The sequence below is a fragment of the Elephas maximus genome, chromosome 9 (genome assembly GCF_024166365.1).
Source record: "Elephas maximus indicus isolate mEleMax1 chromosome 9, mEleMax1 primary haplotype, whole genome shotgun sequence".
Lineage (NCBI taxonomy): Eukaryota > Metazoa > Chordata > Mammalia > Proboscidea > Elephantidae > Elephas > Elephas maximus.
The window spans coordinates 75,212,805-75,456,597 of NC_064827.1; the positions used below are offsets into that span (position 1 = coordinate 75,212,805).

General features: G+C 46.3%; 2 protein-coding genes across 3 annotated transcripts; one reads left to right on the plus strand and one right to left on the minus strand.

Moving 5' to 3' along the window:
• The first annotated feature begins 85,328 nt into the window (after positions 1-85,328).
• NEK6 (NIMA related kinase 6) lies at positions 85,329-173,427 on the plus strand. 2 transcript variants are annotated; one of them, XM_049897283.1, is made up of 11 exons: positions 85,386-85,475; positions 96,183-96,318; positions 130,596-130,714; positions 141,304-141,444; positions 142,766-142,828; positions 146,905-147,015; positions 151,608-151,716; positions 152,830-152,937; positions 161,146-161,240; positions 168,203-168,316; positions 171,506-173,427. In XM_049897283.1, exons 3-11 carry the CDS (start codon positions 130,625-130,627, stop codon positions 171,614-171,616), a joined length of 942 nt encoding a protein of 313 aa, XP_049753240.1. In that variant the 5' UTR covers positions 85,386-85,475; positions 96,183-96,318; positions 130,596-130,624; the 3' UTR covers positions 171,617-173,427. The 2 variants fall into 2 exon arrangements, with proteins under 2 accessions (XP_049753241.1, XP_049753240.1); XM_049897284.1 differs by lacking the exon at positions 96,183-96,318 and having other exon boundaries at positions 85,329-85,475; positions 171,506-173,426.
• Positions 173,428-174,120: 693 nt separating this feature from the next.
• On the minus strand, positions 174,121-243,402 carry PSMB7 (proteasome 20S subunit beta 7). Its single transcript, XM_049897285.1, has 8 exons — positions 243,296-243,402; positions 242,784-242,877; positions 240,442-240,539; positions 236,627-236,767; positions 233,391-233,506; positions 205,960-206,018; positions 178,156-178,307; positions 174,121-174,386 (listed from the first exon to the last, which is right to left on the minus strand). Exons 1-8 carry the CDS (start codon positions 243,355-243,357, stop codon positions 174,275-174,277), a joined length of 834 nt encoding a protein of 277 aa, XP_049753242.1. The 5' UTR covers positions 243,358-243,402; the 3' UTR covers positions 174,121-174,274.
• Between the last annotated feature and the right edge of the window lie 391 nt (positions 243,403-243,793).

A 243,793-nucleotide genomic window follows, 5' to 3' on the forward strand; every position in this document is an offset into this window, starting at 1 on the left:
TCACAGTGCTGTAGATAGAGGAGACTCAACTCAAGTCATACCTTCAAGGAGCTCCAGATCCCAACCAGGCCACCCCAGCAGGGTGTGACTTGGCTCAGGGAATTGTGGGGCATGACTGGGGAGGGAGGTAAATCAGCCTGGGGACTCAGGGAAGGAAGAGTCTGGCCTAGAAGAGGAAGCGGGCGAGCTCTGCTACTCCAAATATGGGCCAGAGAGATGAATAATGAAATCAACAGCAAGTGCTTAGCAATTTCACAAAGCAATTTTATGTATGTTCAATCTAATAATTTTTACAAATGGAGCTTATATTTGTATTTTTTTTTTTGAAAATCAGATTTATTAGGGTATAAATTCCTTGCAGTAAAATTTACACTTTTTGAGTACAATTCTATGAATTTTGACAAACACATATGGTCATGTAGCTACCACCACAATCAACATATGGAACGCTTCCATCGTTCTCAAAAGTTCCATCATGCTCCTTTGCCATCAGTTCCCAGCCCCCAGAAACTACTGATCTGCTTTCTGTTCCTATAGTTTTGGTTTTTCCAGAATGTCATTTAAATGGAATGATACAGATTGCAGTCTTTTGAAGCTGGCTTCTTTCACTCAGCACAATGCATGTGAGATTCATCCATGCTGTCATGTGTATCAGCTGCTCTGTACTTTGTATCGCTGAGTAGTAGCCCGTGGTATGGATGTACCGCAGTTTGTTTCTCCATTCACCACTGAAGGACATTTGAGTTGATTCTAGTTTTTGGTAGTTATGAATAAAATCACCATAAACATTCACATAGATTTTTGTGTGGACATATGATTTCATTTATTTGGGGTGGGATTGCTGGGACTGTTGGCAAGTGAATGTTTAACTGTAAGAAATGGCTAAACTGTTTACGGAGGTGGTAATACCTCTGTATTTAATTTTTTTTTTTCTTGTAGCTCATTTTTATTTTATTTTACAAAAGCATTGGACCACGATGGATTGGAAGGGGGAAAAAAAAGCCAGCCGGTCCTACCCCATAGATAGCTTGGGAAGAGTCAGCAGATGAAGCATTGGGAGCAAAGCCTCCTGGCAGAGAGAACAGCTTGTGCAAAGGCCCGGAGCAAGGAGGGGGCGTTATGCACCCAGAGAACTGCAGTGGAAACTTTCAGCTCAAATGGAGTGTGGGAGGGTGGAAGGGAGGTGTTCGGTGAGCTGTGAGGCTGGGAAATGGGGCAGGGGCTAGACAGTACAAGCTGTTGGAGGCTGAGTTCAGACTTTATCTGGAGGGTGGATGTAGGACCATTGAAGGATCTTAAGCTGGAGAGGAAAATGATTTGATTTACATTTCAAAAAGGCCTCTCTGGTTGGGAGTGGCAGCTCCCTGGAGGCAGGGAGGCTCTTGCAGGCATCCAGGCCAGAGATGGGACACCTGGATTAGGGTGGTGGCAGTAGCGGGGCTCAGAAGGTAAAATGGACAGGCTTTGGGGGTGGGCTAGATATGGGTGGAGAGTAAAGCTTGGAATGAGGTGAGGGGGTCCAGCTTCCCTCGCTTGGACTGGGTGCCCCTTTAGGGGAGGCAATGGGATGGAGAGGAGCCTATGGTGGTGGGAGTCAGGCAGAGAGAGGAGACCTCCCAGCTCAGAGGCTGCAGGGCCTGCCTTCAGGAGTGCCTCCCCTGCCCAATCGGACCAGATTTAGCTGTCATTCAGGCAGGCCAGGCCTCAGAAAGGTCCCCAAAGAGCTGCTGATTTGTGCAGGCCTGGCCGACCCATTGTCCTGCTAGGATTCGGTCTTTGCCAAGAGTAACAAAGAGCTCAGCAAAGAGCTGGCTCTGGGCTTGGGGCGGGGGGAGGGGAGGAAGGAGGAAGAGGGGGAGGGGCTTATGTCTGGCCCAGGCCCAGCTGGGGACGTTGCTTTAAGCCTTCCTCTTGTGTGGGTCTGTAGATGTTTGCGCTCACGTGCTTGTGGCTCTAAACTGTGTGGAGGCGCTGGAGTGTGCACTGAGCATCTCTCTCTGCATGCAACTGAGCCCGCTGTGTGCACATTTGAGCGTGAGCCCATCTTGATACATGCATGATGTTGGATAGTCTCTCTCTGCCCTTCACTTCCCCTCTCTGCCCTCCTCTACACCCCAAGGAGGCTGACCCTGTGGACCACATCAACCACCGACTTCTAGTTGAATTGGCTAATGGGAGGCCTGGGCAGGAGATCCTAGGGCAGGGGATGGGACATGGGACAGGTTGGGACAGGTTGGGACAGGTTGGGACAGGTTGGCCCCCTCCCCATCAGGCAGTGGATCAGCTGGGTTTCCCTCCATCTGCCACAATCTCTGTAGGGCCAACAGCTACAGTTCTTACTGATTTCCATAGTTGCTTGCTCCCCTTGACCACTCGTTCCAGGGCTTCTAACGGCTCCCTGCTATTGCTAGCCCCTTGGCTCTTCATCATTGCTTCTTGGTTTCCTTTAACCCCACCCTCACCTTTGTAAATGTTCCCTTTATTAAATTCTTCTCACCTCTTTTGAGTTTGCCAACTGCTTCCCTGCTGGATCCTGACTGAGACAACAGGTGTGCACATTTGTCTTTGTGTGCCTACATGCATACCTGTGTCTCTTGGTGGGGCAGTACCTGGATGAACCTGCTTGCACATCAGTGTGTATTTGTGTACATGTGTGCTTGTGCCTTGTGCATATGGGCATCCTTATATGTGCACATGTGACCATTTATGAATGTGGACACAAATGCATGTATGTTTCTGCCTGTTCATAGGTGTACATTTCAGCTGTGTTTGGTGTGTCTGTGTGCGTGTCTTTTGGGGTGGGATCTGTCAGGCAGGGATGATGGTGTGTGGCTACAAGTACGTGCGCTGGCAAAGCCAGAATCAGGGAGGAGTCCTGATAGTTGCAGGCACAGGCTTCTGTGGGCTTCCAGGCAGCCATGTATCCCACAGAAGCTCCTCCCAGGCTCCCCCTTGGGGCCTCTTAAGAAGCTTTACCTCTCCAAAGAGACCTTCTCCCAGGAGCTCAGCTTGTTTTGTTCAAAAAACATCACTGAGGGGCCTTCACTGCCTCCAGTATTACCCTCTGGGATGCCCTGTCTGTGCCAGGCTGGGCAAAGGTGACCTCTGGCTGCAGTCTCAAAGCCTCAAGTCCCTTGGTAGCATCATACAACGTTCAGAGAGCAAGACCTACCCTTACTGATAGGTTTAACATCTTTACTCCATAAAAGGCTCATGCAAACAAGACATGAAACCCAGAAGTTGTATAGAAAATGATGGGCAGATTCGACTCTATACAAGTAAAAGAATTCTGTGCAGTGAAAGGAATCAAACAAATGTAAAAGACAAGCCAATTGGCTGGAAATAAATGCCTATATTGTCAACAAAGAATAACACCTATCGCATACAAAGAGTCTCGCTAACAAATAAGAAAATAACAATGCAGGCATTTCAAAAAGAAATGTCATCAGTGGCCAATAAATAGAGAAACTTAAACTCATTACTATACTAACCTAAATAGATTTATGAATCTAAACAAATTGATAATATGCAATGATTGCGAAGATGTGGGGGAAATGAACACACTCATGTGCTGTTGGTGGAAATAGAAATTGATATCACTTTGGAGGGGGGTAATTTAGCAAAGTCTATTAAAATATAAAGCATGCATACTCTACCCCCCTTGTAATTCCACTTGTAAAGATTTGTCCTACAAGATTACTAGTACACGCGTGCAGAGATATAGTTGCAAGGTTATTCCCCAGAGCATTGTCAGTGATACAAAGAATTTTAGAAACAACTTAAACGTCCTTCAGAAGAAATATGATTGAATAAATTGTGCTATATGTATACTCTGGAATACTGTGGTGCTATTTTTATTAAAAATGAGTGAAGTAGATCTATACTGCTGACATAGAAAGATATCCACAATATGTTTGCCAACTTAAAAGCAAAATTCTAAACAATATGTATTAGCTAATTCCATTTTTGTTTCTGAAAAAATTTTCTGTGTATAATGTTTTGAAAGTTATTTATGTGTTTTCCTTTTTTATTTGAATACATGATCTTTGCATTAGTTGGCCGGGACGTTTATCTCCCTAGGGAGGGGGAGGGGAAGGGGAGGGGGAGGGGGGAGGTTAGCAAGGTTACGGAAGAAATAAAAATAGAAAAAAAATAGAAGCCCTGGCAAATTCAGCTGCTGCCATTCAAAAATAGGAATTTGCAGCCAGATGATAGTCTAGTTCCTTTAGCTCCTATTTATCAATGAAATTTTTAGCCACGTGGTTAGAGTTGGGAGGAAGGATGTGTCATTGGGGAAAGCCCGCCCCAAAGACGGAGATGGGGAGAGAAAGGCAGGAAAGGCAGCAAGACCATGAGACACGAGGGCCCAATTTCAAGAGTGTTAGAAAGGAATCTTATCACTATGCGCAGACAGGCTCTGACCTCTATTCCCCGTTTTCTCCTCAGGAAGAGAATGTCTGAGGATGCTACCACAAAACCTGTTTTCCAGCGTAAAAAGCAAAACCTGGACTGTGGGAGTCACCCTTCAAGATAACCCCAATGATCCTCACCTCTTTGGGTCCTCATTGGGAGATAATTCTCCATGGATTCCTCACATTTCTGCAGGATTTGTGAGCCAGGCACTGACTGCCCTTTGTTCTGGGCTATCTTTTCAAGGATATTTGTATAGCAAACAGCCTCGGAAGACAGAGATAGTATCTCTCTAGAGTAAATGGCAGGCGTGCTTACTGCCCATTATAAAAGATTTAGTTTCCCTAAGCTCAGGGCTCCTCTCCTATAACACAATCCACTGTGTGCGCAGATGATATCTGGCTCTCTTCGTATTTCCCTGTGGGAACTGGGGCTCAGGGAACTGGCGCAAAATACTGATGTGTTTTGGTGAATGATAATAAACTGTCCCTCATCTCTGACCAGTAATCTTGTGTCTTCTACTAGCAATCTATGAAGTTGTGGCAGGCTAACTGGTTAACTTCCAAGTAGGGCAAAATCTTGGCAGTTCTTTCCTACACTGAATCAGGACTGACCATGTGGCCAATCGAATATGGCAGAAGACATGCTATGTGACTTCAGGCCTAAGTTTTAAAAGACAATATAATTTCTGCTTGACTGTCTTGGGATGCTCAGTCTTGAATCCCAGTCAACACGCTGTGAGGAAGTCCAAGTTGACCTGCGGAGAGGTCCACATAGAGAAGATCTGACAACCAGCACCAGCTTGCCAGAAATCTGAGTGAGCCAGCTTGGAAGTGGACTATCACTCCTGTCAGACCTGCAGGCAGTTGCAGTCCTGGCTTACATTTTATAGTAATCTCAGGGGTACCTCAGCCAGAACTGCCCAGCTAAGCCACTCCCAGATTCCTAACTCAGAGAAGTTTTGAGAGATAATAAATGATTATTGTTGTTGCAAGCCACTACATTTTGGAACGATTTGTTATGCAGCCTAGAAAATAAATACAGGGAGCACAGCCCTCCTCCCCTTAATGGCAGTGTCATCCAGTGGACAGAGGCTCTGGACTTTCCTGAGCTGCTCTTCACTCCCATGTGGTATAGAAGCTGAGATGAAAGTCGGCAGACCTGCCACAGGGTCACTTAGGAGCAGAGAGAAGCTGGCCATGGACTACTGGTTCATGGGCTGGATGGAGGATGGGAGAGGCTCCTGGAATAGCCTGGAAATTACAGCAGCCTCAGACTTCTAGCCTGAAAACCTGTAGGGCACCCAACAAGTGGTTGGAAGGGACAGACCCCCGAAGCCACAGAAAGCAGATGGTGGCACTGAGTCCTAAGATCCCAACTTCTCCTCCCCTTCCGCAAGGCGACCTAAGCCACACTGTCCCCCATCCTTTCTCCATACATTCAGGTACAACCATTGGGAAAGCAGCAGGACAAGGAAGGCATTTGATCAACGGCTATAGAGCTCAGGAATAGGGTAAAATAAACATTTTTCCGCAATTCGAAGTTGTGGTGTGAGTTAATATTTGTGACCTTGTGAGATACACACACATTCAGAGAATCACAAATCCATGTGTAAATAGATTGAAAAACGTTTGGGAGGATCCTACTCAATTGTAAACAGTAGTTATCGCTGAGGAAAGGAATGGGACTGGGAGGGGCGGACTGATTGTGTGTGCAAGGGGGATTTTTTTTTTTTTACTCTTTGCCTGTTTAACTTCTTTTTTAACTGAGAGTGTATGTACATAGAATATATAACATATGCATATATACATATATGTATACTTGTGTGTGTGTGTGTGTGTGTGTGCACATGTGTGGAGCCCTGGTGGAGCTCGGCTGCTAACCCGAAGGTCGACAGTTCACATCCACCAGCTGCTCCTTGCAAACCCTATGGGGCAGTTCTACTCTGTCCTATAGGGCTGCTATGAGTCAGAAGTGACTCGACAGCAACAGGTTTATATTTACATATATATATATACATATATATAAAAAAAAAAAAAAACATTGCTGTCGAGTTGATGTCGACTCATAGCAACCCTGTTGGACAGAGTAGGACTGCCCCATAGTGTTACCCAAGGAGCACCCAATGAATTCAAACTGCTGAACTTTTGGTTCGCTCCTAACCACTATGCCACCGGGGTTTCCATATATGTGTATATGTGTCTCTATGTATATGAAAACTACCCTCAGGTTAGTTAGATCTGGATTTGAATTCTGGCTCCACTATAGCAGTTGTGTGACTAGAGGCGATTTAATAAACCGCTTTGAGCCTTGGTTTCCCAACCTATAAAATGGGGGATGCTCAAAGTACTTCCTTCCTAGGTTTGTGGTAAATACCCAGTGAGATAATCCATGTAAAGCACTCAGCACAGCACCTGACGTGAAGCCAGTGTTAACTTCTGAATAGGGCAAGTTCTATCATTAGCATGTACTTTTGCTTAAATATTCTGCAAAATTAAAAAAATCAAAACAATGGTACAATAATTATCCGTGATCATACCATCTAGATTAACAACAAATAACTTTTTGTCACATTGGTTTTAATTCATTCTTAAATGGATACAAGTAGTAGATGCGTAGCAACGACTGTGAGGATGGTGCAGGTCCAGGTAACATTTTGGTTCTGTTATACGTAAGGTCTCTGTGAGTCAGAACCTAACCACAACAACAAAATACACGCATATGTTCTTCCTTTTAAGAAAGAACCCAAACATTACAGACACAGCTGAGTGCTTCCTGACCACTCCCCCAAGTCCCACCCTGCCTCCTTTCCCCTGGACCAGCAGGAACGAGGAGTGTTGACTTCTCATCGTTTTTTTCCTGACTGCTGCTACCCATGCTGGGCAGGAAGGGCCCTATCTATCAAAGCCTGAGAGTCAGACACACTACGGATGGTGCAGACGCAGAGAGACGCCCAGATAGCCAGGCAGCAGGTGAGCAGAAGGTAAACTGAAGCTAGGAGACAAGAGAAACTCTAAGAAGGGGGGTTCCATTAGCTTCCCAGAGAGAAAGGAGAGGAGAAAGAAGAGTAGAAAGCCATGTTAGGCTCGTGATGGGCTACAGGAGCGGCTACAGCTTTCTGACATTTGATTAGTCACGGTCACCTGCGCACAGTCACATGGCCACATGTGGTATCACCTGTACGGTCAGCCCCACCACCCTCGTGTCACCTGTGCAGTGTCACCTGCACAGAGTGAGTCTCACTATGAGCAGTCAGCACTCACTCTTGGTGTCACCTGCACAGTCAGGGCTGCAGTCTCTACAGTATTACCTGTACAGACACACAGTCACCCTCAACCTCACCTACTCACAGCCAGTCCTACCACACAGTGTGACCCAGTCACTTAGGTCCCCTTCACCCAGTGTCACCTGCTCAGTCACACACTATCCCAGAGTCACCTGCTGACAACCAGCCCCACATGTCCATTCACAGTCCACATCCCACCAGTCGTCACTGGGTGGGATATGACATCATACACAATGTCACATGACACGTGCAGAACCCCCCTTACCCTGCCCACAGACCTCACTCCACACTGTGCTGCTTCAGTCCAGCCTGGGGCCCAGATTGTTCTGCTCGGAGGCCTGGGCCTGGAACCTGCCTCTGCCAGTACGGCCACCATTCAGGGGCATCGTTGGCTTCATCTCAGTGAGCTGAGGAGGCCGGGCCACGCTGCCGGAAGCAGAGCAAACCCAAAGAAAAGGCTTTGTTCTTTGTGGGCAGGTCATTAAGGGGAGCTGGAGCCCCTCTGCCAGCACCTCCCCTCCAACAAAGGAACAAAACAGCAGCTATTTTTAGATTTGTGTCAAACTGCTCTCTCAGACCTGGGGGTGGGGAGTCCTGTGAGAGAGGCATTTGTGAGGGCTCTAATGAGCAGCAGCAGTGCAGGCCCCAGCTCCAGCAAGCACATCAGCTACCCCTCTCCAGACAGCTGGCCCCATCTCCGCTGGGGGAGGAGCGAGGCTTGGGTGTTCCTGAGACAAAGAGAAGGCCAAGACAATGAGAACAATACCCTGATTCCGGGATGCCTGCTTCCTGGGGAGCATTGCCCACTCTTTGGAAGGGGGTCCCACTGAGCACAGGTCACAGCCCCCAGGACAACCAACACCTTGTTTAGCCCACCAAGTAAGGCATGGGATCCATTTTCCAGAGGAAGGTTGTAGTTAGGTGCCCTCTAGTTGGTTCCGACTCATAGCAACCCTATGTACAACAGAACGAAACACTGCCCCGTTCTGTGCCATCCTCACAATGGTTGTTATGCTTGAGCTCATTGTCAGTCGATCTCATTGAGGGTCTTCCTCTTTTTCGCTGACCCTCCACTTAACCAGGCATGATGTCCTTCTCCAGGGACTGGTCCCTCCTGATAACATGTCCCAAGTACGTCAGATGAAGTCTCACCATCCTCACTTCTAAGGAGCGTTCTGGCTGTACTTCTTCCAAGACAGATTTGTTCATTCTTCTGGCAGTCCAGGGTATGTTCAATATTCGTTACCAACACCACAAATCAAATGCATCAATTCTTCTTCAGTCTTCCTTATTCATTGTCCAGCTTTCACACGCGTATAAGGCGATTGAAAGCACCATGGCTTAAGCCAGGCACACCTTAGCCCTTAAAGTGACATCTTTGCTTTTCAACACTTTAAGGGGTTAAAAAAATCTTTAAAGGTCTTTTGCAACAGATTTACCCAATGCAATGTGACTTTTGATTTCTTGACTGCGGCTTCCATGAATATTGATTGTGAATCCAAGTAAAATGAAATCCTTCACAACTTCAATCTTTTCTCCATTTACCATGATGTTGCTTATTGGTCCAGTTGTGAGGATTTTTGTCTTATGTTAAGGTGTAATCCATGCTGAAGACTGTAGTCATTGATCTTCATCAGTAAGTGCTTCAAGTCCTCTTCACTTTCAGCAAACAAAGTTGCATCACCTGTATATTGCAGGTTGTTAATGAGTCTTCCTCCAACCTTGATGCTGCATTCATCTTCATATAGTCCAACTTCTTGGCGTATTTGCTAAGCATACAGCTTGAATAAGTATGGTGAAAGAATACAACACTGAGGCACACCTTTCCTGACTTTAAACTACTTTAATCCCCTTGTTCTGTTCGAATAATTGCCTTTTGGTTTATGTACAGGTTCTGCATGAGCACAATTAAGTGTTCTGGAACTCCCATTCTTAGAAATGTTATCCATAATTTGTTATGATCCACACAGGCGAATGCCTTTGCATAGTCAGTAAAACACAGGTAAGCATCCTTCTGGTATTCTCTGCTTTCAGCCAGGATCCATCTGACATCAGCAATGATATCCCTCGTTCCATCTCTTCTGAATCTGGCTTGAATTTCTGGTGGTTCCCTATCGATGTACTGCTGCAACTGTTTTTGAATTATCTTTAGCATAATTTTACTTGCATGTGATATTAATGACATTGTTCAATAATTTCTGCATTCCATTGGATCACCTTCCTTTGGAATAGGCATGTATATGGATCTCTTCCAGTTGGTTGTCCAAGAAGCTGTCTTCCAAATTTCTTGGTATAAATAAGTGAGCGCTTCCAGTGTTGCACTCATTTGTTGAAACATCTCAATTGGTATTCTGTCAATTCCTGGAGCCTTGTTTTTCACCAACGCTTTCAGTGCAGCTTGGACTTCTTCCTTCAGTACCACTGGTTTTTGATCATATGCTACCTCCTGAAATGGTTGAACGTTGACCAATTCTTTCTGGTATAGTGACTCTGTGTAGAGGAGGATACGTTGAAGGATACCTCGAGTGAGTGAGGGCTCATTCTATTCCATGAATTCATCCTATTCCATGAGCTTCATGTAGATGGGCAACTTTGGAGTCACCCAGACTTAAGTTTGAATCCCAGATCTGCCTTTTACAGCTGTAAAATGAAGACAATAATTCACACCTCCCAGGGTTGTGAGGATACCAGGGGATAAGAACTAGGCACATAGTAGGTCCTCGACCAGCCCAAGAGCCTTGAACTGTGAGCTCTTCATGGAGCAAGGGCCTTGTCTTGTTCAATGTTGGATCCCAGAGCCCAACACATTGCCTGGCATATAGCAGATGTTCAATAAATATTTGTCAAAGACATTAATTCAGGCTTCTTACCAGCCTTCAGCCCTACAGGCTTGCCCCAACTTGAGTTATCTTTTTCCAGTCCGTGCTCCCCATTGTCCTCTGGGAAAGAAAATTTGGACTAAGCCAAGGAACGCTGGTGGCGCACTGGTTAAAGCATTTAGCTGCTAACTGAAAGTTCAGCAATTTGAACCCACCAGCTGCACCACAGGAGAAAAATGTGACGGTCTGCTTGCATAAAGATTACAGCCTTAGAAACCCTATGGGGCAGTTCTACTCTGTCCTATAGGGTCGCTATGAGTTGGAACTGACTGGCCGACAATGGGCTTGGTTTGTTTTGGTTAAGGCCAAAAGCCACTGGTCTGGAGCCACAGTCAGCCTTTCTGGGCTAGGAACCCTGTCCTGCAATGACAAGGCCTGGCCACCAGGGGGCACAGTCTCTTAAGGTTTCCACACCAGCTCAGGTCCTTCCCACCAGCAGTGGCCTGGAGAGGTTCTGCCCACCAGGTGGAGGTACCTCTCCACCCCTCAACCAGAGATCAACCAGGGTCAGTTCTCTTAAAACTGTAGAGGAGCAACATTTACTACCAAGTCCATCATCTTATGAAAGTTAGAAAGAGGTGCTTCTTTGGGTCTGATCTGATCCTCCTATGGTGATTTTAATACACTTTCCAGGGGCCAGTCCTTATAACTATGGTGACCTGCTGCTCTAGATTCCTTGTTTTGTCACTCTTGCCTACCCCCAGTCAGAGAAGCCCAGGCTGTCAGAGCCAGAAGGGTCTTCAAGTTGATCTGGTTCTCCCTCACCCCATTTTACAGATGGGAAAGCTGAGGTCCACATAACAGAAGCATTTTCTCAAAGATACACAGTGAGGAGGGGTCCGGGCCAAGACCAAAATCTAATTCCTGTGCCATTTCACTCAAAGATTGTTTTGATATTGTTCTAGGAGAAGGAAAAAGAAGGCAAGAAGAAAATCTTTGTGAGATTCTTATTCTGTTCTAGCTTCTTGGTCTTACTCTTTACTTACATTATTCCGTTGAATCTAGCAACCCCTTGAAGAAGTTATTATCTCCATTTATGGGCAAGGAAAGTGAGGCTCAGTGAGGTCATCTGAAATTTCACAGCTAAGAAATAGTGTCAATATTTGTCCCCAAGACTGTCTGATTCCAAAATCTGCATTCTTTCTGTTGTATTACATGGAATCATATAAAATGGCCATTCCCGTAGGTCAAAATTCTTCAGATATTTTGTGTGGTTAAACATAATGCCATGTCAAAGAGACCCTCTTCTGAAGAAAAAAAAAAAAAAAGAAAGGAGGCATTAATTGGACTATTCTAGTGGCAACCGGGGTAGGGTATGGTTGGGTGGATTTCTCTGGGAGCAAAACATCCTGAGGTGATCTCTGTTGCTGGAGAGATTCTATCCCCAGCCTCAGAGATCAGATCAGGATCCTGGAGGGGTCAGATGTTCAATTTCAAGGACTCTTGACCACAGAAGGGCCATGAACCTTGGGTGGGACTACAGGGAAGGGTCTTGGGATGGGGGTATGGCTATGTTAAGAGGCCTCTTGGAAGAGATAAGCCCACATGTCACAGAATGCCACAGAATATCATGGCTAGAATGCCGAAGAGTGCTGTTGAGTGTCAAGGAATGTCGTAAAATGCTCTGGAATGTCAAAGAATGTCACGGAATATCGTGAGTTCGTGTAAATGTCATAGACTGTTGTAAATGTCAAAGGATGTCACAGAATGCTGTAGACTGTTGTAAATGTCATCGAGTGTCAAGGACTGCCTTCCAAAGTCATCATAGAATGTTGTAGATGGTTGTAAATGTCATGAAATGATTTAGAAAGTTATCATGGGGTGCAATAGGCTGTTCCAGCCTGTCAGCATCACAGAATGTCATGGAAGCTTGGAGCTGAAAAAGACTTTGAGGATCATCCGGGCTCATACACTCATTTTGCAGATGGGAAAACTGAGGCCCAGAGTGGAGAAGGGCCTTATCTAGCGAGGCTCACACAATCAGTGGCAGATGCAGATTCAAAATCTGGGTCTCTGGACTTCCAGCCCAAAGCAGCTTCCCTTGTCTTGGGGCTCCTGGGAACTAATTAACCCTGCAATGGAAACGATGGTGCCCAGTGGGTATTAAGCAAAACTCTCAATTCTGGCTGGCACTAGCTCTATGTTAGCATGGGGAATTAACTCCACATTTGGGGCTTTCTGGTCTGGAAAGCGAAATAATGAGTTATTTGCACCGAACTCAACAACATTCCTGCTCTGCAGCAGAGAGAGGGGTGGGTATGTTAGAGAGCCCTCCGAGGCCTCTCCCCAGTCTCTGTGCCAGGAGAGGTGACCTCTGGCTTTCCCAGGAGACACTCCTTGCACAAGCAAGGACTCAAAGGTGTCCAACCTTATAGAGAGCTCTTGGCGGAGGCCTTATGGTCTAGGAGCTGGGTGTGGGACTGAGAGGCAGGGGAGCAAGAGGCCCTGGAAGGGGAACATCTGATGTTGTCTTGGGTCTTTCCAACCAGTTGTCCAGTCAGGCAGAAAGGACTTCATTTTAGCTAAACTGACGGCAACGAGGAGGGTAGGAATTAGCAGTACGAGTCTGAAGAATCTGTCTGCTGCTTTGGCAGGTTTTTGGGCTAGAGGTCATGGAGGCACGAGCAAGACGAAAATGTCTTCAGGAGGTGATCTTTGCTGGACTTTGCACCCACCAGGAGATCCACCTATGAGAAGACACACTCCTTTTGTCCCCAATCTCAAAATCTCTCTATTTCTCTCTCTCCTTTCCTCATGCAAAGATCTGCAGAACTAGCTTCCCCTCTCCTGGGTAAGCCCCTTGATCTTGTGTACCAGCCTACAAATTCTCTGATCCATACAAATGGGCAGAACCTTCAAGCTCCCTGCCCTAATGCAGGGAGTGAAACTGGGAGAATTCCAGGGATCTGCCCACATCTTCCCTGATGTAGAATCCCCTCCCTCTACACACCGGCCTAAGGATATTTCCAGGCACAGAGCCCAGCACCAGCCCAGGGTGTTCCCAGCCCTGAGGGGAGAGTTGGCAGTGGCATTGAGCTGGATTGCCAGGAAAGGTCCCTCTGGCAGGCTGTGGGGCTGGTCCTGGCTGACCAGAGCCACCATCCCCACCGAGCCAGGGAAATTTTGCCCCTAGGGAGCTGGGCTGGCAGAGACTCAGGGCATCAGGAACCCTCCCTCTTAGCAAACTTCTCTCTGAGAGTTTGCTCCCCGAAGCTGTAAAAATAACAAGGTCCCAGCAGAGCATGGTGGCAGAGCTGAGTTCAGGAAGGGGCACAATGTAAGACTGTGCAGGAGGAAGAGGGCGTGGGAGGAACTAAGGCAGGGGCAGGCCATGGTGCTCGAGGAGCGGTTCCTGAGCAGAGGTCAGTGGCCAGGGAAGAACACATTAGGGAGTAGTAGAGTTGAGCCCCTTTTCTCTTATCCACATTAATGGCGTTTTTCTAGCAGTGCATACACACATGTGCTGTTTGAGAGCCTATGTTTGTGTGTGGATGTGTGTGCTCGGATAAGCGAGCTTGCCCCTGTAGGGCCCTGTGCATGCATGCACCTATTTGTGTCTATAGGTCATTCTGCGTAGAGTTTCCAAGGCTGTAATCTTTACAGAAGCCAGCTGCCACATCTTTCTCCCATGGAGGGGCTTGTGGGTTCGAATCACTGACCTTTTGGTTAGCAGTGGAGTGCTTAACCACTGTGCTACCAGGGCTCCTTTAGGCAACCCTAGACATTTTACTGATGAAGAAACTGGAACTAGAGAGATGAAGTGAACTTCCTAAGGTCACACAGTTGGCAAGTGGCTCCTGTGAGCCTCAGACTCAGACCCATCTAGTCCCAGAGCCCTCACTCTTAATTTCCAAGCCTGGGGTAAAGCACGTAGGCTTCGGATCCAGGCTGCCTGGGTTTACATCCTGTCTTTACCTCTAACAGGATGTGACATTGGGCAACTGGCATGGTATCTCTGGGTCTCAGTGCCCTCATCTGTAAAATGGGGTTCATAATAGCATCTACCTCATAGGGCTGCCCTGACTTCATATATGCAAAGTGCTTAGCCCAGCACTAGTAGGCGGTGAAAACTCTCTGGGTTGGTGTCTTTAATGAGCACATGTTATCTATCCGTGGAGGAAGCCACAGCTACAAGCAATCCACTGAAGGCCTGGACAGGGAAAGCCACTTTGGAACAGAAGGAAGTAGAAGAAGTCAAGAGAGATTCCGGGGGCAGAGTGGGTGGGATGTGGTGGGGAAGGAATGGTAGAGAGGAGTCAAGGATGTGGCCTTGTTCTGCCCTGGGGCCCTGGGTGGGCAGCAGGGTTGGTCAATCAGTTGGCAGACCCCCAAGGATGAGCAGGTTCAGGAAAGGATGCTCAGCTCAACTTGCACATATTAGTGGTCTGCAGCATCTCTGAGCCATTCCTTCTCCCCACCTGCCTCTTTGACCTGGGAGGACACCCTGCGAACTTCTGCCCCTGCTCTGATCCTCATTCAGACAAATGACTACTCTGAGCAGAGTCTTCCGAGAAAGCCCAATGTCCCCAGCAGAGTCCAGGGACTGATCAGTTTTCACCAAGGTCAGCCAGAGGTTGCTGCCCCTTCCAGGTCCCCAGGCCCTGCATCCACCCCCAGAGACACTCCCAGGCTCTGACTGGATTTGTGAAGCCTCCTGAATCTCCATTAATACCACTACCAGAAAAGTAAGACCTTCTTTAAAAATATGAGTTTTCCTCCAAGTATGTAATTTTGGCGGTATTTAGGATGTCAACACCTTTTCAGTGTTTTAGGAAAAATCTATATATTAGCAGAAAAAAAACAAAACTGGTCACACATATGTTTCTTTCTTTTGAGCACACTGTGCTATAAATTCCATTTTTCAAAATTAAAAAACAAGGCAAAATGCACCAAACAGGAGTTCCTGCAGGCTGTGTTGTATAACTTTTTTAAAGCATTCTTTTAAATTGTACTTTAGATGAAGGTTTACAGAGCAAATTAGTTTCTTATTAAACAAGTAATACACATATTGTTTTGCGACATTGGTTGCCAACCTCATGACATGTCAACACTCTCCCTTTTTCGACCTTGGGTTCCCCTTTACCAGTTTCCTGTCCCTTCCTGCCTTCTCATCCTTGCCCCTGGGCTAGTGTGCCCATTTAGTCCCATTTTGTTTTATGGGTCTGTCTCATCTTTGGCTGAAGGGTGAACTTCAGGAGTGACTTCAGTACTGAGTTAAAAGGCTGTCTGGGAGTCATACTCTCAGGGTTTCTCCAGTCTCTGTCAGACCAGTAAGTCTGGTCTTTTTTTGTGAGTTAGAATTTTGTTCTACATTTTTCTCCAACTCTGTCCAGGACCCTCTATTGTGATCCCTGTCAGAGCAGTCAGTGGTGGTAACCAGGCACCACCTAGTAGTGCTGGATTCAGTCTGGTGGAGGCTGTGGTAGATGTGGTCCATTGGGTTGTATAATTTAGGGATTAAGAACCTGGTTTCGATTTCCCGCTTGGTCTCTCCATGTCACCACAGGCAAGCTACTTTCATCTCATGAGGCCTCAGTTTCTTCATCCTCTAAATGGGTATGGAAATATCTTCCTGACATTATAGATATGAATAAAGAAGACGATGCAGGAGGATGAGCCCCAGAGTGAGTGTTCCATGAATGTGGGATACTATGAAATGCTGGGAGCAGGGACATATCTGCTGGAGCCACGTGGTCAGCAGAGACGAGGGCAGGAGGGCAGGGCTGCTCAGCACCTGAGGTTAGGAAGCATGGGGTTGGCATGGTTACTCTATGTGCCTTATTCTTTTTTTCCCCCCCAAAGCAAAAACAAGAGTCTGGGTAGCTCAGTCAGTAGAGCATTGGACTTTCAGTCTGAGGGTCCAAGGTTCAAGTCCCTGTCCAGGCATTTTTTGGAGCTCTGGTGGCGCAGTGGTTAAGAGCTGGGCTGCTTAACCAAAAGGTCAGCAGTTCAAATCCACCAGCCACTCCTTGGAAATCCTATGGGGCAATTCTACTCTGTCTTATAGGGTCCCTATAAGTCAGGATTGGCACAGCAACGGGTTTGGTTTTGGTTAAAGCAAAAGCAGCTTTAAATAAATAAAAGAAACATTTATTGAGAAGATACATTGTGGAGACAGATTCATTGTACAGTATACTGCTTGGGAGTATCTCTGAGATTGGACGCAGGGCCTGAGGGCCCAGCAGGGGCAGCAACCTCTGTCTGACCTTTTTGAGTACTACAAGATGTAGAAAATTTGGTAAAGGAAAAGGAAAAAAAAATGGAGGGGCAGAAAAAGCTCACCACCAAAGGTTAACCACGGATATCACCAAGTTATGCACGTAAGAACTGCTAACATGGTAAATGTTTCGTTACATATATATTTACCACAGTTCAAAAAAAAAGTTAACCACTAGTAATATCGTGGTGTATTTTCCTCTGTAATTATTTCTTTTCCATTATCTATTTATCTATCTATAAAGGAGCCTTGGTGGCGCAGTGGTTAAATGCTTGGCTGCTAATCAAAAGGTGAGTGGTTCGAACCCACCAGCCTCTCTGCGGGGGCAGTCTGCTCCTGTAAAGATTACAGCCTTGGAAACCCTATGGGCCAGTTCTACTCTGGCCTATTATAGGGTCTCTATGACTTGGAATCCACTCTATTGCAATTGGTTTGGTGTCTAGCTATAAAATAGCATCATAATACACTTGATGATTTGAAATCTGTCTTTTCACCTACTGTTATGTGTGAGCGCTTCCCATGTTATTTAACATTCTCTGTACCATTTTTGCCCGTTTTTATGCATAGATCTACGGCTTCATTTTTAACCTTTTTATTATAAAATAAAGTATAGATACAGAAAGTCACATAAAATAAATGAGTAGCTTAATGAATTATAATAGAGCAAACATCCTCATAACCACAGCCCACTTCAGGAGCTGGAAATTTGCTAGGTCTCCTGGAGGCCTCCCTGAGCTCTGCCCAGTCACAACTGTTTCCTTCTCCCCAAAATAACCACTATTTTCATTTTTATGTCAATTACTTCTTTGAGTTTCTTTGTCGCTTTATCACCCAGATGAATATACTTAGATACTATAGTTTAGTCTTGGCCGTTAAAAAAATTCGATATGTCTTTTAAGTTCTTTTAATCCCCAGCTTCTCCCTCCATCCCATTCTTTTCCTTAAAATTGATCTGTTGAGGAACGTTGGCTGTTTGACCTGTTGAATTTCCCACAGTCTGGATGTTGCCCAGTGCGGTGCAACATGTCTCCTGTATTTCCTGAAAACTAGCTTTATTTTTAACGGTCATAGCATAATTTTGTGACCAACACATTTTGGTTGCTCAGCTTATGTTTTCTAATTTGCTATATAAATACCACTGAGATGAACATCCTTGTGCGTGTGTGTGTGTTTATATATATATATATGTATGGATGTGTGTGTGTGTGGATACCTTGTTCTTATGGGGCATGTCACCATCTCCTACCCCAGAGTCTCCCAGTTGGGAACAATGTGGTCTTCCCTTTGGGTCTGCCTGTCTAGTCTTTGAGTGCTGTATCAGCAGCCTTGGCCCACCAGCAGGTGGAGCTAGAACTGGCCAGGCTGCTGTCCAGAGCTCCATTTCCCACACTCTATGTCCCACCCCCTTCTGAGTTTGATACATCCTGGAGACTCCTTCCATGTGGTCCAGCTTCTTAGCCCTTCCCCCAGCCTGTATTTCTGAGGTCCTAGTATCCTTTGCGAGCCCTGGTGGTATAGTGGTTAAGAACTTGGCTGCTAATGAAAAGCTTGGCAGTTTGAATCCACCAGCTGCTCCTTGGTAACCCTATGGGGCAGTACTACTCTGTCCCAAAGGATCACTATGTAGGAATTGAGTGGACGGCAGTGAGTTTGTTTTTGATTTAGGTTGTTTTGGGAATGAGTGTCTCCAAATTAAAACATGTACAGAAAAAGAGGAAGACCCTCAACAAGATGGATTAACACAGTGGTTGCAACACTGGGTTCAAACATAGCAACGATTGTGGGGGTGGCACAAGACCTGGCAACTTTTCATTCTGTTATACATGGGGTAGTTATGAGTCAGAGCCAACTCAATAGCACCTAACAAGAATAGCATATTTTTCTTCAGGAGCCTTGGTGGTACAATGGCTAAGTACTCATCTGCTATCTGAAAGGTTGGCAGTTTGAACCCACCAGCCACTCCTCAGGAGAAATGACCTGGCAATCTCCCACCATAAGGATTAAAAAACTCTTTGCCGTCGAGTCAATTCCGACTCACAGCGACCACGTAGAACAGAGTAGAACTGCCCCCGTAGGGTTTCCAAGGAGCAGCTGGTGGATTCGAACTTCGGACCTCTTGGTTAGCAAGACGAGCTCTTAACAACTGCACCACCAGGGCTCCAAAACAAACAGTTGTCATGAATTGATTCAGACTCGTGGAGAAACCATGAGTGCAGACTAGAACTGTACTCCACAGGGTTCTCATCACTGTGACCTTAAGAAGCAGATTGCTGAAGTGCCTCTGGGTAGGCTTGAATCGCCAACCTTTCAGTTAGTAGTTAAGCACTTAACCAATTTCACCACCTGGAAACTCCTCCCATAAAGATTACAGCCTAGGAAACCTTACAGGGCAATTCTACTCGGTCACATGGAGTCACTAGGAGTCAAAAGCAACTCGACAGCATCCAACAAAAACAACAACAAAATTTATGCTCAGTACGTAGTTGAAGTATTTACTACATATTGAGAAAATGCATTACAGCCAATGCTATTTGTAGCCCATGCCATATCTGCTTGGCCCACTTCGAATTCCATCTGCAGCTGTGATGGACACTTAGGGGTTTTCCAAGGCAGCTGGGAAGTCCAGGGAGTTAATACCCCCTGGTCAACTTTCAACCAATAGGCAGTGGTGGTGGGGGCCAGTGTCTACTGTCTTTTAGAGGAACAATTCTCAGAGATATTCTATATGGTTCTTTAGATCCTCAGCAACATTGACCATTATTTGCCCAGCTCAGTAATGCATCCTTCCCTGGGTTTTCCTCCTTCCCAGTCTCATTTCTCCTTTTCCCTTACTTCAGTTTCCTAGTATTACCTTGCAACTAAACTCCCAGTTCCCAAGTCCTTGTCTCAAGGTTTGTTTGGGGGAACAACTCAAATAAGACATGTAAGGTTAGTGTTTTGTGAAGTCCTAGCCTGGTGACAGACATCTCAGGGTGGCACAAATGGTTGCGTGCTCAGCTGCTGACCAAAAGATTGTTGGTTCAAGTTCACCCAGAGCTTAGAAGAAAGGCCTAGAAATCTAGTTCTGAAAAATCAGCCACTGAAAACCCTATGGGACTCAGTTCTGCTCTGACACACATAGGGTCACTATGATGAATCTATTCAACAGTGACTGGTTAGCCTGGTGACTGGGTTAACCAGAATTCTCTAGAATTGGGCAGCTTGAGAACCTACAACAAAGGGGTCAACGTTCACTGAAGCTCTATCCAAAAAAGGAAAAACAAACCCATTGCCGTTGAGTCTATTTCGACTCATAGCAACCCTATATAGTGACGACACCTCCCGTGCTTTGGAAACAGGCTTCAGATTAGGTGCCCGTATCCTACCCTCCCTGAACGTGAGGTTTGAACCTTGTCATTTATTTGACAACTGAGCAGAATGTTTAACTTGACTGTTCCCAGATGGTGGCACATAAAATTTCTACGGTGACACCTGGAGCTAGAGGAAAGGGACAGAGCCAGAGGAGAATCATCTTATAATTTGAGCTTAGTGGAGTTTGTCTTTTGTATGATTTTTACACTTATTTCTTCATTTCAGTTTTAAACTATGTTTTTTTTTTTTAATCCCTTTGATAGGAAAGAGTAGTCTTTAAACTTAAAAGACCTTATTTGATCAATAAGAAATTCAAAAAGTCAATGGAAAAATGAACCGAAAACCTGAAAAAATACATCAAAGTAAAATAAAGACAAATAGCTAATAAAAAATGAAATTATGCTCATTCTTACTAGTGAACAAAAAATGCAAATTAAAATGATGAAATATGGCCCTTTGTCTATCAAACTGGCAAAGATTTTTAAATGTTAGTGTCTATCAAAAAAAAGTTTTTTTTTATCACAGTGTGCCAGGCTATTATTTATTCCCTCAAATACACTCTTTCCTTCTTCCATAGTAATAAGGCTTTAGGTGCGCAAGCGGATACCCAGCTAGAGACTGTACTTCTCAGACTCCTTTGCAGCTAGGTTTGACCACATGACTAAATTCTACCATTAGAATGTGGGAAAAATGACGTATTCAATCTTAGCTTCATTAGTTATGCTAGTTAGGGTTCTAGAAGGAAAGTGATGGCAGTCTTGAATTTGGTAAATTTTAGAGAGTTAAATAAAAGGGCTATTTACAAAGGTATGGGCAGGGTTTAGGAAAAGCAACGAAAGATGAGAAAGTCCAAGGCTAGCAATAATAGGGAGCTATTATCTTTTCTAGGCCTGAAAGGCAGGAGAAGGCAGCAAATACACATCCGAAGAGAAAACTGCATGGAGTGGGCCAACAGACAGAAGCCGTCATCTTCAGAAAAGGAGCAAAGGCAACCTGTGGGGATCTGGCAGGGAGGGAGCCAGGGAAACAGACACCCTGATCTCTTTCTTCCATCCTATGATCTCTTGCTGGTGTTTCCCATTGACTGAATAAACTGGAAGCCAGAGGGCAAGGGAATCTATACAGGTCAGCTTCCCAATGGACACAGCAGAGCATAAGAGGGTAGACAGTGGATCTGGAGGGGTGAATATTCAGCCCAATACCCAGCACCCCTGCCAAAAAAAAATTTGCATGCTCTCTACTGCCTCTGTTTCTCCCTTCTTGCAGGATGAAAGGATTATGAGGACTGGGGTCATCTTTGCCATAGAATTAGAGACAATCCCCCAGGGATGGCAGAAGAAGATGTAAGTAACTACAGTTCCTGAACGTTCTTGCATTGATTGTTCTCACCTTGGTTATTACATGAAAAAAAAAAGTTCACCTTGTTTGAGTAACTTCATATTTTCTGATATTTTTTGACACAGCACCTTAGCCTATACCCTAACTGATATCATTGGCAAAGGAGTAATAATCAGGCTGTCTGACACACTGTTGGAGAGAAGGTAAGTGGGTATAATATTTCTCAAAGGCAATTCAACAGGACATATTGGGAGCTTTAAAAGTTCAGATACTTTGACTGCATGATTCTACTTCTTCAAGTTTATTTTAAGAAAATAGTCAAAAATATTGACACAAGCTTATTCAAATACTGTATTTTTATGCAAAGAATGCATACCTTCTGAGCTTGTTTGCCAGCTGTGCCCTCCCCCCCCCCCCATAAGGCACCCTCACAAGTGCCGCCATGCCAGTCCTCTTCCGCATGTTGCTGTGAAAAAATTAAGCATAGCACACATACCCCTGGGGTGGGGTGGGGGGAGGGCGCAGCAGCAAACAAATGCAGAAGTCTCACGTTATTGGTGTGAAAATATGGTATATACTCATTGCTCTTTTTTTTTTATTAACTTTTATTAAGCTTCAAGTGAACGTTTACAAATCCAATCAGTCTGTCACATATAAGTTTACATACATCTTACTCCGTACTCCCACTTGCTCTTCCCCTATTGAGTCAGCCCTTTCAGTCTCTCCTTTCGTGACAATTTTGCCAGCTTCCCTCTCTCTCTATCCTCCCATCCCCCCTCCAGACAAGAGTTCCCAACACACTCTTAAGTGTCCACCTGATATAACTAGCTCACTCTTCATCAGCATCTCTCTCCCACCCGCTGAACAGTCCCTGTCATGTCTGATGAGTTGTCTTCGGGGATGGTTCCTGTCCTGTGCCAACAGAAGGACTGGGGAGCATGGCCGCCGGGATTCCTCTAGTCTCAGTCAGACCATTAAGTATGGTCTTTTTATGAGAATTTGGGGTCTGCATCCCACTGATCTCCTGTTCCCTCAGGAGTTCTGTGTTGTGCTCCCTGTCAGGGCAGTCATCGATTGTGGCCGGGCACCAACTAGTTCTTCTGGTCTCAGGATGATGTAGGTCTCTGGTTCATGTGGCCCTTTCTGTCTCTTGGGCTCTTAGTTGTCGTGTGACCTTGGTGTTCTTCATTTTCCTTTGCTCCAGGTGGGTTGAGACCAATTGATGCATCTTAGATGGCCACTTGTTACCATTTAAGATCCCAGACGCCACATTTCAAAGTAGAATGCAGACTGTTTTCATAATAGAATTATTTTGCCATTTGACTTAGAAGTCCCCTCAAACCATGTTCCCCAGACCCCCGCCCCTGCTCCGCTGACCTTTGAAGCATTCATTTTATCCCGGAAACTTCTTTGCTTTTGGTCCAGTCCAATTGAGCTGACCTTCCATGTATTGAGTGTTGTCTTTCCCTTCACCCAAAGCAGTTCTTATCTACTGATTAATCAATAAAAAACCCTCTCTCTCCCTCCCTCCCTCCCTGCTTCGTAACCACAAAAGTATGTGTTCTTCTCAGTTTTTACTATTTCTCAAGATCTTATAACAGTGGTCTTATACAATATTTGTCCTTTTGCCTCTGACTAATTTCGGTCAGTGTAATGCCTTCCAGGTTCCTCCATGTTATGAAATGTTTCACAGATTCGTCACTGTTCTTTATCGATGCGTAGTATTCCATCGTGTGAATATACCACAATTTATTTACCCATTCATCCGTTGATGGACACCTTAGTTGCTTCCAGCTTTTTGCTATTGTAAACAGAGCTGCAATAAACATGGGTGTGCATATATCTGTTTGTGTGAAGGCTCTTGTATCTCTAGGGTATATTCCGAGGAGTTCATTGCTCTTTTTAAAATAAAAATAATAAATAAGAACAATCTTAAAAATACAACAATAAGGAAGTGATTAATAGCTTATGTTTCATTCACTAACAATGTTATATCAATACAAATGATTTTTATATAGAATTTTTTTACAACATAAGAAAATGCTAATAATGTAATGTTAAATGAAAAATCAGGATGTAAAAGGATCATCTCAATTATGTCACATGGAAGGAAAGAAGTCTGAAAAGAAGTATACCAAAATGGTAACTGTGGTTGTCACTGAGTGGTGGAATTATGGGATTATTTCCATTTTTGATTGCTTTCCATTTTTCATAAATGACTATATATTATATTTAAAATAAGACAAAATGTGCTGTTAAAAAAGTATCCATGAAAAAATAAGTATCCATGAGCTAGCAAGTGTTTGTCCACTAGAATTTTTTTAATTATTTATTTTATTTTGTTGTTGCTGAGAATATACACAGCAGAACATACAGCAATTTGACAGTTTCTACATGTACAATTGACATTGGTTACATTCTTCGAGTTGTGCAACCATTCTCACCTTCCTTTTCCAAATTCTTCCTCCTCCATTAAAATAAACTTACTGTCCCATAAGCTTCCTATCTAATCGTTTGAGTTTCTGTTTGTTCGCTAGAATTTAATCAATGTGCATGTGGTTTTTTTTTTACTTGCCTTTCCCAGTGACTAAATTTGGCTCTAATTTCCCACCTCTGAAACCTGCCCCATCTTCACTCTATGCTAGGTGTGCTTGAGGCTTGTAGTTGTGAATTTACTCCCTAACTTCACTCATGATTCACGTGATGCTCTAATGTCTATTCACTCATAGCTTCTCTGATCCTGACTCCCACAGATCCCTGGGTTCTTGTTTTGTTAGACCCAACCTCATAGCTAATACTAACACTTACCTTACAGAATTGTTTAATTTCAAAACTGTTTTTCGCTCTACTTTTAGAAGAGCCTGGCTTCTGTTTATTTACAAGGGTTTATCCTTTGTTTCGTGGGAACAATGGCAGCAGGGTGGAAAGTGGTAGGATCCAGGGACCTGTAGGGAATGCTGGTCAATTTTCAGCACCAAGGAGAGCTCCAAAGGAGCTGTGCTCCAGGATAATCTCTTGGTGACAGATGCCTTTTATACTGAATATCTCATGGTTATCCCTGTAGGTTACATCCACAGGAAAGAATTGTATATCCCTAAGGTGTCAAATGGTTTCATCTTCTATGCTAAGTATAATTGACTGGTACTGGCTACACAATGTGCTCTGTTGGGAAGAACTGTGAAGCCTTGTATAGGTTCAACAGGAAATTGTGCCAAGATAGATTAATAATGTCTGCCACAGATGAAAAATGAGAGCCATTGGATATTTGTTATGCATCTGACAATTCTAGTATAGCCTTTATGGTACCTTAATTCTTAACTGGGTAAAGCAAGCCCACTCCTCCAGGAATTCAAATTCTTCATATTCAAGGTGGCATCTAGTATATATCTTGCTAGAAATTTGAACTTTGTGCTTCATTTAATCATAGTATGCTTCATTAGCTCCCATCAGTTGACTATCTGCCTCACTTTTCCTGCCTAATATTCTGGCTCCCTGAATCCTAATCCACCTAGTTGAGATCCTGAATCCCTACTTGGGTTTTGCCAACCTCCTTTCCCAGGTCTCTGGCATTGTCTATGGCTGTTCACCATCTAAGAGTGGTCCAACTTCAACCCAGATGGAATCCCACCACTTCTATTCCCTCCACCTCCACCTACTTACCAGAACTGTGACATTCCCTCAGAGGCTTGTTTCTGTCAAAATCAAAGGATCAGGCCCTAAGAACATCAATTCTATCCCAGACTAGGGCTGAGCTCCTAGGTGCTTTTAGATTCTTTGATTTGATCTTCTCCCTTCCTTCTGCTTCTCCATTAGTCTCTTCAGCTCTGTCCATGCTGAGTCCTAGCTTCCTCCTGCTTCCTCTTTTTCATTATCCCAAATTATTGAGGACTTTTCAACTTGGGAAGGTTACATAGAGGACATACTTCAAATATAACGCCATCTCATCTGTCTCCTATATAGGCAGGATGCTTAGGCCACAAACACAAATAAACCCCATGGACCTGAACATCATTTCTGGTTTCTTTCTGGGGACCTACGCTCAGGACTCTACCCACAGCTAGGAAGAACCCCTTCTCAACCCAGCCATCCACTGAGAGACCTCCAGGGAGTTTAAGGGCTCAAGACTAGGGATGCGGTCCTTATAGAAGGAGGGAGTTTAACATATAATTAATGACTCTGGTATTGTCTTGGCTTCAAATTCGTAACAGGCAAGGTGGGCTGCTGATTGGGTCAGAGACCTTTGGGCCCTGTGGGAACCTGAGTAGAATGTTTGATTTGCAGGTGCTTAAGGGAGAGTCTGAGCACAGGGCTGCACTGCCAGCTCCAGGTTCAACTGCCGTCACTGTTGCTCTTTCTTTTTTTTTTTCTGCCTCTTTCAGAACTCCGGGCTCCATCTCTTCTCTCTGTTCTATTCTCACCCCTCCTTTCTGTTCTCTTCTGCTGTTCTTCCTTTTAAAAAGTGACTTTTAATGAATTTTGTTCTTAATTTAAAGTAATTTTTTATTTAGAAAATCTAGAAAACGTAAGAAAATATAACTAATAACCCCATCATCTAGAGACACCCACTATTAACACCTTATAATATTCTTCCAATCTCTTTTCTTTGTTTTCTTTTTTGCTATAATGATTTCAAATTTGTTTATTAGACACAAAAACAAATGAAGCCACACTGGTTATAAAACGTTTAAGCAATAGAAATATAGAGAGTGAAATTTGAATGTTTCTTCATACTCCTCCAACTTCAACTCCTTCTCAGAGGTAATCAGTGTTATCTTTTGGGTGCACATACTCTGGGCATTTATTTATGTTTTTACCTGCTTTCGTATTAGTTGGTAATTGTGTTCAGTCTCTAGTTAAGAGAGACTGAAATCAATAGTGGCATAAACAAAGTACATGTTTATTGTTTTCTCATGTAAAAGCAATCTGAAGGTAAGTACTATGGCAGCTCCATGGTTATCAGACACGGAGGCTCCTGTGAACTTTCTGCTCTATAATCCTTATTGTTGGCTCCCATCACTTTGTTATCCAGGATGGCTGCTGAAGTTCTAGCCACATGTCTTTATTTAAGATACGAGAAGAAGGAAAGATGGTAGGAGAAAAAGAGAGTGCCTCAGCTGTTTCCCTTTTAAAGATACTTCCCAGAAAACTGTTTCCACAACTTCTACATATTATTGGCCTAAATTAATCATATGCCCCTCACCCAGCTACAAGGGAGGCTGGGATATGTGGTCTTTTAGCTAGTTGCATTCTACTTTGAAAAAAAGTAAGGTTAGATTACCAAGGAGGAAAGGAAAATGGATACTAACTAAATAGCCATTTCTTTCACTATATATATATATATATATATATTTGTTTTTACATAACTGTGATTGTATCATATTTATAGATTTGCAACTTGATTTTTTTACATAACAATGCATCTTGAAGATTTCTTTCCATAGTTCTCTCTCAATCTTTTTAATTGATACCTAACATTTTATGATGAGGCTACATATAACTGGATCGATAAACAATGTCATGATAAAAAAAAAATGATGTTGTCAAGAATTTCTTTCTACCGTAATCAACAATTAATGTCCAGGGAGGCCGCATTTATGAAATCAAATGATATATTGCATTGGGCAAATCTGTTGCAAAAGACGACTTTAAAGTTCCAAAAACCAAAGATGTCACTTTGGTGACAAAGGGCTGCTGACTCAAGCTGTGGTCTTTTCAATCGCCTCACATGCGTGTGAAAGTTGGACAATGAAAAAAGAAGACAGAAGAAGAATTTATATATTTGAATTGTTGTGTTGGTGGAAAATATTGACTATACCATGGATTGTTAGAAGAACAAACAGATCAGAAGAAATACAACTGGAATGCTCTTTAGATGGAGGATGGCAAGCCTTGGAAACCCTATGGGGTAGTTCTACTCTGTCCTATAGAGTCACTATGAGTCGCCGTGAGTCTGAATCGACTCAATGGCAACTAACAACAACAACAATTCTCAGGCACATAAACGTTTATGATTGTTGTGTTTTTCTAACAAATTGGCCTCTACATCATGATGAAATGCTCCTTTTTATCTTTGGCAATATGCTTTGTCTTAGAATCTACTTTATCTGATATTAATATAACCCTCTGGGTTTCAAATGCTATTTTTTTGCACGGTATATCATGTTCCTTCCATTTACTTTCAACCTATATTTAAAGTAGGTTTCTTGTACACAGCATATGTATGGGTCTTTTTTTTTTAATCCTGCCTTTTAATTGGAGTGTTTAGAGCGTTAACATTTAGCGTAATTATTGATATGGTTGGATTTAGGTCTAGCAGTTTACCATTTAATTTCTATTTGTTCTCTCTGTTTCTCCCTTTCTGCTGTTTTGGGTTGACTGAATTTATTTCATAATTCTAATTTAATTAATCTATTAAATTTTGGGCTTTATTTCTTGACATTATTTTTTAATGGTTATGCTAAAGATTAGACTAGACTTCTTTAATTTCATTTTCTTGCAACTATGTAGAACCATTTACGCCCTCCCCTTCCATCATTTAAGCCATGGCTGTCATATGTATTATAGCTACATATGTTATAAACCCCGTAATATGATGTTATCATTTTTGCTTTGACTGGTTATATGTATTTTAAAAAGTTAAGAGGAAAAATAGTCTTTTATATTTACCACATATTTACCATTTATGGTACTCTTAATTTCTTCGTAAACATCCAAGTTTTCATCCGGTATCATTTTCCTTCATCCTGGGAACTTCTTTTAGCATTTCATGTAGTGAAAAATCTATTTGTAAAGAATTCTCTTTTCTTTTTTGAAATATTTTATTTCATCTCTATTCTTGGAGCATATTTTCACTAGATGTGAAATTATAAGTTGATAGTTTTTTCTTTCAGCATTTTTCTCCACTCTCTTCTTGCCTCCGTGATTTTGCATAAAAATTCAATGTTCATTAAAATCATTGTTCCCTTACATGTAATGTATCATTTTGGGAGTGCTCCTTTCAAGATTTTATTTTTGGTTTCCAGCAGGTTGACTATGACATGCCTAGGTGTAGTTTTCTTTGTATTTATCTTGCTAGTTGTTTACTGAAATTCTTGAATATGCAAGCTTACGTTTTTCACAAAATTTTGGGATATTTTCTATCAAATATGTTTTCTGCCCCATTTTCTCCCTCTCCTTCTCTCTTTCTGAGTACATGTGTGTTAATCCTTTTGATATTATCCCACAGGTATCTGAGGCTCTGTTCCTCAGACTGGATAATTTCTATTGCTCTATTACGAAATTCACTAACTTATTAGGTCAAAGAATCTGTGTCTGTGTGTGTGTGCGTATATATATATATATATACTTCCCATTCTCCCCTCCCTCCACCCCCTGGTAACCACTAATTTTCTTTTGTCTCAGTGATTCATCTCTTCTAGGTATTTTATGGAGCCCTGGTGGCACAGTGGTTAAGAGCTCAGATGCTAACCAAAGGTTAGCAGTTCGAATCCGCTGGTTGCTCATTGTAAACACTATGGGACAGTTCTACTCTGTCCTATAGGACAGCTATGAGTCCAAAACAACTTAATGGCAACGGGTAGATACTTCATATACGTGGGATCATAACATATTTGCCTTTCGCGTCTGGCTTATTTCATTTAATATAAGATTTTCAAGATTCAGCAGAACTTCATTTCTCTTTATAAGGAATAATACTCCATTGTATGTATATACCACATATTGTTTATCTGTTCTTCTGTTGATGGGCATTAGGATTGCTTCCACCTTTTGACTGTTGTGAATAATGCTGCAATGAACATTGGTATACATGTGTCTGTTTGAGCTGCTGCTTTCCGTTCTTTTGGGTAGATACCTGGGAGTGGAATTGCTGGGTCATATGGTATTTCTATGTTTAACTTTTTTAGGAACCGCCAAACTGTTTTCCACAGCGCTGTACCATTTTACATTCCTATCAGCAATGTACAAATGTTCCAATTTCTCCACATTCTCGCCAACACTTGTTATTTTCCTTTTTTAAAAATAATAGCATTCTAGTGTTTTCTACAACTGTTATATATAGTATACATTTACATTTATACATATTTTTCTTTAAACTAGAGATTGGAGAGATAGGACTCTATATCCAGTCTGTCATTTTTATCCAATCTCTTGTGCTCCTTCATCCTCTTTAAATTCTGTCTTCTCTCTGTCTTTCTTAGGTTTCTCTGACCTTTAGCCTCAGCCTCTTTCAGTTTTTTCTCTGGCAGTGTTTGTGTGTGTGTCCCTCTTTCTGGCTGTGGTTCTGTTTCTATGTCTTTCTGTGGCTTTAACTCAGTTCTGATTATTTCTATTCATGTCTGTCTCTTACTGTTTCTCTAAGCCCCCCTGCCTTATGATCTCCCCAATCTCAGTGGCTGCTCCCTATCAGTGGGAGGCTCTGGCCCCCATGGCTGCCTGGCTCTGGAGCAGTTTGTGGGTGGGGGAGCCCCAGATTGCTGCAACGTGGAGCAAGGATTTCCAACACATGCTCCCCCTGGCAGCCTGCCACCACAGCTCACTGCCTGCCAACATCACACTTCAACTTAAAGAGGGAAAACTGCCAGACCAATGTTTTAGCTACAGCCCCGTGTCAGGGTTGCATGGGGAATCTCGCAGCAGCCCCTGCCAGGAGCTAGAGCAGTGAATGGATGAGGGAAGGGGGCTCTAGGCTGCTGGGTGTTGATGGGTGGTCCTGGCTGCCACCTTCTCTGGCCTCACTGATTCTGGGTACCAGAAAATTTGCCAGGAGTCTACTCTGGGCTCTGAGCTGAACTGAGTTCCTCTGGGCTTTCCCAGGACAGGGGCTCTTCTTTTCCTAATCTACTTCTGGGCAGGTAGGTCACTAGTGGTCCTGTTTACTATCTGCATCATCTCTCCCTGCCTCACTCATCCACAGTGTGGCTGCCTCCTCCATCTACCGGCAGGTAGCCCTGTGTTGTGAGCCGAGAGACCCTATGCTCAGGGAATGGTCTGAGACTGAAGACAAGAATTCCTCTAGTTTTACTGGTCAAGTGTTAGGAAATGCCAGAGAGCAGTATAAAGCACTCATTCTCGCCAAAGAAGAAATGCCCATCCCTGTCAGTGCAATAGCTCCATTCTTTTCTAGGATTTATCCCTGCTTGCTTAGAAGTGCCCATCCTTGCTAGAGTAGACACACTCATCTATAGAAACACGTATTCTAGAAAATGTAGGGATAACTATTTATACCAATGCAGAAGCACCTATGTCTACCTGCATGGGTAAAACCCCCCTCTTTGCCAATATAGACTCACCGGTTCTTTAAGGATAATCATACCCCTGCCTGTCCTGGTTGATATGCCCAGCACAAACACTGCAGAGGCTTTCATTCCTATCAGTGTAGAAGCATTCATACTTGTGAAGTGGGCTCTCCATTCCTGTCAATATAGGAATGCCCCCTTGTTAACTTCCATCATGACTCAGTTGAAATGTTCCTTCTTCCAAGCAGTCCTCCCATTCTTCCAGCAAATACATACCCTCCCTGCATGTACAAAGGCCCTCATTCAGCCCAAGCAGAAACGTGCTTCCCTCTAGAGCATAAATCAATTTGGCACTGTCAGTTCTTTATTATCATTCCTCCCACTGTGGAGGTGCCCAGGATTCCAGCGTGGACGAGTCCAGCCTAGAGCTGGAGAAATGCCTCCTTTAAGGAGGACAGTGGCTCCTAGGGCTGCAGATATAAAACATGCATCCCTATGAGCATAGAAATACCCATTCCTGCTAGTGTAGAAACATCCATCCTTGAGGACATGGAGGCTCCCCATCTTGCCAGCATGAAAGTATCTATCTGAACCAGTGTACAAGTGCCTGTCAAAATGGAAGCACCTACCTGTGGGAGTGTGCCAGTGTGGTTACACCTATCTGCTGCCAGAGGCAGAAAGGCCCCTTGAGATAACCAGCAGACCCAGAAGGAGTTGTGTATCAATAAGGGAGGGCAGCAGGGAGAGTTGGGGGGAGGTGGAGCCACTTGATCAAAACCAACAGCCTGGTGGAAGTACCCACTGCCAATATAAACAGATAAGCACTAATAATTACTTTTTCTTAAAGGCCCCACTTACTTGTCCCATTTTCCTGAGAACGCCACCTGCACAGCTGCTCTTAATCAAGGACCATTTAATTCATTCCCAGATCATTGTCTGCACTAATTGTCTTAAACAAACTGAAGTTCATTTCACCTTATTCCCAAATGGCCTGGAGGGCTTCTAATTACCTGTAGGTGGTTCTCCACAGAATCGCAGCCCAGCTTCATTAAAGATCACAATATGTTCCTTTAATAGGTTTCCCGTTAAAATTCAATGGGTTCCCATCAAAATGAGTTATGTCCCAGGGAAAGAAAAAATCCACTAAAATGTATTTTAATTAAAGTGAATTAAATATTACCTATGTCAGTTGCGGCCAACAGGTTGCACTTCAGACTGATGCTAGTAGAGAATGAAGGCGAGAGATGGGGAGGGGGAAGGGGAGGAGACAGGAGGGCTCAGATGTGGGGTGAAGAGCTTTGGACTCAGACAGACTTCAGGTTGAATCCCAGCTCTGCCACTCCAAGTGTGACTTTGGCTAGTTGTTTCTTCACCTCTTTGAGCCTCAGTTTGTTCATCTCTAAAATGGAAGTAATAATCCCTAGGTCGCAATTTTTTTTTTTTTTGACTAGGATTAGAGACTATATATATATAGAGAGAAAGTGTTTTACAATAAGAAGTATTCAATATATGTCACTATTATTATAAATATTATACTAAATATTGCATAACAAACAGCCCTTTCCCACCCTCCCCCAAGTATCAGTGACTTCACACCTGTATTTCTCACGAGGACTGCAGGTTAACACTATCCCGCAGAGTTTTCTCTCTTCCCAGGTGTTTTCACCTGATTCCATGGTTTTAAATCTCATCTGTATGGTTTTGAAATGTATGTTTCAGGCCCTGGTTGCTCCCCTAAGCCCAACGGCATGCCTGATATCTCCACTAAGATGCCAGGACCTGATGGGACCTTCTGTGCAGACACCTGAAACCAATTCTGACCGATGGAAGGAGAAAAGCAAGGTATTGAAAGGATGCTGTGCAGGTCCCGGAATCTTTAGGAGGCCTGGCTGAGGAATCGGGCTTAGACAGTGGGCAGGAGCAAAAGGAAGCTGGGTGGCCAGGACTTAGCCTAGAACAGGTATGGAAAGGACACCACTGCCAACATTTTTCTTCATGTACCTTTTTTTTTTAATTGAAGAGGGCCTCTTTCCCCAGAAGCTCATCTCTCCCATTAACTTCTGTGTAATAGGCGGGGTCATGTCACAGCTCTGCCACCCATGCCCAAACCAGTCCCTGGCAAGAGGAATGGATCACCATGATTGGTTCAGATTCGTGAACCTTTCCTCCCTCCTTGGGGCAAGGAAGGGGCTCTGTGAATCACAGAGTGCCCAACGGTCAACCAAAGTCAGGGTGCCATTAGCAAGGACGAAAGTGGGCCATGGCAATTGGGTGGGAACACAGCGTCTCCCCCCAGACTCCTACTGCCCAAGGAAGCCAGCAATCAAATGCAATCTCATAGATGTAAAAGCAGCACTGGTATTCTTGTTTTTCTGTGATTATAGGAGGTCTTCTCAGAATTTTCAACCTTAAGGCAGTTGTTGACTGTCAGAAAGTTTGTAATAGAATCATTTTCAAACCCAAAATTTTAGACAGAACTCCAAAATAAAGTAGATAAAGAAAAATATTCTGGTTAACAGACAGACAAAATAAAAATACTCTGGTTGTGTGCACAGCGGGTGGTGGGTGGAGGGGCTCTAAGCCCAATTTGCTCTGCCTTTCTCTTCATTCTCTCCCACCAGGACCCCTGAGACATTGTCAAAGAGCACAGGATTCTGCCAAAGTCGGCTAGGGAATCACTGTAGAAAGAAAAAGGAATTTCCATATATTGGGTATCTACTATATTCCAGGCAATTGTGCATACATTCACTTCTTGAATCCAACAATATCCTTTAACGCTCATTTTAAAGAGTTGAAGGTTCCTAGGTAGTACAAATGATTGGTGCTTGACTGCAAACCTAAAGGTTGGTGGTTCGAACCCACCCAGCAGTACCCCAGAAGAAAAGACCTGGCAGTCTGCTTACCTTAAGATTTGTTTGTTGTTGTTAGATGCTGTAAAGTCGATTCTGACTCATGGGGACCCCATGCGTGCAGGGTAGAAGGACTGCTCCGTAAGATTTTCAAGGCTCTGATCTTTCAGAAGTAGATCGGCAGGACTGTCTTCCAAGGTGCCTCTGGGTGGATTCACCAACCTAGAGTGGAGTTCTTCGTTAAGATTACAGCCAAGAAAACCATTCAGAGCAGTTCTACTCTAACACGTGAGGTCACTGTGAGTCGGAATCCACTTGACAGCAACTAACAACAACAAAGAGAGATGAAGTCATTGCCTAAAGCCATATGGTAAGGGGTAGAGCCAGGACTGGAAACCAGATGTCCGTGTCCAAAACCAGTGTTAGGTCTAAGATACAGAGCTGTGTCCTCGCCTGCACCCCCTACCCTGGCTGAGGGCTGGCCTCGGGACAGTGCCCTGAGTTGGCAGTGGGGTGTATTGAGAAAAGCACACATTTTAGAGTCACGTGGTGACTTTTGGAGAGGCCTGGTTTTAAGTTCCAACTGTGACTTTAACTGGCTATGTGACCTTGGACAAGTCTCTTGACCTCACTTGGACTCAGTTTCTTTATCTGCAAAATGAGACTTTGGATCCTAAATGGCTTTGACATTCTAGGACCTAAATTTAGCCCACCCCAGCTGCCCAGCTGGCCTGCCTGACACCTGCTGGGCAAGTCCTCGTCATGGATGAGACAGGGCCAATACTGAAGAGCCTGGGCCTCAAGAGAGGAAGTGAAACTGGAGCCCTCTGCCGTACCACCCCAACCCCACACTGCCCCCACCATCTGACCTGATTAAAACTCAGCCAGGGGAGGCCCTGCCAGTGACTCAGCCCCTTGTCCTATCTGATTTTCAAAGTCAGTTCCTAGAAGTTGAAAGTTACTTCTCCTCTTCTGCAGCCATCACCACCACCTCCCACCATGAGTCAAGTTCTAATTCTGTCTCACCACGGAGCCAGGAGGAAGGCAGTGACGACACGGGGGCTTTTCAGGGGAAAGTCTGGTTGGAAGTCTGGAGGCTGCGGCATTGCCAGAAGGGTTGAGAAAGGCAGAGGACAGTCCTAGTCATGAATGGAAATGTGGTGTGTGCAGTGCAGTGTTCATAACCAGAGACAGGGTCCCAGTTCTGCCACCTACCAGTTGTGCGACCTTTGGCATGTTACTTAATCTCTCTTTGCCTCAGTTGTATGTAAAATAAACAGGAAAACCCTCCTTCCCAATTTCATTTCTCAGAAATAACCACTGTTATGGTTCTGAGTGTGTCTTTCTGTATTTTCTCCGTTGCATATAGAAACCAGAAGAAATAGGTAAAGGCAGAGATTAAGATGAATAGCAATAGAGAGATGGGAAGATTGGAATAGAGTTGATAGTTCTAAACACAACAATGAGATCATACCATCCACTGTTCTGAGAGGTAGTTTAGAACAGGGTTAAAAGTATAGGCTCTGCTATGGAGCATTTGTTGTTGAGGCACTTTCTATCTTCCTCACCAACCTCCAGCAGAATGTAAGTCAACAACGGCAAAAGCTTTGCCTTTTTTGCCATATCCCCAGCACCTGCAACAGAGTCTGGCACACAGATGCGAGCAATAAAATATTTGCTGAAAGGGGAAAAAACAAGTACAATTCTGGAGTCAGACTGTTTAAGTTCAAATCCCAAATCTCCCACTTACCAGTGGTGTGACCTGGGGCACAGTACTCAACCTTCCTTTGACTCAATTTTCTCATCTGTAAAATGGAGATGGTGTTACCTACCTCGAAGGTTTGTTGTGATAGTTAACTGACATGATATATGTAAAGCTCTTAAAACCACACCTAGCATGTAGTAAGCACTCCATACATGTTGGCTACTATTATTACAATGTTTGGTCTTCATTAAATATATGATGGATACTTTTTCATGTCATTGTATGTGACACTACTTTGTTCTTATTTAACAGCTCTGTAATATTCCACTGTACAGATATAACATGCATTAACCAATTTTTAACTATTACAGTGTATCTTTTACTCTTACTATTATATCTTGGTATGTATATTTTGGCATCATCTGAGTTTTCTTCAGGGTAAATTTTTGAGATGAAATTACTGGGTCAAGGAGTTACCCAAATTAGGCAACCAGTTCTGGCTGTTGCTACCATTGTCTTAGAGGAGTCTTTGCAGATGTTCTCTCCAGCCTCAGAGTGTTCTTCCATCCAAACAGTCACGGTGTTCACCCAGTTGCAGATGTGGGTATTCTCAGGGGTACAGCCCGAGACATTACATACCTGACAAATTCAAGCTATCTTTCCAAAGAAAACATCACCAGATACACACACACATGATATGTAGCTAGAAGGGTAGGTTAATTGGAAAAGACACCAGTAAAAATCAGCCTTAACACCACCCTGGAAAGGATCAATTCAATACTTTTAACTACAAATACTACACTTAAAATCTAGGCACACGCCCAAGAGAAGATACCTCCAGTGTAAACATCCCAAGTACCTCATAACGAGGACATCCAGTCCCAGTGGAGAGCTGACCCTGAGGTTCACTAAAAAGTAGACAATTTCTTCCCTGGATTCTGTGGATTGAGAAGATGACATTGGGAGTAGAAAGCTTTCTTCTAAGATCCTCAAATCAAGATTCATAGCAAGACAACAGATTTACATTTGGACTTAAATTTTATTATTTGTCTTCCCCCTTTTACTTCTGGCCTATTGTATTTACCTTATTTTTGTCCTTTGTTCCACTGACAATTTCTTACTGTAAAATTTGTTACCTGGCCTTTCGCAGCATTCGAATAAAAACTGTCCATTTCATTAAGACATTTCATTAAGAGCCCGAGATGGTACTGATCAGAAGGGATTCAGGACACTGAATGTTGCTGATTTGTTCAGATATCTCCACTCTAACTAAAAACCCCTAAACAAAAAATATAATGTGTGATTTATTTCTAACCATGACTCAAATAGAAACTAAGATAACTCAAACTTTAAGGCTCCATGGACTAGCAAATCAAGTACAGGTAATTTTTATTATTTAGGATTAATTTAGACAATCAGTCAAGACAAAGTCTATGAAATAGCTAACACCTCTTGTTGCACCATAGTTACTTCAGAAACAGTAGAACAGAAGATTAAGCAACTGTGAAAGACAGGTACTTGGTTAGCTAAAGGTGACCAAATAGACCCTTGGATTTACTCTCCTGGTTAGACTTAGGCAATGCGTTCTCAGTGTGGGTGATATCATCCCCAAGGGAGAAAAACTGTTCTTGAGGGACAAAAAAACTTACACTTTTTATCTATAAAGCACAGATATGCATATAGTACATAAAGCAGATATACGGTATATGTATGGAAAAAATGTCTAAAAAGGATCCTCAACCACTAGTCATAATCAAGCTGATTCTGACTCATGGTGATCCCAAGTGTATCAGAGTAGAACCACGTTCCATAGAGTTTTCGATGGTTGATTTTTTGGAAATAGATCACCAGGCCTTTCTTCTAAAGCACCTGTGGGTGGACTCAAACCTCCAACCTTTGGGTTCTCGGGAGAGTTGTCCACACACTGCCTCCTCCTCCTTACTTCCATAGCTCTCCCAAATGACCTCTGTTTCTTGGAGTCCTAGGTTTCCACAGAGGCACTCCAAGAGCTGCGGCAGGAGCAGGGCTTGGGGAGTGTCTGTGCCCTCCACTTTCTCTCTGTCCTCAACTGCAAAATGTTCGTCTGTCCTAACAAGTCTAATCCAGCTGGAGCCACCTAGACTTCCTATTTATTGTTTCATTTAGAATCTCAGCTTGCACTTCCCTTTGGGCTGTTTGGGGGCACACCATTTGACTCTTGGGTTGAGTCTGATTTCAGCTAATCCAAAGTGGTTTCAGCTGGTTTAGGACGAATGCAACTAGCCAGTACCAGCTCAGTTGGAATCTGGGTACTGGTAGTACCAGCTCAAAATGGTTTAAACCAACTACATTGGTTTATGTAGCTTAGACAAATTTTGTGGGTCTAGAAAACTAAAAAACCTGTTGCCGTTGAGTCGATTCCGACTCGTAGCGACCCTATAGGACAGAGTATAACTGCCCCATAGAGTTCCCAAGGAGCACCTGGTGGATTCAGACTGCCGACATTTTGGTTAGCAGCCATAGCTCTTAGCCACTACGCCACCAAGCTTTCCTTTGTGGGTCCAGCTCGGCTAAAATAGGTCAAACTGGGGAGTGGTGGTCAGGTACAGTGAGGGAGCCCCGGCAGACATGACGTAGCTTGAGCCACTACAAACCTATTTGTTGGTTCCATTTGGTTTGCTATGGCCAATAGTGAGCGTCCCTATAAATTAAAAAACAAAAAAATTTTTTTTTATTGTGGAAAAAATATATGACAGAAAGTTTGCCATTCTAACCGCTTTTAAGTTTACAATTCAATGACATTAATTACATTCACAAGGTTGTATAACCATCACCCCTGGCTATTTGCAAAACTTTTTAATCACCCCAAACAGAAACCAGTACCCATTAAGCAATAACTTCTCATTCTCCTTTCCCTCCAGTTCCGGGTAACCATTAATCCACTTTGGTCTCTATGCATTTCCCTATTTTAGATATTTGTGTAAGTGAGGTCCTACAATATTCCCCCTTTTGCATCTGGCTTATTTCACTTAGCATAACGTTTTGGGGGTTCATCGATGTGGTAACATGTGTCAAAGCTTCATCTCTCTTTATAGCTGAATAATATTCCATTGTATGTATATACCACATTTTGTTTATTAATTCATGGACACACGGGTTGTTTCCACCTTTCAGTTATTGTGAATAATGCTGCAATGAATATTGGTGTACAAGTATCTGTTTGCACTCTTGCATTCAAGTCTTTTGGGTATACACCTGGGAGTGGAATTGCTAGGTCCTATGGTAATTCTGTGTTTAACTTTTTGAGGAACTACAAAACTTTTCTGTAGCAGCTGCGCTATTTTACATTCTCATCAGGAAAAGTTCCAATTTCTCCACATCCTCACCAACACTTGTTATTTCTGTTTTTTTTTTTTTTTTTAATCAAAATCATCCTAGTGGTTGTGAACTGATATCTCATTGTGGTTTTGACTTGCATTTCCTTAATGGCTAATGATGTTGTGTGCCCTTTCATTCTTTTATTGGTATATCTTCTCTGGAGAAGATATCTATTCAAGAGTTTTGCCCATTTTTTATTTGGGTTGACATCTAGCCTACTTTACAATGAGGGAATAAATTTCACCTTGTAAAAGCCATTCACTTGAGGTATTTCTGTTATAGCAGCACTACATAACTAAGACAGAATTTGGTACTGGGAGTGAGGTGCTGCTCTAACAGATAGCTAAAATATGGAAGTGGTTTTGAAACTGTGAATAGATAGAGGACTCAGAAGTGAGGAGAACTGTTAACACTGGAGATAGTGCAGATGGTGAGAAGCAGCAGCAGAGAACTGGCAGCTGCAGAACCAGGAGACCAGCACCAGATAGCACTGGAGCTGACCCATGGAGTTAGAGAGATGAGTACCTTCCTGCTGAAGCTTACCGGTGGAGTTTGGTGCCTCCAGGCACTGATCAGTGGAGCTGCAGAACTTTGGAATACTTGCCCCAGCAGAGCAGAGGCCCAAGGGGCCAAGAGACCAAGGAACCAGGAAGCTGAGCTGCCTCAGTCTCAAAGGGTATGGCCACGACCTCTGGGGTTTCAAAGGGTGGAGCCACGGCCTCTGGTGTTTCTAAGGGTAGAGTTGCCACTGAGATGGACTAAGAGAATGATGTTCCTAAAGCTGAGGGAATGCAGTTGCTAACCCAGTGGGCCTGGAAGGCAGAGCTGAAGCCCAGAGCCAAGGGACCTCCAATCAGAATCCAGAAAGTGTGGACAATACCTAGAGTCTGAAGGGCCGGGCCATTGTGTAAATGGTCTTAGAGAACAGAGGATTATTTTCAAGCCTTGAGGGCTAACGTAATGTGTTCTGCTAACTTGGTGCCTGTTATCCCTTCTTTCCCTCCAGTTTCTCCCATTTGTATTGGAAATGTCTAGCTTGTGCCTGTTCTGCCATTGTACCTTTGGAAGAAGATAACTTGTATATTAGATTTCACCGATGAAGAGGAACTTTTGGATTTTGAACTTGGAGTTAAGATTTTTGCTATGATATGATGGAGTGAATATGTTTTACATGTGGCAAGGACATGAATTTGGGGGGGTCAAAGGATGGAATGTCATAGATTGAATTGTGTCTCCCAAAAATATGTGTATCAATTTGGCTAGGCCATGATTCCCAGTATTGTGTGACTGTCCACCATTTTATCATCTGATGCAATTTTCCTATGTGTTGTAAATTCTACCTCTATGATGTCAATGAGGTGGGATAGGCGGCAGTTATGTTAATGAGGCAGGACTCAATCTGCAAGATTGGATTGTGTCTTCAGCCAATCTCTTTTGAGATATAAAAGAGAGAAGCAAGCAGAGAGTGAGGGGGACCTCATACCACCAAGAAAACAGTGCCGGGAGCAGAGCACATCCTTTGGACCCGGGGTTCCTTCACGGAGAAGCTCCTAGTCAGGAGAAGATTGATGAGAAGAACCTTCCTTCAGAGCTGACAGAGAAAGCCTTCCCCTGGAGCTGATGCCCTGAATTTGGACTTCTAGCCTATTTTACTGTGAGGAAATAAATTTCTCTTTGCTGAGGCCATCCACTTATAGTATTTCTGTTATAGCAGCACTAGATAACTAAGCAGGTTGTTTGTCTTTTTGTTGTTGAGAGGTACCTGTAAATTTTTGCTTGGGAAAAAAAGGTTTTGGAAACCATTGAGTGGAATGATTGCTGAAATGCTTTCCATTCCTGGTTGTCTGTAGTTTTAAATGCTAAGAAAAAGACCAATGTTTACCTTCTTCCAACTTTATTTCACAACATTATTGAGCACCTGGAGCAAGGTAAGCGCTACAACCAGTGCTCTACATATGTTACCTTATGTAAATGGTGGGATAGAAGGAGGGAATGGGGCCCAAGGGAGGGGGTTTGTAAAGATGCAAGGCAAGTGCTATTGTCCCCAAATTACGGATGAGCAAACTGAGGCTCAGGAAGGGATAAAACTTGCCCGTAGTCACATATCTATGTACTGGCAGAGCCAGGATGCCAATCTGAGTTTTTAAATTTAGAGAAAAGTGCAGGACTCGGGAAAGTGGGCAAGTAGATTATTTTGTTTATTTTTCATTCATCTTTGCCTCGCTCCTTTTTCCTTTTGCCAAAACAAATTTGTTTTCAGATTTTATTCGTGGAGGAGTTTTTTTTCCTTCCCAGTTGTTCTCTGTTTAATTGGAATGGCTCTCTGAGTCAGAAGCAACTGACCTACTTTTGACTAATAAAGACCCCCGCCCCCATACACACACATTCTTATGAATCCCATTCCTTACCCAGCCACATCTCTGGACTGGTTTAGAAGCAACAACTCCTGGCTGTGGACAACAAAAGTCCTCAAATGTATGAATCCCTTTCTCCTATGAGACCCAGCTCCCTAGGTGTCTCATAATCATGGAGCCCATGGGGAGGCCAAGAAGGGTCAGGTATGTAAGGAGTCAATGCAGGTAGCAATCTCCATGGGCAGTTCTGACCATGGTCCATGGTGGCTGTGGGCAATTGAGCTGAGGTTCATGGGGTCATGTCACTTGGGATCCAAAGGAAAATTCAAGCAGAAAAATGACTGGGCCCACCCAGGCCAACAGCTCAGCTTTCAAGCCCAGTCCATACCCCAGCAAATGGCCTTCCCTTTCTTCCCCACTCTCTGCCCATTCCCTCCATCCCCAAGTCCCCTTAAGTACCAATAATGGAAGTGCTTACTAGGCCCCACAACAATTCACCCTTATCTTTTATTTATAGCTGACAAAGCTCCAAGCAGGAAAAATATAATCACACTTTAAATAATGGAAGTTGTAGGTATTAGAGCTACACGGGCAGTTACCGGAGTTGCAGCAATGTCTCCCTGCAGACCTGACAGGGCGCATGCCGACTGCATTTTTAATTTTTAAAACATATTTCTTCCCAAATTATTCCATGTTACAGAGAAGCCACATTTATGGGGGTGATAAATTACTGTAATAAAGTGCCTCTTCCTCAAATATATAGGACAAAGCCACGATGAGCACAACCCAGCACAGGTGGCCCCAAGAGAGCACAGAGAAGTCCCACTGCCTCGCTCCTCACTTTAATTATTTGGCTGATGTGTCCTACATTTTTAATACAGTCACAAGTTTTCTTTAAGCAAGGAGTTAGAAGTGGCCACTAATTTTGTATTTGTAGGTGCCAGTGTGTGCAAGGGCATATGCATGTGAGTGCCTGTGTGTGTACCCATGGGTGGTGAGGCAAGATGCATGTGTGCAAGCAGCCATGTAGTGTGTCTGTTTGTGAATAAGCTTGCACACTGAATGTCTGTTCCCATGTACCAGCATGTGTGCACACGCGACAGCTTGTGCATGCACAGATCCATGCGTGTGTTGCACACACTTCCTGAGTGTGTCGGGCATGCATGAATGTGCGCTTTTATGTGGATCCATGTGCATTGGCTAAGCATGCATTTTTGTGTGGACCTCTTTGTGTGCATACATGGGCATGCATGGATCTGTGCATGTCAGAAGCACACTGGTTGGAAGTGTATGTTCAGGCATGTTTTTTTATGCTGATCTGTCTTCTCTTCCCAGACCTCATGTGCTTTTGAATTCTTCCTTCTGCAATGAACCAGCTCTCCTTCCACCTTCCCCCTTCCTCGAACAGTAAAACACAGTGACTGCCTAGGTTCAAATCTCAGCTCTGCCTCTTATTAGCAAGGCTCTCTGTACCTCAGTTTCCCCATCTGTAAAATAGGACTCATAATAAGAGTACCTCATAGAGGTGCTGGGAAGATTAATGAGTTTAATGTGTGTAAAGTGCCTCACACGTAGTAAGTACAAGTGTTAACTATTGTTCTTCCTTCCTTCCTTCCTGCCAGAGGACAAGGCACAGTCTGCTGTAATCTGCTTGGAAAGTTACAAGCAGGAGAGAGCCAAGGGTGGGGAAACAACTTGATGAGGAAGTAGCTTAGCTCAGCTCCTATCCTCCCCCTGTCCCAGCTCATCTGGTGGGGGACAGTGGCAGAAGGAAGGGAGAGGACCCAGCTCTGCAATGGCCTCCTTGAGGTCCACATCCAGCTACACAAGTTTGTGGGCTCTCTAGGGCTAGCCCGTGCCCACTTCATCCCTGCTTGTGTGGTCCCCAGCACAGAGCCCGTCAAAGTGGACACTACAGAATGTTTGCTGTGTGGATGAACACTTGGACAGATGAACAGGAGGGGCGATAGGGACCCATTGCCATTGAGTTGATTCTGACTCAAAGCGACCCTATTGGACAGGGTAGAACTACCCCATAGGGTTTCCAAGGAGCGGTTGGTGGCCATAGCTTGCCGTAGCTCTTAACCACTGTGCCACCAGGGCAATGGGTGAGGGTGGCTTATCTGGGAGGCGATGACCAGAGCCAGTGGGAGTGAAGGAGTTGGGAAAATGTGACAGGGAGGGGGAAAAAAAGCCAATGAGGGCTGTGCAAATGAGCCGGCTGCTCTGGGGCACCTGGGACTCAGTCCCACATGAGACCCTCTGAGTAGCTGTGTGCAAGGTGCCTCAGAGCTGTCCCACCAAGCCTTAGGCAAGCTGGTGTGTCGATTCACCATCCACTATCCAGCATTGGGTGAGGGCTTCCCCTGGGGACATTTAAAGACCTGGCATTCCTGGGCTGCCCTCTGTGAAGTTTGAGAGAGTGCTGTGGTACCAGACAGAGCCCCAGGCAGACAAATGGAGACACGGGTGCTGGGGGTGGGAAGATGCACATTGCGTGGAGACAGTCCACTATAGTCCACGGGCTGCAGAGGAGGGCCAGGGGATATAGGCAGTGCATTGACAGCATCTGCTCCAGGGAAGTGTTGGGCAGATGGATTCAGGGATGGATGTGAGGGTGGATGGAGACGTAGACACATGGTGGTCAATGAGCTTTCTCTGGCTGGGGGGAAGGAGCTGGTCCAGTGGGGTGGCCATGAGGCCCACATCTTCCCCCGTAGATCTGGCAAAGGCCCCAAGTCATCAAAGACAGAAGGGCAAGAGACAGCCAAGGGCCATTCTAGGACCTTCCCAAGGGCTCCCTACCCTAAGAACTGATGTCTGAGACACAGCCCTGTCCTTGCCCAGCCCAGAAGTAGGCCTGCACCTCACAGATAACGCATCTCCTCCAGGACTGAAGCTGCATCTTAGGAATTGGAACCCAAGAGGGAAAACCAGGGGAGATACTTCTTCAGCCTCATCTGCACTACTCCCACCACACACCCCAGGTTTAACAAGCTCCTGCTCCTTTCCGTTCCCCACATGGACTCCCTGTCCTCATGAGCTTGCATATGCTGTTCCCTCTGCCCGGAAAGCCCTTCCTTAGTATCAACCTGGAAAATTCCAACCCATCCTTTAGGGCTCTGCTCAAATGCCACCTCCTGCACAAGCCTCTGCTCAGAAGGAATTCCTTCTTCCCCTCTGCTCCTGGGGACTTGCATCTGGTGTTATAATAATGTATGTGCTGATGTCTCTGTTCCCCTTGGGCTCCTCAAGGACAAAGACCATGTCAATGTCTCCACTGTTTCCCCAATGTCCAACGCAGAGCCTGGAATAGATTCAGTGCTTTAGTCCTCATCTGAAACATGGGGGTGATCATAGCACCTGCCGCATCATGGTGTTGTGAGGGTTAAATGAGTTAATATGTCTACTTTGCTGTACTTAGAACTGCGCCTGGCACTAGGTAAGTGTTAGTCAAGTGTTATCCATTGTTATTATCAATGTGGTTCAGAATAAAAGCTTGGAGAACTAGTGCAAAAGGAGAAACAGAGAATGAAACTACCATTTATTGAGCATCTCCTTTGTGCCAGCTGTTGTATCACCCCCATTTTACAGGTGAGGATACTGAGGCTCAGAAAAAGTGACACAGATAGAAAGGGGCAGAGCTGGGAGCTGGCTCTGTCTCTTTCTATCACTGTGTATCTCTTTTCCCTCCTCGCTAATACTCCCCACACCCATCCATCCTGCCTTGTGACCTTGATGAGGCTATGAAAGGCTGCCAGGGGTAGTAAGTAAAACATAACATTTATGATTAACAAAATTGGGTTCAAATCCCGGCCATCTACTTGCCTGCTATGTGATTGCCTTGGGCCTGTGGCATCTACTCCCTGAGCCTCAGTTTCCCCACTTGTGTCCTGAAGGAGTTTGGGGACCCTCTCCAAAGGCAGATTTGTCATGATGCTGAAAATTCTTAAGCTTCAGGGCACCTAACTTTCACTGGCCCCTTCCAAATAAGAATTCACTTTCATAAGTCAATTGGTCTTTGTGATGTATTTTTTTAAAGATGGTCCTCCAAGATATAAGCTTCAGGCCTCCCAAACCTCAGATTCTTTTTGAGGTCCTTCCAACCAGGACAGCATGGCCAGGAGGCCGGGGAAGGGAGGCAACCAACCCTCACCCCCACACACACACTCTGCACAGAGGTCAGTTCCCATCGCAAAAGTGGAGACACAGAGGCCTGCATGGGTGAGGGAACTTGTAGATCACACAGCAAGTTAGCATCACAGCTCTGCTTCGAACCCATGTCTTCCTACTCCAAGACCAGTGCTCTTCGTTCTGGAGCTAGAGAAGGGGGTGCAGAGGGCTGGCTTGGGGGTGGGACCTGCTCCTCACCCATGAGGGCTTTGGGCTATGGTTCAGGGAGTGACTCAGTGCTTCTTAAAGGGGCCAGGAGCAGGGGCAGCTGTGGGTGGGGGTGTCCAGGGACTGCTGCTAAAATAAGTAGTGGCTTCCTCTGAAACGCCTTCTGTGGTCTGCGCAGGGGAAGGAAGTGGAGGCCCAGAAGCAGGAGGGGGCAGAAGGGTGAGAGGCCTGAAACTGTTGCCAGCAACTCAGAGACCACGCTCGGGGCATCCCCCACCCACTAGATACAACAGCTGGCCCCAGCCAGGCTGCAGCCTTGGGGCCTACAACCAGGAGGGTCCAGGGAGCTTCGGCCCAGCCCTAATATCACAGCCCTGAGGCTACAGGGAATCCTTCTAGATGGTCCTTGGCCTGGCTCCTTCTTCCCTCCGAAACCACTCCCCACTTTCTGACCATGTTGGGCCTTTTCATGTATCTGTGCCTTGGCATGTGCCATTCTCTTGGCCTGAAATGTCCTTCCCACCTTTGACTTTAATATCCAATGCTAATGTCGCTTATCCAGGGAAGCCTTCTCTGACCACCCCTAAACACACACACAGACACACACACGGGCAGGATCAGGTGCCCACAGACTCTCATCAGAAGTAGTGTTTATCATGACGGCTAACGTTTATTGGATGATTGGTGTTTACTACGTGCGAAGACTGCTCTGCATGGATGATCTCATTTGATTCTTACAAAAACATGCTGTGGGTTCTATCAATAGCTTTGTTTTATAGAAGAGTAAACCAAGGTGCAGAGAAGACAAACAACTCTCCCTGAGGTCACACAGCCAGAAAATGGCTGAACCGGGAGTGTAACTCAGGTCTGACTCCACAGCCTGGCCATTTAATGAGGTGCCATCCTCATAGACTAGGTGTGAACGGTGCCACGGGAGCCGTGCAGAGGAGGCTGCACCATGATGCTGAATGAGCCTAACCGTCAGGACTCCTCCCTTGACTGTGCCCATGGAGTGGCTGGGAGCTATAGAGTGCTCTAAGTGGGGAGAGGAAACCAGGTTGTAATGAGGAAGCATTTCTTGTGTAAACGTTTCTGGTCAACGGTGTAAAGAGACCTCAGAAGTATCTCCAAAGCTTCAGTGCTGTGTTGTAAATACTTTCAAGTCTAATTTTGTATTTTATTTCTAAAAGAAGGACCCCTAAATTTGGAAAGTTTCAGGCCCCACAAACCCTAAACCTGCTCTGGCGATGCCCTATGACTTAACCACTGCCCTGCCTGCCTCATGCCCAACCCTCTCCATGTCCTGTTTTCACTCTATTGGGGTTTTCTGTTTATGAATCTGCCCTCCCTTCCGCACCTTATTCCATCCACCGCTCACATCGACAGTGAGCTTCTCACGGACAGAATGCAAGCCTTGGTTTCTTGATACTCTTGAGCCTGCTGGTACATAGAAGGGCAGGATGGATTTGTTGAATGAGAGAATGAATGAATAAATGCATGAATGAATGAAAGAAGATGGATCCCTTTATTGTCATCAGTAAGTGTGAGAGATAGAATTTCAGCTTAAAAATCCTAAGTCAGTCTTCCTGTGTGCGAACCCTATGTAGGGAAGAATTCAGCTCAGGCCATGTCTGGCAAGGAGGCCAGGAGCCAAGGCCACCCCTCATGGCCTTTCAAGCCCCCCATGGAGAGAGTTTTCTTTCTGTAGCTTCAGGAGGTCAAAAGTTCCCTCTAGAGAAGGAGGAAGTGAAAGTCCTGCTATGGGTGAGTCATCAGAGGGTCCCCTGGGAAGAAGCTGGCACAGGAGCAGCATGGAGGGAGAAGCCTGGCTCAGAAGAGATGCCAGAATAAGAAGGAAGACCTGGGAGGTGGCCTGAATGGAGAGGGCTGAAACCATTTCCTGGCTGCTCCCCAAACTCCGGAGTCTTCAGCTTGGAGAAGGCAATCCGTGGGAGACCATCTCTGTCCTCATGTCTCTGAAAGGCTGTTGAGGGGGTAGAAATCAGATGTGGTCTGTGCAGCAGCGAGGGCTTCTGGAGTCAGCTAGGAAACGTCAAGGAGGCCAATTTCCAGCAGTCAGAGCAGGACTCTGATGCTGTGGCAGTCGCCTGGTAATAATGATGGTCAATAGCAAGTGAGGCAGCACTGTTCAGTGCTCAGGACTCTGGATTTGGACTTCCTGACTTGGAATCCCAGCTCTGCTCCACTTTAGCTGCATGACCTCAGGCAAGTGAAGTCAATTTTCCATATCTCCTATTTTTTCTTGTAAAGTGAGAGAACAGTACCTAATCCATAGAAGTATGATGATTAAATACATTAACATATGTACAGGACTTAGAAGAGTGCCTGGTCCAAGGAAGCCTGCAATAAAGAATGACTAATGTACCAAGCAGAGTCTAGTCAAGAAAAGTGAAACATCCCAGGTCTTTTGAATAGAAGGAATTTAATACAGGGAGTTGTTACACAATGGTAGTAGAGCTAAGAAACAATGTAGAGGATGATGCAGCAACCCAGAGATTAGCAAAGCAGGAAGCTGGTGCCTGGAGGCCAGAGAGAGGAGGTGGGCTATCAGAATGGTGTTGGCAGTATGGCAGGAAAAAAAAAAAACAAAAAAAACAAACCTGTTACGTCAAGTCCATTCTGACTCATAGTGACTCTATAAGACAGAGTAGAACTGCGCCATACAGTTTCCAAGGAGCGCCTCGTAGACTTGAACTGCCAACCTTTTGGTTGGCAGCCAAGCTCTTAACCACTACGCCACCAGAGTTTCCAGAGTATGGTGAGGAGGAGAGAAATTAAAGTGAGAGAATCCGCATGATGGTGATGGGTTGTGTGAGTCCACGAGGGTGAGAAAAGAGTCTGGAAAGGGGGCAAGGAGAGAATGAAGAGGTCCAAGGGAGTGCTACGGACAAGGACCAGACTTCAGTCATATTTTACTTTCTAGTAATGCCATCTTAATTTAGTTGCTTTACCTCTTGGGGCCTCAATTTCCTCACATGTAAAACAAATAAAAATGATAATACCTGTCTTGCTTTTAAGGTTAAGTAAGATAATGTATGTGAAGTGCTTGGTACAACGTTGGCTCGGGTTAAGGACTCAGCAATAATAGTAGCAAACACTTACATAGTTCTTTAGCCTTCACAACAGTCCTGTGAAGCAGGTACTCCCATTTTACAGATGAGGAAACTGAGTCACAAAGAAATCAGCTTACACAACTAGTAAGTGGCAGAGCCAGGCTGTTGGGCTCTAAAGTCCTGCTTTTAACCATTATACTATGGTGCCCTGATTTTACCATCAACAGCTGTCTGCCCAGCCAGCCTCATCCTGGTTCAATGCCAACCTCTTTCTCAGAATTTTACCCGGTCCCTTCTAACCAGATTGATAATCAGCATCTGCTTCCAATTGTAACACCTGACACTAGATATATAACATTTCTCCTAGGCCTGGGGTGTCTGGAGTCACTCTGACCTAGCTTTCTGCCCTGGCTCTGCCATTTTCTAGCTATGTGACCTTGGAGAAGCCATTTCCCTCCCTAAAGTCTTGGTTTCTTCTATTGCAACATGGGAGCCTTGTCCTTAGTTTTCTGGGCTGTGGCGAGGAAAAATGAACCCTCATTTAGGGAGCATGTGGCACTGGGAAAGGTATGTGTGTTCAGTCTATCGATCACGTACACAGAGTCCTGGGGATGGTGCCAAGTATTTCTTTGCTTTTCCCAACAAGTTCTCAGCCCATGTAGAGTGCATCATGGGAGAGTGATCTGGGCATTGTCCGTTTGCTTTCACATACAATTGCCCTTTTCCTGTGTCTTAGTTATCTAGTGCTGCTATAACAAAGAGAAATTTATCCCCCCACAGTCTAGGAGGCTATGTCCAGATTCAGGGTGCCAGCTCCAGGGGAAGGCTTTCTTTCTACGCCAGTTCTGAAGGAAGGTCCTTGTCATCAAACTTCCCTGGTCCAGGAGTTTCTCAGCACAGGGACCCCAGATATAAAGGACCCGGTATTCTCCTGGCTCTGGTTTCTTGGTGGTATGAGGTCCCCATGTCTCTCTGCTCACTTCTCTTTTTTATATCTCAAAGGAGATTGATTTAAGACACAACCTAACCTTACAGATTGAGGCCTGCCTCATTAACATAACTTCCTTTAATCCTGCTTCATTAACACCAGAGTTGCAGGATTTACAGCACATAGGAAAATCATGTCAGATGACAAAACGGTGGACAGTCACACAATACTGGGAATCATGGCCTAGCCAAGTTGACACACATTTTGGGGTGACAAAATTCAATCCATAACATCCTGAAAACTACTTTTCCCAGGATCCTTTGCCAACAAGCTTCCAGCTAGTTTGGGCCAATGGGAAGCATCGGCAGGACATTGAAGGATAGGAGGAGGGGAGAAGCCAGAGTATTTTTCCCTCTCTCTCTCTGCTTGGGGGTGTGGAGGGGAGTCGAGTAGTTTTATGGCAGTGGCACTCTCTCTTGTGCCTTCAGCTCCGATGGAATCACCCATCCCTCTGCCGCCCAGCTTCTCTCAGGTGGCTCCTGCCAGGGTTCTCACTACCTGCAGGCGGTATCATCACTTCCTCCTCCTTTTCTGGGATGCAGTATCATCACCTCCTCCTCCTTTTCTGGGATGGTAGCAGCTTCCTGCTATTGCTGAACCCTAGAATGCCTCACCATTTGCTGTTTGACTTTTCCGCTCTTCTCTGGCCCATGGAACCATTTCCCTGTATTAAATTTCCTGTGTTTGAAATACCTAGAGTGGTTTCTGTCTTACTATCTTAGCCTTAATAGGCTTCCAAAACTTCCCTTCTCTCCTCGACTTTCCTCCTTTTTTTCCCCTTCCTTTTATCGCCAGGATCTTTATCCCTGAGGGTCAGAGATAGGCCCCTGAGTTTATGTCACAGGTAAGACTCTAGCTCCTTCTAGCTCTTCTCAGTGAACAGGCTCCAAGACAAATAAAGCTTTGTCATGCTGACACTGGCTGTCTCATGGCATAAAGTGAATGTGTTTTTACATTATTATGCTGTCTTTTTACTTTGCCTGACCAAAGACTCATTTGCACAAAGGGTGGGGAGGAGCTGTTAGGAACTGGAGAGAGGATACTTGTGAAGGGGTAACTGAAATGCCATCCTGCCACACTTGCAAAGAACCTGGCACATAGTAGGTATTCAAAAAACGTACCTTTTCCTCCCCCTTCACCATCTTCCCTGAGGCCCAGGACAAAGTCTCAATTTTAAAACCAGCCCTAAGGGGAATGAAGACCCTTATTTGTGTTAGGACAGTTGCCCCAGGGCCCCACTTCTTAAGGAGGAAAGGAGCCAGGGACAGACTCCTTCCAGGAAGTAGAAAGGTGTCACCCTGCTACCAGCCAGTGCCACTGGGACTCCTTTTGGGAACTGCTCACAGAGATCCTCCCACCTTGGCCGCCCCACTTCCCCCCTCCCCTCCAGAGCCCTGGGCATAGGTCACTCCAGCCAGCCTCCTGCTTCTTGGCCAGATGGGAGGCTCCAGTATGGCCTCCCCAAGGGCCCCAGAGGTCTTGAGAGCCCTTTCTGGGATTCACCCCTGTCCTGGCTCTGAGTCTCTCTGGCTTAGTCTGTCATTTTAAAGCCTCCTGCCCCTCACTCAGGGACTAAGTTAAATTCCATGATTTTTGGACTTTCCATTTCCCCATATTTGCATGTTCTTTGGAGTACTGTAGACAAGTCACCAGAAAGGTAGAAGGAACCTGAGAGCTAATCAAATCCAATCTCACCCTTTATGATACAGGTGGGGAGACTGGGGCTCAGAAGAGTCTTGCCTGAAAGCATGTAAAGTCATTGGCAGGTTGGTGGGGGGAGTGGAAAGGGGGGCAAAGCTTATGTCCCAGCGAACCAAAGCCCCAGAGACATGTGTCCTACACAAGCACATGTGTGAACATCAATACTCTATGTGTACTCATATACACCAGAGAGATCACACGTGTTTACAAACCACCATACTCCCCTGAGACCATAGGCTTAGCATCTAGGGCTCACACAGCATAAACATGGCCACACATGTGCACCCCAATGGGCAGACATGCCCACCCATATCCACATGCATACTCACCAGTACATAGTCATAGCCAAGCACATGGAGCCCAGCCCACACATCCGCACATGCCCTCACAGAATCATACCTGTGTGCACAATCCCACATGTGTGTGCTTGCTACATGGTTCACAACATGCATGCATGTAAACGTCTAACATACACACACATCAATTCAGTAAGGTGCCATCACACACAGGGATGCACCTCACACACACCTGTGGATACGTGTCCACCCCCATACATGCATGGGCACATAGCGGCAATAGCAGGCAACCCTCTGTTATCATTCCCATGAGGATGACCACAGCCTCATGCATAGTCTCCTGTTTCCTCCTCCCACATGTGCTGCCTGCCCACATGCAGCCCCAGGCACACGTGATCACACACACAAAGCGCTCCCCCTTGGTGGGCCTCCTTACCAACCCCCTGATCCCCCTGTAGCTGTGTGCTCTGACTCCTCTTTGATGGGACCCTCCTCAAGGAACCCACAGGCACCTGGTTGCTCTTGGGACTAGGAAAGTGCCCTGCCCACCTCTCGTCCCTTTCCCCTAAGCTAGGTGGCCTGGGTCACTGGGGAGGGGAGAGGGCTCCTCAGAGCTCAAAGTCCTGGGGCCAAAGTCTTGTTTGCAGGCGTTGGGCGGAAGTTGCACAACCTGCCCCAGTAGGCAGGGGTGACCCTGGTTTATTGTCTCTGGCTTCCCCTTGGCTGCAGGCCCAGCCACCAGACCTGTTTCTCTGGCGGTGAGTGAGGAAGGTAATTCCTCCCTCCCCTGCCTGGGAAACAGCCTGGTGAGCAAGGACTCCACCGGTCCCCAGCTACATGTGCCACAGGCTGAGGCTGAGATACACAGAACTTAGAACCAGCTTCTTTCCCCAGTGGGAAACTGAAGCCCAGAGAAGGTAGTGGGCTTGCTCAGAGCCACACAGCAACCTAGAAGTGCAGCAAGGCATGCACCCTGGCTCAGTTTTCTTTCAAAAGTAGCAGAAATGAGTTCTAACACAGATGAACAGAGCTACTCTGAGTGTAGAAAGAGGGAACCTAGGAGCCTGGGGACAGGGACCACACATACACCCCACTCCCTACTTCTGCTGTCAATTCATTGAAGCATCAGTTTGCCATATCACCAACAACTCATTGAACTTAACAAATTTACCCAGACTCAAAAGTATTTTTATTAATAAAGTTTGCAACAATGTGTATAAGATGAATGGCAAAGCACTTGGGGGCCATGGGAAAGCAGGATGCTGACGCTCTGGAGCCTCAGATTTCTCTCCGTCACTAGGTCCTGCACTCCAGGCTGGGAAGTGGATGACTTTCCCAGAGTCTTTTTTCCAGTTTCCTCCAGTGGCAGCAGCAGTAAGGTGGGGTTTTGCCGAACATTCCTGCAAATACTGGCGGACCAATCTCCCAGACATCTTTGAAAGCTGTTGAAAACCATCTGTGCCTGCCTGCATTTTCCACCCTCCCTCCCTCTCTCCTTCCCCTTCTTCCTTCTTTCCTTCCTCCCCTCCTAACTTCCTTCCTCAATTCATTCAGTTGAAAATCGTTAGGCAGGCCTGAGTCGGGTGGTAATGGTGGCCCTTGCTAGGTCAGATATAAAGTGGGGTGGGACCTAGCCTGGTAGGGTATGAAGATGGGGATTGAACAAATAAATAACCCATCACGGATTAAAAAAAAAAAAATTGCCATCAAGCTGATTCTCACTTATAGTGACCCTATAGTACAGCGTAGAACTGCCCCCTAAGGTTTCCAAGGAGAGGCTGGTGGATTCTAACTGCCAAACTTTTGGTTAGCAGCTGAGCTCTTAACCACTGCACCAACAGGGCTCCATCATAGATAAGGGGAGCCATGTTTCTTATGGATGAGGAAGGGAGGTACAAATATGGAAAGGAGGAAATGAAACAAACCCTGTGATGGTACACTGGAATTGAAGCTGTCAGGAAACTCTATGGTTTAAACACATGGTTTAAAATAGATACAGAGAGATAAATATAGATGGAATGACCTGTGTAAATATATATGTGTGTATGTCTTTTTTTTTTTTTATGTATGTGTGTATACATGTATGTATGTGATAAGTGCAGGTATGCCTACACACATATTTAACATATGTTTTTTTATATATGATATGTATGTGTGTGTGTTTGTACATGTATTCCCCAGCTGTGTTCACTGAGAAGGTCCAGAAGCATCAACACCCCAGTAGCAATGAGCGTACCTAGTGCTGAGATCTTGGTTTTAAAATATAATTCTTCCTTATAAAGGTATCAGGCTCTTTGGAGGAATGGCTGATTCTCAGGCTGGGGAAAAGAAAGTACAATATAAACCTAGAACATCCTATGTCAGAAAGTAAATAAGTGCTCAAAGAACAACGGAGACGAATCAAAAAGACACAAGAACCAGCTTGAAGGAGGTCTTCCTGGCCAAACCTGGTGTAATTTGAACATTAAAATAAATAACGATAGTAGTGAATTATAACCCATTGAATAAAAGAGGAATCAATGAATCCACACTGTTATACACAAACAAATAAGTAAATAAATGGACAGGATAGAAAGCTCTTCCTTACAGTACAATGCCAAATAATAAATGAAGGAAAATCACCATTTGGCAACTATTATAATAATGATGAATTCAGGTAAGAAGCATCAACGAATGCCAGAACAGTGTTCTTATTGTTGTTAGGTGCCATTGAGTCAGTTCCGACTCATAGCAACCCCCTATGCACAACAGAACGAGACACTACCCAGTCTTGCACCATCCTCACAATTGTTGCTATGTTTGAGCCCCTTGTTGCAGACAAGGTGTCAGTCCATCCTGTCAAGGGTCTACTTTTTCACAGACTCTCTACCTATCACAACGTCCTTCTCCAGGGACTGGTCCCTTTTGATAACATGTCCAAAGTATAGGAGACGAAGTCTCGCCATCCTCGCTTCTAAGGAGCATTATAATTTAGCTTCTAATGTTAAAACTAGTGGGTGGAAATGGGATGAGGAATGAAATATTTACACAGTGCTAACGCATCTCCATAGAAAATGCCTAGCAAAGTAACTTAACAGTTGAGAAACCAGAACAAACGGCCAATTTTCAAAGTTACCACCACCAGGTGTGGGACAAATCGATACTATGAGCCACCTGACAGAATGCAGTGAGAAGACCACAATATCCCTTCTGTAATATTCTTGCCAGAGACACAGAATCTGGGAATAATCATAAAAAAAAAAAATTGGACAAACACAAATTGAGAGATATTTTAATCAAATGATTGCCCTGTTATCTTCATCTTCTTGGTGAAGAGCACGAAACTCAAGGCAAGATAAAGGAACCATTCCAGATTGAAGGGGAATGGAGAGACATGACCACATGAAATGCTGGGTTGGGTCACTTCCTATAAACGACGTCATGGGGGCAGGGGCAAATTATCCAACAGGCAACGTAAGCATGGTGCTTACTTTGCTTACCAGATCATCTGTAGTGAACAATTTCACATTTTTTCACTGCATCAAAGAGTCTGCTGGCATCTGTCTCCCTCCTAATCCCACAGCGCCTTCCTACAGAATCAAAGCCCTTTTTCAAATTTACAATCCGTAACAGAGGTAGATGACCCAGTAAGCAAGGTAAGCACTGGCTTATTTGTGCTTACTCACTAATCTGTAGTGAACAATCACTACAGATGATCCAGTAAGCAAGGTAAGTCTATTGGATAATCCACCCCTGCGTGGGGACGAATAGTGAAACTTGAATGAGCTATCTGGATGAAGAGTATATGGGACCTCTTTATACTATTCTTGCATGCTTCTTCTAAGTTGAAATATTTTTAAATAAAATTATTTTTAATCCCATACAGTACAACTTCATAATGTGCCAAAGGATGTTCCTAGATGGATGTCTCCAAGAAAAGGATAAACTCTTCTGGTAGAGTGTTCGAGATGAATCAGGGGTAGGTATGTAGAAACCTAGCAAACAAACAAAAAACAGGAAAATTAACAACTTCAGGGACAATAGAAATTCAAACAAGAAAAAAAAAATGTAATTATAGTACTCTATGTGGCTGGGCTGTCTACAATATTTACATTGGCACAAAATAAACTCTGAATGTTTACCTATCCAAAAGTTATGGTATGACTATATTTTTAAAACCTGGCACGATGAGGGAGGAGAAGCTTGTGTGAGGAGGCAATTCTTATCTTCCAGAGTAGGGAGACAGTAGATTATATCTAAAACTGAAAATCAAGAAATGTCAGTATAAGGACATTATTTAGGAGTATGAAGGCAAATAAAAAAGAAACTCTTGTTTCTTGTTCCAAGTGGTTGCTTCTGTTGGCTGGGAATTAGGGCAAGGACAGATGACATAGAAGACTGCTAAGACTTGCAGAATGAAACTCATCTATGACTTCAATAAAAGTTAAAATAAAAACAGAAAAATTCAACTGTAGTACAATTACAGCAAATCAGTAAATTTAGACAATTTGTTGAGTTGACTTTTTAGTGAAATCTGCAAAAGAATTCCCCAAATGCTGAAGTGCTGATAAAACAGAAAACTACCTCATAAAGGGATTTTTTAAAAAATTGGTCTGAAGCGAAAATTTCCCGTGTGATACTGAGAAAATCATATACATAGGATATTGTTTAAGAAGAAGAATAAAGGCACTAGAAGAATAAATGTCTTATGACCTTTATCTTTGGACAAATTGAATACGTATATATTATATGTATATATATTCAATTTGAGACATTCATAGGAAGGGAACATAGTAATTAGAAAAATGTATTTGTATATATTGAACATAATTTGATTATTGAACATAATCAAAAAATATTTTTTTAATGAATTTTTTGAAAATCAGTTAATTCGGTAATACGGGGCAGTGGTCATTCAGGGATCCTTTGGAGAACTGGCTTTTGCCAAATGAGCCTTTGAAGGTTTGGAGGGTTCCTGCACCCAGACCCCTCTGCAGGACCAGGGCCCGTGCGTGGTACAGTGCAGCCTAGGCCCACCCAGGCCCAGCCCACTCCCATCAGCAGCTTCCCTGGAGGAGAGGACTTTCCTTGCACCCTCTACCTCCCACTTTTTCCTCTTTCAGGATGCCCAGAGTGGCAAAATCAGACGTGGAAATGCCTTTCTGAGAAATTGCAGGTCAACACAGTAGGAATGCTCTGGTCCTTCTGAAGGAACTGACATATCCCCTTGGCAAAATTGCCGCCCTTGGAAGCAGTTGGAGACAGTTCCCGGCTGTGGTTCTGTCCTCTCCTCCCCCTGCCTCTGACATCCCCCCACCATGAGGCTTTTGGCAGCTCTGGTCCCATTTCCAGCATCAGGCATGATATTTGACCACTGCTCCCTACTTCCCAGCTGGTAGCTGGGATGCCCTGCTAACCTCTCCATCCTCTCTCCTTGCCCCTCTTCTCCAGTACCCTGTCCCACATACACACGCCAACACGTTCCCTAAGTGCACATACCCTAAGCTCCAACCTCCCAGAAACTCTCTCTGTTCCACAGACAACCTCAGGTTTTTACACATGCAACTTCCCTCTGTCTGGAATGCTTGCTTATTCACCTGGTGAACTCCTATTCATCCTTCAAAATCCAACTCAAAATGTTCCCTCCTTTAAGAAGGCCTTCCTCCTCTGGTACTCCCATCACTCTTTCTTCATTTCTCCTTCTCCTCCACTAGCCTGAGAAAGCCTGCAGGTTAAGACCAAGGTCTGGTTCATAACAGAAAAGCAACAAACACTCATCAAGTTAATTCTAGGTAGACATCGTAATGAACACTCATACATCTCCCAACAGCCCTGTGTGATATAAATACTTAACGCCCTTTTATAGGTGAGGAAAGAGAGGGTTGGAGAAATGAACTGACTTGCCAAAGGCCTCATAGTTCAAAAAGTAGCCAAGCTGGACTTAACACAAAGGTCGACAAACTCCAAGGCCAGCTTTCTCTGCTTATCCCTCACCCCTCGGATTTCCCACCTTTCGGCGCCAGACGTAATTAAAGCCTCGCTGGCCCCTGTGATGGGCTGGGAGGCGGGTATGTCATCAGAGCATGAGATGCTGGAAGCTCTCCAGTGTGTCATTATGTTTAATTACATGAGTTCAGGCTTCTACGTGGGCCGATGGAGCCAGAGTGTCTCTGTGCCCATGTGGCCATGGAATTTTTGTAACTCAGTGGTGGGGCAGGCGCTGCTAAAGAGCCTTCAAAGCAGCCCTGGGATCAAGGCCCACATTCTCCACGGAGAAATTGTGACAAAAAAGCTAAACTCCAGGGCCCTCTCTGAGTCTGTGGGGAAGGCCTTGGTGGGAGGAGCAGTCAGTGGACACCTCTCTGGATGTTCTCAGCCAGACTTCCACCTAGGCAGGGAGTGGAGCAGAAGATGGCTACATGAGGGGATCAGCTCCAAATCCCCCTCATCCCACCCCCAGACAGACACAGGCACACATACATACGTAGAAACATGGTTTCAGAACATTTACTTGAACCTCTGAGTAAAGAGCCATTCACACTTTCATCAGCTTCATTATCTGCTTGCTTTGGGGAAGATGCCAGTGGAAGCAACAGCTTGCATGTGTCCATTTAATAAGCATGTATTGAGTGCCTTCTTTGTGCCAGGCATTGTGCTAGGCACTAGGGTTAGAAAAGGAAATAAAGTCCCCGTTCTCAAGAAGTTTATTTTCTAAAGGAAAAACCCATAATAAACATACTCATAAATATATAATGTACAAGTGTTGATAAATGGTATGAAGAAACAGGGCAAAGTTGAGGAGCACCTGCCTAGAGACAATGACCCAGTTACAGCAATAGTCAGGCCAATCTCCAAAAAGAGAGATAAAGAAAAAACTGGAGGGGGAACAGGACAAAGGAGTCCATCACCCCAGTTGCTTCCCTTTAATTTCTATCACTTCCTCCTCCTCTACTATTGCTTTTCTTTTTAAAATATTAAATATTTAAAACATACAGAAAGCATAGAAAATTATATGACAAACACATACCCACTAACTACATTTAAAAAATGAATCATTACTTTGGATTCTAAACAAGTAAACAAACAAAAATCTACAGATATAATCAAAGCTCCCTGTATTAGTCAAGATAGGCTAGGTTCTCTATAGTAGCCAACAAACTCCAAACCTCAGCAGCTTAAACAACAAAGGTCTATTTCTCTCTCACTCTCTGTATCCAATGCAGCTTAAATGGAGAGGATTGTATTTATTGTATTTTCTCAGGAAACCAGGCTGATGGATGATCTACCATCTTATGATACTGTGGTCTCAACCAGAAGCTTCAGGGTGTACCATGGAAAGAAAGCATGAAGGCTCATGCCCTGATGTTTAGATGTTTCCATTTAGAAGTGGCATATGTTGTTTTTATTCATGCTTTGTTGGCTAAAGCAAATCATGTGGCCACGTCCAACTTCAAGGGGGCAGGGAAGTATAATCATGCCATGTATTCAAAATAAGAGGAAAATTGAAATTTTGGTGAGTATTCTTTTTTTTTTTTTTTATTGTTCTTTAGATGAAGGTTTACAGAACAAACTAGTTTCTCATCAAACAATCAGTACACACATTGTTCTGTGACATTGGTTAACAACCCCACAACATGACAACACTCCCCTCTCTCAACCCTGGGTTCTCCATTTCCAGCTTTTCCGTTCCCTCCTGCCTTCCAGTCCCTGCCCCAGGGCTGGTGCATCCCTTCAGTCTTGCTTTGTTCCATGGGCCGCTCAATCTTTGGCTGAAGGGTGACTCTCAGGAGTGACCTCATTACTGAGCTGAAAGGGTGTCTGGGGGCTTTACTCTCAGGGTTTCTCAGACTCTGTCAGGCCAGCAAGTCTGTTCTTTCCTTTTGAGTTAAACTTTTGTTCTACATTCCTCTCCAGCTCTGTCTGGGACCTCTATTGTGGTCCCTGTCAGAGCAGTCAGTAGTGGTAGCTGGGCACCATCTCACTGTTCTGGACTCAGTCTGGTGGAGGCTGTGGTAGATGTGGTCCATTAGTCCTTTGGACTAAGCTTTCCATTGTATGGTGAGCATTCTTAATATCTGCTACTTTCTCCATTCCATTTTCCTATATCCTTTGCTCCCAGGTATAAGACTTATCTGGAAGTTGTTGTGTTTTCTTTTCATCTGTGTTTAAAAATTTTTTTAATACATCTGTATGCATCAATAAATAGTATATGGAAAGAAATCACAAAGGAAATTAGAAAGTAGTTTGAACTGAATAAAAATGAAAATACTACATACAAAAATTTCTGTGATGCAGCTAAAGCAATTTATAGAGGAAAACGTGTTGCCTCAGCTAGCTACATTCAAAAAGAATAAAGTCCCCAAATCAATTATCTAAGCTTCAACCTTAAGAAACTAGACAAACCCAAAGCACCACAAGAGGAGTTAATTAAACTAAAAGTACATTGTATTTCTATATAATAGTAATAAACAATTTGAAATTGAAATTAAAATCAATGTCATTTATAAAAATGAAAAATATATGGATAAATCTAACAAAATATGATTTATACATTGAAAACTACAAATTGTTGCCAAGAGAAATTAAAGAAGACCTAATAAATGGAGAGATATACTGTGTTGATGAATCAGGAGACTCAGTATTTTAAGATGTTAATTTTTCCCCAGTTAATCTATAGATTCAACACGATACCAACAAAATCTCAGCCGGCTTCTTTGTAGATACTGACAAGCTGATTCTAAATTATAAATGGAAATGTAAAGGACCTAGAATAGCCAAAACAATTTTGAAAAAGAAGGAAATTGGCAGACTTAAACTACCTTATTTCAAGACTTCCTATAAAACTACAGTAAGCTAGACAATGTGGTAGTGGCATAATGTTGGGCCTGTGGATCAATGGAACAGAACAGAGAGTCCGTAAATAGACCCAAAATCTATGGTCAAATGATTTTTGACAAAAGGGCTGAAGTAATTTAGTGGAGAAACAATAGTCTTTTCAACAAATAGGGCTGAAACAATTGGACATTCATACGCCAAAAAAAAAAAACCTAAAGCCTCAACCTTTACTTCTCATAACATATAAAAATTAACTTGAAATAGATCATAGACTTAAATGTAAAATGTCAAACTATAAAACTTCTAGAAGATCATATGGGAGAATATCTTTCTGATCTCGATAGGTAATGATTTCTTGGACAGGACAGAGATAGCACAAACAGTAAAATAAAAGACAAAGATTGATGAATTGGACTTCTTCAAAATGTAAAGATTTACTCTTTGAAAGTCACTGTTAAGAAAAGGAAAAGACAAGCCAAAGACTGAGAAAAAATTCTGATAAAGAACTGGTATCCCAAATTTGTTAAAAACTCTTATAGCTCAGTACAAAGGCCAACAATCCAGTTATAAAACGGACAACAGATTTGAACAGCTTCCCTAAAGAAGACATATGAATGGCACATAAGTGCATAAAGAGGTGCTCAAGATCCAAGATCGTTAGTCACTAGGGAAATGTAAATTAAACAATGAGTAACCACTATACACCGATAGAATGCTAAAAATTTTTAAAATGGCACTACCAAGTGCTGGTGAAGAGTTGGAGCAAACTCACATACATGACTGGTGGGATTTCAAAATTATATAACTATATTGGAAAATAGTTCACGAGTTTCTTATTAAGTTAAACGTATGACTAATAATTCCATCTCCAGGTATTTATTCAAGAGAATAAACACTAATGTTCATGCAAAGACTTGTATATGAATGCTCAGAGCAGCTTTATTCCTAATAGTAAAAAAGTGGAAACAACCCAAATGTACATCAAGTGGTGAACAGATAAATTTTGGTACATCCCTACAATGGAATACTTCTGACCAACAAAGTACAAAGAACTACTGAAATGTGGAACAATGTGGATGAATCTCAAAAGCCTTCTGCTAATTAAAAAAGTCAGACGTAAAAGACGTCATGCTGTATGATTCCATTTATATAGCATTCTGGAAAAGGCAAAACTGTAAGGGCCGAAACCAGATCAGTAGTGGCCAGGGCTGGGAATTGGGGGAGCGCTGCATACAAGGGGATGCCAAAGAACTTTTGGAGAGATGGCAATGCTCTATAACTTCATTGTGGCGGTAGCTACACGAGTGTATTCAACGTTCAAAACTCATCAAACTCTACGTTCAGAAAGGATTAAATTTATCACACACAAACTATATCTCGATAAACTGAATTTTTAAAAAAGAATATATGGAATTCTTTTTAACAATGTTAATTTCTCAATTTTGATAATCATACTGTAACTATGTAAGAGAATGTACTTGTTTAGGGGTAAAAACACACTGAGATGAGTAAAGGAGAACTATGTCTGCAATTTTCAAATGGCTCAGAACAAAATAATATTTACTTACGTGTTTGTAAACACATAGGAGCCCTGGTGGCACAGTGGTTAAAGTGCTCAGCTGCCAACCAAAAGGTTGGTGGTTCGAACCTGCCAGAGGCTCCTTGGGAGAAAGAAGTGGCAGTCTGCTTCCCTAAAGATTTACAACCTTAGAAATCCTTTGGGGCAGTTTTAATCTGTCCTATAGGGTTGTTATGAGTTGGAATCAACTTGACAGCAGTGGATTTTGGTTATGTACACACATACACACACATATATGTATATATACACATATGTATACACACACACGGAGAGAAACAGAGAATGAAACAAGAGAGAGAAATAATGATAAAGCAAATGTGGTAAAATGTTAACATTTGGGAAATTAGTGTGAAGGTGTATAGAAATTTTTTATACTATTTTTGCAACTTTTCTTTAAGTCTGAAAATGTTTCAAAATAAAAAGTCAAAAATTGCATATGATTATTTTTACATAATAAAAATTTTGCGTATGTAGATTTTGACTATATACTTTCTTTTACAACTTGATTTTTTTCATACAACATCATGTTTTTGAAATCTATGTTGATAAGTGTGCATGTGGTTCATTTATTTTCACTGTTATATAATACCCCACTGTAGGCACGTTCCACAGTATTATGTACCCTTTACCCTGTTGAGGGGCGTTTAGGTTATTTCCTTTCCCCCTATTACAAACTGCTGCAACCAACAGCCTTGCTTAGTTTTCTGTGCACAAGTGTAAAGTCTTTCTAGGAGTGGAATTACTGGGTTGTTAGATATGCAAATCCTTGACTTTACTAAGGACTGTGAGGTTGCTCTCCAGAGTGGTTATACCAAATACGCCCTCCACATCATGACTCTGCTTGGGCCTTTTGCTGCTGTACTCCATCAGAGTCTTGGCCTTACTCCCTCCTTCCAGAGATCCTTACCCCTGTGGGCACGGACATTGACCCTGACTCCTCAGAGCAATAACCAAGGGTGTTGTTTTGGGATTTGTGTTTATGGCTTTCTGTTTTGATACTCACTGGGCTGACCTGAGAAAAGCCTCTTAATATTCTCCTGACCTTGGGGCAGAAATTGGAGACCTGACACCAGGGTCTCAGACAAGGGGTTCCAGGGTCGCCAGACCTGGAGCCCTTGGGTCCACCCTAGTGTTGAAAGGACACATCCCTCTGAAAATGTACAGGCAATTCCTTACAGTCAGGATGACCATGACACCTCCCTGTCCAAGGACTCTGGGGGCTGGTCTGTGAGGTAGGAATTTCTTTTTCTGCCAGGGGAGAGGAAAGGCTGTGAATATCTCTCCCACCTGCTCCCAAAATTCTGGGTGGTCAAAAGGAAATGAAGGGAGGGGCTGTTGGGCTCACTGAATCAAAATCTTAGTTATATTTCACAATGGCTGGTTTCTTCCAGACCAGCCTGGTGGTCCTGGTTGATTAGTGCCTGTCTCAGTCATCTAGTGCTCCTATAACAGAAATACCATAAGTGGGTGGCTTTAACAAACAGCAGTTTATTCTCTCACTGTCTAGGAGGCTAGAAGTCTGAATTCACAGTGCTAGCTCCAGGGGAAGGCTTTCTCTCTCTGTTGGCTCTGGAGGAAGTTCCTTGTCATCAGTCTTCCCCTGGTCTAGGGGCTTCTCTAGACAGGAACCTCAGGTCCTAAGGACTCTCTCTGCTCCTAGTGCTGCTTTTGGTGGTATGAGGTCCCGGCCCCCCTGTCTCTTTGTTTGCTTCTTTCTTTTATATCTCAAAAGAGATTGACTGAAGACACAATTCAATCGTGTAGATTGAGTCTTGCATCATTAACATAAGTGCTGCTAATCCCAACCCGTCAACCTCATAGAGACAGGATTTACAACACAAAGGAAAATCACATCAGATGACAAAATGGTGGACAATCACACAATACTGTGAATCATGGCTCAGCCAAGTTGACACATATTTTGGGGGGACACAATTCAATCCATGACAGTGCCCCCAAGTGCAATACATTCTGAAAGTTTCTCAAACATTAGGAGTGAAAACATTTTACCTTAAAGGCATTATTACCCTTTAACATAACCATCATATTACCATAACCATCACCACCATCGCCACTCATTACAATGGCCTTCACTGGTCCATACCTGCTATCATCACCACCATGATCAGTCTCACTCTCTCCACCTTTGTGATCATTGCCATCGCTCTGCTAACACCGTCATGGCCATTATAGCCATCACCTCCCACCATGATCCACTGAGCCACCATTACCATCTCCATTCTCACCATTCTCACTTTCACAAAGAAGGTGGAGCTCTTTGTGGTACACTGTTTGGAAAAAGATTTTTGAAGACTGGCAAAGAAATTCCACTTATAACCCACAGAAAATATTCTTAAAATTCTCTTTCCCCACTATTGTCACTCTCAATGTCCCTCACCTACTAAGGTCACTCCAGTGCCTCAGATTGTACTTCTCACCAGTAGTTGTCGAGTCAAAAAGATTCCCAAGAGCTGAACCTGGAGATCCTTCCTTTTCCTCTCCTTTTTTTTTCTTCATTTCCTATTCCCATAGTTTTTCTTCTCTCTTTTCAACAAGTATTTCTTGAGGGGGGGAAAGAGTGGAAAAAAAATATATTTCTTGGCCTTTCCCAAGCAATTCCTATTCCCAATTCTCTATCTCTTTTTGTTTGTTTGCTTGTTTTTTTTTTTTTTACCAAATGTCCCTATTCTGCATCAGACCATGAACTGAACTGTCAAAGGAAGCATTCTTCCAGGGAATGGGAGTGGGAAGGAGAAGTTACAGAGCAAGCACTGAATTCTCTTTATTCTTGGAGGACTTTAGGACCGGGACTAGGGTGAGGCAAATGAGGCTCCTAGGGCACAAAATGTTAAGTGACCCGAGAGTGAGCACTTCCTTATATTTTGCACCCTGGGCTCCTTGCTTTCCTCATGCTAGCCTCAGCCCTGGTGGACACTAACCCATTTAAAACATTCATCCTTGTGTCACCACTATCCCCATCCTCATTAGTGACTAAGGCACAGGGGTTGACATGGACAATTCTAAGTCATATTCAGGGTTGGGAGGCGTCCTATGAAGGTGGAACAGAAGGGGAATGCTGGAAGTTGGGACTGGAGAAGTTGGCAGAAGCCAGAACATGAAGGACTTTGGACATCATTCTTAGGAGTTGAAACTTCATGCTGTTGGTTGCAAGGAGCCAAGAGAAGAAAAATCATTGAGGGAACTCTTTCTGAGAGAGCGAAGGATGCAGAAAGAGGTCATTCTAATCTAGTTCTACCCTACCTCCATGGAGAAGCTGAGGTGAGAGCCACTTCCACCCCAGGGGCCTTGGTTTCTCAGATTGTCAAATGGGAATAAGTTTCTTCTGCCAGTCATAGATGAGATTCTGGGTGTGAGCTGGTTTCATGATCTGTGAAGCTCAGGGTAGAAGCTTCCACTTGAAATGCCTGCTCAGGTAGCTTCTGGAGCATGGCATGATTTCAGGTTGTTGTTAGCTTCCATTGAGTCAGCCCCTAACTCTTGGTGACCCCAGGCATTATGGAACGAAGTGCTGCCCTATCCTGCACCATCCCCATGATTGGTTGCAGATTGGACTGTTGTGATCTATAGAGTTTTATTGGCTGATTTTTGGAAGTAGATCACCAGGCCTTTCTTCCCAGTTTGTCTTAGTCTGGAAGCTCTGCTGAAACCTGTTCTGCATCATAGCAACCCATAAGTCTCTACTGACAGGTGGATGGTAACTGTACATGAAGTTCATTGGCCAGGCATTGAACCCAGATCTCCTGTATAGAAGGCAAGAATTCTACCACTGAACCACTAATACCCTCTGACTTCAGGTCAACCTTACTTTATTTGACATCACTGAGGCTTCTGAGAAGTTGTATGCAGCTCGAAGTTCTATAAAGTGAGACCTAATTATAATACACACGGGGGAGCTGACTCTTAACCCAGCAGCGGATCCTCCAACATGACTTTCATGTTCAATCAATTGTGTTCAGTCAATGGGAATTTTCATGTATGGGGTTTGCAGCTCAGCCAAGTTCTGAAAAGTGTTAGTCTAAACCATGTGAAGGTGGAGGTGGTAGGACTCAGAGTTCTATGGTTTTCAGGGTACAGGAACTTTCTCCAGGGCAATAATTTCACCTAAAAGAGGCCCAGGACCTCCCACGTGGCCTTGGAGGCAGAAGGCTCTGGACAGCAGAGGAAAGTGGAAACTGTGTTTTCCCCACCCACGGAAACTGAAAGTCAAACTAGATCATGTCAGGGTAAGAGGGTGTGGTGATCTTACCTGGGGAATTCGTTGGTGACCACGACTGGCAGAGAAGGGCAGGAGGGACTTTCTCTGGAGGGGAATGGGGATGTTTTAGACTCTGATTCAATCTCTCTTTATAGAGGGAACATCAACTCTGTACCGAGCACTTGGTACTTATTATCCCATTTAATTTTCCCCCAAATCCCTTAATTAACAGACGAAGCCAGCAAGAATCAGAAAGGTAAATTGCCTTCCCAAAGTCACAGGGAAAATTAAGCACTGAAGTCAGGATTTGAAGACAGATCTCATGACCAGCTTGGGGCTGGTGGAACCACCCACCCACCTTAAAGTCCTATTGAAATCAACAAAGAGTTGGGCATGTGGATGACATCTGGGTCAGGGAGGACCTTCCTAGCCACCAGTGCTAATGTAACCCTGTGGAAGAGACTCTTGTGCCTTCTCTTGTTGGTTTTTCCTTGTCTTAGGCTGGGTTCTCCAGAGAAGCAAAATCAATGAGGCATATATACAGAGAGAGAGAGAGAAATTTATCTCAAGGAAATGGCTCACAAAGTTTAGAGGCTGGCTAGTCCCAAGTCTGTGGGTCAGGTATCAGGCTGGAGGCTTCTCCTGACTCACGTAGCTACAGAGGCTGATGAACACAAGATGGGCAGGTCAGACGGCAGACTGCTGGCTCACAGGCTTCAGAGGCTGACGATTCCCAAGATTGGCAGGCAATACAGAAGGCCAGTGGCTCAAGTGCCAAGAATGAGAGGTCAGATGATGAGCCAGATGCAGGATCCAGAACAAGCAAGTGAGCTTTGCCAGAAAGTCCATATATATTTTGAATGCAGGCCACACCCTGTGGGAAACTTCCCTTACAACTGATCGTCTGATCACATCAGATCACATCTTGGAAGATGATTACATCATTACATAACTGCCAAGCCACTGAGAATCACGGCCCAGCCAAAATGACACATAGCCTTTACCATCACAATTCTGGAAAGTCCCACATATTCTGCACAACTGCTTCCTAGCATCCTTATCTGGAATTTATACTGACAGCAACCAAAGGCCAGGCTTGACTTAGAGCCCTGAGAAGGGGGCTCAGGGCAAAGGGTCAGTCCAACCTGTGTAGACTTCCTGGCCTTGGGCCCCTGCAGGTGGGTGGAATAAATCTATGTTCATCACCCCCACCACACACATCATCCTAAGTCAAGATATGATGGGCCTGGGGCCAGCCTCCAAGCTAAGATTGCCCTTGTCCCCAAAGGGGCTTCCTGGGATTCTAAGAGACTACATGGAAACAGCAGAGGTTTTGGTTAGACCTGGGTTCAAATCCTAGTTCCATCAATTACTCATTGTGGGACCTCAGCCAATTCCCTCACCTTTTTGCACCTTGGTCTTTCCGTCTGTAAAGTGGGACCAATACTCACCAGAGGGAAGGGGTAAGGTGATACGAGAACATATGTAGATGTGAAAACCCATAGCAAACGCCTTCCACGGAGAAATGGGATCTATTATGTCCCAGCTTCCCACTGGCTTCTGATTCCTCCCCCAGGTTCTGGCAGTTCCCTTCCAAGGAGTAGGTCCTCTGCTCAAAGTGCTCTGGCTCCTGGGCGGTCTACCCTGGACCACTGACTTCAGGAGTCATGTTTCACCCATCCTGCCATACCCATTCTGCCTGGGTGCTGGCTGAGTCCTGGGGACACACCATCATGGGCCATCATGGCCTTTGCCCTTTGGAAGCTCATGGTCTAGGGAGGCAGATCCAAGCCTGGCAGGGGCAAGATATGGGATAAGGGCTGCAGCAGAGGGATGCACAAGGAACCCCAGAAAAGGGAAAAATAACTTTGCCTGGGATCAAAGAAGACTTCTCAGGGGGAGAGACTGGGGGGAGTCTAGACATTTATCAGCCTGCTTGTCACAGTCACTGACCAATCAGAAAGGACACCATCTGTAAACAATCCATTAGTGCCTATGAGCTGACCATTCAAGCCCTGGGAAGGGGCATTTGATTTGGGTGTTGAAAGATGAGTAAGAATTCTTCAGACAAATGGGGAGAAAGGGTACACCAGGCAGGGGGAACAGCATGTGCTAAGGTGTGATGACAAGAAAAAGCATGGTATGCTAGGAACAGTGAGTTTGGAGCATAGGACATGTGGGGAAGGGGGAGGACATAGGGATGGAGAGGGTCTTGAATGCCAGACTAAGTTTGGGCAGCATGGTTAGGGCACTTCTGATGTTTCATTCCACACTAGTGCCCCAGGATAATGAACAGGCACTGCAGTGGGTGTTTCCAGGGTCTGGACACTACTCTCATCCCAGGCACACATCTACTTGAGGCAGGGCTGTTGCCTAGGGGTTTGGGCTCAGGTCGCATTTTTTTGGGATAGGACCTGCAAGGATAGGTCAGGAGGGAAGGCTCAGTCAAGGGGCTCTAGAGAGTCTGTTGGGCAAGAAACTGAGGCAGATATTCAGCTGTATGGGTGGAATCAACAGAGTGGGAGGTGTAGACACTGGTAGCCCAAGCTTCTGGGCTTTCATCCCAGCCCTGTCTGCTTTTGGCACAGAGGATTCTTGTCCGCTCAGGGAAAACTCAAGAATGTTTTGGGACTAGGAGCCTGGTTCTGACGTAAACTCTGCTACTTATGTATTTTGTAACCTTGAAGAAGGAGTCCTTGGGTGACACAAACAGCTAAGTGCTTGACTATTAACCAAAAGGTTGGCAGTTCAAACCTACCCAGAGACACCTCGGAAGAAAGGCCTGGTAATCTGCTTCCAAAACAACTTGACAACAGCTTTTTTTGTGTTTTTTAACCTTGAGGAAGACACAAACTCTCTCTGGGCCTCAGGATCTCTTCATGCAACGTGAGGGAGCCTGTTGAATTCTCCCTTGGAAATTAGGGTGTGTCAAGCTGATGTGCTCCTACTAGCTACCCTGATCTGGCCTCCTGCGAAATGTGAGGGCTTGGGACTTAGGCAGAGCTGAGTTTGAATCTTGGCTTTGAGACTTCCTGGATATTTGCCTTTGAGCAAGTGTTAAGCTCTGGGTCTTCGTTTCCTCACTACGTTGTTGTTGTTGTTGTGGTTGTTGTTGTTGTTAGGTGCCATCGAGTCAATTCCTACTCATAGTGACCCTATAGGACAGAGCAGAGCTGCCCCATAGGGTTTCCAAGGAGCGGCTGGTGGATTGGAACTGCTGATCTTTTTGTTAGCAGCTGTACTCTTAGCGACTTCGCCAACATGCATATGAGACGATTGAAAATACCATGGCTTGAGTTAGGCATAGAAGTCTTTTGCAGCAGATTCGCCCAAAGCAATATGTTGCTTGATTTCTTGACTGCTGCTTCCATAGGCGTTGATTGTGGATCCAAGTAAAATGAAATCCTTGACAACTTCAATATTTTCTCTGTTTTTCTTGATGTTGCTTGTTGCTTCAGTTGTGAGGATTTTTGTTTTCTTTATGTTCAGGTGTAATCCATACTGAATGCTGCCGTCTTTGATCTCCATCAGTAAGTGCTTCAAGTCCTCTTCCCTTTCAGCAAACAAGGTTGTGTCATTCGCACTTTGAAGGTTGTAAATGAGTCTTCCATCAATTCTGATGCCACATTCTTCTTCACGGTCCAGTTTCTCGGATTATTTGCTCCGCATACAGTTTGAATTTTAAACCATGCAGTATCCCTTTGCTCTATTCGAACGACTACCTCTTGGTCTATGTACAGGTTCCTCATGAGCACAATTAGGTGTTCTGGAATTCCCATTCTCCCCGATGTTATCCATATGTTGTTATGATCCACACAGTCGAATGCCTTTGCATAGTCAATAAAACACAGGTAAACATCTTTCTGGTATTCTCTGTTTTCAGCCAAGATCCATGATATCTCTCATTTCATAGCCTCTTCTGAACCCAGCTTGAAGTTCTGGCAGTTCCTGGTCAATGCACTGCTGCAACCGCTTTTGAATTATTTTTAGCAAAATTTCACTTGGGTGTGATATTACTGATATTGTTGGATAATTTCCACATTCTGTTGGGTAACCTTTCTTTGGAATGGGCACACGAATACAGATATCTTCCAGTCAGTTGGCCAGGTAGCTGTCTTCCAAATTTCTTGGCATAGACAAGTGAGCACCTCCAGAGCTGCATTCGTTTGTTGAAACATGTCAGTTGGTATTCCATCGACTCCTGGAGCCTTGTTTTTCACCAATGTCTTCAGTGCAGCTTGGACTTTTTCCTTCAATACTATTGGTTCTTGATCATATGCTACCTCTTAAAATGGCTGAATGCCAATCAATTCTTTTTGGTACAGTGATTGTGTATATTCCTTCCATCTCCTTTTGATGCTTCCTGCATCGTTCAATAGTTTGCTCATTAAAAAACAAAAACAAAAAAACCCTGTTGCTGTTGTGTCAATTCCCACTCATAGCAACTCTTCCAGACAGAGTAGAACTGCCCCACAGGGTTTCCATAGAATCCTCCAATATTGCAGCTCGAGGCTTGAATTTTTTCTTCAGTTCCTTCACCTTGAGAAATGCCGAGTGTGCTCTTCTGTTTTGGTTTTCTAACTCTTGAGATGCCCTTTGAAATCTTCTGTTCATCCGTTTTACTTCGTAATTTCTTCCATTTGTGTTAGCTGCTCTACATTCAAGGGCAAGTTTTAGAGTCTCTTCTGACATCCATTTTAGTCTTTTCATTCCTGTCTTTTTAATGACTTTTTGCTTTCTTCATGTATGATGTCCTTGATGTCATCCCATAACTTGTCTGGTTTTCAGTCATTAGTGCTCAATGCATCAGATCTATTCTTGAGATGGCCTTCAAATTCTGGTAAGAATGTACTCAAGGTCGTACTTTGACTATCGTGGACTTGTTTTAATTTTCTTTAGCTTCAACTTGAACTTGCATATAAGCAATTGATGGCCTGTTCCACATCCAGCCCCTGGCGTGTTCTGACTGATGATATCGAGCTTTTCCATCATCTCTTTCCACAGATGTAGTCAATTTGATTCATGTGTATTCCATGTGTACACAAGGTCCTTGTGTATAGTCACTGTTTATGTTGTTGAATAAAAGGTATTTGCAATGAATAAGTCATTGGTCTTGCAAAACTCTATCATGTGATCTCTGGCATCGTTTCTATCACCAAGGCCATGTTTTCCAGTTATCAATCCTTCTTTTTGTTTCCAACTTTTCCATTCAAATCACCAGTAATTATGAATGCATCTTAATTGCATGTTTGATCAATTTCAGATTTCAGAAGGCGGTAAAAAATGAACTTCAATTTCTTCATCTTTGACCTTAGTGGTTGGTACATAAATTTGACTAATAGTCATATTAACTGGTCTTCCTTGTAGGTGTATGAATATTATCATATCACTGACAGCGTTGTACTTCAGGATAGATCTTGAAATGATCTTTTTGACAAAGAATGGGGCACAGTTTTTGATGGTTAAGATTGTGCATCAGCTTGGCTGGGGCATGATTCTCAGTGTTTTGGCAGTCGTGTGATGTTGTGGTCACTTCCCTGTTGAGATTTGATATGTGATCACCCACGATGGGATCCCACGATGGGATGTGCTGTGAGTAGCCAATCTGTTGAAGGGGAGTTTCCTTGGACATGTGGCCTGAACTGAGTGTAGTCAGACGTTCTGGCAGGGCTTGGGGGCTTTTACTCGTTCTGGATCCTGCAGCTGGCTCCTGTTTGTCTGGCCCCTGGTTCTTGGGACTTGAGTTAGCAGCTTACCTGCAGTCTTGCCTGCCGATCTTAGGATGCGTCAATCTTCACAGCCCCGCTCTCTGACCTGCAGATCTTGGGTTCGCCAGCCCCTGCAGCTACATGAATCAGGAGAAGCCTCTATGGTAACCCATGGTCTTGGGATGTTACAGTCTCTACAACTGTGTGGGCCATTTTCTTGATATAAATCTATCTATATATATATTTATATGCTTTACTGGTTTTGTTTCTCTAGAGAACCCAGCCTAAGACACCGTTCTTCACTTTGTCATTCCCATCATAGTAGACCAGTGGTTGTTTGATTGAAAATGGCCAATACCAGTCCATTTCAGCTCACTAATGCCTAGGATATCAATGTTTATGTGTTCTATTTCATTTTTGACTACTATCAATTTTCCTCGATTCATACCTCTTACATTCCACGTTCTGATTTTTAACGGATGTTTGTGGCTCTTTCTTCTCATTTTGAGCCATGCCACATCCACAAATGAAAGTCCCAGAAGCTTTACTCCATCCATGTCATTAAGGTCAACTCTACTTTGAGGAGGCGACTCTTTCCCAGTGGTATTTTGAGTGCTTTCCAACCTGAGGGGCTCATCTTTCGGCACTGTATCAGACGATATTCCACTGCTATAGGTTTTCACTGGCCAATCCTTTTCAGAAGTAGACCCCTAGGTCCTTCTTCCTAGTCTGTCCTAGTCTAGAAGCTCTGCTGAAACCTGTCCACCATGGGTGACCCTGCTGGTATCTGAAATACTTGTGGCATAGCTTCCAGCATCTTAAAAGCTTGTCAGCGGCCATCTAAGATAAAACTATTGGTCTGTACTCATATGGAGCAGAAAAAAAATGAAGGAAATAAAAGACTCAAAGAAGAAACTAGTCCACAGTACTAATAGCCTACACCAGCCACAACCTCTTCAAACCTGAGACCAGAACTAGCTGGTGCCCGGCTACCACTACCGACAGTTCTGACAAGAGACACTATAGAAGGTCCCAGATAGAATGGGAGAAAATCGTAGAACGAAACTCAAATTCCTAAAAAAGGCCAGACCTACTGGACCAGTAGAGGCGAGAGGAACCCCTGAGACTACCGCCTAAGGTACCTTTTGTCCTTGGAATTGAAGCTACTTCTGCAGGCCACCTTTCAGCCAAATAATAGATTAGCTTATAAAATAAAGAACATTTTATAAGCTAGATCAAAGGAAACAGAACAAACAGAATGGAAATACTGAGAAGGCTGACACATTTTAAAAATTGTAACAAATGACACAGAACAATTTTTGTAAAAATTGTTTAAAAAAAAACAAAAAAATTTTTTTGAAAGGGAACCTAATTTGCAGTATAAACTTTCACCTAAAACACAATAAAATATTATTTTAAAAAATCATAAAGTACTGGCCAGAAGAGCCTTCACCCTCCCTCCCCTTCTAAGGGGTGTCATTTGTTTGCAAGCCTGCTCTGCTGTGGGGCCTCCCCTGCTGAAGGGGTGGGTCAGTGAGAGTGAGGAGGGTGACCACATAACTTCCTGCTCTCGTAGGACACTTTTGAGCACGAAGGAGGGCACTATTAATGATCAACAGCCGTAAACCGGGGCTGTCTTGAGGAAACCAGAATATATGACCCCCTGGTGATGAAGGAGATAGAGAAATCAAGACAGACAGGAAGGGGGTCATGGTCAAGGTGAGACTTGAACAGGTGCCACCAGGAGTAAATTTTGGAGCTAGGGAGTGATGTCTCAAGCTGCTTTAGAAAGTTTTTTGCAGGATGTGCTGTTTAGTCCCCTCTCCAGTGTCCCAAAAGAACTTCAATAAAGAGCTGTTCTGCTTTTCATCAGTTTAAGAGTTGGATTTGTGTAGGACACTTTTTTTTTTTGTTTGTTTTCATGCATTTGCTTGCTGGTTGGTTGGTTTTTTTTTCATATATGACTCCCTGCTGAGGCTGGTCTTTACCTGGGAGACTACTCATTGCTGTGGAGTTGATTCTGACTCATAGTGACCTTATAAGACAGAGTAGAACTGCCCCATAGGGTTTCCAAGACTATGAATCTTTACAGAAGCAGACTGCCACATCTTTCACACACAGAGTGGCTAATGGGTTCAAACCACCAAACCTTTTGGTTAGCAGTCAAATGCTTAACCACTGCACCACCAGGACTGCTTTACCTGGGAGCAGAAAAGTCCAATTATAGTTGAGTTATCCAGATAAAGGGCCCTGGTTGGCACAGTTAAGCACTCAGCTACTAACAGAAAAGTTGGCAATTCAAAACCACTCATAGGTGTCTTGGAAGAAAGGCCTGGCAATCTGCTTCCGAAAGGTCATACCTTAAAACCCCTATGGAGCAGCTCTACTCATGGGGTTGCCATGAGCCTGAATTAACTTGATGGCAGCTGGTAGGCAGGCAACTGGTACGATGCCTAGAAGGCAGTATTTGTTCAATAAATATCCATCCCCTTCCATCTTCACCACCCGTGCCTTGCACTGGGACGCTGGTCCATGATTGTTTGAAGCCTTCACACTAACCACCTCCTTCATGTTCTCCATGTAGTCCGAGTCCTCCCAACTCCTGATGCCTCTCCACACCTCTCCATTCAGGAATTTTTAACCTACCGGCATGGGAACTCCCTAGAGAGCCTGCTGGATTGGTTTCCTTTCCGCTTCCTTTCTCTTCCTCTCCAGTGGGGGCTGGGCTGGAATGCAGCTGGCGGGGTGGGGGGAGCTCTACCCCAGATTGCTGCTCTGCACAGCCTCCTTAACTCGTCACACGAGGGCCTGCATTCCTGCGTCCTTAATACCTCCTGTGGGAATGCAGGCTTTCAGAAACCTGAGACGTCCAACCAGTGCAGGCAGGCGGGAGGTGTACCCAGATCCCAGATGGGAGGGGGTGGAGGGCTTGGCTTTTGCCTTTGCTGGAAACAGAAACCGTAGGCCTCTCCCACCCTTTCAGCAGCTGTGGGCTTCCAGGCCAGGGAGCAAAGAGCACTGGCTTTTGCTAAACTCATTTAGGGAGACGGAGCTGGAGAAGGAAAGAAGTCACGGTTGTTTGTAAAGGTAGAGTGACTTCAATCACATCTACCTAGTGCAACTCTGGTGGTGCAGTTGTTAAGTGCTATGGCCGCTAACCAAAGGGTTGGCAGTTTGAATCCACCAGGTGCTTCTTGTAAACTTTCTGGGGCAGTTCTACCCTGTCCTATAGGCTCACTATGAGTTAGAATTGGCTACATGGCAACAGTTATGGTTTTTTTGGTTTACTTAGTGCAAGGAGCCCTGGTCGCACAGTGGTTAAGGGCTACAGCTACTAACCTAAAGGTTGGCAGTTCAAATCTACCAGCCGCTCCTTGGAAACCCTACGGGTCAGTTAAACTCTGTCTGATAGGGTTGCTATGAGTCGAAATTGACACAACGGCAATGGATTTGGTTTAGGTTTGACCTAGTGCAAAGGTTTTCACATGGGGAACACTTCAGTGCCCCTTAGGCTTCCAGTCCTATCAGCAGGACCAAAAGCAACAAGAGAGATGAAGCTACTAGCCCAGGGTCACACAATCAATAAGTAAAGGGGCTGGGGTTCAAATCCAGGTTGGTTCCACAGCACCACGCTGCCTCTAAGTACGAGTGTACTGGATACAGTTGGAAGTATCTCCCTTCCTGCACGCCTCTCCCTGTTGATGTGTGCAATTCCTCCTTTAAGGATTTTATTTGTTTCATTGATATAAGCCCCTCTTACCCCCACCTGGAATCGTGGAACCTTAAAATTCTGGTTCATTAGACCTTAAAGGATCGTTAGAAATGAATTTGTCCAATCCCTCTCTTACAGATTAGAAAGCTGAGGACCAGTGAAAGGACATGACTTGCTTGTGGCTACCGAACAAGTAAGCATCATGCTTAGGTCAGACTCAGACTTCCTGAGCCCCAGTGTGCTTCAGTTGAAAGAGTACAAGCCTTCTCAGGCAGACTGGGGTTTGCATCCTGGCTCTGTCATTTACTTTCTGGGTGACCTTCACCAGTGAATGTTACCTTTTTGAGCCTCAGTTTCCCCATCTGCTAAATGGGAATAATACCTTCATTGAAGAGTTATCACAAAGATTAAATGAGGCCCTTGGTTTGGATACAGCAACATAGTACTTGGTACACAGTAGGTACTCAGTATAGCCTGGCTCTCTTTCTTCTTCCCTAGTAAAGGAAAATTAGATCTTAAGGCACTAAGGCCAGGGCTGCCCCTTTGTAGGGTCTGGGGAGGGGGAATAAATAGGACCTGTGGTGTGATAGAGCTGGCATGTACTGGTTGCAACAGTGAGAGCCGATTGTCTAGTGAGAGCTGATTGTTAAATGGAGTCCCTGGGTGGCGCAAACAGTTAATGCACTGGGCTGCTAACCCAAAAGGTTGGAGGTTCGAGTCCATGAACATGTATTTTGGAAGAAGGGCTTGGGAACCTACTGCAAAAAATCAGCCATTGAAAACTTTACAGACCACAGTGCTACTCTGACACCTCGGGCTCCCGTGAATTGGGGTCAACTTGATGGCAACTTTTTTTTTTTTTTTTTACTGGATTGTTAAATATTTGGGAGTTGCAAGGCAATCGTTGGTAGCTAGAAATCAGCCAGAGTGGGAGTGTTTACACTACAGTAATTGACAAGTGTAACAAACCAAGGCGTTGGGGGTTTTTGTTTGTTTGTTTTTGGTGTTTTTCTTTTTTTTTCAGGTGAAGGCCTAGAATATGGGATTTGCCAGAAGTAGGAAGTGATCCATGACATCATTATTCCCATTTTACAGTTGAGACACTAGGGCTGGCTAGCCATGCCAGCTGAATATATCTGCAAAACTATTAGGAATTGCAGCTTCACTGTTTCCCAGCTGCATAACCTTGAGCAAGTCATTTTACCTCTCTGAGCATTTTTATGTCAGGCACTGAGACGAACAGCTGTGTGGGTATCTGTAAAGGAAGGCAATACTGGCACCCACCTAATAGGCTTGTTGGGATGTGAATGAGATGATATATGTAAAATGCTAGGCTTTGAGCCCCCACAAACTGTCAGTATTAATATTATTTTCAGCTAGGCATTGGCTTGGTGTCTTCACATAGCTATTCACAACTTGGTGAGAAACATGTTATCATGTCTAATTTCCTGATGAGGAAAGCTGAGTCTCAGAGACGCAAAGTGACTTATTCAAGGCCACGCTGCTAGTGGGTGGCAGAGTCAGGCTTTGGACCCTTCCTTGTTGGATTGGCTCCAATTCTGAGTGTCTGCCAAGGCCCCTTGGCCCCAGCCCAGTTCTCGGGGCTGATTGCAGAGCATGGGTTGTGGTATTTGGCAACAGGCTTCACGCAGAACATATGGGGTCAAAATGGCTGCCTGTCTCAAGGATCTGCCTGAGCAACTGGGCTCAGAGCCCACAGCCTGCTGTTTTAAGCCGTGCAGCGGTCATACACACCTCTTTCTTAAGGGCTCCAAAGACCCTAGACTCACTTCCCCTCCTCTGGTAGGCCCTTCTGCACCCTGCCTTACTCAAAACGGCAATGGCCACCACGGCCAAGTCCCTCAGAACATCATTTGTGCAGGAAAAATAGATTTTCTTTCCTGATGGTGGGTTAGGCTTTGCTGCTGCCGGTCGTGGTCTGGAGTGCTGGTTTGAGGTGGGGGAATAGAGGGCGACAATGCCCAGGACCCTGCAAGCCCCTTCTCAGAGAAACCTAATCCAACTCTTTCTAAATCCCTACCCTCTGAACAGAGCTTCCCCTCCACTCCCAGCCTTGCTTTGTGGATCTCTGTCTGGTGCCCCCCTCTGCCTGCCCTACACCCAAGGCAAGCCTGGCATGTTCTGGTGCCTGGAAAAATTACACCCATTCCCAGTAAACCAGGGACAGGGCTGAGAAACCCAACAACCAAATGCCAATCTCTTGCTTTTGAGCACTTCCCTCTGGTTTGGGGTTTGGGGTTGATGGACAGATGATGTCATCGGCCCTAAATCCAGGGGCTCCCTGCCTCCCTCTGCCCTGAGAGCAGCCAGTCCTGCAGGGCGTGCTGGGGAGGCCTCAGCCCAGGGGAGGAGACTCATTTCGGCTGCATGTTCCAGGAGTTTCAAGAAGGGCACTCAGGCCCCTCACTACCCTCCTAAAGCCAAGAGATGCCTGGATGCCCAGGGTAGAAATCTGGCCAGAGCAGAGCCCACTAACTTGGTTCATTCACCCCCACTCCCTCATGCTTAGTAGAACAGAGACTGGTTCTGGACTGGTCAGACCTCTCCTCATTACATATTGTGTTTTAGACAAATTGGTTAGCTTCTCCAAGTCTCAATCTTCTCATCTGTAAAACAGGAGCTGTTTGTAAAACAGGAGCTGTTTTCAAAACAGAGCTGATGTGTGGACTGCCTAGTAGATAACTCCGTGCATGCCCAAACAAACAAAAAAAAGAACCAAATCCTCTGCAGTCAAATCAGTTCCAATTCGTAACAACTCAGTTAACTGGACACCATCGAGTTGACTCTGACTCATGAGACCTCGTGTGTCAGAGTAGAACTGTGCTCTGCTCGGTTTTCAGTGACTGATTTTTCGGACTTAGATGGCCAGACAGACTTTTCTTTCGAGGTACCTCTGGGTGGGTTCAAACCTCCAAACTTTCGATTGGTCACCTAGCATGCTAGTTGTTTGGATCGCCCAGGGACTCCAACAATTCAGTAAAGATTATCTATTCATTCATTTATGTATTTATTTACAAGGCCAGTTATTGTTTCATTTGACATGAATAATAGGGTGGCCACAAAATTTATTGTCCAGTCTGGGACACTTTTGAGAGTGAAAAGGGACACTGTTTATGCTGGGAATGCAGGTAATCCAGGACCATCCTGGGCACGCGAGCATGTCTGTTCATGCCATGAGTTTTGTTTTCCCTGTGCCAGGCTCTGGGAGGATGCAGGAGGCCCAGGTGAATCCAGTACTTCCTACCCCAGGGGAGGAGAGAGGCCCCAGACGCTCTCAAAAGTATCCTGGATATTCAGCTCAATATCAGGAGAGAACAGGTGTCCAGAAAGCAAAGTGGGGTCAAAGCCCCAGTATTTGTATCTCGTGAGCTTATGAAATTTTTTCAGAAGCCAAAAATAACATTTTTACAGTCCCCTGCCTCCGTATTTGTTGTCTCTCAGCAGCCTCAAACACCAACCCTTTTACCTAGGAACACAATGATTTTGAGTGTTTTCAGTGGGGCCTGACACAGCACCAACTCCTTTGTTATTTTAGTATCGAAGGTCTCTAAACCTCAGTTTCCTCATCTTTAAAATGGGGACGATGATCCCTACCTCAAACGGTAGTTGAGAAAATCAGTACGTGAAAGGGGACGACACAGTTCTTGGCACTCCTCAGGAATCAGTAGAATTTGAATCTATTAACTGAAACAGAAAGTATGGGATGGGGGCGAGGGTGCAGGGTAGTTGGGGAGGTGGTGGCTGTGGAGAGGCAAACACATCTCTGCCTCTCAGTGGCTGTGTAGCCTTGGGCAAGTTCCACCTGTAAAGTGAGGAGTTGGAAAGATGACCTCCAAGGCCCTCCCTGCCTTAATTTCAGCTGGTTAATTTGTGTTGTTTCTACCTTCTGGGTACCTCCTGGGTGTGGGGTCTCCCCTATTTAGCCTGTAGCAAGAACTTAAAGTTGGTGGCTATCCTGCCAAAGGCGGAGGAGATAGTCATTTAGCAGGCCCTCCCACAGGAATCAACAAATCATGAAGCACTTACGAAATGCTTCCCTCTGGGCAGGAAGGGCAGCTGACACCCTGCACTTAATGTACCAACCCCAAGAGCCTCGCTTCGGCCTCCGCAGAGCCTCTAACCTCTGAGCCCAGCATTCAGCTCTCCACTGAGCATTTCCAGGAATCCAGTCTTATGGCCATCTCACTGCCAATCTTGTGAGAGAGGCTGATTTCCTCATTTTACAGATGAGGAAACCGAGGCCCCGAATGGGGAAGTGGATTGTCCAACTCGCATGGCAAAGCAGATACAGAGCTGGGTTTTCAAATCTCAGAAGAATTCATGTCTGGTCACAACCAAACTCTCTGAGGGACTGAATTACTGGCCTGAGGGCTGTGGGGACCACGGTCTCAGGGAACATCTAGCTTAATTGGCATAACATAGTTTATAAAAAAAAGTTCTACATTCTACTTTGGAGTGAGTAGCATCTGGGGTCTTAAAAGCTTGTGAGCGGCCATCTAAGATACTCCATTGACCTCACCCCATCGGAAGCAAAGGAGAATGAAGAAAATCAGAGACACAACGGAAAGGTTAGTCCAAAGGACTAATGGATCACAACTACCGCAGCCTCCACAAGACTGACTCCAGCACAACTAGATGGCACCCAGCTACTACCACTGACTGCTCTGACAGGCACCACAATCTTAGAGGGCCCCAGACAGAGCTGGAGAAAAATGTAGAACAAAATTCTGACTCACAAAAAAGACCAGACTTACTAGCCTAACAGAGACTGGAGAAACCCCAAGAGTATGGCACCCTTTTAGCTCAGTAATGAAGTCACTCCTCAGGTTCACCCTTCAGCCAGGCCCATAAAACAAAATGAGAGGCAAGGACTAGCAGGCAGGAGGGGACAGGAAAATTGGTATCAGGGAACCCAAGGTCAAGAAGGGAGAGTGCTGACATGCGGTGTGGTTGGTAGCCAACGTCACAAAACAATATGTGTACTAATTGTTTAATGAGAAGCTAGTTTGTTCTGTAAACCTTCATCTAAAGTACAATAATAAATAAATAAACAAAGTCAAAATTAATTAAAAAAAAAAATTCATGTCTGGGCTCTTTCCACAGTGCTATAGATGCCCAGAGGAGTCCCCGGGTAGTGCAAATGCTTAATAAGCTCAGCTGCTAGCTGAAAGGTTGGAGGTTTGAGCCTACTCAGACATGCCTCAGAAGAAAGTTTGGCAATCTACTTCCGAAAAACCAGCCTTTGGAAACCCAGTGGAGCACAGTGTTACTCTGACACATGTGAAGTTGCCATGAATATGGTTTGACTCGATGGCAAGCGGTTGTTATTATAGGTGCCTGAAGCTGAGAGTCAAAAACTACTCACTCCAGAGCCAAACCTCACACATGAGCATGGGGGCCATTCAGGCCGTTGTTCTTCCTTGCCTCTGCAAAGTTTTGTTTTTCTTGTTTTGTATAAGTCCTTCAGGACAGGGGCCACTGCTGGAACTTCTGTTATCTCTCACAGTACTAGACCAGTACAATGCTAGATATGGTTTAAATGGGAAGATTTTGTAATGCTATGCAGTCATAAAAAAGGGAGGCACTCTTTATGAACTGATAGGAAATTGTCTTCAACAAGTGAAGAAAACACAAGTGGGTATATGCTACCATTTGTGCCAAAAATAAGAAAAGAAAAAAATATATATACGTATTTACATGAATGCATACCCACACAAAACACAGCTGTATGGCTGGGCACAGAGCTCATTGGCAACATTGGTTCCCTCCTGGAAAAGGAACCAGGTGTCTGGGGGTAGGGGTGGAAAGGAAATTTTTACCACGTACCCTTCTGTACCTGTTGAATTTTGAACCACGGGCAAGTATTATCTATTCAACAAAGAAATCAAATTAATATTGTAAAAAGTTAAAATAGCTAAATATGGTCAGTTCGATTTCCCAGGGTGCACCGGCAAATTAAAATCCTAGAAAGTCAAGGTTGGCAGGCTCTTAGATACCCACCCCCATTTTGCCAGTAGGGAAACTAGGCCCAGAGTCACACGGGGACGGAATGGCAGAGCTGAGGTTGGAGGGAGGGGGTGTCCCAAACTGTAGCCCTGACTCCTTCCAAGCCAGCAGCCGCCCAGTCCGGTCCACAAGCCAGCCAGGTTTGCTGCTAATGAAAATGTGACTGGAGCTTCAGAAACTCTTGTGGAGTCCTTGGCCAGATCCGCAGACATTAGGATGTGAAGGCAGGCCCAGCAGACAAGAGGCCCCAATTATGTCCTTGGTATCATGTCAAAAATGAATCCAGCATAGTGATTACGCAACGCTGTGAATGAACTAAATGCCACTGAATTATTCACTTTAAAATGATTCATTTTATGTCATGTGAATTTCATCTCAATAAAAAGACATGAATCCCCCAATTCAGTGCCCTTCAAAAACAACCGAAGTCTATCATCCAAACCAAGGCACTTTGAGAGTGAAAGATGGTGCCATTAATAATCACACCCAAACAACAAACAAAACAGACTTCCTGGGCTCTAGCCTCCCTACCAGAATCCTACCATCTGGAAGCTGGCAAAGAGACATTTTGAACTAAGTACCGTCAAAGGAACTTGACCTGATTCCTCTTCTTCATGTGTCCCCTCCTCCCCACAACTCTTTCCCCAAAATGCTGACAATAACATAGGTTTTGGGCAGACCCGGGTTCAAATCCTGTCTGTATTCAAACCACTTCTGAGTTTCCTTATCAATAAAACATAAATCATGACTCTGATCTCAAAGGGTAGCTGTGAGAATTAAATGTCTTGCACCTAACCGGGCACGGAGAAGGTCTCCGCAAGCTGGAGTTTTTCTTCCCCTCATGTAGAGAAATAGTGAAACGACGCAGGCTTAATTCTGAAACTCTTGGGGGGTGAACAGAGAGACCAGATTCACAAACACCCCCATGGGAGGAAGAGTCTGGGCACAGTGCGCAGGGGGACGTGGATTTCTAATTCTAGGAGTCATTTAGGGAAGCACCTCTATGCAGTGACTCATTCGGGGACTCACTAAAAAATCCTTTGAGTTAAAATCAAAAGTTGAGTGGGGCTCAGGTTGCCTTGTGCCGTTTCCCTCTACTCACACCCTGGCCTGGGTGGTGACAGTAGTGCAGGGATTTGGTGGGGAGTGGGGGAATCTTTGGGTGCAATTTAACCGTTTTTTTTTCCCCAAGTATACCACCAGGGGTTGGGACTGTCTGAGTGAAGGAAGTGGAGGCCAGAAGGAGGAAGGCCTGGATGACTTCCGTCCTCCTCCAAGTCCTACTGCTGTATCCTTCTGTCTCTAGAAGACTTTAGTGAACCCCCCACCTCCTCCCATTCCTCAATTAGAGTTTGAGGGCCAGTGGGAACAGTGCGGGGGGGGCAAGGCCTCCTCATTCCCCTAACATCAGCTCAGCTGCAGTCAGACTCATCTGCGCTGATTGCTGTCTCTATGACCTGGGATATAACACTTGACCTCTCTGAGCCTCAGTTTCCTCAACTGGAAAATGAGGGCATTGCAAGCACACATTACTGGGTCCCTGAGAGTCAGGGAAGGGTTTTGCAAATGGTAGAGGCTTATGCAGATCTGTGCGTGGGGCCGGGTCTTTCTCTTCTCAGTGGTCTAGTGCTGCTCCCAAAGTCTTCTAAGGGCTTGAGGTTCTTGCTCCATAGCTTACCAAGATGAGGCATGCATCCTTGGGGAGCGTGGGCCTACCTGACACACAGTAAGCCTGTGGCTGATTCTCTCACTTCTTTAGGCAGGCCTCTGTTCAGACGGCACCTCATCAATGAGGCTTGCTCCAAACAGCCTCTACGAAAAAGCCCTCCTGGGCTCTCCTAACCCTTCCCTGTTTTATTTTCTCTACCAACCTTATCTTCCTAAGATGCCAGATACTTATGGTTGTTTGTTTTCTCTCTCTCCCATCCCAGCCTGAAGCCCCAAGAGAGTCGGGGGTGTATTTTGTTCATTACTGTACATTACCTGGCCCATAGAAAATACTCACAGATATGTGTCAGGTGAATGAATGAATGAACTAATGTTTGCTGCATGACTATGACCAATATCATGGATCCTGCTAGTAGTACTGCAATATATTGCCCCAGAACTTCTGTTTCTTTCTATTACTTTTTTGCACTGCTTATTTCTTATACTTATGGCTCGGTGGGAAAATTCTGTCTTCCATGTGGTAGATCTGAGTTTGATGCCTGACCAACGCACCTCATGCGCAGCCACCAGCCGTCTGTCAGTGGAGGCTTGCGTCTTGCTATGACGCTGAACAGGTTTCAGTGGAGCTTTAAGACTAAGACAGACTAGGAAGAAAAGCCTGGCCATCTATTTCTGAAAATCAGCCAATGAAAATCCTATGGATTGCAACAGCCTGACCCACAGCCAATCCTGGGGATCGCACAGGAGTGGTCAACATTTTGTTTGGTTGTGCATGGGGTCACCACTAGTCAGGGCCTTATCCAATGGCAGGTAATAACAACAACATTTTCTTACCCTTAGCTCTTTGATTTATCTGACATTTTTTGTGGTATATATCACGTGAGGCGAGGCTATAAATGGAACTAAACAGCTAAACAATTTGCAGAATGATCCACTTCTTCCCTGTCAATTTGCGAAGTCTCTGTTTTTCATTGACGGGGAGCTGCGACTGTGCTGGCAACTCTGAGCCAGCTGCTGCACCGTCTGCAGCTTCTGCAGATCCCCAGCCCAGAACTATGTTGCTCATAAGGCAAGACTGCCCGGTGATCAGGCTCGCAGGCACTGGAATTAGGCAGCCTGCTGTCCACCCTCCAGCTCAACCACTTACCAGCGGTATGACTTTGAATAAGGGAATTCACTTTTCTAAGGTTCACTCTAAGTCTCATTTGCCCCATCTGTGAAATGGGCACAGTGGTAGCATAACCCCTTCACAGGGCAGCTGTGGGACTGAACAACACAATGCAGGCCAAGCGTGCAGTAAGGGGTCCAGCATACAGTGGATGCTTGGCTGGTGCTAATTATTGCCGTAGGTCATCCCCAGTGGAAGCATGCCCACTCGCTGGGCAGATGGAGGCCCAATGGACATCCACTCTGCTCAGCACAGTGCTGTGGCCAAGCTGAGTATCTGGCAGGCAGGGTTGGTCCCTGCTCTCAGCCATCCTGGGGGAAAGAGCCAGAGGTACGTGGAGAAGAGGCAGCAAGTGTGGTGAGAGGAACTATCCGACCCAGGAGAGTCCTCACCTTCACGGGGTTCCCCTAGTAAGGGAAGCAGGGAACTGAGTTTCTCCAACCTTTGGATCCCCATGGAGGCTGATCTCCTTGAAGGGAGTGTTGGGTATTCATTAGTGGGGTCTTTTACTTCTCAACTCTGCACACTGACTCTGTCTGGACCCGGGTCCACAGGAGGCCGGGAGCTCCAGCGGAGAAGACTTTTGTGCTTTAAGGGCAGGAAGCAGTCATCGTTGCACCACCTTATTCTTGGCTTTTTACTTCACTGCCTGCCTTCAGCTGGCACACAATAAGTTCTTGTGGCTTGCCCAATTTCAATATGACCAGTGCCGTGATGGGGAAAATGCTAGGTGATAGGGGACCCCAAGAAGCGCGTGGGAGGGGTTCATGGGTTGGCTGATTGCAGCCCCTCATCCTAAGTGCCTAGAAGATGCTGGGCCTGACTTGCTGTGTAAGCTTGCGCCTCAGTTTCCCCATCTGTGAAATGGGGGAGGGGGCCGGCTGAGTGGCTTATTCGCCATTCAGAAGGTCTGCTGGGGAGCCGAAGGGTCCAGGAGCAACGAAGGCGCTGCCCGGGCGCGCCCCCCCCACCCCCCTCAGCCTGCGTGGCGGCAGCGCGCGCGAGCACAGGGGGCGGCGCGGCCCCGCGGCGGGGAGGGGCGGGAGCGCGCGCTCGGGCCCGCGCAGGCAGCGGTGGCGGAACCGAGCGGACGAGAGTGTGGCCGCCGCGCGGCCAACTCGTGTGAGACCCGCCACTCCGGCTGGCCCGCAAGTCCGCGCGCGGGTCCTTCCGCCGGGCCGCCGATCCCGTCCGCGCGCCGGTGAGTGGCCTGGGCCTGGGCCGGGCTGGGTAGGGGTCGGGGAGGGGGCGGGGGCTGGGCCGCGGGGCCGTCACCCCACACCCGGGCCCAGGCGAGTGCGCGTGCACACGCGCGCGCCCGAGGCTCCGCGGGGAAGAGCCGGAGGGTGTGCATGCGTGAAGTTGGGGGTGCGCTTGTGAAAGTGAAAATCTGAGCGTGTCTGCGTCGGTACGCGTCCGAGCGTGTGAGGGCTGCGTGTGTCCCGCTGTCCTCAGTTCCTCAGTGTGTTCTCAGGAGTGTGTGCATGCCTGCGCCGGAGTTTGTGCGTGTGCACATCAGTTTCTGGGTTGTGATTTTTGGTGTGAATGAGTGCTGGAAAACGACCATCGCTCTCGTTTATCCACTTAGGGGATGTTTACTATGTGCCCAGGACTGTGCCAGGCTGTTCACTGTGATCTCATTTTTGTGACGTAGTATGTGTGGATCGTAGGGAGTATGTGTGTGTATGCACATGTATGAATGTGGTATTCACAAATGATTTGTGTGTGCATTTACGAGCCCGAGAAGACAAAAGTGTGCATATGTGGATGTGAGTGTGTGATTTGTGTACAGGAGTGTGTGGGTATGTTTATTATCAAGGGTGATGGTTCCTCTGGGCCCACCAGGTCTATATGTGTGATATGCCTGTTGCTGGCCCAGATGTCAGGGAGCCCGTGGAGAGAAGTTGACCTGGCGTGAGCATGGGGTGGGTGCCAGGGCCTCACTTGGTGAATGAGGGACCAGAGGACAGACTCCCAGAGCCCCATTGAGCCTGGGCAGAGGTCGAAGCCTCTTAGCCAGGCCTGGGCAGGACCACTGGCAGGATCCAGGACACACAGGCTGGGCAGGAGATGTGGTAGGCTGGCAGAGCCCTTTGGCCGGGCACCAGAGGATGTGTGCCTGGTTTTCTTAAAGACCCTTCTGGGTCTCCACTTTGTCTTGGCTCTCTCTGGCCTGGCTGGCTTTTAACCCTTTCCCAGGCCTGGAGGTTGACCCTGGTGAGTCCAGCAGTACTAAGACATTTGTCTGTGCCTATGGGATCTGTCTCTGCCTGTCCTGCTAAACAGATAGATATTTGTCTGATTGATATGTATGGCACCTGGGCTTCAAGCACAAGTCTCCAAGACAGTAACAAATTCATCACAGCAGGCTTGGGACACCATCTTCCAAGGTGTCTCTCCTTGGAGCTTTGAGTGACAGTGTTTTGTGCTTTATAAATGCTGAAAATCTTTGTAGTCCAAAGTCTTTATTGCTCTAAGGCAAACTTGAGAAACTCTGTGGATCCCCATTTCCTCTGCATTTTCAAAATTCAGCTTGCCTTTCTGAGGGGGAAAATGTCGTCTTAGAAGCTCGGCGTACGCGCAGGCAAACTTTGGAGGCACGTTTAAAAACCCCGTAGCTAATGGAAGAAGAATTTCATTGAAAGGGACACAGAGCCGGCTGGAAGCGCCTGCTCCCAACGCAGCAAGCTCACCAAGTGAACTTTGGACGTCTTCTTTTAGACAAACAAAACCTGGAAGGAAACAAAAAAGACCCACATTCTTTTGCTTTTTTGTCTGAAAAATGGAAAAAAAAAAAAGACACACACCTTCTGGGTTTGCTGGAAACGTGGCCTTCCCCTTCCCCCATCAAGGCCAGGCCCTCCCTCAATCCCCCACCCCCAAATAAAATACGCCTGGGGAGCTGTGGAATGAGTCACTCCCTGGCAGAGGGCCTCACGGGCAAACATTTGGGAAGGTTCTTGCCTAACTTCCCAGAAGAAAAGGCCCAGGATTTAAAATGGTCCCTGTGGTTTGTCAGCCTCTGCTGTCCCGTCTGCTTTGGAAATGACTAAAAAGAAGTTTCTATCTTTACAAAATAAAGTCTCACTATCCCAGGTTGGTTTGGGTTTGGGCTTAGGGCTGTTCAGGGTTCAAGAAATGTAGTTCCTGGCTTTGCCAGATGGGCATTTCGGTGGGTTTGAACACGAAAGGAGAGCAGGGAGAGGGGAAGGGGACTCACATTTGTGGAACACCTACCATGTGCCAGGAACCATCCTGGGTGCTGTTGTTAATCCTCCCTATAGTCTTATGCTGCAGAAAATGGCCTTTGGTTTTATGCATGAGGAAACTGAGGCTTGGAGAGATACACCCTGTATCCTGGGACAGCTGAAAGGAGGTGGAGGCAGACTCTCAAGCTGCCTGCCTGACCCTGCAGCCTGTCCTCTGTCCATTGCACCAGGGATGTGACATTTGACTTCCTCAGATGTATAGACTCGGTGCTGAGTGCTTTACACACATCCACTCATTGCATTCTCACCTTGAGGTAAGGGCTATCTCCATTTTACAGATGAGAAAACTGAGGCTCAGAGAGATGAAACGACTTGCATAATTTTGTCAAAGTAGCACTGCAACTAATGGCCATCATTTATTGAGGGCATACTGTGTGCCAGGCACCAGATTAAGAACTTTAAGTGCCTTATTTCATTCAGTCCACTAACCAACACTATGAAATGGAAACTGTCATGATTACCATTTTACAGATGAGAAAAGTGGGGTACCAAGCCAAAAAAAACCAAAGCTGTCGCCACTGAGTCGATTTTAACTCATAGTAGATTTTGACTCATAGCGACCCTATAGGGCAAAGTAGAACTGCTTCATACAGTTTCTAAGGAGCGCCTAGAGGATTCAAACTGCCGACCCTTTGATTAGCAGCCATAGCTCTTAACCACTACGCCCCCAGGGTTTCCAACTGGGGTACAGAGAGATTAAATAACGTGTTGAAGATCACGCGCTAATATGCAGTAGTTTTGAACCTAGGCCTGTCTGAGCAGAGCCCATAGTCTTCCTGCTGTACCTGGAAAGTAACTGTCACTACATACTGTGTGTCTGGCCTGATACTAAGGTCCAGTATTGCTACCTTGATTTTATAGAGGGGAAGACGAAGACTCAGGAAGGTTAAGGAACTTGGGTTGGGTCATAAGCTGGTAAGTGGCAAAGTCAGGATTCAAACCCACATCTCTTACGTTAGAGTTGAGGTTCGTAACCTCAAACCAGGTCTGGCTATCTTTGTTGAGCTTTTTGCCTCTTGAATGCTGAAAAGCCAAGTGGGTTGAGGCACTCCAGGTTCCTGCAGGTTCCTGCCCTGGCTTGGCTCTGGCCTTCTGGGAAAGGTCTTTCTGAAGGCACCACTGTCCTTCCTTGTCCCTCTTGTACCTGTGGTGTGGATAAGCAATGCCCAGGGCCAGAGTTATCAGATGGAAAAGGCTGCAGTTCACATTTCTCTTTCTTCCCCAAGTGCCAAGGATTGGTTTCATAAGGGAAGCATCAAAACAATTGTCAAAAGAGACTATAGGCAGCCCACGAGTTACGAACAAGATCCGTTCCTAAGTCTGTCTTTAAGCCGAATTTGTAGGTGAGTTCAAACAGGTACCTATGGTTCTTATTTAGCATCAGTTAGTCGAATGTTTGTCTTAGTATGTACTATATCTTTTACCTTTCTATGCCCATAAAATACTTAAGAAACACTTCCAAGCTCCATTGTTTTCATGAGCATCACAAAGTTATGCATACGTTCCTTATTACAAACCATTGTATGTACACTATTTCCTTTCTCTTCTCAGGTCAGGCCAAGCAAGGGGGCTAGAGGGTAGAGAGTGGAGGAGGACCCTGATGGACTCATTCAAGATTAAATACAGGTTGCCACGGCCAAGCTCGTGTGCAGAGGAAGCAAGCTGGGACACTGCTCCCAGGAAGAGCCCAGCGTCCTGACCTCTGATGATGGAGATCACCTCCAAAGAGCCTGATTCTCACATCTGAATATCTGACATGATCATTTTTACGTATGCCTCTTGTCACTTGTCACTTTAGTCCCGTGCCTGTCTCTTTTCCTTGTTCATTTCCATTTGTCTCACGGTTTATACTACGTTGTACTTGAAAGGAATGTGTGTGAGTGTGTGTGAGGACCTGTGTGGTTTGGGCTGTGTTGTGCCTCTACAAGTTTCCTTTGGTGTTGAAAGGAAAAGGTATTTCTCTCCTTTCCAAGCATGTTCTGCAAATTGATGAACATTTGCAAATTGCTTTGAGATGCGTTAATTTAAGGTGTGAAATAATAGATCTTGTGTGAAGGCTCAGCCACATTTCTGGCATTGATGGATTTCTCTCCCGTCTGGCCTGTGATTTAGGGAGGTAAAAATAGTCCTTGTTTCCACATTTTTATCTTTTTTTTTTTTTGCTGACATCATTCTTAGGAAGCAGTGTGCACATGCCACGCTGAACTTTCCTTGGGCATCAGAGCTCTGGGGAGCAAGGGTGCTCCTGGAACGAGGGGATTGTCTGCGGTGGTGTGGGCACCCCAGGTGTCTATGAAGTTGTTTTGAATTGAGCAGGCAGTGGATGGCTGAGCTTGGATGTAAACCAGGGACAGGCTCTTAGAGGCCTCAGTGGCTCCTTGGTATCTGGCCATCTCCTCATTTCTGACTCTTGGGTAGTGATGAGATAGCTTTTTGGGAAAATTTTAGTTTAAAAAGAAAAATCCAGGTCAGTGACTTTACTCATTCCTGTCCAAACTGGGTGACGTACACGCAGTCCTGTCCTTTGGCCAAACCTGGATTAAGCCAACAGCCTTCTCAGACTCGTCTTCCAGACAGGAGCCAACGTTTGGGCAGATCAGTGGTGGTGTAATTTCCTGTGACGTCAAATCTGGGAACTTGAACTTGGAGTGTGATCTAGCATTTTGACATCTGTCCCTCTAATAGGACTTGCTTGTGTGGACAGACTCACACACGCAGGACCCGGGTTTGCTCCAGGCTGCACCGTTGTCTCCAGTTCTGGATTTTTCCACAGGCAGCTTCTCGGGTGGTCTGGTTGCAAAGGCACCAAACTTCTAACCAGGCCGTGTTGGCCTTCACTGGCTGGATCACAGCACCGCGCTGTGCGCTCTATCTGAGGGGAGGCCATTGGAGTTGAAAGGTGGCGTAACCGTGATCTGAAATGCATTCAGTTCCAACGGCTGTTCTTTCTTTTAGACATCTGCATGGTGGTGACCTCATAGAAAAGAAAAAGGGGGCTTTATGTAGGAATTCCATAGAGTGTGAAGGAATTCTGACAAGGGGAGGGGGAGGGAAGTCGCCACTGGGAGCCTGGAGTGTCTGCATTTTACTTGTTTAACCCTCACATTTAACCCTCACATTTCAAAATTAGGCAGTGCTTGACCACAGGGAACAGAAATCCACTTAAGGGACAGTTCCTCTACCCCCGTGTCCTAGTTGAGGCTGCTGGGCTTAGCTCCTCACACACGTCCTTACTGCAGGTGAATGATAGAGTTGGGATTTGTCCAGTGCCCCCTTCTCCAAAGCCTGCCCTCTCTTGTTCCTTGTTGCCCAAGAAACTGGAATTGTTGAGAAGAGATCAGCAAAGACTTGGAGTTACTTTACCAGTGAACTAACACTCTGATCATAGATAAGGAATTCAGCAGGCTCACAATCCAATGACGAGCTTCGCGAGAGAATACATTGTTGTGGACTTTTGGAGTTGGGAAAACACTCACCATCTACCACAATCACCCATTTTACAGAATAGAAACTGAGACCCAGAGAAGGGAAGATGCTTACCGACAACCACATTAAGAACTTGAGCTTTGGCAAGGCTTGAGTCCCAGACTTGCCACTTGTGAGCAAGTCACATCTCTTTGGGCCTCAGTTTCCTCCTCTGGAAAAAAGGGTTAATACTATGACCTCATAAGGTTTGGGGGAAGTAAATGAAATAATGCACATGAAGTGCTCAGCACTGGGGTAGCACCTAGCAAGTACTTGATGGCACTACCCAAATTTTGTGAGATGTTGTTGTATGCCACTGAGTTGATTCCAACTCATAGTGACCCTAGAAGACAGAGTACCACTGCCCCATAGGGATTCCTAGGCTGTAATCTTTACAGGAACAGATTGACAAGACTTTTCTCCCACTGGTAGGCTCGAACCATCGACCTTTCAGTTAGCAGCCAAACACCTTAACCACTGCTCCACCAGGGCTTCTTGTAAGAAATGTTACAAACTAATTACTAAGGACTTCCCAGGGGCACAGAGCCAGAAAGGTTGGCTCTTTGTCCAGAGGGTTTTCAATACCACTGCATTGAGGCCTTACACAGGGTGAGTGGGGTATGGGGGGCCCCCTCCAAGTACTGCTGAAGTGCTTTTCAATGACCGTGATCCCAAATTAGAGGGGAAGGAGACAGTGGCAGTTTGGAAAGAGGCAAGATTTGAATGGCAGGATGGCCCTGTAAAGCCAGAGGAAAATGTTTGTAAATCAGTGTTTTGCTTCCCTCCCCACCCACCCCCCACAAGGTGGGGAAAGTGAGCCATAAGTTTTGGTGCATCTTCTCAGAGTTGGAGAGTCTCGGGACACCTGAGAGCTGTGTCAGCCCAGGTGTTTTATTAAGCAAGGCAGATGTTTTGTTAATTATTTACACAGCCTTGGCCCCATCAGAGGTCTGTACTGACAGGAGTGGCTGTCACAGACTCGGGCAGGCAGTGGGGCTGGCAGTTCTTGGTCAGAAGTGAGCAAGAGGCCCACTCCCTATAAGGAGACCTTGTGGAGGGCCCACCCGAGAGGCCCAAGGAAGTCCCTGCCTGTTTTGCACTCCCTCCTAAACTACTTGGGGTTCCCTCAGACTGGTTCTTTTCCTTGAGGGGGAGGAAAGTGATCCTTGTTCTCTGGAAATGGCCACCCCTTCTGAGGCAACTTCTGCTGGGATTCTGCTGGAATTAGCTATTCAGGCTGGTGTCTCACCCGAGACACCACCATGGTTTATGTGGTGGAAGAAAAACCTCAGCAGGTTCTGGGGATCTTTGAATCCAGGACTTCCACTCCCCAGCTGAGTCACCTCATGCAAGGGCCTCTCACGAGCACAGCTTCCACTTCCTCATCTGGAAAATGGGAGAGTAACCCCAGGCTCATGGCCCTTGATTCTTGGGTACCATTTGGGGTGATTTGCCTTAAAATCGAACTTTAGAATTTGAACCCTGGAAAGAAAGAAGCCTGGGATCATAGCCTTCCCCGAAAGTCCACTAAGAATGAGGGATGCAAGCTCTTCTCTTGTTACCTGTTAGATATAAGGAGGTTTGCATAGGAGTTAATTTAAGAAAAGGCCCTGATGCTTAAAAATTGCAAAGGGTAAAAGTTCCTCATTTTGTACATGGGAGACTGAGGCTCAGAGAGCGACCATGACCGGCATAAAGTTCCCCCATGCAGCCTGTAGCTGCAGTGCAGCTTAAATCAGATCACCGTCCCAACTTTCAGACCAAGAACCTGTTCATGGGCTGGGCTGCTGGTGCTGTAGAAACACAGACAATTCACTGCCATGTGAGTTGAGTAGAGTCTATATCCTGTTAACCAGGCATGTCTGTGGTGGCTGGTATGGAGCATATTCATTCACTCATTCATTCAAGAAATATGTTCCTATATTTGGGGTCAGGCATTGTGCTGGGAGCTGGGACAGAGATACTCTAACAGCCTTGGTCCTCAGCCTCTGACCACCTGGTGGGGACAGAAGTTGTGAATGACCACTTTGTAGGTGCTTGTGAACAATTTGCAGCAGGCATCCTTTGGGACTTGCTTTCTGGGGAAATAGGAGTACCTCCAGGAGTGAGGGGTGTCTGAGGCAGCCTTGAGGGAGATGTGAGGTTTGCTGGATAGAGAGAGGGTGTTTGGAGGCCAGAGGCCTAAAAGGGTTGGAGTAAAGGGCAGGCAGACCACAGGAAGAGTGCGTAGGTAGGGAGATGTGGGATGGGGAGCTGGGTGCAGAAATGAGGTTCTGGGCTGTGGAATGTAGGTACCATTATGCCCATTTTATGGATGAAAAAACAGAGGCACAGAGTCCAGGATTCAAAGCTTGTCATTATCCATAAGGAGCTGAGCACCCAGCGGCTCCATAGGAGAAAGACTTGGTGATCTGTTCCTGTAAAGATTACAGCCTAGAAAACTCTATAGGGCAGTTCTGTTCTGTCACACGGTGTCGCTATGAGTCGAAATCAATTTGACGGCACCTAACAACAATAACAACAAATTATCCTTAGTGTAACTATGGTGGGTTAGGAGACAGAGGGCAGAGGCTGCCCTCTGGAAGAGCCCATTATGCAGGCTATGAGCTGATGCAGGAAGAGACAGCCAGGCCCAGGACCTGGGAGAGGGCCTCCCAGGCAGCCGGAACGAACAGCAGGTACCAAGGTACTGCGCTAGGGGCACAGCCTGTCCAGTACCTAAGAGAAGAAAGGCCAAGAAGCTCAGCTGCAGAAAACACTGAGCTGCAGAGGCCCATCAGAGACTGGGTGAGATTTGGTCTTTGTGGTAAGACAATAGGGCACGTTTACTTCACCAACCTCCCTTCTTAACAGTTTCCTCCCTGCTCACTGCTCCAGCTCACTGGCCTCTTACCTTTCCTCACCTAAGCTCAGTGCACTCTTACCTTGCTACCCCCTCTTCCTGGAATCCTTTTCCCCAGTTATTCCCCAGATATTCACTGCCAATGTCATTTCTCCAGAGGGGCTACACCGAGCCCACCTGATCAAAATTAACCCCTTGCCTCTCTCTCCATTCCCTGACCTGACTTTTTTTTTTCTTTGTGGCCCATACCCTTCCCTGACATCATATGTTTGTTATGTGCCTCCCAGTCTAGAGTGTAAGGACTTGGTCTGTGGACCACAACTGCATCCTTAGTGCCTAGCACCATGCCTGGCACATAGTAGGTTCTTAGGATTTATTGAATGAATGAGAAGTTTCAGGTGGGCAAGTGGCAGGATTCTTGGAGAATGTTAATACGGAGTTAACAGATCTGTTAGTCAACTTTGTTAGCTGCAAGGAGGCCCCTTGGACAGCAAAGGGCTGAGTTGTGCCCAACCGACCCCCTCTGGAGAAGAGGTTTTTCTAGAGAAAGGGCTCATCCTTGAGTTACTTCAGGTAGGAGGAACTCTGTTGCCAAACCATAGCCCAGAGGGCTTCTCCAGCCTCTGGTTCCAGGGTCTCCTTCTTTTGCCCCTTTTCGCAGAGGCAGCTGCTGAATGTTTGTCTAAGAGGGGCTTTGGCGATGAAATGGGTAGGTGCCGAGAATCATGTCTTAAAGCTGCATTTTTGTACCAACCACACTTTTTTTTAAGAGGGTATATATTTTGGGGGTGCTTTGGAAAGAAGAAGGTGCTAAGTCCCCCCAAGCCATCTCTGGACGCAGACACTGCTGTTCAGTGAATGAGGTGGACCTCAGATTCTGCCCCAGGCCAGAAAACAGGGAGTCCCAGAGTTGAAAGAGGAAACGATTCCCCAGCTGGTGTGGCCTTGGCAGGCCACCAGGGTGGGTGCCCAGATGGCGGGATCACTAGGCACCACATGGCAGACAGACAGGGAGCGGGGAGAGGGCATCCCCGCCCTAGGCTCAGCAGGTCTGGTGAGCCCCCCGCTGGATTCAGTTACAGCAGGCTCTCAAGTGTGGACTTGGCAAGGCTGACTCTGTGTGTGTGTGTGTGTGTACTTCCTTTGTTCATCTCCCCCAGGAATTTTCGTGGCCTTTCGTGCTTGTTTTAAATGCCAACCGCCTCAGCTAGCCCAGAAGGAAATGCAGACAAGGTTTTTGTCTGTGTAGAGGCTGGGAACAAGGGTGGGGACCTCCTGCTCTTGGGACGGCTTGATGGTGACAGAGAGGCGTTTGGGAAACATTCTTCAGCTTGCTCTAAGGGTGATGGGCACAGTGGGTGCTGTCTTGGCCCCTGGATGGGGCTGTGGGCCACTGAGATGAATAAGACTCGTGTCCAGGTTTCATGGGGCCATTCTGCAAGCAGCAGCCAAGTACCACTCGGGGCCTAGCCCTTTGCCGGCCACCAGGAAAAACACACAGGATTCAGGCAGGGTCCCTGCCTCATCTTCTTGGGAAAGCACGCAAAGGAAATACTTCAATCCAAGCTAGCAACTTTCTTTTCAACATACTTCGTGGTATCCTAGGTGTTCAGATGTCGGTCATCTGTACGGTAGGCACGTGATAACCATGGTTTCCAAACTCCCCAAGGGGCAGCGGTCTGTAAAAGCATTTTAGTGTCACTTGGGGCAGAGAGGTAGTTTGGAAGACCCTGTTTGGTCACTGATGTGTGAGAAGTTCCTGGATATTCGAATGGTGGGTGGCATCTTTGAAATTGCTCAGTGCTGAAAATTCCGGAACATATGGTCCCTGTGATGTGCTAATGTTAGCAATTGAGATATTTAATTACCCAGAAAAACTCCTTTTCCTACCCACCAAGGGTTACTGGAGAGCCTTTATTTCTCAGGAGGAGGGTCTTACACAGTGTACTCTGAACCAGCAGACTGGGAGTCATTATCCCTCATTAATTTATTAGCTAATTAAGTGATTTACCCAGTCATGCATTTATTCCTTCAGTCACTGTTCATCCAGCAATGTTCACTGGGTTCCTAGTAAGGGCCTGGCCCAGTACTGGGCACTGGGGATAGAATGAAACAGAACAAATGTTACTGCATCCCCACTGTGTGCCCACTGGGTGGTGCAGCATGGTACAGGTGCATTAATTCACTTCTCAGCACACATTTGCTGAGCACCTACTATGCCCAGATCTGTGGAGATGCAGAAATGAAAATGATACAGCCCCCAGTGGTCTGAACTCTTGCCCCATTTTGATGGGGTCTCTTGGTCCCAACCATCTGCCCTTCCTGTTCACAGGCCGCACGATAACATCCCTGGAACGAACCGGGAACAATCCAGATGCCCCAGGAACCAACGTGAGAACAAGGCATCCCCTTCACACGTCGTGTCTCAGTTCAGCGTCTTGCCACCACCCAGCATTTTGAGACAGAATGTGAGATCTCGTGGTTGGCTAAATACATAAATATTTTATGTCTCGATATTCTGAAAACGAAGCCCAAATGTGCAGAGCTGCAGCACATCAGGGCTATAGATCATATGTTATAATAATTTGATGACATGTTGTTTAAATATTTACGGACTGATGCGATATGACAATGGGGGGAGAGAGGAGGCTAGGAGCAGAGTTGTGGCAGATGCTAGAAAGGAGGGAGCAAATACGCCAGAGCCCAAGAAGCGATGCCCGCGTTTCTAATGTGATGTTTGGAGGTTTCGTGGCAGTAGCAAGGACTGACATTTGTTGAGCACTCACCACGTGCTAGACCCTTCACTGACATCATTTCATTTACTCATCACATCAGCATCTGGTCATGAAGATGGGACAGTTATTAACCCCAAGTTACAGATGGCAAACAGAGGTGCAGGGCTGGTCAGCGATCTGCCCAAGACCCCAAAGCTTGTGAGTGGCTCAGGCTCAAAGCCAGGTCAGCTGGACTGCAATCTAAGCTCTCAGTGATTCTGCTATTCCGCTCCATTAGTGACGAGTCATGTTAGAAAGATCCCTCACCCTCGCCTGGTCAACCCCTTCCTTTGCTCAGTACCTCTAACTGGACTTTCTACTTCAAGGGAGAGGAAGGTGGTGTCTGTAACACGCTGTGGGGTGGAGGGAGTAGCAAGCACAAGGAGTAAATATCTAACCCAGCAGGAGCGATCACGCCAGGCATGTATGTGGGAGGGGAAGGGCGGTGGGCAGTGTGGAAGAGCTTCCTGTGACCCATTCAGTATCCGAGAGTGCAGTGAGTTAAGTCAGGACGTCTGCACTTTATAGGTGAGGGGCTCCTGCTTGCCGCCTAGAGCTGACTCTGACATCGCCCCAGCTGCCTGTCCTCAGGCTGCCCCCTGCGTGTGCCCACTGGGCTGCCCTTCCTTCCACACCCATCCTGCTGCTGTTTGTGAGATGTGCAGGGCTTAGCTCGTCCCAGACCGTGTCGCCATCGGTTCTGTTTCATTACCACCGTGTCCCTGGAGCTCCTCCAGGGCGGTGGTATTGTTAGGTGCCGTCCAGTCAGCTCCAACTCATAACGACCTTATGTACAACAGAATGAAACACTGCCCAGTCTTGTGCCATCTTCACAAATACAGGGTAAAGGGTGGGAGCGGGGCAGGGTGCAAGGGGGCCTGAGCGTCTGAGAAGCTTCTCAGCAGTGACGGTCTCAGACCCAGTGGCCTCTTCCAGAGCCAAGGCTTCTAAACAGTGTTCTGCAGATCCCTAGGGCTCTCCCTCAGGTCCCTCAGGGTGGGGTGGGCAGAGGGGTATGTAAATGGGAGGCAGAGTCAGCTACATAATTGGCGGGACCCAGTGCAAAATGAAATTGAGGGACCCTTTGCTCAAAAAGCAGGAAAAAAGCTTTTTCCTCTCCTCTGCAGCCTCTCTCTCTACCTGTCACACTGTTTTTGATTTGCTGTTTAATGTCATGCTCCCTTGGGCAGGGGGATACTTGGCAGACAAGTACAGACCCTCACAGGTGTCCGGGGCCCCACCCTGTGACTCGGTGTGATCCTGACCCTCCCCCACCATCACCCAGGTCTTCACCAAGGGCGGGGGGTGGGGGCAGAGGCTGCTGGTTGGGGGTGCGGGTGTCCAAGAGCCTGTCCAGGGGAGGCGGTGGAAGGGGAGATGGCATATAAGCCGAGGCTCCAAGCCCCTGCACATTCTCCATTGTTCCATCAGGCTTCATTTATACAACACAAATTCAAAGATAAAATTATTAAGAATTTCAAGATAGTGAATGCACAGACCATTAAACCCCAAGCATGGGGTTCCCATCTGAGCATGGGGCCCTGGCTGACTGCACTGGTCGCTTGTTCGTGAAGCTGGCCCTGATGGGAGGGCTGTAGCCTCCTCACACGAGTACACATTTCAGACAGAACAAGGCCCCTTTATCTGTTCTCTACATGGGGTTTTTGTGCCAGATTTTGTCAGGAGGAAAAGTTCTGCCGTTAAGCAATGTCTGCAGACCCCTGCCCCGGGTGTGACTGCTGTCAGTCTGGCCAGCTGGTCTCTCTCCTTGCTGCCTGTCCCCGCTTTTGCACCCCTGGGCCTCTGGTGCCAAGGACATGCCGTGGACAGGGCCCTCCTTGGAAATGCCCTCCCTGTTTTAATCCCTCACACTGTGGCCGGATATTATTGCATTGACAAACCCATCCCCTCTGACTTCCTGTCCTTGAGTGACAAGGGTCAGAAATCAAATGACAAGGTGCTGACCTGCTTGCTTGGGAAACACGCCAAGCAGGTGGTGCAGAGAGATCAGGGAGGGTGGGGAGCTCGGATTCCACCACCCACTCTGTTCCCAGCCCTGAAATTGGGGCCTGGCAGCCACAGGATATAGATGTCTGGCCATTTTTGAAAATATGAATAAGGGAGGAGGCTCCGAAGAGGAAACTAATGCTTTCTTAGTACCTACTCTGGGCCAAGGAACCGCCTAAGTGCTGCGTACGTGTTGCCCGAGTTCACGACAATTTTAGGCTGACCCCATTTTTTGGGTGAAGATAACAGACTTGGAGAATGAAGTCACTGGTCCAAAGCTACAAGCCACATGGTTTGAAAACTAAAATTTGAACCCAGGCCCAGTTATCTCCAAAGCCAGTGCTCTCTGCACAATCCCAGGAGTGCTGGGTGACTAGGATCACTCCGTGGCTGAGCCTTCTGCCCCCACTGTCTACTGTGTGTGCCTGAGGACAGGACTGGAGCCAGATCTCGGCTGCTACTGGTGTCAGCTCCTGCCTCTGAGCCATCACCCTCATTCTTGGCAGAGAGCAGTCTCAGGGCTATGACTCCAGCTTTTCTTTTCCAAGACTGAGCCAGCCTCGTGGCCATTCCTATGCCCAGAGAGAGAGGAGGGATGTAACGGGATTGGACAGACCTGGATTCAAACTGTACCTCTGCCTTTTACTCACCATGTCTCCATGGCACACCACTTCCTGCTTGGGGCCTCAGTTTTTTCGTTTGTAAAACCAGTTGCCATCAAGTTGATTCTGACTCATGGAGACCTCATGTGTGTCAGAGTAGAACTGTGCTCCGTAGGGTTTTCAGTGGCTGATTTTTCAGTGGATCACCAGACTTTTCTTTCGAGGTGCCTCTGGGTAGACTTGAACCTCCAACCTTTCAGTTAGTAGCTGAGCATTTTAGCCATTTACCCCACTCAGGGACTCCCTCATTTGTAAAGGTAAGAGTACTATCAGCTCCTGTCTCCTGGAGGCATTCAACAATTGGCAGCTGTTATTTATTGGATTGATGATAAACGACAATGTGTGGGGTAGGACTGGAGCCTGGCCGTGTCTGTAACACTCAGAAGTACCTCTCCGTGCTGGGACATGTTGGGAATCACTCAGCTCACAGCCTCCTCTTGCCCCCACCAAGGAATTCATTCATTCCTTCTTTCATTTGGCCATCGATTTATCCAACAGTGTCAGGCACTATTCTCAGAGTTGGCACTGAACAAGAAAGATAAAAACCCTGCCCTCATGGAGCTGGCATTCCCGCTGAGGGATAGTGAGTCATAAAAGAAATGAGGAAAATATGTGCAGTGTGACTGGCAAGAAGAGTGTTGGAGATCATTGAATGGGCAAGCAACATCTGTTTGGGCAGTGGTGTGAGAGAGCGTGGGTGTCCTAGGCCTGCCTCGTGGAGTGAAACTCCCTTTTCCTTCGAAGGGCAGTCATTGGGGATTTAGCATCCTGCCATTTGTTGGAGGCTCCAGCTCTCCCAGGGGCTTTGCTGTGGCTCAGGACATCTTTGAGAAAGCAGTTTTCCCAGTTGGATTGTGGTTTTTCTCAGGCTCTCCCAGGATTCACACTGACCCGAGCCAGATTCTAGCCTGTGTATTTTCCACATATCGCTACTTTGACTCCTCATGGTGACCTCCAGGGCAGGTTCTTTTGGTCCCGTTTTGCAGACAATGAAAGGGAGGCTGACCGAGGCTGAGCTGTTCGTCCAATGCCATGCAGTAAGTCCGAAGCTGAGACAGGATTTGAACCAAGGTCTTCTACCCCCAGAGAATGCCTCTCTGACCCACTGTGCTCTAGCATGAATGGATTTTTTTTTGTTATTCCAGGCAGCATAAAAACTTTAGGTTCTGCTCAAGGCAGCGGGTGCTCAGCCAGCACTTACTGTGGGTCAGAACAGAGCTGGGTGCTGCAAAAGGTCGCAGCTGAGAATAGAAACAGGACATTGATGCTCAAATTGGTCTGAAAAGCTACCATTTAACACGTGAGCAGGGATCGCATTTGCTCCGTGCTCCGGGGCAGTGAGGTGAGTGGGATGAGCCCCTTTTTATGAATGAGAAAGTTGAGGCCCCAGAGGGGATCCACGCTTGCCGAGGTCACCCAGCCCCTGGAGGCTGACTCTGCCTGCCGTCGTCCGTCTCTGCGACCAGCTTGGCCTCTGTCCTCATTTTGCTCTTGGGCAAGCTGAGCCCCAAAGAAGAATCCAGCAGCTTGACCCTGAACTGGGGAGGAGTGGGGAGCTTTTGGGTAATTGTAGAAATGGACACTCATCCGACAGTGAAATAGCCTTCTAAATGCCAGGCACTCAGGACAGAAGAAGACTAAAAAGATGCTACTAGCGTGCGACTGGGGATGTGTGTCTGCTTGGGGAGGGGAGCCTCTGTCAGAGATGCCTCTTAGGGCTGACCACAAGGGCGATAGGGTTTTTTTACAGCATCTGGAACAGACAGGCCTTTTAAAAGAAAATGTTTTCAAAGCTGTCCCATCCCACCATGGGCAAACAGTCTTTAAACAGCGAAGAAACAGCCATGCTTCATATTCACAAAATGGCAAACTGGCATTTAGGCCCATTTATTTAAGCCAGGAGTCGAGAAGGCTAAAGACTTCAGCTCTGAGCGGCAGCTCACCGCCCCGCTGCAGCAGGGGACCGTAATCTTCAGGGCTTTCTTCCCATTTATGTTTTTTTTTGTTGTATATTTGTAAAATGAGGCTTCTGCTGGCAAAAGCAGGTTTTAGCGAGTGCAGCGGCTCTTTCAAGATCTAATAAGGCCCCAAAGGAGGGTGTGTTCCGGCAACACTTTCCTTCCCCCCAGAGGCAGGCTCCATTCCGCCTTGCCTCATACTCTTTGGGCACAGTGTACCATTCGTCTTGCTTCCCATTAATGGAATTGCCGCCATCACTTCTGGAGGACGAGATGGGCCCTTTGGAACTGCCTTGGAAAGGCAGGCAGGATTGGCCGCCAAGAAGTTTTGTTTAGAGGGGAAGGAAAAGAGCAAAAGAGAGAGGGGGGTGAAAAAACCACACTCTTACAAATGGATGATTCCTTGGTGCTTCTGCCTTGATGGCAGAAGAAGGGGGCAGCAGTGTGAGTTCAATCCCACATCCCTCCTCACATCCTCCTGAACAGAGTCGTGACACCTCTCAGAGGAGAGTGCAGTGAATATGTGATGGCCCAGGGCACCTGATGGAGGTGAACAGGCCTTGTCACCTGTGCAGTGTGGCAGAGCATGGGCTCTTTGCAGCCACCCCATGTGTGGAGTGGCTCTGACCATAGGCATCTGCCCCTTGGGTTCAGAGGAGGGAAAGGACGTGAGACTCAACTTTATGGGGCACTTGATGGGTCAGTGGTAGAATTCTCCTCTTCCATGTGGAAGGCCTGAGTTTGATTTCCAGCCAGTGTATCTCATGCGCAGTCACCACCTGTCAGTCAGTGGAGGTCTGTTTCTATGATGCTGAACAGGTTTCAGCAAAGCTTCTAGAGTAAGAAGGATGAGGAAGAAAGACCTGGTGATCTGTTTCTGAAAAATCAGCCAATGAAAACCTTATAAATCACGAAGTTCTAATCCTCAGCTGATTCTGGGGATAGCACAGGATTGGACAGCATTTCATTCCGTTGTGCATTGGGTCGCTATGAGCTGAGGTGGCCATGAGTCGGGGGCTGGCGCGATGGCAGCTGACAACAGCAGTGACATATGCCCAGCACTGTGCTGGCTGCTTTGGATGTGTCTTAGGGTTCCTTATCATTGGTCCTGTTTTCAGATGAAACAGCGGAGGCCCAGAGAGTCAAGTAACTTGCTTCAGGCCATACATCAGTGGGACAGGAGTTTAAAACCCAGTCGGTCCATTTTCCTGGGATGCCCTCCAGGGAGCCAGCAGGGCCCCTCCTTGAGGCTACAGGAAGCAGCAGAGCAAGGACTCACAGTACAAATGCCTGTCACCACCCTGCCCCTGCCTCACCCCCTGATTCCACGTCAGAATGAGCCAACATCTAGGGTGACTACTATTATAAAACAGCACTGCTGACTGGATGCAGTGCTGAACACAAGCTCTGGATGTCTGATGGTGGAATTTTAGGCATTGGGCCCTGAGAATGAGGAGGAAAGTGGGGAGGGGATTTTCTTTACCCTGCTCCCTCTGCTTTGCTGAACTCTAGGCCTATAGTCATATATGCATGTTTGGAGCAGTGATGGCAATAACTGTCATCTCAGGTGCCACCTCTGATAGATTGGTAGTGGCTGCTTGAGGGGCATGTTGAAAAGGCTTTGGGATTGATTAGCAATGTCTGCTGTATGCACAATAATTAGAAAAGGGGACATGAGAGGGGCCGGACCTAAGTTAATTAAATTTTTAACCTGAACTCTGACTCCAAGGTCACTGATCAGGCTTTCTTCTAATTATAGTTAATTATGTTAATTAGGTAATTGTGTACCTGACCACACTGTGAACTTGGGAAGGACAGGACCATGTCCTTCTTGCTTCCCGTGTGCTCAGCAGCACAGTGCCCAGCACATGGTATGAATTCCACAAATATGCAATTACCGTAAGGAAAGATTGATGAAGGTTCCAGAGTCCCTGAAAGAGCTATCAATTGGAATTCTTTTAAAGTGAATGCTTTTTAAAACGTATTTTTAAACTTCTAAGGATGAGATTTAGCTGCCCACATATTTAAACTGGGGCCCTCCCCTCTGTGTCACTGATTCGCTGGGTGTCTTTGCATCAGTAACTTAACCTCCCTAAGCCTTGGTTTCCAAGTCTTTGAAATGAAGGTCATTCTTTCCTTATGGGACTGTGGTGATGGTTGACCAAGGAGATGACGGTCACATAGCCCAGAGCCTGTAGGTAACAGGATTTGGCATTCAGAAATGTCAGCTCCAGCTGCTTCCCTCTGCCACCTGCTGCCAGCACACGCTAGGCCTCTCCCCTCTGTTTTGCTGAACCCTAGGCTCTCTTGGCCCATAATGCCTTTCTTCTCACTTCTCAAATATCATTGCCTGTGAGAAGTCTCCTCTGACCCCAGAACCCTACTTAAGGGACCCCTGCTCTGTGTCCCAGCAACCCCCTGTGCTTCCCTCCCTAGGGATGGAAGAACCTGGACCTCCAACTACTGAGGGGTGGAGCCTCTCCTTCACAAGTGCCAATTCCCTCTTAATCAGAATGTTATTCTTTAATGTAGACATATTATCTTTCTTTTTTAAACAAGAACAACTCCTCTTACAGCTCTTACTACTTAGCAGTTTACATATGTATGCTATCATCAGCTAGTTCTTGCCTTTACTGGCTCCATTTTATAGATAAGGAATCCAGGGCTCAGAGAGGTAAAGTGACTTACCCAAGATCACACAGCAAGGATTTGAACCTAGATCTGCCTCCCCTGGAGGCCCCTGAGGCGATGCCTTCAAGGATCAGCAGGAGTTAGCCAGGTGGAAAGGGCATGCTAGGGAGAGGAAATAGTGTATGCAGGGCCCCAGATGTATGGAGCAGGAAGCTGTAAGCCGCTCTGTGGACTTGGCAAGGTGGAGTGACATGTGTCACCTGGGAATTGGGTCAGAGCGGTAGGGAGGCCTTGGATGCTTAGCCCTGGAGTGTTGACATTATCTTGAGGGTGATAGGGACGGGAGATATGGTCAGATGATGTTTTAGGAAGTTGTGAAAAATGGCCAGGAGACTAAAAGGATAGCTGTGATACTGGGGGGATGTTACCTGAGCCTGTTGGCTGCCTAGCCCCATTTCCACCCACAGAGAAACTTTGGCTTTGCCCCCCACCTCACCCCAGCCCTTTCCTTCTGGGTGTTGGGGTGGGAGGCCCCTCACCTCCATACTCTCAGCCTCTCTCACAGTTTTCTTGTGAAAGACAAGGCCAGCGCCTTCCAACTTGCTGGGGACAATGTGAAAATAAATGATAAAATATGTAAAGCTTGCAAGCACTGTGAGGGGGCGGGGGGGAGTGCCACGGATGTGTTATTTTCCCTAAATCCGATTCCTCCGTGTCCCCCCCCCCCGCCCCCGTCAGAGAAGCTGTTCTGACTCCCAGGGACGAGAGAAGCCAGAGTTAATGGGAGTGCCTCAGCCCAGGCCCACCTCCGTTCAAGTCATCCGCCACAGAATACATTTATTTCCCCCGATTTCCAGGCTGTCTCATTAATCTGCAAGAGCCCCAGTTCTAACGTGCTTCCTGGGAGCAAATTGTGTTGTCACTTTGACTGAATTCTGATACTTCCGTTATTTATTTATTTATTTTTCGGGTCTAGAGAAGTCAGAGGGGAAGCTGTGAAAACGAGCAACTTGAATTTTAATGTCTGTGCCTGTGTGGTGTGCAAAGGTATGTGTATGTGTGTGTGTTTTAAGGGTGGGCTGAGGTCTGCAGTTCCCCAGGCTCGCAGGAACCAGGCCTGTTTTGGAGCCAGAATAGGCCATGCAGCCAGGGGTGGGGGTCACAGCCTTGCTGCTCTCAGATTTGTGCAAGGTGGGGCAGCACCCAGCGGATGAGCTGACTGACCGTTCTCAGGATCTTTTCCACGGTGGTGAGGTTGCTCAGGAAGGTGAGACCTGGCTAGCTCATGGGTACCCCTGCTCACCCCCTCACAGAGCCAGGAAACGCCAAGGTGGTTCCAGAAGAGACTGGATTCTTTCTGCTAAGAAGGGGCTCAGTGACACCCCTTTCGCCTGGCCAGCCATGGAGCCTAGCACCTGCTTGGGACACAGTCCAAATATTTGTAGCTTGAATGTGTCAGTTACTGGCTGAATGCGGTCACCTATCTTGAGTCTCATTTTATCGTCACCAGAACCCATTTTACAGCCGAGGAGACTGAGATCCAGAGAGGCTGAGGATGAGGCAAGGGACACTCAGCAAAGACACCTCAGGGCTGGTCTTCACATCTGGTTCTGCTCCCCAGGTGGGCGGGTAGTAGAAGGGTTGGGAGGGGGTGGGGCCCTATGAGGAAGCACCAGGAAGCAGAGGGCTAGGCTCTGCAGCCCGGAGGAGGATCCTGTGGAGGAATGAGGACCCTCTGACAGAGAGTGAATAAGATCTCCATCTTGCCTGTGGGCCTGGATGATTTCGCAGAATGCATGTGGAGAAGGGCCACCCAGGATAGAGTCCAGGGCTCCGGAGGCCTGGGTGTCCATTAGAGTTGCCTAGGGAACTTTTAAAATCCTGAAGCCAAGCTCCACCCCAGGCCAATTACTCAGAATCCTGGGGGTTGGGCAGTCAGTGAGGGTGCCCCAGAGAGGGTGGTTTCCCTTGCATCTTGAAGGCAAAGTAGAAGTTGCTCTGGAGGTAACAGGGAGGGAGAATGGCATTTCAGGTAGGGGGATATCAAGGGCAGAGACACAGCCCTTGGAAGAGCTTGGGTATATTTGAGGGTATCACACGGTGCTATGTGGAGGGTAAGTGGCAGAGGCAGAGCCAGCACCACCCCTTCTGCCTGCCATCCTGATCCTGGTGGGTACATTGTCCCCTGGATCAGGAAGGAAGTGTTCCAGCGTTTTCCTTGTCCCTTCCAGAGCTAATGGTCAAGTCCTCCCTAGCTTTGTCTCTGAAACTCGGACATTTCCATCTGCAGAGAGAGACTGGGTCTGCACACACATCTGCACAGAGAAACCTGGAAAATTATCCTCTGCCTGGGAACATCTGACACTCCCTCATTTACTCTGACCTCTAGAGCTGTCTGATTAGAGACCTGTGATAGCTAAGGTGTCAAGTCTTGGGTTTGCTAATTGTCATTTCCCCTCAGGAATGGGTTGGGCGCCCCCTTTCAGGGTTCTCCTGACCCTGGGACCTGAATAGGACCCCCTCCCCTTAGAGTGCTAGTCCTCCCTGCCTTGCCTTTCCCTCCAGACATCAAGCTCTCCGAGGGCTGGACCTGGCACGCCCTGGGCCAGTGTCCCCATGCCCCCTTTCCTCTCACTTCTTCGCCTGAGACCGTTCCCCTCATCTAGAGTCCCCCTTTACCCCCTCCCCTCTGTGCTGGGGAGGGACAGCAGAGACAGGGTCAAGTGGAAAGGGACCAGGTATGCCAGGCCCATACTGGACATTTTGCCTGTACATTCTCATTGAGCATTTCACTGAGGTCCTTTTAGGTGGGCCTTCTCCTCATTTTTCAGATGAGGAAATTAAGACTTAATAGGGGCAACAAAATTCCAGAAAAATTTCCCAGCAAATAGGCAGTGGAGCCTGGATTTAAATTCCAATCTGGCCCCAGGGAGGACACTCACCAGCTGGAACAGTCCGGTTGGCAGGAGAACAGGTGACAGAGAAGGCTAGACCCTTTTGGTGAACTAGCCTGGGGCATGATGTCTGAGGCAGAGCTTTCCTGTCAAGAAAGAGCTGGGAGTTTGTGGGGGTGGGGGGTTAAGTGGGGGTGGGGGAGTGGGGCTTGCCCCTTGGACCCCTGGGAAGTATGAGGACTGGATTGGCCCCAGGCCATCCCTTCTCTTTCTGGCTTTGGTTACCCCACCTGTGCATGAGAGGGTGGAACGACCCCATTATCTACTGAGTGCTAATTATGTACTACCCAATTTGCTGCACGATCTGATTTAATTGTCCCAGCAACACTGTAAAGCCAAGTCCTCTTATTCACACCGTCTGACCCCATTCCTCGGCTTCATCTCCTTCCCAGCACTTGTTGCTGTCTGAAACAACTGTTTGTTTCCATGTTTGTGGCTACCCCGATTGGTCTGAGTGCTCTGGGAGGGGAGGGCCTTGCCACCTTCTCCACTCCTGTGTCCCCAGTGCCTCGGACAGTGCCTGGCTCAATGAGCCTCTCAAGAAATGCTTAATGATTGAGGATGGGATGAATAAACCCCTTTTTTCTAGAAAAGGAAACTGAGACCCGTAGAACATAAATGCCACATTCACTCTGAAAAGGCCGGGTAGGAGCCCCTGCCTGTCTAGTGGTCAGCTGGGACCTCTCTCACTCTCTCTGGAGCTGACAGCCTGGAATTCCAGGTGCGCCTGTCTGTGCCTCCAGTCGGAATTACCAGCAGGTTCACATTGCCTAAAGAAACTTCCAGTCCACGCTGTGGCTATGGATCGGCTCAGAAAAAGCGTGTCCTGTGACTGCTCAAAGAATCTGGGCATTTAGCCCAGAAAAGAGTGTGTTTCCTGGCTTCCCGAGAGCTGAGGCCCACCCCACCCCCAGTCTGGGAGTGCAGGGAGGGAGGGAGAGATGGGCTCCAGCCCTGGAAGGCGACAGCGTGAGACCTTACCACCTGAGGTTCACGCTCCCCTGCACCCCGAGATGGTCCCAGCAAGGCCACCCAGCTTAGCCCTTTGCCTGAGCACCCCCCTGGGCGACAGCTTCCCAGGGAAGAAACATCCTCTGAGATGGGATTAGCGCTCTTGAGTTACTTAATGGAAAAGAAAAATGCTCCAAGCTCATACCCTGGGGCCACACTCCCAGCACGCCTCGCTGGTTAGGACGTGGGTGGGACATTCACAAGGCACAGGGTGACTGGCTTCTTTTGGGTCATCAGGCTGCCAGGGCCAGATGTTTCGAAAGCTCCTCCCGGAGCAGCGGCATCTGGCCTCTCACTCCGTGGGCCAGGCGTGGGTTTACGAGGTGTCTTTGAAGAGAGCTGGAATCATCGGGCGTGATGTCTGCATGTTGTGTAATTTCACAATGGGGTTCTCTTTTCACAAGAAGGGTCAGTGCTTCCCTCTCCCACTTTCCGTTTTTATTTTCTTTCCCTCGTGACCAAGGGGCTGCCTTGTTGGCTGGCCTGGGGTGCCTCCTTTCTTGGGCCGGGAGATCATCCAGTCCCCACAGGGGGTTCTCTGGAACATACTGACCAAATTTCTGAGGGGGAGAAAACCTACTTTTTTATGCTTGTAGGAGATTGGAGGAGGCCCGCGTTACTTCTCCTAAGCCAGGATTGAAAAAAGTCACCAACCAGGACACAGCTGCTCGAGTTTGCTGGGTCCTTAATGCCAGACTGAGGCCAGGCACCAGGCTGTGTGAAATTCTCACCCATCCATGATGAAATGAGAAAACATAAGGTCAAGGCAGGCATTGGCTACTTCTTTTATGTCAAGTGACCTTTCTTTTGTAGAGGATGGTGATAATAACCACCGTTGTTGTTGTTGGCTTCGCCAAGTCTGCAACCCCACACACAACAGAGCAAAACACTGCCCAGTCCTGTGCCGTTGCCATGATCGGTTGTGTGTCAGACTGTTGTGATCCATAGGATTTTTATTGGCTGATTTTTGGAAGTAGGTCGCCAGACTTTTTTTCCAGTCCGTCTTAGTCTGGAAGCTCTGCTGAAACCTGTTTAGCATTATAGCAACATGCATGACTCCACTGACAGACGGGTGGTGGCTGCACATGAAGTGCATTGGCCAGGAATCAAACCCAGGTCTTCTGTATGGAAGGCGAGAATTCTACCACTGAACCACCAGTGGCTCGTGATGGTGATAATGGTAATTGTAAGTGCCAGAAAAAGTTGGCAGCCTTATGTCTGTCAAAATCTGGGGGGGAAGCTTTATAGGCCTCTGAAATCCCCAGGCCTGGGAACCACTGATTTAATTCTTCTGCAGCACCAGAAACTGAAGTTGAGGGTCACGGAGTCTTTGCCAAAGTCTGCAATGCCTAGAGAACTTGGGGAGCCGAGGCCACACGTGAACTCCCTGCTCTGCTTTGGGAGGGGGCCCGAGGAGTGAGAAGGAAGGCCTGTCTGGGTAGGGTGTTGCTGAGTGTTAGTACTTCGGGGTGTCTGCAGCTGGGTTGGGTTAAAACTGTCCCAAGAAGGGACCACCAGGCTGCCTGCTCCTGTGCAAACGGGAATGACGTGTAGTCAGCATAGGAGCGGTGGCATGGAAAGGTATTTGTGCTGGGCCTGCTCTGTGCCAGGTCCCGGGAGGGCTTTGGGGCCGCAGATTGAACTGGGACCGCATTGGGGGAGGAAGGATGCTGCTAAGACGCATCATCACGTGACCCAGTGAGTAAAGTTATACCTGGGCTTGGTACCACGCGAGGCAGGGTGATGTGCAAAAGGGCTTAGTTCAGTGGGAGACAGGATGGTATGCAAAACGGCTTGGTACCGTGGGAGGCAGGATGGTGTACAAAAGGACTTGGTAACAGGGAGCTTCCTGACATTCCCATGGAGGACAGAGATGCACACAAAGATCTAAGTTCAGGGAGGGAGAGTCGTCGTCACAGCTCCTGTGAGTTGTACTCTTACTGAGGCCACAGTGGTGCTAAGGGAAGCAGGTCATGTCCTGCCCACTAAATATACACAGGAACTCAGGGGAGGTGACCTGGCCAAGCTCTCTGATTCCAGAACCCATGCTTTGCATCCTGGACTTGTTATTACACTTCAATACAGGCACCAAAGACGAGTAGATTGGTTCACTTCATCACACCTTTTTTTAAACACAGACCATCAGTATTTGGTCTTTTGGCGTCATTGGCCAAGATAGCTGAGGGCCGAGAGCCGCTCGGCGCTCAGCAGAAGCTGCCGGCCCTGGTCCTGCTCCTGCTCGTGGGGCCGTGAGAGCGGCCCCTCCCAGTAATGACAGGGCACCGCCACTCCCCGACGGCGCCTGCCTGCCCTGTGGATAAAGGAGGCTGTGGGACGGGAAGGGAGTGGATCCAGGATCTGTTCCCTCAGTGGCCCTTATCTATTTTGGCAAAGGCTCTGTGGTCAGACGTTTCCGGTTAGCGTCGCAGCCCTGACACCTCCTAGCCAAGTGATCTTGAGCAAGCAAGTCCCAGAGCCTCTCCAAGCCTCACTTTCTCCCTCCCATGAAACAGAAATAACAATTCCAGCCCTGCTTATCTCAGAAGGATTAGGGGACAACTAATGAATTAAAGGTTTAAAGGTTATAACAACCTTTTGTGACTCCTTCTGGTGTCCAGCATGGGATCTGGCAAACAGTAGGTGCTCAATAAGTACTGATTGAGTAAAAGACAGGAGCATGGAGCTCCTGAAATACGGCCTCAGTGTGGTCTTTTGAGAAGGAGATTCTATAGGCATTTCCTTCCTCCTTCAGAAGGAGGTGCACTGTTAGAGGTGATCAGGGCAGGAGTGGGGAGGTCACGTGTGTGTTCGCAGGGTTGGAGGAGGAAAGGTAACAAGCTGGATCTTGGGCTTTGATTCATCATATGACCCATCAAATAAAATTATACCTGGGCTTGGTAACTGGAATAAGGCAGTGTGCAGAAGAGCACTGGAAGGGGAGTCTGGAGATCAGAGTTCTTGCCCCAGCTCTGCAGCTCTTACCTGCTGTGTGCAGATGCTTGCTGCATGCTGTCGATCCTCCTGCCTGAGCCCCCGTCCCTTCTTCAGACCTGATGCCACTACTGTTGTTCGGGCCTCAGTCCCACAGCCCACTGCTGGACTTTCCTGGCCTCCAGGCCTTTGCACATGCTGTGCCCTCTGCCTGAGGTGCCTACCCAAGGCTCCCTGTTCTGAGGAAACACCCCCACATCCCCAGACAGATTGCACAGAACTTTCCCAGTGTTTCCACGCCCTGGGTGTGCACAGCAGTGGTCACACTGGGTTGTTATTCTTGGTTACAAGGAGTCCCATTGAGGATGAAGACTGGTCCCCTTGGCCTGTCATGGCACCTGGCATAAGGTAGATACCCGTATGTGTCTATTGATTGAATGAGCCAACGGTGGAATGTTCTTGGACAAATCTCTGCTCAGTGCTTCAGTTTCCTCATCTTTAAATAAAAAGATGTGCACTGGTGCATTCTTCAGGGCCCTTCCTGGGGTCTCTGGTGAGACACGAGACCTTGAATGAGTAGACTTGTGGCCTTTTCCTGCTCCCAAGAAGAGAATGGGAGCGTGGTGTTGACTGCACACCTGTGCATTTAATGGTTCCCAGCCATTGATGCAACCGTATGAACGAAGGTCGGAGGACTTTCTGGGTGTGTAACACATTCCCAGTTAATGGATTCTGGTGTCTTTGAAAGGTAGGACTGAGGCCCCCTCTGTGGAGTTATTTTCACTGCAGCTGGGCCGGCCCGCCAGGCAGCTCGAGCCCTGCCCGTCCCCACTTGCCCCTCTGCGAGAATTCTTCTGATGCTTGCAGGGGGAGAATGTGTGCACCCAGGCCCAGGACTTGACATGCACTGCCCCATGGAAGTCTCTTAGCACGTGTCAGGGTCTGTTGGGCTCGTCCCCAACTTTCTACGCGCTAGGTAGGCATGGGATTTCCAACTCCCATGCCCCCTGCCTCCCAGCAGTGCAACTTTGCACCTCCCTGAGCCTTGGTTATCTCATCTGCAAAATGGAGACAAGTCATGCCCACTTCGTGAGCTGGTGTTCCCAGTGCATGGCGCTAGGTGGGAGCCCATGATATGGTGGCGGTTATTCTCAGCATGAGTGTTTCTTACTCTGGACATTCGAGCAGAACGGAGATCAGCAGCCTGTTTGTTTAAGCCAAAAAATGTCTGTTGTCTGAAGAATTTTGCTTTGGAAGACAAGCTCGGCTTTTGGGGCAGAACCGTATTCCCTCGGGAATTTCACGGGTGAGGATTCAGGCATATCTTAAAAGCTTGGTGGCCACCCAAGCCTTTGAGTCTTCCACGTGGATGTTCCGAGGTCAGGCTTTTTGGGAATCTCTCGCGCAGCTGGGCTGCTTGTCGCGTCGGTAGCATCGTTTTCACAGAGCGGGCTCTGTCTGGCTATGAATAGATGTTTTTTTCCTCTTTCTTGGACGCCTGAATGGGCAGTCTCCCTCCTGCGGTCCCAGAGGCCGGTCGGAGTGTAAAACTCCAAAACGGACATCAGAGCAGGGTCGTCCATTCTTTTTCAGACTCGTGGCTCCCAGCAAGGCTCAAAGAGGTGGGTCGATGGCTGTGTGACCCAGGGAGCCTCCCGAGGGTCTCTTGGGCTGAGGTTTATAAAGGCTGCTGAGGGAACTGAAGAAACCAGAGTACATGGAAAAAGCAGCAGACTGGAGCTGCAGCTGAGCTTGAAGAGCATGGTTCAGCATCTCCAGAAACAGGCCTGCTGGCTCAACATCCTCCGAGCCACAGACATAAAGTCTGTTCGAGAAGGAAAGATCCTAGAGTTCAGCCCATTCACGGTGCAGACCTGCAGGCTGGAGGGCCGCGTGGCTCAGGGGTTGTGAGCGTGGATTCTGGGGCTGCACTGCCTTCCTTCCAATCCCAGTTTCTCCACCTGTACTGGACAGTGCACCTTAGCTCTTTATGCCTCAGCTTGCCCCTCTGTACAATGGAGATAGTAATGTACCTGTATCCTCACAGGGCTTTTTTAAGGGTGAAATAGATTACCATCACCAGTATGCATTAGAACAGCACTTGGTACATAGTAAATAAGTAAGGGTAAACCGAGGCCCAGAGAGAGTAAGGGCTTTGTCTGTGGTCACCCAGCAAATCGTTGGGACAGCCAGGGCTGAAACCCAAGCCTCATGATTCCTAGTCTCGTGGACGTTTGCCTCCTCCCCCTCAGTCAGACTTGCCTTTTGCAAAGGAAATCGCGTGACCCTTCAGCCCGCAAGAATTCAGACTGCACAGAATTTCTGAAACCTCCTTGGGCTGGCTGGAGGCCTTGTTGCAATTCTATTCAACTGTTAGTACTTCTTTTTAAAATAACTTTATAGACTGTCTTCCTTCCTGTCCCCTCAAATAGAAAAATTAACCTCTTGGCAAGGGTGTTTGAAGACTTAGGTTCCTGCTTTGCATCTCTGAACAGAAACCCCCCTGTCTGGGCCTGAGTTTGTCTGTGAAATGCCCCTGTTGACAGGTGGGCGGCCCCCACCTTCCAACCTGTGATTGCTGTGGGGATAGGTGAGCCGAGAGATGCCACCCTGCACATGGGTCTGTGTTGATGGTCGGGGTGAGTGCTGACTCAACAAAAGCTGGTGACGCATCCTTCTAGGAAGTGAGGTGAAACCCACCAGAAATGCTGCCCGCTTCCGCCTACCTCCTAATTTCAAAGGTTATTTGAGTCATCAGTGTTGCCTGCACTTTTCTCTCTCTCTTGTTTCAGCAAAGCTCTCTGAGCCACTCTGGGCTCAGCTGCTCCGAGGCAGGGGTGGCCAGGAGTGTCCCATTTGTAGACTCAGGGTGTCAGAATCGAGGGGCTTGGTAGTACCCTGATTTTGCTGGGCACCCTGCAGCCACGAGCTCTAGAGACTGCCAGCCTGGGTGTGAGTCCCAGCCCCCGGGACACTGGGAGAGGAACTTCCCCTCTCTGATCATCAGTTTCCTCATCTGTGCAATGGGTGGATGAGGCCTGCCTGGCAGGGAGAGATGGGGCACCCAGCATAGGTTAATGGGAGTCATGTCCTATATCTTTCCCCCCTTCCTTCCTGCTCCAGAGGCCCTGGCTTGCCTGCAGTCCAGCTAGGCCATGCAGATGTCCACGTGCTTGACTTCTCCCTGGTCATGAGGGACAGAGGGACGCTTGGCTGAGCCAGGAAGCCTGGAGACAGACCCTCACCCATCAGGGCCTAGAGCATCCTGAGTGCAGCCCTCTCGATGGGGAGCCCTGGGGCCCAGAAAGTGAAGAGCCTGCCCAGGCCTCCATAGCAAGGAGGTGATGGAGCTGAGACTACAACCGAGGGTCTTAGGCCTGGCTGCCGCAACCCCCTCACCCTTCCCTGTCCTCCATGCGCGAGCTCACTTCCAGGTCACACCGGCACCATCAGGGAGGCCATCCTGGTCAGGCCTGAGAACTCAGAGGTGGGTTCCACAGTGGGCCTGGAGCAGGAGGTAGCCGGATCCAGGGCTGAGCCCTGCCCTGCTACCCACTGGCAGGGCCTTAGGCAAGTCACCCATCCCCTAACCAGCCAAAAATGGGTGTGGCTCCCACTCTGCCCACCTTTCAAGGTTGACTTGAGACTCCATAAGATAGTGCGTGTAACAACAAAATAAATAAAATTTAGAGAGGGGAAAAAAAAAGTACTTGTAAAAACTCCCCTGCAGACATTGAAGAGCTGCCCAGATGTGAAGAATTTGTCACTTCCTCTGGAGCAGGACTGTGTCTCAGACATTTTGTAACCCTACCACTCAGATATTGTCAGGTACAGAGTATGTGCTCAATTAAGTGTTGAACGAATGGTTATTTATTAAGCACCAGAGAAGCCCTGGTGGTGCAGGGGTTTAGGGCATAGCTGCTAACCAAAAGTTTGACAGCTCGAATCCACCAGCTTCTCCTTGGAAACCCTATAGAGCAGTTCTACTCTATCCTATAGGATTGCTATGAGTCAGAATTGATGGTAATGGATATGGGGAATACACCAGAAAGGTGTTAAGTGCTCTGCTGCTAACCGAAAAGTTGGCAGTTTGAACGCACCCAGTAACTCTGCGGGAGAAAGACCTGTTGGTCTGCATCCGTGAAGATTACAGCCAAGAAGACCCTGTGGGGAGTTCTACTGTGTCACATGGGGTCATTGTGAGTTGGAATTGACTTGACAGCACACTAGGAAGGTCCCTGAATGGCGAAAACACTCAGCTGCTAACTGAAAAGTTGGTGGTTCGAACCCACCCGGTAGCTCTGCAGGAGAAAGACCTAGCAACCTGTTTCCCTAAAGATCACAGCCAAGAAAACCCCATGGAGCAATTGTACTCTGTAACACGGGTGTCACCATAAGTCAGAATCGACCTCAACAGATTGTTTTTGTTTTTGCTATACACCAGACGTCAACAGGCACTTTACGTGGGTGCTCTAATCCTCATAACAACCCCAGGAGTTTAGGTATGTCCTCATTTTACAGAAGGTAACACTCAAAAAGCTGAAATAATTAAAGTTACCACCTCCCAGAGTATGCTGGTAAATGTTTTAACGAAGGGCTTCTGAAGGAAAGTAAAGCCCTGATTTGTAGTCTTTGCCAATTTCTGTGGTGTAAATATTCCTACCATGGGTGATTCCAAGTAACCAACGAGATACCAGCTGCTCGGCAGGATTCCTCAAAATTTAACAATCAGCTGTCACGAGCAGCTCCAGCACACCTCTGCACCCCTCCGCGCTGCACAGCCCCTCGAATGCCCAAGACCAGAGTTAGGAGTGTCCCCTAGCCCGGAACAGCAGACTGAAATAAAACAAATGGGCTTCAGTGGCGATCAGGCCCATACCTGTCTTCTGGACCCCCAGCTTCCCCCGGCAGAGGCCCTGGAGTCCCCTGGGGTTTCAGTGTCACACAAAAGGCTTGGACAGGATGGATGAAACCTGAAGATGGATCTGCAGCACCGCGACCGGAATATCAAGGCCTGCCAGCCCCACTGTGTGCAGTATTCCTGCCAGCACCCGGAGCAAAGCCCTGTAAACGCCGGGATATAATGGACAATAAAAGTCTCTGGAAAATAGTGACTCTCCCAAGACCGCTGTCATCCCTGCCACACGCCGCCTGCCAGAACCACAAGCCTCGTGATCCTGAAGCATGATCGTCATGTAAATGTATAAGGTCTCTCGCCAAACTCAGGCCGAAATTTATTTTATTGAGACAGTTGGAGGGAGGGGGAGGCTCAGGCTCATCATCCTGGTAACTTTGTAAAATGCTTTGCCATCACTTCCCAGCTTCTGAGAGGCTGAAGCAGGAGACAGTGTGACCTCTTGCATCCTCCTAAAAGGGGGGCCCCCGGCAACCTCGAGGCCTCCAGTCATGTCCACGGGCCCAAGGGCCTGGTTAGCCATCAGTCTGGGATCTCCTTGAGAGTGGGGACTGGCTTATTGTGAACAATGGGTTTGCAAAGTCGGCTGCCAGAAATACTTGTTGCAGGGATGTTGCTTTTGAATAGGAGTCATAATAGTAGTGGCAGCCACGTTTACTGAGCTCTTGTGTGCACCTGGGCCTTGATCATCCGGGCTGGCACTTTGCCTGCATTTTCTCACCGAGTCCTCACAATAGCCCCAGAACTGCAAAGAGGCGACCACGTGGCAGGACACAGACAGTGCAGGATTTGAACTTGGAGTTCTCAAACTCCAGAGTCTGTATCGAGCTGCCTCCTCACTGCTTGGCTCTTTATTCAAAGATCCAGTGCTGCTGCCTCCCCGAAGCCCCCTTGAATGCCCTATCTTGAAATTAATGGCTGCGTTCTCTGTGATTCTGCAACACAGTTGTATACTTTGACCTGTTTTGGTTTTTTTTTTTTTTTTTCCTAGTTTGCTTCTTCCCTGAGGGGAAGAGCCCAGTCTGTATACTGCAGAGAGTATCCAAGCAAGGACTCAGGCCTGCATCCCACCCAAGCTCAGCCTTTCCCTGGTTGGGACTCCTTTAGAAAGTCATATAACCACTTTGAACCTCAGTTTTCTCATCTGTCAAATGGACATGCTGTCTGCCTTGCAGGGTTGTTCTGTGAGCACATGAACTGCCAATATCCCGGAAGGATGCGGCCCAGCACCTGGCATTTAGAGGGTGTTCTGTGAGTGACCTCCCCACATACAATGCCCCCTCAGTAAATATCTGCTCCCTGGCTGCTTGTCTGGGAGGCATCTGAGCCATACCCCAGCGTGGCCATGGCTTGCTGTGAATGGGGAGGGCAGAGTGCAGGGAGACTGGAGGGTTCAAAAAGTATTTCCGGGGCAGAGCAGTTCCAGACTCGGGAGAACTGGATTTCCTCCCAGAAATGAGCCCATGATGAGATACAGTATCTCGGTTTCAGGGTGCCCTAGCTGGTCACAAATCCTCCATCAGCCTTATAAAAAGCATCACACAGGAAGGGCCCTCCTAGACTGTGGAATCCAACCCACCCGTGTTGTAGGTGGGGAAACTGAGGCTCAGAAACAGACTATGACTTGCCCAAGGTCTGTGAGTAACAACCACACGTTCGACAGCTCAGGGCAAAAATCACCCACACAGAATTAAAAGTGGCCACATGCTTCCCAGGCGTGACTCTGGTGGTTCAAGAGGGTCTGGTCGGGAAAGTGGCACAGGAAGGGGGACGCCAGGGTGTGGCCCCAGAAGCTGTGACTCTTGGCTGGCCTGTAACACTGTGCGGGGTACCAGAAGAGACACTGTCGCCCAACAGACCGAGCCATGCTCAGCCTCACTGAGATTTGCTGGAAGCCCGCGGTGACTCTCACGAAGCTCTGAGATTCCCACGGCCCTTCAAGAGGAACGTGCTGGAGCCTCCTCTGTGAATCAGGGTTGATGACGCCACCTAACAGGGCTGTGGCAGGTCATGGACCTATCGCCACCTCCTCCTTCTCCTCCAGGAGCACCACCCACACAGGGCCTGGGCCAGGAGTCCAGCCCTGCAATTCAGCCATCGCAGCCACCGAGGGGGTTGGCACCTGGCATATGCCCTACAGTTGAGACAGGACGATGGGAAGGTGTGCTGGCAGGTGGCCAGGCTCCTGTGCCAGGATCTGGCTTGGTACATCCTCTGGGGCCTCAGCTGCCATATGCCTGTGTCAGTCCCACTGGTCACACTGCAGATGGGCACAGAGGGTGGTCTGCCCAGGGTAGAGGTGGCTCTTGTTCTGAAGGAGGAGGCAGGTGCTGGCCACAGAGAGCTCTTTTTAGGGAGTGGGGGCTGGGCCTGGCCTGGGGAGCCTTCCCACATGTGCCTCCCACATGCTCCTTCTTATGTCCAGCCAGACCCTCAGGCCTGTCCAGCCTCCACATTTTGACCCCATTGTGTCCTCTGCCAGAAGTCCCTTCTCCTCAGTCCAAATCCTGCCCATCCTTCGAGGCCATCTCATACTTTACCTGTTGCTGGAAGTTGTCTCAGACCTTGCTTGGCTGGGAGCAGGAGCCCAACAGTCCTTTTCTTAGGGGTTCTTTTCTGGCTTGGAGTCATCTGTTCTCTCCTGGGGATCCTATAAGAGCAGGGGTTTCATCTGAGTCGGCGTGGGTCCCCAGTTGTCAGCACAAGCCCTGCTTGGAGAAGGCACGTGTGGAAGGAAGGAAAGGCAGGACAGTCAGAATCCTTGGTTCATGGACCCAAGGTCTTGTTTTAGAGAGAGTAGGGCCTGAGTAAGAATGTGATAATAATGAAAATAACTACTGCATTGATTGGGTGTCTGTTAGCTGCCAGCACTTTTGAGTCATATAATGCCATGTAAGCCTCCAGCAGCCCAGGACAGTAAATACTATTCTCATGCCTGTTTTACATATGAGAACACTGGGGTACACACAGCTGAGGCGAGCTGGAGCCAGGACTTCAACCCAGGGCCACTACTTCCCAAGGCTCTCATCTCATGGTCAATAAACATCTTGGACCCAGCTTATATAGGAGAGGATAACCAGTTGCCGTTGAACCGACTTCAACTCGTGGCGACCTCATGTGTGTCAGAGTAGAACTGTGCTCCACAGAGTTTTTCAGTGGCTGATTTTTCAGCTGTAGATTGCCAGGCCTTTCTCTGAGTGGACTCGAACCTTCAACCTTTCAGTTAGCAGCTGAGTGCATTAATCGTTTGCACCACAGGTTAGGCTTTTACGAACAGCAAGAACGGGTGTTCTTCTTAGCATTTGCAGGACCCAGTGGAGATGGAGAACACAGCTGTCCCAGTGGAGAATGAACACATCTGTCTTGGAAGAAATACAGCCAGAATGCTCCTTAGAAGTGAGGCTGGCGGGACTTTGTCTCATGTGCTTTGGACATGTTATCAGGAGAGACCAATCCCTGGAGAAAGAAACCCTCTAAAGTAGAAGGTCAGCAAAAAAGAAGAGGACCCTCAACAAGACGGTTTGACACAGTGACTGCAACAATGGGCTGAAGCATGGCAGCAGCTCTGAGAATGGTACAGGACAGGGCAGCATTTCATTCTATTGTACGTAGGGTCACTATGAGTCAGAACCCACTCGAGGCACTTAACAAGTGGAGATGGGTAGAGATGGAGCACGAGAGACAAGAGAAAGGACCCCTCGTCCCCACAGAGCCCAGGCTGGCTTGATCCAGTGCCTGCTATCTGGCTGTGTCCTTGGTTCTAGGGTGGGGGACGAATAGAGCCTGGAGGGTAAATCCCTTCTCCTGAGCACTGTGGAGAGCATAGTGGGGGTAAGGAGGCCTGAGTCCCAGGCCAGGTACTGCCCTGCTGTGCCTGTGGCCTTGAGCAAGCCTCTTGCCCTCCTGCCTCCATTTCCTGGTGGGTGAAGCGGGGTAACAGGACTGGGAGATCCCAGAGTAGACTCTGTGTTCCCAGCTGCACTGGCTCGGAGCCACATACCCTTTCCAAGACTGTCTAGTGGCCACTGCCCTCAAAGTCCAGTCCCTGGTGAGCACTGGGCTCTGTGGCGACTGTGACAACTTCCATTCACCATGGAGGTGGCAGTGGAGCTATTTTTGGAGCAGTGCGTGGCTGGGGACTGGAGTCTTGCATAGAGGAAGTCCCGTACAGAGATGGGGGAGGAGAGCCTCTCTTCCTTCACCCACCCTGCAGAGGCTTCTCCTGTGGTGGCCATACCAAGAGGCCCCCCAGGTCCCGGGAGGCCCCCAGCACAGTGCATCGACCCTCAGTACCCAGCCGAGCAGACCTTCCCTGGAGCTTCTCAGGAGTATATCCCAAGGTACCTGGCACCTACCCTCCCTCTCGCTGTGGAGACCTGTTCACCTTTCCTGGTGTTTGCCCTCAGGGCTGTGCGACTTCCTGGGACTGGTCTCATGGGTGCACCTGGGCCAGGCTACACATTTGCCACCACCACCCCATCCCCGGCCCGCTTGACCACCTACCTGCTTGGGGAGTGCTGCCAGTAGGGCCTCGCTATCAGGCTAGCATGACCTTTGCCACCACCCTGGTCATGGGGGGTTGGTGCAGACATCTGGTTTCACATACGTTACAGAGTAGAACTGAGCCATAGGGTTTTCCCAGCAGTAATCTTTACAGAAGCAGATCACCAGGCCTTTCTTCCATGGCAGTGCTAGATGGGTTCGAACCACTGACCTTTTAGTTAGTAGCCTAGAGCAAACCATTTGTGCCATGCAGAAACCTATGCTAAGGTTACCAGGGAAGCAGAAAAAGTAATTCCTATGTCTCTGGGGTGGGTTTGTATGGCCTGGGTTCCTTACTGATGTCTGGGCAGTGACTTCTCCATAGAACTTTCTCCCACCATGAAGATTCACTCCTTCAAACCTTTAAACAGGGACAGGAGAGAAAATTAAGGGAGGCCATGAGAACCTCACCTGTATAGAGGCCGATAGGTAGGATTATAATTCTCTCTGGGGGCTGTTCCGCTGGGTTTCCACCCTCCACCATCAGCTGTGGCCATGTGTGAAACAGGTTTTGAGAGTAAGTTCTGCTCTGAACACCCATGCCCTCCCTTAAACCCCAGCGCTCCCCAGTGGCCCTGGGGGCAAGCTGGCCAGGAGCCCCAAGCTTCTCACATCTGCCTCTGGTCAGCAGCCATTTACCTGGCCCTACCTCCCTTTGCCACCCACTGGGGCCATGGAGGTAAGTGGTTTGCTCTCTGCCCTCAAGGAATTCTCCCTATTGAGGGAGAGGAAGATATGGACAGGAAAATACATGGCCAGGCAGTGATACATCAAAGAGGGGAATCAGGGCTGTGGAAGGTTAGTGACTGACTGCCCCAGGCAGTCAAGGCTGCCTGGAGGAGGTGCCTTGTGTTGGGGGCAGAGAGGTTTGCCGGGAGGTAGTTCATTCCAGGAAGGGGGAGCAGAGTGTGGCCAAGACCTGGAGGAGAGAAGTTCATCTCCCTGGAGGGAAGGCAGTGGCCCTTGGCATGGCAAAGGGCCCGCCTAGGGGGTCTGAGGCTCCAAGCGGAGTGAGAGCCGAGCTTCCCCTCCTCCATGGGGTCTCTGTGGGGTGTTCGTGGATCACCCCAGGCAAATGGGATTATGTCCAGGCTTTGGAGATACTCACATTTGGCCCCACCACATACTGGGCTATGTGAGCCAGGCAAGTCACTGTACTTCTCTGCACCTCGGGTTCCTCTTCTATAACATTGGGGGGGGTGGGGGTGGAGGGGTTACAGGTGTCATGGCAATGATTTGGTGTAAAGCCCTGGCACAGAGGAATCACTCAGCAGGTCTCAGCTTCATCTCTGAGCGGACAGTGTGGGTTGGAACTGGATGAGGCCATCTTGCCAGATTTCTGGAGCCAGGGGACCTCCAAGGACAGAAACCAAATTTGTTGTTGCTGCATCAACTGAGAGATAAAACATTTAAGGCTCCTACATTTTTTTTCCTTCCAGAATCGGGTTCTATTACCTGAGAAGGAGGAAGTGAAAGGCCATCGGGGCCGCCTCATTTTAAACAAGACTCTTAGAAGCCCTGCCTGTGAGGTGCAGTTTGTTTGGAATTGCATGGTGATTTTTGTCTGAGCTGTGACTGTGGGGATTCTAAGCTTGAAGGCAGAAGTTTCTCAGTTGGGGTTCCAGAGATGAAAGGGGCCCTCTTTCACAGATTGGTCAGCTGTGTATCCAAACAACCCCCCCACCCAGGTGCCCTGGGCCGGGCACTGGAGATTTAGAGATGCCAGCGGAGTTCAGTCCCCACCTTTACATGCTGGCAGAGGAAGAGACAATGACAGTGCTCCCAACAGCCTGACTTTAGGGAGAAACTTGCGTGGATGCCATGAGGTGGGGAGAGGAGGGTCCTTGGTATTGCCTGACACCCACTGTGTGCCCACGGAATCCTCCTAGCCCCCTGCAAGGTGAGGACATTGAGGCCCAGGAAAGGCATAGTACTTCCCAAGATACCACAATAAGTGCCAGCCAAAATAGGTCCTGGTCCTTGGAGAGCAATGGGGCTTGGCCCAGTGAGAGGTCCTGGGTGGGTGGGTGTTCCAGGCTGCATGTGGAAAGGCCTGAGGTGGCGGTGGGGAGGCAGGTTCTGTGTCCTGGGGAAGCGCAGGCTCTCCCCTAGTGCCTCTTGGGGGGGTGCTCTTCTCCAGTGGTCTGCAGGGTGGGGCCAGGAAAAAAAAAAAGGAGGTGGGGAAATACAGGAGGGCAGGCCAGTGCCAGGTAGGAAGAGGCTGGAACCTCCTGCTTAGAAGCAGAGATCTTCTCCAGTAGAGCTTCAGCAGGGAGTGGTGGTTCATATCTGTGTCAGGTAAACCTGTCTTGTGCTGGGCTGGAGGGGACATGGCGGCTAGGAAAGCAGGGATGAGGATTGCAGGGACCCCACAGAGAGCAGGCGAGGCCAGGGCAAGGGCAGGGGCTCTGGGGAGGACGGAGATGTACTTGGGGGAAGAATCAGCAGGACTCGATAAAGACTAGGTGTAAGCCGAGAGGGAGGGCGAGGAGTCTGGGGGTGAGCCTGGGTTCCTGCTTGGTCCCCAGGTAGGCAGGGAAGCTGACCCCATCATGGAGATTGGAACTCAGGCAGGGAGTCAAGCTCAGGATGAGTTGGGTCAGCAGTGCCTCTGGTTGTTGATAGCCTGGGTCTAGAGCTCCAGAGAGAGGTTCCAGGCTGGAGAGGGAAGATGAGGGCAGAGGTGGGTGAAGAGAGCTGAGTTGGAAGGGAAAGATGAGAGTGGGAGGGGGATGCCAGGGAGGTGAGTTAGGTGGGCGGAAGGCCTGATGCCCATGCGGGCATTGTGCTATGGCGGCCTGTGAGCTGGATGGGCACGGCATCACCCCCACCTGCCGACCCCCAGTTTCTGCAGGCCCACCTGTGGGAAGACCTGCTGCCCTGAGGAAGAGGGGACCGTTTGGGAGCCTCTCTGTGCTTTACCAAGCTTCCACTGGCTGTGGAACCATGGAATCTGGGTGGGGGGCACAGGACTAGTCAAAAATCAGACACCATCTGTGGTTGATCCCTGCTGGCTTGCTAGGCCCCCATGACTCTGGCCTGAGGTCTGGCTGCTTCCTGTCAAGTGATGACAGGGCAATGTCTGCTTGTCCCAAGACCTAGCAAGAAGTGGGTCTGGAGTGGGGGAGGGACACAGCACCAGACCCATACCTCTGGGCCAGAATTCACCCATTCATTCCCTCTTCCAAGGCAGAATGAGCTGGCGCTGTCTGACAGACTTGGTTACAAGTGTCAGTCCTCCCTGTCACCTGCTGCATGGCCTTGAGCCCATCACTTTAACCCCTCTGAACTGTGGTTTCCTCCTCTGCACAATGGGATTATAGTGGCCCCTGCCCAGGGTGACTATAAGGTTGAACAAGATGCTGTATGTACAGCATTTGGCCCATGCATAGTACATGCCCTGTTACTGATAGGGCTGTTTCTATTTCTCACCACCCTGTCCACCAGCCAGTCTGTGTGGGTGGGACACCCTTTCTGCCTCAGGCCTTGTACTGGGGCACTAAGTCAGTTTTCTTTCTCTAGTTGCTCATGGTCTTACTAGTCTGCAAAGCACAGTCATATGGAAGCTCTCACCACTGTGGAAACTTATTTTGACAAGTTTCTCCTCAGAGCCTCGGTTTCCTCATCTGCAAAGTGGGGGTGATGGCACCACTTGGGTGTCTTGGGAGGTATCAAATTACCCAGCTCTTGGGAGGTGTTTGATGTAGATGTTGGCTGATGTTGAATGAACCTGGTCCGGCTGGGCACTGGGAGTGGTTGTGCCCTCCTGCTGGGCCTCAGGTCTCCACCTGGGGGGTGTTGGGCAGTACTGGCCTGTGGTACCACTCCAGGCTGGTTGAAGACTCCGGGCAGTGGGCTCCACCAGGGCTTCTGCTGCCAGCTCAGTTGTTCTTTAGGAGCCGGCTGGGTGAGCAGAAATAGCCCCCTGGTGCCTGGCACTGGTGTTGGGTTATTCAGTCACCGGAGGAGGAAAGAACCTGTGTGTGTATGACATTGTGAAGCCACAAGATGATTTCCTTCTTTGGGAGAACAACTTGTGAAGCCATTCATTAAGCTGGAGCAACTAAGAAGGAACTTTCCCAGAGAAACTGGCCTGGAGTACTATATCCTCTTGAAGCTGAGCTGCCCAAGGCTGTCTCTGTGGTTCTCCCGAGGCCTTGGCAGAACCTGTTGGCCCAGGAGCCACACAGGCCTTCACCAACCCCCGCCCCCAAAATGAGGGGCAATGATGCCTCTGCCTCAGTGGATGGACTGAGAGTATGCCTGGGCTCCAAGCTTTGTGGACGTCAGGTGAATCCTGACCATACATGTGCATGTACACACACACAAACACATGCACACATGTGCAGAAAATACACCAGGCAGGACACAGTCCTTGTTACCAAAGCAGGATTTTGGTGTAAGACGAGATGTAAATAGGTACTGCCCCCGCACAGTATGCGAATACACCTCCTTACAACACGTTGGCCAGAGCCTTCCTGAGCCTTCCCAGTGTCTGGGAGTCTTCTTTCACTGGGAGGGTCTCCTTGAGCTGTTGGCCCCCTGAGGCATGATAGTTGGCAAGGGAAAAGGAGCGACACGACTTCCCACTAGATGAAGTTTCAAGAGATTGGGAGGGAAGGCTCAGGCAACAGCCTCGGTCAGAAAGCCCACTTGGAACCACAGATCCCAGCCCAGTTCAGCAGCTGATCCCTTCCTGGGAGCATCTGCATTAAATCCGAGCCCCTGTGTCTCCCTAAGCTCACATCCCACATTAGTAAGAGCCTTGGCGAGGGGCAGGGCAGGGAGGAGCAAATCAGAGGGCTTTGCATAAGAAGCCACAGTGCAGGAAGTGATGAGAAAGGTGTTTGCTCAGAGCGATCCCAAGAGACCAGGTGAGGTGGTAGGTGGAGCAGGCGCTCTGAGAACTGACAGCCCCTGCTCTGTTGCATACCAGCTGTGTGACCCTGGCAAGTCCCTTCCTATCTCTGAACCTCAGTTCCAGCATTGGTCACATGGAGGTGATCATTCCTCCCTAATACCGTAAGAAATAACCCATAAACCCATTGCTGTCAAGTCAATTCTGACTCATAGCAACCCTATAGGACACAGTAGAACTGCTCCACAGAGTTTCGAAGGAGCACCTGGTAGATTCGAACTGCTGACCTTTTGGTTAGCAGCCGTAGCTCTTAACGACTACGACACCAGGGTTTCCACTCTAAGAAATAGATCTCATTAAACGCCCCATTTTCCAGATTAGGAAACTGAGTTGCAACATGATTAAATGAAACCAGGCCAGGAGTTGAACCCAGGCAGTCTGGCTCCCGAGCTCCTCCTGATACAGTTCCTGGTCACCTGGCAGACATGTACATGTGGTGGCGCGTAGTTGCTGTTCACACCAAAATTGGAAATCCAGGTTGGGCAACAGCGCTGTGTCTCCACAGTGCCTTGGGAATGCAAGGCCTATGTTCCCTCCAGAAGAAAGGCCCTCTTTGAGGTGGCGTTCGATGTGGGCCTGTGGCTCCGGGTCTTGCATTCCACAAATATTTGGCCCCTGACTTGGGACTGGCAGCCACTGCTTCATTGTTCTTCAACCTAGCGGGAGCCAAGGGATCCCAGGGTCAGGCAGCAACCCCAGTTACCCAGAGGTGTCTGCCAGCATGTGCTGAGAGTCTTTAGCCTGCTGTCCAGGTTGCTTCCCTCCAAATCCCTTTGCCTTGGTCTTCCTGCATCGGAAGGCCCTAAAAAGCAGATTGTGGCAGGAATTTTCGCAGTTGGAGGGATGAGTTTCGGTTGGGTCATGGAGAAACAGGAATACAGATTCCCTAACACCTGACACTGTGGAGCACACCAGGAGGCAGTAGCTGTCTTGGAAAGAGCGGGGGTCAGTGAGACCTGGGTTCTGATCCCCCTTCTGCAGCTTACTGGCTATGTGACATTGAGTCTCCTGTTCCTGAACCTCAGTTTCCCCATCTGTAAAATGAGACTACCGGCAGCCTGAGGATGAACAGAAAAGACCTGGCCCATCAGAAGTGTGCAGAGGACCCCCTGCCTGCCCGCTGTCTTTCCTCCCGTCCTCCATTCCCTTTATACATGGTCCTCTCTGGCACTTGGTGGGCAGTGACTTGTGGAGCCATCCTGGGCTGCCTGTCTCCTGGACAAAGGCCTCTGTTTTTACTGGGAAGCTTGGTACAGCAGGTTCCACTTGGTTCTGGACTGATCAGCTCTTAGTAACAGTAACTTACCAGACCATCAACCTGGTCATGTCTCAGAGGGCAAAGTCTCTGGGGGGCTTCTGCCCATGGGAACCCTGTACGGGGAAATGACCCCTCATGGCCTGCCAGCCCTGGGATCGCTCCTCCACATTCAGCACAGGCCCTGGTCTTGAGTGGAGAAAGGGCTTGTTCTATGGGAGAACCGTCTAGATAGGAAGATGCTGGTGGCCAGCATGTGTATTGCTGCGTAAGAACTTTTGAGGAGTGGAGTACGGTGGTTATGGGCAAAGATGTCATAGGTCCAAGTCCTGGCTCCACTGCCTAGAATCTGTGTACCTGGGTAAATCTCTTAACTTCCCTGTGCCTCAGTTTCCTCATCTATAAAATGGGGGACAACAGTAGGCCCTGTCTCATGGAGATGTTGTTAAAATGGGATGGGCTAACACAGGTAATGTGTTTAGAGCAGGGCCTAGCATAATAAGGGAACGATGATTGTTAGCTGCTATTATCATTATAATTGCTATTATTTCTGATGGAGCCTGGGCTCCCCTCACGATGCTCCTGGAGACCCCACCCGAGACCGCAGAGTGAGTTACTGAGAGCACTCAGACTGCTGCCTCTGGGTGCAGATGTTGGGCGACCTGGCTAATGCCACACGGGGAAGGTGAGGGACCACGTTTGTAAACACCTGCTAGGTCTCTGCCCAGTGAGACTTGCCCAAGGTCCCAGCGGGTGAGTGACAGGGTCCGGATTCAAACCCAGGCCCACTGGTCCCATAGCCCCTGGGACTTGGAGACTAAGTAAGGTGGGGTGAGGAAGGAGGGATTCAGAGATGGACGCTGCCTCAGTTTCTAGTCTGTGGGATGCCTGTGAGCCAGTGGGCAGATGGAGTAAGTAGTGTATGACTGCCACTCGGAGCCATGTGGGCCGAGTCTGGTGCCTTCTGAGATAAAGGTGGAAACTTTCTGCTGAAGACAGTTCTCCAGCCTTTCCCTGGAGGTCTACCTAAGGGCAGAGGACAGTGAACGTGTCACCCCAAGGGGTCTGGGATGCAGCCGGAAGCTGTCACAAAGCCTGCAGGAGTCTCCAGTTTTATCTTAAAATTCATGCACATCTTACATTCTGCTCCCTCTCTCATCCGGCCTGTCGTGTACACATTCCCTCCTGAGTAACAGCATGCCTCGGGAAGCTGCTCCATGTTTCTTTGTTTATCCTGGGGTTTTCTAACCCCAGGTCCCTGGCTGTGTCAGCCTCAGGGGTGTGTTCCAGTGCACAAGCACAGCCACAGATGGTGGGGATGCAGAGGGAGCTATGGTCCCATCTGTATGACAGAAAGGTGGCCTCAGTCACCCATGTGGACGAGTAGGCTTGGTGGGGAGAGGCCCTGGTGCCAGGGGTCCCAGTGGTGGGAAGTGAGCAGGGGTGGATCAACCAGTAAGCAAGGTATGTACAGGCTTACTTACTAATCTGTAGGGCACAATTTCACATGGGTTTTACCACATCAAAAAAATTGTGCTGTACAGATTAGTGAATAAGCACAAGTAAGCCCGTGTGTGCATTGTTTATTGGGTAATCCCTTCCTGGAGACGAGGTCTGCAGTGAGGCAGAGGTGGGGTATGGGGAAGAGAGGCCTGCGAACCACAGCCCATAATGCCCCTCCACAGGGCACTGACTTGAGATAATGCCCATGTCTCTGACTGGTTTCCTTAAGAGAAATATATTCACAGAGAAAGCAAGAGATCTGTTTGTCTACAAACATCAGGATGCGCCATATAAAACTGCCATGTTTGTGGATCTGAACTGGTTGAGTTTTGGCAATTTCAGACGGCTCAAGCAGCCTCTCCTGAGGCGGCTGCCTGGTGGACCTCTCATCCAGCGCCGTCTCCTGCTGCCCTGCGTTGAGTGCATCCTGCGTCTATGGTATCTGCTCCCCGATGCCCTCACTTTCTGCCATTTGACGTGTGTTCTGGAGAGTGGTTTTACCCTCAAAACAGCTGGTGAGAGGGGAGCTGGGTCTGCCCCATGGACACAGAGAAGAACAAGCTCTGGACACCAGCATTCAGGTTCTAGGAGACTTGGTGCCTTCATGCTAAGCTGGGGAGACCGAGGGTCAAGCTCAGTGGGCGTCCTTGGTAGACGTCCTTTCCACGCAGGAGATCAGGTTCAATTCCTGGCCGTCGAACCTCATGCAGAGTGCAGAGCCAACAGTCTGTTAGTGGAGGCTTGTATGTTGCTATGATGTTGAACAGGTTTTAGCGGAGCTTCCAGACTAAGACAAACAATCAACCAGTGGAAACCCTTTTGGCTCACAATGATACTGTCCACAGCCTATCACAGGGATGGTGCAGGACTGGGCAGTGTTTTGGTCCGTTGTACCTGGTGTCACCGTGAGTTGTAGGCAACTCTTGGGCAGCTAACAGTAAACAACAAAGGGTTGCGGGGGGTGTTGGACATCAAGAGATGTGAGGATGGGGCTGTGGAAAGAGCGGGCACATGTGGGGGACATCCAGCACCTGCCTCGTCAGTGGGGAGACCGCCAGGCCAGTAGATATTTTCCCTCCTCAGAGCCTGTTTTCTCCTCTATCCACTGGAGATAATCACAGCTACCTAGTCAGGACAGCATAATGAGAGAAAGTCTGTCCCTTAGGGCTGAGCCCTCACTTTGGGGCCAGACTGTGTCCTCTTCCTTCCCCACCTCTGCTCAGATTTCCCATCGAGAGCTCAGGTCCGAGGACCAGCTGCGGGGTCGGCATGGATCCCCCATAGGACTACCCTGTGGAAGAGGCTCCCGGCTCAGCTCCTCCCAGGCCCTCTGCAGGGCCCTTCAGCCCACACCCGTGTCATCTCTCCCCAGAGTCTAAGGCTCAAAACTGTCCCAGCCCCCATCTTCACCGCCAGCTGGTGAAAGACTGCTGCCAGGCCAGAGGGCAGAGCCTGCAGTGATTCCAGAGCCCAGCTCAAACCGTGTCCTCCGGTGCCCTGTCCTCCTGCCTGGACCTCCCAGCCACACTTACTCTGTGAAATGGGGTATATTCATTTTCTATGGCTGCTGTAACAAATTACCACAAATTCTGGGGCTTAAAACAACAACTTATTATTTTACAGTTCTATTGGTTAGAAGTCCACCACAAACACCGCTAGGCTAAAATTAAGGTGTCAGTAGGGCTGTATTCCATTTTGGAGGCTCTAGAGGAGAATCTATTTCCTTGACTTTTCCAGCTTCTAGAAGCTACCTGCATTCCTTGGCTTGTGGCCCCATCCTCTTTCTTCAAAGCTAGCAATGGCGAGTCAAGTCCTTCTCACATCCCATCACACTGACTTCCTCTCCTGTCTCCCCCTTGCACTTTTAAGGACGCTTATTGGACCTACCCTGATAAATCCAGGACAGTCTCAGTATTATAAGGTCAGCTGATTGGCAGCCTTAATTCCATCTACGGTTCTCATTTCCCTGCGCCATATAACCTAACGTACTCACAGGTTCCAGGGATTAGGACATGAATATCTTTGGAGTCCCATAATAACATCTGCCTCGTGCTATGGGTAAAGCATATGCCTGGCTCAGTAAATACCGCAGCTGTGGTGAAGTGGTTAACAACAAAGACTGTGGAGCCAGCTTGCTGGGGTTGGGATCCAGTTCCTCCTGCAGTCTCAGGCAGGTTACCTAACCTCTTTGTGCCTAGGTGTCCTCGTCTATGAAATCCAGAGAATGAAAACACTACTGCCTCCTGGGTGAGGATGAACTGAGTCAATCGTGTAAAGTATGCAGAGCAGTACGTAACACACTGCAGCAGTGTATCAGTATTATCAGTGAGGGTCACGGTCATGGTCAGGGTGGCTAAGCTCACAGCAGATGCTGGGCTGTGACTGGCAGTAGTGCTCCAAGCGCTGTCAGCCCGTTTGTCCCCACTGTTAACCAGCTCCCAGCTGGGGAGGCTTGGGTTGTAGCTGGGGCTTCCTCTGGCAAGGAGATAGTGTGAAAGACCACAGCCTTTGGCATCAGGCTTGTGTTCAAGTCCTAGCCCTGTCACTTTTGAACTGGGTGACCATGAGCAAGTCACTTGGCTGTTCTGTACCTCAGCTCGCACATCTATAAAATGGGGCAAGTGAAAATGCTCGGAGAAGATGGAACGGCATGTGTATAAGAATGCTCTCATTCTCTGTTGCAGCCTGTGCCCTCGTGAAGCTGGCATGCAGGATGGCAGGACAGCCCAGCCCCATTCCGCATGGAGGGAGCCCAAACAACCTCTGCCACAGTCCAGGGCCTGCACACCCTTCCGACCCACAGGTAAGCCCTTTTCCTTTGTCTGCAGTGTATTGAAGAATCTCTGAGGAATATAGATCCCCAAGGTTGCTTTCTATAAGTTCCCATTCACTGGAGCAAGCCCCTTGGCAGCCTGCAAAGCTTTTTCTTGGTTGCTTCCAGTGATGGGGAGCTCATTACCTCATCGAATGAATTCTTTATTTAATTCAACACCGCTCACAGAAGCCTCCTCTGTGGCAGACTCAAGGCAGGGCATTTCCATGTGAACAGCATGGCTTTATTTCAGAGGGACCGGTGCAGGTTAGAGGGACACTGAGCTGGCTTTGAGCACCCAGAGGAGAGAGTAAGGGATTTGGGGGAAGGCAGAGAGTGGGGTTGGGGGCATATTCACTGGCAGAAAGTTCTTTACATTGAGACAAAGTTAGCCCCCTCTTTGGTCTTAACTGCATCTGTTCCCCTTCAGCCTCTATCTAGAACCAGGAGAGCCTCGAGGAACAGTGGTTTCGCCATGCCTGCCTCACCCTCTCCGTAGGTACCTCGGAGAGCCAGGCAATCTTCTGCAGCTTTTCTGAAAGTGCCTTCTGGGTTTCTGAGCCACTTCAAATGCCCTCCCATGCTTTTGCACATGCTGTTCCTTGGACCTGGAATACCCCTGCCTCACTCCTCCTCCAAGTCTCAGCTCAAATGCCGCTGCTTTGGGGAGTTTTCCCATCCCACTTCTACTTCCTGCCAGTTGAGAGGCCACCTATGTGCTGCCACCACATCTGTGTGCCCCTGGCTCATGGCCATGATCACATCACACGGGGGCATTTGTTTCTGATTGGCCTCACTTCCCAGATAGAGAACTCCTCTGGGGTGGTGCTTGCACTGGACACACCAGGCCCAGGCCACGCACAGAGGAATGAGTCCCTAAATGCTTGCAAACCTAACGAACCACAGACACGTGTAGAGCACCTTCCTGGGACACGGTTGTGTGTGAGGCAGCCGCAGGCCTGCTCTCAGGGAGCACGTAGCCTTGCATGAGATAAAGATAAGAGACAGGGTAGAAGGAGAAGCTCAGGGGTCTGTTGAGCCACAACTAGGCACTGGGTCCAAACTAGGTGAACCAGGAGGGCTTACTGGAGGAAGCAGCAGGCAAAGGCTGGAGGAGCCAGAGAGCTGGGCTGGGGAGCTCAACCGGAGCCAGATGCTGTAGGGTCCTTTGGGCCTATCAGCCTGAAGTGTATGAAAAGTAATTGTCCAGAGTGAGTTTTTTGTCTCAGGGCTGTGAATTCCAGGTCAGAGGGAAGTCTCAGAGAACCACCTTCCTGGGCTATGGAAGGCTTGCCAAGGCTCTTAACTCCTTAGTTCCAGTTCAAGGACTTCAGGTTGAGTGGTATTTGACTTGTTTGGGCAGGACTGCCACATACAGTTGTATAGGTTATGCACTGCACAAAGGTGCCTGTTCAAGGAAGCAGGTGGTTCTGAAATCTTCCTTCCATACTTTCACCAAACTGTGCTCCCTGGGACAGGGCTGCGTCAGCCCAGGGGAAAGGGCACCTTTGCTGATTCTACACAGAGGCACCATATGAGCTAGTGAACACTGTGTGTGTCCACGTGTTCATGCTCAGGCAACCACACGGAGGCCTCATGGGCACCTATACTATTCATAATACTCCATTTCCATTCCTGGTCAGGAGGCAGGGCCCTTTTGATAGGTGGAATTTGGGAAGGTAGATCCCAGAAAGCTGGGAAGCCCGTGGACACTATTGGTCCAGAGTCCACTAGGACATCAAGCTGATGGCTGGGGGCAGTGGGGCCTCCTTGGGTAATGTAGCAATTTGTCATATTAAGTCATTCACTAACAATTGAATCCCCCTTGATTAATCTCTCAGAATTAGCCAGTTGCATTTCGAGCAATTAGGGTTAATTACAGCCTCATTTGGCAGAGGAGAGAGCCCCGTAATTATTTCACAAACAAGGCTAGGAAGCAGTGGGGTGCGCCGGCAGCAACGTCCACAGCGTCTCGTCGCACATGTTGGAAGGGGTAATGACATAGTTAAGTGTAATTAGATACGATTACTCGGCGTTGGACTGCTCCCAGCAGCGGCTGTTGGGCAAAGATGCCCCCAGCCCTGCCAGCATCTGGCTGGGTTTGTATAATAGGGGTCCAGAGCAGCGTTTGCTCTGGGACCGCTCCAGGTTGGGGCAGGGAATGGAGGACAGTTAGGCACTTTCTCACTCCTGCTTTCATGAAGCACCAGTATTTAAACGCCATCTGGGGAGACATCATGGGCCTGTTTCAGGACATAGAAATGCCTCGAATTGACAGCAGAGGTACTTTCTTTATGACAGGAGGCACTGATGTTTCCTAGAACCACCCTAAGAAGCAGGGCCAGGCTTCATGGACAGCAAGAGTGCTTTGATATGGCCCAGGCTGGGTTCAGTTCCCGACTACACCCCTCACTAGCCAGATGACCTCTCTGAGCCTCAGTTTCCTCATCTGTAAAGTGGGAATAATACAGGTACCTCTGTCATGAGGTGAACATGAGGACTAAGTGAAATGATACAGTTTAAACATCCAACATGGTGTCTAATGTCGTGGGTATTGAGGAAATGACGTGCCATTGATCTTATATTTTTTAATTCTGTTTCTCATTTTCATTTTCACAGCAAAAGACCCCAGAGCTGGATAATACCCCCAGTGTAGGAAGATGATTTAGCAAACACTCGAATTGTGGGTTTTGTTAACCATCTATGCCCAAGGCTAGTGGTTTGTTCATTTCAGGAAGCTTTCCAGCCTTGAGAGTTGTCAGCACATGAAAATATATTTGTTGAACTCGGCAGAATCATATGTGAAATTCAGATATACTTGGAAAAGCTGAAAATGCTTGTTCTTATTGAAGTTTTTAATGAATGAGTGAGTGAAATTGAGAAAAGGAGCTTAAAGGGCCCCATATTTTATAATTTTACCAATTTGCTGGAGACCATTTTCATCAGGAATGAAACACAAGGCTTGTCTGACTTGCTAAGAACCACGTGTATTTCCAAGAAGGAAAAAGGTGTCCTTGCCTGCGAAAGCCCCAGCTAATGTGTCTTCCATCTGGAAAGTCTTTGCAAACCTGCTTGCGACCTGCCAAGTTCGGTTATATTCGGGCACTATTTTGAGAGAGGAATGCGCATAACTTTGCAGGGGGTGGGGGCAGCTGTTGCTGTATGAGGCCTGCATGGTACAGGCTAAAATCTTTACGAAAATCTTCCCAGAGAGATGATGAAGTTGGATAAGTGTTAATGAGCAAAAATTAAAAGAAACCCGGTGCTGTCAAGCCAGTTTCGACTCTCAGTGACCCCATGTGGGTCAGAGTAGATACGTGCTCCATAGTGTTTTCGGTGGCTGATTTTGTAGAAGTAGATTGCCAGGGCTTTCTTCAGAGGCACCTCTGGGTGGACTCGAACTACCAGCCTTCCAGTAACCAGCCTAGTGGATCCTTTGCACCACCCAGGAACTCCAGCCAAAGACTAACATCATGAAAATTCAAGAAATTCTTGCCAAGTGTTGTAAATTTAGCAATTATCTGACCTGGTACCTGGGGCTTGCCCTCTGGGAGGCTGGTGGTCTGCCAGGGAGCCCTCCGCGTAGATAGACAAAGATGGCACAGAGAGATGGAAGCCACGTCAGAGGGACAGACAGAGGATTTCGGAACCACAGGGAATGGAGCGGCCAGTTCCGCCCGGGGCGTGGGGACGCGGGCAGGGAAGCTCTAGAAAGATGCCATGTGGGCTGACAGGTGATCAGGAGTTTGGGCAGGACAGGGTGAGGAGGGTGTTCCCGAAGGTGCACAGCCAGCTGGGTTAGGTAAGGTAGAAGAGTGGCTGGTGTTATGACAAGCCTTGAATCCTGCTAGATCATTTGGCATTGAATCTGTAGCTAATGGGGAGCCCACCACGGGTTTTAAGTTGACAAGGGACACACTTGGGTTTGGGTTTTAAAAAGATCACTGTTACCAATACCAGTTGCCATCTAGTCAATTCCGACTCACGGCGACCTCATGTGGTGCAGAGTAGAACTGCACGCCATAGGGTTTTCAAGGCTGGGATCCTTCAGAAGCAGATCTCTACCAGGTCTTTCTTCTGAGGCACCTCCGAGTGGGTTTGAACTGCCAATCTTTCGGTTAGTAGTCGAGCGCTTAACTGTTTGCACCACCCAGGAACACCTAAGATCACCTTTAGCCAGGGAGAAAGGTGAACAGGAGGAAGTGAGAAGGTGGCTGCAATCACCCCAAGTAAGATGCCGCCTCAGTCTGAAATGAATCTCCAGCTGTCAGGCTGAACACAGGGAGGAAAGGTCCAGAAACTTCCCCAGGGAAGAATCAACTGCACTTGGTAATTGAAGGAGTGAGGGAGAGGGAGACATCAAGGATGCATCCACCTTCCGGCTTGGTGTCTAGATCTCTTCATGGTTTTCACCCTTCGAGCCTTTGCTTGTTGGCCATTAGAGCTTGTACCAGATTCTCTCATCCGTGTGTTTAAGCTCGGTTTTCTCTGAGGTTTTCCTGGGGGAGCCACTACAATCTAGATTATTTTAGGTTTTGTTGTCAGGCATCTTCCATGCTCTGGGAGTCTTGCCGCCAGTTCCCATGAGCGGATGGCCCATCCAGCCGAGTGTATACTTAGGAGTTGAGACCATGGTGGTGATGGCTGATGGCTGTGATAAGCATATGATGCCTGGCATTTATCTCATTTGGTCCTCCTGCCAGCTCCCAGAAGGAGCTCTTATTCCCTCTGCTTGCAGGTGAGAAGACTGAGATGAGGAACTTGCCCATTTTGCACTTGAGTCAGGATTTGTGTAAGTCATTGTGGCTGCACAGGTCCCTGGGTGGTACAAGCAGTTTGCACTCAACTACTAACCAAAAGGTTGGTGGTTCGAACCCACCCAGTAGCACTGCAGAAGAAGGACCTGGTGATCCACATCTATAAAATTACTGTTAAGAAAATCTTACGGAACTCAGCGTCTCTGTAACACGTTAGGATCACCATGAGTCAGAATCGACTCCACAGCTACAGGCTTGGTGTTGGTTTTTTTTGTGTGTGTGTGGCTGCATAGTCTGGCTTCTTGTGTTTAGGTCTGCGAGAGTGCAGTTTGAGTCTTGGTTTAAAATTAGCCGAATCAGGAGGAGCCGAGCAGGGCTGGTCTCATAAGAGTCTGACAATGTGGACTGTTTGTAAAGTATGCCCTTCTCTCGCGCACACAGATTTAAAACATATCGCTGTATACAGGTACGCTTAATCCATTCTAAGTTCCCTACACACGGTGTCAGATGTCTTGAAAGGTGAAAGTCGTTTACAGGAAATGTCATCCCGATGAAGTGTGCTTTTTAAAATCATAGAAACGGTTGCCTTAAAATTAATGATGCATTGCAAATATCAGAGAGAAAAAGCCCCATCCAGTGTAAAGATGATTAAAATTCAGGTCAGAAGTCTGACTTAGTCAGGCTAAATTTTTTAATGAGATTTCAGAAAATAAATTGGGCGAATGCATTTTTCTTCTTTGAACATATAATTTTATGCTTTTTTTTTTTTTTTTTAAGGATTTGTCGATGGCTGAGGCTTCTTGTAGTTCAAATGTTTTACACTCAAATTACTGCAGTATGGGGGGTGTTTGTGGCCTAATTTGATCTGACTCGAGAAGGGAGACTGGGTTTCTCTGAGCCTTTTGCAAGGGAGGGAGTGTCGTGGTGTGGTCCAAGACCTCCTGGGTATGCCCCGCCTTGGTCTGAGAAGGCTAGTGGCATTTTTGGGGGGAGTGTGGGACTGGGGACAGAGGTAGCTTAAAGGCCTTGGCTGTCTCCACAGCCTCTTGTTTTGCCAGACTCCTCCTGCTGTCCAGAGGCTCCTCCTCTCTCTGAAACCCTGTGTGTCATCCCTGGGGCAGCCCAGACCTTCAGCCCTCAGGCCCACTGCAGAGGGTAGAAGGGGTGCTACAGGGCCAGCGTCCCTGTCTTCTCCTTCCAGCCTCCTGGCCTGATCACCTCTACCTTGGAGGGGGAGATGGAGAACTAAGGGGCTCAAACACCCTGGGGAAGGGGGACGAGGAGTCAGATATGGCCTCGTGGTGGACAGTCATTCCCATAGCACAGCCCCTAGGAAGGGAACTTGAGGTGGACCCACTGTCTAGCACTCTCCCCTGACGTGCAGTCCTGGATAGCCTGTGCAGGTGACGTTGATAGGAATAAGATAGATGACATAATGATGATAGCCATAATAATAAAGCCAGCACTGCCATAATAATAGGTAAATAGTAATAAGAAAGATGATATCATAAAGATAGTAATAAGATAAGTGATGATGGAGCCATAGGATGCAACTCCTGTGCACAAGTGCAAGTCCACCCCATGGCTATACTGCGTTCCCTGAGGTTACTACCAACCCCTTCTGGTCAGCAGACCTTTGATAGGGGTGAGAACGATGAGGGTGGTATTAGCAGCAGCTGAGAACTCCCTGAGCTTTTTCCCTGGGTGGGCCAGGCACTGCGCCAGGCTGGGCACTGTGCACACCTGTCTCGACTCATCCCCAGACCTCTAGGAAGTAGTTGCCGTTGTTATACCCATTCTACAGACACACCATGCTGATTCCAATAATAACTAAGATATTGTGTTCTGAGACCTTTCATTCATTAACTTATTTAGCCACCCACCCCCAGCAACGCTCTGAAGGGGTTACTATCATTGTCTCCATTGTACAGATGAGGAACCCGAGGCTCAGAAAGGCTTGCCCAAGGCCCATAGCCAGGAAGTGGTGGGGCCAGGATTTAAACCCAAGCCTCTAGGCCCCAGTGTCTTAACTCGTGGAGCCAGAGCAGTGGTTACCGTTTGCTGACTGTGCCCCAGGGCTTGTGTTTATTTTCCCCAGGAGCCAGCACACGGGTCTCGGAATAGCAGGGGACAGTAAGCATTAAAATTAGTTGAATAGTTTTCTGACGGGTGATCAGTGTGGTAGATCATTAGTTTATTATTATTATTGGGTTCACCGTTGCAAGAGCTGTTCTGGGGCCCGCCCTGCCGTGGGAGCTTTGGGATGTGTATCTTATTGAACCCTGAGATCCCTGCAGTGATGCCAGCCCATGTTCGCCCTGCAATTTAAAGCTTCACGGACCCTTTTCACCAACATCGTATCATGGGATCCTCAGAGAAATCCTGGGTGCCCGTGTTACTAACGTCCCTATGTTACAGACAATGGGCCCAGGCTCACTTGGCTGCAAGGCAGAACGTGCTGTGCCAAGGGCTGACCCAGGAGGAGAGGGAGACCTGGCCTTTGAGGGCAATCACTTTTCCCTTTTCTGCTCAGAGCCCTGAGTTGAATCGGGGCCAGGACTCTGCTGGCTCAGGTGGCTGTGACCAGGAGTCCCTGTGTCCCGCGGTACCCTCTCCTGACCAGCATGACCCCCCCTGGGGACAGGGCCTCACCCCAACCCCTGCGAGGGCAGTGGTTGCCTCTGGAGCCTGCCTGATGCCCAGACGCAGACCTGACCTCGTGCATGCATTGCTGCTACCCCATAACCTGCCCCTACCACAGAGGCTCCTTCCTTTAATTAGGTCGAATAGGTTATGACAGGAATGCAAATCTGGGTCATTGCATATGCAGATGTGCAGCTGGAGTCGCAGGGTATTGGCTGTGATGTCACCCACATCAGTGAGCAGCTTTGGCCCCATCCCCCATCATGGAGCTGGGCGGAGGCCTCCCGGGCACATCCCTGGGGTGGGAGGTGAGTGGTAGGGACTCTGGCCAACCCACTCCAAAGACCCTTGAAGGTCACATCCTTCAAGCCCTTCACTGCACAAGGGGGAAAACTGAGGCACTGAGAGGGCCAGGGCCCCACCCCGCGTCACCTTGTAACACAGCTGTGTGGTTAGGAGCTGGGACTCTAGATGGGACAGAGTTCAAGTCCCAGCTCCCCCCTCAACTAGCCAGGTGACCTGTGCCTCAGTTTGTTTATTTAAAATGGGATTAGTAGCCCTTGCTTTACAAGGCTGTTAGGAGATTTAAGTCATAAAATCTAAGTAGCTAGTCTAGTGACTGACACATAATAGGTGCCTACTACATAGCACCGTGTTGTTATTTTCATGAGTATCTCTGATTCTTCCATGTGCCAAGAAAGGAGCCTTGGCTTTTTGTGAGGGTGTGAGATTCTGGCTACATTTAGAGGCCGCTGCGGCTGGACCTCAGAGTCCCACTGCACATCAGGCTGTTCTGAGTGCCTTCTTTCGTACCATTCAACCAACACTGCCTGAGCAGTGCAGTGAGGGGACGTAGAGGGCACTAAGACAGGGGCCCTGTGGTCTCAGGCCAGGTGGACACAGGCCCCTGGCTCAGGTAGCTGAAAGAAACACATCTGGAGCAGGAAGTAGCAGGCCTTGCTAGTCCTGGGGCCTTGGAGGAAAAGCAGAATCTGAATTGGGAGGCTACCAGGTAGAGAGTGAAGGGCTTAGGCTTCGTATTCCCCAGCCCCGGTTCAGATCCCAGCTCTGCCATTTCTCACTGCAGGATCTGGAGCAAGTCACTGCCCCCATCTCTGGGCCTGGGTTTCCTTCTGAGGACTCCACGAGATGGTGTTTGGAAAGGGTATGCACAGTGCCTGGCACACAGTGAGCACTCTGTAAATGCCCACTCTTCTCAGGGGACTCAGTGTATAGGCAGGTTAATTGCTACAGAAGGAATTTCCCAACACACACTGGGCACATGGTGGGTAGATCATCATCTTCCTCCTTTACCAGGAGGTGCCTTCAGGTCACCCATATGGAGGGAATTATGCCTCAGGACTTCAAAGTCACAGTTGGCCCAAGTTTTTTATCTTGCCAAGGGAAGGAGGAAGCGTGACTACAGGGCTGCAAGACTCGGACTCTCACGACTCCTCGCAGGCGAGCACACACTACAGTTTTGTTGGCACAGAGCTGCCCAGCAATGAAGGGCTGGGTGCAGGGACCGAGAAATCGGGCATTTGGGGTCTCCGTGGCACCTCCCGCCTGCCCTGCCCACTCCTGTCAGTAACAGCAGCACCTGCCGTGTGCTGAGAAGTTATTTTCATTACTCTCTCACATGACCCTCATAACAACCCTATGAGATGTGTGTGCTTCTATTATCTCCACTTTATAGATGAAGAAACTGAGGCACAGAGTGGTGTGTGCAATTCCCCAAGGTTACCAGCAGTGCATGGGTGGGCCAGGACTGGAACCCCTGGTCTGAGCCCCACACTCCACTGCCAATCACACATGGTTCCAAAGGCTGCTTCCGGGTTATATTGGTCTAAATGCTTGTATTTGGGCTAAGGGAGAATTCCACAATGCAACCCAATCCCTGAATCTTCCAGCCTGGCGAATGCTTCTGTGAGAGGCATTTTCATCTCAGAAAATTCAACTGCTGGCTCCTGCTTTAATGGGGCTCTCAGTGTTTCTTGACCTATCCCCAAACTGAACTTAACAAACATTTCTATGTAGCTACTATGTAAGAAAAAAAAAAAAAAATTTTTTTTTTTTTTTATTCAGCAATTGTGAAAACCCAGTTCCTATCCTTGTGCTACCATCTAGCTGGGGAGGTGGTCCCTATTGTTAATGACCCCCTTCCCCAGAATGGAGAGTAGGGCTATAGCAGAAGTGAGTTCTGGAACTCCTAGGAACTTGGGTGGGAAGAGGTGGTGCCCAAAGCCATCAGGGAAGGCTGCATGGAGCTGTGAGCTGTGGGCAGGGCTGGCCCCTCTGCCTCAGTTTCTTCATCGGTCAAATGGAGAGTTAACAGGAACTGTCTGGCCAGGTCACCCTCTGCCCTCCCCTCCTCCCTTTTCCAAGGGCTGGCATTGGCACCCCCTCCTCTCCCTTTCTTGAAAGCATGTTTGTGCATGTGTTATGGGGCAGGAGGGTTCATGGCCACTTGCCACCTCACCTGGCAGGTCCATCCCTGGGCAGGTCCTACAGTTTAATCATGGGTTTCAATGCTGGCCCTGCAGAGTCATCCTGAAGTCTTTGGTTTCTTCATGTCATGGTAAAAGGGTCAGTTTATCCAGAGAACGGGCTCAGATGTAAGGCTACAGTGTTGGCTAAGCCAAGGAGTTCAAGCGTTGCCTTGTTTTTCTCATCTCTGAGATGAGGGATGGCCACCCTAAGGGGAACTTGCCATTTTTTGTGATGGCCTGAAGGGCTAGAGTTGGGGCATTAGAGTGTGGGGGCTGAAGGGCTGGACTGTGGGACTGATGAGACTGTGCTGTCCAGCCCTCATGGTTCCTCCACATCCTTGACCTTGGCAAGTCACATCACACCTCTCATTCAGACGTCCATTGTGCACCTGGGCAAAGAGTGAACAAGGCAGATGAGGCCCTGGCTGCACGGAGCCAGCCTTCTGGGCGTGAGAGACAGACAGAGAACAAGCTAACCTACAAGTAAATCCTGTAATTAAAGATGGCGAAAGTGCGACAGAGGAGGTGAATAGCCTTGGTTCTCATTTGCAGCGTCGGGTAGTTGTGGGGATTAAATGGGGCTGGGTGGGTAAAGGACCTGGCGGGCATTGGGATACCCTCAATAGCAGTGCTGGTAACAAAAGTCCCATCTTCACCTTGTTGCTCAACTTCCTCTGTCGCTCCCTTCCAGAGGCACCCGACCACCCTATCTTTTCGCTGCTCACTGGCAGACTTCCAGATTGAAAAGAAGATAGGCCGTGGGCAGTTCAGTGAGGTGTACAAGGCCACCTGCCTGTTGGACAGGAAGACAGTGGCTCTGAAGAAGGTGCAGGTGAGCTGACAAACCCGTAGGGTCAAAACCATGTCCCGGGAGTGGCTCCCATTATCTGAATGGTGTGGCCCTGGGCTAGCCCCTTCTCTTTTCTACCTCTGTGCATGAGGGAAGTACCCAGCCCACTGAGCCAAGGAGAGTATCAAACATAAAGAAAAGGAAAAATGAGTATGTGTTGAGCACCTGCAGTATACCAGGGTGCATTAAGTACTTCACGACAGCCGCCCCATGGGCGGGAATCATTATGCCATTTTTCAGCCGAGGACACACTGCAGAGTCCAATAACTCACCAAAGCCACAGAGTGAGTTAAGAGGGTGGCAAGATTCAAACCCACGTCTGACTCACCTGGATGCCTGTGTTCGTACCGCACTTCCGGGCTCTGAGTATCTTTCCCGACCTCCTTGTCCTTCCCAGGTGGAGGAAGAAGTGTTGAACAGATGGGGTGTAAGCAGCCAAGTCAGGCCAGGAAGCATTTAAGGGAGAGCCACTGGGCCTATTTTGCTGGAGGAAATTGGCTTTAAATCCTCCAGCAAAGCTTTCTGAGTCCCTCAATTTGCTCATTTGTCCTTAAAGAAGGAGATTAACAGCCCCGGCCAAGGGTGCCCGGGAGAGAGAAGGCAGTTCAGACGAAGTCACGGGTGGGGCAGACGGGGGCAAAGAGGCCAGCTTGCTCATTTCTTTGTTATGAATGTCACATGCAACTTCTGATGGCCCTGGCTGGCTGGGGAATGATTGGGTCCTCGGTCCAGGAAAGGCCTACTTTCTGCTGTGCGTCTTCCAAGGAGGCTATCACCTGGGTTCTTTTTATCTTGGTTTTTTCATGCCATAGTGTGTTTTGTGATGGGGCTGTTATAATGTCGACCTTTTGTTTGAGCTGTACATCAGAAGGTGCTGGAAGGAGCTCACATTCCATGAGCGCTGTGAGGCTGGAGGGGGAAGGGCCCCATGCTGGGTGCTTTACCCACATCTTTTTCTTACTCAATCCCCACAACTACCCTGTGAGGTCAGGCTATTGTCCCCATTACAGAGATGAAAACTGAGGCTCTAGGCATGTTTCCTGGCCTGCACCTTACCTGCTATGTCACCTCACTAAGTGACTTGACTTCTCTGGGCCTCAGTCTCCTCCTCTGTAAGTTGGAGGTGGTAACTCCCACCTCACGGGAGCTGGGGCAGTGCCTGGTGCACAGTGAGTGCTCAGTATAAGAGCCTCTTAGTGAGGAGGTCGGGGAGCAGAACTTGAACCCCGGTCCTCATGGTTTCCTGTAGTGGTGCCGGACACCATGTTTTAACTGCTCGGTTTTTCTTTTCCTCCCTCTCAAGATATTTGAGATGATGGACGCCAAGGCAAGGCAGGACTGTGTCAAGGAGATTGGCCTCCTGAAGGTGAGTGTCCTAAGCTGAGCGGCTGCCCCTTGCCTCCTGGGAGTAACCCAGGCTCCAGGCTGGGCCGCGTCATGTCCAACATAGCCCACGGATGGCAGGGATCCAGAGTCTCCATGAAGTTCAAAAAGGACCCCGTTCAGGGGCAGCAGCCCATTTTCTCATGGCTGGGTGGGGGGTGGGGGGGCCCTGCCTTACCTCTCTGCCCAGCCCTCACCATCCCTCTGTACCAGATTCAGCTATCCTTGCCCAAATCAGTGCCACACGGTAACCTGAGCACCCACTTGACTGACGAAGGAGTCGCGTGTGGACATCTGACCAGACAGTGGTTTTGTCTGCCTGTCTCTCTTTCATCCTTCCTCTCAGCTTTTATTCTTCTATTTCCATTGTGACAGAGCACACCACATGTGAATATTCAACCATGGGGATGTGTTTGTCCTGCAGGACATGCCTCTCTGTTGAGGGTGGGTCAGCAATGCCAACCTGAGGGCCTAGGGAGGTTCACAGTCAAGGTCATCTGGGGGCTGAAGGGGCCCCTGTATGGCCATGCTGTTGGGCTCTTCCCCAGGCCTTCCACAAGGAGAAAACAGGCCACACAGCTGGAGGCTCCTTGGCTACGGGACAGGCTCCCCCAAGGGTACAGCAGACGTGCCCACCCTTTCGTGGGCAGAATCCTGGTTCAGGCGAGGTGGGCTGACTGGACAGGGTTGTAATGAGTGACAGATGTGCAAGGCCTGCCCCGGGCGAGGCATGCAATGGGGCAGGGGGTGGGGTCTGTGGTTGTCCCTTTCTTCTTCCCCGCTGGCTTCCATGTTAGTCTCCCCAGAATCAGAGATAACTTCCTGGACTAGACTTTAGCCCTGACTAGGGACGGCACTCTCCTGGAGATTCCTCCTTACTCCCCGTTCTTAGGATTCTGTCTGGGACCTCAGAGGTGATAAAGGAGACTGGGAGTGGGTAAAACATGTGAGTCTTGGAGGAACAGCGGCCTGAGTTCAAATCCTGATGTATGAGCTGTGTGACCTTAAGCAAGTGACTTAACCTCTCTGAGCCTTGGTTTGCCCATCTGCTCAATGGCAAGAATACCTGGCACATGGGAACTGGGAGGATTGAGAGGATTAAATAATATCTACAAGGGCCCAGTGCAGTAGAGCACACAGTAGGTGCTCACTCAGTATCCTCCTTGCTTCCCACGAAACACACACAGTGTTTGCTTGGCAGCTTATGGTAAACTGGGACTGCCTATGGCAGGGAGGCCCACCAGAGCAGCAGCTGCAGAACTTCAGATCAGCAGTTGAGCCTGCCAGACGTTGTCCTGGGTTCTCAGGCCTGGGCCCTGCCTTCCAGGCTGGTGGGAACAGGTGGGCAGCAGATGGTGACTGTCTGGGGTGCTGTGAGCCAGGGAGCCCAGGGGAAAACCCACTTTCTGGGCAGACCCTGCAGAGGCCAGAGCACTGTCCTGGAATCATCTAGAAGTCTGAGATGAGCCTGCTGCAGGGAACCCAACAGTGTGAATGGGAAGAAGAGCTGGAGAGGTTGGCAGGGCCAGATTGTGATGGCCTTAAATGCCAGGCTCAGGACAACAAACTTGAAGGTGGGAACAAAGGGGAACCACTAAAGAGGTGTTTGAGCCAGGGTGGGGGCGTGGCCAGATGTGAGCTTTGAGCCCTTGTTGTGACTGCCGACAGTGGGTCACAGAGGCCAGTTTGGAGACCAGGAGGACCGAGGGAGGGGTACTTAATTAACATTACAGTTCGAAAAATAGCCTTCAAGTACTAACATTTAAAAATCTAAAGTAATGGTCAGCTTTCAGGCCCAGTTGTGGTCTCAGGAGATCTGATTTTCCAAACTCTGGGAACAGTTGTCCCGACCACCCACCCCTCCTCCCTCCCACCTGGTGACCAAGAACCCACCTGTGCTGCTGACACTGAATGAAGGAATTACACAGTGGAGGTACTGAGTGCCCTTTCTGAGCCAGCCTGTTCCAGGTCTCTGAGCACAGAGATGTGTAACCACAGCCCCCACCTTTAAGTGGCCTCCACCCAGTGCGGAGCCCAGGCCACCTTGTTTCCTCCTGGCCTGAGCCGGGCCTGGGTGCAGAGGGGATTCTGTCCCCTTCTCCAGCGCTGCCATGCAGCCCAGTACGGCGAAGCCTGGGCTTCAGAGGCGGGCACACCCTCACTCCAGCTCACCAGCCACGTGACCATGGACAAGCTGCTGTAAAAAGAGGGCGATGATGACAGGGTGTCTTCAGAGGTTTTGGAGAGTCAGTATGCAAATGAGTTTAAAGAGCTGAAACGCTCAGTCACAGGCGGCTTTTGCAACGTTATAAGTTCTGTCCCGCAACCCCAACCCCTTTCTGGAACACCGATCCACCTCCCCGGCTGCCCATAGGAAGTCAACAGGATGTGCCAGGGGCATGAGGTGCTTCCTACAAAACAAAGGGAAATGCAGTTCTCAGAGGGGACAGTGGGCGACCTCAGTCCTATCATTCATGCCAGGACCCCAAAACCGAAACTTCCCACCACGGTGGTGAGGTTGGTGGTGGCCACACATGGGGCAGGAACGTGACGGCCTGTTTGAACATAGGCGTACAGTCAGCACGTCGTTTCAACACCACCGAGAGCTAGACACGGGAATGCAGCCCAGCGAGGGAGACTGTAGACAGACAGACCCGTTCCCTATTGTGTCAGGAAGGGCCATGGGTCCCAGAGAGCAAAGCCCTGACAGCAGAGAGTCAAACAAGAGGGGGCCTGACGTTGTGGGCAGTTTGCTCTGCCTACCCATCCAGCCCTCAGCAGCCGCCTCCACAGCCAGGGCTGCCCCTGGGCCTCAGGGTCGACTCCACTCCCAGGAGCTCAGAGTGTGGCAGAGAGAGATTTTGTCATCAGAAGAGGGATGGGAATGAGGTGTGAGACACAGAGAGGAGGCTGACTGAGGGCCACCAGAGCTGGTTTGGGAAATCAAAGAATGAGGAGTGTGTGTGGCTGTGTGCCGTCTGCCAGCCTCCCTTGCCTTAGGAGCCAAGGTCAAGGACGGGCACAGGATGGCATGCAGCATCAATGCCTGCCCCCTCCCATCAACATTGGGCCTTTTAGAAAATAGGCTCTAAATTGGCCTCTGGTTGTCGGCGGACAGAGCCTTGTGGATTGGACCCCAGATTATGACAGAATAGTTGAGTCCTCTCTGCTTCCCCCAGGTTTTGGTGCAAATAGTCAATTTTGTTTATCAACAGTCCCTGTTTTGATTTAACAAACCAAAACAGTTCCCAGGGTATCCCCTCGGCCAGGCAGGGGCTGACGTTTAACAGCCGGGGCACCCTCATATCTGGGATCCCTGTGGCAACCTCAGCAAACACATGGGCTTAATGGGGAGGCGAAATGCAAATTTGTCAGGGAGGCTCTCCTGCCAGGATTCCACGGTTGTGGGTCAGCAACTGAATAAAAGTGGGAAGGAAGAAGGAAGGAGATGAGCACTCTTGAGCACCAGATGCAGCCTGCCAAGTGCTGAGCATGAGCACAGAGCTGTGGGGGCCTGGCCCTTCCTTGAGGGCCCTGGGTAGTGATGATAGTGACAACTATGATGATGACAGTGATTTCCACAACAGTCTGTTGAGTTGTAGCTCAGGGTCAAGCACTTCAGGGGCATTAGCCCATCTAATTCTCACAGCTGCGCTTCAGAACATTATGCCCATTTTATAGATGAGGAAACTGAGACTCGGGTGCAAAATGGCTTTCCAAATGTCACCCAGGAGCCCTGGTGGCTCACTGGTTAGTTTTCGGCTTCTAACCAAAAGGTCAGCCGTTCAAATCCACCAGCTGCTCCTTGGAAACCCTATGGGGCAGTTCTATTCTGTTCTATAGGGTCGCTGTGAGTCAGAATCGATTCGACACCAGTGGGTAATGTCACCACCAGGTATACCTGACTCCCAAGGGCAGGCCTTCCCCCCTCAGCAACTGCCTCGCCAGCAAATCCCCAGGGTCCCATTATTGGGTGCCAGCTGGACACCAACAGGGGGCAGATGCTGGGGCTGTGCTATCTTTGATTGGTTCCCCCTCTCTCTTTCTCTCCTTGCGCAGCAATTGAATCATCCGAACATCATCAAGTATCTGGACTCGTTTATTGAGGACAATGAGCTGAACATTGTGCTGGAGCTGGCTGACGCAGGCGACCTCTCGCAGATGATCAAGGTGAGGGTGTGTGGCCGGAGGGCAGGGCCTAGGGGCTGCCCCTGACAGGAGCCCAGGGCCAGGCAGCCTCCTCCCAGCCCTAGCTCCTCACTGCTCTGGCCTTAGTGGAGGTGGCTGCTCAGGGACATCAGCCCTCCTTGCCGATGCCCAGAGGCCTCAGCCATGGCCCCATGAGTGCCCTCTCGGACTCTGTCCCAGTTGCCATTCCTGGGTGTTCCTTTTCCTTCCCATCAGCCTCAGGGAAGCTCAACCCACGAGAGCCTGGTCCACACGAGCGAGGCACCGATGATGCTTAGATGGGCAGGTGGCTGGAAGAGGGCCAGCCATGGCCAGAAAGACCCTCTGGCCGTTCCCTGTTGCCCCAGCCTGCCCACAGGCACATTGGCCACCTCTCCCACCTCACGGAAGGAGCAGGGACAGCACCCCAGCCTAAGTCAGGCCGCAGCCCACGGGATCAGGAGATGCGTCTTGTGCCTCATTTTACACAAAGGAAAACTCAGCTCAGGGAGGTTAAGAAAATTGCCTGAGGGTTCCCAGCAATGTGGGGACAGAGCCATGCCTGTGGCGGAGTTCTCTGTTTCCCAGCCTGGCACCCATAGTGGATACCATCCCCAAGATGACCCCCTAAGGCCCCTCCAGCCCTAAGGGGGCATCATCGTTGCCATTAGTGGCCGAGCCAGGGGCTCTCAGAGAGTTTGAGCCACTTGCCAGGTCTCACGGCCAGCTCAGTGCCAGGTCTGGTTCTTGCTGTACACCCCATGGCAACCCCCACGTTGCTCTGCCCCCTTCCGCCACCTACTGGGTGAGGCTGGATTGATCTGGCACCTGCTGTGGGCCACACCCAGATCACGCACACACATGCAGCACACCACACTGTCCTCAGAAGAGGAGAGCAGAGCTCAGAGAGGTTGAGCCACCTTCCTGGGGCAGGACAGCGTCAAAGTAGAGGAGTCCAGGTCTGCCTGACCCTCAGGTCCACCCTCAGGCCAGCTCCCTTCTGCTCCTTCAAGGATCTCACCTCCCTGCTGGCCTAGACCATGTCTCCAGGCCACCATTGTGGGCCTCCATTGTCCTTCCGCCAGAGCCCAGTCTGTCTGGCTCCTGAGCAAGTCTGGGCCACCCTCAATCCCCCCACCCGGTCCCAACCACACTTGAAAATGGGGTCAGGAGAAGGTTCTCTGTCTTTCCCACCAGGCACTGGGGAGTGAGCGATTGCTCGCACTTGCTCTTCTGAAATTTGGCTCCAAGGAATATGGGCATCATTGGGAAGTGTCATTACTTGAGCTGTTATCACCTGCTTTTATATTTTCGTTGACATATTAATGCATTTGCAGAGATGTTAATCTTCACACAGACCCCAGGTGGGAACAGATGTGGTATATCATGTCTTAGGTCCTCCTTCTCTCCTCCCCTACCCCAACTTTACTTGTTTCTCCTTCATGTGTTGTTCTCACGCTGAACACGCATGCATCGAGTGCCCACTGCGTGCCAGTTCTGTGCCAAGATCTGGGGGGCCGCTGGCTTGGGCTCTGCCCCTAGGCACTCATGTTCTAATGGGAAGGCAGGTCCATAAATGAGCAGTGTGAGCCAGCCCTGTGAGAGCCAGGGGAGCTTCCTGGAGGTGACACCTGAGCTGAGACCTGAGGGCCAATGCAGTCTAGTGGCATAAACAGCTTGTGCAAGAGCCCAGGGGCATGAAAACCTCAGGAGTCCCCCAAGTAGTTTGGCTCTTGCCACTGAGACCATTAGGTGAGGGAATGGGGGAGAGCATGAGGTAAGGGGAGTCAGATCATGCAGGGTCTTGAGGTCCAGCCTCAAGACTCAGAACTTTGCCCCAAAGTCAGCAAGAAGCTCCCTAAGACCCGTGGCAGGGCAGCAATATGGCTGGCTTTCTGTTCTAGAAGAAAGACTGGGTGCCCAGTGGAGGGTTTGGGAAGGCGTTGGGGAGGCCAGTGGGGAAGACTTGCAGTGGTGGGGATGCAGCTCCAGGCTCTGCCCAGCAGTGCTGGCTGGATGGAGAGGAGGAGCAGGAGGTAGAGGAAAGGCCCCTCCTGCCGTCACCCTGGGATGTGTCCCGCAGTGAGGGCATTGCACCCACTCAGTGCCAGTGGACCCCAGACACCCTTGTGGGGCTGGAGTCAGACAGTCAGACAGTCCTGGTCAAATCCCTCCCTGTCTCTGTCCTGCACCTCGGTTTCCACCCTGTTCCGGGGATGAGAGCACTATGGGAACTGCAGGGCCTGGTGCAAGCTCCTTCCAGCTTAAAAAAGAGAGGAGGAGGCACGTGGGTGTCCAATACCCCCTTCTGCCTGGCCTGGGGTCGGGTGGGATGAGGGACCCCCTTCCACACTCCCCTTTACCCTGTGCCCCTTCCCTGGGTCCCCTGGCTTCAAATCAGTCTCCTAACCCCATCAGGGCTTTGACTGCCAGCGATGTGCAGATTGGGTTTCTGGGCTTCCCAGCTCCTCAGGCTGGCTTGACACCCTCCTTCTGCCCTCCTGGCTCAGGAGTCCCACTCTTCCTTCCCTTCCTCTGCCTATCCCTTCTCCTTCCCTGGGCCTCTGATCCAGCTCACCAGCACAACCTGGCTTGTTGCTGGCCCCAGCAAGTGAGAAAGACAGGGTTGGGTAGTGGAGAGACCCCAGACCCAGGGTCAGACATACCCAGTGAGTGACCTTGGACAGGTGCCTGTGCCTCAGTTTCTTCATCCGTAATGTTCCCAACACAGTCCCTGGTGCTTAGCAGGAGCTCAGTTTTCCTGGTATTTTTCACTCCAGCTGCCTCTGAGCTTCAAAGGGAACGAGGGCCTTGCCAGGGCCCAGCTGGCCCCTCCATGGCCTTCAGCATGCCGGGCTGGCCTGGGAGCCTGCTGAGCAGCAGGAACTGTGTCCCAAGGGCCTGCAGCCTCAGGAGCCAAGCAGCTCCACTATGGCCACAGTGCCAGGATTATTTATGAGAGATGGTGAAGCCAGGAGCTGCCACCACCTGGAAGCCACCAGAGACTCTGTGCCTTCCTGCTAAATGTCAGGCGGTGCTTATAGGACATGACATTTAGAAAGCACCACTCACAGTCATGCGCGTCCCGCTTAAATGCTGTAATGAGGATTAACCAACATCACAGTGTAAATAACATTCCAGCCCCAGCCTACCACAGAGGCCCAGGGTGGCCCGGGGTGGGGGTTCTGTGCTGGGAGCCTGGGATGGCTCACATTCGAGGTCCCTTTCCCAGAATGGAGCCTTGGGAGAGCCTCGCAGGGCTTCATCACAAGTCAGGGGCTGCCAGCTGTGACTGCTCCACTGTTGGAGATGCAGGATCAGGATCCCAGCTCTGCCTTTCCAGCTGTGTGACCTTGGGCATGTTCCTGATCCTCTCTGAGCTTAGTTGCTGGCAGGAGGCCTGGGATTGAGCTGTGACTCTGCCCCTTACTTGCTAGTGTGTGACCCTCAGTTTCCTCATCTGTAAGATGGGCACAGTCATCCCTATTTAGGGTCTCGTACAGTGCCTGGCACACACTAGGTGCTCAGCAAATGTGAGCTCGGGTCCTGTCTTCCACCCCAAGGCCCCTTTCCCAGGTCAGGGAGGACGTCCTGGGTTGGTTCCTGTCTTCCCGGACCAGAGCAATGGAACCTGTGTCAGAGCAGCTGCCCTGACAAATGGCAGCTTTCCATTCACAGCTTCACTTCTGGGTTGCTCTGAATGGAAAGTCCCTGGACAAAAACCTGTTACTCAGGTTACTGGTGTACAAGTCATCATGACCCTGCCCCCTCCCTACAAGCCCAGCCCCCAGCTCTGGGCCTGGCACCTAGGAGCCCCTACTGAGGGCTTGTTGTCCTGAACTGTGGACAAGGTCATGTTCCCTTTTACTCCTCCCAGGACCTTGTGTTACTTACTGCACACTTGGAGCATCCTGTTTTGATTTTGTTTTTAAGTTTTCTGGTGCATTGAATATGTTTATCCAGGCAGTGAAGTAGATTGATGCCTGTTGAAACTAGGGGGTCCGTCTGAGAATGCTGAGGTCTTTTACGTGAGATCCTTGCCAGCTGTAAATGATCACGTGGCACAGACAACTTGACAGCTCTGAGGAGGTGGGGGCAGGCCCCTGGAGTCCTGATTCAACCACCGGTTGTGTCCTAGTGCCCACCTCCTGGGCTAGGCCTGAGTCTACCCCAGGCCACTCTGGTAGGAGCTCCATGTCAGGGAGTTAGGGGGAGGAGATGGATGTGTGCCCAGAATATTCCAGAAAAAGTGTGATTGGAAACAGTCTTCACCAAATGCAGCCCAGGCATGCGTTCAGCAGACCCGTCCTGGATACCACTCTGGGCAGGCTTGGGGACAGACACGACCCGCCCCACCCTCAGGGAGCGCGATTGTGTAGGGGGTGGACGGGTGGCCCACAGAGCACTATTTGGACAAAAGCAGGGGTGTGAAGGCTCTCGACCTGTTTGTATTGTTTGCTCAGCAGCCTGACCCGGGCCAGGTGCCGGGCAGCCCGTTGGAGACAGTGCCGGTTGCCCCCTTCCCCTATGGCCTCACACCTAGGCCTATATGTCTGTCTGTCTCTCTCGTGTCCCCCTCCCCCCCACCCCCACAGTACTTTAAGAAGCAGAAGCGGCTCATCCCCGAGAGGACGGTGTGGAAGTACTTTGTGCAGCTGTGCAGCGCCGTGGAGCACATGCACTCACGCCGGGTCATGCACCGAGGTACATGCTGCCCCCACCCCCTGTGGGAGCCCAGGCATCCCCTGGGCCCCACGATACAGCTCTCTCCTCTGCTCCTTGGGAAAGACCCCGGCCCTGCCTGTCGAGTGCCTCTCGCTACCTTTAGTGGGGTCGGAGAGTAGGCGGGTATGAGGTCCCAGGCACGACTGTACACACACGCCTTGTGCCCCATGTCAGGGACCTCCCCATGGGGGAAGGGGCACCAAGTGTCAGGTAGTCACGTAAATCCCAGGGAACAGGGGCTATGCTCAGCCCGTCATCCCCAGCTTCTGACACCAGCACAGAAGGGGTGCAGCAGCAGGGCCTAAGAGGCTGACTGGGGGGACAGCCTGGTGTGACCAGTTACAATACTGCTGCCAGCTCCATGTGGGGAGGTCAAGGGAAGCATCCCAGGGAAGGGAACTTTTAATATGGGCTTTGAAGTCTTAGTAGGAGTTGGCTGGGCAAAGGAGGTGAGACAGCTACAAAAGAGTGCATCGAAAAGTTGTCATCCTCTCTGAGTGGTTAGAAAGGAGCCGCCTGTTCTGAGCACCTGCTGGGTGCCAGGCAGGATCTGGATACGTGACACAGTTCACTCCACTGATTCCCCCATTCATTCATTCCACCTGTATTCATCAGTGTCCACTGTGTGAGAGGCAGTGCCCTTACCACTGGGTTACAACACAGGTTCCCTCACTGAGTCCCCCATCCATTAGTTACACAATTTTTTCTTGAGTTACACAGTTTTTACTATATGCTAGGTACTATTCTAGGCACCAAGGATACAGCTGTAAAAAAGAAAACAACAGCACAAAAATCCCCCACCCTCACAGATCTCCAGCAGCCTTTGGAAGTAGATAAAGTTAGATCCATTTTACAGGTGTGGAAACTGAGGCTCAGAGAAGGAAGGTGAATTTCCCACGGTCCCATGGCCAGTATGGGAGAGAGCCAGGCCTGGGATCTTGCCCTGAAGGAATGAGCCCAAGGGAAGGGCCCACCCTCACTTGAAGGGCCTTCCATCCCATGCTCTCCGTGGCCACCACCAGGCCTCCTCCTTCTTCCTGCCCCACTCAGAACTCCTTGTCCCCACACCAACCCCTCCTCCTTCGCCGGCAGACATCAAGCCAGCCAACGTGTTCATCACGGCCACGGGTGTCGTGAAGCTGGGTGACCTCGGCCTGGGCCGCTTCTTCAGCTCTGAGACCACCGCGGCCCACTCCCTAGGTAAGCGGAGTCTGCCTGCACCCCACCAGTATCTCTGCCCCCTTCACCGTCCTGGGCTACTGTGTGAAGATCCAGACATTCTCCTACAGTGCCCTTGTCCCTCCAGTTAGTGCAGGAAAATGGCACTTTGGAAGACCAGATTTCCCTCATCTCCTTCACTCCCCAAATGCTCCCTGAGCACCTGCTCTGTGCCAAGAACAAGGAACCAGAGGGAATGAAATGAGGCCCAGTCGAGGACTTGCTCTACGCCCTCAAGTTACCTCACAGCCGGAAAAGACTGACTGGGCCGATGCTGTGGAGTGCGGAGATGAGTCTTTGTTGTTGCACACAGCAGTAATTCCCTCTTTATTGCTCAGTAGTATTCCACTGTATGGCTGGGCTGCACTTTGTCAATTCTTCCTGGTAGTGGACATTAGGGGTACTCACCCAGAGAAGATGACATTGTAGCTGGGCCATGAAGTGTGACCAGGAGATGGCAGGGCAGGGAGGGTGAGAACAGCGTTCCAGGAAAGGGAACAGGGTGTGCAGAGGTGAGTAGGTGGCCTGATCTGGCTGGAGAGCAGGGCCCTCAAGAGATGGCTGCAGGAGGTGTGGCAAGAGAGGCAGATAGGCCTCGAACATCAAGCTCAGTGGTCTGGACTCTCCCCTGGCGTAAAACGGTGGTGGGCTTCAGAATCCATTGTCAGGTCTGTAACTTATAGTGAAATTTGAAATGATGGACGATGGGAATTTTTCATTAGACTATAGGAACCACCAAAGCCCCCCAGTGGAACACCAAAATAGGACCCCTTGTGCGTTATAAACAGGCGTGTCAGAGTTTAACCACTGGGCTTGTGCGGGAACACTTCCCAGCAGCCCATGGGGTGGGCAGGGCACCCTGTTTTCTTCAGAGCCAGTTCTTTGATGTGGTGTTTACAGAGGAAGTTACTCCCGTGGTCATCTCCCTGGGTGCTGCCCTAGATGTGGGCAGACATGCACCCCATGTGGACAGGAGGGACCTGGTCCTCCCTGTGCGGGCTGGCCACTTCCCTTGGAAACCACTGCTCTCCATTCATCTCGCCACACTCCAGGGCTCAGCCAGCGTGTCTCCTGTCTTCCGACACCTGTGTGCCTGTGGCATGTTGTGTATGCCAACAGTAGCTTCTGGTGATGTGGAGGGGCTTTCTGAAAGACACGCTTTCCTGATGGAATGTCACTATTCATACAGATCCCAATGGCTTGGAGACTCAGTGTAGAGCACAGGATTAGGAGAAATGTACCCCTCTAGAGACCAGTGGTTGGAGCTGCTTCAGAAGTGTGCGTGTGTGTGTGGTGGTGTGTGTGTTTGTGTGTAGTATGTGGGGTGTGTGCACGTGTGTGTGGTTGTTTCAAAACTCTCATCACCATCTGACCCTCAGGATGCCAGTGCAGCTGCTTTGGCCCCTGTCAGGAGGGTTCTTGTTACCTGGCTCCAGAGAGGCCCCGGCTAGGCCACCTCGGAAGCTGGGCACGTTGTGGCTTTCCTTTCAGCTCAAAAGGAAAGAATGTACAAGGCCCCACCATCGTTGAGCTTTATGATGGCCTCACAATGGCTGTGAGGGGTCATAGGATCCTTGCTGTTTGCAGATGAAGACTCTGAAGTTCAGGAAGGTTGAGCCATTTTTTTCTGAGGCTACATAGTGGCAGAGCCAGGCCTTGAACTCAGGCCTCTAATTCCAGAGCTAGAGCTTATTCCAGATCAGGGTTGGGGGCCTTGGAAGGTAATGCTGGGGTCTCCCTCTGGGAACCCCTGCACCAACTTTTCCGTTGCTGGGAAGAGACCTGCCTCTGAGATACTTCTCTTGTTAAAATCAAAGTATGTCTGTGGTTTGGTACTGTGTTTACTTCTCTAGTTTAAGAGCTTCGAAAAGGCCAAAAATTCGAGGGAAACTGTCAAAGAGGAGAGTAAAATCCACTGCTCCTGTCCCCGTCAGTCAGGTTCCAGCCCTTCTCTGTCCTGCTCCAGAAAAGACTGCCGTGCTCCGTCAGAGCCAGTTACAATCACATCATTAGCAACGGGCAAAAATACGGCCTCATCCGACAGTGTGATTTTATCGACTTCGACTGGTGCACTTATTATATTAATGAGAAGGAATTGGAACTTGGGGAAGGGCCGCCCTCGGAAGCTGGGCTCTTCCCGAGGCCTCTGAGCAGCTGCCCAGCCCTCGTGATGGGTGGAAGGAGCTCTCCTGGGACCTGCCCTCCCTCCAGGCCATGCCAAGTGCCCAGTGTCCAGGAGACGCCCACTGAGCTGAGAGCAGGCCCTGCTGGCAAGTACGAGCCCACGGAATTGAGGGCTGTCCCTGCACTGACCCAGGCTCTGTGACAGTGACAGTGCAAAACCAAAGCCTGGGGCCTGCAGTCCCCAAGACACAAGGGGAAAGACCTCCTTTTCACAGTGAGGTTCTGGAAAATGGCTAAGACTTGCACACGCATTTAATCGGGCAAGAGATTGGACTAATTGCCTTGCATTGTGACTCAGGAAGGATGCAGAGGGCAGGGCACCTTCACACTCTGTGCGTGGGTATGAATTATGCATCTGCCCCATCTAACGCACACCTACTATGTGGGGATGCTGTGAGGGCAGCCACGTTGCCCCGGCAACCACCTCTGCTCCTAAGACTGCTGACCCAGGAGCCAGGCATATGCAAATCCAATCTCCTCCTACCTCCCCTTCTGCCGGCCCCCTCCCCGCCTCTGTATTTGCTAACATGAGGCTGGCATGAAAGGGCATTAGTCAGTGCCATGGCCGGGCTGACAGGTGCGGTACCCAGCGGTGGCAGAGCGGCTGCCTCGGTGTCAGGAATAGGAGCCGTAATTAGAGCGCAGAACAGAATGAGCGTCAGACGAATTACCAGGCAGCAGATCATATTTGTCAGGAAGGATTGCATACATAAAAATTAAGTGACAGTACACGCCGGCATAATGAAAGAAAAATGAAAGATTTGCCTATACACAGCTCACAAGCTACAAGCAAGTGTCTCGCTCCGAGCAACGGCAGCAGCTGCAAGACAAATTGTAGGGCTGGGAGAGCAGGCCCTGTTCATTCGGTGGTGACAGGGAGGCCGCGGGTGGGAGCAGGGCTGGGAAGGGAGGCCCACTCGCACCCAGGCCCCTGTAGGGCCCCGTGCCACCTCCCAGGTCTGGAGGGTGGGGGACAGGTCCGGTTGGGAAAACCTCCATCTGGTCCAAGCAGTCAGGAACTCTGGTTTTTCCAGGCCCCCAGCTCGTGGCTAGCCCATGGGGTGCAAATTCCCTGAGCTGACTGCCCTGGCCCTGAGTTGGGTTTAGGGGACATGGGGGCTATGCAGCCATTCTGCCATCAAGGGACCCCCATACTGGAAGAAATGGGGAGACAGACACAGTCAGTCCCTGGTGGCAGGTAAGGGGACAGATGGAACTCTTTCCTGAGGGCCTCCTGTGTGCAGGCACGGTGCAGGGCTCAGTGGTTCTAAACCCTGAGGAGCCCAGGATCCACTTAAGGTCTGGGGCTGCTTCAGCCCCTCCCAGGGCTGTCAGTTATGTCGGTTGTCACTGAAGAGGTGAGTTAACAAAGAAGATGACGCTTAAAAAATGTTTGGAAAACATGCTATATAAAAATATCATCACATATAAAAACATTAAAAAAAACAAAAAAATATCATCACAATAGGCTTATAATTTCCATTTTACAGATGAGGAAACTGAGGCTCAAAGGTGATAACCCATGCCTAGGGTCACCCAGCAAAAGAATACTGAAAAAGGATACTGAAGCTGCATGTCAGCCCAGCTCCAAGAGCTCTTCTCCCATGCAACAGCCAACAGCATGGCAGGAAGTAGGCTTGGGTTGTGGGTGCCCAGAGAAGGGGCTGAGATGGGACGCCCCACAAGCTCTCTGACTGGAGAGGATGCCCAGTGCCGAACCAGACAGGGAAAGCCCATTCCATTTCACACCAGTGAGAGATGAGCTGGGACCAGGAGGGCTTGTCCTGGGCCCCACAGGTAGGGAGCATGGAGCCTTCTCGTGTTGTGTACAAGCACTCCCACTGGCCCCTGGGCCAACGGGAGTCCAGTGTGGGCTACCCTGTGCTGTGGTGTTTGCCCCCCACCCGACCTGCATAGGGGGATGGACTGTGCTCATGCCCAGGCGCTTCTGGTGGTAGTGCTCATTGGGTGGGCACAAAGGGCCATGAGATGCATCCCTGGGTCTCCATCCAGCCTCTCACACCCCCTTCCAGCAGCACAGGGCACCTGGGAACAATCCTTGGGAACACTGTCTTCTAGCCCAAAACACCTTTGTCAACAGATAGAGCTCAAGCCTGAGTTTTCAGGGGATGCTCTGAGTACTGACACCTGGGAGAGAGGTCACACATGGCTGGGGAGTGGTGCCTGGCTTGTCTGCCATGTTCCTGGCATTTTCAGGGCACACAGTGTGAAAGAGGCAAGCTGATGCCAGAAGGGGGAAGGGGAGGAACTCAAGGGGACAGCAAGTGAGGAATGGGCCTGGGCCTAGGATGCCAACCACAATTGTTTGGTTTGTTCATCAAGGCCCCACTCTGCTCACTGGGGAGATTTTCTTGGCCCCTGCCTTCACAGGACCCTCAATTTGGGAAGAAAATCCATTAGAGTTCTCACTGAGCCAAGCACTGTTCTAATGATCACTTGCCAAGTAGTATCTCATTTAGTGCTTCCCAGGTAGTATCTCTCGGGTAAGCATTACCACACTCAGTTGCAGGTGAGCATTACCAGACCCAGGTGCGAAAGAAGACACAGTAAAGTGAAGCTCCATTGCTACATGCCTGAGGCATCTACAGTCAGGGCCCTGGGGAGGCCAAAATCAATCTGTGATTCCCTGAGCTTTTTTGGATGAAAAACCCTTGTACCACGAAAACACAGGATGCTGTGTAGAATCACAGGTTTGCTCTATCTGATTCACATTGGTTAAAGATACTCAATATGAGAACTAGACATGGGTAGGGATTTGTACGACAAAAACAATCTGAAATTAAGTCAATGTTGATAAAAGTACAAAGTTTTTTCGAAATCCCCGCTTCTCCTGTGGTCTTTGCTTAGCTCGGCATGGGCCAGCTTGGTTCAAATCCATCTAGAGGTGCCTCAGAAGAAAGGCCGGGCCATGTACTCCTGAACGGTCGCAGTCATTGAAAACCCTGTGGAACGGAGTTTTAATCTGAAACACATGGGGTCACCATGAGTCAGAATGGACTCCAAGGAAAAGGGTTTGGTTTTGGCTTAAGGCAAGCATGGTGCTGGTGGTGGTGTGCATGTTGCTGCCAAGATCCAATGCTGATATTTAGGGGGCGGATGAGTGGAGGAGTCTCAGATGTGAGGCTGAGGATCTGACTTTTCTCCCTTAGGGGTGGGAGAGGTGGGGGGGATAGGGCGTGGCCTCTGCCTTGGATGGAGGGTGGAGGATGGGTGGGAATGGGGATGCAGCGAAGCACTGGTCCAGGCAGTTAGCTGGGGCCTACTAGGGCAGGTGCAGGGATGGAGAGGAGGGAAGGAAGCTACAAGTTAGTGTCCTCAGGACCTGGAGCCTGATGGAATGTTGGGGAGGCGGCAGGGAGTTTAACAGTACTGGGTCACACTGTAGAGGTGAAGCGTTCCTGAGCTCCAGAATCTGGTCTTCATCCTTCCCTTTGTTCTTCCCTTTCCCTCATCTCCCCACCTTCAGCTCTTCCTTTCTCTCACTCAATTTACCCTCTCCATTTCGGGGTCTGTGGGCAGCGGAGTCTTCACAGAGCCCTTTCAACCGAAGATCCCTGTAAGGTCGATTTTATGATCCCCGTTTTCCAGAGAGGAAAACCAAGGCTCAGAGAATTGAAAGGAGGGACTCCCAGGGAGTTCAGCCCTCCATTCTGTTGATGGGGAAACCGAGGTCAGGAAGGAATATAAACTCCCAGCTAGTGAGTGACTGAATCGGGTTCAGACCCTGCTTTTCACATCCGCTTGCCCGTGCAGTCAGGATTCTACACCGAAGCGCAGACGTCCCGGCCAAACTCCGGCGCGGTGGATGATGTCTGCAACGAGCCACGCTTCTCCAGCCATTTCTGAAACTGCAGTTTGGGGAAGCGTTGCAGCTCACACATGCGCACCCACGTCAGTTTCTCCTTTCTGTGAAATCTTTGGCTTTTTCATATCTAATGAACATGTTTCAAGCACCGCGATCGTTTCAAAACACGGCGAAGTTTGTTTTGACAGGGGCGGCGCATCTCGGGGAAGCGGCCGCTTTAATCAGCCTCCCACTTTGAGGTCCCGCGTCCTCCTCTGATATCTGCCGGGTTTGAAATCTGGGAGGTGTAGGTGCAGATGCGGGACGGTCAGGGCTGCTGAGGCTCCTCTTTCATGTGCAGAGCTCCATCCCCCACTGAGAGGAGAGGAACGGGAGCCTTGCTGGAAGCCTCTGCGTCAGAGCGCCGCCGTGAGGCCGGGCGGGGAGACGCCGCTTCGGGCTGTGGCTGGGCCTTCCGGAAGTGCTCGCAGAGGTCCCTGGGACAGACGGGGGCCAGTGCCGGGCCTGACTTCAGGGCCCACGTCCGTGGAGGCACCCCCTCCTGCCACCTTCTCTTCCCCAGTATCAGGCCTCCCTCGAGGCTTGGGGACATGTCCTCCAGTGCCCCACTGCAAGCTCGGAATTTCTTTGAAGAGTCTCGTTTTATCTTTAAAACTCATGCAAGTTGTGTGTCGTGCTTCCTAGTATTTGAGTATTTGTTGTCAATATAAGATTTTAAGTGACTTACCCTCAGGAAAAGCTGGCATGACAGGAAGAGGTGCTGTGTCCTCATAGGCCCTGACACACAGCTGGGGACCCTCAAGGTGAGGCAGAGTACCCTAGTTTAAGAGGCACATATCAAGGGGAAGCAGGCCCTCCCCTGGGGCAGGGACACTGAGGACCCAGTACCCAGAACAGATGGGCTAAGCCTCTCTCTGATAAGTTTTCATAAATTCATTTATTCATTTGCTCCACAGATGTTTATTGAACATCTGAAAGAATGAGCAGGTGGACAAGTAAGACATTGCAGTGGCCCTGCTCAGACAGTAACGTGCATCAGAGCCTCCCAGAGGCTTGTGGGACATGCACTGTCCAAGCTCCACTCCTGGAGCTTCTAACCCCACAGAAGTGGGGTTGAATCAGGGGTCAAGACTTTTAACAGGATCCTACAGGGGTCTGCTGTGTCCACTATTCAGTCCAGCCTTTCTTTGATATATGTGGTTAACAGGCTTCTTACAGATCCTTCCTGGGACAAGCAACTCACTCTCTCCTGATGGGCCCAATCCTAGTAAAGTTCAGCCCAATGTCAGGGCTTTTGGATGGGCCAGGCCAAGGCAGCCCCAGGCCAAAGCCATGACCACTTTGCAGGCCATCTCTCCCCCACAGAGTTCCTGCTCTGGAGGCCCAGGAAGATCTAAAACTAGCAGAGGATAAGACTGAGGAAGGGAGCAGTGTCAGGGCCAGGCCCCATACTCCCAGCCAGGAGGGAACGCGGCCAGGGGTTTTGGTGCAGCCCCTCACTGAGGACAAGGCCTCAGACCTCCATCTCTCCCCACCGTCTCTGTGTGTATCCCATCAACTCCTTGTCATTTTTCAATGTGGGAGATGCTTTATGCCTTGTGGACACCTCTGTGGTACCCAGGGTGCTAGAATCCACTTACAGTTTGTCCCATGATTCCCACTGTTAACTGTGAACTGTTTGGATTTCCTCCTGTGCTTTGCATATGACAAGTTATCCATTTCACACTTGGCCATTCATTTTACTTTTGCACCCTCATGATCAGAATATATACGTGGTTACTACTTGGAGTCAAAATATGCTTTCCCAAAGAATCCCACACACATTCATAAATTGACTGACAGCTTTTCCTGCTGAATTTCTGTTAGCAGTGGGCAGAAATACTGATGTCAGCTGCCCGATCCCCAGACTGATCCTTAGGTCTGGCTAGGTCCTGGAAATCTACTGTTTTAAAGTTCTCCAGGTAATTCTCATGCCTTACCAGCGGTGGAACCTCTGATCTGGCCTATTCCCCCTCCTTTGACAGAGAGGGGACAATCTCAGAGGGGGAGACGGAGATGCCCAGATTCCCAGGGAGACTAAGGCTGGGTCTCTCCCCTACCCCCACATGTTGCCTCTTCCCCTTGCCCCTGTGTCCTGCCTGTGCATGGAGCATAAACACCACACCCTTGCTGTGTTTCAGTTGGGACACCGTACTACATGTCACCAGAGAGGATCCACGAGAACGGCTACAACTTCAAGTCCGACATCTGGTCTCTGGGCTGTTTGCTGTATGAGGTGAGTCTCTGGCCCAAAGCTTGGTGGCTTTTAGTAGGACACCCACGCTGGGCACCTGGTCAGGCCAGGGCCTTGCCTAGCTCAGGGTAGGACACAAGGGTGAGTCATGTCCGCCTGCAGCATTGGTACCATCAGGGACCTGTCCTTCACCCCTCAGCCCAGCATCTGCTATTAGCAATACCAAGCTGGAGGTGGCTATCAGAGGGGTGGACAGTGGCAGGCTGGGTGCCGTCTCACCCTTGGGCTGCTCTGCGTCTGGGACTGGAGACAGACTAGAAGCAGACAGAGGGAGTCCAGTGTCCACTTGAGCAGTGGAGGGAGCACAGGCAGGAGCACAGGCAGGGGAATCTGGTTGCTCAGGTGGCCTGTGTTTGCCAATCCCCAGCAGCCCTGGTTTCCCTGGTAACGCCATTAACACACTGGCCCCAGGGACCAGAGAGAATCAGACCTGGCTCATGCCCCGAGAAATGCTTCCTGCTGAGTGGTATCCACGTTCTTCCTGGCCCAGGACTGTGGGTCTCATTAAAGACCACAGCCCCCTCCTCAAGCCGTGAAATGGAGCCACCGAGTGGCCATTTCCAGATTTGGGAGCCAGCCTGGACCGAGGGACAGGAACATTTCTGAGTTTTGGTGGGCTCAGACAGAAGACAGCCTGAATAAGTGGAAGCCCCCACCCATTTAGGCCGGCCACCCCAGGAGCCCTGGGGAACAGGGGAGCACAAGCCACTCGCGGCCGTGAAGCTGTTGTAGCCAAGGGAGGGAGGCCTGTACCCTCTGGCGTTTCCAAGTCTGGTGGCCACAACTTCCCATCACCCACCCTGGACCACCTTGTGCTGGTGCCTCTGGGATTCGTCTACTTGCTGAGCCCCAGTCTGCCCATCTGTAAAATGGGAAGATTAGTCCTTGTTCTACCTTGTCATAGTCCAGATAAGTGAAATAACAGACATGAAAGGGCTTTGAAAACCCCAAGGGCTATGCAGACACCAAGCAAGTCCACCCAGGTGTCAAGTCCTGAGGGGTGGGAACTGCTGCTCTGGGTCTTTGAAGGACCAAGCAAATGTCCTCAAGTGTAGTAGGCAGCCAGAGAGTACAGTTTTAAGTTAGATTTTTTTTGTATGTACGTGTGTATGTGTGAGAAAGTGTGCTTTGTGTGTGTGCGCATGTGTGAGGATGCAGCTCACTAGCTGTGGGAATTAGGGTGAGAGAGATGCAGGGTCCTCGAGTGAGCCCAGGCACTCACCCACTAAAGGATCTAAGGCAGTCCCGCCGCTCACCCCCAGCTTCAGTTACCCCACAAATAAAATGGGGTCATACTCTGCCTTGTAAGGGGTAAAGGAGACCCTGTGAGTGAGGCCTCTGGCTCAGAAAGGCCCTCGGGGACTGGAGTGATTGCTCCCAGCCCCCAGCAGTGAGGCTTCTTAGCTTAGCTTGCCCCTTTCCCTTGTTGCTGTGGCCAGTAGGAAGCCAAAGTGCAGCTCATATTCAATCCCTGTGGAGAATTCAACTTTGTCCTTCTACCCTCATTTATATTGTTCCTGGTCCAGATGGTTTTTCCTTTTATTAGTCCGTTTTCTGTTTTGTATTTTCGTGAGTCACTTTCTGCCCTCTTTGAATCTGAGGGTCTCCAAATGTAAACAAACAGAAACAGGCAGACCAGGGTGTGACAGAGCTGCGTTCATCTACCCAGAGCTTGGCGGGGGGAGTGTTGCACCTGGTTCTCGCTGGTTGTGCCAAGACTCCCACCAGAGACCCGGCCCTGCAGCCGTCAGCCCTGTTACCGCCCAAGCCTTTGTTTCGGCCACTTTGAGGCCAAGCTGCTGAGCCTGGGCCCCTTCAGCACCAGCCCCTTTGGGTTCCCAGTCAGGCGTCCTCCTCCAGAACTAAGCACACATATAGGAAGGCAGCATCCGTGTTCATGGATCCCCAGCACTGAGGCTCTGGTTCAACCACATCAATTTATTTGTCGGCAGCATGTGGGACCGAGCTGCTTGCAGCCAGGGAGGGAGATATCAGCAGTGGAAAGTCAAGGAAATAAATCGATAAAGTCCTGCAGAGAGATTGGGTGTCCTTGGGGACAGTGGGCACTGATCTAAACCTAACAGCCCTGGGCCTCCCACAGACGAGACCCAGTGTGGCTGTCGTGGCAGCACATCAGCCCCTCTGAGGCTGATGGACGGGGCTCTGCCTCAGCCCAGCCTGAGTGGCCAAATCCCAGGCTGGCGGGCTCACCCCACTCCCCCAGCCCTACGGGGAAGGGGAAGTAGGTGTTTTCCCAGCAGAGAGCAAGGGGAGCCGCATCTGAGCCCAGGCCGTGGTAATTGGAAGGATGCATCCCGAAGACACGACTGGAGCCTCCCGTTAGGCAGCCTGCCGTGTCTCCCGAGGGCGCCAGCCTGAAGAGTTGTGACAAAGCCCCCCGCCCACCCTCGCCAGACCACGGCAGAAGATTCAGCTCTGCCCTGAAGTACCAGCATGGGTTTGGAAGTCTCAAAAGCCCCACCGGCTGCTGTAGCAAATTACCACAAACTTGGTGGCTTCAAACAACACAGATTTATTCTCTTACAATTCTGGGGACTGGAAGTCTGAAGTCAGTTTCACTGGCCTGGTCAAGGTGTCAGCAGGGCTGGTTCCTTCTGAAGTCTCTAGGGGAGAATCCATTTCCTTGCCTTTTCTAGCTTCTTGGGGGCTGCCTGTGCTCCTTGGCTCGTGACCCCTTGTTCACACCACTCAAACCTCTTGCTTCCCTCATCACAAATCTGTTCTGTAGTCAAACCTCCCTCTGCCTACCTTTTATAAGGATACTTGTGGTTTTATTTAGGGTCCACCTGGGTAATCCAGGATAATCCTCCCATCTCAAGATCTTTAACTTCACTTAATCTCATCTGCAAAGTCCCTTTTGCCACATGAGGCAGCATTCACAGGTTCCAGGGTTTAGGACATGGACATCTTTGGGAGCCGTGGTCCCAAAGCTACCACATTCCTTTCACCTGGGCATCCAGATCTCCACTGAGGGCCTTCTGAGGTCACCTCAAGATGCTGATGTTGACCCATAGCTAGTGAGGAACCACTGGGGTGGGGGCCAGGTGGAGTCTGTCCTGAAGAGGTCGGCATCACGAATAATGTGCCAAAGCCTCAGCAGCTGGGAGCAACACTGCCCCAGATGCTGGAGCAAATCATAAGACTTGTACCAGGCAGGTCCCAACATCACTATAAAGAAAGAAACTAAGGCTCAGTGGTGAGGAGCCTGAGTGACCCTAGGCGCCCTGGCCTCATCCCTGGGCCATAGCAGCTGTTTCTCTGTCCCCAGAGATCCCAGCAGAGATGCCTGAGCATGGCCGTGCAGGAAAGCCGGTGCTTTATTTTCATTACCCAACCTGCCCTGTGGAGGTACCCAGCAGGCTGCCTGGGCTCTGCAGAATTTATTTATTTACATGGGAACTCAGCCCCAGGAACAGCGTTGAAGGAATTGGCTTTCTCGGTGCTAGCCTCAGCATCTTCGGTGGGGGGCCATCTCACTGCAGCCTCGAAGGGGCCGCCTAGGATTGAGATCTAGCAAGAAAGTAGGCTGGGGGGGAAAGACCAAGGATCAGCCGTGCCTTGTACAGAATCCTGTTTTTGGAATACTAGTCGGAGATGGTGGAACATTCTGGATGCCCCTTACCTTGTGGGGGAGTAGGGCTGCAGACCGTTTGGCAATTTGCCCCTGGGCTCACCCTTCACTCCAGGACATGCCTGGGAAATACTGGGCAGCAAGATGGGTGTCTGAGGCCCTGCCAGGGCTGGAGTCAAACACGATCATTGTTCTGTCTGAAGTCAAATTCCCTCTTCTCCCTCTGACATCTCAGATCACATACCAGCTTCTCTGAGTCCTCCCAGTGGGCCCAAGTACCCACACTCTCCCTCTTCCTTGGGTATGTGTCATCCCAATAACACTAGAGAGAAAAAAGTTTTGTATTTGAGGAGCGGCACTGAGAGCCACGGCTTTGGCAGTTCTAATGAGGCACCAGCAGCAGCCCAAACGGCAGCACCTATTCTGCTTTGACCATCAGAGGCTGGGTGGACACCTGAACGAGGCATTCTTGCCATCCAGTGTAATCGTTCTAATCCCAGTGTCGAGAACAGCCCCAGAGGTCCCGTCACAGCCTGCCGCTCTGATCTGGGTGGAAGGCCCGTGGCCGGCAGCTGGAGAGGGGACAGGCGGGAATGCTGCTTTTGCCAGAATCTGTATTTGTGGATGGAGATGTTGCCATTAGCAGGGAGGGCTTCGAGGGAGCCCTGGTATGGGCCACTGCTGACCCTCCCCAGAAAGAAGCTTTTCTGAAATGATGTAGGGAGGGTGCCGGAAAGGATGGAGAAATGATCTAGGAGTGACAGATAAGAGGGCTCATTGTCACTTCCCATTTCTGGGGTCCTCACTAGTTTTTTTTTTTTTTGGAGTCCAAAGCTGTGAGGCTTGTGAAAGCCAGGTCAGATGGGCTCATTTCAAGGATCACTCTGTCCCTCTCCCAATCAAGTACAGGAAAATCTAGGGCCTGCACTAGCAGGGCCAACATTTAGACTGTCCCACCTTTCAACTCTGAACGGTAACTGTTTCCAGGAGAATCCATCTTAATCCTTCAGCCACGACTTGGAGGGCACCCGATCATGCTGGGTGGCCACCCTGGAGTCTCAGCTGCTCTCTGCTGTGGCAACAGATGTCCTTTTGAAACTGCCGAATTAACCCTTTGCACCCGAGATTCTCATTTTAATTATTGGAAATGCATCACCCAAGTGATGCCGCTTTTCAAACTTGCTGGTAAAGCCAGCTCCTGACCAGCTTGGGCACACACGTCATCCTTCACAAGCAAAATGCCAGAGCCACTCTCTGCGCCTTCTGCCAGCACGGGGGGGGGGGTACGTGTCATGGTCCAGACAGGTCCCACCCCTCCTCAGAGGGGACGGAGCCTATGGTCAGCCAGCAGGAGGAGGAAGTGATGCTGCCCCTAAACGCCCACCTGAAGACAACCTTGGCATGACCCAGGCACCTGGGCACAAGGGTGCTGCCCTGAGGCAGACTCCAGGGCCTGGTTCTGAAGGAACCCCAAAATCTCCAGACCCCCCCCAAAGGCTATTTCCAAACTCAAGGATGCTACATGGGGCTCTGAAGCCCTCCTTGGTCCTTCTAAGGAGGCAGGCCCTGCTCTGAGGTCACCAGACCTGTTCAGAGGGGTGAGCAGAGGATGGGGACAGACTGGGAAACAGAAGGTGATACATACCCCCAGACCCAGCTGCCAAGGGCTCCTCCCACTCCCTGTGCACGAGGCCAAGAGGACTCCTTGAGTCTTCAGTGCCCTACCACAGTCGTTGCCAGGACCTGCGGTCAGGAAACTGTGCAGGTGGCCCTGGCAGCCCATCTCCTCGGAAGAGAACCAGGGCCAAACGGATGGGGGGGCACAATTACCTGGTGGCACTTCATTAGCAGGAGGCATTGGGCCGTTGTTCAGTGGCAGGCGACAGTGACAGGGAGTGACAAGAAACACTTGAATCCCATTATGGATTAATCAGCAGATGGGGCTGGCGGGCACCGTGCTGGGCTGTCACACCACTGCCTCACGGAGCCCCTCCATGGCTCCTGCTGCACCTTCTTTGAAGGCATCCTCCCATTAGTGCTCTGAATGGTGGGGTAAGGGAGTCTGGCACCCTCCAGAAGGGGGAGGCCTGGTAGTTCCCTGACTGGGTGCAAACCCATTCTTTCCCTTCCCAGTGTCCTGAGCAAGTGCCCAGGAAAGGGCCTGCTCTCAGGGTGGAGCTGGGTGCCACGGGCTCATTGAGGATGACAGTTTTGCTTATGGGGCCTCCTGCCCATGCCAGTCTAAGCTCAACGCAGCCCTGCGGGGAGGGACCCCTTCCCATTTTACACATGAGGAGATCAAAGAGATTTGCCCAAGGCCTGTCACACAGCAAGTGAGTGGCAGAACTGAGATTCAGGCAGAGATGTGGCTGGCTGCAGAGCCAAGTGCTTCCTTTCCTCTCTGGAGCTTCCCTGAAGAGGAAGGCCCCAGGCTCCCTGCACGCGGGGGAGCTGACAGGCCTTCCTCCCTCCCGCCTTTCGTCCCTGACATCTAGGCATCTGGCTTTCGCAGACGGCAGCAGTCACCACCCTGAACTCCCGTCCTTCAGACAACAGCTCTGTAACAAGCTAGCAAGAATAGCCAAGGGGTTAAAAAACCAGAAATGAAATGTTTCACTTCTCTCTACCCCTCCCCCTCAAAAGTTAGTCCTTAGTATGAAATAGACATCCCCCTTGAGTGTCTTTGGAATTTCTTTTTAAATACAACAGCACGCTAGAGAGAACCTGCCGGGCCCAGGCACAGATCCTCCAGGGAGCAGTGCCTCTGTTTCCCCATCTGCCACATGCATGTGGCCAAAATCATTCCTTGAGTGCTGAGGCATGAGATGGGGGCACACGGCTGGCCCTCGGTATTCAGCTGCCCCTTCCTCACTGCCTTGGAAGTTTTGTCACTGAAACCCTTGTCCACATTTGATTCGTTTATGTAAGAGGGAGAGAAAACAAAACAAAACAAAACCACTGCCGTCAAGTTAATTCTGACTCATAGCGACCCTACAGGAGAATAGAACTGCCCCAAAGGGCTTCCTAGGCTGTAAATCTTCACCGAAGCAGACTGGCACGTCTTTCTCCAGCAGAGCAGCTGGTGGGTTCAAACCAACCTTTCAGTTCGCAGTTGAGTGCTTTAAACACTGCACCACGAGGGCACGGGGGGCAGGGAAAGGAGGTCTCAAAGATCATGTTAAAATGGCTCCTTTCTTGTGAATCCCAACTTCTCAGGGTTTAGGGGGAGAAGCCCTTCTGGGCAGTCGCTGCAGTGAGGACCAGACCACACCTCAGTCTGGAGTGGCCCCTCTTGCCCCTCGAGTTACCCTCGTCTCACAGCTGAAAACTCTCTTGTCCTCCTCCCTTGCAGATGGCAGCTCTCCAGAGCCCCTTCTATGGAGATAAAATGAACCTTTTCTCCCTCTGCCAGAAGATCGAACAATGTGACTACCCGCCTCTCCCGGGAGAACATTACTCTGAGAAGGTGAGTTTGCCGTCTGGGCATGACTGAAGCCAGGGGCCAGACCCACTGGGCCCCACGTAGCCAGCAGCGGCTCAAGAGGAGAGGCAGTTCCAATATGCCACAGCTGTGAGGTTTAGCTTGGGTTCACTTAACAGGTTGGAGAAGAGTCTGGGAAAGTGACCCAGAGGGGTGACAGGTAAATTAATTTTACCAAAGAAGGGGCTTCACGGACAGCTGTGTGGACCCTCGACAGCAGCAGGAACAGCGGGAGTTGGCAGATGCGGCCCACCGGCACACTTCTGCCAGCACATTTTGGCTTCTAACACAGTGCTCGAGTTTGGGGCCCGCTGCCGTAGGTCCCAGAGGCACCGTGAACCAGTCACAGAGGCAGGAGGTGGGCAGGCCCTGGCTAACCTGACACCACTGCTGACTGCCGCTCCTCATCCCATGACGTGAAACCAGGGTCAGCGAACGCGTCTCCTTCCTACCGTAAGGGACCTAAGTCGCACCTTGGGCTTTTAGTTTCGGCACTGTACGTTTGGTGCAGGGGCTCTGGAGACAGACTCTGACAGGTCTGGCACTGGGCTGTGCTGGTTTCTAGCTGTGTGACAGCATCATCCTCCTCAGTTCCATCATCTGGAAAAAAGAGCTAGTACTCCTCCTTCATGGATATGATGAAATGATAGGTTTTACAGCACAGTAGTGGTTCAGAATGTAGACAGGTTCACACACTTCCTCCACTCTTCTTGAGCGAGTCACTTAACCTCTCTGAGTCTGTTTCCTCATCTGTAAAATGGGGATAATACTAGAATCTACTTCACAGGGTCAGTGTAAGGATTAATTAAGGCTATGCATTTGACGTGCTCAGCCAAACACCAGGCTAACACATGAGCACTTCCCACCATCGTCAGAAATAGCTACGGAAAGTAGCATTGGATCTGGCTCAGAGTGCTCAAGGGCAATGCTAGTGGGTGTAAAGCGGCGTTTGAGACCTTCCGAAGCCCAACCTGCAGGACCACAGGCCATTACCTCACAATAACAGCTCACATTTATTAGACTTACTGTGTTGAGTCCTCCCATCACCCCATTTTACCCATGAAGAAACTGAGACACAGATGGGTTAAGTAACTTGCCCAAGGTCACGTAACTTGTAAGTTGTGTAGACAGGATTCAAACCCAAATGACAGCCGCCTGAGCCTGCACACTGCATCTGGCCACTGTGCCATCCTGTTTTTGATGGCACATCTCTTCAGTAGCCAATAACCCAGCAGGTGGAGTAAGGTGCCCTCCTGCAGCTTGCTGGAATCACCATCCTGAAGGCTCTGAAGGCTTTGGAAGGAGCAGCCCCTGCCCCCCAAGGGCCTGGCCTTTGCAGGCCAGGCTGCAGAGACCAGATCCCCTGATGTGCTCAGACTCTGTGGTTGGGCAAGCCTAGCCAACCAGAGGCCCCCGTGGTCACTGGCCTTCTCTCAGCCATCTTTGTACTTAACACATTGCTCGCTGGCTTTGCAGACTCCCAGAGGACAAAGTTCGGGTCGGGAATGCACTTCCCCATAAAGTTGTACAGTGTACTTCCTCTCAGCCACAGCTTGTTTCAATGGCATGCAAAATTCTCCAAGTACCTTTGGGGGAAGTACTTAATGCTCTGAAGTGAAAGTTGGTAGGAAAGGAAAAACTAAATTCTTTACCAAAAAGTTAACAGTTGCCATTTGGTTTTTCTATTTTCTCATCTTTTGTTTAAATTTCAAATTCAGTACTACTCAGAGACAAGACGCCATGCAACTTGGAGCAAATGACTTCTGTGCCTCAGTTTCCCATCTGTAAATGGAAACCCGAGTCTCAGTTAAAAGGCTGAAAAAGATAAAGCCGTCAGCCCCCTTCTCTCCCAAGTCAGTCGTCCTGTGTTCCTGAGCTACTACTCCCCAAAGTGCTGGGACCTCACCAGTTCAGTACAGACGTAAGATGTGCATCTTGGCACTGTAGCCCCTCAGCACGCCTCATTTCAAGTTTTATCACCTGTTAGAAATGGAAATAAGGAAGACGCTTCATTTTTATTTTGTTCTTGTTTCCCTGGATTTCTGAAAATTTCAAATATGTATTCATTGTACTGTGTGGGCTACTCACAAGTGAGCAATTCAGGTCACACAGACTTTGCCTTAAACTGGGTTTCTTGAGTGTTTTAACCTGTCAGAGTTCAGCCACAGCTACCTTACTTTGAGTATTGTTAAGACCTGACTCCAGGAATGTGAGCAGGCTGTAGGCTCAGCTGTCATCTGTTCAGGGTTTTTATAAGCACCGGGATCCCCAAAACGGAGCACATGCAGGTTGAAGGTATGCCCTAAGGCTCCGCAGACCAGTTAGAAAATTGCCTGTCCAGATGAACCCTGTTTGCAGGAGGCCCGGGCCCACTCAGCCTGAAACACCTCATCCGGCAGTCTATACAGTCACCCCTGGGCCTCCAGGATGCCCCTTTGGCCCTCCCCAGCATCCCTGAGCATGGCAACTGGAGGCCACTTGAGACCCCTCTTATTCAGGACCTTCCCTCTCCCTGCTGCTGCCCATGACCCCACAGGGTGAGCCAGCCCCTCCAGCAGCAGGTATTTAAATGAAAAACATTGTGGTGAGCCCAGTGATGCAAGTTAAGATGCAGGCTTTTTAAGGTCATTATTTTAATTACCATTAAAATAATTGGCACTCTGGCTATCAGAACGTGAGGCGATCAGAGGCTCAAGGCACCCCCTCCCCCACCTCGAGGCAGGAACAGCCTTCAGTGCCTGTATAATTAAAAGCTCTGTCTTTCATGAGCACAATAAAGAGGCCAGAGGGTGGGCAGACTGCAGCCCTGCTGCATGTTAATGCCTTTATTATGATCAATAAGCCCTTCCTTGAGTTCTGTGCTCTGGTTTGGGCATCTGCATGACTGACAGCAGAGATACACGCACAAGAATAGCTTTGCCGCCCAGTGCTGTGGAGGACAGTTGAGAGTTCAAAGTTATTTAGAGGTAACCACTCTGAGAGTGTCAAAGCGTGGCCTTTGGGGCCAGACAGGCCTAGGATTGGTCCTGGCTATCCCTTGGTAGCTGTGGGGGCTGTACATACAGTCTTCTAGTTGCTACAAGGATTAAATGGGTTAATGCAGATACAAGTACTGAGTGCAGTGCCTTGGTAAGGCTGCTTTCTTAATAACACAAACCGTTCTCTCCCTTGCAGTTACGAGAACTGGTCAGCATGTGCATCTACCCTGACCCCAACCAAAGACCGGACATTGGATATGTGCACCAGGTTGCCAAACAGATGCACGGCTGGACTTCAAGCAGCTGAACTTGGATGCACCATGCCTTATGAAAAGCCAGCACCATTTTGCCTTACTTGAGTCATCCTCTCTCAGAAGTGGCCACCTGGTAGCCTAGAACTAAGACAAGAGGGTTCAGCAGGTTCCCCAAAGGGGGCCAAGCTTTACAGCAGACATGCTGAAGACGGCATCTGGGGAGGGCATTGGTCACATGTTACTGATGGTCAAATTCAAAAGTTCTGTAAGTGTTGTAGACAATCTAGGCTGGGTTGTTAATAAGGAGGGGTTGACTGAGTAAGCCCCTGAAGTGCCCCTTGTATCAGGATTGTAATGTGAATCCTTTGGAGAATTTCTTCAGTGACTTGTCAACGTTCATACTAACAGAACTGCAAGAGACTGTGATTTGTACAGTGAGCCTTTGAAAATGGTTAGCAGCAAGTTCAGTTTAGTTCTTAGAGTCTTTTCCAACAATCTGTGAGCTTAATTTAGTCTGTTGTAAAGGGATAAAGTGGAAATGACTTTTTTCACATAGAATGGAGATTTTGCTAATATTTTTTATCTACATTATAACTTGATGAATGACAGTGAGGAGAACTCAGCATCTGGCATAGAGCTCCAGAAGGCAAATATCTGAAAGCCATGGGGGTTTTCCTTGCAGTCCGGCTCAGCCATCTTCTACTGACCACCCGCTATGTACACCAGGCACTTCATCATCTGCTTGAATGCTGAGACTTCATTTCACTATCAGTGTTAAGCCGTGGAATCGCGGGATACAAAAAAGACAAGGCCTTTCCCCTCAGGCTGTCCTCTCTACGAATTCTGATTCTGCAACTTCCTAGTGTGATCTTGGACAAACTTCTTAACTTTCTGAGCCTTAGTTTCCTTACCTGTAAAATGGGATTAATAATACCTACCCTTTAGGGTTGTGACAGAATTTGAAATAAAACATGCAAGTTATCCAGCACATAGTAGACGTTCCAAAAATGGTAGCCACTCCCCACCTCACAGAACTGAAGTCCACAGATCATGTAAGAATTCATGTACAGCTGTACTATGTGTAGGAAACCAGACATGTGTTCATTTATTTCTTATTCCCAAACAGGATTAACTGTGAAGATTAATTTATAAATGTGAATTCAAGCTCTGAAGGAAATAGTTTGAATTTTGTCTTTATACTCAAATTAATCCTCAAATGGTCTAAGTTGACGTCCACTGACTTGGTGACAGTTCAGCCCTCAAGACCAGAGCACACACGCCCACCTGTTCGTTGGTGTCTGGTGTTTCCTGACTCTCCTAGCCTCCACAGGAATAAAGGACTTGGGAAGGAGGCACTGCTGTGTTTCCGTGTGAACTCTGTTCTACTGTAACACTGTAGGTTTTCAGAGATTTTCTTCAGATGCAACCTTTGCTTTGTACTTGTTCTCCATGTTTGAAATAAAATGGGGTAAGAGGGGTTACTTCTGTGAATGAGTCTGATTCATGGATAATTTTAAAAGTTTCATACTTTCCCCTTCCAAACCAGTGGGCCCTACACTTAAAACCGTGTCAGAAGCACCATTTCTTGAAGAGTCTTTAAAAACACAGTTTCCCAGGCCCCAGACATTCTGAGTAATCCTGGAATTTTTTTAAGCTCCCCAGATAATAATCATCAGCCAAGTTGCTGCCCTAAATAATTCCACTGTTCTCCCCACCCAACTCCTGGCAGTTGTGACAAGGGACGCTGGCTACCAGTGGGTCCACTCTAGAAGACTGGTGCCAGGCCTCTTTCATGTGTCCCCCAGCAATGCTCTCCCCAGGGGAAAGTCAAGTGTCTGTCTCCTGCCTAGCACTCACCACTGAAAGTTGTTCCAGGTCCAGACAGATACTTAGCCAATATTCCTCTTATGGCTCTCAGAACCCCTATTGCGTCTCCCTTGGAAAAACCAGCCTGAGAACACAGATGAACTTGCTTTCTCTACTCCATCCCTTTTCAACATCATGAGAACAATTCTGCTTGACTAATAGGACCCTCTGGAGACATACAATTTCAACCATTCACCAGGCCTCATGTTTGTGAAATGATTGTGTCTTAATTATTACAAAACAGTAAACCCAAAAGCATTCCTTCCGATTTCTGTGGCACTAGACAAAGTGGAGTTCACTCAAGTTCATGCAGCTACAAGCAAAGCAAATGGTCTGCCCCTCCTCCCTTTTCTTGGGCTCTAGAAATCAAACTGAGAGATTCATCTTTCTTTCTTTCTTACTTGGCTGCTGGAGTAGAAGGCTGTGTTGCACTCAACCTAAAACAAAACAAAACCAGAGCCACCCTGAACAAAAACAAGTTAGCACAAGGGGTGGGTGTAAATGTTCACGTGAAGAGTCAAAGTAGCCCAATCTGACTTTCTGCAACAGATGAGGCATCACACAGCTGGGTTTAGGAGAGTTGCATCACTCTTTACACCCACCACAACCTAGACTGGTGCTCAGGGAGAAATTCACATCCTAAAAGAGGCCAGGCTGACGGGTCTTAGCAACCCCCCAAAACACACAGCCCCCAGGCCTCGACCACCCGATCTGTTTTTTTTTTTTAATTATTATTTATTTAGTTTCATTCAGCAAACATTAGCCAAATGAATCTCTTATGCGGAGGAGACCCTCCGATGCCCGTCTTCTAAAGCAATAACCAGCCAGGCATCCAATGACACCATTCAGGACGTGTCCATTGTTTGGACTGTTTCTTCCAGGACCTCTATTTCCAGGTTAGTGACTTTCTCGGTGAGGACGGCAGTGGTCCCTTTCTCACACCTGTAGCGGCCAGACCTAGGGAGAGAAAAACGAAAGTATATTAGGATTCCCCTAAGGTGTCCTGCAGAGGGCAGGAGAGAGTGAAAAATATTCAGAAGAGGCAGCAAGCAGGTCTGGTCTGGAATATGGGCTCCCCTAGTTCCCAGCTTGGTGACCCTGGGAGGAACACAACTTCCCTAAGGTTCACTTTCCTCATCTCTTAAGTGCTATGAAATGGGGACCCCTGGAAGGTATAATACACCTTAAAAGAGATAATGCAGAGAAAGCACCTGGCACTCAAATTTCCTTCCCCATCTCATATCCCCAGCAGATGCCGGAAAGTATCTGGTCATTTGATTTAAGCTTCAATCTTGCTAAAGCATCCTTCAGTAACCAACAGGAAGTAAAACCTTTAAGTTTCTTCAGAAGCAACAAGAATGAAATAACTATTACCTTAAACATTTTTAAAATGCCTGGAAGCATAAACAATGTAACACAATCCACAGCCAAACTGTGGGCTTGTCACTTTAGACCACAGCCTCGAGACTCAAGACAGTTGCCACCACAGGGACAAGGCAGATTACCAGAACGACACACCCAACACCTTTTCCTGGAGTGAATCTGAGCACAAGGCAGTCTGTAAGATATATATTTGAACCATTCATTAATTCTCACAGTGGGGCCAGGAGTGACGATATGGTCAAGCAGCAGCACAAGCCCACAGGTTTTTCTGGTCTGTCCCTAGCTGGGGCATTATTTGTCAACCTGGCACAAGGGGCATGGACTAACAGAAGGCTGCTTGGCTGTGCCATGGCCATGTGTTCCTCAGAAACCTACCGTCCCAAATGGGAACTTGGCCTCAAAGAGGAACAAAGGTGCAGAAAAAAGGGAGGGAGATTTGCAGAGCTCTGTATCCAACTCAGGAGCTTGGGCAGCAAAGAACGGCTTACCATCATTTCTGCAAAACTTTCTCATACCACCACACTCTATTCTTTGTAAATATATAATTTTACTTATTTTGTCATTGAGAATATACACAGCAAAACACAGACCAATCCAACAGTTTCTACATGTACCATTTAGTGACAGTGATTGCACTGAGTTGTGTAACCATTTTCACCTCCTTTGCTGAGCTGTTCCTCCCCTTTTAACATAAATTCTCTGTCCTTTAAGGTTCCTATCTAATCCTTCGAGTTGCTGTTGTCAATTTGATCTCATACAGTTAGTTCTTAAAAGAGCATAATGCTCAAGGCAGGCATTAAGCTAAACTACTGTTTGGTTTTAAGAAGACTTGAGGGGATATTTTTGATTTAGGTTTAAAGATTATCTCAGGGCAATAGTTTCAGGAGTCCATCCACCTTCCAGGGCTCCAGAAAGTCTACAGTCTATAAGAATTGGAAATTCTGTTCTTCATTTTCCCCCTTTTGATCAGGATTCATCTATGGAATCTTTGATCAAAATGTTCAGTAATGGTAGCTGGGCACCATCCAGCTGTTCTGGTTTCATAGCAAAGGAGGCAGTTTTTTGTAGAGGCAATTAGCCATGCATTCCATTTCTTCCTCCTATTCCTGACTCTCCTTCTTCCTCTGTTGCTCCAGGAAAATAAAGACCAATTATTGTAGCCTGAAGGCCACTTGCAAGCTTATAAGACTCCAGGCACTATGCATCGATCTAGGAGGTAGAACAGAAGCACTGAACATGTTATTAGGCCAAATTAAATAGGATATCCCATGAAACCATGGCCCTATACCTCCAAACCAAGAAATCAAATCCCATGAGGTTTTTGGTTGTTCAAAAGCAGTCTCAACAGCTACTGTATTTTTTTTGGTCATTGTTGTAAATATATCTATCACACAACTTTTGCCTGAAAATTCAACTTTCTATACGTATACAACTTATTGACAGCAATTACAATAACTGGCTGTGTATCCCCACCCTTAATGCGTTACTTCCATCACCATTAAACCCTCCCTCCTGTCCCTGGTAACCACTAATAAACTTTGTTCTCTATACATTTGCCTTTTCTTGTCTTTTATATGTTAGGTCATACAATATTTGCTGTATCGTGACTGACTTACTTCATTCAGCATAATGTCTTCCAGCTCCATCTATACTGTAGCATGTATCAAGACTTCATTTCTCCTACTGGCTGAGTAGTATTCCATTCTATGTATGTACACATTTTCTTTATCCATTCATCTGTTGACAGACATTTAGGTTCCTTCCACCTTTTGGCTATTGCTTCAGTGAACATCGGTCTACAAGTCTCTGTTTTCAAGTATTTTGGGTATATATCTAGGAGGGGAACTACTGGGTCATATGGTAATTCTATTTTTAGTTTTTTGAGGAACCACCATCCTCACTTCCAAGGAGAACTCTGGCTGTATTTCTTACAAGTCATGTACAAGAATACATACTATCTCTCAACAGCTCAAATGTGGTTTTCAGAATTCTCACCCAGGACACTGGGTTCAGTCTGAATAGAGTGTAACCACTACCCCCTCCTACCATCATCTCTTCATCATGGACTTGCCCAAGTCATGCAGTACCTTGTAGGTGACTGGTGAAGCAGGCCATGCAGGGATACTTGGCTCAGGTCCTCAGGAAGCTCAGCAAAGCTCACTCCTCCAACATAGCTCTGAGCCTCAAAAGTTGCTCCCCTTCCTGCTAAAGGCCCGAGGAACTGCATGGAATCATTAACAATCACCTAGTCCAGCTCTATCATCTCAAAGGCAGGGAGACTAACTTGCCTCAAGTCCCAAGCTAGCTGATGACATTTCCTCCACCACTGAGCCACGGCTCTCTGCTGCTGGGCTGCTCTACCATGCGAGAACACAGTGAGCTGTCACAATTTTGAGTGAAAGCAGCAACAAATACTTGCTGGTTTTGAATGCTCCATTCTTTCCTTATAAATCAGGAGATTTAGAGCATGAGTATATGAAGAGGGGTTAAAGCAAGCCTTCCAGAAGATGATGTGCTTGCTATCCTCTGGCCTTAGCTGTGGGGCTGAATGGGAGGTGGTCCAGTTTATAAGTCCTGTTGTCCTACACCAGCCCTCTCGGCCCTGCCACACTCTGATGAATGCAGCCACAAGCAGAGCTCAGGAGCCACATATTGAGCTGTTCAGGTTCCAGGAAGAGGTCAGAAGACAGAGGATGGCCAAGCAGCTGGACAACCATGAGGGGAATTACAAATGAGCTGCTCATCTGCACACTCCCCAGCCACCAGGTCTGAAACCTTTCAGTTTCGTTCAGCAACTAGATCCATATCCCACAGCTCTTCACCTGGGTCACATGCTGAGAATATGGCATCTGCTCAGCACGTGACACGGGCTAAATGGCAGGACTCTCCATAGAGCAGGGAACCCCAGAAACACTCCCAAGCCTAACTTTTGGATATGTGTCATCAGTGGTTTATAATCTTTTAGGAGGCATGGACCACTCTGAAAAAAAAAAAGATACGAGCTGTCTGCCCTGAAAAACACACCTTCTCACAGAATTTCAGGGGATTCTTTAAGAGACACACCTTTCCTCCCCAATTCCCAGCTTACAGCTCCTTCCTGGCACCCCCGCCCCACCTCTCCCATCAATATTTTATGAATTAAATAACTTTTCTACACCTGATACCAGCCCACAGTCATAAAGCAAATGATTCAAAGGTCTGTTGTGCATGGCTGGCCTGGGGTACACTAGATTTACTTAATGTGGGGAAAAATCAAGAAAACCCTGTCCAGATGCCATGGAGATATCAAAGGTGGCCATGGAAGGCAGTGGACACAGGGGAGAATGTAATCTGTTTCATTTACCTGGTGCCCTTCTTATTAGGCACTGAGAATGGGCGGAGAAAATCCAGCTTGCTCTTGCTGATAACACAGAGATCAATGTTGCTTCCAGACCCCAAGTCATTGAAGATGCCAGCTGCAATGGCTTCACTCACCAGCTTCTTGGCGTCCTCCTCCTGAAAAAGAGAATGGCAACAGTAGTGTCCATAGCCAGACTGTGGCCTTGCTCTGTTAGTTCACAAAGTGCTTTCACAGGCAGTGCTCAAAACCACCTGTGGAGTAGGCATTTGTTTCAGTACTCATCTTATGATGAAGAAAATGACTCAAAGTACCCGAGTGATTTACCCAAGGTCTCTTAGCTGGTAAATGGGCCTTTCAACCCCTTTATGCATGTGTCCTCTCTTCACCACGCTGCTTAAAGGTCAATCATTTAAAAACTGGGGACTCTGGGCTAACAGAGGACAATTTACCATCTAAAATAGGGGTCAGCAAACTTTCCTTATAAAGGCCCAGACAGTAAATATTTTAGGCTTTGTAAGCATGCAGTTTCTGTCACAACTACTCAATTCTGTCATCATAGCACAAAAACAACCATAGACAATACGTAAACAAATGGGCATGATAATAAAGTTCCAATAAAACTTTATTAGCAAAAACAGGTGGTGGGTCAGATTTGGATAACAGGCTATATGTAGTTTGTTGACCTCTGACCTAAAATGTCCAACAACAGCTGAAATTTGCTTCCTGGTCCCATAATGGACAGTCATTATCACCCAGAAAAACACTAACACCAAAACACAACAGTGATCTAGGAAAATGTTTGCAGATAAGGATGGAACCCCTTGCCCAAGAGAATCTATCTCCTCCTACTAATGAGCCTACAAGTTCACTGAAGTGATTCATTTCTTTGAAACACTCTCTCCTCTGCTCTACTTTTGGAAGCAGGTCTAAGACTCCAACAGTTACCAGTGTACAAGCGGATTAATTCATCTCTCATCCCAGAAGGCCTATCATGTGCCAGGCCCTGTGCTAGGAGCTGGGGCTGCAGAGACAGATAGGGCCCCAGGTCCCTGCCCTGTAGGGGCTTAAAGTTCAGAACGGGCATGAGACCCAAGTAACTACAATGCAATGTGATAAGGGCCAATGGGAAACCAACAGGAAGCTGTGGGAACACTGGCTAGGTCAGCGAAGGCTTTAGGTAGGGTTGAAGGCCAGGCACACCAAGCACCCCAGAAAACGAGGTAGCGAAACAGAAGGCAGGCAAGTGAAGGAAACAGGGTAGGGTCCAGGGAACATCAAGTTAAAACCCTTTATGCAGTAAGAATAAAAATGAACCAAATTCCCAAAGAAGGGAATCCGACCTGTTCTGCAGCCCTTCCCAAACCACCAGGACAGGAGAGTCCATAAACCATGCTAGCTGAACTAAGGAGAGCTCATCTAAGTAACACCCTTTGAGAAATATACACTCCCTGCCTAAAATTCCATTCTTTAGATCCTCCAAAGGTAGATTCACTGACTTCAAGTTGTCAGAAGATCTGAGAGACCACTCAGGGCTCCTGCTCCTCTGACTGCCCCAAGCCGGGAATTGAGACTCCAGTGACATGAACACTCTCAGCAGACTCAGAGGACAGAAAAGGCTCTACTGGAAGGGGGATCCTCAGCAACCTAGTAGCAGTGGCAAGGGAGTTACTTTAATCTTTATCCCCTCACTCTTCACTTCCTGAGTGTCACCTGAGCGGGACCAATGAAGGCATATACAGTATATATACAGTCCTTTAAGAATTATTTCAGCCGAGAATTCCCCTAGTCAGGATTCTCTCCTGGGATTCCTAATAATCTATGAGGCCAAAAGCCTTGCCAGAAACCAGTGAAGGTGGTAGCAAAGAAAGTATTACTTAGAACAGAGATAAAGAAATGGCTGCTGGTGCTGCTACTAGATTAAAAAAAAAAAAAAAAAGTTGTTTTTTTTTTTTTAATACAGACCACAAAACCCAGCTGCTTTAACAACGCAACCTCATTCCAACTTGTTTCTTTGAAAATGGTCAGTAGACTTTTCATGATTACATTTTAAAAAGCAAAGCCCTAGAAATTTAGAACTTATTAAATGAAAATGACCCTCTGCACCCGTGTGTCTGTCTGTGTGTAGGAGGATCCCCTGCATTCCTCTACTCCTGACCTACCATCTCCCCTTTCCCTTCTCTCCTTTGTTGTACTACTTCCTCTGCTTTGTCTTTTCTCATCATTGCTGTTGGTGCCTTGAACCAGCCAATGGTACCTGGCGGACATCACAACTCCTGCTAGTAGCATTTAGGACTACAGATTTAAATTTCCCAAATTATTTTTTCCTGGGGTATGGGGATGGAGAAGATTTAGAAGAAACTGAAATAGATACATGATATTAGATGTGCAGATCTAATGTCAGTCAATTAGACTGGGCACATAAATCCCAGAATGCTGACAGGGCTATGAGATTACAGGTGATTCTTCTTCTATTTTGCAAATACTCAGTAATGTGAGTAGATAACTTATAAAACTTAAAAATGTGCGAATTTTGAACTATATCATGTATAGCCTGATTTACTCATAAAACTATTATGCTTGCTATTATTTAAATGTAAAGGCTTTTTTAAAAATTAGGAAAAATATACCTTTTAATTCCTTTCCTCCCCACCAATTTTAAGGGCAAAATCTCAAGAAAGAACATCTCGCAACAACCTATCCCCCCCCGCCCCCAGGTCCCACTCCCCTCTCATATACACAGGGCTAAAGATGTCATGAAATGAAATTAACCTGACATTTACGGAGCACCTACTACATACAATGTGCCAAGTCGTTATTTATTTTTACCCCCCACAACCATCCTGTGAGGTTGGTATTGTCAGAAACTAGGGCTGAGATTCAATGACCCACCCAGGGTCTCACAAGTAGAAATAGGGAGCTGCTATTCAAATCCAGGTCCCCGGGGCTCCACAGCCAGAACACCACAAGCCACATCAGCTCACAAGCAGCCTGCCTCAGCCTTGGGCTCCTAAGCTACTCGCAGACAGGGGAGAGCAGGTTACCTGATTCAGGGCTGTGTCACTCCCCCATCACCAGGATGCTCAGAATGGGGCAAATCAGGGAAAGATGGTTGCCAACTCTCTTTGGGTCAACTAGCAGCATCTCTGCAGGTCATTTCCATTGGGAGAGGGGAGGGAGGGCTGTGTTTCCCAAACTGCCTACAGACCACCACCTAAATAAAGAGCCTTCTTCACTCTCTACCAGGTTAGAGTAACATTTCTACAGTCTAATTATGTCAGAGATCAGTATTAAGATCTAAGGTCTTATTTCACATATTCCATAAAGCAAAAAACAAACTCTCAAAACTGTGAAAATTACCACTTTTATGTAGTTAATGTCTTCAACAGCTATTTATGGAGACCTACTATGTTCTGGGAAATGCTTCATATGCCGAATACTGTCTTTGATTACAGTATTTCCATACCCATAATTCTAGATGCATATGCAAATACACTGCTGGGCATATTTGTTCTGTGTTTTCTTTATGATGGAATTTCACAATTAAACAAGTTTTGTCTTCAACACGTGCTACCAAATATTTAGGAAAACCATCAAGAAAAACTACAAATAAAAGCAAGGGTGGGGAAAACACCACATTTTTCTCTGTTTCTGGCCCACAATAAAGGCAGGAAGCATTGTTTCTGCCTCTCATTCTTCATAGAGAAACTGCACCTCCCTTTTCTGGAAGATGCAGAGCGGCCTGCATCCTGGGCAGCATCTGCCTGGGGACAGCTGCTACAGAGGGGCTCTGACTAGGGTCCTGCAGAGCCCGTGACCCCAGCTGGTCAGGCCCAGGTGCAATGCCTCTCCCACTGCTGGGGCCAGCATCCTCCCATGGCCAGCTGCTCGTGGATTACGCTGCTAGTCACAAGGGAATGTGGATTCAATGTCTCATCCTCGCTACTCGAAAAATGGCCCTGCAAGCTACTGGTAACTTCCTTTTATTTTGAGATGCTCGGCTAAAAGACCACCACGACCCTGGTGATTGAAAGCTAGCTGGTGGACCCAGATTCAAGTTCATCCTGGTAGATGTGGAGGCAGACAGATTGGGTTTGAATCCCCAGGCTCGTACCTACTGCTGTGCAACCTCTGGCAAGTCGCTACACCCCTTTGAGTTCACTCTCCTTCTCTGCAATATATTAATAATAAATGCTGCCTCACAAGATTGCTGCAAGTATTAGAAATAAAAGCACCTACTACAGCATCTGGCACATAGCTGATGCTTAATAAATGGTGACTTATTTAATAAAGCAAGTCAAAGGGCTCCTAAAAGCACAATTTATTTCTAAGCAGCCTGTACCAAGCCCCAGGCCAGGAGAAGGAGGTCCGAACAAATCTGCTGACAAATCTTCATGCAGTGCCACGCAGAAGTTTCTATAATAATTAATCCAAGCAAAAAGCACACTCCCTAAAAGTTCAGAGAATATAAAAGGAACACTTCCTGCTTCATAGCTACAAAGACCAAACTAACTGGGAATATCAGTCCCCCGGGCCACCCCTGCTTCTTAAATGAGATTACAATAAGAGTGATGTACTGTACTACAAGTCAGCTGTGACAAGCAGCACTTTATAGAGCTATCTGTTTGTCTCCATCACTGCATCGCACAATGTGTCCCTGGACTCCAATGTGCAGCTCCATTTACCGCTACATGACAAATGGGCAGCACTTGTAAAAGGCACAAAGAGGTCCACGTCGGCCATGTAATGGTCACCACAGCTGTACCCGAGTGCTTGAGGGGACAAAACAGACCCCCAAGTTCATTAAACTGACCAGTAATGGATCTTTCAAAAAGTGCCTTAGGAATCGTACAGAAAAGGCTAAAATAAATAACTCAGCATGGAGGGCTAATCTGAAATGGTGTTTGATAAATTATTTATAACACAGGCGATTGTCTGCATTTAATATTGGAGCTACTAGCAGCATCTTTAAAAGATGATTTATGTGTTGTAATGCTATTAAACTTTATATTGGCCCACTGCTAGCTATAAAGTCTGCTGAGATTTAGAGAATGAGTTTTAAACTGTCACTGCAACATCATAGGAGATGGAGACTGTATTAAATCTTTACTTTAAACCTGTTATCTAGAGAGTTGCATTTTGTAGACACTCACAAGCTGATGGATTACCTCGGCATCCGCTATGGTGTAGGTCCAAAACAGTACTGCAAAGAAACTTTTCCACATTATTTTTGTCTACAGCTACAACTGAATTTCTCTTCTCACTTAAGTGATTTTTATATAGGGAATGTCATCAGAGTAAAATGCAGGTGCCCCAGCCAATGGCATCCTGGACAGTTCAGCACCAAATTAATACTCTTTAAATAAACCCTCCACATCTGACTGTTCAGTTATGCATAGCGAACAGCACTGTACTTACACTGGTGGCAGGCGAGATATTAAATATGCATCTGACTGAAAACCTAACACAGTATTTTAGATACAGCTTCGGAATGTAAAAATACATATACACAGCAAGTCATTTCAGACAACCAATTTGTAACTAAAATTTTAAAAGAATTTAAAGGCAAATAAAATTGGTCGTTTGCTGGAAAACACACTCCATTTATGTCACTGAGGAGATGACATTAAGGGGTAGAAAAGGGAAGAAATGTTCAGCCTCTTTTCATGAAGAACGGAGCTCCCCTGGCTCTACCACTTTTCGGGGCATTGCCAAGGTATCCCTTTGCCTTCCGTCCTCCTGCCACACCAGAAGTCAAAGGGTAGTGGCCCTTCCTACTTTTGCTCCAGGGGACCAAGAATGTGGGTGGCATCATGGCTTAACTCTCACACAACGTTCATCAATTCTCCTATTTGCTACTGAATCTATAAAGACGATTTAGATCGTTACAGTCTGCTCCTTTATTAACAACTAAGAATTTTATTCAACAAGAACTGAAGCAGCCCAAATTCACCTTGGAAAATCTGTGTTGTCTCTTTTACTTGAAACAGCAAAAAATTCCATTGCTCTAGTGATCTGCAGCACAGTAGATAAAAGTCTGGGTGTGAGTAGAGTTTGGACTCAAAAAAAAAAAAAAAAGAGAGAGAGAGCACCAAAATTTCGCAGCTTAGGGGTGGGTCTCACACCTTCTCCATCTTTGTATCCCAGACAGCTAGCACAGTGCTTGTCAGCAAATGAGTAAGTGAAACATTAACTTCAAATACACTCACAGCTTTGCCAAGCTAAAAAACAAAATTATGAGACAGGTCAATTTCAGAATGGTGTAATTCAAAAATCTCATCAGTCCCAACTGGGGCCAGAGAACAACAGCATCGGAAGACAGTTAAACACTCGAAAGAGAAGTTTAAATACAACATCTTGGAGAGGCCTTTGACATGTTGAGGTTCTCTATGCCACTGATGTGGCCTGAAGGAGTCATTAATAGCCGACAGTTGAATAAAATTTAAAGAGCTCAAAAAAGTGTTTAGAACAGTCCCCCCCTAAAAGCAGTATGCTTCCTGCACTGTGTAACAGACCTGACGTATCCCATGTGTAGCTACATATTTTATAACAGAAAAAGTTAATTTAATTTTTTTTTTCCAGACTGGGCTGTGTGACAAATGCAAAGGTGTCTGAGTTTTGGTTTTGGCTTGAGCTGTCTGGGTAAACATGGTCTGCCTGTGTGAACACCTGGGAATTGTAAGCGCAACTGAACTGCAGCTGGTGCTGAGTGAGCTGAGTGGGCCCATACAGTGGGGAGTGAGTGACCGTGTCTTTTAAGTTCTACATGGTGCTGCCATTTCTTTCCTCAATAGCTTTTTTGTAACAAGATCTGGGTGATACAAATAACAGAGGGAAAACCTGCGGTGGGTGTAGGGTGATTTAAAGGGTTTTAGGCAAAGAACCTTGGTGGCATAGTGGTTACGCTCTCAGCTGCTAACCAAAAGGTCAGTGATTCGAACCCACCAGCCACTCCATGGGAGAAAGATGTGGCAGTCTGCTTCCATAAAGATTTACAGCCTTGGAAACCCTATGGGGCAGTTCTACTCCGCCCTACAGGGTCACTATGAGTTGGAATCGACTGGACAGCAACAAGTTTGGTTAGAAAGTAGAGGAAAGGGCGTTCATGTTCAAGGAATTGCCACCTGGATCACTAGTCCTGTCCGAGATCACCGATGAGGCAAAAGCCTACTCACAACTCGTGGCTAGGAAAGGAGACATCAGAGGCTATATAACCACAATGGACCAGAAATGGCTGTCACAAAATGAGACAGGCCCCAGGAGAGCTGGGTCAGTAATGAACACAGCACTTAACTCTCTCTGAGCCACAAGGTGCCCATCCGAAGAAGGGGGATAATGCCTCCATCTAAAGGCTGTTGTGAGGAATAAAGGGATAGGAATGCCCCTGACACATAGATTTAGAAACAGTATTGGAACTATTAGCAAGTTCTAGGGTAGAGGGAAAGAGGCAAGGGCGTGGGAGCACCCAGCTCATCCCTGGGTATGAGCCAAACACTGATGCTACTCACTCAATCCTTGCAATCACTGTGTGAGGCAGGGCCTCTTATCCCCACTACAGATGAAGAACTGAGGCTCTCAGGAAGGTTGTCTGATGCACCCAAAGGCACATGACTATGTAAGTGGGAGAGCCAGGGATTTGGGCCAAGTTAGTGCCTGGCATCACCAAAACCTATGTCCTCCTATCCCACCATTAGGAAAATCAGTGGCAGGCAAGTGGTTTCACTGGATTCTGTGACAGCAAATGAAAGAAAAAAATACCTAAGCTTCCAGAGGGAAAAGGACCAAAAGAGATGAGAACATATTGCTTTCTACAAGGAAAAGAAATCAGTGTTCATAGCATATGTGTATACAAATATATATTTCCAAGGCTGCATTGAATTAAATGCAATCAGAGAAAAAAAAAAACACGGACGTCTGGATTTAAAGAGTGAGAAGTAGGCTCAAGAATCCTCAAAATGAAAACCAAGCTGCCTCAGATACTAATAAGATCTTAACAATATTTCTCTCTTTCCATAAGACAATGTGATCAGTGACAACTCTGCCAATAAGTGACTAGAGACACTGAAAGGACTATGACCTGAAAAGAGAAGGGGAAAGAATGAAGTGAATTTGTTCCTTGGGTCACAACAAAGATAAAAGAAGCCAGCACTAGGGTTTCCTGGGAAAAGGAAAGGAAGTGATGACAGAAATTCAGTCCTGTCAGAAGTAGAGACTGAAGCCAGAGTCTGAGACAAGCAGAAGAGCCATGTTCACATGGAGCCTGTCCACCGCCAGTCTGGAGGATGGAAAACCACTGCAACGTGCAGGGCGTGTGTGGGAAGGCTATTCTAGGGACTATGTTATATTGTATGATCTTGCTTCTATAACCTTGAAAGGATAAGGAAGGACAGGAAGGAAATCCAAGGAAGTACAGAGCACCCTTGCTCTAGGAAGTGTAAAAAGTGGCCACAAATGAACCAAATTTCAGAAGATGCAAAACCCTGAAAGAAATACACAGATCAGTTTAGTTCAGCAAGCATTTACTAATGCCCTGATACTGATACTCTCTGAGACAGTGTACTGAACACTGGGGACGAGGTATACGCAAGCACAGACCCAACTATAGTCCCGAGGGGGAAACAAGAAGATAATCTCACTATACAGAGCCAGGCTAGCCAAAGGAACTACTACAGGTATACAGAGGTTCCGCTGGATGCAGGGGAAGATGACTGGCCCAAGTCTTGAAATGCAAATAAGGGTAGCCAAGTGAAGAGGCAGAAGTGATAGCAGGAGTAAACGCATGAAAACGGGAAAGAGGAAAGTATAGCTGAAGCGCAAACCATGAGGCAGTGAGTGGCCTAAAGGGAGGTTGGTGGTGTTGGCAGGGCCACACAGAGAGCCAGCCCTTCATGCTAGGCAGTGGGAAGCTGTGGGAAATTTTAAGCTGGGGAATGACGCAGTTAGATTTGTATTTTTAGAAACTACAACTTGGAAGCAGTGGGGACAGAAGCCAAGAGCAGGGAGACAGGAGGGTAGGTGATTTTAATATCCCCAATGAAAGATGGTGGTTGGGTGACAGGGAGGAAAGGACAGACTGGGACGGGCACAGACCATCAACAGGACTAAGAGACTAGATGTGGAAGAGGAGGAAGGAGCAATCGGGTGGGAGTACAGGACAGAGAGAAGCACAAGGTGCCACCTGGGTTTGCACCATCAGTCTTGAGCACCAATTACTCTTCCTAACAAACCCAGCCTTCACAGAAAGGCCTTTTGTAACTTCTTGGCAGCTATTTATTTCTCTGGTGGGTGGATGGGAAGAAAATGATTAACTTAATTTTTCTAGACATTGGTAAGCTTCTGCAGGAGGAACCCTAAAGGGTGTTGTTACCAAGAAAGGACAAAATAAAGTCAGTGAAAGAATACTCAGGTTATGCTGGAAATCATATCCACGTTGAACCAACTTGTAAATCCCATTTCATCAATGGTGGGGCTCTCAGGATACACCTACCTGGCACTGACAGTGTGGGGGAAAGAGTATAAGGGACTGGTTAACTATGGGGGTAAGACCTGAAGGAAAGTGAAGAGTTAGAAGCCTTAAGGGAGAATCTCATGTTGGGCTGGCCATGTGCAACATAAAGTTACAAGGAAGTAGAAGTAGACAAAGCAGACCCAATCAAAACAGATAAGCAGAGAATAGTTGAATGTGATAGTGAATTTATCTGTTAGCCCCAAAAGTTTTCTTATGCCCCTTGGTAGTCTTTCCTCTTTTTAAACCTTAAGTAACTGTTTGTTGGAAGGCTTTGTGTGCCTGAGGTCCCAGGAAAGATGATCAGCCAGGGGCCTCGTGGAGAAGTGTGGCATCAGTAGCCTCTCATGATTCACACCTCCCCGCCCCCACCCCCATTCAGCTCTTCTCTGCTTGTTTGCTTTGGTTGGGTCTGCTTTGTCCAAAGAAAGCAAGTCAGATAATGTTCTGTTGTGATCCATAAGGTTTTCATTGGTTAATTTTCAGAAGTAGATCACCAGGCCTTTCTTTCTAGTTTTCTCTTAGTCTGGGAGCTCTGCTGAAACCTTCTAGCATGAAGATCTTGTTGGTACTTGAAATATTGGTGGCATAGCTTCCAGCATCATAGCAACATGCAAGCCATCACGGTATGACAAATTGACAGACAGGTGGTCGCCCTAAAAATATACATACATAAAACCTCTCAGAAAACAGGACATCAACTTATTTTGTGACCACATTGTATGTCAGAAAAGATACCATTTAACTTCATTTTTCCATCAGACCATTTGTTGATTGTAAATCTTAAATAAAACTGACCAAGAAAACGCTAACACATTTTAATTTTCTTTAATTTTTTCAAAGGAAGAGGAACCGACTCTAGTCGGAACCGACTCTAGTCGGAACCGACTCTAGTCGGAACCGACTCTAGTCGGAACCGACTCTAGTCGGAACCGACTCTAGTCGGAACCGACTCTAGTCGGAACCGACTCTAGTCGGAACCGACTCTAGTCGGAACCGACTCTAGTCGGAACCGACTCTAGTCGGAACCGACTCTAGTCGGAACCGACTCTAGCCGGAACCAACCTGACAGCACCTAACAACAAGTTAGAGGATAAGGGCAAAATTTTGTTAAGCCTGTCTAGAAATTTATGAACATGGTCCTTCCTAACAGTCCCCTGAAGTACTGAGGTAAGCCCATTTTACAAGTGGGCTTCTTATTTTATAAACTGAGACTACAGAGGATACACAAGAGACAAAAATCAATCTACAAACTCAGATTTCTTCAAAGCTCATGCAGGTACTTTCCATCATGCCCCTGTTTTCAGTTCTCTATCACCCCAATTCAATTTATCTGAGCTAAAAGCCAATATATGTATCAACGAACCAAAGTAAATGTGTCCTTATATCTTTTTAATATTCTGATCTCGCTGTAGTGAACGTTACCCCTTCTGGTTTTATTGTTTGTTAGGTGCTGTCGGTTCAGTTTCGACTCAGAGACCCTATGTACAATAGAATGAAATACTGCCCAGGCCTGTGCCATCCTCACAGTGGTTGCTATGTTTGAGCTCACTGCTGCAGCCACTGTGTCAATCCATCTCGTCAAGGATCTTCCACTTTTTCGCTGACCCTCTACCCTGCCAAGCATGATGTCCTTCTCCAGGGACTGGTCCCTCCTGATAACATGTCCAAAGTATGTGAGACAAAGTTTCACCATCCTCTGGCTATACTTCTTCCAGGACAAACTTGTTCATTCTTCTGGCAGTCCACGACATATTCAATATTCTTCACCAGCACCATAATTTAAAGGCGTCAATTCTTCTTCAGTCTTCCTTATTCATTACCCAGTTTTGCATGCATATGAGGCAACTGAAAATATCAGGGCTTAGTTCTCAAGGCGACAATTTCTGGCTTTAGAAGAACTATATTCCACCATCACGACAGGTGTGATGACGACTACAAGTTTAATTGTGTTCTGCGGATACAATGTTCACTGCAAAAATTCATTTCAAAAATCTGTATTACTAGGTGGAATTTTCCAATACGTATTTTGCACAATTTCATATCATTTAAAAAATTTTGTTTCTGCGCAATTTCAATGTTAGTTGAGAGTAGTATAAATTACCTCACAGAAACCCACAAGTAACATTATCTGTTAAGGTTAAAACTTTAACTACCTTCCTGAGGTATACTGCTGGGGTCTCATTACAGCAGGTAATCTCAAATTCCGCCATGCACAACACACTAAGTACCAGCATCTCCCAATTACATTGCAACGTAAATCTCAAAGGACATCTGAAAAGTCAATACAGCCCCTGCACCCACAGCCAAAACACAACCACCTCTAATGGAAGGTGGCAGCTTTCTAAACTAAATATTCACACACAGGGACAGGGATGCTAAGCTCCGACCTTATCTCACACTGAAGAACGAATGCTAATTAAAAGGCCACACTGACACAGGAAGCGACCACCCAGACAACTTTAGACACCGTCTGGAGTTTTGTTTTCCCATTTCCCAGTATGTTTCAGCTGTCCAAACTTCCAGGATTACGCAACCGAAAGTTAGGGCAGGAGCCCATATGCCTCTGTACATGATGCTCTGTGGCTGGAATGGTCTCCTCTCCTCTCTTCCATCTCCCTGTCCTACCCGTTCCCCAAACCCCAAGAGAAAAATGTTCATGGGAGAAGTCACTTGCTCCTCGAGGCCATCTTCAACCCCCAAGATAGATTCCATCTGTCCACTCCTACTAGATTGTAAATGTCTCTAAGAAAAGGACTACTTCTCATTTCTGTATATATAACCAGGAACAGAGGTTGGCACACAGCTGAAGACTGCTAAAACTCAGGTGAACAGGATGCAAGCCCGGCCATCACACATCTCTGAGTGACCACAACCTATCAATACAGCTTACAAAGCCCTTAATGGCAACTCCAACGCTGAAATGGAAGACGTTCCTCTGGTGATGCAGGTACCAAGAAACTTCCGCCCACTGCCCTTTTGCCTTTGCAAATTTTGGTATGTCCTAGGAGTTTTTGAAAAGCAGCATCATTTTTTTAAGCCTTCACAGTAGCAGAAGGTATCCAGAGTATATTCATTCTAACCATAATCATTTGGTTATTTTTAGAACTGTTCTTACTTCAGCTAGCAAAACCTAGATTTGATATAGGCTGCCATACAAAAACAGTGACTGTCATAAAAGTAGTAATGGCTTTCAAATATCCAAGCTAACTTTATTCTCATCCCTCTGTACTTAAGAATTTTCAATCCCTTCAAATATTGGCAGTTACATTTACTCAGATCTTTTGATACATGAAAATTTGCTGACTTTTCCCCCTTGAGATGATACAGATATCTGAAAACTGTGAAGCTTTTTTGGGCTAGAAACAAAACTTCTCTGCCTGGGCAAATTGCAGGGGCATTTTAAAATTACCATATGTTTTAGATCAGAAAGTAAAAAACAGTACAGCAGCAATTTAAAATTTTCCAACAATGAAAACTGACAATTAACTCACTAAAATACAGTTCATGCCCTCAAGTTCCCCCACTCTTCTAGGTAGTGGTTTCACTTAACATTTAAAAATGCAATGTGTTAGTAAGTTTACGGTTTTTATTTTATGTTCATTTGCATGTACAATGTAAACCTACATAGGTACATTAAAATATTTAGCCCCAAATCTTATTTTAAACTTAATTTTTCCACAGAGCTATTTGATTTAGAAGAAAAAAAAGAAGAAACTTTCCTAAAATTCTTAATCACACTTTAGTGTATATTAGTGAATGTGTAATGTGTGGCTGCTTTGCACACCCACATGCCCATCACCTCCCCCGTTGTGATATCGCACACCACACAAGTATAATAAACCGTGTTAATATTTCATACCACTGTGAAATATGCTGGAGTATCAATTCAACATCTGCTGTCTTTAGGGTCCAGGAGTCCCGCAGAGACACTTTCAATTTGTAATCGAGTTCTATGCTGAATTAATCAGCAGTTTATCTTTTTTACTAAAATAATGTCTTCACCACTAACTCAGATTTACATTAAGAATTTATGCCAAATTACCTGCCAACGCAAAACTTATAAGATTCTAACCTACCATCCAGTAACACTCAGTCCTATATTTCACTTCTTGTATTTCTCTAGCCTTTATACAAGAAAAGTGGAAACCCATTGTTCAAGAGCCAGCAAATCTCTAACTACAGATAACCTCTTAGATCTATAACACAGAACCTTACTTTTGACAGTAAAATTCATGGAGGTTTTCTCCTCTTTCTCTAAAAGCCACTGTTCAATAAGTGGTTATGATTTAAAAATTTTATAAAACCGATTTCTAGAATGGAATAAAATCAGTGAACCAAAGAGATTCTTTTCTTTCTTTTCTTAAGGAGCTTATGACATTCCAACTCTTGGCTGGAGTAATGGAAAACGAAAACCTAAATAAAGGGAGCATTTTTAATGCCTTAAATTGTGTACCTGAGACCCAAGTTAGCAAAGGCAACTCAATTTGATAAGAGATGGGTTACGAAGTCCACTATCTCTTTGAAATCACTATGCAGAATATTTTATTAACAATAATATCTTCTTTTTAACTCTACCCGTACAGTTGAAAGTCACAAAACCTTTATTCTGTTCAATGTTACCTTGACTCTAGATCTTGCCTCTTTCTGATGGAAGAGTCTCTAGTCACAAAGGTTACATTTTGTCTGCTGAATCTTTTCAACAGGTGCAACAAGCAATATACTTTGTGAAATATTTCTATATGATGTTTCTCCCCCTACATTTCACAGTTACAAGAAATATGTAAACGAAAAACATTTCAAACAGCTGCTACAAAGAAATGCATCATAAATAATTACCTATCTACTACAGAGTAAAATAATCCCTTATTTTCAACAGACTTTAACAACAGCTGTATAAGGAATTTCTGCTGTTGTATGGAATGGCCTCTTTCAATGCTATCCCTGGATTACAGCATCAAGTGTAACACCTTGCACTCGGGTGGTACTCAACAAATAACTGCTTATTGAGTGCATACTGATTATGTAAGAAAATGAAATTCAATGTTTATATAGCAAGGTAGAAGACATGGAAAATTTCTGCACAAAAACATTTTTTTGGCGGAAGAATCAACAAAGAATTCTCAAAGTCAGTATACCATTTGCAGAATGAAAGGATTTTCATTATTCCTTAAATAATTGGAAATAGAAACCTCCAAAACTTACACAGGATCACTTTCCTAAGATTTGCTGATTCTTAAATTCCAGGGCCCTGGCCCCCGAAGAAATCTATTCCCAGGTCACTGGAGATTTTGTTGAACTCTAACTTTCTATGATGACCTCCTCCCATCTAACGCCTTTTAGTTGTTGAGACTAAATGGGAAGAATAAGACACACTTTCTAAAATTTCCTTCTACAGTTCCCAAAAATAGCCCACTTTCAACTTCAACTTTATCAAAGACAGAACCTGAGGGCAGGGGTAGAGAGGATAACCAGCCACCAACATAAACTGGGGCTCTGGAGGCACGGCAATGAGGAAGACACAGGCTCTACCAGAGAAAAAGACATTTAAGTTGCCATTTCTAATTCAAAGAAGACTAATGAACGCTTGAGAATCAAAGTGAGAGAACCAATGTCCTGAAATTCCAAACTTTGTGTGGTATGAAACAAAGTCCTCCTCTTCAATCATTGGGTGAAGAACCCAGGAAAACTCTTGTCTGCCCTATAGAATATCACAAAATGAAAATATGAGCAAGAAGATCGAAGGAGTAACCATAACTCAAGAAGTTCCTTTCTCTGTCTCCAAAGTTGGCCCACCAGGGGGCTCAAATTCAAAACAAACTCATTTTTCAAAAGGGGGAAACTGAAAATATTTGATGCTGCTGTCTCATTATCATCTATTCTGAAGATGCTGGTGTCTCATTATCATCTATTCTAAAGATTTAACAGGTAATTCTCCAAGTCACCCACTCAACTATAAATAAATAACCGCTCAAACCCTTCGTATAAAGACCTATCGAGTGTTTCAATCTAAACATTTCCATAGTTGTTATCAGTTCTTAATCAATATGGAATCCATTTAAACCACAAGGAGATACCACTTCACACGCACTAGGATGGCTATAAAAAAAATTCTTTTTTAATTAAAAAACACCAAAAATGAAAAATAACAAGTGTTGGAGAAGATACAGAGAAATAGGAGCCCTCACATACTGCTGGTGGTAAAGCTGCTTTGAAAAGCAGTCTGGTAGTTCTTCAAAAGGTTAAACATAGCGTTACCATAAAATCTAGGAATTCTACTCCAAAATAAATGAAAACATATGTCCACACAAAAACCTGTACCATGAATGTTCACAGCAATATTATTCATAATAGCCAAAAAGTGAAAACAATTCAAATACCTATCAACTAATGAATTCATAAATAAAATGTGATATATCCATACAATGGAATATTATTCAACCATAAAAAGAAATGAAGCCGATACATGCTACAACATGGATAAACCTGGAAAACATCATGCTAAGTGAAAGAATTCAGACACAAAAGGTTACATATTGTATGAGTCCATTTACATTAAAAGTCCAGTGTAGATAAAACTTTAGAGATAGAAAGATTAATGGTTGCCTAGGGCCAGGAGGGTTGAGGGAAAATGGAGAGTAATTGCTAATGGGTACAAGATTTGTTTTGGGGGTGATGAAAATGTTCTAAAATTGGTGATAACTGTAGAACTCTGTGATTATACTCAAAACCATTGAATTGTACACCTAAAACAGGTGAATTATACAGTGTCATGGGTTCAATTGTGTCCCCCCAAAGTATGTGTCAACTTGCTTAGGCCATGATTCCCAGTATTGAGTGGTTGTACTCCATTTTGTGATTGTAATTTTATGTTAAAGAGGATTAGAGTGGGATTCTAACACCCTTACCCAGGTCACATCCCTGATCCAATGTAAAGAGAGTTTCCCTGCAGTGTGGCCTGCACCACCTTTTATCTCTCAAGAGATAAAAAGGAAAGGGAAGCGAGCAGAGGGGGGGACCTCATCCCACTAAGAAAGCAGTGCCGGGAGCAGGACACATCCTTTGGACCCGGGGTCCCTGCAGAGAGAAGCCCCTAGTCCAGGGGAAGACTGATGAGAAAGCCGACAGAGAGAGAAAGCCTTCCCCTGAAGCTGACACCCTGAATTTGGACTTCTAGCCTATTAGACTGTGAGAAAATTAATTTTACTTTGTTAAAGCCATCCACTTGTGGTATTTCTGTTATAGCAGCACTAGATGACTAGGACATATGGTATGTGAAGTTATATTTCAATGAAGCTATTATTAAAATAACAACAGTATCTAACATTTTTAGAATATGAGACCTAAAAAAGTCAAAACGTCTAGTGACATGTCCCAAGTCAGTCAAGAATTCACATTCTAAAAGTAATGTTTTAAAAGCTAGAGATCAAAATAAACAAACCTGTCACGATAAATCCTTAAGAGCATTTATGAAAAAGGAATTTTAACTTTAACTATGTGTTCTTCCCAGACATACAAGATGCCTAAGCAGATGCAACAACTAGACAAACATAACCTTAAAATCTAAAATCTGGAAAAGTAAGTCAAATTCAGCTCATTAAGCCGACACCTATTAAAGTGCTATAAGAAAAACAATCTTAAACGGCATCAATACAAATAAGAAAACTACTGTTTATGCTAGTTACCGAAGGTCAGATTTCTTTTTTTAATTTCGCATTTACTTAAAACTCTGTTTGATGCCAACAGGGTTCAAGTCGTACAAGAAGGTGCTTCAGCTAAACACTGATAGTCTTCCTTGATCTCCATTGTCTGCTGTGTGGGTTCCGCCAGCAAACCTCCCAGCAAGTGGTCACCTTCCTATGGAGTCATTAAACCTCTGAATGTCAGCTGGTGGGATTAGCCAGCAGCTTCTACACCTGAGCCCCTGTGGCAGGGACAGAGGCATTTGGATCAAGATCACTAATGAATACAGAATTCATATGCCGCTTGTCAGGGCTCCTGAGCTCAGAGTCTCACAGATGCAACCTAAATAAGACCGAGGACAGAACAATTGTTGACGAAGATTAAAAAGTTTTGGCAGTTGGGAAAAAAAGAGCACCTCATTATTCAAATATGATAGTCTTGCTTATTTTTTTTATTTTTGTTCAAGTTATTCATGATTTGCCTCAAATGGACAAATGCCATCCACCAATATTTAAAGACTTCTTGGTCTCATTACTAAATCTGAGAAGGGCTATGCCATTTGAATATTAGCTACATAGAGAAAAACAGCTCTCTTGCAAAGAATATTTGAAAACTTTGTGGGGAAAAACAATCACAGGATATCTGGGGTGCAGAACAATTAAAAGATGAAAAAAAAAGAAATCTATAATTCTAAGTGAATTCTATATCTCCCATAACGAAATGACAATTTTATTTACTGGTATCTCTTTATTTCTGACTTCTTTGCACCTATCTATTCCTGGGCTCCTTCCTATCACTGAGCTTACCAAAGAAGTTTATACACCTCCTCTGATACTTGTTTGGCTTTCTGCCATCTTCACAAGACCTCATCAGAGGAAAAAAAAAAAAAACAGCCTGAGCAACCTATACCTCTGCTAACCTGGAATAAGATGTCCTCCCCAAGCTGTTGTCAAAGAACTGCAGGCTTCAAAAAGAGACAAAATAGAATAGTGACTGATTATGTCAGAGGGCTCTAAAGTCAGACAGACCAGGGTTCAAATCCTGATTCCACCACTTACTAGCTGTGTGATCTCAGACAGGTTATTTAACTTCCTCATGACTCAATTTTCTTTTCTAAAATGGGGATAACAAAGTACCAGCACTTCACAGACTGTTGAAAAGTAAATGAGATAACCCATAAGAAGCTGTTAGAACAGAACCTGGCACATCATAAGCACTCAAAGAGCATCAGCTCTTACGACTACCGTGTTTTCAAAACCCTCCCCTCACAGTAAAAAGGCAAATACTTTTGTGGCCTGTACAATGTGTTAAACAGGCTTCTTCAACTGTCATTATGACCATTACATAGGTCTACCTCTGATTTTAAGTTTTCAGATGGGAAAGAAGGAACATATCTATCTACATCATGCTATAAATCACCAAGCCTGATGCCAGTGCAAATAATTGCATTAGTCATTGGTTATGTGATATGTGTATCCTACTAATGAATAAAAGGAAACCCTGGTGGTGTAGTGGTTAAGAACTACGGCTGCTAACCAAAACGTTGGCAGTTCAAATCCACCAGGTGCTCCTTAGAAACCCTATGGGGCAGTTCTACTCTCTTAGGGTCACTATAAGTCAGAATTGACTTGATGGCAATGGGTATGGTATGGTAATCAATAAAAAATAAAAGCAGCTGCCACATTTTAGAGCCTACTTTGTGCGAGCCATCGTATAAGGTGTTTTACAGACCATATCGGATCCTCACAGCAATTTGGAGGTGGGTATCTGGATACCCATGTTACAGGTGAGCAGAGTCTTAGGGCTATGGTTGGCCCAAAGTCAGGCCGTGAGCATACAGAGGAAGTCGACTGCAGTTCATGCTCCTTTTCCCGTCTGACCACAACCACACTCTGCTCTTATTTTTCCTTGGGGACCACCGTATGTGTCAAACCGAATAGGTTTTTTTTTTTTTAAACGAAATAATGCAGATCTCTCACGCTATTGTCCACCTGCAAAGCACAAATGAATCTAATACTGGACTTCTAAAAAACCTACAGCTGCCTCTAAGATTTGCTGTCAGAACACCTGACTGGTATCAATTCTTTCATATTTAATGTGGATCTATAGCTGCCTGCAATGACAGATTAATTCTGTTTCCTTGGTAGCTAGGCATTTGGCATCACGTTTGTGAGGTAACCACAAGCCTTTAGGGTGATAGCTGCTCACATCTTTAGCAATCTATAAGAGCTTCTCTAGAGGCCAGCACTTGCCAAGTGATGAAATATGACTCCATAAATCAGACAGCTGAAGTGGCACTTGTATGCGTCACCATCTATCTTCGTAGCTTCTCTCTGAAGGGTACAGGGGTAAGAGCTCATCCCCCGGTATTGCAACCAGAGAAAGGACCATCACAGTTGGCACTGACTAAACATGTGCTACTTAAAACTGAAGACACACTAAGACTAGGGGGGAGAAAAAAAGATCCTGCTGGTGTTAGCACGCCTCAGGCAGTGGTAGAAGCTTCAGCAACTCATCTTCAAAAGGCAAAGAGCCAGAGCTCTAGAAACCTGCAAAAATTGGCTAAGCCTGCAGTCTTCATTTCTTTAAGTTGAGCATCTTCAAAGTCTAGAATTCTAACTCTAGGGCACAGCAGCTGCCACTGCAGATCTGATCCTCTCAGCTTTTGGCAGCTCTCAACTTGAGATTCTAGCAAAAGAATTTTTCAAGTTGCTATTATTGCCTGTCATGGATTTATAAATATTGTGCACTATCTGCTGTGGCATGGCTCTCATGGGACGCCACAGCATGCCAAATGCGTAACAGAATGAAAAACAGTTTCTATTCTTCAAATAAATGCTAATTTTTTTAACTGTGCTCACACAATGTGTTTGGTGACCAACTTCAATAGTACAGAATATCTATCAGAGAGGGGGAAAAAAGCTGATTGTCTTTTCCAGCAGCATTCAGCTGCTACTTTCATTAAGCTTGTTTAATTAGATTCCAGATGCTAATTTGCAAGTCGATACCAGAGGGTGCAGGACAGTTTGCCTTTGAATCATCTCCCTGTGATGTGAGGGTCCTGCCGCACACTACTACCCTTCAGCAGCCCTCACACGATATTCTGACAATTAGTGCAAAGGGGGACAGTATTGATCTAGACAGACTAAATATTAATCTTCTACCCATTTTAATGAATCGTAATCTTCAAGAGTTTAAATTTCTCGCTGGGCCCAACTGAAACATTCCTTCTTACAAAAAACAGAATGAAAGTAAAACTAACCTAAGTGATCTGATTCATTGCCTTAATTCCCTCCACAACCTAAAATAAAATCTGTATTTTATTTCAGCAATTTTCAAAATACATAGCCCCACCAAGCTAACACCCTGAATTTACATTTCTGGGTACTATGATCCAATTCCTTACACTTAACTGGAAATGGAACGAAAGGGCCTTAGTGTAGTTATCACCAGTTTTCGGTTCAGCTAGTCTGTGGATAACAACCAGGATCAGGGGCTTAACTCTCATACCAGCCTTAACAGCAGAAGGAAAAAAAAAAAAATCTAGAGGAATGGCTCTGCGTAATTCATCACCACCCAAAAAAAAACCTCTCACATAACTTACCCCTTGCCATTAGGTCAATTCGCATTTCACAATTCACTGTTCTACTAATACACTGGTACAGTAGCTGAATAAGCACCTTTGCTGATAAAAATAAAGCCTGAAATTTATCACCAGTAAGTAACACAAATTTTTATGCCTTCATGCCTATCAGAACTCAGTACGATGGGCACTGAAGGTGAAGTTTCCAAACTGTTTCAAAAGGAGGTTAATCTGCAAACTACGGGAGGAGTGTGACTGTCTCAGGATCCAGCCACTGAGCCAGTAAACCCTGAGTGAAGCTGCTTCTGACATCTTTCTATCTACTCATTCAACAAATACTGGCTGAATACCCACTATGTACCTGCTACCATGTTAGGTGTAAGGAAACAGAAAGAAGTACAGTCCCTTTCCTCAAAGAATTTGCAGACTAGCTGCTAGAAGGAAAAAAACAGATTATAAGAACACTAAAGGCAGCGTTAGGGTTGCAATCAGGGGAGAATTTTTTTGTTTCTGTTTTTTTAAGATTTTTAATTTGAGTGCATTAAACCCACATGGTTTAACAGGCGGTTTCTCTGAAACCCTGAACCAAGGGCTTTTACCTGAGGCAAGTCATTGGCTCCAACAACTTGAAACAGCAGCAGCTCATCCTAGGCATTTATGAATCCCAGCCGGGTTTCACTGTTCTGTTTTGGCCTCCAATTTCTAAACGAGCGTTTGTTTAGCCAGTGTACTTAATGCGGTGTTTGCTTTGTTGATGCTCTCCCCAATACCGTGCATTATTTGAGAAGTGTACTAGTTACCTTCCTCTGTTATCTCAAAAAGATGTTCAGTACTTTCCAGAGGGGCAAGAGAAAAATCTCCTCTATCTCCCAGGTGGTTTTGACAACTCAGATTTCTCTTTGGCTCAGAGTTATCCTGTCTCAACTCAAGAAACACAAATCAAACATCAGGAGTTGAAGAAGAGACGATTTCATGATCCCTGCCTTCAAGAAGCTCCCTCTCTCACTGGCAAGTGAGGGATTTGACCCTGAAAAAAGCCATAAAACAAAATGGGACAGGCATGTACAATGGACTGTAGGGACACAAATGAGGAAGCAACTGAAGGCATTTCTGGCAGACACCAGCAGCAAGAAGGATTCAAAGACAAGCAAGGGCACTCTACAGGTACTCCCTGACTTACGAGGGGGTTCCATTCCAACAACTCTGACACACATAGGTTCTGATGTAAACTGTATACCTCTTTTTTAAGTTGATTATTATTGCCTTTCATTATCAGTATCTTTATAAGTTCGATTTTGAACATCTGATAACATCAGCAAATTACGCACTGCAACACTGTATGTAGTACATATTACTAAAGGTAAGATGTGCAAAAAAAAAAGTTATGTATGTCGTAACTCAAATATGTGGTAAGTTGGGGACTACCTGTATATTCAAAGAACAGTAAACAGGCAAGAACAGTTAAAGTAGAGCAGGACTGTAGGCCTATGTCTCCCAAGGTTTAATATTCATGCCTACTAAGGTTACACACAATGGTGGTACAGTAACATATTTTTATGTATATTAGTAGTATGTACTCATATTCATGTGTCTTAGAAAAAAATATGACCAGCACATCAAATCCAGGATTTCATAGACATAAACTGTATTTAAAAATAGATTTAAATTAAAAAGGTTAACTGAATTGGTTGCAGGAGTGAGGAAGAAGGGAATTAACCAGAAAAGGGTACTTTCTGAGTTGAAGGAAATGTTCTGTATCTTAACATGAATGACGGTTACTGGGGTAATTACAAATGCCAGAACCCATCGAACTGTACATTTAAGATCTGTACATTTTATTATATATAAATTATACCTGAATTTATTTTTTAAAAATAAGTTAATTTTTAAAAATTTTTCCAGAAAAATCACAGTACCAGTAACACCTAGATATGGCAGAAACCTTAACTGTAGTGAGCAAATAACGAGCTCATTAAACATACTAGACCAGCACTGTCCAATAAAAATATGAGAGCCACAGATGCAAATTTCAATTTTCTAGTAAATACATTTTAAACAGTAAAATAGGTAACATTAATTTTAATAATATTTTTACTTAATTCAGTATATTAAAAACAGTATCAAGATGCAATCAATATGGAAATTATTAATGAGACATTTTAAATTCTTTTTTTGGTTGGACTAAGTCTTCAAAACCTGGTCTGGGTCATATACATAAAGCATCTCTCAATTCAGACTAGTCACATTTCAAGTGCTCAATAGCCACATGTGGCTAGTGGCTAACATGTTGGACAGTGCAACTAGACTCATGGGAAAACACTACAGGTTTTTAAGTATGGAGGGACCTCCATTCTACAAATACTATAGTCCAAGGCACAGGTTTGTAGTTCAAAAGGAAAAAAATAAAAAGACTTGGAGCCTCCATTAATTTGTCTTAACAATAAAGCCAAGGGTTTGTTTCATGAGCCTGGCCTAAAAATTGTGTTTGGCAAACAATTCCTAATTACAAAAGCCTAAAACCAGCCCCTCCCAATGCAGTTCTCTGTGAAGTCTGCAGCAGTTACTGCTCCAGCAATCCACCCAAGCCGTGAGAGGAACGTTGTTCTCCTGGGTTTCTGTTGGAGGCACGCCCAGAGTTTGTTCCCATAACAGACATAGTCACCAAATAGGTAACTCAAAATAGGCAAGAAAGAAAAGTTATGGAGGGCTTCTTGCCACAGGAAAGCAGAAAGCCTCCCTGGAAAGGGAGAAAAGAAAAAGTTTAGAAACTTGAAACCAATGTGTCTGTTTCCACAAATTTTATGCAAAAATGTAGAGCTAGACATGACACCTTGGCCAATGTTCTTTTGTAATAGAGGTCCACTAACTCAGTTCCCTCTCACTTCTCCTAGGCAGTCTCAGCCTTGCACTGACACCACATCATTTCATGTGTACTCAACCAAGTAATGTAGTCAGCACAGTCACTTGCTAAGGTCTTCACAGTAAACTTTTTCAGTAACTATTAACATCTTTGTAGCTTTCTAAAGTATTATCTACTGACAGCTGTTATACTATTACTTGCTTTGTTTACTTCTAAACTCAACCACTGCAGAAGCAGATACCACCTTAACCTTAATAAAGCGATTTTAATTGACTTGCCAGTTGTTGCCAGTTGCTGTCCAGCTGATTCTGACTTATGGCAACCCCCATGTGTGTGAGATTAGAACTGTACTCCATAAGATTTTTAATGGCTTATTTTTCGGAAGGAGACCACTAGGCTTTTCTTCTGAGGTGCCGCTGGGTGGACTCGAACCGTCAACCTTTCAGTTAGAAGCTGAGCATGTTAACCATTTGCACCACACAGAGATTCCAATTGTTAGTCTACGTCAAATTTCAGAAACTTAAGGGAATAGAAAACAGTCACCTGAAATTATAAATAATCACCCTGAAATGGGATTCTGGTCGACCTGCCTGAAAGTCTCCCAGCTAACACAGAACACGAAGTAATCTGAGTTACAGATAAAATTCATTTAAAGAGCACATTCACCAGATGGATAATATCAGAAGAGTTTTCCTGAAGGACGTTCACATTGCCCTTTACTTCACCAAAATGGTATCAATATTAAATTCACGGCCTTTGAATTATTTCGAATTCAAAATCTTAACTAATACAAAATTACTTTAGTAGAGTATTAAGTTATTTATTATACCTCGTACTTTCAACTTTGTCTGCAAATTCCCATTTTTCTTGAACATATGGAGGTCCCAATCAATTGAAAACAGACAAAGCTTTTAAAAAAAACTTGAAAAGATTAATGTGGCTTAAAGGAGGGCCTGATATTACTGAGAAAATTTTCTAAACAAAAATCAGAGTCCTTCTCTCTCCCTATACCTAGTTCTAATGGATCTGTAGAGCCTTAGGAATACCTCTCCTTCAGTTAGATGACTAGAAGACTTTTTTTTCTTTAAGTGACCTAGTATATCTTATTTTTTTCACTATGTACTTAAGAACTCCAAACAGAAAATAATGCTGATATGGGAATAAATTCTCACATTGAGAAATGAAAACTGAATCCTAATCTCATTTATAGCTGATACTTGGACCTGTTTACTGTTCTTAATTGCAGCAAGACACTATTGTTTTTAGTATAAAATACCTAGCTAAATCATATCTTTAGTCACGTGTTTTAATTCCTGTAGATGTCAAGAAAGGTAAGAAATCTGGCCATCAGTGACCAAATCACTTATCTGTGCTAGCCTCATGTACCAAGGATGTAGTGGTTTCCAGCAGGAGACCCTGTCCTGGTCAAGCAGCATCCACAACCCTACATTCTAGGGCTCTCATAGCACTTGCCCCAAACCTAAAGGTCAGAGACAGTTTCAGAGCTCTAATGACAATGAAATGGTAGAAGAAGAAAATTATGTGATCTTCTCCAAAGATAATTAGGCATAAAGCATTGTCAAAAAGTAATTCCCAGAGACATTCTTTCTTTGGTGCTTAAAGAAAACAACACTACAAAGTCAGAAATGGCAGAAACCTACCCATTAAAAAAAGAGTAAGGTACTTCATAAACTGCCTATCAATTGCTGAAAAGAAGTTGATACACCCCATCAAAAAAGTAATACCCATCAAAAACCTAAGAGCTGGCGCCTCCAGACACCCTTTTAGCTCAGTAATGAAGTCACTCCTGACGTTCACCCTTCAGCCGCAGATTAAACCCAAAACCAAACCCACTGCCGTCGAGTCAATTCTGACTCATAGCGACCCTACAGGACAGAGTAGAACTGCCCACAGGGTTTCCAGGGAGCGCCTGGTAGATTCGAACTGCTGACCTTTTGGTTAGCAGCCAAACTCTTAACCGCTACGCCACCAGGGTTTCCTAGCCATAGATTAGACAAGCCCATAAAACAAAACGAGACTAAAGGGGCACACCAGCCCAGGGGCAAAGACTAGAAGGCAGAAGGAGATAAGAAAGCTGGTAAGAGGGAATCCGAGATCGAGAGAGTGGAGAGTGTGGACATGCCGTGGGGTTGGTAAACCAATGTCACAAAACAGTATGTGTACTAACTGTTTAATGAGAAGCTAGTTTGTTCTGTAAACCTTCATCTAAAGTACAATAATTAAAAAAAAAAAGTAAGAGCTAGGGAAGGCTGCCTTCAGGACTTACGTGTCTACATGCTTGCTACTGGCAAGGATGAAACACAGCAGAGGAATAATTTGGTACCAAAAAATATCCAAATACATCGGCTACACTCCTTTAAAGATGTGAATGGAAGACCTATAGATCTGTTCTCAAAAGAGTTTGGGACGAGTTGCTTAATGGCGGCACACCTGTATTAAGGCAGACTGAGGTAGCAGGTCCATTCAGAAGACACCACCTCCACTACTATCAAAGAAAATAATATAGGTAGTCCCCAACTTGCAACGTATTCCAGTTACAACGAACTGCACTAATTTTTTTTTGGGGGGGGTACATCTCATCATTAGTAATATGCACCACATATAATGTTGCAACACGTAATTTGCTGATGTTACTCTCAGATGTTCACTCGCAAATGTTATGATTTACTGTTTAAACAACACCATATAGCAGGCTATGAAACTAAAAAAGAAGGTTGTGGTGCAGTGAATTACTTAATATGACCCTTCTAGCCATTGTCTTTGTAACTCCCAACAAATGATTGGGTGGGGTTATGCAAATGAGGTGTATGGAACCCTAACAAGGAGATCGGTCAGTTTCGCCATCCTGTGGGGCTTAATGGGAGACACTGAAAGAGCAGGAGCTGTAACACGGAAAACAGAGACTGCGAGCTATTAACGCCAGAGACAGCAAGAAGCAGTGGCAGGAGATGGCACAGTGGGCTTTCTGGCCCATGGAGTAAGAAAGCTGAGTGCCTTCGGGCAGGAGGCTTACTGGTAGAATAGGGTGCCTCTAGGCACTTGTTAGAGCTAGGTTTGCTGACCCACAGAGCTAAAGCTGAGTGCTTTCAGGCCACGGCTTACTGGCAGAGTGGGGTGCCTCTGGGCACTTATTGGCAGAGCTAAAAGAGCTTTGTAACACTTGCCAGAGCAGGGCAGAGGCCGAGGGGCCAAGGGCCAGGGAGAGGCTTGTCTGTGGGCACAGGTGAGAAGAGGATGTCCTGATCCAAGAACTGCATCCTGAGCATTGCTGAACCTGAATTGTAACCTGTTACTTCCCTAATAAACCCCATAATCATGAGTATTGTCTCTGAGTTCCATGTGGCTATTGCAATGAATTACTGAACTCAGCAGAGAAGTAGAGTGCACCATGGGCGGGAGGGACAGATGGTATCAGGATGGGTACAACAGGCTGGTGAGGGGAGGTACGTCTGATCTCTGCCTCAGAGCAAGCAGCCTTGGGCTGCTGATCTTGATTCGCCTCCCCCCTTGTGAAATTAGAGGAGGTCAGATGCCTCCTCTATGCCATTTTTATAGAGGTATTCGACTTATGTCAGAACTGACAGAGTCACTGGAACGGAATCCCATCATAAGTCAGGGACTACCTGTATCTTAGAGATACATTTGAGATAGTAGATTTATCACTGAGAAGAATTCACCACACACGTGATCTCGTTCCAGTCTTCTGCCAAATGCAGAACAACCTATAGGGGTTTTTAAAACTGCCCCCATTTTCAGGTCAGGTCTGTGTAACATACGAAAACATATATAATTTTTCCATTCTTAGTGAGAGAACAGAAAAACCTGTCATTTTGAGGTATCTTGACACAGAAAGCTTAGAGCACAAGAAAACATTCTACGCTGCAGCAGCATTTACAGCCAAGAAGGCTTCTAAACAGTTCAATGCAAAAAGCTGAACAGTGCTGGCTCCTCCAGGCCAAGGGAGGCAAGGGCAGGGCCACTACAAATGAAGCTTTCCCGAGCAACTGGTCTCAGCAAACATAATATCTGCACCAGAGAGCATTCCGACTAACAACAGTGCTGTACAAGCTTTGGAGGAATCAGCAATCAATTTGTAAATGTTTAACATACAGCTGGAAAATATATGGAAAACAATAAAACTGCAGGGACTTTACATACCTCCATATCTGGCCTAAACTTATCTTCGAATACAGCCATTGCTGCCAAGGAGCCAGAACCTGTAAGGAAAAGATGCACTTTTAGTATATTTTACCAACTCCCAGCTTCTCCATCTCAAGTTTACCTCGGGGCTGCAAAAATGGCAAAAATACTCCTGGTGTCACATTCAAGTACAATGTAAATATCAATCCCGCAGGGCTATATAAACCAGGCAAACAGTGTTCTTCAAAAGCCTAGACTCACACTTATACTATCTCGGGTAAACCTGCAACTGGCCCTACTCCTACTACTGACACAAATAATTGTAAATTATTCACAGTGAAATGCTGAAGCATGAAAATGAGGTTATGGAGAATTTGTATTTTTTTTCAAAAAGTGAATGCCACGTAATTTCACATATCCTACGCTGAGTCTTGTGTTCCACAATTGTGCCTTGGCAGGCTGCTGGGTAGAGAGTTAAATACCAAGCCAGTAAGAAAGAATAGATTGTTTTAATGAGCTGGTCCTGGTACAGTCATCTTGACACACAGGGAAGAAACTACCGCACCAGCAATGGTAATAGGACTGCGAGCCGCAGTCACCAGGTTATTCCACCTACAACTGTAAAACACTTTATTATGTGGCATTTATTTGGAGCTATTATTTTTAGTTTGTACTTTGAAGAGTAACAGCTGAGTAGACAAAATGACAGACAAAGAAACAAAAATTTATTATCACAATAGCGAATGGCTGAAAGGTTATGCTGCACAGATATTAACAGATAGCAAATTTATCCTTACAAAAATAGGATATAAAGGTATTACTAATAAGTATGCGCTTCCTTTGAACGGAAGTAAAAAGCAGCTCAGCACTATTTGAAAATGTAAACTTGCTTCGTTCAGAAACCAGAGAATCTTCAGAAAACCATCAGTTTGTCTTTACAGGGTCCTGGCAATATTTCAGGTTACTTTACTTTTGGAGAGAGGATAGAGTTGCCCACAATTTTTTACTCCAATTAGAAGATTTTTTTGGCATTTATTACTTTTTAACTTGTTTTGCATAACACTATCTATTTAGCTGGGTCACAGAGAAAACCATATTTTCTATTTAAAATGATTTGTGTATATCGCTTGACCACCTCAATGGTTTAGCAAAAGAAAAAGGCAGCGATTAAACAGTTTCAAATGAGGTGTCCTGCTGATTTTCTCAAGTCTGCTGAATGTATAATGAAAAAGGGGAAGCTGACAGCAATGCTGCATTGAGAAAATACAGACTACCTTATCTGAACCATTTAAGGAGGTCCAATTATAGATCAAATTTAAAGGGTAGAAACAGCAGATTCACAGACACAAATCAATGAACATGGTAATCCCGATGAATATGACAGATACTCCTGTTACGGAATATTGCTGCGGTTGAGGATCATTACCTTCCCAGTACCGGATACATCACATCTAAAGCAGTAGGAAGCGTCAAGTGTAGACCAGCATTACAAGCAATGACTATTCATTTAGGCTGTGGGAGCAAAAGGCAACCCCACTTCCCCTCTCACACTTTTTTTTTTCCATTAAAAAAAAAACTAAAATGAGAATCTAAAGAGATATTAAAAAAAAAAAAAACCTTTGGAAAGGAGACGGAAATTAAACAGATATAAACCCCATGCATTCATATAAAACTAGCACACATGCAAGAGTAAATTCACCAAAACCAAACCTGTTAATTTAAAGTAAACATGTCTTTGAAAGTCTGGAGAAAAGACCAAATTCTACCTACATTTGTGAGTCACACGTTTGAGATTCAGAGGTCAAAGTAAAAAAGTGACCTATGTTTCTGTTTTAAGGGACAGGTGAGAACCAGTCTTGGACTTAATAATAAAAATGAGTTGATTTTGTGTGGAAAACAAAGGACAGTTGTTACGAAGACGCAAGAAAATTGCAAATGAGGAAATCTCAGGAAAAAAACCTTCTAAATGCTAGATACTCCTGCAGAGAGTCCAACAGCAGGCGTGCCTTTTCCAAGCTGGTCCAGGAATATCTCTCCCCAGGGTAAAAAAACCAAAGGCCAGAAATAAACATTAAAAAGGCCAGGGGAAGGGTGAGTATTTACATAAGAGGTAACGACTTTGCGGAATAATACATAAGAATTATTGTTAAAAGGAAAAACCAAGCTTACCTTAAAAGCATTTTTCCTTGAAAATTACCGGCCCTGTTTTTCCTCCCAGGCCATCCTTTCTTTGGTCGTTTCATAGAAAATAAATCACTTTTATTCTTTTATTTTTCCTAGGTATATACATACCCTTCTGCTCAGCTTCATCCAATATTTTAAGAAATGAAAAATATTTCCCCCAATATAATAATTCTTCCTGTATCAAATGTTTTTTCCTACTTAGAAACAACACTGCAGATAGATTTTCTCAAAGTGGAAATTATATACTAAATCCATAGACTCTTATAGAACAAAAAGGGACTATCTAGTATGGGATCCCCTCCACACTACCAGAAACAAGTGATTTTTTTTTTTTTTAAAGCACTGTACAGTATAGGACAGGTAAACAGAGAAGGGGCACTGGCGCTCTTGTAGTTCTAATTTCTTCTTTTTTACACCATGCCCTCCAAAACACACACACACACACACACACGTACACGCACAAAGCTGAAAAATTTTCTGAAAGGCAGGAGCTTCCTCATCTACCTGGCTATGGTTCCCCTGAGGTCAAAGAGAAATTCAACATTAAAAACAATTTCTAAGTCACCTGCACGTGAGCTCCTGCTCCTAGCTTTATTAGGAAAGGAGGCGTTTTGGTACAGCCCTTTCAGAAAGACAGGGAAGTGCTAGGAAATGAGAGAACTGACTTTGTCAGCAGGTCTCTAGGTAACTCTGGATGTGTGCCTGCTATTTAGAAAACTGGAATGAGACTTCCAAATATGGCTGCAATTGCCCAAAGCGGCAAGAGAACAAGATGCAAATTCTCACATAAATTCAAAGCAATGCAACTGGGGGAAGGAATAAGGAGAACTGGTCATTTTTAAAATAGGTACATTTAATGAAACCAATACTTCTTAATATTTTCATTCAGGCTGCTTACATAATGGTCCAACACCCAAAATTATATACAATAAGACATCAGACAAACTCCATAATTAGTACAGCAGCCATGTGACCTACAAAACATTGAAATATTATATCCCATTTTTCCCACAAGCCATAATAATATCCTGAGACATGACATTATTTCAGCATCTAAACTACCTAACCTAGGACTCTCTCTCAGATTTAAAACCAAGACAAAAATCCTCTGAGGCTTGCCCTCAAAGAACTTATACTATAGTAAGGAGGAGAAGGAATAAGGGCATTTTGTTGAGCACCCACCAAGTGCCAAGCATTGTTTGTCATTTAGTTATCCTCGTAACAGCCCTTTAATATGGTGAGGATTCCTGTCTAGGATTAGAGAGCTAATGAGCACAGACGTAGGATTTCTGCCTCAGGGGTAACCCAGTGTCACTCCCTCATACAGAAAGTTCTACATGCCACAATATGGTTCAGAGAGGACACTTACAACTTTCTACGACCAGGTCTCTGCCTCCCTCAGCCCCCTCCTCTTCCCTAATACACCAAAAACCAAAACCAAACCTGCTGCCGTCAAGTCAATTCCGACTCATAGCGACCTGGCAGGACAGAGTAGAACTGCCCCATAGAGCTTCCAAGGAGCACCTGGTGGATTCAAACTGCCGACCTCTTGGTTAGCAGCCGTAGCATTTAACCACTACGCCACCAGGGTTTCCTCCCTAATACACACACACTTTATATTCCGTCAATGCCAAGCTCCACCAATACTAAATCTTCATGCTACTTTAAGCCTAGCCCACGTTGGCACATGGTATTCCCTTTGCCTCCTTGACAGTATACAAATCCTTGTCACCCTTCAAACCATAGCTAATAGATAAGGTTTTCCTAGAAGCCTTCCCTGGCCACCACAACACACCCCCACTCCAAAAAAGTTTATCACTATGATCCCTACTACTTGTCCATCTTTTCATCATCTGCATTCCCCATATCTAGCAATCTCTGGCACACTGTAAGCACTGAACAGGTATTTGTTCACTTAAGCTGCAATGAATTGTAAGAACAACTGTCCAAATGGAGGAGCCAGGAAAACTCTGAGGTGGCCCTAAAGGAGTGATGATAGCAGGAAATGCCTTGGTAAAGTACAAAAAACATTTATTGCCTAATCTACCATACTGCGCTGAATATAAGACAAACTCAAATGCAAAGCAAGTTCAATTTTCAAAAAGAAATAAAGGCTTTAAAACCACAAAACCACGTCCTATTACATGTCCCAGTCTGGTCCACACGGCGGTGATATCAGAGAGTATCAGAGAAGTGAAATGCCCTCCTTAGATTTCTGCTTTCTACTACCAAAGCTCTCTGTCTCATCAGTAGTTTCCACGTAGCTGCTCCTTAGCAACCTCCACCAAGTCTGCCTTTTTCAGCCCACCCACAGTTTCTGAGTAGCCGGTGTTGCTTCTAGAACAAAGCTCTTTAAAACAGAAAAACAAGCTGTGATTCAGTGACCAGCAAGCATTTAGAGAGATGGCTACGTGCAAGACACTGAGAATGGCTACCTTGCTGCCCTCTGACTTACCTGCTACATCCAATGTCCTCTCCCAAGCTCACCCATGCCTCCCACACACACCTACACCCACCCACCCACTCTGCTTAACCACGCCTGACTCCTAACCCACCCAGGAGCCAGGCTGTGGAGAGAACAGGAATGAGGGGCTTGGATGCACACACAGGCCTCTCTAACCAGTGGGGCTCCAGGAACGCTCTGCACTTCCCGGGTCACTACAGCCCACTCTGTTAGGCACCACTGCTCCTGCTACATGCTCATTAAAAGAATTCCTCCTACAAGCCCTGGAAAGAAATCTGACCTGCTCACCATCTCTGACTGCCAAGGTGTCACCCACAGGCCTGCAAGATGACACTGTGGGTGACCAATGTCTGCTACCCCAGGAGAAGGGGGTCCCAAGCACAAGTGCCACAGGGCCATATCTCCACTTGGTTTTGTCTTTAACAACCAAGCCAATCTTTTAAAATGACATATCTGTTCTTATTAATAGCAGGCCACCGGCTTTAAAAAAAAATTAACTCCTGTAACTAATATAAGCCTTGAAACTCAGAAAAATGTAAAACATGCATAAAATTAATAACTTAAAAAAAATTCACAGATTAAACAACATCATCATCATAAGAGAAAAAAGGGCACAGCAATTACAAAAAAAAGAAAAGGCAGCAGCCTAAAACACTTGGAAGCATTGTTCAAGTCACTAGTAATCAAAGAAATATAAACTACAATAAAAAGGCCACTTTTTACCTTTTAGATTAGCAAGGATCAAAAAGACTAACAATACCCAGTGCTAACAAACATGTGGTGAAATGGGCCCTCTAACACACTAGTAGAAGCAAATCGACAGAACTTTTCAAATGCTCAATTTAGAAGCATCAATCAGAAATCACAGAGCTGTACATGTCCACCAAGCCAGCAATTCTACTGCTAGGGAGTTATTCTGAAGAAATAAATGGACAAGAGAGATGCAAATCAAAACCACAACGAGATACCATTTCACTCCCACTATGATGGCTAAGATTAAAAAAACTGAAAATAACAATCGTTGGTGAGGATGTGGGGAAATGAGAACCCTTACCCACTGCAGGTGGGAATGCAAATGGTACAGCCATTGTGGAAAACAGTGTGACAGTTCCTCAAAATGCTAAAAAAAAAAAAAAAAAGGAACTACCATATGACCCAGCAATTCCACTCTTGGGTATATACCCAAAAGACTTGAAAGCAGAGACTCAAACAGAACATTGTATACCAATGTTCACTGCAGCACTAGTCACAATGGCCAAAAGGTGGAAACAACCTAAATGCCCATCAACAAATGAACAGACAAAGAAAATGTGGTATATATATACAATGGAATACCACTCAGCCAGCAGGAGAAACGAAGTCTTGATACATGCTACAATATGAACAGAACTGGAAGACATTATGCTGAGTGAGATAAGTCAATCACAAAAGGACAAATATTTTATGACCTCATTTACATAAAAAGACAAGAAAAGGCAAATGTACAGAGAACAAAGTTCATTAGTGGTTACCAGAGGCTGCAATGGAGGGGAGCTAACAGTGATGGAAATATCACATTGATTAAGGGCAGGGTTGCACAGCCAATTATTTTAAGTGCTATCAATAAGTTATACACCTGTAAACAGTTAATTGGCAAAAGTTGTATGATAGATACATTTTCAACAATGACCAAAAAAAAGAGTAGCTGCTGAGGCTTCTTATGTACAACCCAAAACTTCAGGGGATTTGGTTTCTTGGTTTGGAGGTTTAGGGTCTTGGTTTCATGGGACATTCTAGTTAACTGGCCTAATAATATGTTCAGTGCTTCTGTTCTATCTCCTAGTTCAACGCATAATGCCTGGGGTCTGTCTTAAAAGCTTGCAAGCAGCCATTCAAGGTACAACAATTAGTCTCTATTTGCCTGGAGCAACACAGGAAGAAGGAGAGTCAGGAATGAGACCAGAACAACTGGATGGTACACAGCTACCATTACTGAACATTTTGATTAAAGAATCCATAGAAGAATTTTGATCAAAAGGGGGAAAATGCAGAATGAAATTTCAAATTCTCATGCACTCCAGACTTCCTGGAGCCAAGAAGGTTGGATGAGCCCCTGAAACTATTGCCCTGAGATAATCTTTAAACCTTACACCAAAAATATCCCCTGAAGTCATATTACAACCAAATAATTGTTTAGCTGAACTTATTAAAAAAGTCTGCCTTGAGCACTATGCTTTTAAAAACAATCTATACGAAATCAAAACGAAAAAAGCAACTGGAAAGATAGGAACCTTGGGGGCAGTGAATTTATGTTAATGGACAAAGAACAACTCAGAAAAGGAGGGTGAGAATGGTTACACAACTCAAAGAATATAATCACTGTCACTGAATGGTACATGCAGAAACCGTTGGACTGGTGTATGTTTTGCTGTGTATAGTCTCAACAACAACAAAATAAATAAAAGTTTTTTAAAAATTATTAATGGAGGAACCTGGAAGGCATTATGCTGAGTGAAATTAGTCAGATGCAAAAGGACAAATATTGTATAAGACCACTACTGTAAGATCTTGAGAAATAGTATAAACTGAGGAGAACACATTCTTTTTTGGTTACAAGAGGGGAGAGGGACGGAGGGTGGGAGAGGGTTATTTACTGATTAGTTAGTAGATAAGAACTACTTTAGGTGAAGGGAAAGACAACACTCAATACAGGGAAGGTCAGCTCAACTGGACTGGACCAAAAGCAAAGAATTTTCCAGGATAAATTGAACGCTTCGAAGGTCAGCGGAGCAAGGGCAGGGGGTTTGGGGACTATGGCTTAAGGGGACTTCTAAGTCAATTGGCAAAATAAATTCTATTAAGAAAACATTCTGCATCCCACTTTGAAGTGTGGCGTCTGGGGTCTTAAATGCTAAAAAGCGGCCATCTAAGATGCATCAATTGGTCTCAACTCACCTGGATCAAAGGAGAATGAAGAACACCAAGGTCACACGATAACTGTGAGCCCAAGAGACAGAAAGGGCCACATGAACTGGAGACTTACATCATCCTGAGAACAGAAGAACTAGATGGTGCCCGGCCACAACTGATGACTGCCCTGACAGGGAGCATAACGGAGAAACCCTGAGGGAGCAGGACAACAGTGGGATGCAGACCCCAAATTCTCATAAAAAGAACAGACTTAATGGTCTGACTGAGACTAGAAGAATCCCAGCAGTCATGGTCCCCAAACCTTCTCTTGGCCCAGGACAGGAACCATTCCCGAAGGCAACTCATCAGACAGGGAAGGGGCTAGACAATGGGTCGGAGAGAGATGCTGATGAAGAGTGAGCTATTTGTATCAGGTGGACACTTGAGACTGTGTTGGCATCTCCTGTCTGGAGGGGAGATGGGAGGGTAGAGAGGGCTAGAAACTGGCAAAAACGGTCACAAAAGGAGAGACTGGAAGGAGGGAGCGGGCTGACTCATTAGGGGGAGAATAAACGGGAGTATGTAGTAAAGTGTATATAAGTTTATATGTGACAGACTGACTTGATTTGTAAACTTTCACTTAAAGCACAATAAAAATTATTTAAAAAAAAAAAATTATTGTTTAAACTGGTAAAAAAAAAAAAAAAAACCCTGGAGGTAAATATAAAGGTCCAACAATAAGGAGATACAGAAAGTAAATAATAACATACTATATAAGCAGTCGGAAACCCCGGCGGTATAGTGGTTAAGAGTTACAGCTGCTAACGAAAAGGTCGGCAGTTCGAATACTGCAGGCACTCCTTGGAAGCTCTATGGGGCAGTTCTACTCTGTCCTTTAGGCTCGCTATGAGTCGGAATCGACTCGACAGCAATGGGTTTTATATAAGCAGTCATTAAAAGCAACGAAGTAGATACATATTTCTAAGCCATAAACACATAACCATGATATACATCTAGTGGGGGAAAACATGTTCCAAAGCAATAGGAATAGCCATGTTTATGCAACATATATTATGCAAATCCAGAGAGTATAAATCACAATATTATGCTTATTTCTGGGTGTACCATTTCCTTTTCGTTTATCTGTATTTTCTCATTTTTCTTCAAAGAGCATACATTACTTTGCAATTTTTTTGCCAAGTTAAGTAGGAACTTGGGGACATAAGAGTCCATCATTTTGAAGGGATTAAAAAAAATGCAAACAAACCAAGCAAGACCTTGCTAGCTGCTGTCACAGTCTTCCTGTGCAACAGCAGCAGCATGCAGCTTATGCCTTAAATTTTTAGACAGGGGCCTCAAGGTCAATCCATGTATGGGTCAATAGTTCCAAGGAACGACAGCAATCAGTCATTACAAACAAATAAATATACCATGTCTCTCTTTGCCACCGCCCATACGAGGGCTTCCTTAGGACCCGCTTTAGAGGTTAAGATCATCTTAATAATAAAGTTCTCTGAGCGTTATAAGCACCGAGCCAGACCCCACTTTTCCAGAAGTCTACTCTGTGGCAAAGTACTAACCAGACTACTGCAACTACAGCTACAGTATGTGCACATGGTATTTAAGAAATTTCAAAGCACAAGCCACATCTGTTTTGTTTGCCCATATAAAAACAGACAAAGCGCCAGAAAGAGGAATGAAGTCCTCATGCACACCACAACATGGATGAAACTAGAGGACATTATGCTGACCGAACAAAGTCACTCACAAAAAGACAAATACTGTCTGCTATCACTCATATAAAATAAGCAAATATATAGAAGCCATAAGTAATTAGTAGTTACCAGGGTCAGGAAGGAGGGGAAAATACGGGGTTTTCCGCTTAGAGTGCACCAGTTATGTTCTTAATGGTGGTGGGATAATTTGGAAAGAGATAGTGAGACTGGTTCCACAACTTGAAGAATGTAATCAATGTCACTGAATTAATTGTACATGTAGAAAATGATGGGTGGTTGTGTTCTGGTATGTGTTTATCATTATTTAAAGGGGGGAAGAAAAAAAAAGAATAAGTAGGATTAGTCCCATTTTACAAAAGGGGAGCCTGAAACTCAGAGAGGAGGAACTTGCCCAGATCACACAGCAAGTGAGAAGCAAATCTGGGATTTTCAAATCTTTCTCAATTTAAAGTGTGCTACATTCTTTCCATTCCAGCATGCTGTCTCTTCAATAGCAAACACAAACACCTGAAATCAAGATTAGCAAGTCAGCCTAGAAGCAGCAGCTATCTTTTCTTAGTTTTCCACTCCAAAAAGCATCCTTTCAAACTTGTTTTTTCTTCAGATTTCAGCAGAATGATTACCACACATCTGGAAATAGTTAATCTGTTTTCTTTGTTTAAAAACTCAAATGAGAGTGGAGTTTTAGTTAAATGTTTTAAGTGATCAAACATATGCCATTTACTGTTTAGCAATGCCACTCAAGTATCAGTTGTAAAGACATTTATTTTAAAATAGCTAAACCTAAAAATGGACTCGTCAAAGAAAAAAAAGTGATTTCTAAAGCCTCTCAAAGTATTCTTGATCTTAGCTTATCAACATTATTGGTTCAACCTGAACCTCACTTCTTCTGAGAGAACAATCCAACTCAGGACAAAATCTGAAATATATCAAGAGAACTTTACAGTCTTTCTCTAGATGCTGTTTTTATTTGCTATTACATTTAAAAACACTTGCATTAATATGGCTTGGGAATAGTGTTTTTGTAACATGTTTTTATGTTAGCATTCACTAAAGGACTAACATCAAGCCTAGCAATTCTATAATCAATGCTATTAGATATGCTAAGGAAACATTAAAAGAATGAAATAATTTTCTAAAATCTGCTGCTCAAAGTCAAACTTTAAGAAGGATCCAAAAACTAGCAGGTGGAAATTTTGCTTTTTCTAAAAAGGTCTATGCTCACAAACTCTCAGATTGAGTCTTTTATGTCCCAGACCCTGATCTCAAGTGGTGTAGGTATTTCCCCACTTCACAGACAAGGGAACTGAGGCTCAACTGGTTTAAGTAATTTTTTCCAAAGTAACAGTCAATAAGTAGTGGAGCCAAGATTCAAATCTATTATCTTATGGTTCTTAAGTCCATGGACCTTTCTGAAGAGAAACTTCCCACTCATTTCTTCAAACAAACCATTCCCTGGTGCCCACTTGGTATCAGGCTCTGGGAACACAAAGATGCATGAGTAGGACAGCTCTGATGTCTCCTAGCTGTTTTCCCTCAGCACATCACTGAAGGCCTGAGCCCTACAAGGCTGCCATGCCACTCTAGGAGGCATCATCATATTAGCACAATGTGAACACTGCCCTGAAACTGTGCTGCGCAGCAGCCCTACAGCACTAGTCCTCTCACCCACACAAAGGGGATGATAATAGTATGTACCTCATAAGGTGGCTGTGAGGTTTAATGAGATGATGCATATAAAGCAAAATGCCCAGCACATAGCAGAAGCTCAATAAAAGCCAGCTATTGTCATTATTCTAAGACAAGGTCCCTGCCCTCCAGGAGCTATTTTATGCAGTCATTCTCAACAAGCTCAAGAATTGGCAGCTTTAATGGAAACAAAGGTCTTCAAAATTTCTTCTCTCAATGTCATTAAGTTCTGAGAGACCACAGGAAGTGGATTTCTACTGCTCTTCCCCAATCAATCTAACCAGATGTTTTCAGGAAAAAAAGCTGTTCCTTTTGCTAAGGATCGGTCCATTTTAAGCACCCAAGGACCTGTTTGCCACCATGGCCTGCCAAGGTATAAGACGTATGCTGCGTTAAAAGAGTAACAAGCAGAACTATATAATCCATCAGTGTCAGCTCCCCCTGACAGAGTGCTTACTCACACTTGCTCATTGTTAGTCAACTGGCCACTTGTCCTGAGTAAAATTTGGTGCTTTCTACAGATTCTCAGATTGGGATCATTTTTCACTCCATTCCTGTCTACCAGGCCTGGTCTCCTGGTGTTGGTGCTTGCTCTGGAGGGCAACATTGCCAATGTGTGAAGAGCTGATTTATGAATATAAAAAAATGTTGGTGCCGGGGGACCATGTTCAGCCACTAGAGAGCACTGGAGCACCTCTCACCGCTCGGTAAAACTGAGACACAGACTTGAAATGGTTTAATTTTATGCATGCATTTCATTGTAAGTCTTGGCCAAGAGCTTTCCAAGGTGAGGCAAGCCAAGCAATCAGACAATCTTGCATGGCTTGCTGAAATCCAGATTTGTCCTTTGTCAGCATAAACAGTTTAATTCGATGTTTTCACTCCTGAGTAAGCACCGAGAAGTACATTTAAACCCCTCGTGAGGGGAAGAATGCTTCCTTTTCATCAGCAAATACACCTCAGTGTCAGAGTCTACCTTTTATTCCCAATGAATAACAATAAAGAATATTCCATTCAATATGCTTAGAAATATATTTTTGAAGCATCCAAAGGCATTTTCACTCAAAAACTAAATTCTCAAAATATGTAGCTTTTTTCCTAAACGTTATATAATGTAGACAAAAAAGGAGCTAAATTTCACTCTAAATAATTTAAAACATCACTTGCAGGGAACAGGGATTTTTCTTATAATTGCAACTGCAACGTCTCATTTACCTGACAGATTATGAACACTCTTAAGAAAAGACAAACAACCAGGGGCATCCAGGCCTAAAAAGTGAAAGGTTTTATTATTGCATTTTATTGATATGCCACAAGGTATTGAGAGAAAATTGTTCTCCTTAAAACAGAGCCGTCACCTAGCCCTATGTTTAAAAGAGAAGATGGGAAGATGAAAATTACCTTACGATATGGCTCTCTTAGTCTCCGCCATCATTAGGCTCTGCCAGGAACCAAGCTCTCAGCAGTCTGCTGAGTGCGGGGTGCTTACTTCTCCCTCCAGATGCAGAAGCTCAGGGCAGTCCTAGCCGACAAGCCTCTCAAAGGCACCCTTGACTCTGGCCCACATTTCAAAATAGCTTCCCAAATTGCAGACTATTTCACTTTGTAGGCCTTTTCCAAGTTTTCATGTCCCTTAGAACCCTCAAGGACAAAAGGAACAGGTTTTAATAATTTATAATGCACACCCAGTTTTAATCACAGGTAAAGGTTTTGTCTTGTCTACAGTGCCTATGTGCAAACAATGAGAAATCCTGCTTATTGAAAATGGTGTGTGAGCACTTCTACGAACATATATTTTCTCACTTACTTCCTCTGTGGGCTACCCAAACCCAGTGCCATCAATTCCGACTCATAGCGACCCTCTAGGAGATGGTATTATCTCCATTTTTAGATGAAAAATACCAAGTTCAGAGAAGCAACAGAACCAACGCCAAGTCACGCAGCTAGTAATCACAGAGTAGAAATCTGAACCCAGATCTGGTTAACAGCAAATCTCTAGTCCTATGAACTACACAATGAAAAGTCTTCTGATACACAGAATGACTTTCCAGTTAGTCTGACCAACATAACAAACTAAAAGAACATCAAGCCCTAGGTTATATGAGTATAAAGGCACTTTTTTTTAGGCAAAGCCAATTCTGGTCCAATTATGAAACAAGAGCAAATAAAGATGAATTAGTTAACCTCACTCTGAAGTAGGATTTAAAGTAAAAAACTTCAAACTGCGAGCATTTAACTGTTCTGAAAAGTACTCCTGGCAAGGAGTTTTATTGGTTACAGACTAAGGACTGAACTCAAAGTCAGAACAGACTCCACTGTAAAACATTAGTGAAAAAAAAAGAATAAGAAGAAATAAGACCCTATACATTAACTCAATACCTCACCATTTTACCTACAAGATACATCTAGTATTTTTTTTTTTTGCAAAATCAAGAACAAAGTCCATCTCTAATTAGAACAGCTTAAGAATTGGCAAGGGCTAGCTATCCTACATTCCCTGTAACAACACGATGAAATTTTAGAAGTAAATATTTTCTCATTTCCTAACATAATGGCACCATCTATTGGCTTAGTACCACCTTTGCAGCAATCAGGAATCTAGATACATAATTCAACTTTCGAGGGGTTCTGGTTCCCAATTGTTTATTCCTGGCATTCCACAGCAGCACACATATGAAATTCAAGTACTGCACATTTTAAATTTTCTAAAATACATTCTAGTTATATTAATCAAAGCAGAAAAAACTGTCAGAGAAATCTTAGTACACAGAACTGCATACAGAGAATGTGCTAGCACTAACATTATGAAAACACCATGCATCAAATATCTACCACGCGCTCAATACAAAGATTTTTATGTATATTATCTCATTTAACCCTCACATATCTCCCAGTTTTTCTAACCACCATTTTACGAAGAAATCAGTGCTCACGGTAAAACAGCTAAGAAATGTTGGACCTAAGGTCTGAACCCAATTTGACCCCAAAGGCCAGCTCTTTCCACTATGCCATACTGCCTCAAAAATAATGTCAAGAGCAACAGCATGTAAAGAGCAAATGGTGCTTTACAGAGCATGTTCACATGCCACGGGACATTCCAGCATCCCCAAAGCCCTGTGAACTTCCCAAGTCAACAAGCCATTAGCTTCTTTTTAGAAATAAGGAATTTGAGGTTTAAAGATGTTGGGTGACTAGGAACTGGTCAAGCAGAGCTGAGACCGAAGCCAGGGCTTCCATTTCTTTTTCTAGGATTCTACATTATACCTCAAGTGGTTATAGAAAAGTCTGCTTTGACGATCGCTTTGGTCCCACCAAAGCTCCCACCAAAGTGGTGACACCTAGACCAGCCAGCTCGTCCATTCCATAGCACCTGATCTACAGAGAGCAGAAGCATAGACTCAATCCAGGGCTGATGGAGACACGTGCCTAGGGAGCCTCCTATACAGTCAGTCACACAGCCCACACTGGTTCAGGAAAAAGAATTTTCACTAAGACTAAAGACCAAGAAGTCTACACGTCCTCAGAGTATGGCTTTCATATAGGCCTAGAAACTAAATACAGCCACTGCTAAATTCACACCTGATTTAAGACTTGAATATGGAAGAAACATTTGCCATCTTGTAAGGTACTAATTTGATCCAGTGCAAGGTAACTTTCAAAAAAAAGTCATTTGGAGATATTAAAATGTCTACAAAAAGGTTGCAATTTAGTGTACAAATACAGAGAAAATGGCAGGTCTAAAATCCCTATCGATGTTCCTGTGTTCCAACTTAATTCTAACACTCTTGCACACAAGGTAAAACATTCAGTGTGTGTGGTACCCTGTCCCAAATCTTTTTAATTGCTAGGGGGCCCTGTAAACTGGGATTTAGTAGATGCATTCCAGTAATTAGGAAATTGTATAACCAGTTTACCTGCAGATAGAATTTTACCTAGATGGCCCTGGCAGTGACCCCAGGTCTTCCCTAATGGTGCATACCAATGTTTATTCCTTAACTTAGTATTCCTAAATTGTCCAAGGGCCTCATTTCCAGGAATGCCGTGCTTGAAATTTTATTCATGTTAATTCTCCATGTGAATAAGTGGGCAAAAATAAAAATTTTATATACCTTGCCAATGCTGCTACCAGGAGCACTGCCAAACTAATAGCAAAGGATGGTCCCCAGGCTTCTTTTGACACTTTGGTTTGCCTAATAAAGAACTGGCAAGTTAAACGAATAAGCTAATTAATCTGAGAATTAAAAGAACCTACATTTTGCCTAAAAAAAATATGACTAAAACTCTTTTCCCTTTCTCAATAAAGGAAACTCAAAGAATCTTGCCCAGCCTTCAACAATCATCTGCAGTCTCTTCCACATTATTCTCTTAAAAAAGAAATAATTACATGAAATCTAAGGGGCCCTTTCTCCTCCTGTGAGAACAGACCAAGTCACATTTGGCCTGGACCACAGGTCACAGGCCACTTGCAGCAGTAACACAGTCAAGGGAGGAAACTCACAGGGGCTGGGGTTACCATCCCAACTCATGTACTTCGTGGCTGTGTGACCTTGGCAAGTAACCTCTCTGAGCCTCAGTTTCTCCATCTGTAAGACAGGGATGGTTGTACCTACCTCACAGAGTGTCATTAAGATTAAATCAGTAAACCACCTCACAAGAGTTGCAGGTGTTATAGCTGGAAAGCTGCTGGATGAATGTTGCTATTGTTATTGTTAACATCATGTCTACAAAGGTTTTAGGACAGAAGCTAAGGGCCACACCACAGAGTTCAATACATTCTTCTCCCAAGTAAGCCCTTGGGAAGGGGAGCCCTCAGAGAGGAGGTTCCTAGACCTGTGCTCAATGTGGCAAGGACGTGTGGCAGCATGTTAAAGATGAGCAAGACAAGACAGGTGTCTTATATTCAATGTAAATTAAGAGTAGCCTTCAGGCACCTGGCTAGTCGCCAGTAGAGGCCCATGGGTAGACAAAATTTAGACACCCTTGTCTTACAGATAATTTGTAGCTTCCAGCTCTGTCAAATCACTCGAGAAAAAAAAGATTAATTATAAAGCTTCACTTTTATTTCTCATAGTAAAAAACTCACAATTTAACTAAAACATGGGACTATAGATGAAATATTCATTTTCTCATTGAAGTTACACTTATGGAAAGCCTCAATCCCACACTGAATGTTACTGCTCCACGGGAGCATGTCACTTCAGAGGGCACAGTTCTACTCATTGGGTCGCCACATTGGGTCGCCACAAGTCAGAACTGACTTGATGGCAGCCGGTTTAGTTTTTGGTTTTCTATTTTATCTGTATTTTGAGGTTTGGTTTCTAGCTCACCCAAAATAACATGAATTAAAACAAAAGCCACCATGGTGACGTAGAACTTTTGGAAATGGATAGTGGTGATGGTAGAATATGGTAAATGTAATTAATGTCACTGAATTACAAGCTTAAAATTGGTTAAAATGGGCCAAAAAAAAAGACACCAAATTTTGGCAATTCTAAAGTTCTCAATATCAAGCTGCCACCCACCTCAAAAAAAAAAAGGAAAGATTGCAAGAAAAACAATAAAAACCCAGAATTAGAAGCATTCAATCATTAGGAAGAAAGGCAGCCTTGAACTACTGCTACCTCAGGGAAAGATGTATGTAGGCCACTCAGAAGTGAACAATGGCTAAAAGAGGCTTACAGAGCAACAAAGACAAAGCCCAGGGCAATACAAAAATTGTATTTTACATTCCCTAGTAAAGGGCTTCTCTTCGCAATGGACTTGGATTAGAAACAAATAAAAATCATGTTGTCTTGGGGTGGTAGGGATTGTAACTTTTTTTTTTATTATTTGATACTACAAAGCTGCTTCAGTAAATACTGTTCTTAACAAGGATAGAAAAATCTGCATATTGTGCAGCCAAAAATCTGCAAAAAAAAAAATCATAAATGCTCATCAGGAATTTGTAGAAGTATTTTTAGTATTCAGAAGCATGGTTTAATAGTTTAATGAAATAACATTTGTAAAATGGTAAAATCACAGCAGCTGTGTCGTATAGGGGCTTGCTGGAGCTGGAAGACAAGAGTTCAAATCCCAACTTTGCCACTTAAAGGCTGAGTGATAATAGGTAAATTATTGCATTTCTCTCAACTTTAGGTTTCTCAACAATAAAATAGCATCCCTTGTAAAATTTTAACTGAAAACAATATGACAACACCCACAGACTGGTACAGAGACACTCCATAAATATGCTTTATATTTAAAACAACATCAAACTTTTTTTTTTTTTTTTTAAAGGACCTATAGTCCATACAATGCTTTGTGCTATTATAGCTACACTGGGGCCAGACAAATGAACACAAATTAAACTAATGCTTTTCCAGGAGTACTGTAAAGTGGTTGATCACACACAATAAACAATAGCTACGGTTTCCAACACTAAGTTTCAGGCATTCTTTGGCACAAGCAAGTATGAGAATCGGAAAATTAATTCACCTTTAATAACGTATTCATTGAACCACACAGGACTCTGTCAGACACTGGAAGTGAATATGACCCAGGTTCTATTCTTAGAGATCTCAAAATTCCACTGGGGTGGGAAGGAAAAGGGCTGGGGACGGTGGAGTACAGCCAAGGCTGGAATCCTGGAATCTGTGTTTCATACCAAATGCCACTGGAGGGACTTGATAACTGACCTGGGAGTAGCTTCTGGGCTAGATGATGAGTAGCAGCGCTCAAAGCAGAAAAGGCACTTCTGAAAGAAGGCAGCACTGCAGCAGTGAGATGTGAAGGCCTATTCAGGGAAGGCAAGGGGCCTGTTGCCACAGAGGCCCAGGGTGCAAGTAGAGGAGGAACAGAAAATAAGACTGGAAAAAAGGTCTACAGCCCAACTAAGAAAGCAGGTAGCACCAGGTGAAGAGGTACTGTAACACTGCACCCAAGAGCCAGCAAGGAAAGCCAGAGACCTGGGATCTGGCCTAGGGGTTGGCTGGTTTCTTTGAAGGCTCTCTGTTATGACAGTGGCCACCACTACTGCAATGGACCCCTCCAAACCCTGGACATTTCTGGCCAGGACACACCACCCTGTCCCCCCTCAGGCCAATCCTCCTCCCCACAGCTGTTAGACTGCTCTTTCTAACAAGCAAACCTAACCCTATCACTCCCTAGCCTAAAAACAGTAGATAAGAATCTCCGGGACAAAATCAAAACAACAGCCTGTATCACCTGGACCCTCTCTGGCCTCTTTACAGCCTTGCCTCAGCTCACCCCCCGACCAAGGCATTCCCCTTCGTCCTTCCATGTCTGTGCTTCTGCTGTGCCTCCTGCATGCAACGCTTCGTCCCGACACCTTCCCCCATAAATGTTACACTTGCCTCACCCATCCAGAAATGCTGGCCTCTCTCCTCCTTGATCACACTGATCCCTTGTGCACTGCAGGGCCTGAAGTAAACTTTCCCTTAACGGAGAGGGGAGGGAAATTTCTGGCTTCATCACTCCTACTTATCATTCAGGTCTCAGCTTAAGTGTTACTTTTTCCCATTTTTCACCAACAAGATTGATGAAAATAACCACTGTGGGTGAGGCTGTGAGAGAAAGGCATTCTTATAATCTGTTGGTAGGAGTGTAAAACTAGTGCGATCCTTTTGGAGGGCATTTTGGCAACAACTCTCAAAAGGTAAAGTGCAACTGTATGGCCATCTGACATTCTTTTGGGCTGCCTTACATCTGTACTTCCTTCTTATGTCTGGGGAACCTTATGAGTGGGAGATGGAGCTTCACCAATTAGAAGGACCCACCCTCTCGGATAAGGAACCCTGGCGGTGAAAGTCATGGCAGGAAGACTCCGTCCCAAAAGCTGCCAGGGCAGCAGAGTGAGCAGTGTCAGTAGTTAGACTTGAACAGCCCACTCTGCAGCATGATTTGTGACACTGTTCCTGGCCATGTGGCCCCAAACTCAGTTGTCACCCTGTTATTCTGTGAGCCACTTGCAATCTTAAAGAAAAAAAAAAATCGTCTTTTCCTTAAATCATCCAGTGATTCCATTGCTTGCAACAGAAAATTATGATCTATACATACATATACCCTACTACAGAAACTCCACTACTAGGAACTGTTCTAAGGTATGTATTTACACGAGTACACCAAGACGCACTGGGTACAAAAATCTGAAAATCAAAAATCCATCAATAGGAGAATGGGTCAGTAAATCATGGGTACAGCCATGTACCGGCAGTTACAAATAAGATTTATTTCTCAGTGTCTTTAAGTTCAATTTGTAAGTTAGAATTGGTACATCTGGTTTTTATTTAGCATCAGTTAGTCAAATGTTTATCTTCACAGTATATACTTTACCTTTCTGTGCATATAAAAGGAGCCTTGGTGGCACAGTGGTTAAAGTGCTCAGCTGCTAACAGAAAGGTCAGCAGCTGGAACCCACCAGCCACTCCAGGGGAGAAAAAATGGCTGCCTCTTTCCATAAAGATTTACAGCCTTGGAATCCCTACGGGGTTGCTATGAGTTGGAATCAACTCAACGGCAGTGGGGTATGCATATGGAACACTTAAGAAACGCTTCCAAATACACTACAACATCTAAAATGAAATAACAGAGTACATAACAATAAGTGAATATTAAAAGTAACCAGATATTGGTATCATACTGGAGAGAGAAAATGTGTGTAGCTATACAGCACTGTAAAAAAATGTTAAAGAAATGGCTCTTAAACAGTTCAGACAAAACCAGTGAAGCCGTACAATGTTTTCATGCGCATCACAAAGTAGTGAGCGTGTTCATTATTACATTATTACGAACCATTGTATTTAACTCCGATTTTTAATACAACAGGCTTTACAGCAGTCCGTTCTCTTAGTTATCCAAGTCAGACATTTGTAACCCGGGCACTGCATTATACGTAATGCAATATACAGCTCTTATTACATAAATGATACAAATCTACATATGCTGATACAAAAATGTCTCCAAAATAAATTATAAAATGAAGACTACTATGTATAATACGACTTTATGTATTTTTGAAAGGGAGAGATGACAGACTGAAGGATGGATGGATGGATGGATGTGTACTCATAAAACATTTTCTTAACAGTTAACAGTTAACTCTTAACAGTGGTTACTTTGGGGGAGGGATACGGAACAGAGATACATATTTCATGTAATCTTTGTCCCGCTTGAATGTTTTTTCAGGTCCATAGGTTACATGCATTAGGAAATAATTTAAAGTCACTTATGCAGTGAGGGCTTCCCAAATACCCATCATCCACATACATATCCCTTCCTGTTATTCTCCTTTTTACTGTTATTTTCTTCTAGGGCATTTACATGTTCTTTTATATTAATTTGTGTATTCACTTGTTTAATGCCTGCTCCCCACCGTGAGACTATAAATTCAGGGAAGGTGGTATGTTTACCACTATATTCCCAGCGCCTAGCACATTTGTTACTGTTGTTAGGTGCCATCGAGTCACTTCGACTCATAGCAACCCTGCATACAACAGAACAAAACACTGCCCAGTTCTGCACCATCCTCACAATTGTTACACTTGAGCCCATTGTTGCAACCACTGTGCCAATCCACCTAGTTGAGGGTCTTCCTCTTTTTTGCCGACCCTCCACTTTTCCAAGCATGCTGTCCTTCTCCAGGGACTGGTCCATCCTGATAACACATCCAAAGTATGTACGACAAAGTCTTGCCATCCTTGCTTCTAAGGAGCATTCTGACTGTACTTCTTCCAAGACAGATTTACTCATTCTTCTGGCAGTCCATGGTATATTCAATATTCTTTGCCAACACCACAATTCAAAGATGTCAATTTTTCTTCAGTCTTCCTTTTTCTTTGTCCAGCTTTCACATGCATATGAGGTGACTGAAAACACCATGCCTTGAATCAGGTGCACCTTAGTCCTTGAAGTGACATCTTTGCTTTTTAACACTTTAAAGAGGTCTTTTGCAGCAGATTTGACCAATGCAATGCATCCTTTGATTTCCTGACTGCTGCTTCCTTGGGGGTTGATTATGGATCCAAGCAAAATGAAATCCTTGACAACTTCAATATTTTCTCCATTTATAATGAATGTTGATTGCTGGTACAGCTGTGAGGATTTTTGTTTTCTTTACGTTAAAGTGTAATACATACTGACGGCTGTAGCCTTTAATCCTCATCAGTAAATCCTTCAAGTCCTCTTCACTTTCAACAAGCAAGGTTATGTTATCTGCATATCCCAGGCTGTTAATGAGTACTGCCTCAATCCTGATGCTGCACTCTTCTTCACATAGTTCAGCTACCCTATTTGCTCAGTGTCTTAGGCTGGGTTCTCTAGAGAAGCAAAACCTGCGAAGTGTATAAATATATACAGAGAGATTTACATCAAGGAAATGGCTAACGCGATTGTAGAGGCTAGACCATCCCAAGTCTGTGGATCAGGATAGAGGCTGGTGAACCTAACAATGGCAGGGCTCCTGCTCTCAGAGTGTGAAGACCAATGAATTCTAAGACCTGCAGATAAGCTGACAGCTCAAGTCCCAAGAGCCAGAGGTCAGCCAAACAAGATGCAGACACAGGATCCAGAGTGAGCAAAAAAAACAGAATGTCTGCTTATATTTGTCTTCGAGATCAGAAATTCTGGCTTCTACTTGCTCGATTCTGCTCCTCTGACTTTCTATTGAGTTGTCTACTTCTGTAATTTTATTGTTAATATTCTGAATTTCTGATTGCTGTCTGTCTTATGGATTTTTCCAGCTTATTAAATTTTTCTTTATGTTCCTGAATAATCTTTCTAATTTCTTCAATTGCTTTATCTGTATGTTCCTTGGTTTGTTCTGTGTATTGCCTCATTTCCTTCCTGATGTCTTGAACGGTTCTGTAAATTAATCTTTTGTATTTTGCCTCTGGTAATTCCGGGAATGTACTTCCATCTAGAAGATCCCTGGATTCTTTGTTCTGAGTGCTTGTTGAGGTGATCATGGTCTATTTCTTTATGTGAGTTGATATTGACTGTTGTCTCCAAGCCATCTGTAAGTTTTTGTATTAGTTTATGCTTGCTTACTGTGTCTTAGCTTCTTGCTTTGTTTTGTTTTGATATACCCCCACAGGTTGCTTGAGTGAGCTAGCTTGATTATTTTCACCTTTGGAGCTCTGACATCCTGTCCCCTGATGGCTAGAGCTGTTATCAGGTATATCAGTCCAGGAGTCCATTCACTCTTCTTGTATGAATTCAGCTCAGGTGTCCAAGTAGCTGATCATCAAGTGTGTGGTACAGGCTCTGTCCTACAGTCTTAAAGGGGCAGGAGTGATTAGTGTATGTACTGGTATCTGATTACAGCAGGGGGTCATGCTCTGAACAAGGCAGAGGGCTGAGAACCGCCGAGTGTCTCTGAAGAAAGCGTGTCCCTGTTGCCTAGAGCGTGCAAGTGGGTGGGTTCTGCAGACGGACCATGAGCACCCAAAGTTTTTGGTTGTAAGGACTGGGAGGTACCAGTTATCCTTGGACCCCTGTCGTGGGTGGCTGAGTGATCTGAGTGGAGTTACCAGTCCTTAGGTCCCTGATGTGGATAGATGAGGACCTTGTTTAACAGGCAAAGCAATGTCAAACATCAAACACCCATCTCTCCACCACAAAGCTCAAACGGTTGGAGTCTGCCAACAAGGGCCCATTCTCCCGAAATAGGCCCACACTGGTCCATGCAGAAGGGAAAGGTGCTGAAAGTCCACGGACCACTTATGCCTGGACAGGAGCCGCTTCTGTCCTGAGCTCCCCCGGTTAGTGAAGCTGTCAAATTACGTTTTCCCCCAATTGCAAATTTTTTCCTTCCCCGAGGCCGGGAGGATGGTTCTAGGTGCTCAAGAGGGCCTATCTCGGGCCCAGGGAATTCAGCCGCTGAAGCCGGCTTGGGGGTGGGGGGCACGGTAAAATATACACAAGTACTTAGCTTTTGCCGAGAGCACCGTTCTCCTCAGGTTCTGGAGGTGTGAGTAGGCTGTGCAGCTGGCTGCTTCTCCCTGAGGAAACTGAGGCCGAACGCTAGTACCAGCCCGCCACCACCACTCTGGGAATGGTGCCTGAGGGCTTCCCGTGATTCAGGTCCTGTAACTCCTCTCCACTTCTGAACGGTCTCTTCCTCCCCCTGCCCCTCAGTTCATTTTCTAAGTTTGCCTTTGAAGCTCAGGGCTCCCAGCTTGTCACAAATACACTGGTTTCACTTGTTTTTTCGGGTCTTTGTCTGTCTATTCCGCCATCTTGGCTCCGCCCAAGTCAAACTCTGCTTATATTTGGATACAAGCCACACCTACAAAGAAACTCCCATTCAACTGACTGGCTACTCACAGCAGATTCAATCATGGGAGTGATCACATATAACCACTGAGAATCATGGCCCAACCAAGTTGACACACAATCTTAACCATCACACTCAGCATACAGATTGAACAAGCATGGTGAAGGGGTAAACCCTGACGCACACCTTTCTTGATTTTAAACCACACAGTGGTTTGTTCTGTTCAAACAATTGCCTCTGGTCTATGCACAGGTTCACGTGAGCAGGATTAAGTGTTCCAGAATTCCCGTTCTTTGTTATGCTATCCATAATTTGTTATGATCCACACTCGAACACACAGTCAATAAAACACAGGTAAACATCTTGCTGGTATTCTCTGTTTTCAGCAAAGATCCATCTGACATCAGCAATATCCCTTGTTCCACATCCTCTTCTGAACCCAGCGTGAATTTCCGGCAGTTCCCTGTCGATGTACTACTGCAACTGCTTTTTAGAATGATGTTCGGCAAAATTTTACTTGTGTGTGATATTTAACAATACGGTTTCGATGATATCCGCATTCTGTTGAATCACCTTCCTTTGGAATAGCACAAATACAGATCTCTTCCAGTCAGTATGCTAGGTGGCTCTCTTCCAAATTTCTTGGTATAGACAAGTGAGGGCTTCCAGTGCTGCAATCATTTGTTGAAACATCTCAATTGGTATTCCGGCAATTCCTGGAGCCTTGTTTTTCTCCAATGCCTTCAGTGCAGCTTGGACCTCTTCCTTCAGTACCAGCAGTTCTTGATCACATGCTACCTCCTGAAATGGCTGAAAGCCTACCAATTCCTTATGGTACAGTGACTCTGTGTATTTACAGTTGGCCCCGGGCCTTGTTCTGACTAATAACATACAGCTTTCCCATCATCTTTTTCCAGAGATGTAGTCAATTTGATTCCTGTGTATTCCATCTGGCGAGGTCCACATGTGTAGTCGCCGTTTATGTTGGTGAAAAAAGGTATCTGCAATGAAGAAATCGTTGGCCTTGCAAAATTCCATTATGTGATCTCTGGCGTCATTTCTATCACCAAGGCCATATTTTCCAACTACTGTTCCTTCTCCTTCGTTTCCAACTTTCACATTCCAATCACCAGTAATTATCGATGCATCTTGATCGATTTCAGACTGCAGAAGTTAGTAAAAAACTTCAATTTCTTCATCTTTGGCATTAGTGGTAGAACAGTCATATTAACTGGTCTTCCTTGTAGGCATATGGGTATTATCCTATCACTGACAGCACTGTACTTCAGGACAGATCCTGAAACGTTCTTTTTGACAATGAATACATCGTTCCTCTTCACTTGGTCATTCCCTGCATAGTAAACCAATGATTGTCTGATTCAAAATCACCAATACCAGTCCATGTCAGCTCACTAATGCCTAGGATATCGATCTTTATGTGGTCCATTTCATTTTTGACGACTTCCAGTTTTCCTAGATTCATAAATTTGTACATTATTCCCATTATTAATGGATGTTTATAGCTGTTTCTTCTCATCTTGAGTCATGCTACATCAGCAAATGAAGGTCCCAAAAGCTTGACTCCACCCACATCATTAAAGTTGATTCTACTTTGAGAAGGCAACTCTTCCCCAGTCATGTTTTGACTGTCTTCCAACTTGAGGGGCTCATCTTCCAATACTACAGCAATGTTCCACTGCCATTCAGAAGGTTTTCACTGGCTAATTTTTTCAGAAGTAGGCTGCCAGGTCCTCCTCCCTAGTGTGTCTTGGTCTGGAAGCTCAGCTGAAACCCGTCCACCAAGGGTGACCCTACTGGTATTTGAAATACCAGTAGCACACATTCCAGCATCACGCCAATATACAAGCCACCACAGTACGACAAACTGACAGATGTGTGGGGGGGCACAAATATAACAGATGCTTAATAGCTGATAAATGAAAAATATCTTATTCTTCTTTTAAGACTCACCTTAAGTGAAGTGAGGCTCTTCCTGAACGCCCATCATCTCCAACTGGCCTTTGTACCTACCGCCCTTGTCCGTTCATATACCTACCTCTCCCATTAAACTGTATCTTGAGGGCAAGAACTCTCATATTCATATCTCTACCTGTGGTACTTGCTACAGTGTCTTTACAAAGAAGGCACTCAATAAATATTTAATAAATGAAGGAATAGCTGAACAAATAAAACCTCAAAGTAATAATTTATTTGTGTATTAAAAATCAGCATCACTTTACTGAAGTCTCATTCTTCTTGATCTGATCTTTTAATGATAGCAAAACCAGATTGTGTTGAATAAGTAGTTTCTAAACAGAAGTGTCCTATAAACCCACAGAGTGTGGAACCACCACCCTGGACTCACACTAGACATGAAGAGATACAAGATCACCACCAGCCACAATGAAGCATAAAGTGGGGATGCAGAGTAAAATGTGCAGAAACAAATCTGCTTGACTATTCACTTTCAACAACTTCTCCTAAATTCAGTGTTAAGCTCAGAAGACAAATTACTACAGTTCAAAAGCAAAAGAAACCAATTTTTCCATTTAAAAAATGCAACAAACAACTTGTGTGAGATGTGGTAAAATGTTAACTGACAAACCTGAATAAAGGGTATGTGACCGTTCATTTTACAATACTGTAACTTTTCTGCAAGTCTGAAATCTTTTCAAGTAAAAAAAAAAAAAGTAATAAAATTTCTTAAGAGAAAAGGTTATCTCACCTTTACTATCATTTAAAGGAATCATATGAGGAGAAATAAAAACAATACTTTGATGAAGAAAACAAATACATTTCGATAATGCAAATCAGAACAACTCTAAAATTACTGTATTTTCATTTTAAGATAATTACAAAGATTCATCCTTATGCTGAGGGCAAATCATTCTCCCCAAGAGACAGGGAACACGTGTTGTCTAAAACCTCGTAAGAGGCAAGATAACACAATGGAACGGCAAAGTCTCCAACCGGTAATTCCTAAACTAGCCAAGGCAGCCACAATACCAAGGCAAAAAATGTAAGCTATAAATGACAGCTGGAAAAACACCAGCTACACAAGACCTGTTCAAATTTCTGGACCTTATACAACGTGACTCAGAAATTTAACACAAAGGTTGGAATTTGCAAATCTCAATTCTTCTAAATATAATTTTATCATGGGGGAGAAGTCATTAAAAGAAATACTCTTATCTAGCAGTTAGAGTTAAAAAACAAAAATAAAAAGCTGGTCTATAAAGAGGAGCATCTATTTACAGGCCAGGCATGAGACCAGATGCTTCATATACATTACTGATACCATTTCAAAGATAAGGAGCCAACGACCACAGAAGAGTTAAATGATACCCACAATCCCTCAGAAGTTAAGCGGTAAATAGGGACCCTAATCACTCTAGCTCACCAAAAAAAAAACACCTATGCATACACCTGCCACTTTGCCTCTGCCTGGCAGGCTCTTCACTCAAATCTCACCTTCTTCACTCACAAGACTACCCTAACTTTCCTATTTAATACTGTAATCTGTACCCCACTCCACCCTCTGCCCACCACTTCCAAGTCCCCTTACGCTGCTTTAATTTTTTTAACTTTTTGTTTTAAGATGCTTGTTCATTCACATGCAGATGTAAGAAATAATACAGAGAGATCCCTTGTATCCTTCACCCAATTCCCCCAATGGTAAAATCCTGTATAACTATAAAATCTTGTACTATATCACTGTGTTACTTTTTTTTCCCTAGTATTTGTCACTTTCTAACATATTACAAATATACTTATTATGTTGTTGTTGTTCACTGCCGTCTCATGGTGACCCCATGCACAACAAAATGAAATGCTGCCCGGTCCTGTGCCACCTCTACGATTGGTTAAGGATTGGACAGTACTGATCCATGGGGTTTCACTGGCTCATTTTTGGAAGCAGATCACCTGGCTTTTCTTCCTAAATAATTATTACAGTTGTTGTTTACTATCTATCTACGCTCATTAAAATATAACCTCCTCATAGGCAGGAATTTTTTTCTATATTTTGTTCACTGGTATATCCCAAGCACCTAGAACCAGGCCTAATACATAACAGGTATTCAATAAATACCATATTTGTTGAATGAATCAAAGCGCTGTATTGTACTGCCTCCTCTAACAGGAACCAGACCAGCTATGTAAGAGACCATCCTGGTAAATAAGAGAATCTGAAACAACAGAGAAACATTACACTCACCCATGGTGACATAAGGCAATTTATCAGTTGATCCATGAGGATAGATGCTGTAGAGGTGAGGTCCAGTAATATCTACTCCTCCTAAAACTAGGGCTGCACCAATGTATCCTTGATACCTGGTGATCAGAATATGCATAAGAAAATAAAATGAGTCTATGCATTGCATCACTGTAACTTAACCAAAAGCTACATGAGAATGACAACAAAAAGCTTCTTATATTGAGGTTGTTTCATTAAGGGGTTATTGGTTTGATGAGAACAATTAGGAAGAGAACTAACATTATTTGAACATTTACTATCAGCTAATATAAACATAAATCGTGTGAGGTGCTCCACATACCTTATCTCACCTAATCCTTCATAATCACCTTTAAAAAAAGCCAAAACCAAACTCATTGCTGTCAAGTCGATTCCGACTCATAGCAACCCTAAAGGACAGAGTAGAGCTGCCCCCATAGGGTTTCCAAGGAGCACCTGGTGAATTCAAACTGCTGACCTTCTGGCTAGCAGTCGTAGCTCTTAACTGCTGTGCCACCAGGGTTTCCGTAAGTGCTACAGATGGGACTTAAACCAAAGTTCTGAAGTCAAATTCTGTACTTTTTTTTTTTTTTTACACCGCTCTCATTTTATGTAACTCACCAAAAATGTCAGAAGACATAAAGGACCATAAATTTCCTGGTTTAATTTTTTAAATTTCCCCTCAAAACTTATTAATTTTAACCTTTACAAAGTCTATTAAACTAAAACTGACAAAATACTGAAAAAACAAAACTTAGGATTTCTAAGACATTCTAAAGAGATTAACAGAAACGTGCTAGATTATTCAACCAAATGCTTTAAACAACACTGCAAGGAAAATCTTGAAATATTCTATTTGCAACAATTTTACAAGTTTAAAAATGGTTTTAAATGCAATGCACCATGTAAACCACCAGAGGGAGCTTTATATTTAAAGTCAAAATCCACAAAAGTCTACAGAAATCTCTGGTCAATAGGAGTGCTTTTAACAAGTTCTACTCAGACTGTACTGGGAGAACGTAGTTGATTGGCAATAATTCAGAATTATGACTGTGTACACTAATAAATGGAAATCACTGACATAAGGGCTGAGTTCAGCCAGAGCAGGAATTAGGTAGATAGAACTAGACTTCCTCCCGTATGACTAAAGTCTTGATCTCCTCATTAGTAAAACAGGAACTATATGACTGGGAGTTATGCCAACCAGATATATGAGGAGCTGCAAATTCACAGAAATGCAGGGACCAGGCAGGAAAGAGGGTGAAGTCAGCCAGGCAGGGCATGGCAAACCAGAACATACAGACGTCCTCTAAAGGCAAGAGACACACTCAGCTCCCAAAGATTACGGCCATGCATTATCCCACCTTCTTTCTGAATTATTCAGAAGAAGCTGGAAATGCAGACTTTCTAATTAAAACCTCCCAACTGATAATTATAGGCCACTATTTTTTTTAAGTATCATGTGACCCAAGTAAAATTTCTCTACAGGCTTAATGTAGTCTATGAGCTGCCAGTTTACAACCTTTGCTCTCTATTCCTGCTGCCCTGTAACTTTCACAACATCCATTCTATAAAAAAATCCATTCTATAGATAAGGAAAAGAGGAAAGAATTTGTTAAAGATAATGCAAGTCCTTGGCTGCTAACCAAAAGGTCTGCAGTTGGAATCCACCAGCTGCTCCTTAGATACCCCGTGGGGCAGTTCTACTCTGCTCTATAGGGTCACTATGAGTCAGAATGGACTCAACAGGCAATGGGTTTGGGTCTGGGTTTCTCTTAGGAGGAGCAAGTAATTACTATAACATAGACAACCCTGCAACAATAGTATCAACAAACAATAATTTACTAATAGATACACAGGTAGATAGGCATGCTAAAGAGGTATGGGAGGGAATAAGGGAGCACACCCACCTGCAGATACAGGTTTAGTTGTGGATATTTCTACACACAGAATTGTAGGTGCTGCGGGTATATTAATATAAACAATAGAGCACACAGGGGCACAGTCACGGACACTCTACTTAGACATAACCAAACACCTTGTGGGATAAAGTTCCTAGGCTCAAAGCAAAGTACCACAGACTCGGGGGACATCTACATTAATTAGCACAATATAAATGATGAAGACAAAGTTCTACATCCTACTTTGGTGAGTAGCATCTGGGGTCTTAAAAGCTTGCAAGCAACCATCTAAGATACAACTATTGGTCTCTTCCTATCTGGAGTAAAAGAAAGTGAAGAAAACCAAAGACTCAAGGAATAATTAGTCCAAAGGACTAATGGACCACATATACCACAGCCTATAGGACCACAAGACCAGAACTAGATGATGCCTGGGTACTACTACAGACTGTTCTGGCTGAGATCACAGCACAGAGTCCTGGACAGAGTGGGAGAAAAATGCAGAACAAAAAATCAAATTCACAAAAAAAGACCAGACTTAGTCATCTGACAGAGACTGGAAGAACCCCTGCGACTACAGCCCTAAGACACCCTTCTGACCTGGAACTGAAGCCATTCCCAGTGACAACTTTCAGCCAAACAATAGACAGGTTCATAAAATAAACAATAACATCCAAGAGGAAAGTGCTCCTTAGATCAATTATACAAGATCAAAAGGGCAAAATCTGCCCAAAAGCAAAGACGAGAAGGCAGGGCAGGGGTACAAAATCTAGAGGAAAGGAAACAGGGAACCCAGAGCAGAAATAGGGAGAGTGCTGAAACATTGTGGGGAATGCAACCCATGTCATGGAACACTTTCTGTACAAACTACCGAATGGGAAACTAATTTGCTCTGTAAACTTTCACCTAAAGCACAACAAAAAATGTAAAAGCAAAAAATCATTTGTGTGTTTACATGTATGTGGGCAGGGGGTGAAGAGGTTCCACACGGGGGGGTCGCACAAAATGAACTCAAAGGTTCCTTCCAGCTTTTCTAACTATAAGCAAGAAAGTTCCTCATATCCAATAATATCACTATATCTCATGAAATGACTCTATTGGGCACGTGCAATTTATCCATGACAGACACCTGATCCCATAAATGCAAATGTACTATTAAAAACCTTATGAAATTAAAATGGCTTTTTAATAATAATTGATTCCTGAAATAAAATGTATATTTTTTAATGCCTTTTCCCTAGCTTCTAGGCTCCCCTTTGCTAAAAATCTACTAAAACGTGAGAAAATGCTACAGAAACCCCCATCTTGAAGCCTTACCTGAAAAGCATCTGCTTCAGCATCCGATTGGCTGTCACAACTCTGGGAAGGCGGCCAGTGGAGAGGGAGTGGAGTTCCAAGTTAGAAGAAATGAGCTGGGTTGTCATATCTGTATCTGCAGCTGTCCCAGCACCACAACAACTGAAAAAACATGATTAGAAACTTAGCTGAAATTCAATTACCACAAGGCACAATTAGAAGTGAAGCTTCTTGGATAGCTTCCACAAAGTTCAGGTACACAAAGATGTTCTGAGTACGTACAGGGATTGTTAACTGTTCTGTCTAACCAATCTTACAATTAGCATTAAAGCTGTACGTGCTCATCTACTTACACGTGAGTACATTCTTTGTGGCTCAATGGAACATTTCAAGTCATTAGTTTCTGTACTAACAGAACATGCATTTTACTAATCCCACAAATATATCCAAATTTTACAAAAGAACGGGTGCTCTTAAAAATCTTGCAATTCCAAGGAACCCTGATGGCACAACGGTTAAGCACTCAGAAGCTAACTGAAAGGTTGGTGGTTTGAACCCACCCAGCAGCTCCATGGGAGAAAGACCTGGAGATCTGGTCCAGGGCTCTGAAGCAGTTTGGTCACGGCTAATGATGCGAAACAAACAGACCCGAATTTTTACAACTTGGGTGACCCAGAATGGGAAAAATTGCTGGCTGAAGCCCTTGAATGGGAGACCTGAAAGAAGTATAGTAAGCCCTTTTAGGAGCCTGATGCATGAGACTGGATTACTGGCAGGACTGTAAAGTGCAACACACATTCAAAGTGGCACAGTCGGCCACCATCTTTGAGCACGGCATTGCTGTTTGCAACTCTACTCAAAATCTGACAGGCAAGAGATTTGGTTGTTACACAACATGTATGCTGCCCTTGGTTTCTAAGAGGGACACAAGGTTTCTAACAGAAATTTTTTCCATTCCGGTTATCGTTCCGGTTCAAATTTTAAAAAATTCCGGTCTGTTCCAGCTTCACTTCCACAGCCATGGCTGAACCGGGAAGAACTGATTCAAAGCCCTAAAGTCCAATAAAGATGATAGCCTAGAAGACTTTGTGGGGTCCCCTGAGACTATGGTCCCCAGACAGCCTTCCAACTCAGAAATGAAGCCACTTCCAAAGTACACCTTTCATTCATTCAAAAAAAAAAAAAAAAAACCCATTACCATCATGTCGATTCCGACTCATAGCGACCCTACAGGACAGAGCAGAACTACCCCATAGAGTTTCCAAGGAGTGCCTGGTAGATTGGAACTGCCGACCTTTGGTTAGCAGCTGCAGCTTTTAACCACTACACCACCAGGGTTTCCATACGTGTGTATATATATATACATATATGTATATATATACACATACATATTTTTACAGAAATCACACTTCTCTTGCCATAATTCATTGATGTGATAACCGATACTGCATTTTTTGTGGTAAAGGTTATTATATATACATATTTTAATAATTTCTTTTTTTTATTATCAAAGTGATATATCTTCACGATACGGAACTTAGAAAAAAAAATTTTTTAATTTAAAAGAAGCAAAAAGTTACCTACAACCTCAGCATTTAAAACAAGCCAAAGATTAGAAAGGCCTATAAAACAAGCCATTACACACATTGAGGAACATGCCTCTTAGATCTACCAAGTATCTGAGACCAAACGCGCAATACCTACCCAGAAGCAAATATGACTAGGCATGAAGGGACAGGAAAGCTGGACAAACAGAAACAAGGAGCCCAGGGTAGAAAGAGCAAGAGTGCTGACGCAGGTGGGGATTGCAACCAATGTCACGAAACAATTTGTGTATGAATTTTTTAATGAGAAACTAATTTGCTCTGTAAACTTTCACCTAAACACAATTAGAAGAAAATCTTTATGGGTCAGTTCTACTTTGTCACATGGGGTCACTATGAGTCAAAATTGACTTGATGGCAGGCAAGGTCATGGAAGCTCCACAGACCCATCCAAACTCCCTAAGGGACCAAATTGCATAGGGTTGTGGGCACTATGGTCTCAGGGAACATCTAGCTCAACTGGCATAACAGTTTATAAAGAAAATGATTTACACTGTACTTTGGTGAGTAGCATCTGAGGTCTTAAAAGCCTGTGAGCAATCATGTAAGTTACTCCACTGGTCTCACCCCTTCAGGAGCAAGGGAGAAAGAACAAAACTAAAGACACAAGGGAAAGATGAGTCCAAAGGACTAACGGACCACATCTACCACAGCCTCCACCAGGCTGAGTCCAGTGCAACTAGATGGTACCCAGCTACTGCCACTGACTGCTCTGACAGGGATCACAGTAGAGGGTCCCAGACAGAGCTGGAGGAAAATGTAGAACAAAATTCTAACTCACAGAAAAAAAAAAAAAAAGAGAGCAGACTTACTGGCCTGAAAGAGACTGGAGAAACCCCAAGAGTATGCCCCCTGGACACCCTCTAACTCAGTAATGAGTTAACTCCTGAGGTTCACCCTGAAGCCAAAGATTAGACAGGCACATCAAACAAAACAAGACTAAAGGGGCAGAACAGCCCAGGGACAAGGACTAGAAGGCAGGAGGGGACAGGAAAGCTGGTAATAGTGAACCAAGGTTGAGAAGGGAGAGTGTTGACATGTCATGGGGTTGTTAACCAATGTCATAAAACAATAGGTGTGCTAAAAAAGAAAAAAAAACTGATCTGATGGCACCCAACAACAACATATCCTTACAACAGAGGAATATGTAATGGTAAAAAAGCATGAGGAAGGTTCCTGTGCATTCATTTAGGTACAAGATACTAAAAATATATATAAATGAAAAATTCGGCAATTCAACATTTATCAAATATTTGCCACATACCAATCATTATACTAAGTGCTGGAAATTAAAAATAATAATAATAGTAACATGGTCCTGGCATACGAATTCAAAGACGAGTGGAGGAGACATAGCTAAACAAAAAATTATAATACCTCATATGATACAATATACAGTAGCACTGGAACAAAATGCTATGGGAAAGAGAGCAATTCTGATCTCGGAGAGGAAGTTTCACAGAAGCTGGATTGGGATGGATAAAAAGCCTCTACAAGCAAAGAAAAGGGAAAGAGCACTTCTAAGCAGAGGGCCTGGGGGGACATCAGGATGGTCCCAGTGTACCTGTAGCATGGGGTGATGACAGCTGAAAAAGAGTAAAAACATAAGCTGTTGTGAGATCGTGCAAGGCCTTAAATATCATGCTACAGAGTTTCGACTTTATTCTAAAAGCAGAGTGAAAACGTGAAAAGACTCTTCAAAAAAATTTTAAAGACATAAGGGACATAATCAGATCTGTATTTTAAAAATCCAATATGGCGGAAGAGTGGACAATGAAAAGAAGAGACCGAGACACAGAGACAATTTAATAACAACTGAGAACTGAGAGAGTTCAACTGAGAAAACAAAAAACCTGAACTAAAATGCCTTACCAGTAGAAAGGCTAGGAGGAAATGGATTCAAGAAGCACATGGAAAGCAAAACTGGCCACCAACTGAATTAGAGACTGAAGCAAAGAAAGGACTTGAGGATACATGGCTTAGGTGACAGGGTAGATGAAAATTCCAATAAGGAAGACAGAAAATATAGGGTGAATGTTAAGTTTTAGTAAGGAGGGTAGTAAGTTCAGCTTTGGTCCCTGTAGGTTTCTACTTTCGTAAAGATTAAAGCCAAGAAAACCCTGTAGGGCAGTTCTACTGTCACATGGAGTCACTACGAGCTAGAATTAACAGCATCCAAGAACAACAAAATATTTGAAAATACACAAGCTATTCACACTAACCAATACTTACTAAATGTTAGGAGATATGAAGTGTATTTTTGAACAGTTCTTGTCAGCAACAACCATTCCTTCAGTTGCCCTTGTATCTGCTCCAAGAACTATGCCATCCTATTGGAGGGAAAAAAAAAGTTTAGAAATAATTTTAGATATATAAACCACAGCTCTCTAGCTTAGGGAAAACAACGTTAGCCATCTCCTGCTCCCCCAACCCCACACCCCCCGGTAAATCTCCTACCAAAAATACTGTGCCACACTTTCAGAGTTCAAGAAAAGGCTCATTAATAAACCTTATTAGTTGAATCCTGAGTAGGTGGTAGGAACCGCCATCCCCATTTTCAGATTTTAAAAATGGGGCTCAGAGATTCAGTGATTTCTTATAAATCACAAAGCTAATCTTGGAAAAGCCTGGATTAAGATCCAGAAATCCTTCCAATAAAAGAGACATCTCTGTCAATTTTTTTTAAATAAGTCATTCTTTACCTTCAACAACAGTAATCATTATCTCTTGACCCTTACAACAATTTAAGGCAGGAGTTATTATCTCCATTTGCTGGATGAGGAAAGGGTGGCTGTGAGAAGTGGCCCAACCAAGGTTGGAAGCAGCACAGAAGCTCAATGAATAAATGTCTGACGCCAAATCTTCGGTTCTCCCATTATATCATCCTGCCTCCTACAGCAGTTAACTTAAAACAAAAAAGCAAGCAAACAAAAAAGACAACAGGGCGTGCTTGTAGCCTGTGCAGACGAAACCACATGATTTGAAGCGGCACTGTAACTGGGTAAAAAGACAGCTCTGACGGAGCACATTATAATGTTCAAAAAGTAAATTAGCATAGAGTTTTAGCCTTGTAGGTATACTGATACATGTAAGCTGGGTTTATGAAAAAATATTTTTGTTGTTACAACCACAGGAATATTTTTACTAAAAAAAATAAATTTCTACTGAAACACTGCACAAAAAATTTACAGACATTTTGGTGTCACCCCCTCTAACACTGTCACTGAGTACAGTCTGCATCCCTTGTACCTCCCCCCCCCCGCCCAGTGATGTCACTGGCCCACGGTTGTCCCAAAGCTGCTGGTTGAGAGGTGGACCAGTAAGCACAGGGGGCCAGACACAACCAAAAAAAGCCACACTGCACCTGACCTGAAGTGACAACACACCTGCTGAAAGAAACACACCTGGTGACTCCTGATCCATGGCGTGCTTGCCCAGTGACACAGAAATGGACATGAGTAATCTGAGAAGGGTAAGCAGGTTCCTCTTCTATGATGCTAAGCAGGGGTACTTGTGGTGGTGGAGGGGACCAGTTCACCTCTAATCTATTGCTGTTCTTTACTGTTTGCTTTCTATAAGTAATCTGTTTCTGTTGTTTTTTTCCTTCTATAAATAATAATGGCTTTCCATTACCAACACTTTGTAAAATGTCTTTTTGTATGCAACCCAACTGGATCAGAGAGTATAGTCCTTAGCCCTAACAGTTTCATGACTGCTTGGGATTTACAGTACAACCTGTGTGTATATACACATGTACAGGTTTCAGATGAAACCTGACCCCTGACTGGTCAATCAATTTTTAATGAATACCTACTATCTGTCAGGTACTATTCTGGCAGTGGGAGCAAATGGTAACTGAAACACAATCCTATAACTTAGTGTTCTAAAATATTTCATGTCAGGTTCACACTGGTCTCATGTGAAGAAAGGTATTGGGATTAAAATGGTACCAACTCACAGAATCCAGACTTCCTGGAGCCATGGAGGCTGGATGATCCCCTGAAACTATTGTCCTGAGGTAATCTTTAAACATTAAATCTTAAACCAAAAATATCCCCTGAAGTCTTCTTAAAACCAAACAGTAATTTAGCTTAACTAGTAAAGAATGTCTGCCTTGAGCATTGTGCTCTTTTAAGATCCAGCCATATGGGATAAAACTGACAACAGCAACTCAAAAGATGAGATAGGAACCTTAGGGGGAAGTGAGTTTATGTTAATGAAAGAGGGAACAACTCGGAAAAGAAGGGTAAGAATGGTTGCACAAAGGGAAGAATGCAATTAACGTCAACGAATTGTGCATGCAGAAATTATCGAATTGGTGTATGTTCTGCTGTATATATCTTAACAACTGAATTTTTTTAAATTATTTTAAAAAAGTAAATTGCTCTCCTGTCAATGACTCTGCAAAGAATGAAAAGAATATGAAGTGTTAACAAACGCACATAATCTAGCGACAAAAGCAATCGCTCCTAAAGGGCCTTTTCCTGATGTACTCTGTAACATCAGCCCTTCCTGATCCAGCAAGGAGAGATCTATATCCTGTTATCAATCCAGTCATTTCTACTCCAGGTTACCTTATAGACCACTCCCGCAATGGTCGTGCCAGTTTTCCGGGCTGCTGGAAGCTTGTAACCTTTCTTTGCAAATTCGGCTTCTAAGAAGGCATTCCTAAGTGCAAAAAAGAAAAAAATGCTTAAGGGCAGGACGACACTGAGCCGCAATGGCAAGAAAAGTACTTAATAGTTAACTCAGGAATAGAAAAACTCTTTCTCGCCCATCTGTTCACTGAATCCTCCCAATATCAGGGATATTGTTCTTTTTTTTTTTTTAAGAAAACCGCCTCAAAGAATGGCCGCGATTCGTCTAAGGAGACGGTGTCCGTGGGAGCTGGAGAGGTGTGAGGGCTAATCCGGCCTCAACAGAAACCCACGCTGAGGCCCAGGTTGCCCTGAGTCACCCGAGCCGCGAGCCGCAGGCCCCGTAGTCTCCCGCACACTCGGTCTTTCCAGATCAGGCCGCGGGAAAGCTCCGACCGGGGCACCGTACTCCCACGTCCGCCCCGGACCCCGACCCGCAAAGGCCGCACCTTCGGCAGTTATCAAAAGAGAAACCTCCAACCGGTCGCTCATACACCGACACAGCCGCCATCTTCCCGAGTAAGCACTTCCGGGCCGAGGGCGGGGACAAACAAAAAGAGCCGAGTACTTCCGGCGCCGCAGGCGACTCGGGCTTAACAGGCGGGTCAACTCAGAGCAAGGACAATTATCTTAGCGTTATTAATTCCTAGACAAGCCCGGAGATATTTGCGATATATCGCCCCCAGTGGCGGGGAGGAGACCCTTATTCCCGGAGCGGGAGAAGGACTTGAACAAGATGAACAGACCAGAGACCAGTCCCCAGCCGCCCAGACCAGACTTGTTTTTATCGTTAATTTAGCTCCGCTGGGCTGAGCCGGATTTGATAAGACGTCAATGGATTTGGGTTTTTTTTTTTTTTTGGGAGCGGGGAGCAGAGGAAAGGAAGGGCATGGGCTTCAGAGACAGACACAACCAGGCTCCAGGCCCAGTCCCACTACCTCCTTGCA

Bases quoted from the DNA above. Each gene is read 5' to 3' on its own strand.
- NEK6 (XM_049897284.1), top strand. From the start codon at position 130,625: ATGGCAGGACAGCCCAGCCCCATTCCGCATGGAGGGAGCCCAAACAAC. The intron at 161,241-168,202 runs GTGAGTCTCTGG...CCTCCCTTGCAG, and splicing joins TGGGCTGTTTGCTGTATGAG to ATGGCAGCTCTCCAGAGCCC. The intron at 168,317-171,505 runs GTGAGTTTGCCG...TCTCCCTTGCAG, and splicing joins GAGAACATTACTCTGAGAAG to TTACGAGAACTGGTCAGCAT.
- PSMB7 (XM_049897285.1), bottom strand. From the start codon at position 243,357: ATGGCGGCTGTGTCGGTGTATGAGCGACCGGTTGGAGGTTTCTCTTTT. The intron at 236,768-240,441 runs GTAAGTATTGGT...ATGTTTTTTCAG, and splicing joins TTCATATCTCCTAACATTTA to TTGTTGTGGTGCTGGGACAG. The intron at 206,019-233,390 runs GTGAGTGTAATG...TTTTCCTTACAG, and splicing joins ATTGCCTTATGTCACCATGG to GTTCTGGCTCCTTGGCAGCA.